Source organism: Pleurodeles waltl, chromosome 12 (assembly GCF_031143425.1).
Source record: "Pleurodeles waltl isolate 20211129_DDA chromosome 12, aPleWal1.hap1.20221129, whole genome shotgun sequence".
Classification (NCBI taxonomy): domain Eukaryota; kingdom Metazoa; phylum Chordata; class Amphibia; order Caudata; family Salamandridae; genus Pleurodeles; species Pleurodeles waltl.
Window position 1 is genome coordinate 213,034,285 of NC_090451.1, and position 223,469 is coordinate 213,257,753.

General features: G+C 45.3%; 1 protein-coding gene and 1 long non-coding RNA gene across 2 annotated transcripts; one reads left to right on the forward strand and one right to left on the reverse strand.

Moving 5' to 3' along the window:
- The first annotated feature begins 11,070 nt into the window (after positions 1 to 11,070).
- Positions 11,071 to 153,653, forward strand: DPEP1 (dipeptidase 1). The gene is made up of 10 exons (XM_069216653.1): positions 11,071 to 11,317; positions 37,403 to 37,529; positions 44,883 to 45,015; positions 48,755 to 48,905; positions 77,114 to 77,183; positions 87,951 to 88,127; positions 108,909 to 108,993; positions 109,933 to 110,008; positions 143,333 to 143,468; positions 152,152 to 153,653. Exons 1-10 carry the CDS (start codon positions 11,208 to 11,210, stop codon positions 152,338 to 152,340), a joined length of 1,254 nt encoding a protein of 417 aa, XP_069072754.1. The 5' UTR covers positions 11,071 to 11,207; the 3' UTR covers positions 152,341 to 153,653.
- Positions 87,331 to 100,706, reverse strand: LOC138267594 (uncharacterized). Its single transcript, XR_011199829.1, has 3 exons — positions 100,651 to 100,706; positions 95,794 to 95,857; positions 87,331 to 88,154 (listed from the first exon to the last, which is right to left on the reverse strand). It is a non-coding gene; the product is annotated as an uncharacterized lncRNA (long non-coding RNA).
- Positions 153,654 to 223,469: the final 69,816 nt, after the last annotated feature.

The window sequence follows — 223,469 nt, forward strand, 5'->3', positions numbered from 1 at the left end:
GGGTGGGTCTGCGAGATTTGTGTCTACGCGGTGGCAACGTGAGCCAGTCCCCATGATCCTGGGTCGGGGCAGCATTGCCCACCAGGCTCTTAGCGCTGAGCCAGGTCCAAGCATCTTCAGGAGACAGAAAGAAGTGGGTGTTGCTGCCATCTGTAACACAAAGTTTGGCAGGAAACAACAAGGCATAGGCAGCCCCCCCCGCTACACCCACCCGAGGTGCGCAGTTGAGCCTTCACTGCTGTGTATAAGGTACAGCAGTGCTTTACTTCCACAGTGTAGTCTGGATAGGCAGCGATTTCAGATTGAGATGTTGGAATTCTGCCTAACATTTTTTCACATTTAACAAGAACATCTACTTACCACCACAAGGAACTGCAATGTTAGCCACATTAGCACAATATGCCTGCATTGTAATTGGAGAAGTCGATAAGCTTTGGCTGTGGAATGAGAGATCTGAAAACCTGAATTTCAACATCAACTTTTAGGGATGTTATATTGATGATTTTCTATTAATCTGGCAAGGCTTACCATCCTCACTAAAATGCTATATTAAGGTATTTTCCAAGAACTAATGGGAAATTACTATGATATTGTCCATTTCCAAACGAGAAATCCAATACTTAGATCTAAACCTTTACATTGAAAACAGTCAACTGCACAGCAAAATACACAGAAAAACTACAGCATCCAATGTAATTCTACGTTACAAATTGCCATCCCAAAACCACCATTTCTAAAATTCCTAAAGGAGAGTTCTGACAAGCAGGAAGAAACTGCAGCAACCAGGAATCAGGAAGATTGCACGCTACAGTCCAATGAAATCATCAATAGGTTAACGAACAGAGATTATGACCAAGCGACCTTGATCCAGGCCATGCAGGAAGTTGTACAAATTAACAGAAATGAACTTCTGAAAGACATGCAAAGAATAATCAGTACCAAACCACAGATAAGGTTCATCAGGCAATATTCCAATGGTTATCACTAAATCAGAAAAATACTATGTAAACATTGGCCTCTACTAAGCAATAACCCACAAATACAAAGTGGCATATAACCATATCCACAGGTACGTTTTAGGCGAGCACCCAATCTACGTAAAAAAATATGCAGATCATGTTTTTACAAAAGAAAGAAAAAAATTAAGTACATTTCTGGACAAACCAAAATGCTTTTACACATGCAGAAATTGCTAGGGAAAAACAAAACGCTGGAAACTACTATAAATGGACACCAACCCCTTATCAATGTCTGGATGATTTGTGCGAGTACCTATGTTATAAATGCAATCACTCGTCCCTGCAACAGAACTTACATAAGGAGAAACATTCGACCACTGAAACAGGGGATTCAAGAACACAACCTAAATATATATTTTTTTTTAAACATTGCAATTTGTTTGTGGAACACCATGTAGTACATCATCAACACCAATGTGTGTTTACCATTTATGAGATTGAAAAACATAAGAAAAATCCATGTGAGGGTAACCAAGAACTGACCAACGGAAAACGAGAGAGTAAACTGATATTAAGATTGGACACTGTTGAGCAGGAGTTTAACAGGGATGCGGAATTACATAAATGGCTGTTATGAGACGCTTAAATACCACTCTCTCATTACAATACTGACACTGTATGTTCTACCCTACTTTATACAACTTGTGTCAGAGTTAAGCCAACACGAGTGGAAAATGTTTTATCTGATGTTCCCTTTTGTATAAAATTCAGTCTCACTCCTAAGGAAATACTTGTAGACAAATACTATGAATACTGTATCATTAATATCCTTTGACTGTGTATGGCCACTAGAATATTAGACCATCCGAAAATCGAGCTACCCTGAACATCAGGCAAGATGGCACTTGGTGCTGCCATCACATTGGAGGCCCGCCTCTCTAAACACAAACACAGAACTAGATGGTTATTAGTGCTTATAAAGCCATATCAAAGTCCAGCCCGTATGAAGTAGACCGAATACTGTTCTCACAGTAACTAATAGTGACACTTGTCACAAGTACTCCCTTTAATGGGATTTTACTTTCTCTCTAAAACTAAAACCCTGTCATATCCTGATTACTATGTGACTAACCTAATATGGCGTCATGTATAAGATTTGCAGTTGCGGCTCATTACTCAACAAACCAAAAACACAGACTTAAACCTGGAATTCCCCCCATTAATTATCAATAAACGTTCTGTTTTCTGGGGCATTCCTTAACGTCTCAAATGTATTTAATGTCCTTTTTTCATCTGGTCTTTACCGCATTTTATCAGGCCATTATTGCGTCTTACACCGCCATACTGTTTGCAGTCCTCTTTCCTGCGAAACAAACAAAGGACTAGGTGGCCTTTAGGACATAAAATAGTGCCCGCCTTACAGAATGACAGATTTTGGACTTTACGGAGGGACTGCAGAGACATACAGAAGGAAAGGGAATTGTACCCGAGTCGGTAAGCCCTTGCTATGGGGACACCCCACTCATTCTCCACCTCTTCACCATACTCCCTCCTCCTTCAATTTTCTTATGCTGGCCCTTTCAGTACAATTTTTGCTGATAATATTGTAGTATAATTCTTGTTTAAAATATACACCCTAGTGTTAGCTTATCTGGGAACTGTTTTGCCATGGATGTATTGCCTCTCTTCCGTATCCTTCATGTTTTTCAACTGTCTCCCATAGGGCTGCTAACTTGAGGTCTAGCACCCAAATGACCCCCCCCCCCGCTTTTTCCTCTTTCCGCTTTCAGGCTTACTATACAGCTTTACACAGGAAAACGGAGGTAAAGTAATAAGCATGCTTGCATGCTTAGGTCTACTTTAACTACTCAATAGGTAGTCCTGTGTACTTAAGGTAAACGCTTCCGTCTTACAGGTGATTCACAGGAATCCGAAATTACTCACAGCCGAGTTACATTAATCAGCTAAACGTTCATCAGTGTTAGTGTCAGTGCACTTAGAATGACTTATTTAACAGAATAAAAGTATAAAAATAAAATATAAAAATCCAAATTAGTATCTTAAATTTAGACTGTTTAAAATCATTTATTACTTAAGCATTACATTGTATCCATTACTTTCTATCACATAACACTTTCACTTGCCACCAGTGCAAAGATTATACAATAATATTTAAGAGCACGTGTGTAGTGTCTTGACATGGATTCAGTGTTTTCACCACAGTGTGGCACCATATTGATTATATTACATCACATAGACATGCTGACAGTATGGCTTGCTTTCTTTTGTTTTTCTTTATATTACAGCCTTGAGAAAGCCCCCATATATGGTGAAACAAGTGTTGGCTACATAATGTTCATTAGCATTTAAAACTCATGAAGCTTGTATCAGCATCCCTCATAAGAACGCTACTTGTACTGTAATGATCATACTTGCCTGTCGCTTGTGAAATTAAGGACTACAACAAAACGGTTTTCCAAGGCACTACATTATGAAAAATAAATGTTTTGCTTTTTGAAAATATTTAAGAGACTTTTCTCGAAGTGCTATTTAATGTATACGATCTTTGAAAAAATGTTCTTCTTTGAATGATTTAGTTTTGGATTCAATCAATCAATCAAAGACATTTGTACAGTGCACATCTGCTTCAAGCAGAAGCGTCCCAGGGCTCATGGCTTATGAAGACGCACAACAAGTGGCACCTGTCACTGAGGGCTAATCTTTGTCAAAAAGAAAGGTCTTTAGCTCTTTTTTAAAGATAGAGACCAAAAGAGCCCTACGGAGACTGAGTGGGAGAGGGTTCGAAAGTTTGCCCATCAGAACCGTGAAGGAACTGCCTCCCCATCTGACCTTAGAAAATTTAGGAACCTGTATAAGGAGGGGGATATTAGACCAGAGCAATATGTGTTGCTTATAGGGACGGAGTCTATTCCTCAGATAAGACGAACCTTCCCCTGTGGAAGTTCTAAATGCCAGAGTGAGGGCTTTGAATTTAATGTGCTTAGAAACCAGCAGCCAATGTAGCAGCTTGTAGGGTTGTAATATACGACCAGAGATGACATCTACAGATAAGTCTTGCTGCTGCATTTTGGATGATCTGAAGTGTTTAGGTTAAAAAAAGCAGGAAGGCCCAAATAAAGACTGATGGCATAGTCTAAATTGGAAGTTACTAAAGTGTGAACCACTGTTTTACATGTGGTTTCATGCACTAGGTGCAGCAGCTTCTTTAGAGTTTTAAGTTTGGCGAAGCACACAGAAGGTAACCTGCTTAATTTGAGTGGAAAAGAGAGGGGTGAGTTAAAGAACATACCTAAATGTCTAGCAGAGGAGGAGGGAACCAGAGGGGGATTTAGTTCCTCAGGCTACCAAAGGCAAGGAGGCGGGGGCAGTAGGACTGAAAAGAAGAACTTCTGTTTTATCGGAGTTCAGTTTGAGGATGTTAGGATCTATCCGTCTGGCAATTCCCTTAAGGCCCTGCTTAAGTCTGCTGACAGCAATATCCAAATACCCCAGAAAGAATAATAAGAGCTGGATGTAATCTGCGTGTAACTCTCACACACCCCAGGATTCAATTAAACCAGCCATAGGCGCTAGATATAAATTAAAAAGAGTCTGGCTCAGGGCTGAGCCTTGCGGAATTTCATATCAGAGAGGTAGGGGAGAGATGAAAAAGGGTGGTGATGCACCTATTGAAATCTGCCTTCCAAGAAGGATTTTATCCATGAGAGAGCCTTGCCTTGAATGCGGGTCCGTTTTAATCTGTCTTTAAGTTTGGAATGCGAGAGCGTATTTATTGCAGCTAGGTCCAGCACAGCCATCATAGCTGAGCATCCAAGTTCTCTTTAATGTACTCTGTGACCTCCATTAAAGCAGATTTGGTGCTAAAACCTGGCCAAAAGCCAGATTGTGAGTCATGAAGTAGTCCTTTCATCTCCACAAAAGAAGATAACTGGCGATTTACCAGTTACTCCAGGATTTTAGCAGGTGCTGGCAGAAGGGAGATAGGCCTAAAATTACACAGGATGGTGGGGTCTGCATAAGATTTCTTGAGAAGGGGCAGAAGGAAAGCTTGTTTCCAACCAGAAGGAAATAAACCTACTTTCAAAGAGGTGTTCCACATTGTATTAAGCACCAGGTTAATATGGGAAATCATCCTAAGTATTTGGGTTTGGCAAGGATCTGCAGGGGAGCCTGATATGCATTTCTCCAGTTCATTTAAAGAAACTTCCTCAGGGATCGTGAGAAAGTTGGTAAGGAGAGGATTTTGAGGATGCAGAGTGTTTGCCTTCATATCAAGTGCAGTGGGTGGGGGAAGGTTCCATACAATTTCTGAATTTTCTTGTGGAAAAAAGAGGATAAATCACTGTAAAGTTCATGTGAACGACTAAAACTGCTTCGTACGGCATCAGGTAAATGAATGACTGAGCAAATTTTGAAACTTCATGAGACGTATTAGAGGCTGCCGTTATATGTGAGGAAAAGTACGCTTGCATCTCAAGTGCCTCTCTGTATATGAATTTGCCTCAGGAAAATAAGACTTTCTTCGGTTGGGTTCCATTTTTTACAGAGGCTCTTCTCTTCCCTTAACAAAGGGGAGAACCAGAGGGCCGAAGGCTTAGACCTTTTTGCCATGTGCCCTTTCAGTGGTGCCATACAGTTGATGGCATTGATGATCCACTGGTGAAAATAGACCACATCTGTGTCAAGAATTCCTGTTAAAGGGGGGGGCGTGGATTTGAATATCTGTGAGAAGGGCTCCTTTAAGATTTTATTCCAGCCTCTAGTCAGCAATGGAGGTATGTCGGGCTTCTTTCGATGCAGCACCCTATAGAAAGATAAAGGAAGAAGAAAATGATACAACCAGATAAGGCGCTCTGCCGGAGAGACTTGCAAATTGGTGATATTAGAAAAGATCAGATCAAGAGTGTGTCCCATCTAATGTGTAGGGGACCGGAAAATTGTGAACGATTTATACCTGCCAGGGTGAGATTGAGCTGAGCGGCTTGAGAACATGTGGGATCAATAACATGTACGTTAAAATCCCTAAGGATGGTGAAATTAGAATATTGTATGGAAAGCTGGGTGATCATATCAAAACAGTTGAGAAAAACAACTATTCGGGCAATAGGGGAAGACAAGGGAAAAAGTGGGTGCCAGTTTGAAACTAAAAATAAACCCCTCCAGAAATCCTAGTTGCCTCAATGGAATTGAAGATCCTTCCAAAGAATCCCTAAAAATGACAGTATCACCGCCTCCCGATTTACTTCATTCTTGGTTAATGCATAAAATATGATATTCTGGTGGAACGGCAAGAGCTAAATCAGGTCCCGATGTTTCTTTCAGTGAGGTTTCAGTTAAAAACATAACATCCCAGGTATTGTCAGATAGTAAATAAAATACATCAAAGGAATGTTTAGGAAGCAATCTTCAGTTGATGAGCAGGCCCTTTATAAAGGCCGTTCATCAGACGGAGGTGGAGCTGTTATAGCTGGCAACTCGTTCAGAGTATAGTGGGTGTCTGGTCCTGCTAAAAATTCCCCAGTAAAACATTCAGCACCAAGCCACAAGAGTTCCAAATACAGCAATTAGAAATTCTGTTCAGCACTGAAAGGCCTTGGAGGGTGGCAGGCAGATGCAGCTCATGGAAGAAGCGAGGTGGCGCGTGGAAGGGGTGGGTGGGCTTCCGGTGGGAATACAAATTAAATTTTAAAAAATAAATAAATAAACACTTACCGTGCTTGACGTCGCCGCCGCACCGTTCCATCTGCTTCTCCTCAGCAGGCACAGGCTCCCAGCCTGCCCTACGGCCAATCCTGACGCTGCTCAGAGCTGCATTAGGATTGGCTGGGAGCGCCCAGCCAGGGCGCTCCGAGGCAGACTGGGAGACTGTATGAGCTCTCTCCAGCCTGGCAACTGTTTTGCTGGGCTGGAGAGAGCCTACTGCGCATATGTGTTTGGCCGGCCCGAGACGGCCATCCAAACACACATGCGCTCTGAAGGGGAGTGCTGTGAACTACCCCTCACTGTTCGTCACTCCTTTGGCCCTGCCCTTTTACAAGGAAACGATAATAAACGCTGTTTATTATCGTTTCCTTGTAAAGGTTTTGCAGCTGCCACTGCTGACCGGGGGGGGACGGGCGTCGCTCCTCTGCCGTAATGGAGGAGACGCCCCTGGTGGCAGGTACCGATTCAATAAGACAAAAGTGCCTCCCTACGGTAAGATACCACCTGAGGGGAACTTATGGATAAACGGGCAGCATGGCAGGTGCTGATGTGATCTTGACACGGACAGGCCCAGATAGGCCTGCCTAGGCACACCAGCGGCTTGCTCACGGCGCATCCACTGCATATGCTGCCTCAAGGAGAATGATAGTGAGAGCAAGGAGGAGGGGCACCCGTCCTCCTAAACACTACAGCACTAACTAACCAAAATGGCATCTTGCATCAGCACATAGGGCGAGGAAAAAATGGCGCTCCTCCCCTCAATAAAAATGTAAGTTCTGATAGGTGCAAAAGTATCTTCCCTTAAAATTCTGATAAAGTGCAATACGTAAAGTAAGCTGCACAGACGTTTCCCCTCACAAGCAGTACATACATTTTGAATTTCAGTTTCAATATTTGTCAACAGTTAAAATCAGCAACCCTTCTACAGCTTTAATTGCCTTTAACTTGGATTGCCATTAAACATTTCCCATTGGATCACACTAATTCAGAGATAAATACATTAATTTTTGTATAGGCATAACAGCGGAACTTTACATGAGTGGGACCGATAGGCCTCACTCTAAGTGACACACGTAAAAAGGGCTGATCACACTAATAATCCTTCCAAAGAAGATATGTTGCCTCCATTGTTGTATGTGCTATAGTGATGTCACGCTTGGTGCTGCTCTCCAGGTTACAATTCAGGTCCAGGATTTCTCTTACTTATGGGCAGGCCTAGGCCTCAAGATTAGCTTGATGCCAGGGTCAAAAATAAAAGTCAGGATAGCAAATATGCATGCAATCAGGCTCTCAAAGCAGGGGGTGGCACCCATGAAACATGCAGTGGACTTTAAAACCTTAATAGCACCCATCTGAAAGATATATACATTTATGAGCGCCACTATCACCCTACTATCTCTCATTGCAGTTGTTTGGAAACATGCCAGAATCAAATAGAATACTCACCTGGAGAATCGTGACAGGGGTCTCTTGCGCATGAAAATGAACTATATTTGCCAGAATGATAAAAAGATGAGGTTATTGTCTCTGAGGCAATGTACTGGGGACTTACAGCTGTGAAGCCTGACCGCCCCAAATATCACTGAGAGGCTACCTTGGTCCGGGAGAGTCTCTCCCATCTGATGGAATAAACTTTTGTGAAAGCCCATTAGCATTCCCGCGGGACAGATTGGCCTTGTCCGCTACGGTAAAGTCTAATCCTTGCAAGATAAATACACCACTGAAGCAACTTTGGCTTATTGCCTTTCACGGCCATCAGCAACTGCAAGGCCGTAGTTGCATCCAGATGTTGGAGGTTACGCCCAGAAGATATTAGGATAGTGCTCTTGCCACTGCTGCTGGGCCACTTATACTATTCAGTGCACTCAGCTGCTCCCTTAACTCCAGGGCCGCTGCTGAAAGAAATACAGTGCACCCTGTGGCTTGGGCTAATAAAATAGGCTTGGTTTACAACTGAAAATGCAAGCAATGCCTATTGGCTTTGTTGCTTTTCCTATATAGCTGGAAAAGTACTACTTACATGCATTTGTTGCCCTCTATTCTACCCAGCTATTGCCCCTTGTGGATGGTTTGGTTGTTCGGCTTCCTTAATTCCCTGACAGACTTCCCCCCACTTATCACTGTGACCAGTGGAGTTTTAAGTCCTATTCTACAATATTTCTTCCTTCCATACACCGAACGTCGTACCAAAGTGCCTTGAATCTGCACACAGTTGCTTTAACCCAAGTATGTCTGCTGAGAATGCTGAGAACATGTCATCAAGGGACCTAAATATGTATGTGCCTGAATGTATAGCAGACCTCTAGGCAAGCTGTGTGTAAAGCTAACTGCTACCGCAAATGTCTTTTCTGTCCCCCTATCGATACCACAAGTAGAGTCGGTTAAATTGTTCTTTGATATCTGTGATGTCTAGATTTATGCCTCTCATTGGCTTTGCCATATTTTGTAATGGGGAAGATTATCAAGTGACGCATGTCAGCAGGGAACACCATTTTTAGGTTGTAGCCTACCATACAGCACAGCTGTCTGGTTGCAAAGACATATTAGGTTCATGCTAAAAGCTTCCCTAGGAATACATTCCTCCCGATGTTCACCATTGGGTTTTTGTTTTGTAACTCACGTTTGCTTGCTTTCTATTTGCTGGCTTTGTTTGTTTTAGGCTATTCAACATATCTGTGTTCCTCCTGTGGAGCATATCCTGTTTTCCTGCATTCTGAGTGGCTTTTTGCATTCTTCCACATGTACTCACTTTCTGGGGACTCTTTCTTTTTCTTGAGGCCCTCCAGGGGAATACATGTGTTTTCAGTTGTCACCTTTGCATGCTAGTGCAGGAAACAATAAACTTGCTGTATTTTTTTTTAAAAGGTTTCCTGCCTCCTATATTTCTGCTTTGCTGATTTTACTTATCTCGGTCACTGCCAGTGAATCAAACATGCATGCCTGTGTGGAACAATGCTCTGTCAATGTCAGTGTGTATTTGGTTCAGTCTCTTTAATAATAGCATAACGTAACCAGTCGTCTTCCTAAATTTCATATCCATGACATAGGCGCTAGAAGGCGGGGGGTGGGTGGTGCTGAACCACCCCCAAAATAACCATGCTGGAATTCAGAATTGAATGAGCAATAAACAGGCCTTTACATTGTGTTCTCATGTTGTCACATTTGCTGTACACTCCAAGACAGAGGTCAAATGTTGGGCCCTGTCTTCCAAGATAGGTTGGTGTTTACTTTTAATTCTCTGACTGCAAGTAGGGAGGATTCATGTGACAATGTTGCTCGGTATTGGGGTTTGAAAGTAAAGGCTGTAAGATGTTATTTGATTCAGCACACAACAAAATTAAATGCCAGTAAATGAACTGTACACATATTTCAGAATATATCCGAATTAGGAAAGCACAACTGAAGCACATTTTTTTTGTAATTCTGAAGTGTGCTGGGAACAAGTATTTAAAATACGATCAAAAATATTGGTACAGCAGATGATGCTGACTGACCCCAAAATACACCACTTCGTTCCAATCTAGTGTACACCACTACAATCTACCCCACTGTACCCTACCCAAGCTACCCCATGCAACTCCAATCTACCCCACTCTACCATAGCACAATCTATCCCAATCCACCCCAGTTTACCCCGCTCCACTCTACCCCACTCCACTGTACCCAAATCTTTCTGCTGCAAACTAGAGTGGTACTTTTCATGAGAATCATTTTAACTTCATCTTAATTTTCACAAGCGAGGACCTCCAGATTAAAACTATTTGTAGCCCAGAAGTTGCATCCACACCCTGACAGTGCATGCAGATGGGATAACTATTCATATAGTCGTGCCAGAATATCTAATTACAGATCCTCCGCTCCCGTCACCAACCCTCCTCCCTGCAGCAGAGCTCCCAGCTTGAGGCAAGCCTTGAGCCTCTCTATTTTCCAGGTGGTTTATGTGTATTCTGGTAGTAGTTTTGGTTTTTTAGTGAGCTAAACAAGACAGAGCAAAAACCAGGATTGGATGATCTACACACCATGACCCTGGGACACTTTAAAGGTTTGTGGAAAATTAAAAACGCTAACAAAGTTGGAAACCCTTGCACGGATTTGGTTTCCAGCTCTGCGCTGTGACATTGAAGCACGCAGACCGTCAGATAATGCGCCTGGGCGCCCCGAAGATAAGTACAAAGCACTATATAAATGCTACAATACGATAAACAAATATGCTTTTTCAACTTGCATATGGCATGGGGGCGTACCTAGATATTTTTGTTTCTGCAGGTGTGGCTGCTCAGGTAGGACCAGAGGTTCAGCACCACCCGCGCCTACATCCAGGAAATCATTCTCCAGGGTATATTGTAGTTAATATTTTATCTGACCCAGTCAGCTGAGACGGCACCTCCAGGCTGTCGAGGGTGTCAGATAGTAAGACAGCCCAGGGTGACAGACCTGTGACCCCTGGCGCCAGAGAGACAGCTCTACGCCAGGGCAAGTCAGTCCCAAAGACACCGAGCAGAGGCCTGCACGTCCTGAGCGGAGATGCTGCCACGCGGGCTCCTCCTTTTCTGCGCCTTCCTCGGGTTCATCGATGCAGACAGCTTCCGAGACCAGGCGCTAAGAATTATGAATACGACCCCTGTGATCGACGGGTAGGTGAAGCACTTCTGAAACCTCGCAGCCAATTTTTTTATTTCCCATCATGTGTGTTGCTTCGATCTCGAGGACTGGAGCAAGCGCGTTTTAGTCTACTATTTTGCACTTACGCAAATCTGCACAAGAGCAAACTGGCAGAAAGGGATGGTTAAAATATTTTTAAAATATGTACATAACTTTGGTTGTGTAATGGGGTTTATATCTAAGCAAACGTGCCCAATAACTTTTGTTACATAGTGAAACATGTTTATTTTGCTCTTTTAGATGCTTAGGTATAATTAAAAGAAGATAAACGATTCGCATAAAACGTATTTGTAACTCTTTTGTCATGTAGCGCCTTGTTCAGTATTTTGGTCATTTATAGACTGTAAATAACGGGTATTACTTTTTTTTTTTTTATTGATAAGGTAGAAAAAAATAATTACAAATACCCGTCATGATTCAAGAGTTCCTTCAATTACAAGAAGTAAATCGTATATCAAGCAGAGTGCGTAAGGAGGATATACCATCCCACTGAAAGCAAACATCACAAAATCGCAAACATGATATAAAACACTGACACAGCTAAAAGGACAGGCGAAACTTAAGCACATGATAAGATGACTCAGTCCAACCAATCATGCAGTATCTCCCCAAATTTTTGAAAAGCAATTTTTTTGTGCATACATCTCTTCAAAGCGTTTCACCTGCTTAATTTTCTTCAATCACTGGTTAAAGGTAGGTACCTCGGAGGATCTCCACTTTTGCAAGAGTAAAGATTTAGCAAACAGCGTGGTAATAGAAAGGAATTGTTGCTGCCCTACTGTAATTTGGAAACATGGGGGACACATGCCAAATAAGGCTCCATAGGAGTTTGGCCAAATCCTAAACTGCAACTTATCACTAATAAAACTATTTTTTTTTTACCAAAAACGACGAAAAATGGTGCATATAAAACAGATATGTAGCCAGTCGTCCTTCACGTGGCTACATCTAAAACAAGCTGTAGAAATGGTGGGAAACATCTTTTTGCAACCAAAGGGGAGTATAATACAACAGCCATTTGGAATATAAAGCCATTCTTTTAAAATTTGCTCCGCGAACAGCTTTGTAGGCCATTTGATAATACTGGATCCATGACCGTAAATCAATCTTGCAGTCTGTGAATGCCCGCACGTTAGTCAAAAACGCGGGGACCACTGCCTCATATAGCTTCTGATATAATAATCGGTACCGTTTCCTAATCCAGTGAGACTGGTCATGAAATAAGCTTGACTGACACCGAAAACAAGGTTAGGAAGTTGTTTGTTGATCCCTAAAAAGTGGCTGATTCACAAATAGGAGAATACTAATACAAAAGAGATGAATGAATTACTGCTTGCTTGAAATACTTTATTTCAGCAGTTTACCATAAAAGCATGCATAAAAAATACATTATACAAAACAATACATTAATAAATAGAGATTTATATATTATTAACATAAAAACAGTAAAAAAAAAATTCTCATAAAAGACAGAAAGACTAATCGATCTCTAGTCTTCTAAGGTGCTCCATTTCTTATATACTCTATATTGCTTGTCAAAGTATATTACTACAGCCATCTCTGTGAAGGTTTTGTTAGCTCCACATGATCAGCTTACAAATCCTTAAAACCTTTTCGGCAATTAAAAACACCAGTTTAAAACATGTATGCCCCACCTACACTACCACCAATGCTCATGCAGAGCATGGCTTCTGTGTTAGCTATAGGACTAGCCCACTATCGATCTTCATAAAGTGGGAGTGCAACAACGAGCCTGTCAAGGGCCTTACTTTACCAGAGCCCTTAAACTTCATGTGGAATAACTCCCCCAGGCCCCTTGCATGCCCCCTCCTGAGCCAGAGCCTACACCCAGGAAAAAACGGCTGATAAGATAGACTAAAGTCTTGTCTGTGCTAGTCTTAAACAGGCGCATCGTACTCAATAATCTCCAGGGATAAGCATACTGGCCTAAGCCACCGCCGCCTTGAGGCTCGGTGCCCAGGGCAGACAATAACAATATGATTGACAGTTTCAGGCTTAGATTTACACAGAGGGCATAAGGCAGATGGCCCATTTCCACACCACGAACTACAGAAAGCGTTTAAGGGCAAACAGCCGTATCTAAATCACAGATGCAAACTTTTTGCCCTAGGTGGTGTAACATAGTCCAGGAAATCTTCAAATTTGGGCACAACTTTGAATTTCAGAAATGTTTCTGTGAGATGACCCAGGTTAGTCCTATACTGTTGGCGTTCCCTAATATACTGCTGGTAAATCCACCTTAACTACCTGTTTGTCTTCACTGCGGATTTGGTCAGGCTTTTCCAAAAGTGTCTCAAGCTTCAACTTTTAAACCATGCGAAGACAAAGCCCAGCCAAGGGACTTTCTGAGCTAGGTCTAGCCTTACCAAGTATCTTAGACATGCACTATACGTGGCCAACTCTGGGTAGATCAAACCCCTACCCAATAGAGTTCAATCACCTGATTAATATGCATATCAAATCTCAAGGGTATAAGCGGGGTTCTAGGTGCTACGGCTGCTAGTGCCCTAATAATTTTTTTTTCAGCTATCTCTATCCTATGCGAGTTAGCATACACCCATTTTTCTGCTCTACAGGTTGCTGCATTGAGGGCCTTAGCTCGATAAGCGTCAAGAGCTGGTGAGAAAGCAAGCGCTTTTGGCTCTGAAGAATCGAAGAATGGTGTTAGATCTATGTGAAGGTGTTAGGAAACCTTTTACTACTTGGGGGTCCCATTTTAATTTTGGGGGCAAGGTGATACCTAGATAATCAAATTCTGACACACATTGAAGGTTGGAATCACCCACTTTTATGCTCCTGGTTTTGACTGTAGAATTTTCAAAACCATAAACTTTGTCGTAGAGCAGTTTATCTCTATCTCCCTTTCGCTACAAAAGGAACCAAATTGTAACACCAGATTTTGCAGTCCCATTGGTGACTTGGAAATTAGCAGTGAGTCATCTGCAAACAGAAGGATGGGGATTTTCCTACCACAAATGGTGGGAGAATCATTTGTACACTGTCCGAGATATTCAGTGATGTCATTCATGTATAGAGAAAAAAGCATAGGGGCCAACACACAACTTTGTCGAACCCCCCGGCCTATCGGAATTCTAGATGTCACTTCTCCTTGCCCACCCCAGGGGACCTGGGCGTAGTTTCCACAATGTAGTCTAATCAAGATGTCCACTAAAGATTCCCATCTTCCTTAGAACTTGCCACAGTTTATCACGTGGGATTAAGTCAAAAGCAGTTTGCAGATCAACAAAGGCTACATATAACCTCTGTTGTTGGAGGAGGACCTGTTTCCAGTACAAAACTGAAAACCGAAATACCTAATCAATGGTACTTATCTTGGGCCGAAATCCTGCCTGCAAGGGCAAGAATATCTCTACGCTAGCCATCCAACCCAATAGTTTGTCAAGAACCTGAATAGCAAATATTTTTGGGAGATTATCCAGCAGGCTAATAGGGCGATAGTTTGCACGGCAGCTCGTGTTTCCTTTTTTAAACACAGGAATAATTTCGGCCCCTTTCCAGGTATCCGGCATTCTGCCCCCGCTTACTATTACATTAGAAAGAAGATTTATTTACCCTGCCCACACTCGTGGTTCAGACTTATAAAGGTCTCTGGGAATTCCATCCAAGCCTGGAGCTTTAAGAGGTTTCAGACTATCAATAGCTGCCAGAGTATCTTCCATTGAGAAAAAATTAGAGGACTATCTGACTCACCTGCCTCACCCAAAGCTATACATAGGTTCTCCGCCCCTAATGCTATATTAAGGTCTAATAACGGGCTCCCAGTGTATTGATGTGGGGTACCACCAGAGACCGCCCCCTTATCATTTACAATCACCGACTATAGAGCACCAAAGTGTTGCTCCCACTTATCTGGTGCAATGTTACAATGCCTCAAAGTACCCAATTCACTAGTTCCATCTGATATTATGGCCCAAAAGGCATGCTTATCTCTTAGCTCCAATGCTTGAAGTAGCTTTTGCCAGCTTTCATCATCTTTCTTTCCTTGTCCCTTTGAGCCTTTTTGTACATTGCTCGTGAGTACTTAATATCTGCTCGATTACACTCCCTTATGATGGTTAACAGCGCCCGCTTAGCCATCCTACAATCTCGATTAAACCTATGTGGATGTTTTGCTCCCGACCTACGGCTGCCTCAGTATTCACTAGAGAAAATCAATTTAAGTTTATCAAACAGTAGACTATGAGTTTGTAAAAAAATATTAGGGTCTACATGCAGATCTTCAAATTCATCTAAAAACTGTACGAACCCCTGATAAGTCTCAGCATTCGCTTCCTGATCAACCAGGACTATAGGCCATGTTACTCATCGTTGATTAGTAGAGATACTGGGTTCCGGCAGGTCTGAAAGTCCCCAGTTGGGAGACCTAACAAATTTCCCTCCATTAAGCCATACTGCTAGCGGGCAATGGTCACTCTCAGTGGTGCTAAGTACCTCAATATCTACCAGATCCGGCCACAATCGCACATCCAACAAGATATAATTAATCACACTCCTCTGGTGCCCCATCTAAAAGTGGGCGCTTATGCTTGATCCAAGTTTGTTCTCCCATTACAGGCACGCAGGCCGTGGGCTGCCACCGTTGCCACTATTTGCAGGGCCATGTGGGAAAGATGACCTATTGGCCTACCTACCAGCTGAGGGACACCCCATTGCTCATCCTCTTCACAGATTACCATGTTGAGGGAATGACACAGTTCAAATAAGGTATTGACGTCACCAGCCACTATTAGGCTAAACTTACTTTTATAAGTTTCCACTAGCGTTTCAAGCATGGCCAACACTGAGGACTCTCTGTTTGCTGGTAAAGTACATGAATATACATTTAATATAACCAAGGTTAATCCCCTTGGGAATCGTAAGATAATGCCCATTAGGTCGGGGGATTTGATCCTCAGTAATTAATGCCTGCAGACCATGTAATTTCTGACCAAGATCATAAGTCCCCACATTGCCTGGCCCATTTTCCTTGGTGGCAGGGCCTCAACGCTATAAGTGGTAAATCCTCTAACAAAGACCTTGTTAACAGCCCATGTTTCTTAGAACACACAGACATCATATTTCCCTATAAGGGAGTACCACGCTTTGTCAGCTACCTTTGGGTTCACACCTGCCACATTCCAGAAGATTAGTGATAGGTTTGTCCTGTATTCAGCCACCTTTTTGAGAGGATCACCCCTTTGTCCATCACCCATCGATCTACATGATGCCCCCTACAGGAGCCTTTAGGGTTGATTCGGTGACAGCTGGTCCTTGGGGTGTAAGACTTCCCCTGTCCTTCCGTATCCCCAAAGGACCTAGTCAGTCTAACTGGTCTAGTGTGGATAGTGGGTAATAATGGTTCCAAATAGGTATCTCAAAGCTAGTATGTTGTATACCCCCGGTTTGTAGTGATTGATGTTGGTCAGACAGTATATTCCCAAAACCCCTTGCTAGTGGGGGATTTAAAAAAAAAAAAAAAAAAAAAAACAGGGGTAACACTCTAATACCCCCATTCACTTGTTTTTTAGCACCAATCATATTTAACAGGGATTGAAAACTGCTAGGTGACTTGAAGTTCACAATTATACAATCCCCATGTGAAGCTTTTGGCATAGGGCCCACCCACACCACCCTTCTGGTAGTGAGAATTTCCTCACAGAGGACCTGTGGCCAGCCTGACTGTTTCTGTAACCAGTGTGCAACTTTAGTTAATAATGAGTTATGCAACTCACTTGTTGCTCTAGGTAACCGAGGAACATTCTCTAGGATGATAATGTAGGGAGTACACTCCGGAGGAATGCTAGGTCATATATCAGAGGTGTCAGTATGCAAACACACTGACCCAGCTTCCTCAGATCCATTGCCACAGTCTCCTACCCCTTCCTCGTCACCCACACGGTGTCCACTGCTTGGGCATTGGAAAAATCCCCTAGGGTTTCATTAAATACAAGTGGACCTCTTCCTCTACTTGTTGTTTGGGCGATCAACAATTCCTCTCCTTTCCCTCTCGGGCGTACTCTCTGAGTGTCAGGTATTCCACCTGGCTCATGGGTCCTGCCACAACCTCCCTCCATAGGCTTGGTAAAGGGATCTCTATTGTCGTGGCTAAACTCAAGTTGTTTAATCATAGCCTCTATCGAGTTGAGACGCTCAATTAGAGGCTGCAATTTTAAATCAAGGATGCTACATAATTTTTCTTCCATCTGTACATACATCTCCCCCTGAGTCTGCCATCATCCCTGCCCCTTCCCATTACCTGCCCCCTCTTCTTTTAGCATGGATGGAGCATTGGTCTGCCCCCTCTTTTTTGGAAGGAATAGAGCGTTGGGCTGACAACTGGATACTACCACAATTTAAGCGATTATTATTCCTTTCAGGATCTGGTTGTGTCTTCTTCTCTCTTGTTACAGCTCATCGCCTGTATTATTAGTAGGAACTAAATCCAGGGCTCCAAACTCAAGGAGATCATACTCCTGCCTCTGATCCTAATCTGGCTTGTCCACGTCCCCCTGCATCATAACTGCCACAGGGTCATCACAGGGCATCACCTCACTACTACCTCCCCTCCCAACCAGCTCTTCATCATTAGAAGCGCCTATTAATGAGGCCCCCCGTGGCGGGGAACGTAGGGAGGATACAGAAAGCCAACACTCTGCCAGCTCAATTTCCTTATCGATTATCCCCACAGCCCTTACTATAAATTTGTTCATACTTGACTTGCAGGGACCTACTTGACCTATATAGTTCGTAGGCCCTGTGGAGGCCTTGCTAGTTGTCTTATGAAAATATTTCTTAGCTCTAGGCATGCTGCAAGATTAAAGTAAGGGGCCCCAGCAAGCACCAACCAGAGGCTGAAGCACTTATCTCCTAGCAAACTTCCCACTGCTCATGAGATTGCAAATAAGGATCGAATAAGTGGGCCCAGCCCAGCCCCTTCTGTGGCCCCCAACTGCCAGAAGCGGAGATCATTCAGTGCACCTCCTGTCCCCGCAGAAGGCAGTATGCAGCTTCCCCCACCGCCTGGACTGCTGTGGGATATAGTGCGCCCCCCCATCGATTTGCCAAGTTCTTAATGATGGACGTTAAAGGGGTGCCCCAGCCCAGCCTCCCTCGGGCTCCGTCGGGCGTGGACGGGCTCGCCCTTGGCCCGAGCTTCGCCCAGGTGCATCCCACGCTGCGTTGTCCCCCTTGCGCTTTAAAGCGCTGCTAACGAGGTGATTAGGGGCAGCTGGTGCAGTGAAATGGCCACCTCCTGGGGCCTAGAGCAGTCTGGGACTCATAGTCCCTTTCCAATGTTCAGCACTTCCCGCACTGCGTTGTCCCACTAGTGCTTTATAGCGCTGCTGGCGATGTGATTGAGGCAGCTGGTGCAGTGAAATGTCCACCTCCTGGGCCAAGAGCAGTCTGGGACTCGTAGTCCATCTTCCAATGTTCAGCACGTCCCGCGCTGCGTTGTCCCCCTGGAGCTTTATAGCGCTGCTGGCGAGGTGATTGGGGCAGCTGTGCAGTTAAATGGCTGCCTCCTGGGGCCTAGAGCAGTCTGGAACTCGTAGTCCCCCTTCCAATGTTCAGTGCGTCCCGTGCTGCGTTGTCCCCCTGGCATTTTATAGCGCTGCTGGCGAGCTGATTAGGTATATAGAAAAGAAGAGGGTCTACCCTAATAAGACAAGGTGATTAGGGGCAGCTGGTGCAGTGAAATGGCCGCCTATTGGGGCCTACAGCAGTCTGGGACTCATAGTCCCCCTTCCAATGTTCAGCGCTTCCCCGATATGACTTATGTACCAATTACAGGATACAAAATTAATTTTGTTACAGTTGTGTGCACTTAATGTCTGTGCTCTGGTGACATGTCCTCTCAGTGGACTTAAAGAACGAGCCTAGAAGTCAGGGCTGTACCCGGAATGGATGGTCACGCACATCACTCTCTCTCCACTTCCACCTGAATTATTGGTAGTCAGCTATTCCGAAAATTTCACCCCCACGGTCTGCATAAAGTCACTGCCCTTTCCCATCCCCTTATGACTGCAACTGGGGCATTCTCTCAAACAAATATGGGGATGAAACTGAGGAATCTGAAATTCATCTTTTAGTTTTGCATATCTAAAAACCAGGATGTGAGGTACCTTGTAGCTAGTGTGTTTAGGAAGTTTTGGTATTTTTAAAATGGCAGGAAGCCAGATATCGGCCTTATCTTCTGGAGGTAGAAGACATTTGAATGATTACTCGTAGTAGCCGCACAAACAAGCTAGTTAAAGAACACAGATTGATAGTACTTTGTAAGGTGCAGGAGAGCTAATCCCCCATCTTCAACATTCAGCAGTAAAGTCGTCAAAATGGTGTGGGCTTTCTTCCCAACAGTAAAAAGGGATGAAGCATTGAATCAATTTAATTGAAAAACGACTGGGAAAGTTTGATCATAATGTCTGAAAAGATAAAGACAAGTAGAGGAAGAATAGCCATCTTGACTAAAGCTAAACATCCTATAATAGGCATTTGAAATATAAAGCCATCCTATCATAGTAAGAGGCAGCGAGTGCCACTGAAGTAGTAACCCACACACCTTGTTAAGGGTGGGGGTATAATTTAGTCTGAATAGATCTGAAAGATTTTGTGTAAAAAGATGCCTAGGTATCTAATGAGACAAGTACTAAAATAATGAGATCCCATTGGAGCCAGTAAAACGGTAAGAATACTGTTGAAGAGGAGGGCTTCAGATTTGGCATGATTGATTTTATAACCCCCAATACCTGTAAAAGCCTGAATTTTGGTGAGTGTGTTGAGAATTTTTTGCTCCTCAGTAGCCAGATATAAAATCATATCCTCGGCAAAGAGTTTTATCTTGGGTGCACCCTGAGTAGGAGCCCTAATCTGTGAATCTTGCCTTAATGCAGCTGCCAAAGGCTCAATAAACAGAGCAAACAGAACGGGTGACATAGGGTACCCTTGCCTTGTGCCTCTTTTAATGGTGACACACCCTTGAGAATTGATTATAATTTTAGCCTGAGCCTTCTTATATAGGTTTTCTAATGAGCATAACCATTTTCAGAAGAAAGCTAAAGTACAGTAAAGTAATAAGGAGAACAGGACATTCCATTGGACTAGATCAAAGGCCTTTTCAGCATTGAGCATGATAACAGCCGCCTTTGTAGTATTACTGAGTAATAGTCAATCTTCTGTGTTTGATGTAGTCAACCTAGTAGCAAAAAGCTACTTTGGTCTAGATGGACCAAAGTTTGTGCTAGGGGGGGCTAACCTGGTCATTATGTTTTTGTTGAAGATTTTGACACTGCTATTCAGCAGGTTAATTGTGCATTAAGAGCTTGGATTGTCAGGGGCTTATTTTCTAGGAAACTAATAATCACTGCTTCTGTAAATGAACTATGTAAATCACACCCTTCAAGAATCTCATTGAAGAGAATGACTAAAAACGTAGACACTTGGGCTTCAAATACCTAAGAGGTTTCAGCCGGTAGTCCATCGGACTCACAGGCTTTAGCATTGGAGGAAGATGTTATTGCATCCTGTACCTCAGCTAAAGAAATAGGTACTGTGGCTGTAGGTTGTAGCTCTCTAGAGAGCGCTGGTGGCTGAATGGAATACAACAATTCCTCTATATGTTCAGGAGAAGAGCTATTAGTTAGAGCATAGATAACGGGTATTACTAAGTTCCTCCTCTAACCAATTTGAAAGTGGACACACGAGTATTTGTTCCAATTTGTATGGAATGGAGACAGAAAAAAAAAAAGAATAAAAAACATACTGACCCTTTTTTTCTCAATGCAAAGCCTTATGTGCTCCAGTATACTTTGGGGGCAATCAGTGTTTGCTCCATTCCTGGTATACAAGATGCAGAATGGTGAAAATGGATCTGCTACATCTTTGCCTGGGTGCAGAACATTACAGTATATTCCCTATTTTGCACAATTCACATTATAAACGGAGTTGCTTCCACAGATCGTGAAGGAGGAAGAATATGGATTAAGTGTTCATTGAATGTTCTCATCCAGAATACTGGAGCCTGAAATTCTTCACACCGGTGCCTTCTGCTCACAATGCACGACCATGCACATCTCGCAAGCTCAAATGAGTGAAACGTAAGCTCCTTTCCCTTGCTCTTTCAGACCCTGGACCCTGAGACTTAAACAACTGTCTTCATTTATCCAAATTAATTATAATAGCTTTGTTTTCTGAAATTGAAGTCCTGGCAACTGAGAACCAGTCTGAGACAACATTCTCATTTTACAGAGCCTAAGTACAAATTGCAAGATGGTCGATTAGATATGTTAGGAGACCTGTGCACATTCAGATCAGAGTATGAAGGACAACAGACGACCAGTTTCCACCCTGTGGAAATACTTTCGGATAGATGGGTGTCACCTAAATGCTGCAAATATGCTGATCACTTGGCTTCTGAATTTAGTCACATCAGCTCAGACTTCGGATGTCAATGCTGGCTCCCAGTGGATTTAAAAAAAACTCCTGTTATTGGCCCCATCAGAATTAAGAGGCCGCTGAAAATGAGGGCCTGTGACCTTGTTTATGACCGATTTTACTGTCTGAAATACTCAGCTGCTAAAATTGCTTGATGCTTTGGCTGCAACATCAGCCAGGCCTCTGAACCCGAACCCACCAACACTTTTCTCTGGGCAGGGTGAAGTAGCATGCAATGCCATCCTGACAGAACTATTCCTTCACTGCTCCTCTACCCTGCCTACATCTTCCCTACACCCCCTGCGACACAGGAAAGCTCCAAACACATTTACTAATGTGTGCATTGAAGCCCTTGAAATAGGCAATCCCATGTGGAATTCCGCATACTAATTCTATGTCCACACCAGTTCTCTCCATTCCAAGGGATTGAACTTGTAATTGCATGGCACAATGGTAGTGTTACCACATGGCAGCAGTAATTATGTGTATAGTGTTTGCACCTTGTGTGCATCTTGTAATCGGGGCGTAGTTTATTCCCTCGGTTGTTGAATATAACACTTCTGATGCCATATACGTTCCCAAACCAGCCATCGGAGGCATAAGGAATTGCAATGAAAGACATCTAATGTGGCAGTCATCTGAATTACCTGGTCCAGTTCACAAAAAGACAAGTCGTTGGATTCTGATGATTAACGACTATTCCAAACGAATCATCTCGATCTCTTTGTTTCCCAGATTCCTTTGGTTCCAATGAAAATAATTCCCTGACTATACCTCTAAATTAAATCCTTCTTATTGCCCCTTCTTCGCCCAGAATAGGAGCAGAGAAAGGGCAAACCCGACCAACTTAAGCAACTTGGTTGGGACTCTACAAAATGGTCCATATCTACCCACTCCTACACTGCATTCCTCAGACTCAGTGACATGAATTTATGATCCAAGATAAGATGCGCCCGTGAGAGTCTGTGGACCAAGCGTTTTTAAGTACAGACTGGAAGGTGCTCTATGAGGTCCCCCATTCATTAATCTAGGGCATCCCCTTCGTGAATGGCTCTCAAAAGGGAATTCGTAGTCAAGTATTTATATGAGTCCTGGCGTGAGCTGCTGTATGGTCGACGGAAGTGATGGATCAGTACCAGAAGAAATTATGTCTTGCATGGCTAAGTCCTAACCTGAGGAAATTCAGAAAGAAAATAAGGATTACAATCAATTCAATTTTTGTGGTCACACTCCTAGAATTGTATTTTCTATTTCAATACACCATGCACACAGCTTTCAGGTCGAGGGGAGCCTACATGTAAAACATCATTTTAGCAACAGCAAGTAACTGTCTTAAACAAGTGACCCTACATTGAGGCTTTGGAGGGAGAGGACTCTTGCCATATTTACTTACACATGGCACATTCCTGCTCTCTATTTCTGCACTGGCGGACTTGTGGCTGCCAAGCGCCAATGCAGGCATCCTTGCACCCTGCTGCATTACAGGCAGGATTATATTTGTGCGGAAATGGACACCTTCCTGCACAAAAACAGTCCTCCTCTGATGCAGTTTCCACTTTCTACATGTGCTGCAGAATGCATCACACATAGAAACAGGGCTAAAACTATAAGAAATAAACATAGTTTACACCTCACCTGAGAAGGCATAGTATTTTGACACATTCCAAAGTTTACTAGTGTTAGTAAATCTGGGAATGCACCAAAAACCAAAGGTAGATGCATGTGAACACCCAGGTTTCACCCATGGAATGACTTCCCAGGACAGAGAAATGCAAGGCAGTGACTTGCGCTGCCTTGCATTACCACAGATTTAATATGCCACGCAAGGTGGCTCTGTGTGGCACAGTAAATCTGACTTAAGGGCCTGCATCACCCTACATAACGCAACAGTAATGCAAGCCCTTAGTAAATCTGGGCCACAGTGTTCATGCTTAAACAGAATACATTCCTAGAAAGACATGGAAGTTATGGTTATTGGGATGATGGACAACACGTTACTGAGAATGTTGGGACCCCACAGGATTAAAGGGAGAGGGAATGACTCAGAGAGGAGCTTCCGGCCACTTACTACTAAAATAATCCCCACAGACCCACGTGGGAAACGTATGCTCCAGTAAATCCATTTGTTCTTTGAGATTATAATTCACTATCTATATGTTCAATGTAACTGCTACCTCATACAGATGTACCTTATTTGTTCCTTTACATAGAACTGTGTGTGACACAATTAGAAAGCCCTCTTATTCTGAAGTATTGGGTAAAAGCTTGGATTCCGCATGTTTTTGAGTTTTGTCTGCATAACATTTCTTGGCATGGGCATATGGAAATGTAGTTTAGGAGAGAAGATAATGCAGACGATCTGTGTCTACTGCTGTAAAATGGACTGAAGATCTTGCCTAATATTCGCGCACTGGCACAGTCTCAGCAGGCACACATAGGTTGCATCTGAAGCAAATGTGTAATCAGCACGAGATAAGAGCTGGTAAAGAAGAATTACAGCTGTCTTAGTCAGTGCCATCAAACTGAGTTTATTCAGAGTAAGAAAGCTTACGGATCATGTGTATCAAGTTTAGAAACGTAGATAAAGGGCTATCCCAAGGAAGAGGATAAAATGTTCTCTTTGCACAGGTCTTCTTCTCAGAAAATTGGCAACGACATGCATACTACAATGTGGGGTTTCAGATATATTGTAACACTATTCACCAGATGGGCCTTTAATGCTTTTTTAGATTCTATATAGGTTTTAGATTGTGTTTATTTCTATTTTTTTTCCATAGCCTAATTATATTTTTCTGATGGTTAATAAAGACTTGACCTTGACTCTTGGTCTTGGAAGCGCACAATTGGACCAACCAAGTTAATAATGGCATCTAGGAGAGGGCTGCAGGCCCTGACTGTAAATGCTCATGGCAGATAAAAGTTGAGATGGGAGGTGATTCCGGGGTGGGGAGACCTATCAGAAAAGAGATTATGAGGGTTAAGATCACTGACTCATTATGTTTGTGTGGTAGTGTGTAGTGACTGGGGATGATTGAGGGAGTTGCAAGGTGTGACAGGAAATGATTGTGAGGTTTCAAATTCCTGTGTGATGGGGGTGCAGACTGTATGTCGTGACCTGGGATGATTGTTAGAGATGAAAGTCATGACAGAAGATAATTGTGAGGATCACAAATCATGAGTGATGATGGTTGTTGGACTGCATAACGTACCTGGAGATGATTGTGAAAGCTGCATGTCCTGACAAGAGATTATTGTGATGGTTCACATTACTGACTGGTAGATGGTTATGGGATGTCAGGTCCTGGCTGTTCATGGTTATTTGGCCTGCAAATTCTGAATAGAATTGATACCAGGGGGTGCGAGTCTTCATTGGGGATGATTGTGGAGGCTAAAAGTCCTAGTGAGACCTGGGGGTGATAATGGGGACTGCAAATTTAACAGCAATATGGGATTTGTGCATACTGAACTGAAATTCTACTTGGAGGTTGCAAGTTCCGACTAGTGCAGATTTCGCGGAATGCAAGTCATCCCAGGATGTGATCCTGAGGGCTAAATCTCAAAAGTAATACAGGAGTCTGCAAGTCATAATTGTAACTAATACATTGTGATGCAGGTCCTTATTAGATGGTGAAATGCGAAGATTCATGTCTTGACTGGAGGTGATACCTGGATGGCAAGCTTGTAGTGCCTCTTCTGGGTGTTCCATGTTGTCACTACTTGACATCATGAAACACACCAAGGTTTATGTTTTAGCTGTTCCTGCCCGAGCTGGACATTTGATTAGATTGAGCCCTGCCTGTGGATTTGGCTGCTGCTGATTATACGCTTTCTGCTTCACTGTCTTGTTATGACCATTAATGCGGTCTGCTCCTGGTTGCATTCTTCAAAGATGATTGTGAAGGATACAAGTTGTATTGATTGTGATATTGGGGGCAGGATATGCTAACTGAGAATGATTTGGAGGTACAGTTCCTGAATAGAGATGATAGATAATAGACTGAATTTCTTCATATTCAATAAGAACCTCGGGATTTTGATCAGTGTTGACGAATAAAATAAGATTACGTTTTTATGATAGAAAGTGAACCAGGGTGTCAAAGTTCTAATGGTATGTTATTAAAGGAGAGTGAGTTTTTCAAAGTTCTGATGTGAGGCGATTGCCCTTATATCCTGATGTAGAGGATGGGTGATGGATTTGTGAGTCTCCTAGAAAAAGAGGCTTCCAGTCCTGATGGCTGGTGATGGAAAAGTGCCATAAATCCTTATAGGAGCTCACAGGTGAGGGCTTCAATGACCTTAAGTTAAACAATAACCAAGGACCTTTTGACTCCTCATTGAAAGTAGGTGAGGTCTTCAAACTCCCTGTTGAAGATAACAGAAAAGCACCTTTGTCCTGATGGAAGAAAATGGTTGATTATTTAATGGGTCTCGCTATTGATGGTAGGTGAGGGCTTCAAAGTCCTAACAGCAGTTTTCACTCCTCATGGTAGATGATTGAAGAGGACTTTACATTCTGAAGAAAGATGATAGGTTAGGGCTTCTAAGTCCTAGTAATAAACAGTATTCAACAGCATTGTTAACTTCCTTATAGAAAGTAGGTGAAGATTTCAAAGTCCCTTTGGAAGACAAAGGAAAGGGGCTTAAATATTCCATAATGGATGATGAACAGTGGCTTCAGGGTCTTAATAATATACATTTGCCAAGGGCTTCAAAACATACAGTTAGGTGATAGATGAAACATTCTAAATCCCAATGGCACATGATGTTTGAAGGCCTATTGAGCCTCTTATGGGATGTGGGTGAGGGAGTCCGGTCTTGATTGAAGACGAGCTGCCACTAACCTCTAAACGATTAACATATACTCCACATTGAAACTTTCTGCCAGGGGTACAGATTTATTCTACTGATCATAATTGTCTGCAAGTTCGAAAACCTGACCTTATTCTGGCCTCCTACCACAATGACTCACTCCAAACACCACACACATTCTCTATCCAGATGCTGAGCTCATACTCCATCCACGCTCGACACACACACATCCCATGCTCTGCAATCAAACTTCAAACTTCTGCACTCCCAATCCATATGCTGTCTACACCTACACTTACACTTCACACAAACTCTACACTCACATTGCAATCAAACTCCATCAAAGGTCTACACTGCTCTCACAGTATTGGCAATTTAGATTTTGCATTTTCAATTCAGTCTGCAATCCTAACATACTTTTTCGAGCACACTTTCTGTCTGCACTATCCATCTACAGTCTGCATTGTCAATTCAGATGCTGCAATGTGTAGTTTCGATTCCCACTGCCAAGCAAGAGATGCAACGCCTTTTCAGGGTTTTCAACGCCCTTTAGGAGTTTTTAACTACTCATTCTCAGTTTCATTGCCCACTGCGAACCACAGACCAACCAGTACCTCAATTGCCTAGCCAGGGTTGTACTGCCCAATTAGGATCTGTGCTACCCATCTGTTTGCATTGCTTATCCAAAATGTACATTGTCCATTTCATATGTCTATTGATATTCCACTGGAATATATCATCTCTTTCTGGCCATTCATTTTGTCACACCACCTGCCTAGACTCTATTTCCGAGTGTTGTGTAAAACCTAATGCTGGCGCCTATGAGAGTTTGCGACTGAATCGGAATGCAGTTTTGCTGCACATCCACAATTTCCTTCCCAACGATTTCACCAGAAAAGTCAGGCAACATTTGTCCATGGAGTAATTGGTTATGACTCATTATGCCTAGTGGAATGTGGAGTGGTTGGGTAATACTGTGCCTAGTAAATATTGCACCTTGCAATGTCAGTATTTACCAGACGTGGTATCACTCAAAATACAAGGTCACTGTAATGTCCAGAACTAACTGCATCAACATGAGATTGCGAATACATGTAGGATTGTGAGTACGCATTCTGCCGTGAAGTGCATACACTGTAGTGCCAACCAGCAGTGTGCTCCCACCTTTCAGAATTGTGACAGGATCCTCACCAGAGATAAAGCTTGCTGGCCGGTGAGCCTTTGGGATTCACCTGATCTTGGAGAAGTACTTCCCATGAGAAATTTAAATCGGCATATTAAGTGCCCCAAAACAAATGAGTGCTGAAAATGCATAAAATACATGTCAAACAATGCCCACCACTGGCTGAACCAATATGTAAAGCTGAATATTTTTGACTGAGTATAATAACAAGAGTGAACTGCACATACCATAGTGCACTTGGGGGGCTTGTGTTTTACAGGATTCCAGGATTTATACATTCCATCCTGGGTTTGTATTAAAACATCCCCATCTGATAACATCCCCATCAACTAGGTGACACTAATTACCGTTTCGAAACACATGCAATCATTATGCCGCCCTGCATAATCTTATCAGCTATGTGCAAACCATAAAACTCTAAATGATTTTAAGTGCCATGGGTTGGAAAGCAGATGAGATAGAAAGCATTCTTATCACAGTGGAATCTTCTCACGTCGTCAACGTTGTTGGCAAAAGCAATGTGAACATCTACTGCAACTAGTTTTATTGTCTGAAGTTACACTAAAATTAGCTATTTGGACCAACCCTTTGTATGTATCTGTTTGAAGCTGTTCAGGCAAAGTTGCTGTTGGCCAAAGTTGATCTAGCTATAAATACCTTGAGTTCACATATCTCTATTTTAGAAATTGTCGTGAGTTGTTACAGAGAGCTGTGTAGTGCTGAATTGCCTTTGGTGTTACCATATGTTTGAGTGTCTTTAACTCCAATGCAAAGGAATGTGCTCACTCAGCAATCAGTGTCCTCCAAAGTTTATTTCTGATTACGCGTTTTGGCCAAGAAATCGCCTTGCTCATATAAAGGAAATGTGTCATCAATCACCCTTATCCCCAAAATCCACAACATAGAAAAAGGACAAGATCCATGTGAAAAACCAACAATAACAAGCATTGGCAAAGCCAATAGGTCTCGGCAGTGGGCGAGCTTTGGGCATTGTCAATACGTTTTAGCCATACATAGTGTAGAATGGCATTTCATGGAGTGGCAGTGTGTGGAGCGGCATTGCGCGGAGAGACTGTGGTGTTACGTGGCTTTGTATGGCATTGCATGGTGTAGATTGGAGTGCTGTAAGGTGGAGTGCAGTTGGGTGGAGTGGTGTTGCGTAAAGCTGAGTGGCATTGCGTAGAGGTGAGTGGTGTGGCATAGAGAGGAGTGCAGTTGTCTGGAGTGGCATTGCATAGAATGGAGTGGCACTGCATGGAGCAGAGTGGTGTTGCATGCAGTGGCATGGCATAGAGTTGCATGGCATAGAGTGGCGTGGCATAGAGTGGTGATGCGTAGAGTGGTGATGCGTAGAGTCGTGTAGAGTGGAGAGGTGGTGTGTGGAGTGATGTAGAGTGTAGTGCAGTTGCATGGAGTGGCATTGTGTAGAGTGGATTGGTGTTGCGTACAGCAGAGTGCAGTTGCATGGAGTGGCATAAAGTGGTGTTGCATAGCATGCAGTTGCAATGCGTAGAGGGTGCTCCATGACCTTAGTGGCCTTGTGTGAGTCGAGAGGCGTTGCATAGAGTGGTGCTGCCTAGAGTGGCATTAGAGTAGAGTGGCGTTGCATAGAGCAGAGTGGTGTTGTGTGGAGTGGTGTTGCATAGAGTGTAGTGGTGTTGTGTGGAGTGGCGTTGCGTAGGGCAGAGTGGCATTGCATAGATTGGAGTGATGCAGCATAAAGTGGAGTGCAGTGGCATTGAGTGCATTTGCATTGAATGCAGTTGTGTGCGCTATAAATATAGAACAAAAAGTATGCATGTGCGCAAAAGTGCTTTTACAGAAATAGGAATCAGTACAAGTCACAATATCGGCACTCTGAGATTTCATCATGGCAGGAAGGCAACAGGTCATGCTGTGCTGCACAAAATACATTTAGAAGCAGATGTGATCTGTTGTCCAAATAAGCATCCATTTCAAAGGGAAGAAGTAATGATAGATGGAGGGGGCAAGCAGCGATAAGGGAGGTAGTCCATACAAAATTATTCACCACATGACCACTCACCCTTAGCCACTAAGAAGCGCAAAATGTGTGCAGATGCGCAGTGCAGTGAAAAATAATTTGAGTGCAAATCAACAAACCTTAGCAGCATAAATTCCCGGAAGCACAAGCAACTGTGAAACAAAACACTGTAGTTTACATCAAAAAATTAATTGACTAAAATAATTGGCATGCATCACAAAGGTGTAGTTTCTCTGAAAGCTTTCTAGCGCTCTTTAGCTTTTTGCGCACTCAACGAAATCTCCCAATGAATAATTATATATTAAGAAGCATTGTCTCCCATTTTTCAAAGAAAGCGGAGGTCAGCTTGTGTTGTAGCTCTGGGTGATTAATCATTACAGCATTTACATTGTGGCCTCAGTTCTTCAGCAAACAGCCTGCCTCACACTGATCCTCCAGCAGAGATAGCTTATCAGTTACATCTCATAAACACAGCTGCCCTGGCTCCGCGCATCCTGTTTAAATTAAACAAACAAGGATTGCAAGCTGAGAAAAAGCAGAACCATGGGCACAGCAGCATAGGCAAAGTAACTTCTTGGTGTGGGAGAGAGGAAGAAGCTGCCTGCAGGGAACAGCGACAGGAGGGGGTGTGGAGAGAGGTAAACTACGAAAAAAGAGCAGAGGGGATGCAAACAACGGGATACATTATGTATTTTATTTGGAGAGAAAGAGAAGGTGCTGTTTGCTGTCAGGACAGAGAGCCGTGGTGGCTAAGAGGTTTATTTATATGCAAGGCGGCTTCTCTCTGGGCCGTTTCTAAGTTTGTGGTTTAGAAAGGCAACCGAAAAAAACATACCCAAGCCACTTAATATGTAATTAATCTATTGAACAGCATCATGTGCATATCTCCTTTGTGAAGGAACAGATAGTGCCATAAACACGGCCGGATTAGCCCGCCTCGCCAAGTCCCTCAGTTCCGGATTTCAGTATTTACAACGCGCCTCTGTCGAAATCCACGGAAGCAACATTTACAGGGGTGGGGTCGATATAACAAAACCGATGCTGCTTTGAATACACAGAAATCTTCAAATGCGCAAAGAGACTAAAATCGCTTAGAAGTAGTTAACTAAGCAACAAGGCACTTCATGAAAACCTTGACGATTTTAGACGCGTAGTAAGGCTGGAGGATATTTCCGGGCTGCTGAAAGAATGTAAATTAGTCATGCACCCAGACCGCCAGTCACACTAACATTCAAGCAATCACTTTGAAGTCAGACAAGAACAAGCATTTGAACTCAATAGCTCTCGTGTTCGCTTGAGTTTCAGGTATTAGCATTTTCTTGCCACAAACTGAAAATAAAAAGTAAAACAGTTGACATAAGCAGCCGGTTCAAAGCGCTGCTGAGAGCTCGCAGAGACAGACAAAAGGAACAAGCATTTGTAATGCAAGAACAGAAAATGTGCGAGGGAGAGTAATGAATGGAATAAACAAAGTCACACATCACTGCAGATGAAACGTAAGTAATAGACTAGAGCCTTGTTAACAGAAACAGACTGGGGCCACTGAAGCATCCAGCGCTCTGGTCAAATGCTATTAGCCTTTGAACAAAGTAATCCCTAAGCACATGCTTCATAGGCAGAAGTGGAAGGGTACAAGTACTAGGGCCATGCTCCAGGGGAGTGTACAACTGTGGAAAAGGTGGGACAAAGAGCAAGGATTGACCACTAGCAAGCAAGGATTTTTTAAGGACACTGAAACAAACCAGTGAAAAAAGCAGAGACCCCACATAGAAGTATAGAAGTATATACTAAAGTATATACAAGAGGCCTCGAATGCTCGACCTAAAAACAAAGTGCCATTTTGGAAGAGGAGTTTCTCACATTATAGTTCAATTAGAACATGGGGAAAATATCGTATTAGAGGGCTTGGTAGATAAAATCTGCACAGAATTTGTGTAAAATAATTATTATAATTGTTTTAAACAATTATTTAAACTAATGGTTGATCCACAACACCTGTATTGGAAAAATGTCTGTGTACTGTGTAATTGTTCGTGCTTGACACTGAAACCCATATAATAGAATAAATAATACGTGCATTGTGGAGTTAACCAACATTCCACTTATTGTTGCTTTCCCAGTGTGTCAAGTCCACAAAATAACAATCTTTTTCACGCTTAGTATCCAAAATAATATAGACCAACTCAATGATTTAGTAAGTTTGGTGTTTCCAGTTGCAGCATTTGCTAGAGGTGGGTCTTTTGAGGCAACGGATTTAGTACAGGTGCGGGCTTCAGATCAGGGTTCCAAGACTTTACCAAAGGAGTTAGCCGGTACTTGGCAGCTCCAGTGGAGTTTTCGATTGAGATTCGGGATTGTGGGTTCTCTAAATGCCTCGCTATTTAAAACAGCCTTATATGTGATTGTGCCTTGTTTATTTGGGTGGGGGTGAACCTGAATATGCACCGTAAAAACTCAAGAGCTTGTTACTCTTTCTGTATACAAGTGAGCAATCCTCAGCAACATTTACTGCTCGTCAGGCTACGGGGGATGGAGGTACTAGAATACTGTCTTATTATGTAAAGTGAACAAACTGCATCGCTCTAGAATAAAAAAAAAAATGTAGCCCTGTTGATGTATCAGTAGCATCCCTGTGAATATGCGCCTTTTCAGCGTTTGCTGTTGTACCAGCTTCGGTCTCTATGTATAGATTTTAAACCGCTATGTTTATATGATCTCTGCCTCTTGGTACACGCCATGTACTTTATAAATCACTGTTATGTAAATTGCCTGTGAAGCATCTTTGTTGCTGTACCAATATGAGCCTTTGTATGTGTGTTTTTTTCAGCCGCATTACACTCCTGATGTATTAGATGTATCTCTCCTTTGCTGACATAAATAAACCCTGGCTCTGGGACCCATTCACTGTGATCTCTTCTCCCTCCATTAGAGTGCGAGAGATCTGCCACTTCACTGTTTTTTCTTCACACTTTATAAAGTCTGTCCCTTGCTGTTAAGCGCTCCATTGCTCCTTTGTGGTATGTGCTAGTCTACAAACTGATTAGTTTGTTAACAGGGCCCCATCCAGCCACTCCGGCGCAGCGTTTTAGGGCGTTACCTTTGTGCCTCGGTATTGGACATCACTGATGCAGCAGCACAGCCATGAGCCCTAGTGCAAAGAAAATGGGCCCCAATCTCCTGGTTTCCTAGAAACAAAATAGTCACTAACTGGGCTCCAGTAGGCTCATTAGACCCCGGTGTTACTGCACCTGAGAGCTAGGCCCCTGTTAACCACGTGAATTTCTGGAGACAGATGTTCAGATGTTCCTTTACCTGTCGCCTGTCTCGTTCTTTGCCCGAGTCTCGCGAATAAACCCAGAAAGAGCGCATTTTACGGAGGGCTCATCCGCCCTCCCTGATTCCATGTGTGGTCTGGTCAGTGTCACAGACCCTGGGGCGGCAGCTTGAGCAGCCAGCAGCGAAAGCATTTGCTGTTATCAGATATATGTAAGATCACCTCTGCCCGAGACGCACGAGCTCAAAGATCACGAAGCTCCCACAGCTCTTGGTCATTCCCTGCCCAGAATTGCTGTTTTATGACCAGTGTCATCTGCATCGTTTTACTGTTATTGATGTCATCTCAGTGACACAAGATGCGCTGTTCGAACGTGCTGATTGCTTTCAAATTACGTTCCAGTGCACAGTGTTCTTGTGCAAACAGCCCCCTCATTTCACCGTCTATAATTAGGGATAGGCTTCGCCGTTTCTGTTTGTCTGTTTGCTGGATATAGTCGAAAACAGCCATCCTTCCCGGGGATTACTGTTAATGAATACTCTGGTCCTGGTGCAATTCACAAGGCCTGGTTGGTTGTCAGAATTGGAAGACATCATGTACAAAAGATCTAAAGTTCATGGGTCTCATGATGGTTGTGCCTAGCTTGCTAAGTGTGTAAATTAATGTTTGAGGTAGGTGTGTTGACGTTATCTTTGATTATCTGATAAGATAAAGCGCCAACTCAGGATTGGGGGTAGCCTTAAGAACGAGAAAGGTAATGTGGCCCCTAACTAAGTCATTTTCGACAATAAAACAGGCAGCCTAATCAATGAAGTATGGCATCACGAGAGGAGTAAAAATTAGAAACTCCGAAGGAACAATAAAAGTTCAAAATTCATTACGGAAGACAAAAATATAGTTACTCAATATAGGAATTTAGCATAAGGCTCAGCAAATGCAGTATAAAGTCTGACAAAATATTCTAAATCCTAAGAGACAGACCGACATGGATCTGCTCTCAAATCAAAAAGCCAATAAGACCCTCCCAGACCCTCAGGAAGGACTCCCTTTATAATAAATACATAATGAAAATCATCTAGTCAGCACACAACGCACTCCCTGTTTCATAGCTCAACCAATCACAGTACAGTAATAGGCAACACCAACTAAAATGATATTAATTAATCCCAATTTGACTGATATCAACGGATGTGACCGTACAAATCCAGATCTACACACAAGCAATGACAAAGTCATACAATGAATAGATGCCTGGGGTAGAAAGGAAGAACCTGGAACGTTAACCAGTTGTACAAAGAAGGAAAGCTTTACCTGGAGTTCTTGGAGAACAGAGTCTCAACACACAATTTCATTACTGCACGTTTTACTTTGTGCGATGGAAGGAGAAACGAAAACATGGACGCACAGAAATACGAGATGGAGTCAGACTTAGCTTGCTCATAGATTGCCAATGCCCAGGAAATACAGGTCTCTGAAATGCAGTGAAATCATTTTAATACAAAATGTTCCTGATGCCAAGTACACATTATATAGTAAACAAAAATATCTCCCACAGTTTTTGATATACCGACGTAGCTTATGTTGTGGTTTATGTCCTGTCAGAGTGAGTGTGGTGTGAGGCATGGAGGTGGACTGAAATATTTTGTAAGGTCCAGTACTAGTTTTCCTAAATCAATATCTGTTGAGGCCCACATATTGTCTTAAAAGCCTATCACTGCCCTGCACATTGCCATGTTTGCCGAATCCTAAGGCTGCTAAATCTTCATTCCACCTCAGGCGTCTTTCTTCCACCACCCTAAACTTCTTGTGTTTTTACCTCACTTTTGCATGATCTTTTGCATTGCATTGTTGTGCTGGAAGCGGACTGCCTGCCACTCTCTCAGCCCCCATGTCATTTGATTCAGGCTGCCCTACAGCTGTCTCAAGCTTGGCCAGGTATGGCAGCTGAATCAAGAGGAGTCAGACACTTCTACTGCTGTTATCATCTTGTGAGCGTTCTCTTTCCGTACAGCTGCCTACCCCATTTCACATCTGTTGGTGCTAAATTTATATACTTGGTTGAATGTCTAATCCAGAATGTAGGGCTTGAGGCTGCCAACTACACGTAGTAACTTTTAGTGGACAACTCCGTCATGTGTCGAAAAATTGTTCATGACGTTAAGACGTATACTCAATTAGTCATACGCAAATCAAATTCGCTACCTCTTCATTCCAGGTGAGAACTCATCCTTAGTTTTCCCAGGTGAGAATCATCATGGCTCACGTCCTTCAAGCAAAGAGCATTAATCATTCGGAGATTTAAGCACCAGTTCCCTCCTTCCTCAACTTTCCCTTCTTTGCAAAGTGTAGTAAGAAATACTTCTGCCCTCCGAGATCGCATACAAAAAGAATTATTAGATTATAATGAGCTTTCCTTAAAATCAGAGAAGCACATATAAAATGTAGTAAAGGTTGCATAGTATAGTTTGGATCTTTTAAACGATTGGAAAAATCTATCAGAAGGCTTGAACTTCGAGGTTGTGGGTTCTTCGACATATATTGTGCTTGCAGGAGGGCAGTGTCTGGCATACCCCTGGGAGTGACCACTGCTCTGGCATTAGAGCTTATTGGGTGGCAGCTGTTTTGGGTTTTATTTGGGGGTGGGGTGTATGGTACTACCACAGAGTTGATGGAGGCCATGAGTCCTAACACCAGTAAGGGGCATTAAACCCCAATTCTTCCACAGGTTGGTAAATTGAATACCATTGTTATTTACATCTTATACAAAATAGGGATATATGTGTGTTTAGACTACATAATACATAACTCTTCAGAGTGGTTCAGCTGAGGACATGAGTGCAGTAAGATTAGCCTCTATGGTATCATCTGCACTGAATGGAAGCTATTTGGAAATTAGGTGAATAATTCACCCAAATGGGTGCTTTGGAAAAAGAGACCTGCCGAATGTAAAAAGTATATTGTTTTCCCCCTTGCACCGGATGTCCCACACTGCAAATGGTTAATTGAAAGAAGGGGGTAGGACCACAGTTTGTTGTTCAGTCAATGCCCTCTCAAACACCCTAGCAACTTAAACATAATGTGAGGAATGACAATAGAAGAGTGATCAGATATTGCATTATCATGCAAATTTTCATATGCACATACCTTCTTTTGAATGTATCGACTGATGCATATTTCATACTGGTACTGATGGAGAATCATAGGGATTCCTAAATCAGCTCTACTGCATTTTTGTAAGACATCGGGTGTAGTGCACTTGTTGGATGACCAACATGATGAGCTATATCTCTGAAGTGTATGGATTGTGTTTGCATGGACCATTCTGCAGTCGATTAGTTTATATTTGAAAGCACCCTTGCACTGAGGGATGTACCTGTGGGAGATACTAGTTGTGTAGCATGTTAGCAGGGCATACAAAATATGGGTAACTGAATAATATACTCATTGGATGGAACAATGTGGTGGGTGTGAAATATAGGTGTGATGAATGCATATAATGCTTGATGTCTTGAACTGTAGATGCAAAATGATTTAGCAGTGCGAGTTTCCATATATTTGTAGTGATTTTTTATTTGGAATCCATGTCAGCATTCAGAGCCTGCTCCAGAGTGTAAATGAATATTTACGTAAGCCATAGAGTGCTTTAATAACTATGAATGATATTGTTACCAAAGTTGGCAAAACACAAGAAGGACAATTTCCATTGTTCCTCATCTTTCGGGCGGATGGTTGTAGCATTCTAAGGTACTTTCCTGGGTGGAGATCAGTGACCTGCAATGTAAAAGGCATAATCCAATGGCGGATGAGAACTTCCAGGCTGATGTCATCTGTACACCTTCCATAAAAATACCCCTTGTTATATCAGTGTGGATGGTACTGTAGATCCATAGTGTTTACATCTAATGGTAAATGCAATTCACTTCAGCTCTGCTGTTGGCACTCTAGTGGTTTCTTGTTGAGCCATTAGGTGGCATACACTGTTTATGTGATGTCTGGTGGTGTTTAGGGTTGGAGGTGCAGTTGAGTCTTCGGTGAAGAGGGATGTTTTGATATGAATGTAACTCTCTTGTATGCTAAAGAAAGTCAGTGTGGATTCTGGTCCATTGAGATTCTTCGTAGTCAGAAGGGGCGACTATGCACTGTGACCTCCAGGAGAAAGGTCAATTATACTGGGTACAAAGGAAATGTATTAGACTAGTTTCTCTGACATTCTATACCTGAAGTCGCCCAAAGTTTGGCCTGAAATTAAATGAGGTGGTAAAGGGGGGAGGTGCAATAAAAAGCAACTTGTGTCACACATCTAATTCTAAACATATTTGATTCCTGCTCTTTTTCAGACACAATGACCTCCCGTGGCAGCTGTTGTCGAAGTTTAACAACAAGTTGAGCGTGGTGGACCTGTACACACTCAACAGTACTCACACCAACATCCCAAAGCTAAAAGAGGGTCACGTTGGAGCGCAGGTACCATATACATCTAACGTGAAAAACAGATGAGAGATTAGATGTGTGGGGCAAAATGAAAGGGGCTCTGCACATAGAAACTGTTGTTGCTTTTAAATGAGTGCCTGCTCATCGCTGTTGAGGTAAATGATCCTTATAACTCGAATGATATTGTCCTCTCCTTAGATTCTTTTCTACTTCATAAACCTATTCTGCTTTGAGCTCCATATACGAGTCCTCTTGCTGTTCCCACTACATGTTGTCTTGAGATTTTCTGCTTAGCAGGTACCTTGTCAGGAACAACCAGACAGCACCTGCTCCCAGTCACGTCTGCGTCACCGAGTGCCAGCTTGTGGGAAGGGAGGCAGCATGAAGGGCACTCTTCAGAGCAGGCCTAGCACATCCCCCGCCGCCTCTAGTCCAGGGTTGGGATGGTGGAAAACTATTTGATGTTGCTAACGTCTGATTGGAATGTTTGGAGAGGAACAGGTTAATAAGTAGTTGCTTTACAAAGGACAGTAATACGTTTTTGTTGTGATATTTGTATGGATGGAAAAAGTTCAAGAATGTTCTGGCTTGCAAATTGGGTTTGGAGGGGGTAAGGGATGTATTGCTGGCTATTGCCGTGTCCCAGAATATAGGGCACTCACACTCATTAAGGGCTTTCCTGGTGTTGAAGTCAGTGTCATCTCCAAATCATCATGGCTTTGTAAACAAATTTGTTCCTCAAGAAAATTTAGTTAAATTTTGCCAATATACTCTTTCATACTTCTGACCCTTAATGCTACTTAATGCTGTCCGTTCATACTTTATACCTCTAGCAAGGTAAACGCCCGTGTTGCAAAAATATTATTTGTTGATTTAAGGATTTATGTCATGTACCTTATTAACAGGCAGGTAATGCACGGCTTCCAGTTGCAAGGCTTGGCGAGTCGGATCTTGATACCCTGACCAATCGGCACATTGTAGCTTCAGCTTCAATTACTAATCAACTAAAAGTGCAAAACTGTAAAATAAACTTCTAAGATACACTTATCAAAAATGATGCGCTAGGTAAAGAAGCACTTGAAAAGGGGACAAGCAGCTAGTTAAAAAAAGCCAGGCTTTTAGTTGTTTGCTGAAATGGAATAAGATCTTTGTATAGTGAAGTTGGAGTGGTAGAGAATTCCAAGATCTGGCCACAACTACCCAAAAGGATCTGGCACCCGTACAAACACATCAAAACCTAGGAACATTCAAGGGACAAGCATCAGTATATAAAGGTTTCCCAACGGGCAGATAGCAGTGCCATTTTTAGGGTCGAGCGCGCAAAGCTCTCTGTCCCTGTTGTTATGTCTCTACGGGCTTGTAACCACACCCATCAGTTTGGTTTGTTCGTGGACTTGCCTTTCAAAATTTGCTTGATTTGATTAGTGAAAGGCATGCATACGTCATGCCTTTTCCTGTGTTTAGCCCTCCTTGAGCGCACCGGGCAACTACTGAAAACATACGAGGCTCCATGTTTCCTGTATGGTTTCTAGACTACTTTTTCTCATTATTTCGTAGGCAGTGCGATCTTGCTGGGCAGTAGTCGTGCACTTTGCATTACATCGATCCTGTTACATAGATAATTGCACTTTTGCGAATTACATGGATAATTGCACTTTTGCCGGTAACATGGATAAATGCACTTTTGCTGATACGTTTCACTGCAAGCAAACTTCTGTTTCCTTTTGTGTGTTTGCTTCGCAGCCATCGGCTCGCTTATGTAAAACTGGTTATCTTTTAATTTTATGTGGCAAGAAAAGTCCGGTTAGGAGTTTACAATGCTAATAGCTCCAACTCGAGCAAACGCGAGGCCCATTGCATTGTAAATGCTTTCTGCAAGTAGACAAGACCAGAACGATGCAAAGCTCTGAAAACAGTACACATGGCTGTAAAAAAAAGATTTTTCTTTGCATCCGGCAGCCAATGTAGGGCTCACAGAGATAATGTTGTTAAGGCCCGACTTGGTCACTGTAAAGCAGGACGAGCAGCTTTCTTTATTATTATGCTGAATATGATTCAGAACATAAATGAGATAGCCAAGGGATAATGGTTACAATAGTTGCAGTGGCTTGGACCACCGGAGGTCTAGTATGCAAGAGACAACTAGACTAATTTGGGCTAGAGGCCGGTAAAGGGTCTCGCTTGCCATCCTTTGCCGCCCTCCAAAGGGGAGGACTTGTAGTTTCGGACTTCGAATTCTACCTCTTGGTGGCACAACTTCAGTGGATAACAACAGGGCTGGGTGGGGCTGGGCTCCCAGAGCTAGGCCTGACAGAGACCGAACCAAACCAGGGAACATTGATTGCAAAGTTTTTCCACCTGGCACTACGGATTCTGCAGCCGGGTCTTCTTCTGGCAACAGCCATGCATTGCTGGCATCGGTTGCCTTAAGCGCACAGGCTGAGCGGTGATGAATGCCCTTAGCTTCTGCTTGTGGGGTTACCACATGGGAACCCAATCACGTATTTCAGAGCAGGGCAAATGAGCCCTTCGACAGAGGTGGGGGATAGTGAGAGTGAATGATTGTTATCAGTTGGGCGGCCTCATTCCACTAATGGATCTGATGGAACAGACTTCCTGCTGGGAGGCCAGGTTCTTATATATGAGGTGCTCCTGCGAACATTCCATGGCCTCTGGGGGCGAGGAGACTCATAACTGGTGACCCGCCTAGTTCTACAGCTGCTACTGACGATTGGAATAGAGAAACATCTGATTATGTGGTTCTACCGAGTGCTAAACATGATTTCTGGGAAACCTCAGGAAGCCTTTAGGGGATGATGGACTGCCGAATTGGGCAGCGAAATTCCAGCCATCCTCCCAGAAAGTGTCCCGCTACACCCACCTCAAATATATTCAGTACAGCTACACTCACAGAACATCTTTGATGCTGCATAGGCATAGCGCAATATATTGTGGTGACCCCAGGTCATGCTCCACATGTCCAATACTAGATGCAGATTTTAGACACATGACATGGGGATGTGCCTACCTACAGGAATTCTGGAGGGCAGTCCTCTCAAAACTTACCGCAACCCTAAACCGCACCTTGGAGTAAACAATAGAGGTCTGTTTTTTGATGTCCTCCACAGACCCAAGCCTAAAAAAGGGGGAAACAGTTTTGTAGACCTAGCGCTAATATTGGCAAAGAGGAGAATAGCCATGGCCTGGAAATCGGCTGACAGTCTAGAGTTGAGACACAGACCAGGGACATAACATTGTGGGCTCGTGCGGACGAGGGGGCACTACAAAGGGAAGAGGCCTTGGGTATCTGCAGACATCCCATAGCGGACCTGTGGTCGGAGGCACTGGATGGATGGAAGAGCCCAGACATCGAGACTCAGACAGAGGTTTCTCTGGTGGAGGACGGAGACATGGGACATGAGAAGCCAACGTGCGAGGACCTGCCTCGAGAGCCGGTTGAGATTGGACTTGGAGAAGGGGCGGACAGGGTGGGATTAGGGGTCTTTCGCCCCCCTCCTTAACAGTTTTTTCTGTAGCCCCCTACTACTGAGATTCTCCTCCGATGTGAGGTTTGGACAGAACAGCTACAACCCATCTCAGTGTCACAGTCTGGGCAGTTACCTCTTCCAAGATATAGTTAGAAGGTTATTGTTTGGTTATGGGCATTCCTGCAGAGTTCCATGCACTGTGCACATACACTGAGATCTGACCATTGACTCTTTGACACTGAATCTCCGGGAAGGCTCGAGTGTGGGTAATGAGAAGATGAAGGGGTATACCCCACCCACATCCCATATATCCTTGGGCCACTGTGGTTGTTCAGAGCAGGCTGAGACAGACCAGCTTATATGCAACTCCTGTGCAGAAACCCAGGTAGTGTTGGTAGATTGGTGAAACAGCACACTGATGGAAGAAGGATCAGGGAGTTGGTGTACAGTGATGTGGAAAGTTATAACGCTATTTTAAACCAAATGTCAGTAAAAATTTATTTTACAAATGTTTATGCAAGAGAAGATAAGATATAGTTTTGCGTAATAGCTTCTTCAAAAAGAAGCAGATCAAAAGGTAGCTTAGTTCCCAGAGTGGTGAAAGAAAGACCATTCTTGACCTGAAAGCCAAGACTGCAGATTATGGACAGTGGAATGGGAGCCCAGCCCAACTGGGAGGCCAAAAGCCCATGTGCAGGGAGGAATGTGAATGACATCCAGAAATGACTATGGGTCCGGTTTAGGCTTTGGCATACAGAGTACTGCACCACTAATGTGACAGAGCACCCTGTCTGTCAAGCCTTCTGCCCACCCAATATATTATGAGTTGGGCAGACCATCATTTTCCAATGGCGGTGTCCCTGCTCACTCTGCTATTTAAAAGCTTACTCCGATGGCCTGGCAGAGCAAGTGACCTTTGGAGTTAAGACATCAGGCTGTGCTTAGAACAAATGATCTGTTTTATTTCTATCCATTGCCACTACAAACACCCTGGTAGTCTCGAACAGAAAAATGGTCCCCTCACCCTGGGGGGGAGGGGTCAGGATCATTCTAGTTTTGTTTTTGTTGCATGGAGTGCCTTCAGAGGAACTGCGGGACCAGTGGTGATCTCTAAATATGGTGAATATAATTTCCTCCGCCACCCTGATGTGTGGCAGGTTGCCCATCAAACTATGAATCAGGACCCATCTACCAATCTGGAGTGTAGGCACTAAACCCTACCCCTCAACTATTGTTCAGCTGCCACCAAACATTAGTCATTTCACACCCTGGACATGGGGATAGAAGTTGTAGGAAGCTGGCCAGGTGTGTGGTGAGCACCTATGGTGTTATCACCTTATATCAGGTCCAGGGATCCCCTGTTAGTGAAGTGTAGGCAGTGTCTAGGAAGCCAGGGCTCTCTAGAGGTAGCTGTGGATGAGCAGCCAAGACTTATCTGGGAGACATGCAAAGCTTATGCAATACCACTATAGTCACACAGCACTATTACACATGAAAGTACCACACAGTGTTACAAAAATAAAGGTACTCTATTATGGTAACACAACTACTAGAATACTGTTAGGCAGTCCCCCCAACTGGAGGTATACACACAACAGCAATCAGTAAGAAGCATAAAAATAACAAGCATTGGCAAAAGTATTAGCAAATAGTGTATGCTCTAGGGGAACGCCAAACCATATACTAAATAAGTAGAATGCGAGATACAGTACCCTACCCAAGGATGTAGAATCGTTAGAGGGAAACTGGAGGAACTAGGAACCCCAAGCGGTGAGTACCCGAGTGACCCCCAGCGACCAGGAGAGCAGAGGTTAGTACCTGGTTTGTCCAAAAACCAAGAGGAGGACTTAGGAAAAGGATTGTGTAAGACCCAGACCAGACTGGAAGAACCCAAAGGTGGATTCTGGCAGAAGAGGATCTGCAAAGGAAGGGGTCCAAGTCCAGTTCGTGATGGAAAGTCCAGTTTTGGCAGGAGCCACTACCTACCCTTCTGTGAATGCAGGAACAGGTTGACGGGGGACAAACAAGACCAGCTGTGCAGCACAGGAAAAGAAGAGGAGTCCGGATTGAACCTCAGCAGTTGGGAGAGTCACCAGAAGATCTCAGAGGATGCACAGCTGGGGAAATGTTGCAGTTTCTTGAAGGAGCCGGAGAAACAATGTTGCAAAGTGGAGTTGTCACTGAAGTTGCAGATTGTTCGTTCCTATAGAGTCCAGTTGCGGTTCCAGTGGCCAGAAAATGAAGTAAACGATGCAGAGGAGTCCTGCACACCGAATTTTGGGACCCACCCAAGAGGGAGACCCTAAGTAGCCCCGGAAGGGGGATTGGTCACCTAGCAAGGTGACCACATATCAGGAGGGGGCTGTGACGTCACCTGCCTGACGGGCCACTCAGATGCTCCCAGGGGCCTCTGCCCATCTTGGATTCAAGATGGCAGAATGAAGTGGTCACCTGGAGGAGCTCTGGGCACCACCCCTGCGGTTGTGATGAACAGGGGAGTTGTCACTCCCGTTTCCTTTGTCCAGTTGTGTGCCAGAGCAGGGACAGGGGGGTCCCTGGACTGTTGCAAACCGGTTTATGTAAGGAGGGCACCAAATGTGCCCTTTAAAGCATACCGGTGGCTTGGGGAAGCTACCTCTCCCATGCCCATGTAACACCTATTTCCAAGGGGAGGGTGTTGACTCCCCTCTCCCACAGGAAATCCTTTGTCCTGCCTTCCCCTGCTTGAGCTGGTCAAGCAGCAGAGGGCAGAAACCTGTCTGGGGGGTGGCAGCAGTGCAGGCTGCCCAGAAAACCCCAGAAGAGCGAAGGAGCAACACTGGGGGTCCTCTAAGGAGCCCCCAAAATGCATGGAATCATACAACCAATACTGGCAACAGGGTATGATTCCGACATGTTTGATACCAAGCATGCCCACATTTGGAGTTACCATTATGTAGCTAGACACAGGTAGTGAGTGACCTGTGTCATGTACACGGGTAACATGACTTCCCTGCACTTACGAAGTCCAGTGCAATGGAATTGGAGTTTGTAGAGGCACCTTTGCCCATGCAGGAGTGCCCTCACACACAGGTATCTGCACCCTGTCCTCTGGGTTAGGAGGTCCTACCATAGGGGTGGCTTACAGTGACCTGGTGCAGTGACCTGTGGTAAAAGGCTGCATGCATCTTTCCATGCTGGCTGCAATGGCAGGCCTGCAGACACATTTTGCATGGGTGGCATAATACATGCTGCAGGGTATGGGGAACCACTGGTGTCCTAGTGCCCTGGGTACCAAAATACCATATACTAGGGACTTATATGGCGGCACCAGTATGCCAGCTGTGGGGTGTGCAAAGTCCTAAACAACCGAATTTAGAGGGAGAGAGCACAATCACTGGGGTCCTGGTAAGCAGAATCCCAGTGAAAACAGTCAAGCATACTGGTAGCAGGCAAATCGTGTAGGGTAACCATGCCAAAAAGAGGGTACTTTCCTACAGTAGTTGCCCACATTGAAAGGAGGTTCACTTTGGGTGAACCCATCTCTTGTAAAGTCGATTACTCTGCTGATGAGCAACGTGTTCTAAATTAGGTAGAGAACAGACTAAGCTAATGGGAACATGAGGCTTTTGTGCAGGTAAAAATACCTATTTGGTCAGAATTGTTGAGATGTGGACCAGAGCAGCACAGGGCTGCCTTTACAGGGACTTTCGACCTTGAATGTTCCATTTTTAATTCTAAATGAAATTCACCGCTGTTGATATTTTATTATTCCACTGCTTTGATTGGATTATTTGTATTGTGCTCTATTCCTTTTTGTGCTTCTTCCGTGTTATTGAAGCATATTGTGATACAGTCTTCTGTCATTAAGTGAGGTTTGCACTTTTCACCCATCTTGTGTCTCTCTTCTCTGTTTTAGTTTTGGGCTGCCTACGTCCCCTGTGACACCCAGGGGAAAGATGCCGTGAAGCGCACCCTAGAACAGATTGACATCATTCACCGGATGTGTGAAAAATACCCTCTTGACTTTCAGTTCGCTCAGAGCAGCACAGGTGAGTTTTGAGGGACTCTGCATCAAAGCTACCAGGTGGCATAAGTTGATCTCCCTCTAAAGCGAAGAAACTACATGGCTGGAACCTGGTTTCGAAGGGGTGGGGATACATTAACAATTTCTAGCAAGTTGCCCATAATGTGGGTTTGACAGGGGATGGAAGAAAATCAAGGGAACAAGTGGGCTGATGCAGAGACTTTCCCTGTATGCTAGGGGAAAAGGATGCATCAAAGACGGCAACCCACCAAGAGCAACCTTCCAAATACTGTGCATCAACCAACCTTCCATATACTGTGCATCAACCAACCTTCCATATACTGTGCATCAACCAACCTTCCATATACTGTGCATCAACCAACTTTCCATATATTGTGCATCAACCAACCTTTCACACACTGTGCATCAACCAACCTTCCACACACTGTGCATCAACCAACCTTCCACACACTGCATCAACCAACCTTCCATACACTGTGCATCAACCAACCTTCCATACACTGTGCATCGCCGACGACATCATCGCCCCGCACCTCCAGACCGTCATCAACTCTTCTTTTTCTTCTGCTACCTTCCCCGAATGCTGGAAGCACGCTGAAGTCAACGCCCTACTAAAGAAACCTACGGCTGACCCAAGCGACCTGAAAAACTTCCGCCCCATCTCTCTTCTACCTTTCCCAGCCAAGGTAATAGAAAAGACCGTCAACAAACAGCTGACCACCTTCCTGGAAGACAACAACCTGCTCGACCCTTCACAAACCGGATTCCGAACCAACCACAGCACGGAAACCGCCCTCATCTCAGTCACAGACGACATCAGAACCCTGATGGACAACGGTGAAACAGTCGCCCTCATTCTCCTCGACCTCTCGGCTGCCTTTGACACCGTCTGTCACCGCACCCTAATCACCCGCCTACGCTCCACCGGGATCCAAGGCCAGGCCCTGGACTGGATCGCCTCCTTCCTCGCTAACCGCTCCCAAAGAGTTTACCTCCCTCCGTTTCGCTCAGAACCCACCAAGATCATCTGCGGCGTACCTCAAGGCTCATCGCTCAGCCCGACACTCTTCAATGTCTACATGAGCCCCCTCGCCGACATCGTACGCAAGCACGACATCATCATCACCTCCTACGCCGACGACACCCAACTTGTACTCTCCCTCACCAAGGACCCCGCCAGCGCCAAGACCAACCTACAAGAGGGTATGAAGGACGTCGCAGATTGGATGAGGCTCAGCCGCCTAAAGCTGAACTCTGAAAAAACGGAAGTCCTCATCCTCGGCAACACCCCGTCCGCCTGGGACGACTCCTGGTGGCCCACGGCCCTCGGCACCGCACCGACCCCCGCAGACCACGCCCGCAACCTCGGCTTCATCTTGGACCCTCTTCTCACCATGACCAAGCAAGTCAACGCCGTGTCCTCCGCCTGCTTCCTCACTCTCCGCATGCTCCGCAAGATCTTCCGCTGGATCCCCGCCGACACCAGAAAAACCGTGACCCACGCCCTTGTCACGAGTCGCCTGGACTACGGCAACACCCTCTACGCCGGGACCACCGCCAAACTCCAAAACCGCCTGCAACGCATCCAAAACGCCTCGGCCCGCCTCATCCTCGACGTACCCCGCAACAGCCACATCTCCGCACACCTGAGACACCTGCATTGGCTCCCAGTCAGCAAAAGGATCACCTTCCGTCTTCTCACCCACGCACACAAAGCCCTCCACAACAAGGGACCGGAATACCTCAACAGACGCCTCAGCTTCTATGTCCCCACCCGCCCCCTCCGCTCCGCTGGCCTCGCACTTGCTGCCATCCCTCGCACCCGCCGCTCCACGGCGGGTGGGAGATCTTTCTCCTTCCTGGCGGCCAAGACCTGGAACTCCCTCCCCACCAGCCTCAGGACCACCCAGGACCACTCCGCTTTCCGGAGACTCCTAAAGACTTGGCTGTTCGAGCAGCGATAACCCCCCTTTCCCCCCTAGCGCCTTGAGACCCGCACGGGTGAGTAGCGCGCTTTATAAATGTTAATGATTTGATTTGATTTGAATCCTCATCCGCTCACTAAGAGCCTATGGTGAGTTCCCTAGTTCAGTATTGGCACAGTTACAAGAGGATGTCTAGTTAGGAGGACCTGGTGGCTCTGTTTGTTGTATTTCTACCAGAAAATTATGAGCAAAGATTTTCGAGAAGACATTTCTTTATTAAAATCACTTTTGAACATGGAATGAAAATTCTGACAATGTCAAAAGATTATATAGTGATAAGTTTTTGTCTTGCACAAGCAATGGCTTCTCTTGGACCTACAACCAGAGCAAGGGCTGTTGGAGACACTAGGCCTCTGCCTGTCAGAGTTGTGAAAATCCCTTTTTAAAAGAGACCGGACCCCAAGTGAGGAAAACCTAAGAGCTGTTAATGAAATGAAGTATATGTCAGCACTTTCTAATTCCCATTGGGGAGAGTGTATCCTGCATGGGCTTGGTTTGCTCATGAGTTCGCATGTATTATATGCATAAAAAGATCATAGAATTTTAAATATCAGCAGTTTTAAAGTTTACATAAAAGACACACGTAAGCCACAGAAGGACTCGAGTGCAGATGTTTCAAATTTTGTTAAAAAAATCATACTATAGTATACTTTCCTTCACGCTCTCGCCCTGAACAGAGCATTAGGCCTGCCTATGCTGTGTCCTTTCTATAGTCCTAGAGGAATATGAATCCAGGCTACTGGCTACCCAGTTCAGATCCAGGCAATTACTCTTATTTAGTCCTTCCTTAGCAGTGTATTTGCTAAGTGTGTGGGAGCCTTTGGTACTGGGAGGAAAGTGACAGGGCGAGGACATCATCTTAACTGTTAGATTCATCCTTGGTCTGCCCAGAATTCAGAACATGTGAGTTGGGTGTTAGGAGGTCAAAGCTCTGTACATGCAGTATGTGGTTTCCAGAGCAGAAGAATCACAAGACGTGCTGCCACTGGGCACCTTTGCAGACCAGTGCTTTCTAGAGGGATGCACAAGTGTCCCCTGTGACTAAGGTGATGACACATGAAGCCTACTAACAATCAGTGGGCCTGGCCGGTGGGGGTAATCAGATATTTGTGGACCGACCCAATAAACATACCAGTGGGCTGTCATTCAATCGATTTACATTACACAGCATCAGTAGGCAAAGCTTTCGTGGACGAGCACGCCAGGCCGTGCTCTGTAATAGAAGCACTCTCCTTTCTGAGGGCAAGACGTGACACAATGTAACTTTCTGGCCGAAGCCCCTCCTTATAATACTAATACACTGGCTTTCCTATAATAGTATTGAAGAGCACCAACAAGTCAAAACTAATTCTATGTGTGCCAAGGGATGAAGACGGGGTAAGTGAGAAACAAGATAACAACCACATCTGTGCGATGGAATGAGAGCCTAGACTAGTGGTTACCACATCAAGACAATCTATTTTCACCTTCATGACTAAACGCAATGTTTAATCTGATTTGAATAAAAAAATAACAGTGTTGCTATACAGTTCTGCCCAGTAAATTTGTGAAAACAAATCAATGTGTTGCAAACAAAAACAATTTGCAAATTAAAGGAAACAGAGTAATGCCACAAATAAATCAATTTGTGAAATACATTTAACTGGGCACATTTTAGCCACTAGACCACAGTGCAGGAGGGTGAAAACCTAAGATGATTATAGTATGAAATATTCAAGCCTCTGACCACTGATAAAACGTACAATATTTTATTTGCAGAAATAAGAGATGCTTTCAGAAACAAGAAGGTTGCCAGCCTGATCGGTGTAGAAGGAGGACACTCCATGGACAGCAGCTTGGGCGCTCTGCGGACCCTATATCAACTGGGGACCCGATACATGACCCTCACCCACAGTTGTAACACTCCATGGTAAGAATCTGCACCACTACCACATCTCAACAAAAAGTGGCAAAAGCAACTGCAATTACTACACCCACAGCAATGCAAATGATGAAAAGAGCCTGCAGGACCACCACACGCTCATCTTCAATACTCCTTGTTAAGATTAGCTCCCATTACCAAGCCTAGAGCTGTAAGACAACATGCTCAGCTGCACACTTCAAGGTAAGAGGTGCTACCATATCCACACACACAGGGCAGTAACTCACTGTGGTAAGAGGCCTCACACCTACCAGATGCTACAATGCAACACTCTGTGGAAAGAGGAGCTATAATTGCTACACACAAAGCAGTAACACATTGTGGTAAGATTCCCACCACTGCCAGATGCTAAGCTCAACACTCCTTGGTTAGAGGAGCTACAATTGATACACACATAGCAGTAACACACTGTGGTAAGAGCCTCAGCACTACCACACCTAAACATGTTACACATAGTGGTCAGAGTGTCAGCCCTTACCTCATGGAAGCAGTAATTGACCACGGTAGCATCTGGTGCTACCACGCATACATATGTAACTCATGAACACCAGAACCTCTACTGCTACAACACCTAGAGAAGTAGCAGCTTGTGGTTAGAACAACCATCTCTATAACACACCATTCTAAGAGACTCTACAGTTTCCACACACTCTGCCTCAACACTCTATAGTTGGTACAGCTAATATTACTGCACTCAGAGCAGTAACTGTCTGTAGTAAGAGCCTCCACCACTGCTACATGCTGAACTGCAACACTCCAGGGTAAGGTCAGTTTGTGCTAAAAGATGGGCTCCATGCGATGGGTTTGCCACCAATTGCTCAAGGTCAAAGGCACAACAGTTCAAGCTCCTTCACAACAGGCCTTAAAGACACTCAGCACTACACAGGCAGGACAAAGCCTCAGGGTACAAGGAACCATAACACCCCAATGTCCCTGGAGAAAGGTGGAGTAGTGTCTTCCCCAGCCCTTGTAGACATTTGTACGTTATGACATCACTTCAAGCTGAAAAGATAAGTCTTGACAAGTTATCTCCTCTCCACCCTGAGATGGCTTCTGAGATCCATGTCGGCAAGGAACTCTTCCTATCAATATGAGTTCGCCATCGGCAGGATCAAAGGTCGGGTATCTTATGGAGCCACTCCATCTTTCTCTATGCTGACACTTACTTGGATGATGCGAGTCCAATAAGTGGGAACCTTATGGTAGGTTTCCCTTCCTAAAGTCACTGGTATGCTGATCACCGATTACAAGCGAGAAGTGCCCCATACATAATGATAAAGGGATGAGAACAAAAATTCAGACCAAGAACCAAAGTTGACTCCTAGTTGGCTAGATATTACTACACCTCATGGTGATTAAGCAGATTCTGCTTTACAAAACACTGTAGCCTATGCTTGCTCTTCAAACATGTCTGACTGTGACCCACATTTGTAAAATAACGTTAGGTCGACCTGGGATAGATGTATATTTGGAAGGCCTCAAGTCACTTTTGGCTCAGCTGTAACCTGGGCTGCAGCCTGAGAGTCCCACTATTGTGACCACCTCACTACTGGTCATTACGGACACCCTATCCAGTGCTGAAAATTTCACCTACAAATCTTTAATTTCAGATGTGTTTGTCTGTTGGACTCGGCCCTTTCTGCACATTCAGCCCCACAAATTTTGCCTTCCTCCTACCCTTTTTGCTGAATTTGTTTTTGTTGGCTTTAGGACTTTGGTCACATTATCACTGCTAAAGTGCACGTGCTCTCTGCTTAAAACATGATGACACTGTCTTATCTACAAGTGCCATGTTTAATTTACTTATACGTCCCAAGTAAAGTGCACTAACTGTGCCTAGGTCCTATAAATTAAATGCTGCTAGTGGGCCTGCAGCACTGATTGTACCAGCCACTTAAATAGCCTTTTAACATGTCTCAGGCTGGCCATTGCAGAGGTTTTGTGTGCAGTTTTAAACTGCCATGTCGACATGGCAAGTTAAACATCTTTCCAGGTCTAAACCTTTTTTAATATAAGTCACCCCTAAGGCAGGCACTGGACAGCACATGGGCAGGGTGCAGTGTATTTAAGAAGTAGGGCATGTACTTTTAAGTTTTATATGTCCTAGTAGTGAAAAACTCTCAAACTAATTTTTCAGTACTGCAAGGCATATCTTTCCCATAGGATAACACTGGGATTACCTTATAAGTGTAATTTCAAATTGGGAAGAGATGGGAACCCCTAGTTTGGGGTCTCTGGAATCACAAATTAAAACCACAACTTATGGTGAAGTTGGATTTTAAAATGTAATTCTGAAAATGCCACCTTCCGAAAGTTGGCATGTTCTTATTTTAGCCATTTTGTGCCTTCTGCCTGTCTCCAATACATGTCTGGAGTGGGGCGGCAGCCAAGTTTGTGCATTCCCTCTAGACAGCCACACGCAAGTGGAGTTTAGGTGTAACTGCTGGGCTATCCTAAGCAGGATGGGAGGGAGGGGCTGACATTCCTGAATAGACAGTGTCTTGCCCCACACAAAGGGCTGCATGCCCCCCTGTAGTGAGTCTGGAGCCAGGGCAGCATGGGCAGGGACTCTGTGCACCACAAAGGCCTCTCTTTGAAGTCTCTCACACTTCAAAGGCACAACTGGGTATAAGTACAGGACCTCTGATACCACCACTTTAGTACACCTCTGGACCTGTGGATACTCTGCTAGGAAGAAGGACTGCTATGCTGCTACTCTGCCGGACTGCTGCTCTCGAAGAACTGCTTTCTTGTTGTGCTGACCTGTTGCCCTCTTGCCTTGGGAAGGAGAACTGGACCTTCACCCCTCTCCATCTTGATCCCAGGACCCGAGAGTGACTCCAAGGACTAGTTTGCTGGTCTCCTGATCTGAGCCTCAGGGACATAACAGGTTCCCCACAGGTCCTGTACCTGCCTTCAGCAAGCTCCTGACCCTCAAGAGGTGCCTCTCGGATCCTGGGCCCTTAGAAGTAGTTTTTTGGGGGCTCCAGAAATCAAGCTTTTGGGCTCTTGGCAACTGCGAATGGGCACGTTCACTCCGGAACCGCACTACTCATCCAAAGAATCAGCACAAGCCACCACAAGTTCGTCTCTTCGCACATTATGCATTGACACTTGTAACTGTGAGGCTCCAGTCCGCCCTTCCGCAGCACCCAGCCGACTCTTCACGCCCATGGTCCAACACCAGGAATACATTCCTTGGTTCCTGCGAACTTCTTTTCCACGAACTGGACTCTTAGCCCAATTCTTGAGAAAGTAAAACTTCAGTGGGACTTGTCTGGGAATGTATCTGACCCACTCTCCATTGCGGTCAGCCTGAACTTTTGGATTTAACCCAGTCTAGGGTGACCAGATAGCCCTGTTGGCGTTTTAAGGTCTAAGCACTACAACTAAGTGTATTCTTTAAAAATTCATATCTCAACTTCTACTTATTGAATTTTTGTCATTTTGCTCATTAAATTAAGCTCTATTTTTATAACCAGGTGTGGGATCTTTTTGTGTGATGTTTTCACTAGTTACTGTTTGAAGTGTTGCACAATACTTAACACATTGCTTCTTAAGTCAAGCCTGCCTGCTCTGTGCCAAGCTTCCAAGGGTTGAGCACAGGTCAATTTAGGGTATTTTGGTGACTTGCCCTGACTAGAATTGCGGATCCTGCTTGGACAGGGTGCGTATCTCTGACAACCAGAAACCCAATTTCTCACATGGTTTAATTAGCTCACTGGAAGCAAAAAAACATACAAAACACAGAATGCATTAGGCAGTCATGCAAAAGTCCAGGACTGGAAACAGTGTCCCTATTGACTTGAAGAGAAGTGGTCGCGCCCACCAAGACTAATACCCATTATACTATTTGTGAGCATAGAGAGACAACTGAACGCAAATGTTGGAGGAAGTGACATTATGCACACTTTGACCCTTGATTGCATCACAAAGATGATCACATTTCCCCACTCTTTACCACTCATCAGTCTCCTATTTCCTGATAAGTTTCTAAAGAAAGAGCATGTAGTAGAAACTACATGATCCCTGAGACCAGGAGAAACAAAGGCCGCACCAAAGGAGCTGAATTACAAGCAGGAGCTGTAATTGACATCCATGAGTTATGAGCAGTAAGGCCAGAGCATAACCATTACTGAACATTGTTCTATGGCTTACAGGAGCCAATGAGTGGAGGCAAGATTTACAAATAGCATACGTTAAGACAGAATCTGTGTTGGGTGCCAAAGAGTGGATGCACACACCACGCTAGGTGATGATGCCATAGTGTAGTATCAGGGAGGAAAGTATGTTTGTGTAATTAGTAAAAGCTAGGTGATGCTACTAAGATACAGATCTCAGGAGGTCCTCCTTGTGCAATGTTATTAATAAATAAATTAAGGATGAAATACATAATTCCCAAAGGCCTTGCAGTGACACCAGTGTACCACATCACTACCCTTAACTGTAAAAATGATAAATACTGCTCAGTACTGGCATAGGTACATATTATAATTAGAGAGGATGTAATAAATTTCATACATGAAATCCTACTACATTATGTGTACAAAGTGACAAACATATGTTATTAAAAATACAAAACTTTATTCACAGTTCCAAATACAGCAATATTTAGTGTCTTCTAGTTGTCAACTATAATAAAACGGTAAACCCCAGTCATAATTAATTCACAAAAATCATATTATAAGGCTACTATCTCTCTTGTACTATCCAAACTGGATTATGCCAATGGCTTCTACCATGGATCATCTCTATCTATTATGAAAAAACTACAACGTATTCAGAACTCAGCTGCCAGGCTACTATTACATGTAAAGCCACAAGCCCACATCTTCTGTGCCTTGAGAGCACTACACTGGTTACCCGTTGCCAGAAGATTCACTTTCAAGCTGCTTTGTATCACCCACAAAGCTATACATGGAACAGTACCGCTTGTCATCAGAAACAAAGTAACCAAATACATTCAACAAAGAAACCTCCTCTCAAGACGGGCACCCCACCTTAGAACAGCACCATAGAAGAAAAAGACAATAGGTGATACATCCTTCTCCGTTCAAGCAGCCAAACTATGGAATTGATTACCCCTAAATATAAGATCCATGGATGACTATCATGCCTTCAGAAGACTACTCTAGAGTTGGCTCTTTCCTTCATAACAACCATATTCAAACAGCAATGGACTGCATACGCCTGTGTTGATAAATATTTATAATCTGATTATGTGTATATTCTAGATATGTATAGTTCTTTAAGAAATGTGTATCGTTACTATTTAATAATAATAATAAATTATACACATACTCTTTAAGCCAGTTTAACAAATATATATCTACTCATGGTTAAAAATACATATATGTGTGTGTGTATGTGTATGTGTGTGTGTATATACATGTGTATATTATTCTATGCTTAACATGTTCATAGGTCATTGCATAGCTCCTAGATAAATTGTTAAATTAGATACTTAAGAATCCCTGCTTTCGTTTTTATAGCACAATGATCAAATGTTTTATTATCAAAAGCATTTTGCTATTCAAAAATTTTGGAAAAATAAATTAATGTTAGAAAAGTACATTTATTAACTTCAAATATTAAAATCTTGAAAGTCTGTGTTTATACAATACTACTTTTCTTCTCATATTATTATATCCATTATTATATTCCTTGCACATATATTCTCTTATGTATTTACATAGCTATTTATTTCTCTACTCCTACTGTACTAGAGAAAAATAAATAAAAATAAATACAATTAAATCTATAAATAAAATTCAAATTATATATAATTACATTTTAAAATAATAATAATTATTATAAGTACAAAAATAAATGAAAATTATATATATATAAAAAAAATACTAAATAAATAAAAATAATATAACTTTACTCTCTTGTAAGCTTTACTCTGTCTCCCCGTCACCCTATGTCTCTATCAGTCTATCCTCCATCTCCACTCTGCTCATCCCAAACCCATTCTACTACTTTCTTCTCCAGAATAACCCTGCCTAAGCTCTTCCCTCCTTTACCGCATCTAGCTCACCCCAAACCTCAGTTTACTACGATGATCTCCCAAACAACCCTACTAATTTCTCCCTCATTTATCTCACCTTTGACTCATCCAAAACCCCTCCTGCTACTATAATCTACCTAACCCTTTCCACAGACTCTTCCCTCCTACATCTCTCCTTAACTCATCCCAAGCCTCATCCTATTACTATAAAATCCCAATTAACACTTCTGGATTCTTCCCTTCTCTTTCCCTACATTACTCTAGTCAATCCAACTAATAAACTCACATATGCTCTGCTCAAATTAACTCATAATAATACCAATACTGTACTCATATTTCCCTATACTAATCCACCACTAATTCCCCTTGGGTTCCGGAGTAGCGTGCTACTCGATGAAAAGTGCTTCAACGCCTCGTCAGGGGTAGTAAGCGGTATATAAATACAATTACCATTACTACCCCTGCTCTTGTATGTATAGAGTTCCTAAGCTGTACAGTGACCATTAAATGCTATCTTGGAGATATTAGCTGTTGATGGTACAGCCAGAAACATTTTCTTGCTGGGACTTTTGGTTACAATGTGACAGCCAAAACGTGTTTCACACATATCGTCCTCTGATTCCTCAGTGCTTTTTAACAGTTCGAGTAGGCAAAGATAAAACATACACAGCCAAACTAAGAAAAGTAGAATAAGTAGGTGCTGTACCATATAATAATAAAAGTAATGCAAATAAATATTAGGTAGGTTTCAAATAACTATAAATCCCTCAAATCCTATAAAGTTCTTTTCACAATGTTGTTACACCCTTATTGTAGAAGGACCCGTACATCCAAGCCTAGACTGTATCCCCTTACCTTTACTCACCTAGGCAGATGACACTGGGATCTTCACAGAAAGTCTGGTTTGAAAAGGGCACACAGTGTCCTAGCATGAAACACCAGTATAAACAGATCACCTCTGAACTGCCAAAAGCAGAGTCAGCAGCATCAGATTAATAGAATTAGGTCGCAGAGCATCAGATTAATGGAGTCAATGGCCTCCCCTGTTTGGCAATAGCCTCTTATATCAATTACTGTGTTACCTGTGTTATCCTGAGAACGTGAAAGTGAGACCAGTCTCATTAACTAGAGGTTTATTAAAGTTTAACAGCTGTCACGAGGTTGCCATCTGCAGCTACGGATTGGTACTCGCCTTCAACCCCAGCAGTTTCACCAATGGGATGCAGCCCTTTGAAATTGCTGTTGAGTGCTTGTCGGGAAGTGTTCATTAAGGCACTTTCTCTCTTAGAAATCTCACTTATGTAAGATTAGCAGATGACTCCATGTCACCAGGGATGCTACGCTTCACTCCTGGGGTTTTGTTCAACAACATAATGAATTCTGGGAGTTGTAGTCCTAGTTCACTTCTGTTACTCCATGATTAATAAAAGAAATGCCCACTACTGGTGCATAACGTCCTAGGTGACATGGAGTCATCTGGTAACCTTACGCCGAGTGTCGCCTACTTATAAGGTGATTTAAAACCCACTGATACTATCTAAATACTGTACCCAATCACTAATGTACCTGAAGAAATACAAAATACGAGTGGCAGCTCCTCTGTATGGGTGGAGGAGCGTTGCTTTCCCGCCAGCAGCGGCAGCTGCAAAACTTTAAAAGAAAACGATAATAAACAATGTTTATTATTGTTTTCTTTAAAAGGGGTGGGGTGCTCAGCACTCCCCCTCAGAGCGCGTGTGTGTTTGGCCGGCCGTCTCAGGAGCCTGTGCCTGCAGCAGCGACAAGGGACAGAGGAGCGCGGCACAGAACTGCAACGAAGAGGTAATTTTTTTTTTTTCTTCTTTTTAAAAAAAACATTTCATTTAATTTTTTCCACTGCTACCTCCTACCACCAGAGTGCTTCCGCCCCGCGAGCCGCTACTGCAAAATACATAAATGCTGGGTGAGTGCAGAGCTGTGCAAGGGAGCCTGAGCAGGTACTGGCAGTGAACTTGCTGACAGGTCCAGTATATAATAAGGTAGATATACAAGGGAAAAACTAGTAACAGTGAACATGTAACATGCATGGAGAGACTAAGCCCAATAGTCATTGGATTAACCACTAACCTTGTGTTCCAGAGTAGCGTGCTACTCACTACAAAGCTCAGCGGCTCATCAGAGGTAGTAATTGCTGCACAAATGCAATTGTAGTACCATATAGTAGGGCAGAGAGAGAACCTAAGGCAGGGCCACCGGAATTAGGCAATTATGTGGCACAGCTTTTTTTTGCATAGTTATGGATTTGCCACACTTGTCACACAGTCCATCATCTGCTGTATAATTTGCAGATTTTAACAAAATAAATGTCTTTAGTTCAAACGGATCAAAAGTTACTAAAACTGTGGCGACCTGTTCTCACACAGTGGAAGGCCATTCACACAGTAAACGGTTCATCTTTCATTTGTTCATTTCTGTATTTGGTTGTTAAACTGGTTCTAATGAGGTGCCCAGAGAGTATTACTAACTAAAAATTCAAAAACAATGAAGCAATACTATTAAAAAATGTGCTGCATCTTGATGCATAATTTGGCTTTTCTTGCCGCATAATAGTCAACCCTGCCGCATAATTTGTTGCTTCCCTGCTGCAAAATTCCAATGGCCCTGACCTAAATAAACGCTAAACATAGAGGCTAAACAGAACCAAAGTTCACGCTCTAGAAAGTGAACAGAATGAATAGGCAGGGTCACTCAAAGGAACCTGCCAAGAATTCCTCATTCAGAGCGCTTACAAATCACAGCAAACATATCTGGAATCTAAATAAAGCGATGATCAACAAAGAAAAGCAGTGAGTGGAGGCAGCAGGGACTGCTAAAGCTTAATTGAGGGATTGGACTGTGCAGGGTTAAAACAGTTAGGCAACGCTCTCGAGTGTAGGTAGCACGATACTTGGGTCCATCAAAACCACCACGCTAAACTGGATGTTGGCGCTAGGATCTGTCAAAAGAAATGGATATCTTCAATCGCGCTGTGAAACTGTGAAATGTTATTGCTCTTACTATGCAATAAAAAAATCTAATTAAAAAACGAAATAGTTAGGCAGGCAGCTGGGCTGGTGCATAGGGGAATGAAAGTCAAAGATGTGACATCAGACCACCATTAGGTCACCCGGACAGGCTGCTCAGGTAACTCTGCCATTAAGCAGTTCACCCGAGCACACGCTGTGTTAGAGTGGGCAGGCACACTGGTCCTGAAAGCAAAGGGTACAGGGAAACGTTGGGACAAACAACAGAAAACGCCATCGAATTATTAAACTCTGCAGAAGATTAGCAGTGACTTTTATTCAGGAATGTCGATCACAGCGTAAACTCCGTACATTGCTTTAAAACCCTGACTCACACTTCAAAATCCCCTATGATTTGAGGAAATTGAGAATGCCTGTGCTCTCGGAGCGCATTTCTCCAGCCTGGGTAAGACTGAGGTACTCATTATGGGATTCATTACAACCTCGGCGGTCTTTTATCAAGACCGCCGAGGGACCGCCGTGCGGAAGACCGCCAGTAGTGGCGGTTTGCCGCTCGGCCTATTATGACCGTTGGCTGCCCTCCGTAGTTTTTCCGACGGAGAGCCGCCAACAGCCATACTTGCGGGCGGCGCGGAAGTGGAGGTTGCTCCACCTCCACCGCCACGCCAACAGATCACCGCCCAGCTAATCACGTCCTGTGATTCTGCGCGGCGGTGTTCTGTTGGCGGTGTGGTGTCGGCGGAGCTGCTCCCATGGCTCCCGTCCCCTCCCGGCGGATCGACGGAACAGGTAAGTCGATCGTCCGTTAGGGGAGAGGGGTGGGGGGTGTTGTGTGGGTGCATGGGGGTGTGCGTCTGTGTATGTAGGGGGTGTGTGAGTGCGTGTATGCTTGCGGGGGTGTTGCATGTTTTGGGAATGAGTGCGTGTATGTCTGTGGGTATGTCTGTATGGATGTGTGCGTGTAAGTTTGAATGTGGGTATACGTGTCTGACTGTGTGTGTGGATGTTGGCATGTATGTCGGTGTGTGCGCGTGTATGTGTGTTGGTGGTGCCTGCGTGCGTGTCGGGTGTGTATGTGTAAGGTAATGTCGGGGGTCGGGGTGGGGAGGGGAGCCCTGCCACCTTGGGGGGTGGCAGGGGTGGTGGGGGCTGTAGGGGAGGGAGTCGGGGTGGGGGTGGGGTGTTGGGGAGACCCCTATCAGTGCCAGGGAAGGAATTCCCTGGCACGGATAGTGCTTACCGCCATGGATTTCATGGCGGTTCCTACCGCTGGAAATCCACGGCGGTAAGCCGGGTCAAAATACCAGCGGCGGTATTGTGACGGCCGCCGGTCTGGAGACCCAGGTCTCCAGCCCAGCGGGCGGAACGGAGAACCGGCGGATGACACCGCCATGGTCATGATTCCACAAAGTAAGACCGCCAGCCTGTTGGCGGTCTTACCGCCGGTTTAACACCGACCGCCAGGGTTGTAATGACCCCCTATGACTTCGGCAGTCTTTTTGAAAGACCACCGAAGCCGTGGATGAGAAAAGACCGCCATATTACGATGTTGTGCCGATTTTCACCCAATTTTGGGCAGAAATCCGGCACCGTCAGCCTGGCAGATGTCATAATAGAGGTGGTTCCACCACCGGCACCACCACGCCAACAGGACACCGCCTGCCATATTACGATCTGTAATATGGTGCAGCAGTTTTCTGCACGTGGTGCGGTGCCGCGGGTGGAAAGCGCCGGGACCCATCCCCTCCCGGACGGCCACCTCACCAAAGCAGGTAAGTTGATCGTCCGAAAGAGGTGGTGTTTGGGTGGGGGTTGTTGTGTGAATGTGTGTGGTGTCTGGGTGTGTATATGAATGCGGGGCGGTTCAAGGGGGTTTCTGTGTGTGCGTTTGTGAGTGCGTGTTTGCCGAGGGGCGGAGGGGGTGTTGTGTGTGTGCGTGTATGTTTGTGTGAATGTGGAGGGGGGAATGGGGTGTCAGTTTGAGTGCGTGCATGTGAGTGGTGTATGTGTCTGAGTGTGTGCGTGTGAATGTATGTGTCGGTTTGAGTGCGTGTGTGTGCGTGAATGGATGTATTTGTGAGCATGTGTGTGAGTGAATGGGTGTGTTCATGTGCGTGTGTGCTAGTGAATAGGTGTGTTTGTGTTCATGTGTGCGAGTGAATGGGTGTATTCGTGTACGCAAGTGAATGGGTGTATCTGAGTACGTGTTTGGGTGCAAGTATGTGAGAGTGTAAGCAAATGCGTGGGTGAGTGGGGTTGCGTGAACGTAGGTGTGTGGTCGTGTGGGGGGTGTCTGCCAGCGACAGGAATGGAGATCCCTGTCGCTGGGTGCATGACTGCCAGCATTTTCGTGGCCGCGTGACCACCAGGTAAATGCTGGCAGTCTGCAGAGTCGTAATATCGATGGCAGTATCACGGCTATCGCCGGGCCGGAGGTGCTCACCTCTGGCCCGGTGGTTCAACCGCCCTGGCGCTATGGTCAGCATTTCGGCGGTTTGGCTTCAGCCAAACCGCCAAAGTCGTAATATGGTCGTCTCTGCCACTGGCCCAGCAGTGGTAAGACCGCCACCGCAAGTCTGGCGGTCCAAGGACCGTCAGACTCGTAATGAGGGCCTGAGTGTTACCGAAACTGGCTGTGGAAGTTTGCGGTTGTTAGAGCACTGCAAGATAGGAACTGTAGTTCTGCTTACAAGATCAGAAGAGTGAATACTGCAGGTCCCATTCCCGTGTGTTTTGGAGTTGTTTATTCGGATATTGTGGTTACAGTGTCTGAAATGTCAAAAAAGTGGCTTCTGGCTCCATGTCTTTCAGAAATCTGAGCAGAGCTTCGAAATAGATGGTATCACAGCATCAGGTACAGACCGTGGCCCAGGTATAAGGTGCATTGCAGGGCAGACGGATATGTGGACTAATGCACCCACTGCAGTAATCTGTGTTTGAATTCATATCCTTAGGTTCAAATCATGATGTGCCCAGTCAGCCATTCATCCTCCTCGGATGGATATAAGGATTACCATGGAATTCGCTAACAATAAAAAATCTGAATTCTGCATCAAGCTGTCTGTGGGTTATGTCATTACATAGGTACTTTGTCTTGTCAATTCGAATAACAAAACCGACAAAGGTTTCTCGTGAGCAGTTCCCTTAACTGTTGTAGACAACAAAATCTGATGCCTCCTACTACTCCGAGGACTTTTTAATTTTTTTTTAACAGTTTTTATATAATGCGAAGTCGACCTGAAAGCATTGGAGTAATTTACAACCATGTTATTTTTTTCAGCATGGGGAGATTTGGGGCCAGATGTACGAAGCATTTTTCAAGTCGCAAACGGCGAATTGGGTCGTTTGCAACTTGAAAAATGCTATTTGGGATGTACAGACCCATTTTTGCGATTCGGTAATCTATTTACCGAATTGCAAAAAGGGTTTGCGAGTTGCAATTAGGAAGGTGTGTTCCCTTCCTAATTGCGAGTCGCAGTCCCATGTATGATTGTTTTGTGATCGCGCATGCAGTCGCAAAACAATCACAGTTAGAACCAGTTTCAAACTGGTGCTAACCCATTCCCAAACTGGAAGGGGTCCCTATGGGACCCCGTCACCTTTGTGAATGACAGCGGAAATATTTTTTCAGAGCAGGTAGTGGTCCCACGGACCACTGCCTGTTCTGAAAAAATGAAAAGAAAACTTTAAATTTTTTGTATTTGAAATGCATCTCGTTTTCCTTTAAGGAAAACGGGCTGCATTTTATTTTTAAAAACTGCTTTATTTAAAAGCAGTCACAGACAAGGTGGTTTGCTGTCTCCAGCAGGACACCATCCCTGTGAGGGCAGCCATTCCCAATGGGGCCGCACATTGCTACCTACTTCATGAATATTCCTGAGGTAGATCATTTGCGACCCCATTGGGAATCGCAAACAGTGTCATTGACAATGTTGTAAATCAGGTTTTGCGACTCGCAAATTGCGAGTCGCTCTGAATTGCAATTTGCGAGTCGCAAAACCTGAATTTCGTACACATGGCCCTAAGTTCCTCATTGATGGGAAAGTGCTGCAGTGTTGCGCAGCAAGTCACCTTGCTGCCCTACACAGCGTCACTGCAAAATGGCAGGAAGGTTCCGTACTTATGGCATATGGTGCATTCCTGTGCTTTCCCCATGCACTGGCACACAATGGGCTGCCTAGCGCCAACGCAGGCACCCTTGCACCATAATGCAAGGGTGCCTCCTTTGTATGCAGGATTGTTTGTGTGGGGGAAAAGGGCAGCTTCCTGCACAAAACAATCTTTAGAGCCATATTCCTTTTTCTATGTGTGCTGCAGAATGCAGTACACATAGAAAGAGGAAGTAAGGAGGATAAATAAAGATATTTTTCCTCGTTACACCTCTCCTGGAGAGGCTTATATTTTTGGTGCTTTCCAAGGTTTGATAAATCTGAAAATCTGTCAAAAACCATGGGAGTTGCGTGGGAATGCCCATGGAATGGCTCCCTGGTGCAGAGTAAGGCAATGTAGTGATTTGCACTGCCTTGCTCCATATTTTTGAAGTTATTCAAAGCCATACAAAGTGGCTTTGCGTGGCTTCAAAAATATGACTTAGTGGTTTGTGCCACGCATGCACCATGCTGCACGGTGCAAACTGCTGATAAAATTGTCCAGAATCCCAGGATGTTGAGCATACACTGAGACTCGTACCTGGTTCGTTAGTACTAACGTCAGCAGCCCTGGCAGTAACGCTACATCCTTTCCCACATATTGGTGCCAATGTACTGGAACTTGGAGTGTCATAACGAACGCTTGGCCCTAGTGCTGGGCCCCTGAACACTTCGCCACACGGGAGTGGGTGCTGGTCCGCTCGCCCTTCCAGGTCTTCTGCTGAATGCTGGCTTGGACCCCCTGGTCCAGAAAATCACACACCCCCAACAATACTAAGAGCACAGTCTCCCACAGAACCCTCCTGGGAGCGAGTGGCAACACCAGGGTGATTCCATGGATCACCCCCCCAAGTGGGGGGCTTGCCCAGCCAGGTTCTGAAGGACACATCTCCTCTCAAGCCCTGTCATTGCAGACTTTTCACTGTTTACCGCATCACTTGTGTGTACTGCTCGGCCATTGGATGTGCCGTGGGTGACATTGCTGGACCTCCCACTGTAGTGAGGGGACCAGATATTGCTGCCCCCTGGCTGTGGGGAGCTGGAGGGTGGTTCCAGGACCTCCCCCTTCATGTTGGTTCAGACTCCTAAGATCTGGGATTGCTCGTGCTGCCCCATGGTCGCCAAGCCTGGGGTAAGCAGGTCCCCATCAAACATCAAGACATGATCTACTGTCTGGGCCAAGACAGCACACATCTCAAATGTTGGTTCACCAAACACCTCTTGGTGCCTGTATCACCTTCACTACAGATGACCCTGCAGAGACTGTCATTGTAGCAAAGAGACCCCGATATTACTGCCTCCTTGGAGCTGGGGGGGGGAACAGGGATATCAAGGACTGCTTGTCACAGTCTCTACACTCAGAGTAAGCAGGTCCCAACTAAGCAGCAAGTTTACTGGGCACTTTTTATCTACTGCCTGCATGCCTGCTATTTGTGCACTTTCTGGTTCCAGTACCACCTCTGGTCCTCTTTGATATCATTCGACCTGTGAATGGAATTGGACAACATGGGGGGTACACGCCGTATGAGAACTGACAGACTTTCCCTAGAGAGCACTCTTCACACTCAACTTGAAACTGCCTCATTAAAAGAAAAAAACAAACTCAACCAAATACTACTTGCCGCCACCTCCACTAGAACATCCTTAGAATCCAAAATCAATGCTATTGAGCTGAATGTCAACCTCCTTGGGGACGGCCACAGGAAACTCTCAGATAGAGTTGCCCAAGGAGAAAAGTCACTACAAGCAGTGCCACGCCAAGTAAAGATGCCCTTTAACAGCAACTGGACCTAGAAAACCAAGTCCCCTACTTGGAGGACAGGATGGAGGAAGCTGAGATCTGCTAATGGTGCAACAATTTCCGTGTGGTGAAGATGACGGAGAGGGTGGAGAACACATGAAATCCTGGTTCCAGTGCTTCTTCACTTCAGAAGATTTATCAGTCCCAACCACTCGACCTCCCTTATGGCCCATGGAGGTCTGCATCCTGCACTTTCGGGATTGTGACGCTATTCTGTATGCCGCCAGTCAGAAAAATCACTTAACATATGAAAATGATCACATCATGTTATTCCAAGACTACACTCTGGCAATGGGCATCCTTCCTGAGGGTAAAGAAATAAATGTGGGAACTAAGTTTACAATACTCCTTACTTTTTTTAGCCCACTTGAAGATTTTCCTCAACAGCAAAACTCTCTTCCTCACTCATCTGCAATTGGCCTGGGAGTGGACAGAGGCTCACAGCACCACACCGCAATCTAAAAATGACCCCAACTAGTCAACTAAAGAGATGATTGGGAGTCGGCGGTGCCAGGGGAGGCCCCCAGGAGTTTGAGTGCGCCCCAGCCCCACCTTTCCAGCATGGGCACAGTCTGTCTGTCAAACTGCTCTACAGATGGGGACGTCATTCAGAGACCAAACCTCCTCCCATGCTGGGGACCCCCTCCAGCACCTCGGACTCAGTGGATGTCTTGCAGACCCTGTCACTCCTAGACTTTGGGAAGACTCGCCCTGCTTGTAACACTGCAAACTGCAGACCAGAGGCGGCTCCTCCATGGGGGCCGAGGAGCGTTGCCCCCCGCCAGCAGCGACAGCTGCAAAACTTTTACCAAACAACGATAATAAACTGTGTTTATTATCGCTGTGTGGTAAAAGGGGTGGGGCATTGGGGGTGACAAGCAGTGAGGGGGAGTGCAGAGCACTCCCCCTCAAAGCGCACGAGTGTTTGGCCGGCTCGAAATGCGCTGTAGGCTCTCTCCAGACCAGCAACCGTGTTGCTGGGCTGGAGAGAGCCTGCACAGGCTCCCTGTCTGCCTGGGAGCACCCTGGCTGAGCGCTCCCAACCAATCCTGATTGGCCGCTGGGCAGGCTGGGAGCCTGTGCCAGCAGCGCCGGAGAAGGAGAAGCAAGAGCAGAGTAGCGCGCGGCGTTTAGGTAAGTGTTTTTTTTTTTTTTTTATTTATTTTAATTCTCCCCACCCCATCCCCTGCGCGCTGCCCCGCCCCTTCACCTTGCCGTGAGCCGCTCCAGCTGCAGACAAACTTATTTAGGATGTTATTGATCTACAATCCCCTGAGGAATTTAATTTTTTTTCTTGTTTATTTACGTGTTCTTCTTGTCTCAATTCACAAGCACTAATCCTAATAACTCCTCTAGCTGATGGATGCTGGCACCTCCGGGACACGCCTCACCCCCCGGACACTTCTCAGATTATATCACAATCCTACATTGCCTTTAACAACACAGGCCCAGCTCATATTCTGAATTGAGGGACTTTCTGACTACACCCCTTGTGAGCTGCCCTTACCCTCAAGAGCACACTCTCATCATTACTTAGCAATTGGAGCTTGAAGACTGTCCGTAGTATTCTTTACCTGTTGAAGCTTGCGTTAAGTTCTTTGTTGTTTTTGTACCATTGATGTGCTGGGTGAGAGAACCTGACCTTAGAAGTCCACTTCCTCCACACTCTCTTTCTCTCTCTCCTTCCCTACCTCCTTCCCTGTTGTTTGCCCACAATAGGAGGTCCCCGATAAGTCTCCAGGGTACATGCCAATACATATTGCGCGTACTGCGTCACATAAACCATGACCTATTGACCCACACATACTTTTGTTATGTGGAGCATCCATGGCATGCATAGCCCGTCAAGCATCACAAAATCCACTTCTTACTACAGCGACACGGGGTTCATATTGTTTATCTTCAGGAATCCCATATTTATGTGAGGAGAGCCTCCGCTTCCAAATATGCTGGAGGGCACAAATCGTCTGCACAAACTGCTCTACATATGCCTGGAGAGTCACAATCTGGATCAGAGTCGGTGTACACTTTGTGGCGCAGGACTCGATTGCAGATTCAGAGGACAGATTTCTGCTCCTCAGGGAGACTTGACAGACTTCAACTGGTCCAGGGAAATGGGTATGCACTACACACAACAACCTGCTTTCCTGGCCCAGTTATCTTCTCGGTAAGGGCTCTGTTAACACTTCCAGTGGCTTATACAGGGCGATTTTAACTGTATACTTGACACTACACTGGACCGATCCCAACGCCCCCCTCCCCTCCCCCCCACTTACAAGACCATAGTTGCAAATGCAGTTGCGTTGTCCCAGTGGTTCTGACATTGGTTTCTCTCAGATGTCTGGTGTTTCCGCAACCCGCTAGCGAGATTATACTTATTCTGTTTGCCTGCACATTACCTCTGTGTGTGCGTATATAGGATGGTCTGCACATTTGACATTTCCCCTAAGGTCACTGCCACTGCCACTGAATATCTTGGCAGAACCATCTCTGACCACAGCCCAATGTTGTTGACCTTGACCTTGAGATGGGAAAATTACACACACCCCTTATACCATATGGTGAATCCCTTCTTCCCTACTCAACTATGGCATCCTATGTGATGAGCTAGTAGCGCGACTGGGCCACTTTTTTGACACTAACGAGGGCTCGACCTCTTCATGAGCAACTGAGTGGGAGGTGATGAAGGTAGTTACCCAAGGCCCTTGTATTCATACAGTGGTAGGTACCCACTGTTCCCTAGAACTAGACCTATCCAATATAGGAAAGGACTATGTTGCAGCCCAAAGACTCTTGATGACGGACCCATCCATCCAAGAGACCTTCAGTGCCCTCCAGAAAGAGGAAGCTTGTTAACTCGAAAAACTCCGATGCCTGGCTCGGTCTGCTTGCACAGCCTGAAGCTGACAAATTGGGTCAGTTAATAGTTTGGAATTCTTACATCAGTATCCATATCCCCCCCAATCACAACTCTTCGTGACCGTTTGGGTACTCTGGTCTCCTCACAGCAGGAACTCTGTCATACTTTTTTCCATTTCTACAAATGCCTCTATAAGCCAACTCGGATCACTACCTACAGGCAGTCCATGTCTTCCTGAGGGCCGTGCCTCTTCCTAGAATCAAACCTGCCACTCACACTAAACTAGACAACCCCATAACTCCCCACAAAATTAAAGCTATAAAAGGGTTGACCTCTGGTAAGACGGCAGGACTAGATGGCCTCTCTGTAGAATTCTACAAGGCCTACTCCAGCACATTGTCTTTCAAATTAATACACCTTTATCAGAAAGCCCTCAGAGATGGGGCCTTGTCCTAAACACTTAGAGAGGCATCCCTAGTCCCCATCCTGAAACCTCAGAAAGATCCACTGATCCCTGCTTCCTACAAGCCCATAACTATACTGCTTAAGGTTGACTATAAAATTGTTAGTAATGTTGTAGCAACCCGAATACACAGACTCCTGCCGTCTTTACTCCACTCTACCCAAAGCAGATTTGTCGCTAGCCAAAACACCTCCAGCAATATTTGATGACTCTATAGACTGATGGCCCTTCAACTCTACCCCAATGCAGGAACCCTACTTCTAGATCTTGAAGTATACTCTTACCTGGACTTCTGTTCTAAGTTTTCTGACTATGGATTTGGCAGCAAATTTCTAAGTTTAATAAAACTCCCATATCCAAACCCCGTCACCAGGGTTAAACTGGGGGACCTACATATTGGAACCCTTTGCAGTTGGCAGAGGTACCAGACAGGGCTGCCCGCTGTCACCGCTCTTTTTCTACTGCGCATGGAGCCCTTGGTGATTCACCTATGCAGGGCAGGACAGAGGTGGGGAATTGACTCACAGACAGCACTTATACTGTCTCATTATGTGTAGACAACATTTTGCATTATCTGAAAGACACCTGTACAGGCCTTGATGAGAGATCCCTCATACTTGACAGTTCTGGCGCAGCTTCTGGGTGTCCGATTAATAGAAAAAAATCCTGTATTTTTCCACTTGTTGGGACACCCCACTGTGTTCAGTTCTCCTGGGTGGCGTACCACTGCAAGGGGAAGGTAAACAGTTTGTTACCTGGGTATCCATATCTACCATGACGATATGGACCTACTGGAGGAGAAGCTGAGACAGTGTATCTCCTCCCTCGGAGACCAGATCACATTCTGGAGGTCCATCACCCTAACGATGATGGGACCCGTTACCATCGCTAAGCTTGTGATACTTTGCAGACTCCTTAAATATTTTGTTACTCTCCACATCTTCCTCACCTGAGGAACTGTACACACTCGTAGGAGGAACTGGTATGGGCCAACAGCTGTCGCTGAGTGGCTCTCACCAAACTCTAACTCCCAGTTGACCAGGGGAACTTGGGAACCCCCAATTTTGAGGCTTACTACCTGGCCAACTGCAGTGGTGGGCCAGATGGATTTCGGGGGGAGGCACTGTAGGAAAGTACCATCTTGCCTGGCATGTTACACTAAAACAACATATATACAGTGAAAATGGGGGTATGTGTCACTGGGACCCTGCCAGCCAGGGCCCCAGTGCTCATAAGTGTGCCCTGTATGTGTTCCCTGTGTGATGACTAACTGTCTCACTGAGGCTCTGCTAACCAGAACCTCAGTGGTTATGCTCTCTCTGCTTTCCAAATTGTCACTAACAGGCTAGTGACCAATTTCACCAATTCACATTGGCATACTGGAACACCCTTATAATTCCCTAGTATATGGTACTGAGGTACCCAGGGTATTGGGGTTCCAGGAGATCCCTATGGGCTGCAGCATTTATTTTGCCACCCATAGGGAGCTCTGACAATTCTTACACAGGCCTGCCTCTGCAGCCTGAGTGAAATAACGTCCACGTTATTTCACAGCCATTTACCACTGCACTTAAGTAACTTATAAGTCACCTATATGTCTAACCTTCACCTGGTGAAGGTTGGGTGCTAAGTTACTTAGTGTGTGGGCACCATGGCACTAGCCAAGGTGCCCCCACATTGTTCAGGGCAAATTCCCCGGACTTTGTGAGTGCGGGGACACCATTACACGTGTGCACTATACATAGGTCACTACCTATGTATAGCGTCACAATGGTAACTCCGAACATGGCCATGTAACATGTCTAAGATTATGGAATTGTCACCCCAATGCCATTCTGGCACTGGGGAGACAATTCCATGATCCCCGAGTCTCTAGCACAGACCCGGGTACTGCCAAACTACCTTTCCCTGGGTTTTACTGCAGCTGCTGCCAACCCCTCAGACAGGTTTCTGCCCTCCTGGGCTCCAGCCAGGCCTGGCTCAGGAAGGCAGAACAAAGGACTTCCTCAGAGAGAGGGTGTTACACCCTCTCCCTTTGGAAAAAGGTGTCAGGGCTGGGGAGAAGTAGCCTCCCCCAGCCCCTGGAAATGCTTTGATGGGCACAGATGGTGCCCATCTCTGCATAAGCCAGTCTACACCGGTTCAGGGATCCCCCAGCCCTGCTCTGGCGCGAAACTGGACAAAGGAAAGGGGAGTGACCACTCCCCTGACCTGCATCTCCCAGGGTAGGTGCCCAGAGCTCCTCCAGCGTGCCCAGACCTCTGCCATCTTGGATTCAGAGGTGAGCTGGCACACTGGACTGCTCTGAGTGGCCAGGGCCAGCAGGTGACATCAGAGACTCTTTCTGATAGGCTCTTACCTGTGTTACTAGCCTATCCTCCTTCCTAGGTAGCCAAACCTCCTTTTCTGGCTATTTAGGGTCTCTGCTTTGGGGAATTCTTCAGATACCGAACGCAAGAGCTCACCAGAGTTCCTCTGCATCTCTCTCTTCACCTTCTGCCAAAGGATCGACCGCTGACTGCTCAGGATGCCTGCAAAACCGCAACAAAGTAGCAAAGACGACTACTGCAACCTTGTATCGCTGATCCTGCCGCTTTCTCGCTTGTTTCCTGGTGGTGCATGCTCTGGGGGTAGCCTGCCTCCTTTCTGCACCAGGAGCTCTGAAGAAATATCCCGTGGGACGACGGAATCCTCCCCCTGCAACCGCAGGCAACAAAAGACTGCATCACCGGTCCTCTGGGTACCCTCTCAGCATGACGAGCGTGGTCCCTGGAACTCAGCAACTCTGTCCAAGTGACTCCCACAGTCCAGTGACTCTTCAGTCCAAGTTTGGTGGAGGTAAGTCCTTGCCTCCCCACGCTAGACTGCATTGCTGGGTACCGCGTGATTTGCAGCTGCTCCGGCTCCTGTGCACTCTTCCAGGATTTCCTTCGTGCACAGCCAAGCCTGGGTCCCCGACACTCTAACCTGCAGTGCACAACCTTCTGAGTTGTCCTCCGGCGTCGCGGGACTCCCTTTTCCGACTTCACGTGGACTCCGGTTCACTCCTCTTCTAAGTGCCTGTTCCGGTACTTCTGCGGGTGCTGCCTGCTTCTGTGAGGGCTCCCTGACTTGCTGGGCGCCCCCTCTGTCTCCTCATCCAAGTGGCGACATCCTGGTCCCTCCTGGGCCACAGCAGCATCCAAAAACCCTAACCGCAACCCTTGCAGCTAGCAAAGCTTGTTTGCGGCCTTTCTGCGTGGGAACACCTCTGCAAGCTTCTTCACGACGTGGGACATCCATCTTCCAAAGGGGAAGTTTCTAGCCCTCTTCGTTCTTGCAGAATCCACAGCTTCTACCATCTGATGGCAGCTTCTTTGCACCCTTAGCTGGCATTTCCTTGGCATCTGCCCACTCTCGACATTGTCGCGACTCTTGGACTTGGTCCCCTTGTTCCACAGATACTCAGGTCCGGAAATCCACTTTGGTTGCTTTGTGGTGTTGGTCTTCCTTGCAGAAACCCCCATCACGACTTCTGTGCTCTCTGGGGGTTATAGGTGCACTTTACACCTATTTTTCAGGGTCTTGGGGTGGGCTATTTTTCTAACCCTCACTGTTTTCTTACAGTCCCAGCGACCCTCTACAAGCTCACATAGGTTTGGGGTCCATTTGTGGTTCGCATTCCACTTTTGGAGTATATGGTTTGTGTTGCCCCTATACCTATGTGCTCTTATTGCAATCTACTGTAACTTTACATTGCTTGCATTACTTCCTTTTGCTATTACTGCATATTTTTGGTATTGTGTACATATATCTTGTGTATATTTGGCATCCTCATACTGAGGGTACTCTCTGAGATACTTTTGGCATATTGTCATAAAAATAAAGTACCTTTATTTTCAGTATATCTATGTATTGTGTTTTCTTATGATACTGTGCATATGACACCAGTGGTATAGTAGGAGCCTTGCATGTCTCCTAGTTCAGCCTAAGCTGCTCTGCTATAGCTACCTTCTATCAGCCTAAGCTGCTAGAAACACCTCTTCTACCCTAATAAGGGATAGCTGGACCTGGCACAAGGTGTAAGTACCCCTTGGTACCCACTACAAGCCAGGCCAGCCTCCTACATTGGTTGTGCAGCGGTGGGATAAGTACTTGTAACTACTTACCACTTTGTCATATTGTACTTTTCATAAGAGAAAAATATACAAAACAAGTTCAGTGTATGTACACCTAACCAAAAAGTTTTGCTTTTCTTCTCTTACACTATCTGCTAAGTGCTGAAAAGTACTTCTAAACTTCTAAAAGTTTACAAAAGTTTTTAAAGTTTTTTTTCCTGTTCTTTAAAAAGTCCTAAAACTTTTTCTCTCTTTTATCTGTCCCTAAACCTTTTTCTATCATGTCTGATGTAGGAACTCCTCTTAATTTGGTCAGTACAGCTTATGACCACATTAACTTTAAGGGACTAAAGAGTCTCTGCATTGATAGAGGTTTAGTGGTAGGAAAGAACCCTTCTAGAGAATTATTGTCTAACATGCTCATTGAGAATGATAAGGCCTTAGCTGGCAGTTCAATTGAGAAGTTAGGAGATAGCTCACACTCTGACTCTGGGGAGCCCCCAGTAAAAGTGTTAGAGGGTGCCCTTCCTAATCTGCCCCTTAGCAGAACACCTAGCAATGCTGGTAGCACTAGAAGCTCCCATCACAGTAGGGATGTTTTTGTTCCTACAGGCCAGGTTGCTAGGGTGCCAACTGTTAGGGACAGGTGTCCCTCTGTTCATTCTCATCATTCTTCTGTGTCAAAACATTCCCAACCCACCCACCCTGACGACAGGATGTTAGAAAGGGAACTCAATAAATTGAGAGGGGAAGAGTCCAGACTGAAGCTTAAACAGCAACTGCTGGGTCTAGACAGGGAATCCCTAGACTTAGAAAAAGAGAGACAGAGGTTGGGGGTTGGACCCCATGGTGGCAGCAGCAGTATTCCAGATAGCAATCCTGTGAGAGAACATGATTCTAGGAATCTGCATACGATAGTTCCCCCTTACAAGGAGGGGGGTGACATTAACAAGTGGTTTGCTGCACTTGAGAGGGCCTGTATGGTACAGGGGGTCCCTCAAAGGCAGTGGGCTGCTATCCTATGGCTATCTTTCAGTGGAAAAGGTAGGGATAGTCTCCTTACTGTAAAGGAAAGTGATGCCAATAATTTTACAGTTTTGAAGAATGCACTCTTGGATGGATTTGGCTTAACCACTGAACAATACAGGATTAAGTTCAGAGAAACCAGAAAAGAGTCCTCACAAGACTGGGTAGACTTTGTTGACTATTCAGTGAAGGCCTTGGAGGGGTGGTTACATGGCAGTAAAGTTTCTGACTATGAAAGTCTGTACAATCTAATCTTGAGAGAGCATATTCTGAATAACTGTGTGTCTGATTTGTTACACCAATATCTTTTGGACTCAGATCTGACCTCTCCCCAAGAATTGGGAAAGAAGGCAGACAAATGGGTCAGAACAAGAGTGAACAGAAAAGTTCATACAGGGGGTATACAGTACCTGTTTGGCACTCACTTCATTGTTCAGACAGACCACAAACCTCTACTTTGGCTAAAACAAATGAAAGGTGAAAACCCTAAATTGTTGAGGTGGTCCATATCTCTACAGGGAATGGACTATACAGTGGAACATAGACCTGGGATTACCCACTCCAATGCAGATGGACTCTCCAGATATTCCCACTTAGACAATGAAGACTCATCAGGTCATGGCTAGTCTTATTGTCCTTCGTTTGGGGGGGGGTGCCCCCACATTGTTCAGGGCAAATTCCCCGGACTTTGTGAGTGTGGGGACACCATTTCACGCGTGCACTATACATAGGTCACTACCTATGTATAGCGTCACAATGGTAACTCCGAACATGGCCATGTAACATGTCTAAGATCATGGAATTGTCACCCCAATGCCATTCTGGCATTGGGGAGACAATTCCATGATCCCCCGAGTCTCTAGCACAGACCTGGGTACTGCCAAACCACCTTTCCCTGGGTTTTACTGCAGCTGCTGCCAACCCCTCAGACAGGTTTCTGCCCTCCTGGGCTCCAGCCAGGCCTGGCTCAGGAAGGCAGAACAAAGGACTTCCTCAGAGAGAGGGTGTTACACCCTCTCCCTTTGGAAAAAGGTGTCAGGGCTGGGGAGGAGTAGCCTGGAAATGCTTTGATGGGCACAGATGGTGCCCATCTCTGCATAAGCCAGTCTACTCCTTTTCTGGCTACTTAGGGTCTCTGCTTTGGGGAATTCTTCAGATACCGAATGCAAGAGCTCACCAGAGTTCCTCTGCATCTCTCTCTTCACCTTCTGCCAAAGGATCGACTGCCGACTGCTCAGGACACCTGCAAAACCGCAACAAAGTAGCAAAAACGACTACTGCAACCTTGTATCGCTGATCCTGCCGCTTTCTCGCCTGTTTCCTGGTGGTACATGCTCTGGGGGTAGCCTGCCTCCTTTCTGCACCAGGAGCTCTGAAGAAATCTCTCGTGGGACAACGGAATCCTCCCCCTGCAACCGCAGGCAACAAAAGACTGCATCGCCGGTCCTCTGGGTCCCCTCTCAGCACGACGAGCGTAGTCCCTGGAACTCAGCAACTCTGTCCAAGTGACTCCCACAGTCCAGTGACTCTTCAGTCCAAGTTTGGTGGAGGTAAGTCCTTGCCTCCCCACGCTAGACTGCATTGCTGGGTACCGCGTGATTTGCAGCTGCTCCGGCTCCTGTGCACTCTTCCAGGATTTCCTTCGTGCACAGCCAAGCCTGGGTCTCCGACACTCTAACCTGCAGTGCACAACCTTCTGAGTTGTCCTCCGGCGTCGTGGGACTCCCTTTTCCAACTTCGTGTGGACTCCTGTTCACTCCTCTTCTAAGTGCCTGTTCCGGTACTTCTGCGGGTGCTGCCTGCTTCTGTGAGGGCTCCCTGACTTGCTGGGCGCCCCCTCTGTCTCCTCATCCACGTGGCGACATCCTGGTCCCTCCTGGGCCACAGCAGCATCCAAAAACCCTAACCGCGACCCTTGCAGCTAGCAAGGCTTGTTTGTGGCCTTTCTGCGTGGGAACACCTCTGCAAGCATTTTCACGACGTGGGACATCTATCCTCCAAAGGGGAAGTTTCTAGCCCTCTTCATTCTTGCAGACTCCACAGCTTCTACCATCCGGTGGCAGCTTCTTTGCACCCTCAGCTGGCATTTCCTGGGCATCTGCCAACACTCGACATTGTCGCGACTCTTGGACTTGGTCCCCTTGTTCCACAGGTACTCAGGTCCGGAAATCCACTTTGGTTGCTTTGCTGGTGTTGGTCTTCCTTGCAGAAACCCCCTATCACGACTTCTGTGCTCTCTGGGGGTTATAGGTGCACTTTACACCTATTTTTCAGGGTCTTGGGGTGGGCTATTTTTCTAACCCTCACTGTTTTCTTACAGTCCCAGCGACCCTCTACAAACTCACATAGCTTTGGGGTCCATTCGTGGTTCGCATTCCACTTTTGGAGTATATGGTTTGTGTTGCCCCTATACCTATGTGCTCCTATTGCAATTCACTGTAACTTTACATTGCTTGCATTACTTCCTTTTGCTATTACTGCATATTTTTGGTATTGTGTACATATATCTTGTGTATATTTGGCATCCTCATACTGAGGGTACTCACTGAGATACTTTTGGCATATTGTCATAAAAATAAAGTACCTTTATTTTTAGTATATCTGTGTATTGTGTTTTCTTATGATATTGTGCATATGACACCAGTGGTATAGTAGGAGCTTTGCATGTCTCCTAGTTCAGCCTAAGCTGCTCTGCTATAGCTACCTTCTATCAGCCTAAGCTGCTAGATACACCTCTTCTACACTAATAAGGGATAACTGGACCTGGCACAGAGTGTAAGTACCCCTTGGTACCCACTACAAGCCAGGCCAGCCTCCTACAGGCACTTGAAGAGACTGGCGGAGATCATGATCCACTTTGTCACAGATGTACTACGGTTGGTCATCTCCAATCCTGGACCCATTCATACCTCCTCGAAGATTAATAAAAGCCTATCTTTGATACCTTTCCTTAGGTCGTGTCACCCTTGACGGCCGCAGCTCGCACACTGCGAGGGGGCATGCCTTCACACTTTCACAAAGTGGCTCCCTTCTTTCCTTTCAACCCCTATAAGCCCAATTTACTCTACATAATTGACCATTTCTAACTTAGGGTCTTACGTTGTACACAGTAGATGGAACATAACAGAAACTTAACCCCCGATTCACCAGCCAACTCAAACATTCTATACTATTGGTACTATCAAACATACCATCACCTGGCTTTCCAAGTCACAAACACATTCACTTTCTCCAGCATATCAGTGTCTGCAAGACGCACGGGAGACAGAATTTGGGAGAGTTTACAAAACCAAGAATGGGCCAGAGGATTGGCACATCCCAATAAGGTCTTTCGCAATGCAAGATTAAAACTAATTACCGAAACACCAAATGGCAACTTCCGGTTCCTTTAGACCTCAGCTTACTTCTAGGCAGAGCACCAGACACAATCAGTTGGAAGACCCACATGCCCCCGCAATAACCACCTGGAGATCAACACTCTCACGGTGGGCCCAAGCGAAAAGCAAAGCCTTGCAAAGAGAGTAAAGGCTTGAGCCCACCCAACAGCAGACTCCTGGGATTGTTTGTGGGCTGCTTTGAAGGAGAGACCCAGGGAAGAAACCCTTCCTCTGTAAGCGCACACAGGCTCACTTCACACTGGTGCTTGGTCTCCTGCATCTGAGTCTCCCTCCCCCGACAGCCTTCACTTGTTCACCTGCTCCAATCTTTCCCAGTCTACGGATACCCTTTGGCACAACACTTTCCCCACTCCTTCGTGCACATACCACTCCACCAGCTACCACAGGCCCTTCCACCCCACCCTATTTTGCACTAGGAGGACAAACCCAACTCCCCGGCTTGAATCAGTCTGTTCTTTACATTTCCTTTCACCAGATCCTGTTCGTGGTTCTTTTCCTTTAATGCTATAAAGTAAGGCAAGAACGTGATTCTCCTGTTTTCACTTCATCTTTAAGCCATTACCCACAGCAGGAGTACATCACAAGCCCACTCCTCACACCCCTCGAGGGAATGGCGAGTATCCCAAGTTCAGCATCCAACGCTACTCCTAGACTCGCGTCTCCACCCTTTTCTGTTTCTCCTCTAGTTGCCAATTTATACAAAACCTTAGTCAATATTATTTTAAAAGTCCGATTATGGCTACTGAGTATCATCAATACATTTTTGTGTGCATGTACCATAGTTTATTGTAACGATAACAGATTGTGGAGCAATGTATGGTGAACTGTTGACAACATCAATAAAATCGATTTAAAAAATGTCCACGGGTTATAGTGTGTTTATGTTACATGTAGCTATTTTGTCTTGTCTATTCAAATGACAAATGAAAACTGGCAAAGGTTTCTCCTGGGCAGATCCCTTGACTGCTGTAGACAACAAACTCTGGCGCCTCCTGCTGATCAGAGTATGGGAGCCCAGCATAATTGTATTTGGAGTATCACGCGGATTTAAAAAAATGATTTGATTCTAATTGATGCCTAGGGAACACGGGGGGGCGTATTTACTATCAGATGCACTCTCTCGCTATCTGCGCCGCATCTCGCTCTTACAGGGTTCACCAGCACAGACCAGGCCAGTGTGCCAGATTGTGAAAGCACACGTGCTGCTCTCAGTGCGCACGCAAACCCGCTACAGCAGTGGACTGAGCAGTACACCGTTCATACAGATGATCAGCAGTTTTAAATGGGATTATTGAGACTGCAATGGATTAACTAGGTAGGGAAAAACAAGCGCTGCATCTGAATTAAAAAAAATTGGGGTCCTAAACTTTGGTTTGCCTCTTGTCTTTTAGGGTAGATAACTGGCTCGTTGATGATAAAACTGAACCCGCAAAAAGTGACGGACTATCGGAATTTGGGAAGGTAAGCTGCCGGAGAGATCACACAAATTTAATTTACCTCAAATAACCAAAACTGGGACTGTTTACATTTAAAAAATATGCAATGTGGGGAAGCACACCTGCATGTCTCTGAAGTATAACTGATGTTCGAAGTTTCCCACCAGACGCTAACCCCAAGTAGCCTCGCACGTGTGGTGTGGCCTAAAGTGGTGGCAAGGGCCTTGGTTCTGGTCCAAAGTGGTGGCGCGGGCCATAGTTGTGGTCCAAATGGTGGCACAGGCCTTGCCTTGGTTGTGGCCTAAAGTGAGGGCACAGGCCTTGGTTGTGGCCTACAGTGATGGCACAGGTTTTGGCTTAAAGTGGTGGCACTGGCCTTGGTTGTGGTCCAAAATGGCGTCTGGTGCTGTATCAACTGGTAAAGTAGACAACTGTGCCGAGCCTCCATGACTGAGTTCTGCGTGCAACTTATTGGACTAATAGCAGTATTTCATCTTTCTAAAGTCGATAAATTGAAGACTAAGAAGATGGATAAAATACCACTGATCATTTAGGTGCCAAGCGAAAGTTTTGCTGCTGTTTTGTGCTACATTAATGATCAATAATTTATTAGTATCCTTATTCCATTTGTTTGTTGCTCTTTTATTTAAAGAAGAATGCAAATAAACTCGTGGGAAATAATACAATGGATATTTCTAGGTTTGGACATCCGCGTTCAATAATGTACTCTGTTTGTATGTATTAAGTGGATAAAACAAAGTCATGAAGTATCAAAACAGTTAAAAGTTGTCATAATGTGGATTCATGATAAGTTATTTATTATAGCACTATCCAACACCTAGTGTCGCCTAGTAGCGCTTCAATTGACAGGCGGTGTTATTTCCCAACTGAACTGTAGGCACAGTATCAGGTATGGGGCGATGAGAAAGCAATTCTTCCATCCCCAATGCTGACGTGTAGCATTCATGATGAACATTAGCCCACTGAGTTTCAACACAAGTAAACGTCTGTGGGTTTTCCAAGCTCCTCTACTACTGCGTCCCACCTCCAGAAAAAGGCCAGAATCTACTCCTGAAAAGAGCATGATGAGCAAATCCTTTCTGAGGGTGTGAGGTAAAGGAACACCTTGACATTCCTGGTGATGTTTGGAACGGAAGGGATCCTGAGAGCAGTTCAGAGTAACCCGGAAGAACATTGCAAGAAACAAGAAGATCTGTGTGTGGTACCCTTTTCACTTCGTTGGAGGCATTGCTCCAATTTCTGTGTTGTACAACTGTGCGTGGTGAAAAGTACAATAATTTGTATCTGTTTTTCTCTTCGCAGAAGATATTTTTCCACTTTGAAAAACAAGGAACACAATATTTGTTTTTATCACAAAACGTTCTAAACTGCATAAATACATTTTTAAAAGGCAATAAAGTACACTCCCAAATATGCATTGCGGCGTTGCCACTAAAAGAAATTATGCAGATAGAACATCAAAGGCAGCGATTCCTAAAAATTATATTTCAGGGTTTAAATGTTTTTAAACGGTGAGTAAATAGGTAGCAGTAGGTCAATATAAACGTCCTAATCAAAAGTCAAACATTTAAATGTGGCTAAAATTTGACTGGTACCAATTTAAGGCTGAAGTTCAGTATACCCGAGTTCAAATCATTTCCCCTTTGCAAAAGCTTAGCCATTGAAGCGAAAAACAATTTCCAAACAGGATTTGCAGACATCTGGCAACTCTGCAGGTCGCTGGTTTGCATTATCACGAAGCCGCCTTCGTGTGTCTGACTCCCTCATCCGGGGCAGGTGGAATGGCTCTAAAACTAATCAGCAAGAGGCTGATTCACAAAGGAGATTCGTAAATCTACACCTGTAGGTCTAACCCGCTCACATGAGTACTGTTTCATGACTTTCTAGGATACACGAATGTATTGCAGGTTATGCATAGAAATCTACGTCGGCCTCAGCATTTCAGGTGTAATACAGGAACTTTTTTGTTGTTTCTTTTTTTAGGTTGAGCGTAGCAGCGTGCAAGCGCTGCTCTTGGACATGTTGTAATCTATTCTGTGGGCTCTAGCCACGCCTATCTCACGTCCATCACTTTCATTCGTTCCTGGGAATGCCTTTCAAAAATCCCTTGATGTTGTTGGTAAATGCTTTAGATTTGTCCCGCCTTCAGGCTGCTTTGTTACCGCCTTACAGGCTGACCCTGTTACATGGATTATTGCATGATCGGCTATAAGCGTTATTGTGTGCGTACTCCTTTTTTCATTTGTCTCTCCCCTTCACGCTCCAAGGCAGCCATGGTAGTCTGAGGTGGGAACTCAATCTGAGGTATTGGAGCGCTTTGCATAAACACCAGTTACCTCACATTGTAACCGAATCAAAGAAAGGTTTCAGTAAATAACTCTGTATTGGTTCTCATTTTGGTTTAAACGGACCATTGCTATTATTTTTTGCTATTTTTGTTGGCATCAGGAGATCAAGTGACTTGCCCAGATTCGCAGGCTGTTGAGCCGATGCAGAGACTCAAACCTCGAGCCACAGCTCTAAAGTTGGCAGCACCATCCCTTATACTCTGTTTGGATTGCACATCGCCCTGTATAGCTTTAGCAGATTTCAGGTTTGGACTGTTTTCACTTATGTTTTACATGGTTCCTCCTGGTCGGCCATCACAACGTGTTATCAGATGGCTCCACAGCTCAGTTACTCTTTCCGTGCTGTCCCCCTCACCTCTCCCACAACACTGCTTTTTGCGTCGGTATTCATGATGACAATATTTAGCACAGTTAATTTCAGGTTCTTGTTAATCGGCTTTAATTGGTAGATGCGCCTGTAAGCTGCCATGAGCCTAGTCGAATCACACGCTTTGTGTACTGCCGATTAGCCACCTTCTTCATTGCGCTTGGAAGCAGTTTGATATTTGCTATGTTGTGCACACTTTTTAAAAGAAATAATATATAACTTTGTACGCTGGTCACTTAAATATCACACTATTTCTTCATGAGAAAATATGAAAACCTTGAGGAGAAGGTGGGTGTGGTACACAAAGCACAGAATGCCTTCTTACCAGCCAGATACCTGTTAACCAACCGTTGGAAGGTAGCAGGGGCATTTTTCAATCTAAATGGCATCACCCGAAAATGGAAGTGGCCATCTGGGGTCTTAGCTCCCTCAGTCAAGGTGACCTGCCAGAATTCAGATGTAAAATCAAAGGTATTGAGGAATTTGACAGAGCCAAGCCTGTCAATGAGCTCATCAGCTCGAGGGATGGGGTGTGCGTCAGTCCTGGTGACTGAGTTGAGTCATCTATAGTCTACATAGAACCGGAGTTCTGTTGTGGTGCCCGGTGGGGTGGCCTTTGGTACCAATACCACTGAGCTGGACCAAGGACTTTTAGAGGGCTCAATCATTCCTAAGGCTAACATCTTAGAGACTTCCTCCTTAAAACTGGCTCTAACCCTGTCTGACAACCTGTAGATTTTGTTCTTTACAAGAGGACTATCTCCACTGTCATCGTGGACACACAGATGTGCGAGTCCAGGAGTGAGTGAGAACAGTGAGACAAACTGTCCCTGCACCTGGTAACAATCAACTTGCTGCTTTGGGGTCAGAGTAGCGAAGAGGATGACACCCTCCACTGACCCATTGTGTTCCTGGGCAGAGAGGAGGATGGGGAGAGGTTCACTCTCCTTTTCCACTCCCTCATCTGTCACACGGAGCATGCTCACTTCAGACCTCTCGAAGTGAGGCTTTAGTCTGTTCCCATGGAGCACCCTTAGAGGTTTACTACGGGTCCAGAGGTCCAGCAGTCCTGGAGAGCCTGTGGCTTTACTGGTTCCATGACCCATACTTTCTAGCTAAGCGAAAACTTTACCAGTATGGCCTTCGACATACCGGAGTTTCATTAATTCTTAGCTGGCCTCAAGATTAATTTTTGCCTTTTTCCAGAAGCGGTGTATCTGGTTGAGGAGGGCCAGCATGTAGCTGATCACGTCCTGGGTGGACTTCTTGAGAGCTTTCTCCTACCCCTCCTTAACAAGGCTCAGAAATCCCCTAACAGGATGGCCATAGAGGAGTTTGAAAGGACTGAACCCTACTCCTTTCTGTGGTACCGCCCTGTAGGCTAAGAAAAGGCATGGCAAGAGGATGTCCCATTTACGCCTCACAGGTTTAGGTAGATCCATAATCATGCTTTTCAAGTTCTTTTGAACCTTTCCACAAGACCATTAGTTTTGGGGGGGGGGGTAGGGTGTGGTGAACATGTAGATTACACCACACTCATTCCACATTAGCTTCATGTATGCTGACATGAAGTTTGTGCCTCTGTCAGACACTACCTCCTTTGAGAACCCCACACAAGTAAAGATCCCCATCAGAGCTCTATCCACCATGGTGCAGTCACTGACCTCAGGGTAATCACCTCTGGGTAGTGGGTAACATTGGTCCACCAAGGTCAGGACAAACCTGTTGTCCAGGGCTGCCTTGGGGTACAAGAGTCCAATGACGTCTATGCCCACCCTCTCAAAGGGAGTGCAAACAACTCTTAGAGGGGTCAGGGGAGCTTTGTGCTTTTTCCTTGTCTTCCTACTGGTCTGGCAGGAACAACAGGACCTACGGTATCCAGCTGAGGCTGTCCTCATTCTGAGCCAATAAAAGTGGGAGACAAGCCTGGCGAAGCACTTGTCTTGCCCTAAATGTCCTGCCAGGAGTATGTCATGAGACAAAACCAGTAGGAAGGTCCTGTAACACTGTAGGATCAGCAGCACATGCACTGCCTCAGGACCAGGAACCTTAGGCTCACTATAAAGGAGATCATTCTCCCAGTAGATTAGGTGATCCCCAGAGGCTTCACCAGCGACATGGGCTGAGGCCTGTCACCTAAAGCCCTCTAGAGTAGGAAACTCTCTCTCTGTGCTTGGCAGATTTCCTCCCTGGTGGGCCGCTCCTCAAACTGCCAGCTGACAACCTCAGGTAGGTCACCTAGGGCTTCAATGTCTTCCCCTGTTATCTCTGGGGCCTCCACTTCAGGGACCCCGTCAGCCACCAGAGCGAAAACTTCAGAAACCGGTTTCCCGCACCCTTTGATCCTCTCCTTGGCATCTGTCTGAGCCTTTGTTCCAGGCTCCAGACACCCTTGACTCCATTCCCAGGCATCCATGGATTGTTTGGTTATACAGACTAACTCAGGCAATCCGAGCTCTACCTCCTTCCAGGCAGTGTGCTCCAGGACATTGCCTATCAGACAATCCACAGGCATAGCAGTGCTCACAGCAACTTTCAGAGAACTTGAGACCCCTCCCCGCACTCAAAGGGAACCAGAGCCACCAGTTGATGGCTTTTGCAATTGTCAGTGACTACGATTTGGTGGAATGTGTTCAGTAGGACCTGCTTTGCAAACACCAGCTGACACTTGACAGTTGGCATGCTGACTCCTGTGTCTTGCAGAGTCTTCGCCCTTTGCCCATTAATGGTGACTCACTGCCTATACTTCGAAGTATTGGAAGGCATGTGGGCTTTTGGCACCATTTTCTATTCCCCAGGGAAACTAGGATCATCTCTGTCTATCCACAATACTAACTGGGACTACCTCCTCCCCAAGCGCTACACTCGCCAACTCTGGTGTCTGCCCACCAGTGGGAGGCTGTGCCCTCTTGGGACATTTGGAGACACCCTTGGAGTGCCCATACTAGTAGCACTCTGTACTTTGGGGTACAAACCTCCCTGTCTTAAGGTCAAAGAAGCACTTCTTTTTACGATCAGACTTGGACTGGTTACCACTACTCCCTTGGGAATTCTTTTGGGGGGCTTTTAAGAACTTACTTTTATGCTTTTCGGTTTTTCTGCTCTCTCTTTCTTCTGTTGGGAACTCTGACCACCTTTGTGGGTGTCACCCCCTCCCCCGTCCCCAGATACCTTTTGGAAACTGTGGTGCTAGCCCAGAGTTCTTCTTCCTCAGTAAGTGCACTGGGGGTCAGTCAGCTTACTGTCAGCTAGGTGCTGGTGCAACTCTTTAAAACAGATACGGAGCATCTGCTCTCTCATGATTAAATTGTACAACCCAACATAATCATTAACTTTGCTGTCTCTTACCCAGCCATTCAGCGCCTTACTGGAGTAATCAATTAAATCTACACTGGATTGGTTGGAGAGCTTTTGGCTGTCCCTGAATCTTTGATGATACTTTTCAGGGATCACCCAAAATTTGACGAGTAAGAGTTCTCATGGGAGTGTACTTGGTTTGGTTGCCAACCTCTAATGTCATATGTGTGTCCCTTCCCAGTGTAGAATTGTATTTCCACAGACCTGCCCCCCCTCCCAACTACTGCTCCTCGGGTTCCTTCAGTGCAACTTCATAAGCACTAAACCACTCATCAATGTCATCCCCCACCACATAACTGGGCACTAAATCCTTGGCTATATGAACCTTCTTATCGCCATCGGGGTCTGCATGTATGCCGCCACCATCACTGCTGGAATAAGACTGTATGTTCTTGATGTCCAGTTATTTTAAACTATGTTCATGAGGCAGAAGAAGTTTCTTCTCTGCTAAGGCTCTTTAAGCCTTTTTTCTTCTCCTTAGCTTTCATTTTTTAATTTTGCTAACTGCAGCTTTGATTTCTCTCTTCTTCCCCCTCTCAGCCAGTTTCTCAGGGGATAAGCCATGAGAGGAGACACTGCTTCCTGCTCTCACGGGAGCTCAAATTCAGGGATGTTTCCCTCAAGCAATGCAGGTGGTTCCTCAGAAGAGTCATTCCCAGAGCCTCCCAATCCATCACTCTCCTTGGAGCGGGATTCTGGCCAGGCCCTCAGTGCCTTTTGGATTTCCACCTTATTGGTGGCACCCTTGGTAGAGTCCCCTGTCTCTTTGCAAATGTCTTTAAGCTGGGATATTATGTAGTTATCCAAGTTGGCCAGCTCAAATTCATGGCTCCAGTTGTGGAAGCCGCAGGCAGAGACATGATGTGGAAGAAAAATAAAAACAATGCAACACGGGGTAAAAATGGTAAGAATCCAAATTGGTCTTGATGTAAATGGGTAGTCTACTCTAGTCACTGTATGGTATTGCACAAACACAAGTCCTATCCCACTGCTGCCACCAATGTTAGAAAAAGGGTCTCTAAGTTGGCAGAGGTATACAACCAGTCCTTGCTAGGACCACAATCCTTGTCAGGGGAAGTCACAACACACCCTAAATTATCCTGTGCTCACCCTGTGATAGCTTGGCACAGAGCAGTCAGGTTTAACTTAAGGGGCAATGTGTAAAGTATTTGTGCAACACTCAAGCAGGAACACAGTGAAGACACCACGTAGATACTCCACACTAGGTAGAAAAATAATGTATATTTTTATGGACTAAACAAGACCAAATGTCAAAAATCCAATGAGTAGAAGTTGAGATATGAATTTTCAAAGAATAAGTGAAACTGTAGTTCTCAGAAGCAGAAAGCGTCAACCAGGACTATCTAGTTGCACTCGACTGGGCTAAAGTCAGAAGTACAGGCCAACTGCGATGGAGCGCAGGTCGGCTACAAGGTCTACACAGGGCCCGCTGAGCAAAAGTACCTTGGTACTTGACATGGATTGGTTGTGATCGGCGCAACGATGTTGCTGTGTCAGTTCTGGGTCAACACTGAAGGAAGCAGTGAAGCATTGCGTCGGCCCGGAGGATGAAAGCAATGCGTCGATTCTGGGCCACTTAGAGGGGACGATGCGTTTATGCCATAGGCAATGTGGTGCGCCAGATTCTTCCAGCAGTGGTGCTCTGTCATCTTTAGCAATGCAGTGTCCTTGATCCTTGCAGCAGCAGCAATACGGTAGTGAAGTGTTGATGGTGATGCGTCAGTTCAAATAAGCGCAACAAGGTCGATGTGTAGTTCTTTGCAGAAGCGGCCCAAAAACAAAACGCTTCCAAGGTGCCCAGGACTGGGTTAGCACCTCTTGGTAGGGCAGGACTCACAGTTGGCAGAGTCCACAGGCTGTAGCACGAGTGTTGGAAGTCTTGTGTCCCTGAGAGTTCAGAAAACCTGAGGTAAGCCAGCAAGCCCTTGGAATCATGCTGGGTTTAAGAGATGCATGTCCAGTTTTTCTCACCCAGGCAGGGGAACCGCAGGCAGCAGGGCAGCTCAGTAAAGCAAAAGTCCAGCAAAGCAGGGATCCAGAGTAGCAGTCCTTTAAGCAGCACAGCAGTCCTGCTTCCTGGCAGAGTCTTCACAGGTCCAGAAGTGTACTGAAGTTCTGAGCCATAGGTCCAGTACTTATAACCATTTGTGCATTTGAAGTGGGGGAAACTTCAAAGAGTGGTCCTTAAAATGCAAAGAAGCCCTTTCTTCTCAGCCCTTTGTGTGGGGACAGCCGCTGCCTATTCAAGATTAAGTATCAGCCCTGCCCTCCCTTGCTGCCAAGGAAGAGCCATCAGAATGCAGATGAATGTTCAGACACACCTAACCTTCCTGTGTTTGTGATTGCCTAGAGGAAATACATAAAGTGTAGCTGTCAGCCACCCCAGATGTGTATTGGAGACAGGCTGCTGGCACATAGAGCTATAAGAGCAGAGAAATGTCCACTTTCTAAAAGTGGCATTTCTAAAATAGTCATGTTAAATCCGACTTTACCAGTAAAGAGCATTTATCCTTACCATTTCCATGATATAACTACTCCTTCTCAATCAGAAATTACAGCTTAAAAGTATAATAAGTATTCTCAATGTTAACCTATGAGAGGGGTTGGCCTCACAGTATTGAAAAACGTATTTGAGAATATTTCTTTACTAGGACATGCAAAACTTAAAAGTACATGTTCTGCCTTTTACTTACACAGCACCCTGCCCTATGGGCTACATAGTGCCTACCTTAGGGTGACGTTTGTGTAATAAAAGGGGAGTTCAAAGGGCAAAGGTTTTTAAATGCCAAATTAAGATGGCAGTAAAACTGCACACACAAGCTCTGCAATGGCAGGCCTGAGCCATTGTTAGGGGCTACTGGAGTGGGTGGCACAATGAGTGCTGCAGGCCCAATAGTAGCATTTAATCTACAGGCCCCAGGAACAAGTAGTGCACTTCACTAGGGACTTATAAGTAAATTAAATATGGATGGGGAGGAAGAGCTGGGCACAGACCCGCTTACACATGATTAGACTGTGCCCTACCTCCACACAAAGGGCTGGATACACCCTGTCGTTAGTCTTGTGCCAGGATAGGAAAGGCAGGATAGCAGACACCAATTCTTCAGTAAACATTTGGACCTTTCGATTCTCTGCCAGGAAGAAGGACTGCTATGCTACTGAAAGGACTGCCACTAGGCTAGACTGCTGAAGGAACTGCTACCATGCTGTGCTAACCTACTGCCCTCTTGCCTGGGGAACAAGAGATGGACTTACAATCTCTTCGTGAACCCTGAACACCAGAGTGACTCTACGGGCTAGGCTTTTGGCCTCCTGTTCTGATTCTCAGGGACATAAAAGGCTCCCCGACATCCTGCACCAGCCCCTGAACCCAGCTGAACTGAGTTCCTGCTACCAAGTGGTGCTTCTCAGGTGCTGGACCCTTGGTGTGGCTCAGTGAGGTAAAATCAAGCTTTTGGGCTTTTGGCAAACAGGCCTGTTCACACAGAGGTCTTGCTGCTCACACCACAATCCAGCACAAAGCTCCATTAGCTCAACTCTTCACACTGCAGCATTGACCGCCACAGGAACTGCCAATGCGAAGCTCCAGCAACGCCCATGCTCAACACCTGGCCTGCTCTTCATGCTACACGGACAGCCTCCTATGATGCTTCTCCTGCTTTATTTTTAAAACTTGGTGTGGGATCCTTTTTGTGTGGTATTTTTAATGTTATTACTGTTTGAAGTGTTTCACAAATACTTCATACATTGCCCTTAAGTTAAGCCTGACTACACTGTGCCAGGCGACCAGAGGGTTGAGCACAGGTTAATTTAGGGTTTGCTATGCCTCACCTTGTCATGGATTGTGGTTGCTGCTTGACCAGGGATCACACCCAGTCAACCAACAACCCAATTTCTCACAGCCCACTTCCCACAATTTGAGTTGGATATCCTCATACACAATATTACACGAGTAGAAGCAACGCTACTGGAATTAAAGGGCATAGGACCTTATTATGTGGCTGGGTTGACTACTTTGTGGCACCAAAAGGAATATTATGCAATGTAATGCGGCACAGTTTGCGGTTCAATGACTTCATTTGTTTACTCATATTAGCACTGTCTGGGTACTTGTTTAACACCTAAACACATCACTAGCAGCTGAAAGTTCGGGAGTCCATGTTTGTGAAGGGACTACCTCTATGCAGCAACGTGTGGCTGCCTTTTAGAAACTTTAATTCTGTTTGAGCTAGAAACAAATCTACAGGTTATACAACAGATGATGGATGAGTGTCAAACCCATAACTATGCGGAAAACACAGCAGCCGCATCCCAGTGGGCCTAAATGAAAGGATTTACAACTGCAGCTACCTTTCACTTATAGCTCAAACCATTTCCAGATGTAAATCAGACTTATATTTGCGAATGCAGCATCATGATTGCTCATGTATTAAAGTCCCATACTTTGGTAGCTAGGATCGTAGGGTAGCGTCGAAGTTCGTCATAACTTTTTCTTCATTTCGGAGTGTTCGTTTCAAATCCTGTTGGTCATTACAATTGCGAATTAAGTTCCCGTATATAACCACCTTTGTCATTCGCGCCCTAAGAAGTAACATTGATTGAGCCTGTAGTTTGCAAAAAAGGGTATGTTTTGGCTTTTTCAGTGCCTAACGTGGTGAATGTTGATCCTTTCCTGTAGCAAGTGGTGCTCGAGATGAACCGCTTGGGAATGATGGTTGACCTGGCTCACGTTTCTGTGAAAACTATGAAGGATGCCTTGGAGGTCTCGCGCGCACCGGTGATCTTCAGCCACTCGTCCGCCTACGCCATCTGCAGCAGCTCGCGCAACGTGCCTGACGACGTGCTCCAGACTGTGGTAAGTGGGGTGTTCTGGATTTATAGGCTTAACAAAAAGGAATACGAATACAAAACATCAGCAATGTACATCAAACGGTCCATAATAATGACCGCATTGCACAATCACATAATGCAAATAAGAAGCTATTAAAAACCCCATTATCAGCAGCTTCTTCGTCACCTAGCTGATGACTAGCATTCACCCTCACCCCCCTCCCCCCCCCCCCCCCCCCAAAATCCATAAATACATTGTCTCGGACCAGTCCCGCTAATCGTCAACCACATTATCATCCGACCTAAACATTTTCATCCCTACCCCCTCTGTAGTTCCACATCCCAGGACTCCCTCTGATAGGAACATATTCTGGTGGGTGCAGACGGATTCAGCGAATATCGATTCGGGGTTTCACCAAGACCGACCACTGCGTGTTCTTGGTAGTTCAAATCAAATCAAATCAAATCAAATCATTAACATTTATAAAGCGCGCTACTCACCCGTGCGGGTCTCAAGGCACTAGGGGGGAAAGGGGGGGTTATCGCTGCTCGAACAGCCAAGTCTTTAGGAGTCTCCGGAAAGCGGAGTGGTCCTGGGTGGTCCTGAGGCTGGTGGGGAGGGAGTTCCAGGTCTTGGCCGCCAGGAAGGAGAAAGATCTCCCACCCGCCGTGGAGCGGCGGGTGCGAGGGACGGCAGCAAGTGCGAGGCCAGCGGAGCGGAGGGGGCGGGTGGGGACGTAGAAGCTGAGGCGTCTGTTGAGGTATTCCGGTCCCTTGTTGTGGAGGGCTTTGTGTGCGTGGGTGAGAAGACGGAAGGTGATCCTTTTGCTGACTGGGAGCCAATGCAGGTGTCTCAGGTGTGCGGAGATGTGGCTGTTGCGGGGTACGTCGAGGATGAGGCGGGCCGAGGCGTTTTGGATGCGTTGCAGGCGGTTTTGGAGTTTGGCTGTGGTCCCGGCGTAGAGGGTGTTGCCGTAGTCCAGGCGGCTCGTGACGAGGGCGTGGGTCACGGTTTTTCTGGTGTCGGCGGGGATCCAGCGGAAGATCTTACGGAGCATGCGGAGAGTGAGGAAGCAGGCGGAGGACACGGCGTTGACTTGCTTGGTCATGGTGAGAAGAGGGTCCAAGATGAAGCCGAGGTTGCGGGCGTGGTCTGCGGGGGTCGGTGCGGTGCCGAGGGCCACCAGGAGTCGTCCCAGGCGGACGGGGTGTTGCCGAGGATGAGGACTTCCGTTTTTTCAGAGTTCAGCTTTAGGCGGCTGAGCCTCATCCAATCTGCGACGTCCTTCATACCCTCTTGTAGGTTGGTCTTGGCGCTGGCGGGGTCCTTGGTGAGGGAGAGTACAAGTTGGGTGTCGTCGGCGTAGGAGGTGATGATGATGTCGTGCTTGCGTACGATGTCGGCGAGGGGGCTCATGTAGACATTGAAGAGTGTCGGGCTGAGCGATGAGCCTTGAGGTACGCCGCAGATGATCTTGGTGGGTTCTGAGCGAAACAGAGGGAGGTAAACTCTTTGGGAGCGGTTAGCGAGGAAGGAGGCGATCCAGTCCAGGGCCTTGCCTTGGATCCCGGTGGAGCGTAGGCGGGTGATTAGGGTGCGGTGACAGACGGTGTCAAAGGCAGCCCGAGAGGTCGAGGAGAATGAGGGCGACTGTTTCACCGTTGTCCATCAGGGTTCTGATGTCGTCTGTGACTGAGATGAGGGCGGTTTCCGTGCTGTGGTTGGTTCGGAATCCGGTTTGTGAAGGGTCGAGCAGGTTGTTGTCTTCCAGGAAGGTGGTCAGCTGTTTGTTGACGGTCTTTTCTATTACCTTGGCTGGGAAAGGTAGAAGAGAGATGGGGCGGAAGTTTTTCAGGTCGCTTGGGTCAGCCGTAGGTTTCTTTAGTAGGGCGTTGACTTCAGCGTGCTTCCAGCATTCGGGGAAGGTAGCAGAAGAAAAAGAAGAGTTGATGACGGTCTGGAGGTGCGGGGCGATGATGTCGTCGGCTTTGTTAAAGATGAAGTGCGGGCAGGGGTCCGAAGGGGCGCCGGAGTGGATAGAGTTCATGATGGATTTGGTTTCTTCCGTGTTGATGTGGGTCCAGTTGTTGAGGGTGATGTCCGGGGAAGCGGGTTCAGTGGTGTATGGTTGGGTCTGGTGTCCGAAGCTGTTGTGGAGGTCGCTGATCTTGCGATGGAAGAAAGTGGCGAGGGATTCGCACAAATCCTGTGAGGGCGTGACGGCGTTGGCGCTGGGGTTGGAGAACTCTTTGACGATGCTGAAGAGTTCTCTGCTGTTGTGGCTGTTTTTGTCTAGTCTGTCGGTGAAAAAGTTCCTTTTGGCAGTGCGGATCAGGTGGTGGTGTTCGCGTGTAGCGTTCTTGAGGGCGGTCATGTTGTCAGCGGTGTGGTCCTTGCGCCAGGCCTTCTCAAGGGCACGACAAGTTTTCTTTGATTCTTTGAGGGTGTCAGAGAACCAGAGAGGTTTTTTGGTGTTGGTCTGTCGATGCGTGCGTTTGAGGGGAGCAAGGTTGTCAGCGCAGTTGGAGATCCAGTTTGTGAGGTTGAGAGCTGGGTCGTTGGGGTCGGTGGTGAGGGTGGGTTGGTTGGCGGCGAGAGCGGAGAAGAGTTGCTCTTCAGGGATCTTGTTCCACTGTCGATGAGGGATGGGTTGAGTGCGGAGGTGGGAGGTCTCGCGTCGGAATGTGAAGTGGACGCAGCTGTGGTCGGTCCAGTGTAGGGCAGAGGTGTGGCTGAAGAAGACGTGTTTGCTGGCGGAGAAGATAGGGTCGAGCGTGTGTCCGGCGATGTGGGTGGCGGTGTTCACCAGTTGTTTGAGGCCGAGGTTGGCGAGGTTGTCGAGCAGGGTGGTGGTGTTGGGGTCGTTGTTTTGTTCCAGATGGAAGTTGAGGTCGCCTAGGAGGATGTAGTCCGGTGAGGCGAGGGCGTGCGGGGAGATGAAGTCGGCGATGGCGTCGCTGAAAGAGGCGCGAGGTCCGGGAGGACGGTAGACGAGGGATCCTCTGAGGGTGGTCCTTGGGTCGGTGCGAATCTGAAAATGCAGGTGTTCAGCGGCGAGGGGGGGGTCTTCGGTGGAGGTGGTGACGCTGATGGAGTCTTTGAAGATGATGGCGACACCTCCTCCTACTTGGTTGGTGCGGTCTTTTCTGGAGATCTTGTAGCCTTCGGGGATGGCGGGTAGCGATGTCTGGAGCAGAGGAGGCGTTCATCCATGTCTCCGTGATGAAGGCGACGTCCGGGGCTGTGGAGTCCAGGAGGTCCCAAAGTTCAACGGCGTGCTTGTGGACGGAACGAGCGTTGATCAGGATGCACTTGAGGTGGTTGATGGCGCGTGGGCTTGTGGTCGTGGTAGTTGCGTGGTGGAAGATGCGTTTGCAGGAGTTGCAGGCGAAGGGTCCATGGGTGCGTTTGGGGTGAGCTAGGAAGCAGGTTTTGGAGCGCCCTGGGTTGAGGGCGTGGAGGGTGGTGGGGTCGTAGCGGATCAGCGGGGCTTGGGGGAGCTGGGGATCAGGGGTCGTGGCGCTGGGCGCGGGCCAGGCGCGGACGGGCGCAGACGGGCTTGCCTCTGGCGCGCCTCCGGCGCGCCCGCTGCGCAGTCGCGCAGCGGCCGCCATAAGAGGTAGGAGGGGGGGGAGGGGTCAGCTGGGGGCGAATGGGAGCTGGGGGGCGGGGGCGTGCAGGAGGTCGCGGCGGGAAAGCGCGAGGGAGGGGGGGGACAGGTAGAGTGAGAGGAGCTGGGGGAGGGGGTTTAGGGTGGAGGAGGGTGAGTGTTAGGAGGTTTGGAGATTAGGGAGAGAGATAGGAGTAGGGTTGTGAAGATAGGGGAGGGGGGTTGTAGAGGTGGGTGAGGGAGAGAGGTAGAGTGAGAGGATAGGGAGATAGGTAGTAGAGGGGGGGAGAGATAGAGAAATAGATAGAGAAAATAGATAGAGAAGTCGATAGATAGGGAAATAGATAGATAGACAGATAGGTAGGTAGGAGGAGGTGGAGAGTGGGGGAGTTAGATAGTGAGATAGGGAGCTAGAGAGATAGGAAGATAGGAGGAGTGAGGGAGGTAGATAGCGAACGGGTTAGCTAGGGGTGAGAGAGGGGGAGGCGAGTGAGGGAGGGGGATGAGGAAGGAGCAGGAGGGCAGGCTCGGGGGAAGAAGACAGAGGAGGTAGAAGAGCCGAAGACAGGAGAACAGAAGACAGAAGAACAGAAGAACAGAAGAACAGAAGACTGGAAGAGCAGAAGACTGGAAGAGCAGAAGACTGGAAGAGCAGAAGACTGGAAGAGCAGAAGACTGGAAGAGCAGAAGACAGAAGAACAGAAGAACAGAAGAACGGAAGAACAGAGAAGAACACAGAAGAACTGAGAAGAAGAACACAGAAGCACCGAGAAGAACAGAGAAGAAGAACACAGAAGACCGGAAGAACACAGAAGAACAGAAGGGAAGAACAGAAGAACAGAAGAGAAGAACAGAAGAACACAGAAGAAGATTGCAGAGGGGGGGCGAGGAGGAAGAGACAGAGAGGAGGAAAAGAAGCAGGAGCAGGAGAGAAGGTGAGTGGCGCGGGGCAGGGCGAGGGGCTGGGAGGAGGGGGGTACTTACAGTTAGGTGGGTCTCAGGAACACAGGAACTCGGGAACTTGGAGGAGCTGCAGCGGCAGGGGGAGCGACCTACCCTTGGGTCAAGGGTCGCTACCACTGTCGCGCAGCGGCCGCCATAAGAGGTAGGAGGGGGGGGGAGGGGTCAGCTGGGGGCGAATGGGAGCTGGGGGGCGGGGGCGTGCAGGAGGTCGCGGCGGGAAAGCGCGAGGGAGGGGGGGGGACAGGTAGAGTGAGAGGAGCTGGGGGAGGGGGTTTAGGGTGGAGGAGGGTGAGTGTTAGGAGGTTTGGAGATTAGGGAGAGAGATAGGAGTAGGGTTGTGAAGATAGGGGAGGGGGGGTTGTAGAGGTGGGTGAGGGAGAGAGGTAGAGTGAGAGGATAGGGAGATAGGTAGTAGAGGGGGTGGCGGGAGGGGGGAGAGATAGAGAAATAGATAGAGAAAATAGATAGAGAAGTCGATAGATAGGGAAATAGATAGATAGACAGATAGGTAGGTAGGAGGAGGTGGAGAGTGGGGGAGTTAGATAGTGAGATAGGGAGCTAGAGAGATAGGAAGATAGGAGGAGTGAGGGAGGTAGATAGCGAACGGGTTAGCTAGGGGTGAGAGAGGGGGAGGCGAGTGAGGGAGGGGGATGAGGAAGGAGCAGGAGGGCAGGCTCGGGGGAAGAAGACGGAGGAGGTAGAAGAGCCGAAGACAGGAGAACAGAAGACAGATGAACAGAAGACAGAAGAACAGAAGACAGAAGAACAGAAGAACAGAAGACCGGAAGAGCAGAAGACCGGAAGAGCAGAAGACCAGAAGACCAGAAGAACAGAAGAACAGAAGACAGAAGCACAGAAGATCGGAAGAGCAGAAGAACAGAGAAGAACAGAGAAGAACAGAGAAGAACACAGAAGAACACAGAAGAACCGAGAAGAAGAACACAGAAGCACCGAGAAGAACAGAGAAGAAGAACACAGAAGACCGGAAGAACACAGAAGAACAGAAGAGAAGAACAGAAGAACACAGAAGAAGATTGCAGAGGGGGGCGAGGAGGAAGAGACCGAGAGGAGGAAAAGAAGCAGGAGCAGGAGAGAAGGTGAGTGGCGCGGGGCAGGGCGAGGGGCTGGGAGGAGGGGGGTACTTACAGTTAGGTGGGTCTCAGGAACACAGGAACTCGGGAACTTGGAGGAGCTGCAGCGGCAGGGGGAGCGACCTACCCTTGGCTTGAGATTAGACGCATCAGGATTTCCTGATCAAGATGCACAGAATTACCTAGCTAGCTGGTGTGAGACTAGGACCCTAGTACAGGACTGGGGAAGAAGAGGGACTTGGACCACAGTGGTGTTAACAAAAGGTATTTTTAGACCTGACGAGGAAACAGACCTATAGCAGCTGTTGGATAGTGTTAGGAAGAGGTATCAGGATGAATGCTGTGAAAAGAGAGATACCGTTGGTTCCCAGTAACCATAAACAAAACATTACATGGACCAAGATACTCCAGACAGAACTGAAATGTGTTGCATTCTGTATGGTGGCAACAAGGATTACCAGACAAGTAGCTGTGAGATCAGAGGTTATTAAACAAGCACTTGCATTAAGTCTGGCTGTAATTGACTTATCAATAGCTCAAGTCGTTACTAAATGTCCATTTTGAATCAGCAGCACAAGGGGGCAATACTACAGACTGGTACTAAGTGTCCCCATTGACTTTTAAAACCACTTCTTAAATAGAATAAAAGAGAAAAATAATATTTTAATATTGCAAACTGTTCACTGCTTGCATTCTTGTGCATTTTATGTTGTATGTATACACAATCAGTGCAGTGAAAGTGCTACGTAATATTTTTTGATTTATGAAACTATTCATAAACAAAAATAAACTTGTTAAAAAGTGTGGGACCTTATTTGGTGGGGCCAGAGAGCAGGCAGGGGCTTCTGGGCCCCAACCGTAATTGCTGCACTTGTTTGCCATTGTGGTGCGGTGCTGTGGTGCATCCAACCATGGCCCTGCAAACGGGGCCAAGCACACCCTTTCCACTGCTAACTCCCATAGTAGCAAGGGTAAACAAAGGATTCCCAAGTAGGTAGTGTGAGTGACAAGTGCTCAGAATTTAATAGTCAACTAAAGGAGACAATAAGGTTTTGTCCTCCCCAGTTCCTATTTTGTAGTTGAAAGAAAGAAATTTAATCTCACAGCAAAACAAAATATTACACAGGTCGATTGGGTCTCAGTTACAGGGTTTGTAATCTTATTTAAAACCCTCAGTACTCTCTCTTTCAGTACTCTCTCTGCGCTATTGGGGTTTCCTACTGTAGAGACCACGAGGTATAACATTGGTATACTCATTAATTAGGCAAGGTGCAGTTCACTCAAATGCACCCCAGCTGCAGTTTACTCAAATGCTCCACTCTGTTTAGAAGTGCAAATAAATCAATCCAAATAGCTTTCACCTATTCATGCCAGCTGAACAATTCCAGTTTGTCACCTGTACCACGACTCAAAGCATCAAATATGAAGGTTTACACATGGGCTGCTTACTCACTGTGGTGGAGTCAAGGATCATTCACAGTGACCTCACAGCAATGAAACATCTCTGCAGGCCCCAATTCATGTTATTCAGGGTAATCTAGTGTATGCTTAGATAGGTTTGCAACTGTTGCTGACATGGGACTGATATCTATCAATTATAATCTAAATACCCAATATGACATTGTTTATCGGTTGCTGCCACGGTTTCATGGCCTAGGAAGGTTCAAAATAATGAAGGTGCAGCTTCACATTAATGAAGACATCTGACCTGTGGCACAGTGGCACCACATAATAACATTTCATCTACAAGTACCGGTCAAGAAGGAACTAGATGCCTTGCTGAAACACTACATTACAGAGTGCTCTACTGGTCGCCCATAGTGATAGAGCCTAGAAAAAGGACAGTGGAGGTGCAATGCGCAGCTACATGGATATGTGCCAAGCCAACAAAGCATTCAAGAGAGAAAGACACCCTGGTCTGCACATTGGGGATATGACCATGCAATTAAATGGAGCCAAAGTCTTCTCCCATCTTGACCTGAATAAGGCATACCATCAACTCGAACACGAAGAAAACAGGAAGTACCTTATCACTTATTTGAATCATGTTGCTGTGTTCAGATACAATAGGTTGAGCTTTGGAGAGTCATCTGCAGCAGAAATATTCAAGATGTTATATGTAGAATAATTCAGCCTGTTACACATGCCTTCAATTACAGTGATGATATACTGATGTTTGGTGCAACACAGAAGGAGCATGACAAGACTCTCAAACAAGCGTGTCAGTTCATTATAGATGCAGGTCTCACTTTAAATGCTGAAAAACGTGAGTTTCACAAAACAAAATTTCAAGTTTTTTGGGCATGTATTTTTGTGATGGAGGGATGACTCCTGATAAAGTGCGAGCAGTATAAGCACCCAGTCCTCCACAAGAGGTCACCATGGTGTGGTCCTACTAGGGAATGGCTAGCTATTGTTCTAGGTACATTTGTGACTTTGCAACAGTGACTGCCCCACTGAAGACCTGACGAAACGTACAGTTCCAATGGTCTGATGAATATGACCACAGCTTAAAGAGTATAAAACATGCGATTGAAAATGCAACTGAGATGGCTTACTTTGATCCTAAACTGCACACTGAGATCACTGTTGATCCAAGCCCGTGGGGCTGAGAATGATCCTTGCTCAGCATAATGGACATCCAGATGCTCGTAGTCACATTGTGGCGTAAACCAGTTGACGCTTGTCTGACACAGAACGTGTCTATTGCCAGCCAGAAAGAGAAAGTCTTGCCTGTGAACATTTTCATGTGTTTTGCATCAAAAGCATTTCACAATCGGCACAGACCACCAGGTGTTGCGCATCTTTTTTCAGCAATCCAAAAGCTAAGATGCCACCTCGCATTAACGATGGGGTTGCATTTACAAGAGTACGGCTATACAACTGCGGACAAGCCAGGCAAGAATCAAAACCCTGAAGAATATTTCTCATGAGTACCCGTACAGCAGCACAGCTGAATACTGAAAACTGCTGAGGAATACATCAACTTCATTGTGAAGTCTAGCACGCTTGTGGATCTGTTCATCAAACAGATTGTCACTGCTACAAATGCTGATAAGGACATGCTTGCCCTGAAAAACATTATTTCAGCACAATCATGGAGACAGAGGGCCTGATTCTAACTTTGGAGGACGGTGTTAAACCGTCCCAAAAGTGGCGGATATACCACCTACCGTATTACGAGTTCCATAGGATATAATGGACTCGTAATAAGGTAGGTGGTATATCCGCCACTTTTGGGACGGTTTAACACCGTCCTCCAAAGTTAGAATCAGGCCCAGAGTGTTCAATCTCTAAGTGACGATGTTGAATTTCAAAAATACCAAAATGTCCAAGATAACTGTCTGTCACTAAAGAGGGCACTGTGCTAAGAGGATCCCGAATTGTCATACCTTCGAGTCTGAGACAGCAAATCACTGAAACTACTCTTAAAGCACACTGTGGCATTATAGCCACCAAAAGGGCTCTGAGAGATCAAGTGTGGTTCCCTCAACTGGGTGAAAAGATCGAGAGGGCGTTAAACTACGAGCTCAGTGTATGGCGTGTTCTTGTGCATGCTGCTGGGCTGCAGAGGATGCAACAGACACAAATCGTAAAGGTGAAGGAGGCTAGAGTTTCTTTGTTGTGAAACCAGCAGTGGCCCCTGAAAATTGGAGCACCCCACAATCCCACAATCTGAAGACCAGCTCTACACAATATCTGCAAAGCTTTATCCCCAATACTGTTTTTTGAATTTCACAGGAAAATATATTACTTAATAGTCCTAAAAACTAGCAAACGTTTGCAAGTTCTCCTGCCATATTGCCTTGTGGAAAAGCGTGATTTATAAAGATTCCCCTAATACTGAGGGAGTCTCATTTTTTTCTTATTAGTATCCACTGAAAATAACGTATGACGCAGGAAATTAAAAAAATGCTCACTTTTCGGAATACTCACACTTTTGACATTTTGCGCTGTGTGGAAAATGGAAGCTTTTTATGACTGGTTTTCACTATCCTCAGTGCAGCCACTATTCTTAGAACTCACATTGTTTGCAACTAACAAAGGAAGCCTATACTTGGACATACAATCAACAGAAATGAAGAAAGACCACAATAGCATGCACAAGTGGTGCCATAAAAGAAGGACCATAATGAAACACAGAAAAAAACAAGACCAAATGAAAAACAAACCATCGGATTTGCCGTAAGGAATGAAGTAAGACCCTAAGTAAGTGACACAGTTCGTCAAGATAAGTCTGCAAACGCTAGAGAATATATGTCAGGAGCTATTATTAAAGAAAATGATTGTTTTGTTGTAATTGTAATTGTAATTGTAATCGTATTTATATAGCGCTTACTACCCCTGACGAGGCGTCGAAGCGCTTTTCGATGAGTAGCACGCTACTCCGGAACCCAACAAGAATTAGTGATGGATTAGTATCGTTAAATAATGAGTACAGTTTTAGTATTATTATGAGTTAATTTGAGCCGCGGATATGAGAGTTTGTTAGTTAGACTGGAGTAATGGAGTGGTGGAGGAGGAAAAAAAATCCAGAGGTGTTAATTGGGAGTATATCCTTCATTTACTCAACCCAAAGGCTTGAAAAGTAAAGGGGGGTGGAGGGGGGAGAGTATGTGGAGGGTTAGGGAGAGCATAGTAGCAGGGCGAGATGAATGCAGGAGAATTTAGTAGGGTTGTGTGGGAGGTCACAGAGGTAGAGTGAGGTTTGGTGAGTTAGATGTGGAGGGAAGAGCTTAGGCAGAGATATTTAGGAGATGAAAATGGTTGAAGAGATTTGGGATGAGTCAGAGTGAGAATGGAGGATAGTTTGATAGAGACATGACATAAGAGTGATGAGTAGATAAGTGTGATAAGATGAGAGCAGGAATTCAATGATCCACGAACATGCCAAGCACAGAAACAACATATACACATATATATATATATATATATATATATGTAAGGAAATGCCTCCTTGGCATGGTTACCCCCTGAGTCAGGGCATTCCTTGGCTTGACTGGGTACTATAGGAGGTTTGTGAAGGGATATGGATCCATTGTGACAGCCCTCACAGAACTCACCTCCAAGAAAATGCCCAAGAAGGTAAACTGGACTGTAGAATGCCAACAGGCCTTTGACACCCTGAAACAAGCAATGTGCACAGCACCAGTTCTAAAAGCTCCAGGTTACTCCAAGCAATTCATTGTGCAAACAGATGCCTCTGAACATGGGATAGGGGCAGTTTTGTCCCAAACAAATGACGATGGCCTTGACCAGCCTGTTGCTTTCATTAGCAGGAGGTTACTCCCCAGGGAGCAGCGTTGGAGTGCCATTGAGAGGGAGGCCTTTTCTGTGGTTTGGTCCCTGAAGAAGCTGAGACCATACCTCTTTGGTACTCACTTTGTAGTTCAAACTGACCACAGACCTCTCAGATGGCTGATGCAAATGAAAGGTGAAAATCCAAAACTGTTGAGGTGGTCCATCTTCCTACAGGGAATGGACTTTATAGTGGAACACAGACCTGGGACTGCCCATGCCAATGCAGATGGCCTTTCCAGGTTCTTCCACTTAGAAAATGAAGACTCTCTTGGGAAAGGTTAGTCTCATCCTCTTTCGTTTGGGGGGGGGGGGTTGTGTAAGGAAATGCCTCCTTGGCACGGCCACCCCCCGACTTCTCGCCCCCGCTGATGCCATGCCCCGAACCGAAAGTGTGCTGAGGCTATATTTTCACAACAAAAAATGTTTTCTTTAAAAGTAACATATGACTAACAGCACATTTACATTTATATTTTTAGATCATACTTCTAGTAAGCATTTCCTCAAAATGCTGAATGTATGGCTTTTAGGGAGCAAGCCTTCCTACAACGGCTTATGCGCTCACCAATTAAAAGCTGACACTTGAATTCAAAGCACCTCATGCATTGCAATGTAACACTTTTTGGGGAGCAGAATTAAGTACCAGATAGCCAATGGCGTGCGGCGAGAGACTTCAGCTTCTCTGGGCTAATCCAAGCCTTGATTGGCAAAGTCTCAAAGCAATGGCAAAGCCTACCCAAACAAGCCAGTGCCTGAAGAGCGCTGACCCAAAGTCCAGTCTCTGTGCATTGGAAACAAGCGGTATTGCAGACAGATCTGTTGTCAAGCAAACCATGAAAGGTAAGCCTTCCTGACTGCTTCGTTGGCCATTTAAGGTGCTGCAGTCACACTTTGGTTTATAGAAGTAAATGCAGATTGCACAGGCGCACATTCTTAGCAGTAGAAATTCCTTCAATGGCGTGGTCTTCGCCTAAATTCAAATGAGGGAGCACTGCCCGTGTACCTGTGCCATATTAGTGACATGCAACAAGTCCTTTGGAGGATGCACAAATGGGGCCATCCAAAGAGTCACTTTGCCCCCTGGGTGCGCCATTAGGCAGGGAGCATAGAGCGTCCCAGGGGACCTAAACGGACGACACTTACATTGGAGTGTCCCAAAATACATTTTGTAATTGGGGCGGGGGTGCCCGCGGTCCACCTTCCGAAGGCTCCTAGGTGGTGCACCTGCAGAACAACTGAGTGCACAACCACGGCCACGTAGCCTTGGTGTTTCGTGCATACCCTGACCCCGCTCTCGAGGGTATTTGAAACCTTCTGCAGGGACACACAAAACAGCAGCTTGACTAAGCGCTCCTTGCTCGCCTGATGATCTGCACTCCGTGGTGCTCAAGAGATATCGCAAACTACTGCTGAGTACAACCGGGGCCCTGGCTTGCACCAGACACACCCAAGACGGTGTGTGTCAATGAAGGAAAAACAGGACAGGGGCAGTGTACCAGACTGATAGCCCGGCGCCAGGTGTGTGTGGGGGCTGTGTTTGTGTTGGCAACTGTCTGCGACGTGACTGGGAGAACCCGCTCCTTACCTTTTTTTGGCTGCAGTGCCGCATTCTACTTTCCCTCATTGACGGCTGTCCTAAGGCACGACGTTTTGGAGTAGGAAAGGAAATGACGCAGCCATTGCGTTTCCCGCCGCGACTCACGGAGCACAGCACAGCTGTAGCACAAAGTCGCCGGGCTACCTCAATTAGTGCCAATAAACAGTCCTCTATCCCCGGGATCCAGCCGTCAATAAAACCCAACATTTTCTAAAGAAAAACAGGAAGATTCATGGATGCTAGGTCGGGAAGAGCACTTTGGTTACATCAGTTATTAACATTTGTAATTATAGTCCGCCTCCATATAAGTATCCCGAAGACGTGGTCTAAAACGAGAGACAAGTACTTTGCCGCACGTGAAATGCGAGTTTTCAATTTTTTTTAATGTCTCAAAATTCCACGGATAAAAACCAGTCAATGTGTTTCATTCCAAAGAACGTTTTTAAGGCACCGTCAGTTCTGCACTTTGTATTAACTTTTCTCATGACCTGAACTTTGTGTATCAGTGGACTGTTTACAATGATTTCCGTATTTCACAAGGATTAGAGGAATCAGTGTAACCGCAGTAATTGTATCATATGGTATCAAAAGTTTTATAAATTCCATTAATCCGAGTATACTCCAAACGAGTCCCCTTGCGTAGTAATTTAGTAACTTTATATCTTTAGGAACTTTGATTATTTAAAATGCATCAATGTTAGCCCACCAAGATAAGTGGAGAGGGGACCATCTAGTCACATGATCCGTAATGTATTTAAGTATGTTATCACAGTTTAAGAACATGTATCAGTGACCTATAAAATAATTGAATTACTTAAGACACAGACAACGCAAGTGTTATTAAGAGGAAAATAAATCAGGATGTGGCTTTTTTTCAGCAAGTAACCTGAATCTTTAAAGCGGCGGTTGTTAACCTTTTGACTTCTGTGGACCACATCACATAATCTTTACTGGAACCTGAGGACCCCCAGTGAATCATTATTGGAATCCGGGAACCCCCACTGAGTCATTATTGTAAAGCGAAGACAAATGCTAAGCGTTTTCGATGTTTTGAACCGAAAAACAATAAACAAACATATAGAAACAAATATTTAAAGAAATAAACACATTAAATATTTTATTTCATTCACAAACATTTAAAATGTTAAATACTGTGCAGATGGGCTTTTGTAAATTCAAGTGAGGTCACTCATCATCCATACTATATTCTATTTGAGGTATATGCACTGCTCCCACAAATCAATCTGAGGATACTAACAATTTTTAGCCTCCAATCATAAATTCCTCCACATTTACAGACCGTTTTACAGTTTTTGTCATTTTGCTTCTTTATTTATATAAACTTTATTATGGTAAAATTATTTAATTTTCTAAGCAGTTTCGGACGCCCCCTGAGAATGATTCACGGACCCACAGAGAACCCGGACCACAGGTTAAGAACACTGTTTAGAGTTTCAGATCCTATATACTTTATATAGGGAACTGATGTTAAAGGAACGGATACAATAAAAAATATCATCTGCAAATTGCTGTATCTTCATTTCAGTATCATTACTTTTAATATCTTGGACATTATCAGGAATGTGGCATACATAAAGTAAAGGACTGCTACATTCTAAGATGGTGTTAAGTGGTACGATGGACGCCTAGGCAATTCTCAGCATTCTGAAGAAATAAAAAGATCCTTTTTTTGTTCCCAGTCCTCATATGTGACAAAAGGGTGGGAGGTGTGATCCAGGAACCTCATAACTCCATGAGACCACTAAGGGTTCAACCTCCGTGGTTTAGCCTCCTTCAAGCAAATGAAAGAGAGGTTTTGCGGTAACCATCGCTATACTCCTCTACCGTTGAAGTTTGTCTTAGGGCCTAACTATGAGTTTGGCAGTCTCACCACAGGACTGCCAATCTCACAGCGTATTACAGTGTTCCCGCCGGGCTGACCAGCAGGAACATTGTAATAAATGTTCCCACTGGGCTGACCGATGGGAGCAGTGTTAGGATATTGGTCTCGGCTCCTTTAAGGGAACCAAGGTCAATACTCAAACACTCCAGCACCCTTGGAATGTGCACTGTCTGCAAAGCAGACAGTGCACATTCCGAGGGTGCTGTGCAGGGGGGCCCTACACTGCCCATGCCACTGCATGGGTAGTGCAGTGGTCCCCCTGTGGCCCCCAGCACTGGCTTTCTGCCATTCTTTTCGTGGCAGGAAAGAGGGGATGTAATCAGCCAGGTGGTGCTAAGTTCAGCACTGCCCTGGCTGGTTACAAGCCCGACAACTGTCATGCCATCGGGAGCCATGTTCCCAGCAGGGACAGCGGTCCCCTGGTGGGTCTGCCCGCCAGGGTTTTAATTGGCCGGTCGGACCACCAAAGTTGCGGCAGTCCGACCGTCAACGTGAGTGTGGCGGTCCTCGGACCTCCACAATCGTAACGAGGCCCTTAATCCTTGGGCTGCCATGGTATAAAATAAGCCAATACTTGATTATATGCTGCTTCCCCACTCCTCTGAGAAGACTAGTTATCCTAAGCAAGAAAAAAGAGGTTTACACATTTCCCTTCTCTTAGCTGAGCCACTTAAACAATCCAAGCTGCCAATTCGTTTCACAGAGACCAACCAATCGGAGCAGGAGGGTAATGCATTGGAGATCCATTTTACACATATTTCTCTGCATGCTATAAATATTAATATAAATATTAATATAAAAAACAGCTGAACTTGTGCCCTTCTCAATTTTGCAGAGGCCCTCCACCTTCTGAAATCCCCAAAACAACCAGAGGGAGTCTTGCATCTATTTCTAGCCCTAGAATTTCTGTGAGCGCCTTACCCACTTCTTGCCAGAAGAGCTGGATACCTGGACACTGCCACAAACGATGTACACTGTCTGCATTTTCCAGGGCACATTTTGGACAGCATATTTTCTTCTGTGCACCCAACTTCGCAAGCTTCTTAGGTGACCAATACACCCTGTACATGGCAAATAAATTATTTATTCCTAGACGTGCAGATCTGACTATGATCCGTAATGTAGCCATAGATACTTGTCACAGCTGTAGAAATTCTGACATCAGCAGGTCCACCTTCCATATCTCCTCTGGCAGAGTGGAAGGGCCATCTTCACCTTGGGCCAAAGCCCAGTAGCATTTGGACACTTCCTTTGTGTATATTCGACAAACCTGTTATTCTTCCTCCCATTCTGTTCTACTCCCTAAAACAAGTTGACCTCGAGATGCACTTGCAAGTTGATAGTATTTGAATCTAGAGAGTTTGTTATTTGTACCTTCTGATACAGAATCCCCTGAGATCAGAGATCCTTCTTCAAATAACTGACCCCATCTTAATATGCCTGCAGACTGCAATGAATTGGCTATGGCATCTTATAAGCTTTTTCGTGAAGTTGAGGAGGGGTGTAGTCAGTCTGAGGTGGGGCAGAAGGGCAATCCAGGCTGTGGTGGCGAGGTAGGAGAATGAGCATCCCCCTGCTCTTGTTTTTCTGATGCGGGGTACTTCGGCGAGTGAGAGCTGGGCTGGGCGTAGGGTCCTGTGGGGTATGTGGAAATTGACTCGCCTGTTCAGGTAGGCTGGTCCGGTGTAGTGGAGGGCTTTTTGTGGGTGGATGAGGATCTTGAAGGTGATTCTTTTCTCTATGGGGAGCCAGTGTAGTGTGCGCAAGTGTTTGGAGATGTGACAATGTTGGGGTAGGTTGAGGACCAGTCTGGCAGAAGTGTTCTGGATGTTCTGTAGTTTGTGGGTGAGTTTCTTGTTGATTCCGGCGTAGAGCGTGTTGCCGTAGTCCAGTCTGCTGGTAACAAGGGCGTGTGTGATGGTCTTTTGGAGTTTGAGAGGGATCCATTTGAATGTCTTGCATAGGAGGCAGAGGGTGCGGAAGCAGCTGGATGCAATTGAGTTGATTTGGCAGTCCATGGTGAGTTTGGAGTCCAGGATGATTTCTGAGTTTGCGGGCTAGGTTCGTAGGGATGGGGGGCCTTCCGGGGTGGAGGGCCACCAGGAGTCATTCCACGCGTCGAGTTGAGGGCCCATGATGAGTACTTCAGTTTTGTCTGCGTTGACTTCTAGGCAGCTGCTTTTCATCCAGTTGGCGACTGCTCCCATGCCATCGCGGAAGTTGTCTGGCTGTGTTGGGTTCGTTGGATAGGGAGAGGATGAGTTGGGTGTCGTCAGCGTAAGAGACAAAGTTGAGTCCGTAGTTTCTGACCATGGCAGCTAGTGGGGCCTTGTAGATGTTAAACAGCATGGGGCTGAGGGAGGGTCCCTGGGGAACTCTACAGGTGATAGGTGTGGGATCCGAGAGGAAAGGGGGAAAACTTACCCATTGAGTTCTGCTGGAGAGGAAAGATCAGATCCTGTTGAGGGCCTTGTCTCTGATGCCATCCTCGTGAAGTCTGCCTATCAGGGTGTGGTGGGAGACCGTGTTGAAGGCCACCGAGAGGTCGAGTAGGACGAGGGCCGCAGTCTCTCCCTTGCCCAGCAGGGAGCGGATGTCGTCCGGTGCTGTGGTTTTTTTCTGAAGCCAGATTGGGAGGCGTCGAGGATGTTGTGGTTTTTGGTGAAGGTGGCGAGTTGGCTGTTGATGGGTTTTTTGATAACTTTCACTGGAAAAGGGAGAAGGGAGATGGGCTTGTAGTTCTTGAGGTCAGGTGGGGTCCGCCAAGGGTTTCTTGAGGAGAGGGTTGATCTCTGCATGTTTCAAGTTGTCTGGGAAGGAGGCGTCTGCTGGGGAGCGGTTGATGGTGAGGCAGATCTTGGGGGCGATGGTTTCAGCGGCTCTGTTGAAGACATGTTAGGGGCATGGGTCTGTGGTGACCCAGAGTGTATGGTCCTTATTGTCAGTGGTGAGGGGGGTCCAGATGGTTTTTTGGTGTCAGGTTCCGGTGGAAGGAGTGCTGCACATCGGCTGTCCTCGCTGATTATGAGAGACAGAGGAGTTCTAGTCATTGTACTTACATCAGTCACACTCACTAAATCATGAGTCAGCTCATAGAGCTGCCTGTTTTTCATAAAGCCCTTTTGATTTTCATGCACAATGTATCCTAATACCTTGTATAATCTGTTAGTTAATATACGGGTGTATATCTCGTAATCATTGTTAAGCAAGGATATTGGTCTGTACAATTCACATTTCTTTGGGCTTTTATAAGGTTTTAATATCAATGTAATTATTGCTTCATTCCATGATGTTGGAAGGGGTAGATGTTTTATATAGATGGTGTTCATTAGGCAGGATAAGGGCAGGGGTAAGTTCTTCCCTTAAGATCTTGTATAGCTCATTTGGGATGCCATCAGGGCCTTGCGCTTCCCCTCACTTAACAGTCTTAATACTCTATCCACTTCAAGTGTAATAATTTCTTGGTTGAGCAAAAGTAGTTTGTCCTGACTAATCTTAGGCAGGCTATCCTGTTTCGACCAATCCTCAATCTCTACATTAGTTGCCTTCAAGTCCTCCGTGTACAAATCCTGAAAGAAATCCATGAAGGCCTTCTCAATATCATGGTCCTCCAAGCAACATTGTTTATTAATATCACTCTCTATTTCCTTGACCACATTCCAAACATTATCTTGCCTTATTTTCCAGGCCAGAAGTTTTCTGCACCCTTCACCATACTTATAACTTACTGGCCTTCCACCGACTCTGCACCCTTCCCTCCAAGTATTTTGCTAAATGTCACTTGTCCTCCTTTAGTTTGCCCTGAAGCAGCTCTGACTCTACAGAGAGATGAACACAGTCTGCCAACTCTCCCTGGATTACCTCTATTCTCAGTTCATAATTTCTAAACTTGTTCTTACCTTCTCTCTTTTTGTGTGCAGAGTAATTTATCAGTCTGCCTCGAATAAACGTTTTAAGTGCATCCCACACAATATGTCCTTATTCAAATCAAAAAACTCTACTGTGTCCTTCTTCAATGCGCTTATGATTTCTTCCTCCCATAATATGCTTAGGTCCAGGGTCCATCTAGTAGGCGAAATTTTAATTGGGCAGTGGCTTCCAATGATTTCAATTATTGAATATGTCTGCCCAGCTCTCATTGCCCGTTTTGGGTTATTTTTGCAATATATGACCTTATTGTCAAGGACAATCATTGTTCCTGAAACTCTTTACCTTCAGGCCTTCCTTGAGAATTAATTATTTTATAACATAAGTACGGCAAGGTATTGAAGTTTCCCTAGGATACACTTTTTTAGGGTTCCTTTTAAATGGGTCTCGTGGTACCCTTTGTATGTCCTGTTCAAGGTCTAAAGAAATGGTTGCTCTTTAATCAAATCAATGATAAACCCTTTCAGATTTTCACCTTCTGCTCCCTACAAGACACTTAGAAACCTTAGGTCAGTGTTGTCCAACCTTTTTATCGCAGCGGACCGGTAAATGTTTGATAATTTTTCCGTGGCCCGCTTGTCCCATTGTGTGACAAGCGGGCCACGGAAAAATTATCAAACATTTACCGCCCGCCACAGTGGGGCGGCCCGGTGCCGATTGATCCACGGACCGGCACCGGTCCGCGGCCCGGGGAACACTGCCTTAGGTTATATCTCATTGAGTTATTTTCTAGTCATTCTAATTTCTCTCTGAGCTCTTTTTCTCCTGTTTTTAGCATTTGGATCTCTTTATAATTAGTCTTGACTTCCTCCTGTAGTACTCCAAGGGAAGCTTCCATAGTGGATAGTCTCTCTGTGATGTCTACCATTTTGGTCTCAAGATTCCCATAGGCCTCCTGTATCTTTGCTTGGTTACTCTCTGGGACTGCAAACTTATCTTTAATCTCTTTTGACAGGGTAAGTGATAGATAACTCATCTAGTGACTCTGTTAATTGATGTTGCCATGCCATCTTCGCTAGCTAATTGTGTTTCCTCCATGGGATTCCCCCCGGAAGATCCTGAGATTCCTGAGTGTATATCTGTTTTACTTGAATATCCAGTGGGTTCTGATTCAGAAGCAGATTGCCGTTCTCGCCTCTTAATGACCGTGTTTGCTGCAGCACTAGTAGGCTTCTGTATATTCTGCTTTTTCAAGGCTGTGCAATACCCAGCCCTGGTGCCTTTCTTGGGGGGTCATACGGTTTGCCCCAGCCATTCCCTTACCCGGTTCCACCAAGCAACTTGGGCTTGACTTGTATCTGCCAATGCCGCCGTATGCCACAGCAGAGCCCCGGAAGCAACTACGGGCCACTGTGCGCTGGCTCCGATGAAGCTGCGGCACTGCCAGCAACCACAGAGAGCCTAAAGACACTCCCGAAAGCTTTACTGGGTGGTCGTGCCTGTGGAGAGGTAAGGTGAAGGTGGGTAGGGAGGCCATGCAAATTACCATGCGCTGAGGTTGAGAAGAAGCATGGAACTAATTCTGTATATTCAAATTTCTGCGCTGGAGATACAGGAGCTCCTGGCTGGTGTGCTAGCTGGCCACCATGGCCCCCCAACTGGTACCGAGACAGCAAGATCCTTTTCGTCTTGCTGGGAGGCTGCCTGGAAAATCTAAGTTAGAAGGATGCTCTCTAACCAATTCTGTCTTTTGCACACAATCCAGTTTACCTACTGGAGGTAAACAAAGACTACAAGCACCAGAGTGCAGTCATTTATAAACAGATCAGGTACATGGTGTCCTCATGACACTGAACGATATAGCATCAAAGATAGGCCTTTCATTCTTGTTGTGGCAATTCACAGTGTAGTATGCCCACAGAGCTGACATGTAGGGCCTGATTACAACTTTGGCGGAGGGGGTTAATCCGTCTCAAATGTGACGGATATCCCGCCCACCGTATTACGAGTTCCATAGGATATAATGGACTCGTAATGCGGCGGGCGGGATATCCGTCACATTTGGGACGGATTAACCCCCTCCGCCAAAGTTGTAATCAGGCCCATAGTGTTACAGCTGCCACCCCAACCCCATCCACGATACATCTGGATGTTCCACAAGGGCATAGCAGAAAGGTCTTGGTGAAATGGTCCATGTTGAAAACTCATTATAAAAGGTCTGACGTTGAAGTACAAGTCTAGAGTGGACAACGGTGTCTGAGCACAAAGAATTCCATCATATTCACTCAGTAGGGAATGATAAAGTAGGGATGGTAGGTTGTTGTTACCTATGTCCAGACCATGTTTCTTGTTACAGAAGTGGTGAAGATTTGGTCCAAGGTGGTGTTGAACTTTGACAAACGGTTGGAAAAGATGATTTTTGTCGCTTTCATTTCAGTTGAATAACTCATTGCATATGTGTTCCTTACTCCAACAGAAAGCCAAGAAGGGCCTCGTAATGGTGAACTTCTACAACAACTATGTCACTTGTAGCAACAGTGCTAATCTATCGCATGTGGCAGGTGGGTATTTGCATTTTCTACTGGTACTGTGTATGTGTGTGTCTGCTTTCTGCGATTGGGTGAACGAGAGGCACATATATGCAAAAGCACACACAAAAATACACCTGCATATGCAAAGACACACTCACCTTTGCGTGCAAGCACTTAGTGTGGATTGTAAGCACTGGTGCTGGGGAAAAATCCTTACAGCTAACTTCCTGTTTATAAGCACTATGTATTCACAAGACCTCTAAGAGAACAAACACTCCACCTGAAGACATAAAATAAATGGGGTTGGACCAAAGCCCCTAGTGACTACATTCACCTAAAAGCACTCCAGTTTACATGCATACTTCTATTAAGCACTTCCAAGGAGATGTCCTCGCAACCCTTCTCGGTATTGTAAACACCTCCTTCAGTCACAGATACTTGCAAAATGTAACAAAACATTCCCGTACTGAAAACCCCATCCTGGACCCAGATGAGCTACGTAAATACCACCCCATCACCCACACACTCTTCATTTGTAAAATCATCAATAAATTAGTTTCCATTTAATTAGAAGATCGGATTAGCAAGAATACCAACGCTTTCTGATGAAGAAAGTGAAACACTTCCTACTGGAAATTGTCTTCAGAACAATGGCCCAAGCCTTAGTCACATCGCACCTAGTAGAAAGCACCACCCCACCCTGTGGTCTGTATTGTATGATAGAGATATCCCACATATTATCTATCAACAGTAATATCTAGCACTCCAATCCCACAGATTAGCTAATGTCAGTAATGTTTGACACTCCTCTCCCAAATTTTAGGTATGGTTGGTAACGTATGACATTTTAGGTATTACTGTTAACGTCTGATGCTGTTATCGCAAATATAATTTATCACCAGTGCTGTCTGACATGGATGTCCCATATATCACAAATCCCTAGTAACACCAGTTACCGTCATCCTGCAGATCACTTTGACTACATCAAAAAGATTGCTGGCTATGAAGCTGTTGGGTTTGGTGGTGACTATGATGGCGTTTCAAGGTAAGGATGTGTCCTTGAGTTAAAAGGGCTGTTTTGAAAGAAACTGATTTTGAAAGAACCTTAGTCTTTGATGAATGCTGGCAAGCTTACAGGTCATTTTATCAAAAAAGACACTAGGCCTTTGTCTTTGTGTGTGCTGTGTTTTTATGCTCCTACATTTACATAAATCAAAGGTCATGATTAGTACTTGTAAGCCTCCAAAAACTCAAGTACGGATTAAATAAATAATTGGACAACTTCCTTCTTCAACAGTAATAACCACCTGAAAAACGGAAATTTGTAGAAGGCTCAGGCACGTTGAGCAACCAGCACAATTCGAGGGACTGGGGCTGCACGAACCCACAACAACATGGGGCTACGGCCCCATGAGGCACCACAAGGCTCTTTCCCTAAACTGGCACTAATGGCGGCAGAGGCGCTGGCGACTTAGAAAAATCAACTCCTTTAGAGATAATCCGGAGTGGCCCTCTTCCCCCACCACCTAGCGAGCATTACAGGCCAATTGCCTGGGGCCTGCAGGCCTAGAGCGCTGGTGGCGTTGGGCCCTCGACTGGGAGTGTTGGGGGTTGGTGGTGGCCCCAACCCCTGGAACTTTGAGGAGAGGCTGCCACCCGAGTGCAGAGGACTCATGGGGGCCTACCTAGACAGTGGCCCCTGCTTGCTGTATGCCCGATGTCCTAGACTGAGACCCGAGGCTCTGGAACTGCCCAGAAGCACGTGGCGAAAACAGACGTCACTGACCTGACCTCTTCAGTGGGACATATTAGGGGAGGGTGCGGGCTGCCTCATCGTGCTTACACCCGTGGCCCCCCTGCACCTCAAATACTCAGGTGAGCCCCCCTTCCCTTCTTCCTTGCAGCAGCATCATCCTTAGGGGTACGGGGGTACCTGCGCCACCGCCCTTGCTTGCAGAACATCCTGGGGCTCTTTAGCCTACAAAGCACTCATGGCCCCCTGTTTTGACTGATGGTATGGTTGTTGCACCTAGTGTAGCATAGCTCCACCCCTTGACTCCCAATTTATGAGGGGTGTGCGAGGAGAGACCAGTCCCTGTGACTTCCTGACGCCACATCCATCCCTCCAGCACTGTAAAGGTCACGACGTTCACTTGAAGAACCCCTCTAGGGGTGGCGCCCATACTCGTAGGACATGTGGGCAGAGCTAACTGAAGCAGGGCCCTGCATAGTGTGCAGAGTGAGTGTCACCCACTGGAAGTAACATGAAACTGCGCCATGGGCAAATTAAAAGCTAAAGCACCGGGTTCACACCGGAGCTGCAAGCTTTCGGTGCTAGACTTGTCTGAAATGGAGATGCCCCCCGATCCATCCACTCAGGCCCTGCAAATTACCCGTAATCAAATATTGGGTGCCAAAGAGGACTCGAAGACCACCCTCTAAAGGGACATAGGAATGGTATTGGTTGAACTAGGCCTGTTCTGCGCTGACCACCAAAAATTGTCAGGCAGAGTCAAAGACACTGAAACTTCCTTGGCAGACTTACGGCCTTCACACCAAGCACTGAAAACTCAACTTGCCCACCTGAAAGACCAAGTGCACTGGTTGGAACATAGGGAGGAGGATGCTGAAGAATGAAGCTGGTGCAACAATGTGTGCATAGTCGCCTCCCAAAGGCGAATAAGGGGTTGGACATGGTGGCGTACCTGGAACCTTGGACGTGCTCATTTCTGGCCCAACTCAGCTCACACTGTTCCTCACCCTGGAGAGGGCACACCGGTTCCTTCTCGGCCCCTGGTATCTACACCTCGGCCTGTGGTCACCAAATTCCTGCACTGTAAGGACAAGGACTTCTTGTTGCAGCATGCGAGGGAGGTGGGCTCGTTTTGAGTGGGGAATGGCTAGGTCTCAATATTCCTGGCCTTTACTGCCGCTGTCCAGGCCAGGCGAGCCTCCTTCCTGGAAGTGAAGTGGGCACTCTGAGAGAAGGGGATCTAGTACTCCTTCATTTTCCAGGCCAAGCTGAAGATCATACTAGAAGGCAACACCCACTTTTGTCAATACCCAGATGAGGCCTGGTCTAGGTGGAAGACTTGCTGGGCTGTGGCTACCCAGTCACAGCGCAGCACAGGGGACACGTGTCCACGGGCTCGGAAGTGGCATCAGTCATGAGGGGCTCCCCAGTGAGGTGAACTGATGAAGCCCACACAGAGGCAGTCAGATATGGACAAAGCTGCAGCCGTACAGTCAGTGGCACTCACCGAGGCATGGGCCTCTGATTCTAATGACAGCAGTCCCTCAGGGCGCCACATGGGCACCTCTGCCTTGGACTCGCTGCACCTTGAGGAAGACAAGCTTCCGAATGTGACCCCCCAGATTGCCAAGGAACTTGTTTAGACTGTCTCCATCTGCCAGATATGCCCAGTCCTCAGTGAGGGCATCGAGTACTATGCCAGTGCAGGAACAGCAGCCAGAGATGGCAAAACTAAGCAGTTCTTGCTGTCTCCTCATATCGCCATTCTAGCGATACTGGAATCATGGAGCAGTGTGCTTCTAGCATTTTTAAACGCTGTATTTTGGATGGCCATCTGTTGTTGGACTGCTCTGGGGTTGAGGAGTTGGCATTGTTGCTGTTCTTTGTTGTTCACTAATGTCTCAGGAGTGTTGTGAGAGGGAGGGGTTGCCAGGTTGGGGAGGCAAGCTGGTGGGCTGTCATGCTTTCGATCACAGCTCTGCACCCACTATGACTTCCACACTTATAATCTACAAGATGATGACATGGAACGTCCATGGGTTGGAATCGGTAGCCAAGCACCACAAAGTCCTGATGTATTTTAGGAGGCTGGGAGTCCATATTGCCGTGCTCCAAGACATACACCTTATGAGAACGGAGGCAGAGTGCCTTCTGCCTGGATGGTGGGGTCAACTTCATGCCACAACTTACTCAGCCTTTGCAAGGGTGGCATTGATCTGGGTGAGAGCAGGAGTCCCCTTTGAGGCCTTGACGATTGAGACAGACAGAGAGGGCCAATATATCCTGGTGGAGCGATGGCTCTGCAGCTGGTATTAAGTAGCATATTTTCCCCCAAATCAGGATCAGGCCATCTTTCTCCATGTCCTCTCATCCAGACTGAGCTGCTTAGCAGGGGGGGGTCACTCGTATTTGAAGGAGACTTCAACTGGTGCTTGACACTACACTAGGGGCCAAATGTACGAACACATTTTCCCATAGACACAGAATGGGTAAAACCCTTTGCTACATCTGGCCCTAGATCTCTCCACTCCCCCATTACCTGGAGCAGTGACCCACAGGGCAGCTGCCACTCTAAATAGCTGGCTAATGCATTGGGACATGGAGGACCCCAGCGCACACAACACATTGCAGACAGGGACAGGATGTCACGTCCAAGACTTCTTTGGACCAAGGTACTTTGCCACAAGTCCTGGGACAGCGTTGAGTCAAGTCGAGGATTGGAGTGGGAGGCCTTTAAGGTGCTGATTAGGGGACATTGTTTGGGCCAGTCAGTGCCTATCTTTTGGGACTTGGACTGGAAACTCATGAGGCTGATCTACATGAACGGGATAACGAACAGGGTGCCGACCCCAATGCTCTCCATGGCTACTGAAGGCCTGGGAACTATATAATGTGGCCCTGGAATGTCTCCGGTGCCACAAGTATAAGGCCTACATGAGTCGAACCCACAAGGAGGAGGGAATATCGGGGAGACTCTTGGCCTAGCTTATCTTCCATGAGAGCAGGGGGGGCCCCCATTACTTGCCTGCTGACCCTGGGGGGAGAACCCTCTTCTCCATGAGAGTCATTTTCTCCCTGAGAGACATCAAGGGGGCATTTCGGGACTATTATGACTCCCTCAATTGAGCAATAGAGGCTGGCCTTCCAGTGACATATGGCCCATTTTTGGACAGCCTAACCTGCAAGAGTCTCCCCGCAGTGGAGAGGGAGGCACTGGTTGCCCTGATCATAGCCCAGAAAATCTGCGGTGCCATTAAGGCCATGGCAATGGGTAAAACTCTGGGCCCCAATGGGCTCCCCTGGAAGTTTTACACAGTGTTTGCAGCTGAACTGGTGCAGAGACTGGAAGAAGTCTATGTGGAGGCTTACGAGGCAGGATTACTTCCGGCCATGACCAAGGAAGCCTTGGTGGTCCCCCTGCCCAAGTCCAGTTCCAGAGAGGTGACAGGCACTGATTTCCAGCTTCTATCCATGCTTAATACTGCCTTTAAAACACTTTGTAAAGTTCTTGTTTAGGAAGCATGCTCTGTATATACAATACCAAAATGAGGTATGGTGCGTACAGAGTCCAGGGGTTCTCCACAGGCCTATCAGAGGCAAAAGTAGATAATACAAATGCTCTCTTTTGGGGTAGTGTGGTCGAGCAGTTAGGCTTATCAGAGGGTAGTGCAAAGCATTTGTTGTGCAAACACAGTCAAGAAATGAGGCATACATTCAATGACTAACTCCAGGACAATTATTTTATATAGCAAAAATATATTTAGTTTTTTTATTACAGTAACTATGTTGCAGGTAAGTACAGTTGCAAGTAGGTATCAGGCATATGTATCAGTGGTACTTTGTTTGGTTTTCTGGTGACATGTGGCCCATTTTTGGACTGCCTAACCTGCAAGAGTCTCCCCGCAGCAGAGAGGGAGGCACTGGTTGCCCCGTTCATAGACCAGTAAATCTGCAGTGCCATTAAGGCCATGGCAATGGGTAAAACTCCGGGCACCAATGGTCTCCCCTATAGGTTTTACACAGTGTTTGCAGATGAACTGGTGCAGAAACTGGAAGTCTATGTAGAAGCTTACGAGGCAGGATTACCTCCGGCCACGACCAAGGAAGCCTTGGTGGTCCCCCCACCCAAGTCCAGTTCCTGAGAGGTGACAGGCACTGATTTCCAGCTTCTATTCATGCTTAATACTGCTTTTAAAACACTTTGTAAAGTGCTTGTGTAGGAAACAGACTCTGCATATACTATACCAAAATGAAGTATGGTGTGTAAAGAGTCAAGGGGTTCTCCAGAGGCTTAACAGAGGCTAAAGTAGATAATACTAATGCTCTCTTTTGGGGTAGTGTGGTCGAGCAGTTAGGCTTATCAGAGGGTAGTGCAAAGCATTTGTTGTACAAACACAGTCAAGAAATGAGGCATACTCCAGGGCAATTATTTTATATAGCAAAAATATATTTTGTTTCTTTATTACAAGAACTTTGTTGCAGGTAAGTACAGTTGCAAGTAGGTATCAGGCATATGTATCAATTGTACTTTGTTTGGTTTTAGCAGATAAAGCAGTTTACAAGTAAGCAGCAGTTTCCTATTGACAGTGCAGTTTTACATAGGAGTCCATAGAGTCCTCGGGGGGGTGTTAGCACAGAAAACAGGTAAGTACATGACTTACGATTCCATCCTTTGGGATTTAGGATGTCCACTGGTCAAATTTTAGGCTGACACCAAAAAAGTGCACCACTAGCAACACAGGAATCTGGTGAGCGAGGTTCAGGGGAGCCCCTAAATAATAGATTTAGGGACGTTACAGGGGTCGGGCCTTAGCCAATGGTACTGTCCCTGAGGGCGACTACACCCTTCCGGTGTCCACTCTCTTTGAGTATGGGGACACAGTCCTAACCCTGGCGGTCCTTACCTCTGAAACAAGATTCTGCAAGGATGGGGTCATTTCAGCTCTGGATACCTTAGGGTGGTCCTGGCTGCAGTGATCGCTCCTTGTTTTTCCTAATTTTGCAGCCAGATCTTCCGTCAAAAGTGGGGCCTGGTCCAGTGGGTGGGCAATTCCACTAGCTGGAATGCCCTGGGGCACTTTAACATTAAGCCTGAGCCTTTGAGGCTTACCGCCATGTGTTACAGTTCCTGCAAGGGGGAGGTGTTAAGCACCTCCACCCAGAGTAGGCTTTGTTTCTGACCCCAAAGAGCACAAAGGCTCTCACCCCATGAGGTCAGAAACTTGTCTGTTTGTGGCAGGCTGACACAGACTGGTCAGTCCTACACAAAAGAGTTGGGTAAAATACAGAGGGCTTCTCGAAGATGCCCTATGTGTGCACTTTACAATAAATCCAGCACTGGCATCAGTGTGGATGTATTGTGCTGGGAAGTTTAATACCAGTCTTCCCAGACTTCAGTGAAGCCATCATGGAGCTGTGGCATTCGTAATGACAGACTCCAAGCCCATGTACTCAGTAGGGCCACACTGCACTTACAATGTCTAAGAATGGACTTATACACTGTAGGAGCATTTTGCTCATGCAGCTATGCCCTCACCTGGAGTATAGTGCACCCTGCCTTAGGGCTGTACAGCATGCTAGAGGGTTGACTTACCTATGCCACAGGCAGTGGTTTGTGGGCATGGCACCCTGAGAGGGATGCCATGTTGACTTTACCTTTGTCTCCCCACCTGCACACACAGGCTGCATTGGCAGTGTGCATGTGTTTGGTGTGGGGTCACTTAGGGTGGCACAGTACATGCTGCAGCCCTCCGGGACCCTCCCTGGTCACAGAGCCCTTGGTATCACTGGTACCTTTTACAAGGGACTTAGCTGTGTGCCCTCGGTGTGCCAATTGTGGAAACAATGTTACAGTTTAGAAAAAGAATATAGGTGCTGGGACCTTGTTAGCAAGATCCCAGCACATACTCAGTCAAGTTAGCATCAGATATCAGACAAAAAGTGTGTGGGGGGGAGGTACTGCAACCAAGAGGGCAGTGTTCTACAGCTTGCCTCTCTGTTATTGCCCATATGCAAGGCGTGATCCACATGACCAAAATGGGTTCATGCCAACCAGCTACACATCCTTTAACCTCTGTCAGCCCTTCTCTGTCCTATATACCCATTACCCATTTACTAACCCCTTGCAATGATTATGTTGGTAGGTCTAGAGAAGGCCTGTGACATTGTGCGGTGGGACTTTCTGGAAGCCACCATGCAGCGAAAGGATATGATGGGTGCACCTGATCTACGCTCGCCCTGTGGCAAGGGTCAAGATGGGGCAAACAATCTCTTAATCTTATAAGGTTTTCTAAGGTACGAGGCAGGGATGCCCCCTGTCGCCCCTGCTGTTGGAACTTTGGCAATACTATTGTTTTACTACATTCGTTGTTCATGCATATCTGCCTGTGTATTCTGTCCTATCGTACTTACCAAAATGCCAATAAAAAGTGTTAAAAAATACAGGTGGGTTTATTAACGACACCATGGAATATCCATGGATAACACATTTGGTGCAAGTCTAGCATGACTACGTGCACCATTTCAAAATGGAATCAATGGGGGCCAAAACTATATGACGCAACATACAACTTTAACATCATTGTTTTGACGTCTTTTCTGCAGTCCAGCAGGGCCAAAATAAAGTCAATGAGTCTGCAAATTAGTTAAATTCACAAAATCATTAACTTAAATGTATCCACCTTATGAACAACTTTGAAATCTCGTTCGTTGATCTGGTTACACAGACTAGAGAGCGTGTTTTACTTACCCACATTTTAAATAAACCAACTAACAAAACCAACCTGTTGCACTCAGAGAGTGCACACCTTCGTTCACTTAGGGGAAACATGCCAGTAAATCTGTATCTAAACATTAAGAGCAACTGTACAAATTAACACGATTTTGAGACAGAGGTCAAGACGCTTTTAAATAAACTGTCAGACATTATCCAAAAGGATAATTGAAAAAGTAAGAAAGAACTTGGATAAACAACAGAGGTTTCATTCTTGAGGACAGGACTAGGGAAGAGCCCAACCAATCGATCTGTGTAACCACATATTGTAATGCATCAAATGAAGTGAAGAAAGTAGTTAATAGGCACTGGGAAATACCAAATTTGAACGACTTATCCTTTGTGGTACCAATTTTCTCCTTCTGATGGATACAACTACCTGTGGATTCCTCTCCATATGAATTCGTCCTTGCGTCAGCATCCGACGGAAAGTCTTCTTCCTAGCTGTCCACGTCGACGAGGTACGTCATAATGGCACGGCTCCACATGACTCCGTCTGACGTCAACGTGCCCATAAGAGGTCCTTGTCGGCATACTGACATCAGTTTTCCTTTTTTCCGTGCCTTCGACGGCAACGGTTTTTCTCCCTGGCTCGTTGTTAACTGTAGCGCTTTTTGGTGGTTACAATGTCGCCTCCAAAAAAGTCCGGTTTCAAGCCGTGTAGAGAATGCGGGGGTCGGATGTCAGTGACCAACCCCCATTCGGATTGTATTTGGTGTCTTAGTTCAGAGCATGATGTGGAAGGATGCTCTTCGTGCCAGAGCATGAATCCAAAAGCTCTGAACGAGCGTGAGGCGAAGCTTTTCCTAGCAAAAGCAAAGAAGAAGGGCCATAAAAGGGATTCCTCCCATGCTTCACCTAAGAGGCATAAGAAGCGGCGTCATCATGACTCTCGGCGCCGTCATGACTCTCGGCGCCAGTCGGAGCGGAGCCGGTCGAGGTCTTCTTGACGCCAGAAGATATGGGAGATGAGCCCTACTGTGACGCCTCAGCCCGGGAGTCCTGAGTTGTCACCGACGCCATCTGTCTTTGAGGGTTCATCGTAGCCCTCAATTTTCGCCGGCGTCGAGGGAGCCTGATGTACAGCAGACCTCTGCTCAACAATACCCAGCTTTCCCGGCTCCAGGGACGGATCCGGCTGCATTTTTTAATGCAATGTATGCCGTGTTTCAATCCATGGCCCCTGCTGGTGCACCAGTGGGTCCCACGGGGCCATTGGTGTTTGATTTGGGCTCTCCGGTGCGTACAAGGCGGCTCCATTCATGCCCTTTTGCCCTACGGAGACTGTCAGTTCAGCGCCGAGGGTATCCCCTAGCGGGACTTCCCCTCTTGTGACAGTGGATCCTCCATCATATCAGCCGACTCCATCACCGCGCCATCCGACGTCGATGATGTCTCCTTCCAGACCGGCTCCATCAACTTCCTGCCAACCGACTCAGCGAAGGTCTTCGTTGGAGTCCGTGTCGGCGCGGGTGAGACTAGGAGTCACCCATCTCTTCCTGAGCCTTTTCGAGGTTCGAAGTCGTCGGCGTCGATGGACTCTTTATCGACGCCGGCCCTAGAGACACATCTTCGATCTCGTAGGAAGGCATTAAGACTTTTGGAGGAGGAGAAATATAGACAGCTGGAGGAAGGAGAGATTGAGCCTTCGGATAAGTTCCAGGGTCTAGCCACTGCAAGTGGTCTTGATACTTCCCTGGAGTGGGACATTGCGTCTCTGGGGGAGTTTACAGAAAAGGCCGCTTCCTTCCATACAGTGGTGAGGAAGGCAGCAGAGTTCCTGGACTTGCCTTTGTCTGTGGCGGAGGTGAAAACTAACCTGCTCACAGAGGTACTGCATCCCTCTTCGTCCAGTGCTGACCCTTTGCTGCCTTTCAATGAGGCTTTAACTGAGCCTTTATTAGACTTATGGAAGAAGCCAGTAACAACTCCTGCAGTGAACAGGGCAGTGGCAAGGAGACATAGGGGCGCACCAGGAGATCCGTTTTTTCTATCACGACATCCAACTCCGGAAAGCTTGGTAGTCCAGGCGTCATGTTCCTGCGAAGTCTGCTCCTGGAACATTCCCTGGAGTCCCAACTGATAGGGAGTCCAAGAGGATGGAGCAGTCTTCGAAGAAGATCTTTTCATCATGCAGTATGGCGCTTAAGGCTAATAATTCTACCTGTGTGCTAGGCAGATACGTCCACACCCTTATGGACTCCGCTAAGGAGATGGCAAAGGATCTGCCACAGGAGATGCAGAGGTCGTTTGGATCCCTTTTTATGGATGCGCAGGCGGCTGCTCAACAAATTATACAATCTGGCCTGGACACTTCGGATTCGATAGCCAGGGCCATGGGAACATCTGTCGCTACTAGGAGGCATGCCTGGTTAAGGTCCTCTGGTTTTTCTTCTGATGTTCAATCCACCTTAATGGATCTACCATTTGATGGGGAAAAGCTGTTTGGGGACAAGGCGGACTCTGCCCTTGAACGGTTTAAGGACTGTCGGGCGACAGCTAAGTCCTTAGGCTTACAGACCTCTGCTACAACTTCTTATAGACCATTTCGCAGGTTTTGGGGGTTCACTCATGGCTCTGCCTTTCGGAGGTTGCAGTCCTTCGCCCAGCAGCCTGCCAATCCGCCCTATCGTGCCTTTAGATGGCGGGGTAGGGGTAGAGCTAGAGGGCCAGCCCAGCAGCTGTCATCTTCATCCTCCTCCTCTGGTGGACAACAGCAGAAGCAGCCCTAGTTTTCCCCACTTTATCATCCATACTTCTCCTTTAGGGGAAGATTGAGTCTTTTTCTGCAGAAATGGAAGTCGATTACAACAGACTCGTGGGTGCTAAGAATTGTGGAAAAAAGTTATGCTCTCCCCTTTCAGGAGTTCCCTCCTCCCTTTCCCCCCGTCCCTCCTTTTGTTCAGAAGACCATCTTCTGTTGTTGCAACAGGAGGTTGTAACCATGTTGGCAAAGGGCGCTATAGAGTTGGTGCCGTTGCAGGAAAGGGGTCAGGGGTGTTATTCAAGATATTTCCTGATTCCCAAAGTGGATGGTCGTTTAAGGCCGATCCTAGACTTGAGGATTTTGAAATTGTTCCTCAAGCAGGAAAAATTCAAAATGCTGACCCTAGCGCAGGTGCTATTGGCGTTGAACAAAGGAGACTGGATGGTGTCTGTCGACTTGCAGGATGCGTACTTTCATGTTCCGATAATCAAGTCGCACAGGAAGTATCTCCGGTTTGTGGTCAGAACGCAACACTACCAGTTTGCGGTCCTTCCGTTTGGACTTCCTTCAGCACCTCGGGTTTTTCCGATGGTGATGGCGGTTGTTGCAGCACATCTCAGAAGGAGGGAAGTAGCGGTTTTTCCCTACCTGGACGATTGGTTGATCAAAGCCAAGTCTCCAGAGCTTGTGTTGTCTCATCTGCGAATGACAACCCAATTGTTGTTCGATCTGGGTTTTTCTGTAAATGTGCCCAAATCTCACCTGGAGCCCTCTCAACGCCTCCTGTTCATAGGGGCAGTACTGGACACAACAATGTTTCGGGCCTACCCCCCGCCTCAGCGGGTTCGGGACATTCAGGCGCTGATTCCATTGTTTCAAGTTGGAGCGGCAGTTCCAGTCCTCAAGGTCTTACGCCTGCTAGGTCTGTTTGCTTCTTGCATTCTGTTGGTCACTCACGCTCGCTGGCATATGAAGACTCTTGAGTGGTGCATCCGCAGGCAGTGGTTTCAGCACAAAGGAGATCTCAAGGACTCAATAAAGATCTCCAAGGACGCTGTAGCGGATCTTCATTGGTGGACAGTGGACGGCAACCTTTCCCAAGGAAAACCTTTTTCACTGCCGCCTCCGGTGGCCACAGTGATATCGGATGCTTCCACTCTAGGGTGGGGAGCTCATCTGGGAAACCTGGAGATCAAGGGTCATTGGTCTCCAGCGGAACAGATGTTGCATATCAATCTGTTGGAATTGCGGGCTGTACGTTTGGCGCTCAAGGCCTTCCTCCCTTCCCTTCGCGGTCGGTCAGTTCAGATCTTAACAGACAACACTACCGCAATGTGGTATATAAACAAGCAGGGAGGATTAGGGTTATACCTTCTCTGCAGAGAAGCCCTGCGACTCTGGTCCTGGGCTCAAGACCATCAGATTTGCTTAATAGCGAATCATTTGGCTGGAGTTCTGAATGTACGTGCGGCCGGTCTCAGTCGTCACTTCTCGATAGATCACGAGTGGCGTCTCCATCCAGATCTGGTCCTCCACAGCTTCAGGATGTGGGGTACTCCTCAGGTGGATTTATTCGCCACTCGAGAGAATGCGCATTGCCCATTGTTCTGCAGCCTCCAGTATCCGTTGCAAGGAGCATTGGGGGATGCGTTTCAGATGTCCTGGAGCGGCCAGTTGCTTTACGCGTTTCCCCCCATACCCTTGATTCCTCGGGTTTTGAGGAAGATTCGTCAAGACCGGGCCCAAGTCATCTTGGTGGCACCGGACTGGCCGAGAAGGGTATGGTATACAACCTGCTTCAACTCTTTCAATGCCCTCCGCTCCGTCTCCCGCTCAGGGCAGACCTCCTCTCACAGTCGCAGGGGCAGGTTCTACACCCCTACCTCCAGAGCCTGCACCTTCATGCCTGGAGATTGAACGGGGCAACCTGAGTTTGTTTTCTCTCCCACCGGATGTAGTGGATAATATTCTATCGTCCAGGCGACACTCCACTAAATCCATTTATGCCGGCAGGTGGGCAAAATTTGTGGTTTGGTGTGGGGAGAATCAAAAAGATCCCTTGAAGGCCCACCTTTCTGATATTCTATTGTTTGCTCTTAGTTTAGCAAAGAAAGGCTGTACAGTAGCTACGGTTAAAGGTTATTTTGCGGCTCTGTCGGCTTTTCTTTGCCTTCCGGACCAACCTTCTTTGTTTAAATCTCCAATTGTAAATAGGTTTATTAAAGGTTTAGTGAATAAGTTTCCTCCCACGCCCTTTCACATGCCTCAGTGGGACTTGAATCTGGTATTAACGTTTTTGATGGGTTCGCCTTTCAAGCCCATGCATTCATGTCCGTTGAGATACTTGGTCTTAAAGACTGTTTTCTTAATTGCGATCACATCTGCTAGGAGGGTTGGGGAGTTTCAAGCCCTTTCTGTTAAACCTCCTTTTACCATGTTTTTCCCTGATAAAGTGGTGCTGAAAACCAGGGTGGCTTTTCTGCCAAAGGTTGTCACTCCCTTTCATATAGGGCAGTCTATCACCCTTCCCTCGTTCTACCCTCCTCCCCACCCTTCTAAAGATGAAGAGAGGCTCCATAGGCTGGACCCTAAGAGGGCGCTGAGTTTCTACCTGGAGAGGACTAAAGACTTTCGCTTGGATGATCAGCTGTTCGTAGGGTATGTTGGACAGCGAAAGGTCAGAGCGGTCCAGAAACGAACACTCTCCAGGTGGGTCATCTTGTGTATAAAAATGTGTTACTCTCTGGCGAAGAAAGTCCCTCCTGATGGTATCAGGGCCCATTCTACTAGGGCTAAGTCTGCTTCCTCGGCCCTAGCGAGAGGAGTTCCATTAGTAGATATATGCAAAGTGGCAACTTGGGCGTCCCTCCATACCTTCGTAAAACATTATTGTTTGGACTCTGAAGTGAGGAGGGATGATCATTTTGCTTGTTCAGTATTGCAAGATTTCTTGGTGTAATCAGGCGGGCACCCACCACTGAGTGCGGTACAGCTTTGGGACTCTATTCATAAGGTGAGGAATTCACAGGTAGTTGTATCCATCAGAAGAACAAGTTACTTACCTTCGGTAACGCTTTTTCTGGTGGATACACTAGCTACCTGTGGATTCCTCACAGTCCCTCCCGCCTGCCTGAATTCACAGTTATCTTGCAGTGGTTGATTTTTTGTTTCTCTGGAGATATATATTTATTTGTGTGTGTGTATATATATATATATATATATATATGTATTTTTATGTATCTATGTAAATATATGAGTTCTATGGAAGATGTTATTGTGTGTGTGTGTATATATATCTTTCTTTACGGTTTTTGATGGGTCGGTTCTCACCTGTTTGCCTCAAAGGCATGTAAAAAATGAGGTGAAACTGACGGCAGTACGCCGACGAGGACCTCTTATTGGCACGTTGACGTCAGACGGAGTCACGTGGAGCCATGCCATTATGACGTCCTCGTCGATGTGGACAGCTAGGAAGAAGACTTTCAGTCGGATGCTGAAGCAAGGACGAATTCATAAGGTGAGGAATCCACAGGTAGCTAGTGTATCCACCAGAAAAAGCGTTACCGAAGGTAAGTAACTTGTTCTTCAAGTGTAACACAAGTCTAAAGGGTATATATAAGTATGTGCAAAACCCTTTGGGACCTACGTTTGTTGCAGGGACATTTTCTCTTTTCACAATGTTCCATATGCAAATTTACAAAAACACCAAAAGGCTGGATCTAGATCACACCAACTCTTGAAAATGTATGAATCTTACAAATTGCAATTTCTCCAATGTAATCAACATGATCACATGTGTTTGTGGTCTAAAATCGGTCGGGATGACATCAACACAAGTTCGCATTTACATCTGTAGTAATATTAGATGTTGCCACTAAACGACGGAAATAAGCCTTTTTTTTTTTTTACAACAGGCATTTCACAAGATGACAGTAGGTTTTTATAGATAAGGTTTCATAGCATACCAACCAATCGGGAAATCGTCTGGAAAGAGAACAGCATGGCTATATCTTTTAAAAAACAATATTATAGGACTAAATTATGAAATTCTCTGGAACCAACTCAATATTAGGCCCTGTGTGGCTTCCTATATATGCACACATGAGCTCCCCACTGCGGTATACAAATTATATTAACATCTCAAATTTAGTATCCACACATGTTCTGACAATCAAGTCATTATCTACCAAGATCGACAGATTGACATCAAGTACTTGCTAAATACTATATTGTTTTCACATACAAAATGAATGGTGCAATTGATTTAAACCAACTAAATAATGTTTCTTACCTTGTTATCTCACTATTCATTTTAAGCCACCTTCATTGAAAAAAACTTTTTCAGAACAATGTTGGAAGGCTTTTGAAATAAATAAGGTATTCCATGGGACTTAAAAATAAGAATGAGCCAGTGATTCTTGAATATCGATATACAATAGAAAGCAGAGCATGAATGTGAACTGCACTTCCTAAAGCGTGTTGATGCTTCAACAGCAGCGCGCCGCTGCGTATGCGTGCCACTGTGTATGCGTGCACCTGCGCACACCTTACCCCATCAGACACCGGCTCTACTTGAAGTAGCCATTTCAGCACATTTAACAGGCAGTTTGGAGATGGAAAGGTAAATGTAGGATTAAAGTGACTGGACACCCTTGATGATGTCAGTTCTTGCTTTTCCCAATAAATATGGACAGTCAAGGATATATTTCAGCATTTATCATCATTGGCAAGGAAATCGTAGACAAATATAATTATCTGTTATGTGGTATTTCCTAGTGTTGTGAGAGACCAAAGGAGTATGTCAACTACTCGCTCCTGAATGATGCAGAAAATTTAGATATAGGGTGAGAGATATGTATATGACAAATGACAATCACTACGTTCTCACTTCAGTTTGCAGTGTTGTGTGCCCTGTCCTCAATTTATGCATGCAGTGTGTGCCCTTGTATGATTTTACTGGATACGCTATTTTACCTTTCCTTATTTATAATGGGCAAAACTAAGGATGCAATAAATGTGTGGAGTGATGTTTAAGTTATGGGAGTGTTTATGTTGTTTACAGGCACGGTACCAGGTGCTTTGTTTGATCCACGCTAAGTAAGCCTGCATGCTTAAAAAAATTCCCAAACACCTGCCGGACTGGTAGGGATACAACAGTAAAACCAAATGATAGGGGTATTCTTCACGTCCTGATGAAGGCTATGGCCCCAGGGAAGGGGCAGAAACATGTTGACAAGAAGAATGCCGGAAGAATGATATCTGTGAGCGTCCACATATTTTCCTTTTTAACAGTACCAAGGGTACCCACAATAGAGGAATGATGTAGTAGCACCCCCACCCCCAGGCATTTTAATTTTTCCATCTACCCTGAAAAGAAATATCAAAGTAATCCCTCTCCCGAGATCGAGCCCATCATGGTTTCTAGGGACCAGGATGAGACCGGATGATGCAACATGCCACTAATAGAGTGGGTGAGGGTCTTACTATATAGCCATAGCCACTTGAATTATGCGGCAGTGGGGGGCCAAATTATGTGGCAAGGTTGACTAAATTATGCAGCAAGAAAAGGCAAATTTTGCAGCATAATGAGCCACATATTGTGATAGCAATTATTCATTATTTTGTAATTTGTACACATGGTAGCACTATCTGGGCAAATATTCCACCTCATTAGTACCAATTTAACAACCAAATAAAGCAATAAGCAACTGAAAGATGACCAATCAACCTCTGTGAAGGGCCTTCCACTGCGTTGGAACATGTTGCAATGTTTTTAGTAACATTTCATCTGTTTGAGTTATAAACAATATTTTTGTGTTAAAATCTGCAGATTATACAGCAGACGATGGATTACATGGCAAATACTGCAAATCCATAACTATGCAGGAAAACGTAGTGGCCGCAGAACCACATAATTCTAGTGGCTTTATACATAACAGAAATGTATATTAGGTTGTCAGCACTCAATTCAGGTTTGGACAGCGTTAAAATGTAGTATCATAATGAAATAAAATATCACATTATCATAGGAGTGTGCAAAAGTTTTATTAAGAGTGCAGTCTTGTATAGTTTCCATTTATTGGGCCTGATGTAGTTTGTAGAGTTTCCTTGCTTTCTTTTCATCAACGACCAAGCCAAAGCCCAATCAAAGGCGTTGAGAAACTTCCATTTTTCACACCAAATCCCAACTCGCATAGAAAGTCGTGATCTTTGATTGTCATTCATAGCTCCTGAATAAAACATGTAAAGGCCACAAAAAACGTGTCTTCGTTCATACAAATTGGGCCTAGCAAAGCACCAAGGGGCAGAATTAAGAGCTCCTAGCACCTCCTTGCACCAAATTAGTGCCATTTTTTGATGTGGCCCAACGAGGCCAAAATCGCTGCTCCAAATTTAAAAGTGGTGCAATGCATGCATTGCGCCACTTTGTAACCCTTTATGTTACATTATGCCTGCACTTGACATAATGTATGCAACAGGGGCATTCCCCCATTAGGGGGCACGAAAAAATGGCGCAAAGAATTCTAAGAGATTTCTTTGCATCATTTCTTTGGCACTTTTAACGCCTGCTCAGAGCAGGCATTAAAAGGATGCACACCATTGTTTACAATTGGCCTCAATGGGCTTTGCAGGGTTAGCGTCAACATTTATAGCTCTCTTACCTACCACCATGGTGCACCATATTGTGAGAAAAATGGCACTGCACACTTTTCTTAAATCAGGCCCAAAGTGTGAAAAAGAAGTGAGAGAACAGGAGGCGAAGATAAGACATTAAAAGGACAAAAAATAAGATAGTAATTACTGTGAAAGGGAATGTTTGGAATGGCGTGTAAAGGAAACTGAGCGTCTGTCTATTGAGTTTCTTCTATAAACTAGGCAGTCCTGCATTTTAAAAGTGCATTCTGCGTGACACCCTCTGCCCAAGCTCTGCTGACATTTCAGAGGTCCATGACAATTGAGTTGGACATGTTGAGAGGTGACTAGCTCTGTCCCAGTCCTACCAGCCTTTTTGATGTACTGGTTTGTAGTGTTTGTCATGCGATGACTTATGGTTGGCCAACATTTCAGGAGCACAGGCAAATCAAATCTGACATGTAATCAACTTTGCTTTGCCTTAGATGTGTTTCGTTGGCACCACCCGCCTCCTGAAATTACTAGAGACCAGTCAGCTTCTTACCAGAACATGAGATATGTATGTTGAGGGCTGCTGTACTGTCTAAAGTCCGAACCTGTAACATCTTCACAACCCTAGGGATAGCTCTCCCTGGTGAGATCTGACCCTGCAGGATATGAATAACCAGAGGACCAGCTCTGCTTTTTTGAGATACAGCCTTGTAAGATCTCTATAACCTCAGATACCTCTGCTGTGTGAGGACTGAACCTATGTATAACGTGAAGGACATCTCTGCTGTCTAAAGAGTATTTCAGTTGGTTATTAATGTATCAGCGCTAATTAAACATGACCATCTACCTGCCTTTCTCTGGGAGAGAAATGTGGCTCTGCCAGGGGCTGGCATCCTCATCATGTCTGAAAAGCAGAAGAATCTGAGCGTGTCTAGGAGTTTTCTGATGGGTTCCAACTCTAGGTGGAATGTGTGAGGTCAGTGTGCCTCACTACCTTACAGAAAAGAAAAAAAAGGACCGACATTGGAGGTGTTGATGGCAAGTGGCAGAACTCTGTGGAGAAACAGAATTTGGCACAGTGCACAATGCGAGCCTTGGTTCGATATCCGCTGTATTTGTGGTGCTGACACCACACCGGCAAACACCAATACCGCAGGTGCTGTGTTTACCACACGAGGGCCCACTAGTCCGAGTGAGGCATAATACACTCTCCCCTTCCCAATCTGGTAGACTAACAAAGCCGTCTTGCCTCCTGTTGCAGTGGCCCTCAGCAGATTCGCAGTGTCATGAGCACTGTGGCATTGTGGAGGAAGGACTGCAGAGGCGCACACGTGCATGGGAGTCTAGGTGATGACATAGGGGCATGTAGAAGTAAGCACCTAGGAGGCATTTACTCCGGAGGTTCTCCCTTGCTGCTCGAGTGGCATCCTATCTGGTCGGTCAGCAGGAATTATATTCTCCTTGTGCGTTGGGCGGTCACAGGTGTCTCATGGCGCACTTTATGCCAATCACCCCTGCAGCAGCTTGGGTATATTCAGGTATAATGGAATTATGCAATTCTGCGGCCACATCTTTTTCCCACAAAATTAAGGATTTGCTACATTTGCCACTTAATCCATCATCTGCTACGTAGTTGGCAGATTATTTAAAAATGTTTCTGGGTCAAACCGATCAAAAGTAACTAAATATGCAGTGACACGCTGCCACGAAGTCAATTTGCAAAGTTAGACTGACAATGTTAAATTGGTTATTGCGATGTTTGGGTGTTACACTATCATCAATGAGGCGAAACCTTTGCCCAGACAGTATTAACGTGTCAAAATGACAAAATAATTAAGTAATACTATCACAACATGCATCCATGCTCTATCATCATGCATCAAGAATTAAAACAAAGTATACACTTTTGGTGTTAAAAAGGAGAGAAAGAAGTAGCCATCTAGTGAGTGAACTGCAAAATGTGAAACCAGAAAGCCGGAGACCAGTCCTGGCTTCCCCCTTTCACCAAACTGTGTGATCATAGGAATTTATTTTACAAGGCCTTCTTTTTCTTCATAATCACATATCAAGAGCACCTCTAAAAAGCCAACATCCGGGTTCGCTGCATAAAAATAATCTAATGTACTAAGGTGAAACGCTTCTGCATGTTAAAGAAATATCTATTGTAATTTGAATTTTGAAGACACTATAGTATTTTCACATGATGTTTGTTGCATGATTTAAAAATCAACTTTTTTCAGAGCTCTGCTTGTCCACTGGCTTTTAGAGCACAACCAGACCTTTGGTGTTGGCTCTACCTGATAATTTGTTAGCTCCCCCACCTCTAACTCAAACTGCTGGTACATTTTCACCTAGACCTCATGGAATAAGACCCAAACCACACGCAGAGGGGTATAGAACCCATGTAGAGGTATTGTACTGCAGCATCTACATATAGTTAGTACCCCTATGTGGAGTGCTAAATTGTTTGCTTACATCAGTAGCATGTTACACAGTGTAGGGTATGTGGTTGGAAAGATGTTGTTTTGATCCTATGTGGGAAGTGTTTGTGTCATGCGTGATGACCACCAAGGTGCGGTTATCGTGTTGTGGGACGCAGCGCATAGCAGTGTGTTGGATGATGAAGTGGGAGAGACACACACGCAGGTTTATGGTTTTCAGTATACTGGTAGCTTTGAACAGCTCTGCAGATCCATTTATAGTATTTCATATGATGTAGCCTGCTTAGCTGGTTACTGCACTTAGTTGTCTGAGATTTTGGGCCTGATTCTAACTTTGGAGGACGGTGTTAAACCGTCCCAAAAGTGGCGGATATACCACCTACTGTATTACGAGTTCCATAGGATATAATGGACTCGTAATACGGTAGGTGGTATATCCGCCACTTTTGGGACGGTTTAACACCGTCCTCCAAAGTTAGAATCAGGCCCTTTGTGTATAGTTGTGTTCCTGAGCTGGTGTGGTTAGAGGGAGATAGAAGTGGAGAGATCTGTTGGGATGAGCATTGTTATTACCCATATCTGAGCATCTTTGGGATGTCAAGAAACTCTTGGGGATGAGGCTGTTTTCTGGGCCTCTGTTGCCAGGCTGCCATTGGTGCTTTTATCAAGGACATAACCATGTTTTCATCTGTCTAAGGAAGTGTTTATGCTTCTGGGTGCTTCTAATGCTGGATGATAAAGAGTTTCAGAGTGTAAGAAATTGGGCTGCTCGTTGAAGGAGGTGAATTCCTACTCAAGCAACAACCACAATCACTGTCAGGGTGAATCACAAAAATCACAAACTTCAACTGTGCTTAACCCTCTAGCAGCTTGGTACAAAAGCAGTCAGGCCTAACTTAAAGGCAATGTGTTTATGCAACAGTAGTAAAGTAAAAGCACAACACAAGGAAATTCCCACATCAATTTAGAAAAAGAGAATACATTTTAATACATTATTTGCCACCAAACTGATAAAAATGAAATATGTAGAACCGGAGTTATGGATTTGTAAAGTTTTTAAAGTGAAAAATAGCATCTAAAATATTGAGGCGTCAACCGCAAACATCTAATAGAACAAGACCGGGGCAAAGTCGAAAGTTATGGCTGACTGCTATAAAGCGCGGTTCAGATACAAAAAGTGGATTGGGCCCGGTCTCTGCTTACCTTTTAAAATTAGAAGATTTTTTTTTTTTTTAAATGTCTGAGAAGGTAATGTTCAGCAGGGCAAGGCAGCCAGTGGTGTCTGAGGAGGTGTCATTGTCTGGGAGCGGTGGTGAAGATTTCTAAGGTCGGACTTAGGACCAGATTTATGCTGGCCTTGCACCATTCCAATGCCACATTAGATTCATTTTTTTACGCTAATGTGGCGTTGGAAGGGGAAAAACGCCACGCCATATTTACAAAGTGGCACGATGCTTGCATTGTGCCACTTTGTAATCCCTTGCGCCACATTGTGCGTGCGCCAGGCATAATGTATGCAAAGGGGGCATTCCGGCGCTAGGAAGGGGCCATAAAAATGGCACATTTCTTAATGCCTGCTAAGTGCAGATGTTAAAAAGAGGCTCCCATTGATTACAATGGGCCTCTGGGTGCTTTACAGGATTAGCAGCATCATTTTTTATACTAATCCTGCAAAGCGGTGGACTAGCATAAAAAATTATTACACTTGTCCCCCTAACTACCGCCATCGTGCGCCGTATTTTAAATAAAGGGCCACCATGGTGGCGTAAGGGGGCGCGCTAAGGGTCGCAAGAAAAGTGGCGCTGCACTATGTGCAGCGCCACTTTTCATAAATCTGCCCTTTAGTCTCTTTTTTGGAAGTCAAAGATCTCCAGAGGGATAAAGCTGCAGGCTGTACCTGATGAGGGCCCCACGAGCTGGATACCCCTTTTGCAAGGAGCTGTTCAACAGGATTTGCTGCTGCAGAGAAGAACATAGCGGGAGCTACAACGGAGTCAGGCCAACCAGTGATGCACCTTGGGTGGATCAGCAAGCAGGTAGGTCCTGGTCTCCTCTCAGTTTTCAGAACACTTTTTAGCAGAAAATGTTTTTAATTCCCAAATTTGGGATTTGGACAATCTGGTCACCTTCAGCACCACTTCCATGTGTCCAGAACTGAAAGGACACCACTTGGAGGGTCATGGCTCATGCAGGCTGGGTCCAGGTGTGGGTTCAATATGGTTGGGACCTTTTCTGTCCCCGAGGCTCTGACTAGAGGCTAGCCAACTAGCTCTTGGAGTCACTCTGGAAGTCCTGGGTTCAAGCTGAAAAGCAGGTCTCAAGCAGCAGGGCAGTCCTATGAGAGTCCTTCCACAGGTCCAGAAATTAACTGTAGAGTGGGTCTGAAGGCAGCCAGCATGCGCTGTTGCTTGGTGACCTATTGTATAAAAAAATAACTCTAAAAAGGGGTGTTAGAAATTGGGTCTCTAGTTGGCAGTGGTTTTCACCCTGTCCAAGTAGGGACCCTCACTCTAGTTAGGGTAAAGGAGTCACCCAGCTAAGATAACCCCTGCTCACCCCCATGGTAGCTTGGCTCAAGCAATCAGGCTTATCAGTATGTGCTAAGTATTTGTAACACAGTGAAAACACCACAAAAGTACTCCACGCCAGTTTAGAAAATAGCCAATATTTATCTGAGTAAAACAAGACCACAATGACAACAATCCAACATACACAAGCAAAAATAGGAATTTTCAAAGATTAAATCTCAGTAAAGTGCTTAGAAACACAATAGCTTCAACTGGGGCTATCATGACATCTTGACGGAGTTGTTCCCTAACAGTCTGACGCCACTCGCAAGGGAGTGAAGGCCAGTCACGGAGTCTCATGGACACCAGGCACAGTACCTTGAAAGACGAGGAAACAAAGATGTTGCACAGAGTCGGGGAGGGGAGGTGTCGCAGGGGGCAGGTGCGGCGTCAGTTCCATACTGCTACCAGGGAGGGGAGGTATTGGATCCATACTGCTAGACAGAGGAGGTGAAACGTTGGTTTTGTTATGGTTGCAGGGGCGGTGATGTGGCATTGGTGTCGAGGCATCAGTTCCTTATGACCCAGTGGGGTCGATAAATCAAGCAGGTCAAGATACGAGGCATCGACTTTTCAGTGTCACAGTCACACCACAGGGCCACAGGTGCTGTGGCGGAGTCGGAGTAGGGTGTCACTGGCATCGGTGACATGACACTCGGGACTCATGCTGTGACAGGGCTTCGGAGGTGCTGTGGCAGTGTCGGGCTTGCGACGTCAGTCGTAGTCGTGCCTCTGATCGGGGACCATGGCTCCAGTGCAGGCAGCAGCATGGAGTCGGACAGTGGTACCAGTTCCGAAGTCGCTCTAAAGACGTTGTGCTTGGTTTCTTCTTGGTTGCACCAGAACTCACTCTCAAGGCCCAGGAACTGGATTTGGCACCAGTTGGCAAGCCAGGACTCTCACCAAGCGAGCCCAGGTGCTGGCAGATGAAGTCTTTGATATCCCTGAGACTTCTTAACCAGAGGCAAGCTCAGTCCAAGCCCTTGGAGAACCTTTGGAAGCAAGATGTAGAAAGCAAAGCCCAGTCCTTTCACTCCCAGGACAGAAGCAGCAGGCCAGCACAGCAAAGCAACAGGCAGAGTGGGAGTCCCTCCTACAGCATCCAGCCCTTCTTTCTGGCAGAATGCACTCAGTCTAGAAGGATTCAAACTTTGTGAGATCAGAGGTCCAGTACTTACACCCATTTCTGTCTTTGAAGTAGGTAAACTTCAAAGAGACGTCTTTGTAGTGCACAAGACCCTACCTTTCCTGCCCTGACCTCAGACACACTCCAGGGGGTTGGAGACTGCTTTGTGCCAAGACAGGCACAGCCCTATTCAGGTGCAAGTGTCAGCTCCTCCCACTGCTCTAGCTCAGGAAGACTCATCAGGATATGCAGGGCACACCTCAGCTCCCTTTGTGTGACTTTCTAGAGTGAATACACAAACAGCCCAACTATCAGTCTGACCCAGACGTATATTCAGCAGATAAGCAGAGGCACAGAATGGTTAATCAAGAAAAGGCCCACTTTCTAAAAGTGGCATTTTCAAACTTACAATTCAAAAACCAACTTCATCAAACAATGTATTTTGACATTATGAGTTCAGAGACCCCAAACTCCTTATCTCTATCTGCTCCCAATGGGAAATGATCTTTAAAAGGTATTTCAAGCCAATCCTAATGTTACCCTATGGGAGAGAAAGGTCTTGCAATAGTAAAAAATGAAGTTACCAGTATTTCACTATCAGTACATGTAAAACACACCAGCGTATGTCCTACCTTTTAAAAACACTGCACCCTGCCCATGGGGCTGCCTTGGGCTTACTTTAGGGGTGACTTACATGTAGTAAAAGGAAAGGTTTGGGTCTGAGACATGATTACAGGGCTAGTCATGTGGGTGGCACAATCATTCTGCAGCCCCAGTAGTAGCAATTGATGTACAGGCCCTGGGCACACATGGTGCTCTATACTAGGGAATTACTAGTAAATCAAATATACTGATCATGGATAAACCAATCATCAATGCCGTTTAGATTGAGCACTTTCACTTCACCACTGGTCAGGAGTGGTAAAGTGCCCAGAGTCCTAAAGCTAGCAAAAACGAAATTCAGCACAGGATCAAAAACAGGAGGTCAGAAGCCAAAAAGATAGGGGAAACCATGCCAAGAGCTGAGAGGTCTAACAAGGGGGTTTTAGCTCGGCCATTACTTGCCATTCATTAGCAGCATTATCACACTTCATTGCTGCCTTCTAAGTTAAACAACAACAAGGTGCTGGATGGAATGCTTGAATTAATCTCAGCCACTGGCAATCGCTTGGGGGCACATCCCAATCTATCGCTTTTCACCCACCATGCTACCTCAGTTTCGACAAAGCCATAAGCAAATAAGTCTTGACCTTGCTCGACTAGGAACATGCCAGCCCAAACTGCCAAGCCGGGTCATCCCTGAACCTGAATACAAGCAGCCTAGGACTGGCTGAGATTAATTCAAGCTTGATATACCTGGCTGAAGAGCTCTAACTAGGGCAAAACTGGTCCTAGGTTGCCTGTGTTCCCATGAGGAGCAGGGCCAAGACTGATTTGCATATGGCTGTGTCCAAATTGAGATGGCCGGCAAAAAATGATGGATTGGGATGCGGCCCAAGAGATTGCAGATGGCTGAGTTTAATTCCTATAGGATTTCCCCATCCATCACCTTGTTGTTTTTGCATTTGCTGCCCTAAGTGCGCTGGGTATGCCCAGTCATGGGCTCCAAGCTCCCTGTGCCACTGGAATGAAGCTATACCTTGCTGAACTAGGGTGAAACCAGTCCTAGATTCCTTGTGTTCCGGGAGGACTTGACCTGGCAGTTTGGGCTGAACTATTTCCATGAGGAGCAGGATCAAGGCTGATTTGCACATGGCTGGGTCCAAACTGAGGTGGCATGGTGTGCAAAAAAATATTGATTTTTATGCAGCCAGAGTGAATGCCCGTAGCAAGATTAATTCAAGCATTTCATCCATTACTTTGTTGTTTTTCATTTGCCACCCTAAGTGTGCTGAGTATGCCTTATCGTGGATCTGGGGCTCACCGTGCCACTGGAACCAAGCAGAACAGTCCTACCTAGGGCAAAACCAGTCCTAGGTTGCTTGTGTTCCACGCCAGGGAGGACCTGGCTTGGCAGTTCACGCTGGGCTGCTCTCATGAGGATCAGGGTCAAAACTGATTTGCATATGATTGATTCCACACTGAGGTGGCATGGTGAGCAAAAAAACAATGGATTGGGTTGTGGCCCAATTGCCAGGAACTGAGATTTTTTCAAGAATTCCATCCATCACTTTGTTGTTTTTGCATTTGCCTTCTAATTTGGCAATGTCACTTACTTTTCTTCCTATGGCGCATGGACCAAGTACAGATTGATTTAGCTTAATTAGTGTGCATGCACTGCTCTTGCTCTGATTGAGGTACTAGTTTTGGCATTTTTATATGGTGAAAACTCAACCCGATCCGAAGGTATTGGAGTGTTTACATTAACACTAGTTACATTTGAAATGCTTCCAGCCGCACTCTAAAATAAGCAGCAATCACATGAGCCTTTATATAAAGCCAAACATGAAAACAGTGAGCAGCAGCAGACCCTCCTATTCATGCCACTGTGTACAGATACCATAGTACAATAATTGGCTGCTACCACTGGTTTTCAGTAATGAGTACAGCGCTAGCACACGTCTCTCAAATAAATTACATCAAAAGTGGGAACACATGAGAAACATGATTAACTTGAATCAGGAAAGGCATGAATAAATCATGTCAATGTCCATGAATGAGTTAGGTACTATTTCTTCATTCCCCTCCCACCCATCTGTACTTTAGTTTGCCACCTATTAATAGACACACTAGTGTACAAACATGTTCAATTAAATCAATTTTTAGGTCGAAGTGCTGTCTGCTTTGCTAATAACATCTTGGGGATATTCGGAAAGCTTGCATGAGAATGTATTCTGCCACTTGCTTACCATTAGCTTTGTGGTTTGTAACTCACATTTGTTTGCTTTCTGTTCACTGGCTCTATTTGTTTTAGGCGGTCCAACTTGAGTTTGACCCTTCGCTTGGCTAAATAATATTTATTGTATTCTAGCATCAATTTCTGTAAACAAGCCTTTAAATATTGTTCTTATCTTGTCACATTTGTTGTGTATTCAGAGACAGAGGTCAAATATCAGGCTCTGTCTTCCAAGAAGCTCGGTGTTTACTTTTTTTTCTCTGACTTCAAAATGAGACGATCTATGTCATTTTTTTCTAGCACACAACAACATTTAAGTGTCTGTATATGAACTGTGCAGATATTTCAGAATATATCAGAATTAGGAAAGCACAAATGAAGCAATTTTTGGGGTAATTCTGAAATGTGGTGGAAACAAACATTTAAATACGATCTAAACACATCTATACTTTAGGTGATTACATTTCCACACATTATCATTTGTGTGTTGTAGACTTTTATCAATACAACTGTATGCCTGTGCAAATGTAATGGTCATTTCAATTAGATGAATTGTCTGTAATGGCAGGGAGCTACCACACTGTGCATATTCCACTCCATGCCACTCCACTTCACTCTGCACCACTCCACACTATACCACTCAACACCATTCTGTATCACTGCACTCTAGTCTGCACCACTCCACTCTACACCACTTCACTTTACACCTCTCTACACCTCACTACTCCATGTCATTGCACCATATCCCACAGTACTCTACTTTTCACCACTGAATTCTTTGCCTTCACACTACACCACTCCACTTTGCACCACCGCACTATTTGCCAATGCATTATACTCTGTACCTCTCCACTCTGTGCTAGTGTATTCTATGCCAATCTACTACTCTAATCTACTCAGCACTGTACTCTACACCACTGTACTCTACTATGCACCACTACACTCTACTCAAACAATCTACTGTATGCCACTGCATCTAGCACCACTGCACTCTACACCACTTTTCTTAAAACCAATGCACTCTACGCCAACATGCTCTGCACCACTGCATTCTACGCAACTGCACTCTACTCTACAACACTTTATACCACTGCACTGTATGCCACTGTGCTCTACGCCGCGGCACTGTATGCTACTTCATTCTACTCTGCACCATTGTAATCCATGCCAATGCTCTCCACAACACTGTACACCACTATACTCCATGCCAATGTACTCTAGTCCACTCTGCTATACACTACTGCACTCTACAATAGTCTACTCTATAACATTGCACTTTCTGAGACTGAACTGTGCATCACTGCATTCTATGCTGCACCACTCTACACCACTGTATTCTAAATCACAGCACTCTACACCAATGCACTAAACACAACTTTACTCAAAACTAGTGAACTCAATGCCAATATACTCTACAGCATTCTACACCACTGCACGATAAGCTACTGTACTCTACTCTGCACAACTGTACTCAACATCACTGCTCTCTGCACCACTCTATGACAATCTACTCAGTAAGTCTGCACTCTCCGCCACTGAACTCAACACCTCACTACAGTGCACCACTGCCCTCTAAACCACTGCTATGCCACTCTACACTATTGCGTGCTGTCCCTACATTCTACGTGAATTCTCTGCCACTAAACCTAATGCTTCTCATCTCTGCACCACTGCACTCTACGCCACTGGAAGCTACACCACTTTATGCCACACTATTCTACTTTGCATCACTTTACTCTGCACCACTGCACTCCACTCTGCACCACTCAACTCTACTTCAATCTACACTAATGAACTCTATGTCACTACACTCTGCATCCCTCCACGCCACTTTAATCTATTTTGTACCACCACACGCTACTGAAATCAGAACCACTCTACTCTATGCCACACCACTCTACCCGTCTGCACTGTACCCTGCACAACTCTATTGTACCCTGAACCACTCCATGCCACTTCACTCAACTCTGAAACAATTTATTCTACGTAACTGCACTCTTCTCAGCAACACTCTACAAAACTATACTCTACATCACTGCTCTCTACGCCAATGCACTCTACACCTCTTTACTCAAAATTAATGCACTCTATGGCAATCTACTCTGCACCATTGTACTTTATGCCACTTCACTCTGACACTACACTCTACAATGCTCCACTCTGTGACACTCTACCCCACAAATCTCTATTCCATGCAATGCCACTCAACTCTACAACACTTTACTCCACCCAATGCTACCCCTCTATAACACTTCTTGCCACTTTACTCCACTCTGTTCTACGACACGCTACTCCACTCTTTGCCACTTCAATCTGCTCTACAACACTCTACTGCAGTCTGCCATGCCATTTTCTTACATCACTTCATTCTGTGATTCTGCATCACTCTACTCCACTCTACTCCACTCTATGCAACACCCTCTATGCCACTCCATTCTGCTCTCCACCACTCCACGACACTCTGCCATTCCACTCGACAACATTCCACACCACTTTGACAAGCCACACCACTAAACTCTACTCTACACCACTTCACACCATTCCACACCACTCTAATCCACTTCACGACACACCAGTCTCCTATACCCCACTAACTATTCGTCCTGCTGAGCAGCAGCCACGCTGCTGTGCAAAATGACTAATACATATTGGCAAACCCAATAGCTTTTGCATGTGTGAGACCGATTGGCTTTGCCAATGCATGTTTTTTTGCAACCCTTGCTGACTTTCCATTTTGTGTTTCTCTTATGTGTTGTTCCTGTGCAGATACAGTTGAGGACATTTGTCTGCAAAGAAACGCATGATTCTGTGCGCTATAAAGATGTTTTAAACAAACAAGTCAAAATTTAGTGCCAATGGTATAGCCCCTGAAGGAGGGGACAGTATAGACGTTTCACTTCCAGTCACTGGTCCCACACTGGTTTAATTAATCTCATTTAACTGTGCTTTCCGGCCTCTATAACCTCTCTGCAGGAGGGCAGTCCAGTCTTGAAGCTGCTCATTGGCGGATGAATTGCTCTCTGTTTGTGACTTTTCTACTTTATTTTCTGAAGCATGGTGAAAGCTAGTAGCTTGAATGCATTGGACCCTGTGGATTTTCTCCATTCTAATACAATTAAATCCTCCAGCTGGCAGTGATTTAATTTTCACAGCATTTGCATTTACGGCCATTTGGCGGATATTCAGTAAATATAAATGGGCAAATTATGGAAGACCACTCAGAATTTTAAAAGCTGCGACAGAAATAGACAAAATAGATCCAAATATGGGGTACAGTATTTAAAGTGCCATGTGTAGAGAGTAAAAGTTGTGCCTTGTGAAGTATGAATAGCTTATTTAGCAGTATACAAGTGCCAGAATGCCAAGCTAACCTCAAGGTTCAATCCTCTCCCCTACCCTCTTTAACCTCTACCTAGATTCACTATGTCATCCACAGAAACTCTGGGATTCTTTTCCACATCTCCGCCATTGACAATCAAATACACATGAAAATCTCATCCTGGAAGATGTTACCCTGCTTTCAAAAACATTCTTAAAGATTCGTAACTGGATGTCCAACCACCATTTAAAACTTAGCCCAAATTAAAAAAAATTAAATGATTTTGATCTAATCTCTGAAAGCAAAAACTCCAGTACAAGAATGGATGGCTAGCCTTCCCGTCTGGATGGCTGCCCCAGCATACTGAGAGACAGCCGCCTACCGACCCAGATGGATACAGTCACCCCTAGACAACTCAGACCTACTCTATCACCTAGAGAGTTACGTGGAAACGTGGCTCAATCTAACCACACTCTAGACCTCTACTTCCTCCCAACTACACCATTTTGCATTGCAACCAGGAAGGTAGACGTGGTGGAGGTCTTACACTTATTCACAGGACCCTCCCACAAACTAATTTTCAGTCTTCCGAATACATGTCAGTGGAACTGTCCACATCCATTACATTCAACCTCAGATTGAGTGTGATTTACCATCCACCAGGTCAAAACAACATATCATTGAGGAATGCATGGATTTCTTCACCTCACAACTTATCAGCTCAGACAACAATATCTTGCTTGGCGACTTGAACATCCACAGGGGAGGTGTGGGCAACAATTTTGAGGACACTTTTACCTCCTTTCTCAATGCCAATAATCTCCAACAACACTGCCTTAAACTTGCACACCACAAAGGCACCCTTGTGGACTTGATAATCTCTAATTCCCCCAACCTAAAAACGTATGACCCCATTCCAGTCCACTGGTCTGACCACATGCATATTCCGTTCTCCCTATGCAGGTCTTATACCAAAACATACAGCAACCCAAGAAAGAGAAAATATGGTTCAGGGACACATCCATCCTTGACACAGAAGCCATGGCCATCACGACCCTTCCCACCCTGAGTTTGATTACACCTCATCTTGATTTTAAGAAGGCCGCCGACAAGTACAACTATTGCATGGAATCCTTTATAGACAAATGTGAACCCCAGAAGTGCATATTATCCAGGCCAAAACCCTCTAGGCCCTGGTAAGAACCTTATGAAGGAAGAAAGCTTATCAGAAAATATGAGAAAGAATGGAGACAAAAGGGACACTTTCAAAAAGGAAATCAAACTCCTCCTATTTCAGACATCTTGTTTAAGCACCCTCTACCAGCCATAAATACTCTCACTACCGCAATCTGAACTACCTTCCTTATATGACCCCACCATCTAAATCAATGCTTTAATTGTATAAGTCATCTGACCAACTGCTGTAGCTGTCTCTTATGGTAACTCGTGCACACATCTACCTATGTAAAAGTTCGAGTTTAATTACTATACCTGTAACCCCAGTGTACCCATGTATCCTGCTTGTTGTAAAGCGCTCTGATGCCTTCAGTCTACGTCTGTGCTATATAAAATTGCAAAATAAATATAAAATAAATACGGACATGCTCCTTTCAGATAGCATGTGACACTTGAGATGTTTTGAATGCGTGACTGCAGCCCCGGTTTATTTCATTTACTGGACGCAGCTTTGGATTTTCTCATGATCAGCTAAACTAATGCAATTTACCCTTTGTGCAAAGTTCCCCCTTCCTCTTCACCCATAGAGAACACAGAAAAAATCATTCTTCAGCTGCTCAAAGTCTAAGCAGTTGTTTGGAATGGTAGGCACCAACAAGTGTTCCACAATGTGCAATAGGCTTATGTAACGCAAAAGCAAAAACAATACCAGTCAGGGGAAAAAACTGATCTTCAAAAAGGTGACAAAAAAAATAGATTGCTTCTTGAATACTTTTTGGACTTCACAGTAACTACTACTATTCTGCTACTACCACCACTGCTGTTGCTGCCACGACTCCCCACCTCCAACCCACTCCCTGTTTGGTTTTCTTAAAGCAATTTAGTGCTACATCAAAAAAGTATTAGCGCTATATGAAAAAAAGTGTATTTTGTGCAATTTTTTATTTACTAATCCATCTTGGATTGGAAATAAAAAAAAAAATGCTCACCTCATTTTGTAGGTGCGCACATCTGTGTAGGTGAGCACCTACAAAATGCTGCGTCATACACATCCTAGGAGTTTTCTTTTACAATATTTTCAGCCATGCTTCTGTACAGCATGGCTAAAAATAATTGCTGAAGCTAATAGGTCTTATAGCCAAAGCCTATTTGCTTTGCCAAAGCTGGTTATAACTGGTACCCCCACTGAGGTGAAGCGAAAGAAAGTTCTGGAGTTCTTCCACCCCGCCCGCCCCATAGTGTCTGCTATTTCCTATCTCCCTGTCCTGGTCCCAGCCTGTATGCAGTCACAATAGGCTTGTGTGAAGTTCTTCAAGTGTGAGCTGAGGCAGTGTCTTTTGAAGTGCAAGCAGGGCTGTGTACAGCTTTGCTCCCATCCTGCCAAGTCCCAATCCCTCTATTGTGTGGCTGTCTAATACACTTATTCATGTGACCCAGGAAGAGGCTGCTGGCACCAAATATTTAGGGCAAGAAAATGCCAACTTTCTAAAAGTAGCATTTTTGGAATTTTTACTTGAAATCTGACTTTACCTTTAAACAGTATTTTGAATTATAATTCTTTAGAAACCAAACATGGTATTTTGACCTGCTCCCAAACATACATTAACACATATTAAATGTAATAAAGTAACACAGTGTTATCTGATGGGAGAGATTGGCCTCACAGAAGTTAAAAACAAATTTGTGAGTTTTCAATACCAAGACATGTAATACCTAAAAGTATGTGTCCAGCCTACCATATGGGTGACCTAACTGTAATAAAAAAGGAAGTATTAGGCTTGGCAAGGGAATTATCTTGCGAAGTCGAATTGGCAGTTCAAACTGCACAGAATGCAGAACAAATCAAACATTCACCCCTAGTCACATCTGGGTTTAATCCATCAGGTTTTCTTTGCTTGCCATTCCATTTCAGCTCAGACCCAGCCATATGCAAATCAGTCTTGACCCTGTTCCCCATGGGAACAGTCCAGCCCGAAATGCCAGGCCAGGTCTTCCATGGACCAGAAACAAGCATCCTGGGACGGGTTTCGGGGTATCACCCTTCATCAGCAAGGCTAGCTTGAGTCTGGTGGCATAGCAAGCATGGGACCCACGTCTGGGCATACCCTTCCCACTTTGGGTGACAAACGCAAAAACAATAGAAGATGGACGGAATGCAGAACAAATCAAACATTCCCCCCCCCAATCACAGATCTGGGTTTAATCCATCAGTTGTTTTGCTTGCCATGCCATTCCAGCTCAGACCCAGCCATATGCAAATCAGTCATGATCCTGTTCCCCATGGGAACAGTCCATCCCGAACTGCCAGGCCAGGTCTTCCCTGGACCAGAAACAAGCATCCTGGGACCGGTTTCAAGGTATCACCCTTCATCAGCCAGGCTAGCTTGAGTCTGGTGGCATAGCAAGCACGGGACCTACATCTGGGCATACCCTTCCCACTTGGGGCGACAAACACAAAAACAACAGAAGATGGACGGAATGCAGAACAAATCAAACATTCACCCCCAGTCACAGTCCTGCCAACCAATAGCACTTAATTTACCAAACCTGGGTATATGATATTCCACTTTACTAGGAACATATAAGTACATTTAATATGTCAATCAAGTATAAACCAATTTTACCATGTTTTAGGGAGTGAGCACAGGCATTTTATCACTGGTTAGCATTGGTAATGTGCACATAATCCTAAGGCCAACAAAAAGAAATTCAGCACAACAAGAGGTAAGAAGGCAAAAGGTTAGGGGGAAGACCATCCTAATGCTGACAGATTTTACACAGAGCTTGGTGGCTTGTACTGAGAAAGCAGTGCCTCCTATGGCTTTTTACTTAAGACCAGACACCCATGTCTTGTGCAACATTCCAATGGACCAAAAAACACATTTCCAAATAACCTTGAACGACTAAAGCCAGCTTTCCCTTAAGAAGACAGTCAAATTGTGATTCTGGCATTGATGATATATTCTAAGAACATCTGCCAAAAAGGGGTGTTTTGTGAGCCAGTCCAGACTTGAACTGATTTTAAACAAGTATGTGTTTCTCTTTCAGGGTTCCAACTGGATTGGGAGATGTCTCCAAATACCCGGATTTGGTGGCAGAGTTGTTGAGGAGAGGCTGGACTGAACTGGAATTGAAAGCTGCCCTGGCTGAAAACCTATTGAGAGTTTTTGAAGGGGTGGAGGAGGTGAGTGATACAAATGCTTCACTTCTGTGTGTCCACAAGCTGTACAGCCACACCCACTTGAGAGCATAAGTGTTAGGTGCATACTTTGAATGGACGTTCACCAGTACCTAAGGAAAGGGCTAGGTGCAAGTAACCTGAAATGTACTCGGAGTCTTAGACAATGGGCAGATTAATGGTGTACTAGACCAGCTATGCAGTAGACATCCCAATGTTTTTTTATATTTAAGAATTGTTTAGTTTCTTTCTAGTGAACATTTTTGTGCCATCTTGATACCTTAGAGTTAGACGAACCACTAGTTAGCCTAATGAGATGAACTATCACTGCCTGCTCATTGTCCTATACAAATGTTAAGCAAACTGTAGTGAGTTCGAATTTTGTTTTTACAAAACAGTACAAAATAAAATAAAATAAAAAAACAACACAGCTGTAAGATCCCTCATGTAAGAAAATTACACTTCCAGGTGATGCATTACCTTTTAGAGTACTTGCACAGAAGTTAGAAAATACACTTTCGAAGCTCTTTCTTTATCTCGAGTAAGCGAACTGTAGATGCTGCCCTTAATTAGTGATGTATGACATTTCCACAGTTGGCTCTTGCCACTTTTGCCACCACCTGAAGTGTTTTTAATTGCACTTTCTTTATTGACGAAGTTTAAAAAAAAAAAAATGCATAAGAAAAATCAGCACGGAATTTGTTTTTCAGAAGAGCAACGTGCGAAATCCTACCTTTGGCCCGAGGATTCTTCAGCAAAATCAGAAAAATACGTATGAAATTTAGTTTTCGAGAGAAGTTTTATGAAGTGGATAAACTCTGCAGCTCTGTTCAGCTCTTAAGTGTATTACCGCCTCAGAACATTACTAGCATACTGATAACTTCGACATTCTTAAATCACAAGGTGACGTTCGAAATAGCCTGACAAGAGTGCAATGGCAGACTAGCCATCCCTTCAGAGTGGATTGGCTAACGGAACACCCACGTAATTGGTAGATATATTCATGGCGGAGATATAGGGGGGAGGCCACAGGGAAAAATATTCCCACTCTCAGAAAGAAAATAAAAGAAACAATTAGCAAGTGTTTTGCCCTGCCCATTTTTTCATGCAAAAATATTCTTCTGATTATTTTCAAATGAGAAATCTTTTGAAAATTTCAAAAAGCCAGGCACTTTCACAAAAAACTTGGTGAAAACTGTGCACAGCTTGTGAAAATTAATAGGTGCACATTTTCCACCAGATTAGAGTCAGAATATCCAGAAATGAGGCATCATGTGCAGTTTGTGCATAATTTCTGGGTGTGTGCAAAATTATATTTTGGGCCAAATTGTGGTAAACTCCTGCAATTTGCGCTCAGATTATAGTCCTGTTTTGAGTGTGAAAGGAGTTCGCACCAAAGCAAGGTTATCTGGTCCATTCTGATCAGGGCCTTACACTCCTGCTGCTTCTTTGCCACTACTCAGTGATCACTCCACTTTATATATACAGTTTATTTCTTTGCAATTCTTCTCCAAACGATGTCCCTGGCTAGATGTGCTTCCGTAAATTTACAGCCCTTTCATTGAAGAAGAATGTACTTTTATGGCTTTTGACTTTCTCTTCAATATTTCCTGTTTCATTGCCTCTTCTAAGAAGGCTCCCTCACTTGGAGAGAGTCAAGAATACACTCCCACGTTTCAGAAGTGTTGGGTAGGGAGGCTTATCGAGACTGAGCAATATTTCAGAAGCAAGGCAATTGGCTACTGAGAAGCATAAACCAAAAACGTATTTGTCTTTGGACCCTCTGATAAGGTGTAATTATCATAAGACTCATTGGTACCCATTTTATCAATCTGAGGATGAAGGTAAATGTAGCTGTCTTTGCCAGGGTCAAATTTGTGGCGTGGTGGCTTCGGACAAGTTGGGCTACCAATTCAAGCCTTTTAAGTAAGCATAGCAGTTACATGAAAAAGATGGGTTGGTCAACCACTGTACATTATCACACAGCTTTGTAACTTTGTAACTTTGCAACATTTTGAGAGTCACAAAATCTCACTGACACCTGTCCTCAAATATGTGAGGATTAGCCTCAGAATAATAACTGACCCCAGTTCTACAGTGTGTAGAAGTAAATAAGACTGATGCAGGCTGATTTTTGGGGTTTATGTTTGGCATTATTCGATTGTACTATAAGGAAACCTACTGAACCCCGCATCGGCACCTGGCTTCATCACAGCCACCCCTCAGCTACAAGATCGCCAGCCAAGACAGACTTCATAAGCCCAGAGGCGGAATCGCCATCATTTACAAGAACACTATTAGCTGTATCACCTCCACAGATGTCATCCACCAACATAGAGCACCTGTCGCTCAAGCTCCAAATCACAGCCAACTTCAAGCGGCACTCTCATCAACAGACCAACGGGACCATGCACCAACTTCACCGAAACCTTCACAGACATTGTTGTACCAGTCTCCCTTGACACTAGCAATTACATCCTACTCAGAGACCTGAACTTCCACACGGAAGACCACGCCGACCCCAACTCAAAAGCACTGATTGAAGACCTTGAAAGCCTGGATCACACCTAATGAATAAAATGACCTTCCCACATCACTGAACACTTCCTGAATCCTATTTTTACCATCTTTGACAACATCCAAATCGATGAGCGCAGACCTGTCTCCTGGACCAACCACACCCTCAACAAGTTCAGCATCCATAGTCCAACTTACAGGCACCAATGCCAGACCAGCCCATCAAAACTGTAAATGCATCACTGACAAGGACTGGAATACTACTCTCAACACTCAGTGACCCAAACACAGCAACAGCTTCCACAAAACCATCAAGAATTTCAACAATTGGATCACCTCCTGTGCCTACTCTCCGACCCTATTCAAACATGACAATACAACAAGATCTAGACTTCAGGCCAGTTGGTACACAAAAGAACTCAGACTCACGAGAACCTAATGCAAACAACTCAAGCACAAATGGAGAATGAGCTAGGACAGTGCTGACTGGAGAGCATTCACATTCGCCTTGGGACACCACCACTAAATGATCTGGACCACTCTGGTGGCCTGCATCAATGCCAATACCAACAGAAGCATAGACACCTCACTATTGTGAAGGATTTCACTTCACCAGAGGCTGTCTCCAACTCTATCACCCCATTGCAGGACCTCTGCAAAAATCTTTCTCAATTCTTCAGCAACTAAATCACTGCCATTTACATCAACTTCAACCCACAACCGGACTCAACAGACCTCAACAAACACCTCATAACCTTATCCAGACAAACCATGCTAACCACATGGGCCGTCATCACTCCAGAAGTAACCACTGCCACCATGAAGTCCATCCACTTAGGGGCCCTATCGGACCCTGGCCCCCACCACATCTACTCGAGAGGACTACAACCCATCAGCATCATGCACACACTCAGGCTAAATACTCCACTTCTTCCTCAACCTTCCCAGATGTTTGGAAACATGGAGCTGTCCTCTTATTGCTGAAGAAACCCTCTGCAGATCCTTCAATGCTTGTCAACTACTGACTGATCTCCCTGCTACTATTGTCAGCCAAGGTCTTAGATAAAATCATCAACATAGGCTTCACCTAATACGTCAATGACCACCAGCTCCTCAGCACCACTCAGACTGGTTTCAGAGCCAACTACTTCATGGAAACTGCCCTCATCGCTGCCAAGGATGACATATACATAACTCTGGATGGAGGAGACATGGTGGCTCTCATCCTCCTGGACCTCTCCGCAGCAGTTGACGCTGTCTCCAACTCCATCCTCATCCAATGCCTACAAGACATCGGAATCCAAGGATATGCACTCCGATGGATCTGCTTCTTCTTGACTGGAAGGACACAATCAGGCTGGCGCCGTAAGCTCAGATTTCCACAACCCTGTCTGCGGAGTTATGCAAGTATCCTCCCTGAGCCAGAACCTCTTCAACTCATACATGATAACTCTAGCCAGCATCTTCTGCTCGCAGAGCATCAATGTCCTCTCCAACAACAAACTCATTCTCCCCCTCACAGACAAGATTCCAGGTACCCAGATCAAGTTTAATGACTGAAATCGCCCACTGGATGAAGACAAACTGTCTGAATCTGAACACTGACAAGACCGAAATCGTGATCTTCATGAAGAGCACTTTACCATGGGACTCCTCATGGGAGCCAACATAGCTACGACAGACCCCCCTCCAAGGACCTCGGGCTCATCATTGACTGCAAAGTCAACATGACCTCCCAAGCCAATGGTGTCACCACCTCATGCTGCCATACCCTCAAGATGCTGAAAAATATTTTCAAATGGCTCCCAATCAGCAGCCAGAAAACCATCATGCACGGCCTCGTCACAAGCAAGCTGGACTACAGGAACATCTTGTATGCCGAGATCAACAAAAAACACCCCAGAAGTCTGCAGACCATTCAGAACTCGGAGGGCAGAATCATTCTCAATCTCCCATGCCATACATACATCACACCACATCTAAAGAAGATCTACTGGCTCTCCACATACAAACAGGCACATTCCAAACTTCTAACCCACACTTTCAGGACACTGCATACCACTGGCCAATCATACTTTAACAATCGCATCTAATGTCACAAATCTTCTAGACAACTCTGCTCATTTGTATTCCTACTTGTACACATCCCAGATCCAGCAGTCAAACCTTCTACATCACTTCTAAAGCATTGAAAACTCTGCAGCTACACATAAAAGCCCCCTCCTCACCTCTTGAATTCCGCAAGAAACTGAAGACCTAGATTTTCAAATACTGCCACTAGGCCCTAGATTTAGCTAGACTCTTCCTTGCTCAGCATCAGGATACTCTCCTGGGTGATAGTGCCCTCTTCAAATCTGTGTAACATACCAGAGCTGATACGGGGTTTGAGATTAAACTTGTTGCTGTTATGGCATGATTCGTCCACCTTGCTGTGTGCAAAAATCCAGTGAGCATGTTTTCTTTTCCTACCTGGAAATGCTAAAGGATGTCCTGACGGATATTGTATACTGTCTGCTGAAATCAGTTTTTTTTTTATAAACAGTTTTATTGATTTTATTGCTGCTTCAACATAATACCAACAACAGGTCACATCTACACCACTGATACATACCAATGTACAAATGTATAATTCCTGGCTGGGCTTCAACAGAACACACCCTTAATACGTTATGTTGTCCAAGGACACATTTGGCTGTTATTGCCGTGTTTAGAAGATTTCTCATTATCCGACATCACAAAACCCTTTCCATTTCCCCCACATTTTGCTGTATTTAGCTGGGCATCCTTGCGTCTTGTATACTAGCTTTTCTTGCTGAGCACACCGGTCCACTCCTCGCCTCCACCGAGCAAGTGTTGGCACTGCCTCTGAGTTCCAGCTGGCAGCTATGTCACTCTTGGCCAGCAGGTATGCTATTCCCAGGAAGATACGGTCTGCCCTGCCGTTCCCCACTCCCTCGGACACCCAAAAGGATTGGCAACAGGGCCATCTCTACCTCCACTGCCAGTACTCTGCAGAGCTCAGCGGTCACCGCTCGCCAATAGGTTGCTATGCGCAGAAAAGCCCACACCATGTGGTAAAAGTCTGCATTGGGTCTTGAGTAACGGGGGTAGTCAGCATGAGGTCGGAGACCCGTTCTTTGCATTCTGTCGGGGGTGAGGTATGCAGAGTGTAAGTAGTATGCTTGTACCAGTCGGAGACAGGTAGTTATGGTCAGGCTCCTTGGGGCCATCAAGGCGTCCCGCCAGTCCTGCTCCTCCATCTGTCCCAGCCAGCCCTCCCATTGCTCTCTGAGACTTGTGAGCAGCTTTGCTGTGTTAATGATCAAAGTACGGTATATCTGGGACACCACGCCCTTGCCCAAGTCACCCAGTAGGATTTTCGCCTCTGCCAGACTAAACTCAGCCTGGATGTGGGCACCTAGTGCATGTCAGAGCTGCAAGTATTTGTGAAACTGGGTCTTGGAGAGGGAGTACTGCTGTTGGAGTTCCTGGAAGACAGCATATGGGAACCCACCCAGATGTCCCCCAGGAGCGAGATACCTATGCTATCCCATTTATGGAATCCCTCCAGGGCAGAGACGTCACAGAGCCACATTCCCTGCCAAAGTGGGGTTTGCTGGGTGAGACTTGCCCACCACCTTGTTTCCCGTTGCGCTACCCTCTACCCTGTAAGTACCATTCTCGTCACTTCAGAAATCGCTCGTAGGAGGTGGGCACCATATAGTAACTCAAGTAGCTTGGGGAAGCCCACTGTCAGGAGTTCAAGCTGGTATGCTGGGTGTGACCACCCGCCTCCCAGCCAATCATTAAGTACCAGCAGTTGTGTAGCTAGAAAAAGGAGTACATCGTCGGTGTACAAGGCCCTCACATCGGGTGGGCCAAGCCCATCCACTCATTAGCAGGTCTTCCCTTATGATTTTCGCCAGGAGTTCGATCGCTAAGGTGAAAAGAAGCAGGGATAACGGGCATCCCCGGCGGGTCCCCCAGCAGATGGGAAGGGGTCCGAGACTACCCCGTTCACTTGTGCGCGGGCTGTCGGGTTGGAATAAAGGAGCTGCACCAGCCTCCGATATCTAGGGCCAGTCCCCACTTTTATAAGCACCTGGGAGAGATATGACCAGTCAACCGTAATAAATGCTTTTTCAAAGTCTATGAGGAGCAGCGTCAGGTGTGGGGACAAGGAACGACAGTGGGCCAATGCTGTATGAAGCCGCCAAAGGCAGTGCCGGGTGCTTCTGGTTGGCAAGAATCCACATTGATCTGGGTAGATTAGGAAGGGTAGCACCTTCTTAAACCTGGTAGCCAGTATTGTGGAGCGAATTTTAATTTCGGTACTGAGGAGCGAAATGGGGCGGTAGGCAAAGCAGGGTATTGATGGTGGCTGGGACTTCGGAATCACTGCAATAGTGGCCTGATCGTGGCAGGAGGAGAAGTTTCCTGTCCATTCGGCTTCCGCATACAGATTCAGCAAGCATGGGGCTAAAAGATCACCGCACTTACTATAGAGCTCTGCCCAAAACCCATCCGGGCCTGAGGTCTTACCCCGGGCCAGTGTAGAGATACCCCGTCTAATTTCCTCCAGCACTATGGGTTCATCTAAGTCTTTGTTCCAGCGGTCGAGATTCTGGGGAGGGACACATCACACAACAGTGGTGCCTCCCGTTCCGGATGGGGTCGCGGACGCTCTGTAACAAGCCATGCGTAGTAAGCGGCAAAGCCCTGGGTGATAGACTGGGGCGTCTTGCAAGAGCTGCCCGAGTCGTCCATGATTTCGGGGACAATTCTGAAATCTGTTTTATTGTCTAATATCATTTTTAAAGCTTATAGACTTTGTCAAAAAGTTGGATGGGACTGCCTCCTGTAACAAATCATTGGGCCACAGGATTTTTCCTTGTCCCTTTAACAACTCTTTTAACAGAGTCATGGATTGGAACTGCTGAAGAGGCTGTCACACACTGGTAACCAAGAACTGGGTTTGACAAATATTCTGAAACAGATAGGAGTTGAAATGGTTGTATGTCAGCATATCAGATACAGATATATAGTTTTTCTAAAATATTGTGTCTGAAATATGGTTTATAAAAAGATATTGGTCCCTTGGGTATAGATGTTCTATTATTAACTCCAATTGAACGATATTTTTGTAGACAATACACAATATTTGTCAGACGATAATCTGATAATGATATTATGGTACAACACATTTCAAATTGAATATGTTGAAACTTTTGCTGGTCAGAATGGAGAGTGATGGGGGGGTCGTCCATTACATGGGTAGACAACTGATGGAAACAGGCCAATTTGAAATGGAGCCGGAAAACTGGGGTGTAAAAAATAACTAGATAGGTAGCTTAATAGATTATAAAACGACTTGTTAAATATGGAAAAAGTTTTAGAGTGTAGGTTTTATCCAGGGATTATGCTAACTCCGAAGGCTCACTGGTATACCAATGGAAGCAGAACAAATAACATCTATATTGCAATAGTCAGCACAATATTGAGTTTTAAATATCATGACAATTAAGCAGGAGATCCTTCGGGTGGGGGGTCTGGCAAGACAGCAGAGAAATATAAATTTAAATGTAGCCGATTGGTCTGGTAGAGAAGGTGCCAAAGGATATAAAAACACCATGGGCCAGATGTATCAAAAAAACGAATTGCATTTCTTAAATAGCAAATTTTAAGAAATCGCTATTTAAGAAATGCAAAATGGTATGTATGAATTTTGCGATTCGGTAATAGCGAATTCTTAAAATTCGCAAATGCTATTACCGAATCGCAAATAGAGAATGCGACCTCCTACTAATAATGGACACCTGACATGGCCAATCGTTTCCTTTTTTTTCCAATTGGGTGTCACTCCCCCACCTCAACAGGCACTACCCAGTCTTCCAAAAGTACCATCTGACTAACTCGTCATCATCTTGCCAAGCGAGCACTCTTTATCCCACAATGCTTCTGTTCTGAAGTCTCCTTCCAACACATCTAAGATGTTGTTTTGGAAGACCACTGTCCATATAACCTTTTGTTCTTACATGATCCCATCAATCAAGAAGACCGCTGTCCTTCCAAACTATTGTTTTTTATGATGATATCCAGGCCTGTACATCTAACCCTTTGTTTTCCCTTTATGACAACACAATTAGTTGAGCCCTGTGTGCTTCCTTTATAGGTGAAACAAAGCATGTCTTCTATCCCACCTTATGATGAGCCAATTGACTTCAAAGAACTGGCAGGACCTTGCAGAACCAGCCATGGCTACAAAGTTGAACCAGTCGAGGAGAATGGAGGACCAGATGGCAAGCACATCCTACCTGTCGCCCTTGCCCTGCCGCTTCTGTACTCAGTTCTTCTTCTTTAATGTCTAGGCCAGCACCAACCATACTGTGACCATCACATTCCCAGAAGGTACAAGTAGAGGCACAGCAGTGTTTTAAGTATCTAAAGAAGCAATTTCAAACTGACCATGGTCCCTTCTGATCCACCACCATCACCAAATCCATCATAGAACCTGGGGGAGCTCCACTTCCCTTTGGCCGGAATATTTTCTTTAAAAGTGTTGTAATGTCGGAAAAGTGCAATCTGAACCCTAGCTTCTCTGCTTGACAAACTCTGTGATTCTTGGTCAGTCAAGTCTGCCTGCCTTTCCCCCAGTTCCTTTATTTTTCTACACTGGGAGAACCAACAAAGACGTGGGCATCAGAGTTAAGAAAAAAGACTGAGGCTTAATGTGTACATTGCTTTGTTGCACAGCAGAGGGTTAGCAGGTTTCAATTGATGTGGGCTCTGTTGGAAACGCCCAAAAACAGCGCAGTCATCAAATCACTTCCCTTTCTTGAATCTCTATTCCTGTGTACCCCTGACCTCTAATTATCCTAACCAACTTGCAAACATACATACAAAAGCTCATCAACAAAATGAGACACTAAGGACTCACCTGACTTTTGGCTTTTTGCGATCCACAGCACAAAAATGCTTCACACTCATCATACCAGCTTGAAAGGGCATGGATCAAATACCTTGCCAAGTTATAAAGAGATAGTGCCCTGCTCAAGATTGCCAGTGACTTTGTGGCTAGACTTTGAACCCAGATACCAAAATTATAAACTATGATTTACTTAGTTAAAATATGCAAGAAAATTGATGGATGGAATGCTAGAATTACTCTGTCAGTAGTAATTGCTCTGGCCGCATCCCAGTCAATTGTTATTTTGCACGTCATGCCACCTTAGTTGGGACCTAATCATATGCAAAACATTCTTGACCCTATTCCAATGGGAACAGTCCAGCCCGAAATGCCAGGCCAGATCCTCCCGGAACAGGCCAAAGTTCTCTCATCACTGTGGCTAAGACACTTTAAATACATTTTGTTTCAAATTCACTAAAACACATACGGATCTATTGCTGGTTCATGGTAGGTGAAGCTACTAGATTTGCCAGGTCCTTCACCTGGTAACACCTAAATTATGGTATCATTGAAGAGTGAGTGATCCATTGAAGAAATAGATTTTTATCTTAGAGTGATGAAAAATCTCTATAAGAATTTAAATAAATTATGAATATGTTGGAGATAAGAGGTTTGTGAAAATATTGTGTGACTTCTTTTGGTGCAATAAATACCGAACACCCATCAATGCCGTCTTATATTGATAAAGAGAGTGGTAATTCAAATTAAAAAAAATAAAAAAAAGACAGACTGACCGGGCTAAGCGAAATAAAATTGTCACCTCAAAGTACAAGATAATCATTTGCATCTGCTACTTATATGCCCACTGTTTGTTAAAGAGGCAAAACTGCATTTGTGGTCTCTTCTCTTTAAATACCTTTTTTAAAAGGTGACAATCGCTATTCCATGTTTATGTGACTTTAAAAAAAATGTTGTATCACTTTATCTGGGAATGGTTTTAAGGAGTTTTTTACAATGATTGTACATCTGATAATTTTTACAAGCTTTAAATTTGTTCTATAAGGTCCCGTTTTCCAATGAACTGAAAATGAAGAAAATAATAATAGGAAACCTGCGCCTATCAAAATGCACTGAAAAACACAAGCCAGTGACCTACACAAATTGAATAGCCTGATTGCTGAGGATGAGGTGTAAATACGTTTAAACCAATTTAACTATTTCCACAGGCCAACATTAGCTTCATGTTTTGGGCTGTTTTGTCATTCTCCAGCAAATTGCATATGCAAAATTAATTTAAGCTCCATTTTCATTTTTGCTCTCTGGCTACAAACAGCTGCAGCCGTCTGTCGGGAGACAACATTGTGTACCATACTGCACAGAGCCAATCCTTTCTCAAGATTAGATTACTTTTGTGTCAATCTCAGTTTTTACTTCTTTTGTTACTTCTATTGTTGCTTTTCTCCCTTCTGTGTTTAACCTGCCCATAGGAGCTTCTTGGTTTTTAGGTTGTGCCTAGGCAGCGCATGCTCTGTCTCTTTGAGACATGCTGTGTCTCCTCTGCGGTCTTTCAGCAACCCCATCACTTGTCATTTGTTGGTTTGTGTGTCTTTCTAAATTCTTTACTTTTCATTGATAAATCATGGCCATTTGTCCTTCCTTTTGGTGTGTCATTCCCTCCCATGGCTACTGGCTCTGTTACATGTCTTATTTCACTTCTTGCCATTTGAGTTTGTTATGGCGCACTATTTTTTCGATTTCCTCGGCCCATGTGTTTGGAATGTTGTGTTTGTTGGCTTTCCAAGGCAAATGTGCGCAGCTGATGTTTTCAACCACACACTTTTTTTTATTTCAGAAACACACTGGTTACTTTGATTGCCGCGCTCCACAGACAGCATTTGTTTTTCAAATGCACACGGCATACACATTTTTTTTAATTTGAGAAACACACTAGATACTTTCATTGCTGCGGTCCGCTGACAGCATTATTTTCTTTCAAACATACACAGAATTCACGTTTTTTTTATTAACAATAAATACACGCCATTGCCCAAACCTGTCTACGACCCGCTATCATTGCCCAAAGCCCACACATAGCATCCAGTGCAGCCCGAGCCATAGAAGCAGCAGCGTCAGTGGCATTTTTTTTGTAGATTTGGGGAGAGCCGACGCAGAGATTCAAGCTCAGTCCCAAAGTTGGCAGCAATGTATGTTACGCTACGTCCTCTCAGACTGCCAACTTGTTCTTTGTTTACAGGCTATGGGCGATAAAGACTGCATCGTGGTTGGGAATGAACAAGACATTTCTCCTCAGTTGTTCATTGGTTGTGGCATTAGGTGCCTAGGCAGACTTCATGCCTAGTGTCCTCTGTCCTTGATTTCTGCCTAGACCCTTTCACGCAGATGATCTTCTTAGTGCAGTGCTTTTTAACTCTGGGTCTTGTTGGTGTTTGGCTCTGTCTATCACTTCTATTATACCTCTTACATTAGATCATGTGAATGCGCTAGTTTAAACCTACTGTGGTTTCGGCATTCAGGCAATGACACTCCCTTTGGTGGTTCGGAGGGTTTGTGAAGGCTTCACATTTACTCCTAGGGTGATTACTTTCACTCGCACCACAAGTGCACATTTTTTTGCAGTTTCTGAAATATATTGCAGCACCAGTATCACCTTAACTGGAGGTTTTTTCAGTCACTGCTTCTTCGGGCACGGCTATTTAATTCATATGGGTGCTGCCTCTCGCGGCAAGTTGTGTAATGTTGCAATCTGTACATTGACATCCAAGGTAATTAATCCTATACGAGAGCATGCCTCTTTCAACTTTGGAACTGTAATTTTCCAGCAGTTTAACTTGGCATCTTTGTTTATTCCATACCTTCCACCTTAATTAGGCACAGCTGTTTTGACCACTGTGGGTGCCATGGCTGTTGGCTCGGTCTAACTTTGGTTTCATTTTTCTTCTTCAGGTCCTGTCCATTAATGTTAATATGCCACAAATATGTAATGGCATAGTGATGGTTCTTCTCTCCATTAATAGTGTTGGAACCACTGATTGGCAATACGAGCATAAGTGCTCCATTCTTACAATCACCCTAACTGATCCATGCTGGATGCTGTCGTTTCTGTAAATCTCATTGGCTACGCCTGAGCACGTGATATTGATAACCAGATATACCTTAAACAACACATGCAAAAAGGCACCACATATAAGGCATTCGGACTACAGCAATACAGTAACTTCCCCTCTTTGTTCAGCCACGCTTCCAGGCACACACACCAAAAGCGCAAACCAACCGATTATAAAGCATTGTGGCAATGAGTATGGGTGATGAGAACAAAAGGCAGCGCCTCTAGGCGCTGCACCGCACAAGCTTAGTGGGGGATCTCACAGTTGTTTAATCAATAGCCAGGCTATGAAAAATATATGACCCAATGACTAGTCAACTGTGAAATAAATAAATACTGCTTCTTATCCACATTGCCAAGTTTTGCCATGCGATCTTGGGCGCATCAAATAATGCACGTATACCAAAGTTGCTTTGTCTGCTAAAAAATGCCAACATTTATAAACTGCTATAAAGTGCTATATGTGGAGATGGACATTTCCACTCACTCAGCTGCAAGCTCAGGCAACACTTGTGCTTTTCAACACTCCTGGTTATTCCAGTGTATGTCACAGATATATGTCACAGGAACCTGTCCAGTTTACATTTTTGCAGCACATGGCTGAACCTCCAGTGATCACACCTCCACTATCTGTCCACAATACAACACACAAACATCTCACTCTCATATCACTCGCCAATTACTTCACTTCAGTAATACATCTCTAATTCACAGCACTACAAAGCCAAGAAAATGAGCAAACATGCTATATAGACAAGTTTATTTATTTAAAAAAAAAACCATTGGGACCCCCGTACATAGAAAGGACAACCAACTCTGCCCGTTATTCAAATGAATCTGTCCCACCTCGAGGCTGCAAAAGGCATGGAATGTAAGTGCTCCTCAAAGCGCTGTTGACGCTGCTCCTGTGCGCTATAGATGATTTGGCAATGCTTGGAAGTCCAACAGGCGAGTAATTGGTGATAAAGGGGTACGCATGCGCCTTCCATGCAGCATGAGGTTGACAGGACACTAAAGCAAATCTGCACACTGTTAAAACCGGGTCCGATGCCTTGTGGCAATTAATCAAGGTATCAATCAATTTCTGGCAAAACAGTAACTATTACTAATGTGCTTACATATTCATTTAAGTGATGGCTTTTATTTCGACAGCAAATTAATTGTGTGTCCTGCCATTAATTTACTACAAACGTTGACGCCTTTAATGGCTATTGTAATGTAAAGGATAATTTGCTGCATGGCTAAACAATTAGGAGGTCCCGCTCCGAATTCAGCACTGCACGCCGAGCAATGTTTAAACAACACTAGTTTGTTGTCTTTCAGTTCCACCTGGCGGTCACTAAAAAAAACTTTAGCAGACATCTGGAAGATACAACATCGTGCTTCGCAGTCTACTACAAACAAGCATTGACAATGCTAATCAGTCTTGCTTGTATGCAAAAGGAAAGTAAGCGAGACCGACTGGCATTGACAATGCTTGTTTTGTGCTGACAGATCTAAAAAGTGTGATTTGTTTTAGGAATTGTATAAAACGATTTATTCCAGGTTCTGCATTCCAACCCAAACAATACGTACCTCTTCAGGATTTGCATTTGAAATCTCCCATGCCGGTATATCTGTATGTTGGTGCACGAGTCACAACCAAGGTTGTGAATCATGCACCTTCACAAAGTCAGACATCCTGCAACCTCACAGCCGCTGCACTTGGGTATTTCAATGGATCTTCATTGGTAAGGTAGGAATGAACTGCAAACAGAAGACGTAACCTGTGACCAGCATTCCTCACGGTCCTTGGCCACTTACACTAAAAAAATACATATTTCTTCAGCTGCAGTCATTTGTCCAGATTAAGTTCAGCTTTTGTGTTAACAGTGAAATACAGGTACACTCAGGCTTAATATATATATTTTTAATCACATACAGATATCAAGTAACCGTAAGAACACAAGGCTTTTGCCAAGTGCAGTGCCCCATTTTCCACATCAGTATTCGATTCTAGTGATCAGTCCCACTCTTTCCCTATAACAATCGATGTTATCTGTGTCAGCAAACCTAACCTTCTGTTAAAGTGCCTAGAATGACTGCAGAGTGATGCTGAGCACTGCATAGTATGCTTGATTCTACATATCTCTTTCTTCTGCGGTAAGTCCATTAGACTGGTTTCCCCATATTTGAAGTCCAAGATGTGCCTTAACTTTGAGAGTACACTTGCACAGGAGCAGGTATTTCTCATGTGATAGATGCTATAGTTTTGCTGGATCCTGTGTGGGCACACTGCCATAGATGTTAATTTTGCACAGAAACACAGTACAGAGAGCTTAACTTATGCAAAATGGGAATTCGTTTTTTTTATAGCGCAGTTGGTTACAGAACCAATATTAGAGCAGAACGTCTATTGCAATGGTTTTCCACTGCAGTGCTCACTGGGACTGTCTGGAGAATTGCAAAGGAGGGTTTTGTATGAGAAAATAGTTGAGTTTGGGCTTTAGGGGTATGAAGGTGCTCCAGATACTTGCTGACTGTGGTGAAACTTGGGTGGACGCCTGGAAGAGCAAGTTACTTGCCTTTGGTAATGCTCTTTCGGGTGGATATTCTACCTAACCACAGATTCCTCATCTTTAGAATATTTGAGATGCCAGACTGAAACTGGAAAGTTTTTATAGCAATGCTCCAGCACACCGCTAAGTTGCACCATGAGGCTCCACATAGGCTTCACTCCACCCCAGAAGAGATGGAGCACAGCCGCACATAAGAGCCACTCCTGCACCATAAAATACTTTGTAGTACTGGTGTGCTGATCTCTAATTTGGGCACTTTGTAGATGTTAAAAAGAGACCATCCCACACGACACGAGATGGGAGGGCAGTAAAGAATTTGTGGTTAGGTAGAGTATCCACAAGAAACAGCATTACAGAAGATAAGTAATTGGTTGGTTCTTCAGGGGGTTACTTCTAAATGGAGAAGAGTGGGCTCATACCAGGAAAACTTGCAAGACTGAATGGAGAAAATGCCCTTCCCATGGACCTGGTTGTCCATGGCAGCAGTGCTGTCTGAACATGTGCACTAATCTATAGATGTCAAGGACAGGCACTCCATGTGCCAACGCTGTGGTGGTACCCTTAAGCCCTGGTAGAACAGGCTCTCAATCTCCTGGAGGCTGCTTTATGGCCAATGTGTAGATTTTAATGCAGAGGACTATCCATCTCAACACTCGTTTTCTGCACAGCCTTTCCTTTCTTCACCCAAGAGAACGCCACAAAAAGCTGGTCATACACCAAATGGTCCTGGTATGATTGATGTAAAAACTTAAAGCTCTTTTGGAATCCAACTGATAGAACCTCTCCTCTTTTGATGGGTGTGGTGGTACAAAGGATACTGGGAGAGTGATGGATTGCCCGTTATGGAAAGGAGACACACCTTTTGGCATGAAGCCACTTTAGTTCGCAGCATTAGTTTGTCCAGAGAAAAGGTGAAGTAGAGTGGTTGCACCAACGCGGCCTCGGGTTCACTCATGCAACAAGCTGAAGTGAACGCAATGAGGAAGACAGTCTTTAAGGTTTGAAGACGCAACTAGCAGCTGTGCAGCGGCATGAAGCATGACACATGAGAAATGGCAAGACCAACTTAAGGTCCCACTGTGGCATCACAGATGGTTTGGTGGGTGGCGGGGAAGGGTGAGGAGGGGAGACATATGTCACACTTTTAATAAATTGTACCATAACAGGTGATTTAAACAAGGTCCAACAAAAGCAAAAAGGCCGAAATGCAGTCAACTAATCTTTAATGGTGCCCACTGTAAGGCCCTGCTGTGCTAAAGATAATAAACCTAAAAACATTTTGGTCTGTAAACGGTCTATTTTGCGTACTCCACACCAAGCCACAAATCTGTCCTTGTGCCCAGCGTACATGGACTACATAGTCAGTGATGACGCAGAAATGAAGGTTTTACATTTATTAGCGCATAAACGTAGTGCTGCAATAATCAAGTGTGACTTTAACCGAACTAATAAAGATTGTACGGGGACAAATGTGCCCTTAGAGTAGTTCGCCAACATTTATAAGCGTGCTTTATATAACGTGATGTATTGGAATTGTACTAATCTGACATAACCGTAAACATGTGCCATGATTTGCTTGTTTGAAATGTTTTAACTTAGCATAACTTTAGTGTGGGCTTCGGCCTAGTTGCCTTGTCTCACGGTTTAGATGCTCGTGTTTTTCCAATGTGCTAATAAACGTGTATTCTTGCTTGAAGCTGTACTTTTCCAGTGAGATCGGTTCACATGCTTATCTTTAAGGTTTCGTGCCAGCCTGGCATCTTCTTCTTTGCTCCAAGGTCAACCTGCAGGTGCAGACAATGGAAGCTCTGAAAGTGAGTTAATTGGTAAAATATGTTGCAACTTACGTTCCCGACTCCAAGGATAATGTATGCTTAGGTAGGAGCTTGTGAACTGTTGTTTTGATTGGACAATTTGAAGCCAACCTATGAACCCTCCAATGGAAGACCCTACTGGATTTGAACTGTTGTTTATTTAAATCCTGGTGCACAAGAAGAAAGCAGCCATTTTCAGCCATTGCAGCCATTACCCGGACATTACCAGCCATTGAGGCCATTTGCCATTAGACATTACCCGTCATTTTGCAGGACATTGCAGCCATTATGGCCCATTTTGCTGACTTTGTCATTTTGCCATCTTCTACGATGCCAAGTGATGTTCGATGAGACTTTGATGCTTTCTCTAATCGAGAGAAAGAGACTTTAAGTAATTCTCGCCCTAGAGACTTTAACTTTGAATTGCCCCGTCCACCTTGCCCCCTTGCCCCCGTCCCATGCTGATCGAAACCGGTACCTGTGAGACGAAGACTTCCTTGAATGCTGATCGAATTTGGTAAATATGAAAGGAAATTGTACAATTGCATTGTGTTTCTTTTAGGTAACCAACTGCTGATTTTGATGAGAGCTCTAGTTAGGAGTTTTCCAAATTAATGTTGCTAAATTGTTTTCGCATGAAGTCCCACATGCAGATGCTAATTTGAGGTTAGATGAGGATTCATTTGTTGCACGATGCAATTTGAGACCTTGTTATGCTGACTAATGTATGCAATTAGCTCATTACAGATTATAGTTTTAGTGGTTTGTGTTGCTCTTATCGAATGCATTGTTATTCAAATGCTGCATAGATTGCATCTGTTTCGCCGTTATGGACAGCTATTAATGTTCATTTACATATATCATTTGGTGTTGAGACACATTTATATCGTGCTAGCTTTGTTAATATAGGGAAATAAATTCATTAACTTTGAATAAACTGGTGTGGTTATTCATGGCCGAAAGGTCATGGTTCGCCGAAATGTTTTCTGGATTAATTGTGAAGTGTTATGTTGATCAGGGCATTGCTTATGTTCGTTATTGATTATTGATTTGATTAAATTGATTACTCTCGGGTGAAGAGAGCCCCACTTGGTCAAAAGATTCATCGACCCAAGAGCGTCCAGATACAGGTAATTTATTAGGTACGGAACGCTCTATCATCAGACACCTGGCAGCAAGGATGACATCCACAAGCTCAGGCGGTAGTCAACTGCAGCTCCTCAATCGCCACACACTGAAGTGCAGATTGTGCATTTTTAGTTTCACAACCCTACCCTGCTACTGTGACAAAATATCCTCTAGCAGTGGTAATCTGATCGGGGGCCTGATGCTCATGCCCAGAAATTTCAGGTACCATGCGCTCCTAGCCTAATCAGTACCCACAATGATGACTTGGGCCCAGTCGCTCCTGATCTTCTTCAGGACACCGGGCAGGAGAGATAGAGGTGGGAAGACGTAGAGGAGTCCCTTCCTCCACTCCAACCTGAATGCACAGCCTAGAAACAGCTTTCATAGGAACTTCAGTGCTCAAATGATTTGAAACTACTGGTTTGGCGGTGACAAAAAGATGTAGCCAGATTCCCTCCTTACCTTCCACCACCCCCGTGTCAGAAGGTGCCCTGTGCCCCCTCAGGATGCGGACCCCAGTCATGATCTGCCGGCTGAGCTTGTCTTCCTTAGTGTTCAAGGATCCCGCCAGGTGGTTCACAACAAGAGATATACCCTAATGCTCCATGTGTAGAGGCTCTTTGGCACCAGATCCAGGACCCCACTCGGCCCTGCTTGTTGCAGTACCACCTGGAGGTGGTGGTGTCTGTGAGAAGCTGTACCAGCCTTCCTTTGACAGCTGGCAAGAGGGCCATCACCATAAATAGTCCTCAGCACTCACAGATTGAAATTGAACCAGGAGCCTATCTGATCTCTACCGCCCAGAAGACGTTCCCAACCCAGCAATCATGCATCTATCACTACCGTCAACTATGGGTGGAAAAGGAGAGGGGTCTGCAACTGGTACAGCTGTGGATGAGCAGTCACCACTGGAGATCATGTACATTCACCTCTGATACCTGGATGGCATCGGACAGGTTGCCTTGGTGCTGGGTCTACTGGGAATACAGATTCCACTTGCAGAGCCTGAATATGCCACCTTGAGTATTGAACAAACAGGACGCTGACAGGCCAAGAACCCTCAGAGCTGCTCTCACAGATATCAGGACTGAGATTGAAATATCAGAATCATACTTAGAATGTTCTGGACCCATATTCCGGAGGTAGCCCCTGACTGAATGTGGTGAGTCTGCTTTCAGCAGCCAGTCTTCGAGATAGGGGAAAACTGGTATCCCCAACCTCCAAAGATAGGTGGCAACCATTGCCATCACTTTTGTGAACTTCCAAGGGGCAATAATGAGGCCAAAGAGGAGCACAGCAAACTAAAAATGCTCTTTGCCAACCTTGAAGCGTAGGTAACATATGTGGAACTGCAGGACAGGGTATATGGAAATACACATCCTGCAGCTCCAATGCAATCTTCAAGTCGCCCGTATCAAGGGCAGAGAGAACCTGGGCCAGCATGACCATTTTGAATTTGTCCTTCCATAGATCTTCGTCTTCTCAATGCCTTCCTAAGATGGGCCAAAGCCCTACATCCTTCTTCCGCGCAAGGAAATAGCAAGAGTAACAACCTGTCTCTATTTCTGAAGCTGGAACCTTCTTGATGAGTCCTTCAGAAAGTAAATCTTGCACCTATTGCATGGGAATGGCAGGTGCCCCTCTGAGAGCCATTTTGGTGTGGGAGGAAGGTCAGGCAGGACAGAAAGAAATAGTAAAGCATAACCCTGCTGAACAATCTGGAGGACCCATCTGTCGGATGTGATAGATTACCACCCTGGAAGAAAGTACTAGTTTCTCCCTCCCGCAGGGTAGGTGTATGCCATTAATGGCAAGCTAAAGTGTCTTGAAGGCTGTTACAGTCGGGGAGGGGGACTGGAAGGACTGATGCCCATCGTGAGCTGTGTGTTGCCTGCCAGATTCACATCCCCAGCTATGAAAGGACTGAAGACTGGAGTGCATAGATTGACTTTGTCTGTATGTCAGCCCCCTGGAGTAGCCTCGGAATTTTTTGAACTAAAACTGTTTTGCGGGGGTTGAAAGACTCGGACAACATGCTATAGCTCTTCATTTTTTTCAACCATCCTAAGACAGAATCAGCTTTTTTACCAAACAGATGTGAGCCATCCAAAGGCACACCCATAAGAAAGGCCTGTATATCTCTTGAGAAACCTGTGGATTGCATCCACACATGGTGACGGAGCACTACACTGGTTCCAACTGCTCACCGCAGACAATCAGTAGTATCAAGGCCATCACAAATCATGTATTTGGCCACATCTTCAATGGTCTGAGTCAAGGCGTCAAAAACCAACTAAAAGAGGGGTTTGGAAAAAGGGAGATTTGGATAGAAAAATCCTGGTCCTGTGTATAGAGCTCCCAATACATGTACAAAAACAAGGTATACACAGTTCCACAACGTAAGTATAATCAGGAAAACCACATTGGGTCCTGATCTAAGGAAAAGATCGTAAAAAAGAGAGAAGAAAGAAGAAAGAAAGCCAGGTTCCTGGAAAATTAATTATTTTGGAACAAGAGCCCTCACTCACCAAAGGTGACATGCTTCATCCTCGGGCTTTGCTCCACGTCAGGCCGGTGCTGCAATGCCTGACGGGCCCCTCAAGGGGGGCTCTTTGCCGGAGATATTTTGAGATATATGCCCGGTTTAGAAAGAATAGGGTATAGGATTGGAAAAATTCTATTTCAAAATAACTAGAGGTTAGGCAAATTTTATTAAATAATCCAACCACTGTCATGATCAAAACCAAAGAGCGGGGAGAGAAAAGAACAAGGTCTACGCTCCCCAAAAAATTATTCACTTCCTCACTCAATTTGAGGTTAGGAATTGTACGCACAGGATCCCCTGTACGATTCACCAGAAGGTCAACATGTTTCTCGCTATTGATGTCCTATGGATCTAACGCGATTCTTCAGGACCTAAACTACCTAATCCTATGTGTAAATATAACCTATAATAAGGAATATTAGTACAATGCAGGGACCTGAAATGAGAAGAATAACAAACAAAAAGAACAACACATTATTCACATGCACAATATCAACAGCAATGTGCTCTGTGCAAATCCACACATAGGTGAAGTATGCCCACTGTGGATCAACGTGTAAATCAATGTGAAAATAATGATGAAATAAATGCTTACCCTCCTCATACTAGTGGATGGGCCGCATCAGGTAAAGCACCAAGTAACGGAGGTCCTACTGAGCTAAATGAGTGAGTTCAATTATCAGATTGTATTTAGGGAGAAAGACAAAAACAGTAATACCGGGAAGTTGAGGGATATAGCGTTTGCCAAACATTCAAGTGTCCCATAATCAAATGTAGCAGGATGCTACACATATTCTGACTGACCAGGTTTTTAAAGTTCACTTAGCTGCGAAAACATCAAATAAACGTAAAATACGTGTTGTGCTGATTGCAGATGTTAACAGCATATATAAGGAATGTCATAGACACATATATGTATAAGTATATATAACGTGCTCAAAAACGCTGTAGCCAAGTATGCAGCGGCGGTGTCTACACACGAGTGTTCGTGGTGGGAAATGCGTGTAAACAACAAAGGACCAAATCAAAGGGTATATAACTGCCTTTTCCCAAAGTAACGTGAAATGATCCTAAGGATTCCCATCTAAACACCCAACAATATTACCATCCACTTACTTGGGACCTGTCCGAAGTTTGCGGCATCACCTGCCCCGTCTCGGTGTTCCTGGAATAGGAAAGAGCACCCGGTAGGCTGGGCTATATATCTTCAAGCCTCAGCATAGAAAGAGGACAGAAATGGCGGCCATCTTGTGTTAGGTCCAGCAGTGGGATAGAAATTAAAGAGGGACTCCATCATGTAAGCCCCAAAAAAAAGGAAGAAAGGGGTCGGCCATCTTAGTGTTACAGAAAACCAATTTAAAAGACACAGAACTAAGGCTCAAATATATGTGTCGGAAAAAGAATGGGATTAAGAGGCAAATTGCTCAGACTTAAATAAGCATAAAATCTATGGAAAGAGATGGATTAGCCACAACCAGTAGTGAGTGTACTTAAACCTGGTCAAGAGATTCCTTAATCATGATCGATGCACAAAGTCTGTCCATGGTATGTCATCATTAAGTCCTATAATATGTGTCTTAAGTCGATAGACCCAACGTTGCTCTTTTTCAAAAAGGCGGTTTGTGGATTCTCTTTGGTCTCTGATGGTCTCAAGTATAACCCACCTGAGATCATTAGGGGTGTGATGTAAATCAATGTAATGTTTCGTCAATTTTGTGGAGGACCTCTGACATCTAATAGTACTGCGATGTTCATTTATCCGAATCTTGATCATCCTAGTGGTCATCCCTATGTATCGTAGTTTACACGGGCAAGTGATCATGTAGATACAATTCTTAGTACGGCAATTGGTATGTATCCTTAACTGCCAGGTATAGGGTTCTCCCAAATCTAATTCTTGGGTGGTAGTGGTAAGTGAGCAAACATTACACCCACCACAAGGATGATGTCCCCTGACCCCCAGCCAACGTGTCTTTATCAATTCTCTAGGTTTTGGCACAACAGGTCTGGTATGGACTAGTAAATCTCTAATGTTTTGAGTTCTTTTGAAAGCAAAAAGAGGACGTTCTAGGGATTCTCCCGAACTGTTCAGGATACTCCAGTGTCTCAAAATGACCTTCTTGACACGGTTACTCAGAGGAGTAAAGGTAGTGACACATGTCAGTCTGGTTTGTGGTTCTCGGACATTGGTGGCTAGCAATGTATCCCTTGGGATATTCTTAGTTCTCTTCTTAGCCTGTTTTATAACAGAGTTGGGATAGTTCCGCTCTTTAAGTTTTTGACTCAAAATATCTGCCTGTGTATGAAAATCAGCCAAATCAGAACAGTTACGTCTTGTCCTTAAGAATTGGCCGAATGGAAGATTGTTCCTTAAGGATTTAGGGTGGTGACTGTCGTAGAGCAGGAGACTATTCCTGTCAGTGGGTTTGTGAAAGATGGATTAATGTAGTACTCCATCTGTAAGTATGATCTGTAGATCTAAAAAGGAAACTTCTTTGTCAGAATATTCAGCACTGAAGCGAAGATGCACATCAAGAGTATTAATCCACTGGATGAAGGCTTTAACTTGATCCACATCTCCTTTCCAAACCACTAGTATGTCGTCAATATAACGACGCCACAGTCTGATGTTGGAAAAGAAGGGTTGAGTAGGAACCAGTATGTTGTTTTGTTCGAAGGTGTACATATACAGACAAACCAGACTCGGTGCAAAAGTGCTGCCCATAGATGTACCTTGTACCTGGTGATATAAGTTATCTTCAAATTGGAAGAAATTTTCTTTAAGGGCCAGGCTCGCACATTGCATTATAAAACTGATGGGGGTATTGCGAGTCCAGGGAGTGGACATCAATGTGTCTTGTACTGCTGTAAGTGTAGCTTCCTGGGGTATGTTAGTATATAGGGCTTCAACGTCAAGACAAATTAACATATCCGTTAAGCCTGTAGTGTTAATGTGATCTAAAAGGACGAGAGTATCCTTAGTGTCTTTTAGGAAAGTGGAAGTTTGTTGTACAATAGGTTTAAAGAAGAAATCGCAAAATTTAGGCGGTCTTAAGTTCTTCCAACACCATGGGCAAGATCTTGCTTGTCTTGTCCCAGAGGATGTGAGCATACTGGCCCAATCGTAGGTGCTTAAAGGCTAAATCAAATGATGGAAGATTGGTTGGGGCAGGAGGGAACACATGAGGGCAGAAGGTGCCAAACTATACTTCTATATAATAATATCACAAGGAGCTATTTGGGCACATTCTTGATTTTTGTGCTGAATTTGGTTAAATCAGTCCACAGTTTAGGATAATACAAAAATGACAATCATATGCACACCCAAATAGGTTTTACCAGAAAAACGTTTGATTCATTGGACTGAACTGAGACACATTTGTTCTGAAGGACCAGACTCTGATGGATCAATAGTGTGCAGATTTGATGTGGGTACATCAAACAGCGCAACAGTTAAAACACATTTCCTATGTATCGTTTAGCGTAGCTATAACTGCATATAAGTTGTATGCTCATGGTACAAATCCGGTTTTGTATGTATATTTTTTAGATCTCTGTAAGTAAGGTTAAGTTGCAAATTTTGTGGAAAATGTACTTTTTGATTGTTTATTACAAAAAGAATGTTATTGCCGAATCTGTCGTCCAACATCTCTACTTCAGAAAAAGAGAGGTCCCATTCAAATCCATACATGGATTTTTTCCTGCATAGAGGTCAAAAAAGCAAAGCGAAAAAAGGTTAAACTCATCAGGCATTTCACCCTGTGCTTCCTAGATTGCATTTTGCTGACTTATCAGCTGTAACATATTGCTGGTCATGATCAGGAAGATAAATGGCTGAAGAAAAGGTTTGATTGGAAATCATCTGAGAAATTGTAAGGGAACTACTCCTCCACGTTTAATTTGTTCTAGAATATCAAAGTTCCAGTAAAGCATTTGAGAAGGATGAAAGAAAGTGTAGCATTAAAAAATGAAAAATACGAATAAAGAGGGGCAAAAGATCCCCCCACTTTCACTGTAAAATGTTACCAATGATCGCAGTCACTAGAAGAGTATAAAAAACGGCATTTCCAAAGCCAACAGGTTTGGCTTTTGGTTAGAGGGAGTGCTGGTCATTTTAATAATTCCTCAGAGAAAATCATGTCTCTGACGAGTCACATAACCTTAGAGAACGTATGAGATTGAAAATGGGAAGACAAGACATATTTTCTACTTTGGAATCAATGCTTGAAAACTTTAACAATGAATTAAAAGGGTGTGGTAATGGAATGGATCAAATAAACCTCAGAGGAAACTTCTCATGTGGTATACTAGCAATTATAGTGACAAAATCAAAATAATAATGTGCGTTCACAGAACAAAATCCTCTCTTGCGATTTTTGGTTCAATAAAGAACTCCAGAATAAACAACTACAGAAAGAAGCAGAACTAATGACCTGACACCTGTTAAATCTTGATTTAAAGAAAATAAAAAATTTAAAAATGCAGAACACACATAAACAATCGGTTTGGCATGCTAAAAACCAAACAAGGGATAACCTCTAGGCACGTTATTTTTAACATGCGAGAAAGGTAACCCCAGACTTTTTTTCTTATTAACAGGTTGGCTTCTGGCCACATATCAGCACAAAACCATAATCTCATAGAAGACCAATGGAAAACATTTCACAGAATGAAAGACAGACTGGACACTCAACAAGCTTATTGTCTCGCTTACAAGAAAAGGTTGAAAAGATAGAGATCCGGACTTAAGTGGATAGCCTGTCACCCTTTAAAAAAACAATTATGATTTCTGGACCAATTTCCTCACTCGGCTTTTTAATCAATGTCTACATACCCAAAATATCCAAGAATTCTTGTACAGATCTGTTTTCCAGTTCATTCATAAAAAGGGACACACCTCAATTCCAGCCAATTATCGCTTAACTGACGCGCTTGACACTGAAGATAAATATTTTGCAGCCTGATTCTGCAAAATCGTGAGTTGTGGGCTGCCCAAGCAAAATCAAATCCCACTCTTACAAACTGATTTCTCGACCACCATCTCCGCATTGCCGACCTCCGGAAGCATCCAGCTACAAGCACCCCTCCTTAACTGCTGCTCTTCGACATGACTTGGAGTAAACCCAGGAGCGGCTCGTGGCATGTTTAGGGGGCGAAAAGGGGATGGGGGCAGGGGCATAGGAGACACTAAATTTCTTGGGGGGACAGGGACACCCTTGAGGACTTTCCAGCAGCCCTATACAAATCGCACATTGTGTGAGAACACCCGGTAAACAAATACAAGTGCATAGTTTTGAAGTGAAATATTGAGAAAGGCATGCATGTAGTCACAGTTTTGCAAGTATGCTTTATTGTTCTTTACATTCACAAAGTAATTGGACCAAATGCAAAAATAAACATATTTATGAATCTTGCTTCTTTATGCATTAAGCAAACAAAGGTGGGACGGTATCTATAATAAAATTAAGAACTTGAATTTGAAAAGCCAAATAATTTCTTGCACCGTTCACTGCTGAGGACAAATTGTTTCACTATTGTCTGTAGGTCAATTGAGTCCATCATCTCTTCATGTATATTGCATATGGCAACATGATTAAGTCTTTTCTGGGACATAGATGATCTTAACCAAGTTTTCAGTCGGCGGACACCACTGAAACATCTCTCAGCCTCACAAGAAGATACTGGAATAATTAAAAGAATCTACAGTAGCTTCTCAACCTGTGAAAAGAAAGCTCTCTCTCTTGGAAACATTTTTCGGAGTATGTCTGCCAGTTCTGGGACTGAAGAGTACTTGAACATATTAGATAATATAGTTATTTCAGCTTTGAGCAGCAAGGGGTCAGTTTCTTTGTACTGATCAATAGAGTCCATGCCACTGCCTGTTGAAAGCACCTACTCAAGTTTTCCATATGTTTGGATGCCTTCCTGGTCAAAATGCTGAGTGAGATGAACAGAAACTGTATCCAAAAGTTCAAAGTACTGAGGGTGATCGTAGCCCCCACGGTTGCAGGATAAAAACTTTCTGCTGCTCCATCATCTATTTTTTAGGCATTCGTCACAGTTGTGGCACTTCAATGGCATTATGATGGTACTTAGCAGTCATGTGTTTAGTGGAATCGAGCAGATTGTTGAATGACTCATAACTACGAAGATTCAGTATAGCACATTTTGCTACATTCACAGCAGCCAGTAGCCCAGATATAGTTTGCTGGCGGCCTTGCACGGAAATATTCAAACATTCCAGAAGCTGCAGTTCTTGGAGAGCAATCTGAAGACCTAGGACAGTTGTTGCTCTCTGAATGTGTGCAAGCAAACCACGAGCATGAGCAGACACATCACCACTGGGCTTGGATGTTGATAATTGTTCTAAGGTTTCCAGAATAGGTTCATAATAATCTATTACTTTTTGTATAGCTTTTACACGGACCGTCTAGCGTGTTGGACACAGTGGCTTTATTTTTAACACATTTGTAGGGCCTTCAATGCTGGATGAGGTCTGAAAATATTGTACGACATGTCAAAGATTGCCCAAACAGATTTCCAAGTTCTTGGACATAAAGCAGTGCATCTTCCATTATGGAACATTTATGTGCTGCAGCCTGCATAACCAGATTTGTACAATGCGCTCCACAATGAACATAAAGAGCAAGATATTGTTCTTTGCATATTAATGCTTGTGCACCATGGTATTTCCCTGCCATATTTGCTGCACCATCATATGTTTGTGCTGTCAACTTCGACAGAGAAAGACCGTAACGGCATAAAACATCTTTAACAATTGTAGCAATTGAGGTACCAGTAGTATTATCAGCCTGATACAGTCCAATAAAATGCTCATGAGGGTACAGATCTTGGTCAGTGTAACGAATACAAAAGCTTTCTTGTTCCTGACCAGATATATCCTGTGTGCCATCAACAATTACTGCGTATGCATTGTCACCAATATTCTTACGCATGGGATAATAACTGGAGGACTTCATTTTGGATGTCTGGGTGAGATATTCTGCTCAATTTGCTGTAATCCACTGTTTCAAAGAAGGTACATCCTCTGCTCGTGCACTAAGAAACTGACGGAAATTCCCATCGCTGTCATCATGACCTCAAAGTGCAAGGCCTTGCTTTGCCAGAAAAGCAATGGTATGAATGATTTTGTTTAGACAAAGCCAGGCTTCTTTTTGTTGTTGTTGGATTTACTGTGATAACTGTTGATTGATTGGTTGGCACCCTCTATAGCGTGCTAACTGGCTCAGTGCATAAGAATGAGCTTAACTGCTCTGGTGCTTTTTGAACCTTTCTATGGCCTTCTTCCAGTTGGTATAGCCAATGCTGCAGAATGCTTTCGTCTGCGTTCTTGGAAAGCTCTGTTAATTTCAGCGACTTAGCTTTTGCACAGTGAAAGCACAGTACTCCTGCCAATCTGTTGCTGTAATGTAGCCAGGGGAAATCCTGGAACCACCTTTCTTGAAAATGCAGAATAAGTTTTTTCTTAATCTGTGACTGTGTTTCAGTGATTTGAACAGGCATGGTGCTCTCATGCGGTTGGTTTGGTGCCACTGTACTTCCAAGTATTTCCTCATTATCCTGAAGACTGGTTGCTGTTGCAGAAGAACTGTTGCCATATTCATCTGAGGAAGTGACAACTTCACAAAATGTTCCTGGGACTTGGGCGTAATCACTTGATATTTCTAAATCGGCCACCCTAACTCCATAACGGCATATCATTGCAATGAATTGTATTAGTTTCTGAGTTGTCTGAATACATGGTCACTTCACTTGGCCATTTCTTTACAAGAATTTCTGGATGTCCATTCTAGGAAAAAAAAAAAAAAGATACGTTTGTAGCACTTGCAATTTGGGAACACACAGATTAATTAACTGCAATTTAAAAGTTGCAAACAGACTTTTGTGTGTATTCGCACATGTAATTAACACAGTATTAGGAGCAAAACCTGCCTACAGTATAAGGATCCTCTCCCAGTGTTGCACAACAGTGAGGCAAAGTATTGCTAGAATGTGCAAAGGCTTCCTAGAAGGTCTATCCAGCTCCTTTAAAACACCGTTAGGTTTCCACAGCAATTCTGCTCGGCAATTTAACTGACTAGAATGTTTCAGCAATACATATAACGCTCCAGCATATGCTTAACAGTGGCAGAGGAACTTACCTGAAAAAGTTCTTATTTTTGTACTTGTGGCAAAAAGGAATCTATTGGGGAACATCATATGACATTGTAAGGCGTTTGATTTTGGTCACAGTAATACAAGTATAGTGCTACAGAATTGTTCCACACACAGAATAGAAAGAGAAAATGCAAAAATGATGAGATGCTGAAAAAGGAAACACATTATCATAATTTGGCTAAAAAAGTATCCAAACAGATTGGGCAAAAATCATTCATTTTTTACACTAAACAACTCAATAGTGCACTTACTTATTGGAAGCGGTAGTAGTAGCAGTGGCCCTTTTTGGATTATCTCGATCCACTCACTGACTGTAGCTTGTTGGCCTGGCTGAATGCTGGGTTCTGGTGGCAGGTGGTGCTGTGTTGTTTCCTTCTGCTCAGGGACTCTGAAGACTTTCCACCAGGTAATAGTTCAAGTGAGCCAGAGCTGAGTCTGTGGACTTGGAGCTGGAAGAGGCGCTGGTTACTCAAGGGAGGCACAAAGACAGACATGCTTAGATATTAAATTGTGGCACACTTCAGAAAAGAAGGCCAACCACTAGCGCATGCGCAGGGGGCACCAAGCTAGCATTTGCACTTGGGGGAGGGAGCCTGAGGGGTGGAGGGGGCACCCGGCGTAAGTATTCTGGTGGGCAGACGGGCCCCCTGCACAAAGTTTGCACCCAAAAGGTTTGCGGGGGAGCTCTCCTCTCTCATATGGAGGGACCTACCCCAGGGCCACATAGCCAGAGGGGTGGATCCAAGCCTGGAACTCACCATCGGGGCCAGTCATTATCTCATCCAAAGTCACTGAGGTGACTGCGGATGAGATCGTGAAAGTATGCTTTGAGTCGTATTTTTATGTATTTTATATTATCATGTATTTTAAGATGCGGTGAGATCATGATTGGTGAGGCAATTCAGCTTACCTTTCTTACCTGAGCAGGACACCAAGGTCACAGAACCATCCAATGTGTGCTGGCAGGGAATCGAAGGCAACATCCACGGTCACAGGAGTTGCAAACGATCGCTGGCATCTGGTCCGTAGGGCCAACCAATAGCGCGTGCACAGTCAGCACAAGGCTAGCATTTGCCCTTGGGGGTGGGAGTGTGAAGGGAGGAGGGGCACCCGGGGTAAGTATCCTAGTGGGCAGGCGGGCCCCCTGCACAAAGTTTGCACCCAAAAGGGTTGTGGGGGGAGCTCTCCCATATGCACTTTGTGATCTGCATGTAGAAGTTCTTTGCAGCAGGCATATTAACCCTGTGTGCTTGTACTATTTTATGATGACTCAAAACTTCCACTGAACAAAGCTTCAATCTCTCTCCAGGAAGACCATTAATCACCGGATTGAGATTTTTATTTTTGCCTGAAAACTGTTGGACACAAGGAACACCCAGCAGGTGCTTTTAAAGCCACTTTCAAGCATGGATGTCACCTCATGGGACAATAATTAGTACTGGGGCAGTCGAGACCCCGGTGACAGAACCGGGGCCCTAACAAACATTGTTGCACAGTGTTCCACCAGCCCGCTAAAGCCTGCCCTGCTCATATCTTACAGTGAATCAATAATACTGTATTTAAAAAGGGAGATGCTCGGCAACACAGCACTGTATCTAAAAACAAAGGGAGATACTTTATTTAATTCCCCAAACCGCCTTACTTTATTAAAATCTTGCTGCTGTCTTCAGGGTAAAGGGCAGGAGGAATGGATTTCAGGCAGCGTTCAACAGAGGGCCTCTCTCCCTTTGTTTTCAGAAGTGCAGACTACAGACAGCTGTGGGCGGCAAGGCACGAAAGAATTCCTTGTGTGCTGCAGCACAACAAAAGGGCAGAGGGTGAGTGGCCTTTGTGACGTCACCCTCATGTTCGACCATCACATTGGTCGCAGGTAGCCAGAGGCAGGTCACAGGTCAAGTGCAGGGCCAGTATAGGTAAGAGAAGAGGAAATCATTTTGTCCTGTTCCCCTCTACCCTTGTCCCCTGTGCCCCCCCACTCCAAAGTCTGGGAGGGATATATCCCCCGCGTCACCCACACTTCCTACGCCCATGGTGGGGGGAAGAGTATTGGGAAGAGAAAAAATATATATATAATGTAATAAAATAAAATCCACATACCTCGCCGCCGCGCCGCTCCTCTTGCCTTCACTGCAGCCCCAGGCACAGGCTCCCACCACTGCCTGTTCGGATTGGTCAGAGCGCCAAGCCAGGGCACTGCGCCGCACCGTTCCTCTCCTCTTCTGTCTCACTCCTGCACAGGCGCTCTGTGCAGGCTCTCTCCAACCCAGCAACTGAGTTGCTGGGCTGGAGAGACCCTTCTATGCATGTGTGTTTGGCCGGCCCGAGACGGCCGGTCAAACATAAATGTGCTGTGAGGGAGATTGCTGAGCACTCCCCCTCTTTGCTCGTCACCCCGGTGGCCCTGCCCCTTTTCACCAAAAACTATAATAAACACAGTTTATAATAGTTTTTGGGGAAAAGTTTTGCAGCTGCTGGCAGGGAAGCAACGCTCCTCCGCCCTCATGGAGGAGCCACCCCTGGATCGCACATCTCTCTGAAGTTGAAGATTGATGCTGTTGCCACAGACCTCAACCTACTACGCGATGACAAACTGGGAGTAGCAACTATTCATCCACAAACATCAGACTTGCAATCCCACCTTAACACTCTACAGGAGAAAGTCCGTATCCTGGAACTTCATGCTGAGCATGCTGAAGGAAGGTCTAGGTGTAATAATATCAGAGTGGTGGGCCTCTCTGGAGGAAGTTATTCAAAAATGCCGTAAGCCACTGCAGATGGCGGTGCACTTTTGCGATCACACTACAGTACAGACAGCTCCAAATCTTCAGGTGCTGAGGACTCTCTTACATCTGACATTGTCCCTCCGAGCATTGATGAGACATCCAACGATATCCTTTAACAAGTTGTGTGCATACCGATGTATATTCCTATCCCTTGAACTCACCCTCCTGCTTGACTGTCATTTACAATATGTGGCATTTGATTTAATGTGGGGAATGGGGGTTTGCTATTATTGTCCTTTGCACATTTCTTGTGGGCTTTGTGTTTTGCTCCTGCCGCTTTTAGGTCCATTTGCTCCCGTGGTGTGGGGGCCTGGATGGTCGCCCAGACCGTTCTCTATTTTTTCACTTCATATTGAACACAGCTGCTGTTCCATCTCTTGCTTCTCTGCTCACCCCGTAGACCGGCTCCTTCTTAGTGGTTTTTTTTCACCTTATATGTTTGGGCAGGTACCGGTTGTACACCTGTTCTCAATGGTATTATCTGTTTACTGTTACTATGTTGCAATTTTATTTTCTTTGTCTTTTGGCCTGCACTCACGCCACATCGTAAATTTGATCGGACTCACAGACCAATACTAGAGACACCTGGAGATCCTACACTTCCAAACACTACACCATGGCTTCCACTAATGTGAGCACTTAGAAAATAAGAGGTATCCACACCCCTTCTTGTAGATACGTGGTACACTCTTACCCACGTTGTAGACAGGCACACATTGCATATTTACAAGAATCCCAAATTGTGGTCCAGGAGGCATCCAGACTACAGAAGAAATGGAGGGTATAAGTGTTTTCCATTAATTACTCTACCTGTGCTCAAGGGGTTCAGATCTGGGTTTGGGTGGGGGATCCCTTTGCTGCCACACACACGATCATTGATTATGTATTCATTGAGGGCTGCCTGATGGCAGATCATTACTCTTTGGAGCAATATATGCCCCAAATGTGGAACAAGCCCCATTCGTTCATGCCCTGTCACTGCTTTTCCCCTTATGGAGCGACGTGCCCTGGTTACTGGGTGGGGGACTTTAACAGCATCCTTGACGTGGGACAAGACCACTCCTTCCCAACCTTACCCTGCACTATGTCCACTTCTAATGCCCATACCCTCAATACGTGGTTACAGCACTAGAATTTACTAGATGTCTGGCGCCATCTCAATCCTAATACTCGGGTGTATTCTTACTATTCTCATGCACACAGGCTTCATGTCTGCCTTGACTGATTTGCACTCAAAATATTGTCTCACATATTACACGTATAGTATATCTCAGCCGTACACACTCTGACCACAATCCGCTCCATTTGCAGTTATGCTGGGAATCAGTGCTTAATTTGTAAATAAAAAGGTGCCGGTGCCCAAATGCCTCATCTTACCACGCAGCTGCTGCATTTAAATGTGCGAACACGGAATACTGAGGCAGCATAATCCTGAAGCCATCTCGGGCCTCTTCAATCCATTTACACCCACTCCCTGCCCCTCCAGCTCACTCTGTAGCTTTCTACTTTCTCCCTTTGTGACGCTTTTCCATTTTTCCCTTCATCCGTTTTTCCCATATGTGTCTTTTGCTTGCAGCAAGTGCTTGAGGCAAAAGAATAAGCCCCGGCCCTCAAAAATAAGTGCTGGTGCTCAGCACCGGAAACAACAAGCACAAATTAAGCACTGCTGGGACTAGAAGCCTCCACATTGGAAGATCCTCCATTTCGTGTGTCCATCACTGATAATATTGCGGAGTACTTTGACATTAACACTGGTTCAGCCTCATCTCCCTTGCTAGAATGGATTGCATTCAAAGTCTCTTTTTGAGGACACTGTATGGGTAACACACTAAGGCCCATATTTATACTTTTTTAGAGCCGCATTTGCGTCATCTTTTGACACAAAATCGGAACAAACTTACAAAATATAATTGTATTTTGTAAGTTTGCGCCGCTTTAGCAGAAAAAAATTACGGAAATGTGGCGCTAAAAAAGTATAAATCTGGGCCTTAATATGTAGCGCCATCTCACTAATGATATTTCTTGTTTGATGGTCACCTGCTGAACCTTGAGGACTTAGCTAGGTCTTCTAACACTGCCCAGGAACAACTACATCATCCTCGGTATGAACACCTTGCTTATTGGAAAGGTTACACTGCCTTAATTATGCTGAATACACTAAAGAAACCCATGCTGATGCAGACCGTCCAGGTACGCTGCTGGCATGGATGATCCATCAGGAAGTGAACAGATGTTATATCCTGTCTATTCGTTCAGCTGAGGGGCACTTACTCCACACGCAAAGGGATATATGTTCCACTTTTACTCGCTGTTACACCCAGTTGAATATGTCTGCAACTGCGGGGCCCTCGGGAGCTATAAACATCTTCTTGGCTGACGTGATCCGGCCACGTATCCCACCAGAAGACTGGAGGAACTCAACTGGGATTTCACAGAATTTGAGGTGCTTGAAGCAATTTGTGTGTTTGCCACCAGCAGGGCCCCAGGGCCTGATGGACTACCGTCCGAAATTATAAGGTATATGCATCATTACTGGCGACCTATCTGTAAACGTTGTATGACACTGCATTCACTACATAGGCCTTACTGCCCTCACTGTGCGATACCCTACTTATTTCACTGCCGAAACAGGGAAGCAATGTGCTTGAATTGGAATCATATAGACTTCTTGCACTACAAAATACATGCAAAGATTCTGGCAGATTGTCTGGCCCCCCTGGTTCTATAGCTGGTCCACTCCGACCAAAATGGTTTTGTACCTGCCAGAAACACTTCCTTGAATCTCCGCCATTTTTCTTCGGTATTTGCACATGCTCCACAGAATTATCCCCATTCGGGATGTCTGGTCCTGGACTTGCACAAAGCCTTTGTTTCTCTCAAGTGGCCTCTTTTATTTGAAGTACTTGCACGTTATGAGCTGGGAACTCTCTTCCTCTGACTGATTAAACTAACGTATTCTCATCCCAGGTCCAAGGTTAAAATTGGTAGTGTACTTGGCACCTGATTTACCCAGCAGCCATCCACATTTAGGTGTCTGGGGATATGTATTTACCAAACACCTGCAGCCTTCCTGGACAGTCATTTGAATCATGCTGCCCTTGTGTTGCATGCCTAGATGTTGTTTTGGCAAACTTTGCCATTGACAGGGTTGGAAATTGGTGGCCTTGCCAAGGATCCTATATTATTTTGCTAATCTACCTCTTTTCTTACACCGGCCATTGTTTCGTTCTTTGGAGCATCTGATAGGTGATCTTATGTGGCACAACACGAGTTGCAGCATAGCGTTATCCAAACTTTATCTCCCAACAGACAGTGGCGGGCTCAATGTTCCCAGCCTCAATCATTATTATTTGGCCTCTCAACTCCAATGGGCGTCACAATGGTTTGTGAGCGGTAATCTAGCGGACATGGCAATGGTTCTCTCTCCTTGGGACTTGGAGCAGTTACTCGTTTTCTTCCATCCCCACACTAAGGCTTCGCTGCTGAGTACTCCTCTTCTCTAGGCTGATTACCAATACTTTCGTAGGGCCCTGTTCCATACCTGATCAACCTGACCATATGCTCCAGCATTGCCACTACTTGGTATACTGCACGGATATGTGGTCACCTCCCTTCAGTAATTAATACCATGGCAAGTGGCAGGCTTACACACTGTAGGCGACTTACATCGTGACAGCACACGCCTCACCATAGAGGACTTATTAAATTACTTTGAGCTCCAACCGGGACACTTCCTATTACAAGCTTCTTTTGTTGATGTGCTGAGATGGCAAGTCCTCCACAGCATACATACGGCCGTTCCTCTTAATACTTTGCGTACCAGGGCCATGCTTGTACTGACAGCAAATGGCAAACTATTCTAGCCTTCCATTCCTTATATCCCGCAATGACTGATTCAGATTAATACAACTCTACATGTTCCGTCACGCCTACTTAACTCCCAGCAAAACTAATCAGTATTTCCGTTGTACTGATGCGGTTTGTCCCAGTTGCCTATCCCATGGCATAGAAATATTACACAAGCTCCGGTCTTCTCCCTCATTAACTGCTTATTGGAGAGACGTCATTCAGGGTTTTGGAATTTAATAAAATATCTACTTGTCCATGGGACAGGTTGCTTATTAAATCTACTTGTCCTGTAAATAAATCTACTTGTCCCTTTGGTGCCATGTAGTGCTGCGACAAATTATGGCAGCAATCTTATTATGTAAGAGCTCTGATTATAGCCTCTCTGATTATGCTGGGGCTAATACTATAGAAGGACTTGAATACTAGCAATTTCAAAGCCCTTCTACAGCAATTTCTTTATTTTGCCACCTTTCTGAAGATCTACATACTGTGGATGGAGAAAGCAGAAAGCAATAGTTCCAGGGCTGGAATGCCTTTGAGTCTGTGCAAACCTACTAACCTGCATGTTTTAAGGATCTCACCAGCACTTTTCTATTTTTTTCCCATACTGAGAAAGGTTGAAAATTTACTCCTGACAAGGGCAAACATAGAAGTTCTTTTAAGGTTGGGAAAAAAGTGGTTGGAGGAAAAGTGCACTTGTAAACGCTCAATAGATTTTCATGTAAGCAAATAAATTTACACATGCATATTTGCTTGTGCTAAAATACAGTTCAAAAATATTTTCTAGGAGTACGATTTCCTTGTCTACTTTTTTAAATTCTTGACAATTCATGAAAGCCACTAATGCAAAGACATATACCATAGGTGCACTTTTGTGACTTTCCTTACGAATTGAGCCCCTCATTAGGTCTGGCATTAACCAAGGCATTTTATTTTTATTAAAATTTTATTTCTCTCTGTATATTTATTGGCTGGCTTTACTGTGAGTGATAGGAATCTGCTTTTCCACAAGGAGCATATTGGTACACAAAGTGGTTTTGTTCAGTGCCAGGAACTACTGTGGCAATGTGTGCTTTTTGCCAATGTTTGTTACAATAGCGAGGACCTGGCAGGTCCCACAGCAATAAAGTGTTTCAAAAGCCATGACAAAACAAGACACACATTGGCAAAACCAAAAGACTGACAACCAGTGTCGGATCGGTTGGCTTTGCCATTGCTTGCCCCATAATCTTGTTCAAAATGGTTACGATTTGTGATTATGAATATTTCTTTAAATACTAGCATGCATCAACACATTTTACTAAATGATGATGCAAAGAAATAGTACCAAACATTTCACAGTAATTTAGATTTTTTTTTTTCCTACTTGCATTTTTTCTGAACATTTTATTTTGAAAGCAAAGAATCATCAATCTTGCTTACAAGCTTCGGCAAACATTTGCATCTAATCAGAGAGCATTCTGGGAGCGTTTTATATAACCTAATATTGTTTCAAACGTGTGTATGTTTTTTTTTTTACTGCAACCACTGTCGGTAGTGCAGTGTGACCTTACAACCTTTATTTAGAGTGCTCACACTAATAATAAACGTTTTGCATTAATGAACCATATATACAAGTTTGTATAGCATTAACATACGGCCACAAATATTACCTCAATTGCAGACTGTTCCCTTCCCTGTAAACTGGCAGCCTAAGCGTTTGTGCTGCAGGGGGTTCGGCCTATTTGTCCCAAGGACAAAATAAACACATCCTGAAATACACACAGGTGGTTTTGCATGTTGGGGCTGTACCATTGTGCCAAGAAACAAAGAGTTGCAGCGTAGTGATCACCTGTAAATGGAAGGCAGGAAACCCCCCAACTGCCTCGGTGTGGTTTCTCTCCATGCTAGCATGGGCCCAGGCATAGAAGAGGTGAAAGGTCTCCGTAAATACCCCATATCTGAGATGTGGGATGCATTTCTAAGGAAGCTCCTCCCCTCTTGAAGACTCCTAAGGTGTACACCCTCCGCTTTCACTGTTTGTACATGCTGACACCTCAGTGTCACTTGACACTGTTCTGTGCACCCACGTGGTATCCTCCAGATTCACAATTTCTTTTGATACTTTTCTTAGTCAACTGGTAGAGCGCAGGCCTCCTCTAGTTCAGTATTTTTAATTGTTTTGTTGGTGCTATATAACAGTTCACAACCATATTCTTTGGCATCTCCGCTGTGCAACGGTCTACACTTCCTGCACCTCAAGTTGCTATCTTCACTTCTGCTGTTGATAAGGTTCACCTGTGGTTAACAACAGGGCTCACAGCCTTTCTTAACCATAATGTAACAGCTTGATGTACCGTTTATGCATATTTCTGAGATCCGCGTATCCTAGTCTCATCTTCCTATTGTGCATGTATTGTACTGTAATGGAAATATTAGAAAATCCCAATAAAAACTATTCACAAAAAGAACAAAAACGTGGGTTAAAGTCTACATTAGTAAAAATGGTGTAGCAACTAGAAAATACATACTAAAAGTAGTCCTGAACAAGAATGTGTGCTGGCTTCTATGTAGTTTAACCTTTACGTAGGCAACTTGAATGATTCCCTAGATAAAGTGATAGCACGCCCTCCAAAGCAACAGCTTCTCCCATTGCTTGCACTACAGGATCTGGATCATACAGTCCTTACGAGCAAAACATCTACAAGGCTCCAAAGACTTCCTAATACGTTGGGTGCATCCTGCAAAAAATACGTTGGCAGTAAACCTAAGCAAGACAAGGGAAATGATGGTTGAACGGAAAATAAAAAAACAAGCTTCCTGGCTCATAACCAAAGAAAAAACCTTCAACGACCTATAGATACCTGGCCGTTACATTCGACCCTCGTGGTACACTTAGCGAGCATAGGATAGCCATAAAAACAAAGGCTAACTATTTGGGAGCCACACTTTTAAATTACTACAGACTACTACCGGTGGAACACATTTTCCCTCTTTGAACACCAACTCGTTTTCAATTTCTAGATCATCTCTTACTTTAAAGAAGGGCATCACTTCTTCCAAAATACATTCTTTCCTTGGCCAACCAACCCTCAAATACTGTCTCACATCTTGTAAAGTCAAATCTTCCTGATCTTTATCAAACCAATCTTTCTCTTCAATGGCTTTAAATTCTTCAGAAACAAATTCAGACACCACAGACACGTCAGAGTCACCATATTCGCACTCCTGCCGAACATTTGAATCACCCTGTGGAAGACGTGACAGACAATCAGCCACAGAATTTCTTTTTCCAGGAACATACTCCACCTGAAAGGAATACTCTTGTAACTTCGAGACCAATCTTGCAATACGGGCTGTCGCATTCCACCCTCCACCTGGAGAAAGGATCCCCAACCAAAGTTTGTGATCAGTCTAGAGAATAAACCTCAAACCCCAAATATAGTTCAGAAAATGCTCAATTGCCCAGACACAAGCTAGCAATTCCTTTTCAATTACTGCATACCTTCTCTCTCTATCAGTTAAAGTACGTGGAGCAAAAGCAACATTCCACATATCTTTGCCACTTTTCTGGGATAAGACACCACCTACACCATACATGCTAGCATCCACCGTTATTACACACTGAGCCTGGACGTTAAATAGTTTGAGCGTAGGTGCACTAGCAATCTCCTTCTTGATGGTCTCAAATGCATCCTCCTGCCTTCCAGACCACACATACTCCACATCTTTTCTCGTCAATTCCCTCAAATGTTCCATTTTTGTAGCAAAGTTTTCAATAAATTTAATGTAATACTCGCACAGTCCTGCAAAAGACAACCATTTTTCACGACAGTCTAGAGCTGGTACATCAATAATGGCCTTGACTAGTAATTGTTTAGGAACAACTCCCTCACCCAAGGCGGAATGTCCCAGATAATTAACGGATTTAGCAAAGAAGTGGCATTTCTTAAATTTCAGAGTCAATCCACTCATACTGAATATTTCGCACACTTTAACTAGATGATTTTTGTGTTCCTCCTCATCTTTAGAATAAACCAATACATCATCTTGAAAACATTTCACACACTTGTCCATGTCCTTGAATAAGTTAAACATGGCCCTTTGAAACACTGATGCCGCAGAGGCCAACCCAAAAGGCATACGTTTGAATTGGAACAAACCCTGTGGAGTAATGAAAGCAGTCAAGTGTCTGGAGTCCTCCGTGAGCTCCATTTGGTGGTATGCCGACCTTAAATCTAGTGTGGAAAAAATCTTCGCTCCATCCAGGAGACTAACAACTTCATTTATGTTGGGTAATGGGTGACAATTGACTAAAATATTAGCATTCAACGCTCTCAAATCCACACATAATCTCAAAGAATTATCCAACTTCCTGGCTAAAACAATAGGTGAAACCCATTCAGATGGCTCAATTTCCTCGATAATCCCTTCCTTCACCATTTCCATCAACATATCTTTCAATTCCTCACGCACCCCTATGGGAACTTTCCTTAACTTCTGCACTACTGGTCTAGCATTACTTTTCAATCTAAACTTGTGGGTATAATCTTTCATCTTACCTAGAGTATCAGAAAACACACTCAGGAATCTAGAGACAATCCACTTGGCTTTATCACTTTCCTCAACCAAAATTACGGGTTCCCGAGCTCTAGGATTTAAGATTATTCCCAACTCAGCCTGGTCTCTCAACCCCAAAACATTAACTCCTCTCTCAGCCACATACAATTTAATTTGTGCAGAACGATCCTTAAAACAAATTCCAGTTTTAACACACACAATGATGTTAATAGCAGTACCCTCGAATCCTTCCGCCACAATATCCGAGCACGCTAAATTGGACATATTCCACACATGACTACATTTCTGAGCAAAGTAATCACATGTGATGATAGTCCAAGGGGATCCAGAATCTGCCATAAGCTCCAGCTCCTGGCCCTCAATAAAAACTATGCATTTTGATTGTTTTACCACATTCCCTTCTTTGTTCACAGAGTCATTCTTGACAGACAACACAACACCTCTTTCTCTTTCCTCACAGACATATGCCACTTTGTTTTTACAGTCACTATCAGCCTTCCTAACTTCTTTACACACTCGCGCAAAGTGCCCCACTTTTCTACATTTTTTACATTCTTTACCAATTGCCGGGCACTGTGGACAATTGGCCAGATGATTGGAACTGCCACAACGATAACATAACAGTCTATTACTTTTAACATTTTTGTCATCTTTTTTGTTCCATGCAGTCTTTCTGGTAGTAGTATCACTGCTAAATCCCCCACTACTAATAGCTCCAACTACTTCCATGTCCATCAACTTATTCTTCTCAGTCTCCTGCACTGACTTCATCCATTTTTCTGATTGTTCCAATGCCTTGGCGGTATTGATCACCTCCTGTAACTTCGGATCACCCATGACCCACAATTTTTCGTGGATTCTCCTGCTCTTAACGTGAACAATAATCTGATCTCTAATCATTTCATCTGTAATAGGCCCAAAATTGCAGTGCATGGATAAGCCACATAACCCTGTCAAAAACTCGTTGAATGTCTCATCCAGTTGTTGGCTTCTGGTATAAAACTTGAACCTGTTTAAAGCTATGCTTGTAGTCGGTTTGAATCTGTTCTCTAGTTTATTCAAGGCATCCTGCAATACATCAATTTCATCATCCTGAAGAACTCCTTGCGGGAGGGTCCTATAAATGAGTTGCCCTTCAGAGCCCAAACAGTGTAACAAACTATTTTTCTTTCTTCCTGAGACATGCCATCTTCCTCAATGGCTTTCAAGTAAGTCAAAAATTCCTCTTTCCATCTGGACCACGGTATGGGTGGGTCCCCTTTAACTTGCAGAGATTTCGTTGGTGGCTCAAACTGCATCCTGCTTAGGAAATGGTCCTAGTTCTTCTTCTCCTCCCACTAACACCTTCCTCTTAAGTTAGTCACTTAGGTAGAAGTAAAGGAAGGAGCAGGGAGTAAAACATTTTTTTAAAACTTCTTTCCTGTGAAATAGGAAATGAAATAGCACTTCTGAACAAGTAATACGAAGAGCAAAGTCTCCTAAGCTCAACCAATATTGTTATATAATATTGGTAAATATTGGTAGAGTATACTTTGTTTCACCATAAATGTTGTATTTCACGTGTACCAGTATACTCTGTTTGATTTCACTTTGATTTCACACTTAAATGGAGCACGATGCAAGAAAAAGCGTCTCTAAATATCCGATCCCGAACAGTAGGACGCGCGCTTGTTAAATCCTAAGTGCGAGAGAACGAGCGTCTTTCAATATACGCTTGTGAGCAGCAGGAAATGCGCTAATCATATGTGCGAGGATGCGGTGAGCGTGTTTTGAATCACGCTCGCGAACAACAGCAGAGAGCTGTTGCGGCTGTGCGGCAATCGTACGCAACGCACAAAGCCTCAGGGTGTAAAATAAAAACAAAAACAAAATACTTGCTCGAGATGCTCAGTACGAAGACGCTCAAATTATTGAATATCGCTTCCAGATATCTATCCTCCTCCTGGATTCTGCCAGGAAGGAAACCGCAACCTGAACAGTCTCCACACCAGAAGGTCGAGGAAATCCACGAAGTGTCTTCCAAATACGCATGGATTCGTACGATGCTCGTCGCCAATTTTGTAGTATAATCCAGTTCAAAGACAAAGATTTCATAAAAGATTTATTCCGGTCCGTAAGACACCCAGCTTCGCGTCCACAGTTAAGCTAAACCGCTCCATGAATGCCAACCCTCTACATTCTTTTTCCCCATACACATTCCATTCCAGTCCCCCCAAGGTTCCTTAAAGGAAACCATGCATCTTAAATATAACAGTCACCAACGCTCAGGTTTCGTGAAACAAGTACGAAGGGTATTTATGATAGAAGTCAGGCTCTGACCCGGGAGAAGGGAAACAATATTATCATATCAAACACAAGAGGAAACCTTTATGCCAACTGTTAGACCCGGCATCCTTGGTGTGGTTTCCCATGTCTTTTTGCCTCAGTTTACTGTATTTTTGACTGTGTGCTGGATTTAGTTTTTGCTGGTTTTGGTACTCTGGGCACTACCACTGCTGATCAGTGCTAAAGTGCAAGTGTTCTCTGTAAATTGTGTTTATGATTGGTTATCCATGATTGGCATATTTGATTTACTATTAGTATAGTGCACTATGTGTGCCCAGGGCCTGCATATCAAATGCTACCAGTGGGCATACAGCACTGATTGTGCCACCCACGAGTAGACTTGTAAACATGTCTTAGACCTACCATTGCAGTACCTGTGTGTGCAGTTTTAAACTGCCATGTCGATCTGGTAGTGCACCCACTTGCTAGGCCCAAACCTTCCCTTTTACTATTTATAAGTCACCCCTAAGATAGGCTCAAGGCAGCCCTATGGGCAGGGTGTAGTGTATTTAAGTGGTAGGGCATATTTTTATATGTCCTGATAGTGAAATACTGCCCAGTTTGGTTTTCACTATGGCAAGGCCTAGCTCTCCTACAGGTTAACATGAGGATTATCTTGAAATATCTTTTAAGTGTAATTACCCATTGGGAGCAGATAGAGTTATGGAGTTTGGGGTTTCTGAACTCACAATTTAAAACTACATATTTTGGTGAAGTTGGTATTTAGACTAAGTTTGAAAATGCCATTTTTTAGAAAGTGGGTATTTTCTTGCTTAACCATTCTGTGCCTCTGCCTGTCTGTAGAATACACGTCTGAGTCAGGGTGACAGTTGGGCTGTTTGTGAATTCACTCTAGACTGTCACACAAAGGGAGATGAGGTGTGCCCTGCATATTCTGATGGGTCTTCCTGGGATAGAGTGGTGGGAGTTGAACAGCTGTGAGGATGAGTACTGCCCCTTTGGGGTGTGTGCTTTGCTGAGTTGGCCTGCAGTTGCTGCTTCTGCTTTGGAGAGGACAAAGACTGGACACTGCTGTGTATCATTCTTGTGAAGTTTCTCCAAGGGCGTGCACTGAGCTTGCTTCCTGTTATGAAGTCTCAGAGACATCAAATACTTTACTTGCCAGCTCCTGGGTTCTCTTGCTGAGGACCCTGACTTGCTAAGAGGTGCCCACTTCAGTCCCTGGGCCCTTGGGAGTGAAATCTGTCAGAAAACAAAATGAAACAGGCACCTCGACTCTGGATGACTCCAAAATCTCTGCAGCTGCTAGACTCCGCGCCTCTGCCTGCACCCAAAGCTGTGGTACCCGCTGAAGTTCAATGACTGTGACCGACAGCGGAGGCCCTACGCCCTGCAGCACCTAAGAAGTCCTGCAACCTCGTGAGTCCCAAGTGCAGTTTCACTGACGTCCGTGACACCCGACTCCGCCGTAGCGCCTGTGGCCCCATAGTGTGACTGCGACTCTGCAATGTCGCTCCATCGCATCTTGACCCGCTGGACTTATCGACCCTGCCAGAGCGGAAGGGACCGACGCCACCTCACCTTCGCTGCCCCATAAGGAACCAACGCTTTACCTCTCCTGTATAGCAGTAAGGAATCGATGCCTTACTGACTCCTGGGACGCATCACCTACCCAACTCCATGCCACATCTTTGACTCTACCTTATTTCTAAGGTAGTGTACTTGGGGTCTGTGCAACTCCATGACCAGTGCCGCATTCTCTCGCGAGTGGAGTCGGACAGTTGGGAACGATTCCGTCACAACGCCGTGATAGCCCCAGTAGGTGCTATTGTTTCTCAGCGCTTTTATTGAGATTTAACTTTAAAAAATTCATATTTTTGCTTGTGTATGTTGGATGTGTTTCATTTTGGTCTTGTTTTAGTTAGATAAATATTGGGTATTTTTCTAAACTGGTATGGTGTCCATTTGTAGTGTGTTCACTGTGTGTGGGTACAAATACTTAACGCATTGCCAGACTGCTCGTTCCAAGCTACCAAGGGAGTTAGCAGGGGTTATCTTAGGAGTGTTACTCCCTTATCCTCACTACAGTGAGGGCCCCTAATTAGACAGGGTGTAAACTGACTGCCAACTGGAGACCCCATTTCTAACACCAACGGGTACCTGGGCTATCATAAGTACAAAAAACAGGGATTCACAATGGGCTCATTTAGTGGAAACATAAATCAAACAGTGGGAAGCAAATCTAATATTAAAAAAATAATTAATGCAGGGCATAAGCAGAATAACTATCCTCTATATGTGCAAAACACATTTATGTATAGAGGGAGATTTGCATGTGAATAAATGAAGGATACCAACACCATAGAACTGGAGTTACAAGCAACTAGTTTCTTCTCCAGCATTGAATCTTTCATATATACACATGCTTGAATTTGAACAGCAAGCAGTACATAACATTAGATTAAAGCAGGAAACATGCTCACCTTTACTGAAAGGTTGCAGAGGACAGTCTGTCCCACTGCTGAGTAAGCTGCTTTGCTCACAGCTAGATAGTAGTGTTTGGTGAAAGTGTGCCTCGTCTTCCATGTGGCTGCATGGCAGATGTCTTGAAAAGGCATTCCAGCGCAGAGTACATCAGTCAATGACATGCTTCTAGTGGTGTGCTCCCTCACTGTGCCCTAGGAAGAGGGTGATTCAGGCTGACAGCCAATGAGCAATTATCAATTTGTACAGGGATCAGCCTTTCCATGAACGTCCAAAGGACACAAACAGTTTGGTCGATGGGCCAAAGTCCTTAGTCTTGTCCATGATGTATCTGCAGACATTCAGTGAGTGCAAAGATTTCTCTGCTGCTGTCAGATTAAGGTAAAATGAGCAAAAGATTACAAGATCATTCAAATGAAAGTCTATCGGAACCTTAGGCATGAATTTTGGGCTTGTCTATAAGATTACTTTGTCAATGATAAATTGTTTAAAGGGCTCCTTATAGTAAATGACTTGAGCTCCCCTACTCTCCTCGCTGCTGTGAGGGCAGGCAGTACTGCTGTCTTCCATGAAATACACAAGGTGTGCCTTGTGGTTCGTTTTTACAGGACGCATCATGAGTTTCTTCAGTATCCCGTTTGCACACCTGGAAAAGTCCTAAAAGCCCTTTCTTGAACAACTTTATGGTCCTTTGTGAAAACAAAGATAAGGCAGTATACTCCTTTCTTCTGAATTTTCAAATTGCTATTAGATAGACCCTCACAGAAGAGTATTTCAGATCACATTTGGTTAGTTCCAGCAATTATGGATGCACCTGATGGGGCTGCATGGAGATTGAGTTAAAACCTGTGTCTTTGCACCATATGAAGAAACACTTCCATTTTGGTATTGTAGGTTTTTGTAGTTGCTGTTGTGAATGCCTGCGCCAGAATGTTTCTGCATCCTCCTGGAATGTTCAAATGACAAAATTCTGGTTGGTCAGGTTCCAGGTTGTCAGCTTATTGAGTCGAGATTGTGATGTAGGATCTCTCTGGTGTTTCTGCAGAGAAGCCTGAAATGTGTCTTTAACTGGTGTGCTGGATGTGTGGACATCTTCAGGAGGTAGCTGTACCATCACTCGTGGGGCCGGATAAGGCAACGCCGATCAGGGAACACTGATTCGCCTTCACATTCCTTCAGGACCATGGGAGGCAAGTCATAAGCAAAGACATTCAACCAGGTCATCCAAATGGCATTGCCATTTGACCATGGTTGCCAGAACCTGCTGGCAGAGTACTGGCATTTCTTGTTCTGAAGACTGGCAGACAGATCTAGTGTGGGACAACCCCAAACATGGAAGATTTAATCCAGTTGGTCTTGGTGGAGCTCACACGCTGTGCAGCAGTTCAAGGGGGGCTGACTTAGTGCATCTACCGAACTGTTTTGGCATCCTTGGAGATCTTCCACTGCAATAGACCACCTTGTTGGAGATGGTCCAGTACCAAAGCAACTGTGCTTTCTCTGACAAAAAACGGGATCTTGTTCCCCTTGCTTCATAATGTAGTACATCAAGGTTATGTTTTCTGTCTTGATGAGGACTTTTTGTCATGATAGCCTGAGGAGGAACAACTTTAGGCCTAGCCTTTTGGCCATAGCTCTAGGATGTTGATGTTCAGTGTCTCTTCTTTGTGTAAACAGAATTCTGTGACTCTCAGCTTCTGCGGGTGGGCTGCCCAGGCCTCCACTGATGCTCCATAGTCAGCACTATTCTGTCTGTCAAAGATTGGAATGGGAGGCCAGTTTTGAGGTTTGATGGGAACCACCACAGCAGCACCTGCTTGAGTCTTGTCACACTGCGTAAGGTTCTTAACGGTGTTTAGCTCTTTATACGTCACTTTCAATTGTTTCATCTGATTATACCCCTTTTAATTCAATTTATACTATTTTGGGGAGTGTTTTTGTGTTACTCTTTTTATGTAATTTTGGTCTGCCTCAGCTCTTTTTCTGCCCCTCCCCTCAGGCTTGTGTTCAGTGGTGCATTTTGGTGGTGCATTCTGAGCCAGCACTCGTGGAGCCGGTGGCAGCCATCTTATTTCCTCCTCTGGGCACATTTTCTACCTGCCATCTTTGATAGTTAGCGGTCTAGTTGCCGTTTCTCTCTGCTCTAGACCCCATATAAGGGGCGTGAAGCTGCAGATGTGCAGTGGACTTTCTTAACGGTGTCTGCAGGTGATTAGCTCTTTATACTTCACTTTTAATTCGACATATACTATTTTAGGGAGCGTTTTGGGGTTACTCTTTATGTAATTTTGGTCTGCCTCAGCTCTTTTCCTGCCCCACTCCTCCCCCGTGTTCAGTGGTCTTTGGTGGTGCATTCTGAGCCAGCACTCGTGGAGCCAGTGACGGCCATCTTATTTCCTCCTCTGGGCACATTTTCTAGCCACCATCTTTGAAAGTTAGCGGTCTAATTGCGGTTTCCCTTTGCTCTCGTCCCCATATAAGGGGCGCGATGCTGCGGACACACAGTGGGCGTGCCACTGATGCGCTGAAGGCACGCCTAAGGCAAGCCCGTCTGCGCCCGACCGTGCCCAGGGGCCAGAAAACTTGTTCCCACCATGAGGAGAACAGCTATCTACTCCTCTGAATTTCTTCAATCTCTCAGGCTGGTCCCCTTGGAAGGATGGTATTATTGTCTAGACCCCATTAATGTTAGGTGGCCTTGCGCTACCTGCCACTGGTCCCCCCCCCCACTCTGAATCAGTGATAGGGCCATCATCTCAGGACTGCCAAAGTAGTGCTCTTCTTTTGCCCAATTGTCATTCTTTGACAGCTCATAAACTTGACATACACTTACTTTTGAGCGGGCTCACACCTAGTACCATGTTCCTTACAGAGACCTGGCTATACGAGGGGTCATCCCCTGATGTGGCTTTGGCACTACCTCAAGGTTACTTGATAACTAGGTTAGGTAGAGAGTCCTCAAGAGGTGGTTGAATCATTATCGTCTACAGGGAGTCAGTAAAACTCACCCCTTGGCCCCTCCTGCTACCTGGTTGTGAAAGTATGTATTTTTCTATTTCACTAAGCTCCCACTTCACCTTCTCAGGAGTCCTGGTTTATCGCCCGCCCGGTTCTCCAGAAACATTTCTACATTCATTTCCTGATCAGGTCACAGAACTAATATGTAAAAAACCCAACTTCATTGTTCTTGGCGACTTAAAACTTTTCTTACCGATATGGCAGCGTTACAGTTGGTCCAATTAGTTGGGGGTCCCACTCATGCCAAAGGCCACACCGTTGACCTAGTTTTTAGCAATTTAGTTGGTCTAACCACCATGTCTTCCCTCCGTTTGGCTTGGTCTGACCACTTTTTAATCATGCTTAATCTAGTAACGCCTACCAGGGGTAGATCCTCTTGGATTATAACTCAACCCTACCGGCATTGGCACAAGCTTAAAGCTTGGATCAACACCCTCGAAAGACTGAAACCTTCCTCTGTGGAGAATAAGGCGTGCCTTCTAGAGTCATTCAATGAGTGGATTACCAAAACCCTAGACAATCTGCTTCCCCACTCGACAAACTGGGCTTTGTCGTGAAAAAGGCGTTCCTTGGTTTACCTCTCATCTTCACCATCTTAAAAGGGTGTGTAAACATCTGGAAAGAAGATGGAGAAAATCCTATGATATTTAATTAAAACAGGATTATAGGAAAGCTATCAGGGTCTTTCATTCCAAAATTAAATCAGCCTAATCTACATATTATGCCACTAGAATTGAGCTGTCACCTAACACCACTAAAGAGATTTTTCATCTACTTACAGAAATTGTACAATCGCACACTCACAGTGAGCCCATGGATGCTTCTCAAGAACATAGCAATAATCTGGCATTGTTCTTTCAGCAAAATATCTCAGATATCTACTCTGCCTTTCCAGCAAGGGCCCATCAGTCTCCTGAATCCTTAGGTCAGCATACTCTATGTTCCACTGTTTTTTTTCACAATTTTCCCCCTCACTATGGACTTGGTCTCTAAATTACTTTCCACTCTTAAGTCAGGCTCTCCGCTTGGCCCAGCTCCCCCTCACGTACTGGCCTTAGGTGCTACTGTCATAGTACCCAGTTCTTACTGACCTTTTGAACACTTCACACTCTAGTAGCACGGTACCATCTCAATGGAAGCATGCTATAGTTAAACCTCTGCTGAAAAAAAACAAATCTCCACGCAGCTTTGCCTAATAACTATAGGCCTTTTTCTCTGCTGCCAGCCCTTTCGAAAATAATTGAAAAGCATGTCAATGCTCAACTGTCAATCTTCCTTGAAGATAAGGACATCCTTCATCCTACTCAGATGGGTTTCAGACCACTCCACAGCACAGAATCGGCTTTGATTGCAGTCACAGAAGAAGCCAAGAAGCGTTTTAATCAGGGGATTGTGACTGCTATTATCCTTCTAGACCTTAGCACTGCCTTCGACACAGTCGATCACAGCATATTACTTCAGAGAATGAGGGAGATTGGAATCGCTGGCCATGCACTGAGATGGTCTCCTCTTTCCTGGAGGGGAGATCATTCCAGGTTCTTGACCGGTCGTTCTTCTCCAGTTGTGTCAAGAGCAGCTGCAGAGTACCTCAGGGCTCGTCTCTTAGCCCCACATTATTTAACATTTATATGTCCCCTTCGGCAGAGATAGTCAAGCCGTATGGTCTGTCATTAGTGTCTTATGCTGATGACACCCAGGTGGTATTTTCATTATCGACCAACTCCGGCACTAATGGTGCGTCACTTAGTTTCTGTCTGCAGGCAGTGTCAGGGTGGATGTCTGAATGTAAGCTTAAGCTTAATGACGACAAGACTGAAGTAATGATTTTAGGACACAGCCCTCCTCAAGGGCTTAACTCCGCTATCTTAGATTCCCTGGAGGATCTGCCCCCCCCCCCCCGGAACATATTAAGAGTCTGGCTTGACCCTCGACTTACTCAGGACAATCATGTCAATAACATCTCCTCCACTTGTTTTGGTCTATTTAAGCCCTTAATGAAGGCCATCAAAATTCTGCCTTTCAGTGCAAAGAGACTTATTATTCAGGCTCTTATTATTTCTCAGCTGGACTATGGCAATGCATTGTATCTTGGTTCCCCAAAATATGTGGAAAAAAAGCTGCAGGTGGTGCAGAATGCATCTGCCTGTCTTCTTCTAGACATACCGTTACATGAATCAGCCAAATATGCTATCTCCTCTCTCCGTTGGCTTCTGGTGGAACAGCGCATGAAGTTTAAAACCTTGTGCTGTGTCCATAGGTCACTATTCAATAGAGGTCCTCCTCTTCTAAGGACTCTGGCCTCTTTCCACAAGCCCGTTAGACAGCTCAGGTCTTCGTCAGCAGCCCTAGCCTCCATCTTCAGAGTAAACAAAATCGAAATGGAGTGGGAGGTCCTTGGCTTACCTTGAAGCCAAAATGTGGAATTCTCTCCCTCTTAGTCTTCATCTCACCAGTCATGAACTTGCTTTTCGGCAAGCACTAAAAACCTGGCTATTCAGAGCATAACCGTCAGACTTTGTTTTTTTATGTCTGTGATCAGCGCTGGGAGGCATCCAGTAGCCATGCGCTCTACAAGAACTTATAACCTGGACTGTGCAGTCCCATGAGCTGTTTATCTATTCCCATTGATGGCCACGTTCTTGCTGAATTGATCTCATTCTGTGCATGGAAAAGGACTTCAGGCTCAGGAGGGATTTGTACAGTCTGAGTGCAAGGTCTGACTGAGACATAAAATAGACCAGGGCACCAAAATAAAAGTGCCCCCCATTAGCGAATCAGAAAGCTAAAAAAAAACGGCCTATATATGCATATAGGGGCAGATTTCAATTTGTGTAGACACGCTTTATAGGTGTTTTAACGGGAATGGGAGGCTGCATGCACATAATAACAAGGACATCAATAGTAACATTTTATAGACTTCTGTTGGCAGATTCCTTACTTTTGATTTCTCCCCAGGCGTCAGACTGGATCAGGAAAATGTGCAGGAGCAGTACATCTGCACGCCGTTGGGTGGTGCTGATCAGCTACATGTCCATCAGCATGGTATGTGCCAGATATGATGCTGTGGTTCTTATATAGGCGCCACCCTAGCATGCTGACATCAGTTCTTTTCTTTCCGCACCAGCATGCACCGAGAGCTACCCCCTCAGTCACTTTTTGGCTGGCTTTTTCAACTTTTTGTTGAGAATTTTTTTTTAGAATTCTACTCCTGGTGCGTCTATGGTGTCCTCCAGAAAGACCGGCTTCAAGCTCTGTGAATTCTGTCAGAGGGTGATGTCCATGATGGATCCGCGCCTTGAGTGTCTTCAGCGCCTGGAGCATGACCACAAACCACTCGTTCTCTGAGTGTCGGGCCATGTATCCGAAGGCTTTGATGGAGTGGTCCCTGAAGCTGATGGCGGCCTGTTGCTCAATTCCATCCAAGTTTGAGATTTCCATCCAGAGGAAGGTCCCGGGATCAGTCGCCGAGTCCTCCATCATCTTTCTGCCACTCCAAGCCCTCGGGCGATCTGGTAAGTTGAGGCGTAAGAAGAACCTGAAGCGTTCTTCGACTTCTCCTCTGTTGGCTGATGAGATGAGAGAGCGTCAAAGATCTAAGCCTCGTTCTGCGGAACTTGTGCCTGGGCCAACTTCGTGCCTCCTCGAGTTACCGGGAGCCGGAGTGACCCCCTTCCCAACTCAGAGAGATTTATGAGGCCATGCGCCTCATTTTTGGGCAGTCTTACACAGTTGAAGTGCCTTTAGGCACAATGGAGCTGGAAGGGGCCCCTTCGTGATCAGCGCTGGCGGTTTCAGAGCAGAGGGACACCCAAAGATCCAGTTCTGGATGCGGACTGCCGTCGGTAGTACCACCCAGATCTTCCATGATGCTGGTCCCAACGCAACAATCCCGGCATCATCCGCGCCCAAGGGCAGCGCCATCCACATTGTGATCCCCTACTCCAACACAGAGCCAGATGGGCGTCATACAACGTTGACTCCGATGAGGCACGAGCCTTGCCTCCTAGATGAGGTCCTGAGCCCTTTTACTATGGGTTAGGCCTCAGGGATGAATGTGAAAGGTCCCTGGACCTTTTAGAATACCAGCCACCTAAAGCTATGGACTGCTGTGAAGACTTGGGTGAGGACAGCGGACTGGATACTTCTCCAGATATTGGCAAGCTTTTCTCCCCCTACCATGGCTACGGGGGAGGGAGTGTCCTGTGGTATGATGATGAGAAGAGCTGATGGTGGCCTGGAACTTCAACTGCCTTCAGTGGCCATCAAGACTAATCTCTTGAGAGAGGTGCTACAGCTGGGTGCTTCCACCTCAGAGCCCCAGGTTCTGTTTAATGAGGACCTTTTGGTCATCCTACTGGGTAACTGGTCCAAACCCAGCACATGAGCTCCTGTGAGCAGGACGATCTTGCATTAGGCGACCCAAGTTTCTTGAGCAACACCCCACCCCAGAGTGCTTGGTGGATCTCCCAGGGAGAGTTCCCTTCCATGCCCCTGGATTGGAAATCCAAAAGGTCGGACTCACTTGGGAAGATGTTTTCTTCCGCTAGCCTTGCATTGTGGTCTGTGAACACCGTATGCCCTTCGGCCTGTTATTCCCACACACTGTGGGACATGGTTGCGCAAGTGCTGCAATAGGTCCTGGAGAAGGCCAGGGCTGTACTCTCTTGCCCTGTTGCCGATGGGAAAGACACAGCAAAGTTCATAATCCATTGTGGACTGAACACGACTGGCTCTGGGCAGAGTGGTGTCATCGGCAGTAGCTCTGTTGTGCCATGTCTGGCTGAGGCCGTCTGGCTTTTCAGGGGATGTCCAAGCTTCCTTGATGGACAAGCTCTTTGTTGACACTGGTCTCTTCGCAGACAAGGCAGACTCAGCGCTTGAGCACTTCAAGTATTCTCGGGCTACAGCCAGGTCCTTGGGCCTTGCAACAGCCCCCCAACCCCCCAGTCTGCCTTTTGCCCCTTTTGTGACTAAGGAAGGGGCCTCTAACCGCATCCATTTGTGGCCAGCCACTAGCATGCTGCCGATCCTCTGCGTGGCCAAGAGTGTGGGATCCACCAACCTCGTGAATGAGGTGGCAAGCGGTCAGAACAGTCCGCCGCCCCTAAAACCCCCACCTCTTCTGCAGCAGCCTCTAAACCTTCCTAGTCTGACTCTCCCCCACCATGGGCCAGTTGGCAGCAGGATTCGCCATCACCTGCTCCGCTGGCAATCCATCACTTTAGACAATCGGGTTTTGCATATAGTCTAAAGGAGCTACTCCCTCTCCTTCAAGACCACCCCTCCATCCATGCCACCATCCTGCAATTGGATGACAGAGGATCACTTGTCTCTTCTCCATGAGGAATTTATGTCTCTCTTGGCCAGGGGAGCCATAGAGAGAGTTTCCGTGCCATAAGTAGGTCATAGTTGCTATTCTCGCTACTTTCTGGGCCCCAAATGGACAAGGGCCTCTGCCTTATCCTGGATCTTCGGTCCCTCATTCTCTTCCTTAAGAAGGAGAAGTTCAAAATGCTCACTTTGGCACAGGTCCTATCTGCCCTCGACCCAGGAGATTGGATGGTAGTGTTGGACTTGCAGGACGCTTATTTTCATATCCCTGTTCTGCCTGCCCACACAAGCTACTTGTGATTCACTGTAGGTCACACGCACTTTCAGTTCAAGGGCTCCCCTTTGGCCTTACCAGCGCCCCTGGGGTTTCTCACCAAGGTGATAGTGGTGGTTGCAGCTCATCTGCGGAGATCATGGGTTTCAATCTTCCCCCTATATCTCAACGATTGTCTGTTGAAGGTAGGCCTGCCCCAGGCTTTCGTCTCCCACCTTCAGACTATGGCAGACCTCCTGCATTCACTGAGGTTCACTATAAATGTGCCAAAGTCACTCCTGACTCCCCCTCAGATGCTTCCTTTAATTGGAGCTGTACTGGACACAGTGGAGTTTCGGGCCTATCCTCCCGAGTTGTGAGTCCATGATATTCAGGCAATGATACCAATCTTTCACCCTCTATCCTGGATTTAATTGAGAATGACTCCGAGACTGCTGGCCCTAACGGCCTCCTGCTTCCTGATGGTTACACATGCCAGATGGCATATGCTTACTCTACAGTGGGACTTGAAGTTCCATTGAGCGCAGCATCAGGAGAATATCTCTGACAAGGTCCATATCTCGAAGGGAGCTGCGAAAGATCCGCAGTGGTGGTTAATGAACTGCGATTGGGTGAGAGGCAGATCCCTTTTCCTTTCCCAACCAGATCGGACAGTAGAGACAGATGCATCACTCCTGGGATGGGTGAGCCATCTGGGAGAGGTGAAGATCAGAGGCATCTGGTCTCTGGCAGAATCCAGACTCCTGTTGGAGCTCCATGGGATCTGGCTAGCATTGAAAGCATTTGTGCAGGTGGTGCAGGTGTTCACAGACACCACCACCGACATGTGATACTACAACAAGCAGGGCGGGGTCCTGGGCCCATTGTCAAGAGACTCTGTGCCTCAGGATGCGGCTAGAACTGTAGGGCATGTCCATGGTGGTTCAACATCTGGCGGAATCTCTGAACGCAAGAGCAGATAAACTCAGCTGAAAATGCCTAGCGAATCACAAATGGCATCTCCATCTGAAGATGGCACAAAATCTCTTTCACAGGTGGGGAGAGCCTTGGTTAGATCTGCTTTTCTCCACAGAGAGTGTGCAATATCAGCAGTTTTGCACGTTGGAGTTTCCAATGGGCCAGTCACTCTGAGATGCTTTTCGTCTTGAGTGGAATTCAGGCCTCCTTTCCACCCATACCACGTTTGCCCAGAGTTCTCAAGTAGATCAAGAAAGACCAGGCCCAATAACGCTTGTGGCTCCGGACTGGGCACAGCGAGTCTGGTATCCCGAGCTACTGAGCATGTCCATCGATCCTTTGATCAGATTCTTCTCTGGCCCAGCAGGGGTCTGCTATGGGCACATTTAAAGGTTATTTGTCTGCTATTTTTGCTTTTTGAGGTTGCCTGATCAACCTTCTTTATTCAAGTACCTTATTGAACATAGGTGCCTCAAAGATCTTACACCTCTTTTTCCTTCATCCCTATTCATTATGCCCCAATGGGATCTGAATTTGGTTTTGACGTTTCTGATGTGTGCTCCTTTCAAGCCTCTCCACAACTGTCCTCTCAGGCTTCTCACTTTGAAAATAGACATCATTCTGGCTATTACATCTGCTCACAGGGTGAGTGAGCAGCAGGCATTGTCATCTAAGCTGCCCTACCTTTCCATCTATCCAAGTGGTCTCCAAACCTTTGAATGCAGTGCCCCCCCAGTTGAAAATTAAAAATCATTGGGCCCCCCTCAGAATTTTTCACAATTCTTTTATAAAGATGCCAATGTTTAAATATGTCTAGACATATTTAAACATTGCAATTAAGTACTGTTATCATTTGAAAAATGCAATAACATGCTTCTCCTTAAAACAAAGTCCTGTTATCTGTATAATGTTTCTTTTGGCCAGAGTCTGCCCCCCCCCCCCCAGGATCACATGAGGCCCCCTGTTTGAAGACTTCTGATCTATACTGACAAAGTGGACCTTCTTGCTAGGGCATCCTTTCTGCAAAAAGTGGTTATGCCCTTTCATGTAGGCCAACCCTTCACCTTGCCTACTTTTTGCACACAGTTGCCATTGCAGATTGCGTGTCCTGTTGCAAGCAAGGCAAGACTATGATATGGCAAATCCACTGTGTACCATGCACTACTCACTATATATATATATATATATATATAAGTCACCCATACAACAGGCCTTAGAGCCATAAGGCAGGGTGCAATATATTTGATGTGAGGGCATATCGGCATTAGCAGGTATGCCCCTGTGATGTCGTTTGTTTTAAAAAAAAAAAAAAACATTTTTAATTAACATTTCGCTGTTGTACATATACATTATAATTCGTGATTGCAGCTGGTTCTCCCTTCTCTATTTCAGGGTGTTACATGATCTAAGAGATTATCACATAATTCGTTATACCATTACATCACATCCTAATACTCTTAGTCCAGTTCTTTGGGGTCTCGTGTATATACCTGAGAGCCATATGAGAGCCATACTATCAGTCTTATTTTCATAATTTTAAAACAGTCTTTAACTAAGATTAAACAAACTAATAATGCAATGGTACTTGTATGGACAGGTGGTTGCATTTTCCGGGGTTAGCCTCTCTTCCTTTTCTCTTCAGAGCCAGGTTAATTCCTTTCATGCTATTCGTCCCTATTAATCAGATAACAGTATCTCCTTCATGCCTTGCCCAACTCCATCTATCACAATTTTTTATTCTTAAGCGTTATATCCGATGCCTGCAGCTGTTTCCCTCCCATTGTCCTTTAGGGTCTAGGTCCCTGATTCGCCCCTTCTCGCTATAGGTATTGTGTCACTGCTTCCTTCTATTTCTGTCCCCCAATTTGTTTCTGTCAGTCCTTCTGTAGTCGTGTCTGCTCCCTTCACTATCCCTTCCCATTTCGTCAGTATCTCCTCCCAGACTGGGGCTATGGGTGTTTGGCGAAGTCCACGTTCTTCCTCTCTTTTCAGTATCTGTAATTCAGCTCTAGACCACTTCTCTACTTCCCGCCTCCACTCCATCAACGAGGGGGATCTGGGGGACTTCCATCCCATCGCGATCAGTCTCCGGTAAAGAGCCAGGTCTAAAAAACGACCCCTCACCTTCCCACGTGGAAGTCCCGTTCTGATACCCAGGAGGCACACAGTAGGTGATAGGGTCAATTATTTTTCGAGCAGTCTAGTTAGGTCTGCTAACACACTGCCCCAGCCTTGTTGTATTTCGGGCAATTCCACACCATGTGGTCAAAATCTGCATTTACGTTACTGCACCTGGGACACGTCCTGGGCTTCAGCACCCCGTCTCTGAATAGGTCACCCACCGTCTCCACTCCCGCTCTTTTCCAAATCCCAAGTCTTGTACCTATCAAGCCTTCCTCCCCCGAATCAATTAATAGCACGGTCAGCGGCAAAGCTGGGGAGTAAGGGGATCCCACCCCCACTCGTCTGGTGCATCTCCTCCAGTTTGATATGGCTACTTTCATCATCCTACTGTCCACCTGTTTGGGCACCCTCTTGTTAATCATCTGCGCTATGACCCGATCCGTACCCTTATCGCCAGTGGTAACCCATCTGTCCAGACATCCCTTCCCAGCAAGCCAGCTGGCGACCCATTGCAGTTGACATGATAGGTAATAAGTCTCGAAGTCTGGGACCCCCCAGGCCTCCCGCCAGCGTTGGTCTGCAGAGGGTCGAGAGTGCTGTACGTCTACGGCCATCATCCCAGATAAGTTCCCTAAGTAGTGTGTTCAGTTCACGGAACCATGTCGAAGGGATCAATAACGGTAGATTAGCAAAATAATAAAGGAGGTGGGGCAGCATGATCATTTTGGATAACGAAATTCTGGCCATTATGGATAATTTTAGTGATCGCCAGAACCCGACCGAAGCCCTCAAGGAACTGAGTGCCCTCCCAATGTTTCCGTCCCGCAAATCCCCAATCTCATGGTATATTTGTATGCCCAAATATTTAAAGGTACGTGGAGACCAAACCACGTCCCCTGGGCAGGAGGAGGGCCACTCAAGGTTCTGTGTTAGGGGGAAGACGAATGTCTTACTCCTGTTGAGGCGTAATCCTGACAGTGCACCGAATCGGTCCAGTGTCATCAGGGCCCAGGGTATATCCGACTCCCCGTCTCGGACTTATATGAGAATGTCGTCTGCATACAGTGATATAATATGTTCTGATTGACCCCATTATATTCCCCTGCCCACACCCCTGCTTCGCATCTCAGCCGCCAGCGGCTCTGTGGTCAGGGCGAACAATAATGGTGACAGCGGGCAACCCTGTCGCGTCCCCCGATAAATAGGATAAGTATCCGATATCACTCTGCCCGTCCTCACCCTTGCCAATGGCGCCATATACAGTAAAACTACCCATTTTATCCAACTCTCTCCCATACCCATCCGCCGCATCACTGTTCTTAGATAGTCCCATCTAATTGAGTCGAAAGCTTTCTCAAAGTCTACTGCAAGCAGCACTCCAGCCGTGGGTCTCTCCTCTTCGGGCATGTGCAAGATAGCGAATAGGCGCCTCAAGTTCAGAGAGGTGCTGCGGTTCGGAACAAAGCCATTCTGATCTGTATGTACTAACCCAGTGATGTGACGTAATAATCTGTTGGCCAAGGTTTTACTAAGGATTTTAAAATCGTTATCCAACATCGATAATGGACGAAAGCCAGTTACCGAGGCTTCCCTCAACTTTGACTTGGGCAGGGGGATTATCAATGCTTCTCTCAGTGAGTCTGGCAGTACTCCACGTTGCAATGCTTCCATATACATTTCCACTAATTGGGGGGTCAGTAGTGCGGAGTATTTTTTGTAAAAGTCCATTGGAAGCCCATCCGTACCCGGGGTCTTACCGGGGGCTAACTGCTTTATAGCTTCTTGTACCTCATCTACCGTCAGTGGGCCACCTAAACTATCTTGTTCCTCGGGTGGCAGTGTGGTCAGAGGAAGTTGACTTCAGAAATCATCCAGGTCATCTGCCTTAAGTTCCCCCGGGGCCCTATAGAGGTAAGAGTAATATTCCTTGAAGTCGTAGTTTATGGGTCCCGGCCTACATAGAGGTTCTCCCCCCCCAGTCATGTACACTCATAATGGGCGCACTGTCCCCTTCTGCCCTCACCAACCATGCCAGCATTCTACCCGAGCGGCCCTCCTCCGCTTGGAGTGAGGCTAGATACCTCCAGAGGCTGTGACAACGAAGCTGCTCTTCCACTTGGGCATAGAACTTCCGTGCTTGGACATACTTTTCCTGTTCCACGCCCCCGTTCCCCCTACTGCACTCCCCTTCATGCATTATCGTCTCCAAATTGTTCAGTTCCCATTCTAGGGTGCGCCTCACTCCTGCTGTTTGACTTAGACAGAAACCTCTGGTTGCCACTTTGAGGGCCTCCCATTCCAGGGATCTTGAGGAGGCAGATCCCTTGTTAATTTTAATGTGGTCAGAGAGGTATAGGCGAAGGGATTCACTGGATGCTTGGTCTTCTAGCGAGGCAGAGGTCAGTCTCCATGTTGCCCTCCAAGTAACCAGTAGGGGGTTATGATCTGTCAATGTGTGAGCAAGGTATTCTGAGCGGGTCATTCCCTGTGCCAAATCTGCTGTACATACTACTCTATCTATTCTGGTATGTACTTTGTGTAGTGCCTAGTAGAATGAGTAGTCTCTGTCGGTGGGGTGCTGTCCCGCCATACATCTATTAGGCCCCACGCATTCATCCACTCCCTTAGTTTTCTCGCTACCCTATGTGTCGCTGCCCCTGTAATCAGTGGGGAGGAGCGGTCCAGATTCACATCTAATACTCCGTTAAAGTCTCCTCCTATTAGCATTCCCACGAGCTGTTGGTGCGTAAGGCGGCTCGATAGTTGTGTTATAAAGGGGACTTGATCCTGATTGGGGGCGTAAACACTGCCCAAAACAATTGGGGATCCATTAAGCCTCCCCTCCACAATCACAAACCTTCCCTCCTGGTCTATGTCTTTGGATATTAATTCAAAGGGCACCCGCTCGTACCCAGATCAAAGCGCCTCTCGCGTATGCTGAGTAGCCGGTAGCAAACACTTGCCCTCTCCACCTGCGTCTTAATTTCTCTACCTCTCCTGTGGTTAAGTGGGTTTCCTGTAGCATCGCCACTTGTACACCCCTTCTTTTAAAAAAGCACAGTATTCTATGTCGTTTGGAATATAAGACGGGGACCCCATACCACTTATATTCCATGTTAGTATATTATGTTCCGCCATGGAATTGTCTTTTTAGCGTTACAGTTTGCCAGTCCCCGCCCCGCGTACAGATTCCCCTCAATTCCGAATGCATACCTAAGATCCTCTCTCCAACCTGCCCAGCGTACCATCAAAATTTGTAACTGTGAACCCCAACTCCCTCTCCCCAGGGTGCCTCGCAAACAGTAGGTTACCCAGAAAACTGTGCATCAATGCAACATATTCAACAAAGTATCTAAGATTCTCGCCAGTCTTACTGGTTGGGCAAGAATTCAGGTGGGGAGGCCACGTCCGGAGGGGCCTTATATATATTCAATTTACCTCACCCCGGGACCAAAGTACCTCCTCTGCTATCCGAGCTCGTCTGATGTCTGGGGATGTCACCTTCGGAGCCCTCACTGAAGATTCCGAGCATCCTATGGAGGACACGGCCGTGTCGTCCGACTCCACCCCAGAGCCTCCCAGGGGGGACGCCTCTCTGCTCATGGATGCAACCGCTTCCAGGGCCGCCTGCCTTCCGAGCTCTTTCTGTGTCTGTGTTGGCATCCCCCCTTCTCCATCTCCCCAGTTCTCTGCGCTTTCCGTTCTCTCCTGTGTTGACTATTGCTCTCTGGGATGATTGGCCCCCTTGGGCCTCAAGCCATTCCCATGCTTCCTCGGGGTTCTGAAAGAACAAAGATTTACTCACATGCATCACTCTCAGGCGAGTTGGAAAGAGGAGTGAGTACTGGATCCCCTCCGCCCTGAGGGCCTTCTTGACTGCCATACACGAATTTCGCTTGACCTAGACCTCAAACGTGAAATCCGGGAACAACGTCACCTCTCCGTTCGCTACTCTGAAGGCACCCGCTTCTCTGGCTCTCTGGAGTAGGGTATCTCGGTCTCTGTAGTGCAGTACTCTGGCAATTACCGCTCTGGGTGGTCTGCCCGGGGCGAGGGGTCTTGAAGGTACTTGGTGCACTCGCTCAAGCGTGAAGAACAGAGTCAGGCCATGTGGTGCCACCACTGTGCGCAACCAGCCTTCCAGAAATGCCACCATGTTCGTGCCTTATGTTTCCTCCGGCAGACCCACCACCCGCACATTATTCCTTCGGTTTCTCCCTTCCGCATCTTCCGCTCTCTGTTCCAGTCGCTTCACTCTGTCGTTGAGGCTCTCTACTGTGGCTGTTAGTTCTCTTTGTTTGGGAGTAATGTCTGCCAGTGTTATCTCTGCCTCTTTGACTCTGTCTGAGAGTTTCTGATGGTCTGCTCTCAAGAGTCCCACCTCTACCGCCACTTGATTAATATTGTGCTGCAATGTAGCTTTAGTGTCCTCAATTGCCCCAAGGATTTTGTCTAGGGTATCCTGGACTTTAGTTTGCAATAAGTTCTGAGGGTCCCCCTCTTGGAGGTCAGTAGACATCGGACGCTCCATAGCTTTGGTCTTGTGTCAATTTTTGGACGACATCACGTGTGCGGTAGTTTACCTTTACAGTAATAGAAGAATGGACAGATTTGTTACAATCCGTTTGTCTGCGTGGGCCTAGGAGTCTGTCTCAAGTCGGTCTCTTCAGCCCATGGGATCAGAGCAACCCATCCACCCAGCACTAACTCTGCTTCTTCGGAGTGTTCCCCCTCACCTGGTTCTCTCCTGGGGGCTCCGCAGGCTTCCCCATTGCCTCTTTCAGCTCCAAGTCTTGGTCTTTGCTGCCATCAGCATCTGGTGTTCCCTTAGTCAGCCGCAGTATATCTCTCGGAGCGATGGCTGCAGTTCTGGGTCTTCCCTGCTTCCTCCCTCACGTTGTTCACAGTGCATTCCCTCCACTCGTCACAGCAGGCTGAGTCCCTCTCCATTGATACACTCTCGTGGCCCTAACGGGGAAGGGGCTCCCAAGTAGTGTCTGCAGCGCGTGGGCAATGTGCTGTCGCTATGCGTGTTCAGGGTGCCTTACTTGTCTTGCTGAGGCACTGTCCCAACTCTCGGTCGAAAGCACTGTCATCTGTGGAAGGGCCAGGCTCTTGCCTCCACAATCGTCTGCCCGTACTCCTTGCCGCTGCTCTGTTATTTCCTTGTGCCAAGCAGGGGGCTTCTCAAATGAAAGAATGCAGTCACTGCGAGGTCGCCCCGATGGACCGGGGCGCCTCTACAACTCTGCTGGGGCGTTGCCTCGCTTCTCGGCGTCTCTCCTTGTTGGGGTGGGCCGAATCCACCCACCCATGGTGGACGGTCCGCACCCTCCATTGTTCCACCAGCGCGCGAGGGTGCTTAGTCTCGTCCCCCGCTCTGCGTCTGTGATCGGGCCGGGGCAGGATCGCCCCTCTTCATCCTCCGCGGGCGAGCGCCGAGCCGTCCACAGGCCCGCGTCGTCACGTCGCTTCCAGCTTCGGCGCCGGCCCAGGCCCCGTGAGGTCGGCCCAGCGGTGTCCCCAAGACTCCGGGGTCAGACCCCCCTCGTGTCGCTGCTTTTACTCCCAGCTTCAGCGCCGGCCGCAGGTCCCGTGAGCTCGGCCCAGCGGTGCCACCAAGACTCCGGGGTCGGACCCCCTTGCGTCGTCACTTTTACTCCCGGCTTCAGCACCAGCCGCGGGTCTCGTGAGGTCGGCCCATCTGCACCTCCGAGGCTCCGGGGTCGGACCCCCTAGCGTTCCTCCTGGTCACAGCCCCTCAGGCACCGACTCTCGGTGCCGATGGTCTCAGAGGGTGAGTTATTCCGTAGGATTAATTGCAGGCCCCTCCGGAGCCGAGCGCTCAAGCGTGCGCCATCTTGGCTTCCTGGCCACGCCCCATGTCTAGTTTGTTTACTGGATATTGCAAGTGAGCCAGGAAGCCATCTTAAGATATGAACTGGACACTCGTCATTACGAGTTCCCCAGCTACATAATGGCTTCACTGAAACCTGTGATGTTTGGTATCAAACACCTCGTCTTGATAAATCTAGGCTGATGCCAACCTTGAATTTATTATGACGTGCACCCAGAAGGCACCTTAGAGGTGCCCCCTTAAACCTACTAGTCCCTTAGTGTGCTGGCTGAGTGGTATTGACCATCCTGCCACCACAGACATGTTTCTAACTCCCAGGAGGTGAGAGCTCGTGCTCTCAGATGCCAAAAAGAATTGCTGCTTCGGAGGAAGGTGCAATCACCCACTCCAGTAGGATGGCTACTGAATCTGCAGACCAAGGCCAGGGACTTCAAAGACACTGCCACCTCTGGTATGTGACCCCCGGCTTCCCCGAGCCTGGGAGCTGCCACCCACTGCCTGAGGCCCACTTGGCACCAGGACAGGTGGGAAAATTAGTAATGTGCAGGTGTGTTCCATCTTTGGGCTAGCCACACCTGTGTGGTGCGGCTACCCGAAGTGGACACTCAAGGAAGGGTTCCACCATCTTGATTTTGTTTAAGTAGCCCATTGGCTACTACTCTACACTCACCTAAATGCCCCTACATTGAGTGTTTAGGTGGCCCCCCTGCCAGCAGCAGACCAGATTTGTTGGACTAAAGAGTAGCAGGACACAGAAGAGCCACGAAAAGTAAGAACTGAGGAGCAGAAACTGACTTGGCCCTAACCCTGCAAGCCTGCCAGCTGTCCTTGACAATTGCGCCATAGTCAACTCGTCCTGCGGCTGCTCTGCCTCTAAAAGCCTGGGAGGACTGGCAGCAATTCAAGGAGTCACATGTATCTCCTGTGGAGTAGCAGAGCTACTCCCTTGCAGGCATCCAAGAAGAACCCTGAAAGCCCCGGACTGTGAAAAAATGACCCCAAAAAGCACCACAGCACCTAAGCCCCCAGCCCGAGTCAAAGTAGGGCAGCAGTGCCAACAAGGTCCTGAGACCCTCCACAGCTGAACTCCACCTTGGGTTTGGCTGGATTGGTTCCCCTCCAGTCACCGCCTGCAGCCTCTTTTGAGCACAAACCAAGAGCCAGGAGGAGTCTTCATGATGTGGCCCCACTGGGCAAAGCACCACTGCACTCGTGCCCCCCAGTCCAAGTTGCCATTGACCGACGATATATCTGCGTGCCCAAGAACCTCAAGACTTGAGTCCCCCTTTGGTTTAGCCTGGACTGGTCAACCAGTACCCAATTGCAGCCTCTTTTCCACAGGACCATTTCCCATTAAAATGAATGGGACACCCAACGCTGTAACGCACCTCTGCACCTGGATGCCCCAGTGCCTCCCAAAGTGACCTGTTGGTGCTTTCTTGGAGCTGCTCCCAAACTTACCTCAACTCCAGAAGATTGGTCTTGTGAGGCGCTGCTACGTACCCGTATGCAGTATATGTGCCTTTTTCCATAGGATAACATTACCGCATTAGTCAATACAAGTGTTTTTATAATGACTTAAAAATTGATGGCTCAAAAAGTATTTACCCGGTTATGATAATCTAAGTGTCTAAATTTATATAAAAATCTGTGTTATCTTTATAAGTTGGTGTCGAATTTCTTTATAGAGTGTGTGTTTCGCTTACTGGCTCTGTGTGTGCAATAAATGCTTAACACTATCCTCTGATAAGCATAAACTGCTCGCCCATACTACCACAAAAAGAGCATTATGGATTATTATTTTAACCCCTGTCATCCAATAAGGGTCTCCTGTTCTATCTGTATAGTGTACCCTTACGTTGGTACACTACATAGATAGCCAGCTTCCTACAATGGAGATATGACAATATACATCCTGAAGATCCAGGGAGGCAAGGTATTCTCCATTGTGCAGTCTTCTTTATCAAAAATAATTTTTGGTAAAATATCCGATTTCCTTGGGATTTTTGGGATGGTCCACATTGCTCTTTTCAGGAGAAGGATAATCCCCTGTTACAGCTCAAACAAATGCAGATGGTTCTCTTTCCTGGGTAGATGATGTGGTAGTGTTGTTTGAGTGAGTGTCCCAAAGATACTACCTAGAACACCCAGTGGTCCGATGTTACGGACCTTCATACAGTGGCAAAAAGGGAAATTCTCCTTCCAGCCTGTTGGGTTTAGGATGGTGGGAGGGGAAACCCCAAAGAGATATGGTCTTTTTTTGTCTGTCCTTGGTGCACGGTTGGAAGGCAGATCTGCCATAGCATTACTGTTGGTCCTTTCAGATGTATAACTTTAGTCATATACTGTTGGTCCTTTCAGATGTATAACTTTAGTCATATCCAGATCATCTGTGGGGAAAAGGTCTTCCTTGACCCCCTCTCAAACTGTGTGAATCCTCCTCTGTACGACTGTGGTCATGTGGAGTCAAGAGAAGAACAAGTCTCTAACCTCCGGTATTGCTCTTTTTGATGGATACTCTATGTAGTTGTAGATTTAACACCTTAGAATATCCCTCAGGTGCAAGACTGGATCCCGAGAATTGTACAGCAGTGCTTTGATGCACCAACAGGTTGCGTCATGTGGCTAGACACGGATTTGCTACTGCCCCAAAAGTGACAAAATGGAGCTGCATAAAGGCACTGCCCCTATGTGCTGGCAACAGTATTCTGTCTTTTACATTTCCACACCTTCAGAAGCGGAGCATGAATGATTGTTGGATCTTTTTAGATGTTAAAAAGAGGCTGCTCCACAGAACAGTGAGGCAGGAGGACAATAAGGAATCTGCAGTTATAAAGAGTAGCAACCAGGAAAAGCGTTACTGAAGGTAAGTAACTTGTTCTCATGATGGATACTTCAAACTCTAGATTCCTCTCCTTAGAACAGATAGCAAAGCAGCCCTCCTACCAAGGTGGAGGGTTTGTGGAGTGAACTCAAGCCAAAAAGTCTTGCAGAAATGAGCGGGTGATATGTCCTTCCTGCCAGACCTTGCTGTTAAGGCAGAAGTGTTTCATGAATATATGCATTGAAAGCCAGGATGTGCCTGACAGTTATCAAGGGCAGGCACCCCTTGAGCTACGATAGTGGTAGTGCCTAGGCCCTGATGGTATGGGCCCTCAGATCTTCCAGGTGCTGCCGCTTGGCCACTTCATAGTACATTTTAATATAGAGGACTATCGTCCTCTAGAACATGCCAGGCACCAATTCAGGTTATGAACTGATCCCAGCATAGAAGTATTTTGTGGTGAATATTCTAGTGATGACGATGACACCTACCACCTCAGGCACCAGATCAAAAGCAGTTAATTGTCACCACTGCATGGATGTGTAAGTTGCATGGATTTGGGTGGAGGACTCTGCACTGCTGCTGAGACTGGAAGCCCTCCTGAACTGGTAGCCTCATGTGAGGATAGATGCTTATGCTCAGGAGCTCTGGATTTACCCTCTCCTGGCCAAATCCAGAGCCACCAGGATGACTCAGTTCTGGCTATTCTTGATCTTCTTCAGTACACAAGGCAGGAACAATAGTGGCAGGAAAACGTGCAGGAATTCCTTGTTCCATTAGGGCTAGAATGCATCGCCTAACAAGTGTTCTTGCAGAGACTCTAAAGTGGAAATGTATTGAAAGTGGTGAACAGATCTAGCCAGGACCCTCCCCCAACCCACTGGTGGAAGATGCCCTGCACCACCCTTGGGATGTAGATGCCCCTTGTGAACTGCCAGGCGACTGCTCCTCAGTTTGTCTGCTTGGCCCTTCAGGGGCCCTGCCAGGTGATTGGTGCCCAGAAAGATGTCCTGGCGCTCCAGCCACCTCTACAGACAAAAAGCCTCCTGGCACAGGACTCCACTCCGTCCTACTTGTTGCAGTGCCACATGGCAGGTATGTTGTCTGTGAGTACCTGCACCAGCCTCTCCTTGATGGATGGTAGGAAGGCATTAATGGACGGAATTGGGCCATAGCTCTAGTAGGCTGATGGGAAGCCAGCCCTCCACCTCAGAACAGAGTTCTCTGACCTCTACCTCCCCCAGGAATCCCACCCATCTGAGTAGTGCTGCTCCCCTGACCACTGTTAGTTCTGGTGGGGACATGGTGGGAGGAAGAGAGGTCAGGCATGACTGCAGATCTTGAGTCATCTTCTCCAGCACCTGTATGGTGTTGGAAAATCTGATGCTGGGCCAACTGAGATTTCAGGTTCAACTGCTAGGTTTGCATGTTCCACCTGGCATAGTTGACAAGGGGAATGCACAAGGCTAGGAGGCAAAAAGCCTCAGAACCAACATCACCTGTATTCAGGATCAAGCCTGAAACATCAGGATACTAGCCTAAATGTCCAAAACTCACTGCTGGAAACGCCTCGAAACCCACTGTTTCAAGGAAGCCTCTATGATGGAATCAGGTGGGGCCTGTTTATTTGTAAACCTCAATGATATCAGGAGTTCCATTGCTGTCTGGAGGTTGTCCACGACTGACTGCAGTGAACCTACTTGCAGCAGTTGGTCATCAAGGTATGGGAACACATGAACTTCTGACCGCCAAAGATGGTTAGCAACCACCTCCATCTCTTTTGTGAATACCAGAGGGGCTCTGGTGAGGCTGAAGGGGAGCATGGTAAACTGAAAATGGTCCTGGCTCACCTTAAACTGTAGGTAACACCTGTGAGACTGCAGGACGGTACATGAAAATATGCATTCTCCAAGTCAATGGACAGAGCAGATCAGATCTGGGCCAATGTGAGCATGTTGAATTTGCCCTTCCGCAGGAAGGCATTCAGGAGTCCAATGGTCAAATGCCCAAAATAGGCCTTATGCCTGTCCTTTTTTAAGGGCACTACGTTGCACTATACAAATCAACCTATCACCATTGTGATGGTATCCAGGCACCGGAGCAAGAACATTGAGCTGCTAGATGAACAGCCAGGTCTTTATTTTTTTTGTCGATATTAAGTAGTGAAGTGATGCATTGAGGAAGTTCATTCTAGGTTCTGGCAGTGATGTAGGAGGAGCGCCCTTCTAACTTGCTTCTGCAGATGTGAAGGACATGTGCAGGGGTGAGAAAGGCTGATTTTAGCTGTCTGGATGGATGGTAGAGTTGAAGTCAGTCACTGAGGTGCGTTGGTTGAGTGTTGTGGAGGACTTTGTAGGTGTGGATGAGCAGTTTGAATTGGCATCATTTCTGAATGGGAAGCCAATATAGTTCTGTTAGTCTGGGGTGATGTGAGCGCTCCTGGGGACATCTAGGATGAGTCTGGCAGTGGTGTTTTGGATGGTCTGCAGCCTTCGCCTGAGCTGGTTGGAGAAGCCAATGTAGTCCGTCTTGCCGCTGTCGAGTCTGCTTCTATAAGGGCCTGGGTGACAATGGGTCTCGTGTACGTGGGGAGCCATTTGAAGATCTTATAGAGCATTCTGAGAATGAGGCAGCAGAATGCAGTCACAGCGTTAAACTGTTTATTCACAGTGAGTTTGTCATCTAGAATGGAACTGAGGTTTCTGTCGTGGTCGGTGGGGGTGGCGATGGGTCCTAATTGAGCTGGCCACCAGGAGGAGTCCCACGGTGGTGGGGTTCTTATTTCAGAAGATCAAGATTTCCGTTCGGTTAGTGTTGAGTTTTAGGCAGCACAACCTCATCCAATTGGTCATGCAAGGGGTGAAGTTAGACCTGGTCGTAGTGTTCTTGCCAGAAAAGGAGAGGATGAGCTGTGTGTGATCAGTTTGGGAGACAATGTCGATGTCATGGGTTCTTATGATGTGGGCAAGAGGTGCAATGTACATGTTGAAGAGTTGGGCTGAGAGAGGCACCTTGGGGAACTCCGCAAACTAGCTTCTTGGGTTCAGAGATGTATGGGGGAGAAGTCTGATTGAGTTCTGTCGGAGAGGAAGGAGGCCATCCATCTTGGGGTGAGCCCTTGAATTCCTGAGTCACAGAGTCTAGCAATGATGGTGCCATGGGAGACGGATTTGAAGGCCATTGAGAGGTCAAGGAGGATGAGAGCAGTGGTTTCACCTCCATCCATGATGGACTGGATGACATCTGTCGCTGCCAGGAGGGCAGTTTCCATGTGCAGACTCCTGACAAGTGATGTCTAGGAGGTAGTGCTGTTGTAAGAGGGAGGGGAGTTGCCTGTGGATCTTTTTCTCCAAGATGGGTAGGAGTGACATGGGTCTGTAGTTGCTGAGTTCATTTGGGTCTGCCAAGGGTTTCTTCAGCAGGAGAGTTGTGACTTCTGCGGGTTTCCAGCTATCTAGGTAGGTTCCGCTAAGGATGCAGGTGTTGATCAGTGTTCTTCCCATGCTGTAGATGTAGTGATGGCAGGGGGCTATTGGGTCCCCTGAATGGATGGTTTTCGTAATTCCGGCAATGTTTTCTGTTGTGAGGGTGTCATGTGGACCTTTTGGACCCAAGTTGGTTCCCCCTATTTTTAGCTTCATTTTATATTTCATACTGTATTCGTTTTAGCTGCACTGCTTTTAGCAATGACATTTTATGCACATTTCTCACATGAAATTCTTCTCAAAATATGTGGTACAAGTTGCTTGCTTAATTAGCCTTTGTACAACATGTGATCAGTGCTTTCACAGTATGGTTTGTAAAATAAACAGTGCACTAACCCAGAAGGAGCAGATGGCATTCCAGTCACAAACGTCATGGGACAAACGCTGTGTTTGACATGCAGCTCTGCTGACGCTAATCTACATGCTTTCCGAGAGGATTGCCATCCACACTACATTCTGAAGCCTGACACTGTCTTCAGGTATGGGGCTGGGACTAATCCCTTAGATAGGGTCAGGCAAAAGGGTACACCCGCTATGCTCTCAGCATAGTCTTAGGTTTAGACAGGAACCTCTAGAATGCATAGAATCTCTATAACCTAATTTATCATCGTTGGATTGTTTATTTTCTTTAACATGTTTATAATGCTGAGTCCTTTGCTTTGTTTCATCTGCCTAATTATTACAGCTCATTCGCTGTATGCAAGAATGCAATTGTTTCAAATAATGTATTGAAAACTTATCTTGCATCTCTTTTGTGTTTCGCCTGCCCATGCATGAGTAATTAAATGTTTCTACGACTTCCCCCAGGAGTCAGAATGTAATGTTTATGTTGCTGTAATCACCTTCCACCCTGGTTGGTTCAGGTTACATGTGAGCTAGCCAGGAATTGGGCCAACAGCTCCTGATGGAGTTAGTACCCCCACGTTTTGAAGCTCTGTTGTCCTAATATGCAGTCCTATTACTTTAGTAGGAACCCTATAACATGGTTCCACAGCTACTTAGGTCAGGTACTTATTTAACGGGTCTCCTGAGTATTTTTCTCTTTCGTGCCGAATGTGCCTTTGTGCACCTTAATACAGAGACGTCTGTGGAGTTAGGGAAAATATCCTCCTCAGCAATATAGGAGGCATCTATATTTGTCTGGAGATTGTTTAAGCTTGAACCTCTAAAAGAACACCCCACCTTGGTATTTCCTTCCCCGAGTTTCGTTTATCACAATGGCAAATTCTTGTCAATTGTAGACATGCTGTCACCCAATATTTACTCCAAAATGGGCTACCTAATAGGGGTAGAGATGGTATGTTCATGGTTGAGGCACACGATGCATACAAAACGTAAGTATTTTACTTGTGGGTCACTTTTCCTGCAGTCGATGCCAATACAAATACATTTCATGTATACACAGAAATACCTTTAACATATCAGGAACACGAAAACTGGTTCCAAGGCACGCTACCATGGGTTGTTGAACAAATCAGATTTAGTTCCCCTCAGTCATGATGGGGCAACATGGCCAGTTCTAGCAGCCTACACACAATATCCAAACATACAAACTTTAGCAGCAGGTGATCTACACCCATTATATAATAATATAGTTAGATTATATAGACATTTAACACAATTTGCTATACACATCTTAAACACTGCCCCAGTGAGGGCTGCTCAAGCTGTCCAACCACAAATGTCTACGCCTGGTATTAACCCAGTAACTATCAATGCTATTAAAGGTAAGGTACCAAGCAGACAGGAGTAAATTCCTATCTGGATTCTCGCAAAACAAATCAGCTGGAAGCAGTGTTTCCCCACATGGGACCCCAAGACAAACAGAATTCTTGCAATGCCCTTGCCACTTGGGATGGTACAATCTATTGATGACTGTGCCACATGGGGTACAGTCTTTACTGCAGTCTATACCATAGCCCATGGTATACCATCTCTTGCTGTTTTACCAGATTAGTTGAAACAGATACAAAATGAATATGGGGCTGCTCCTGCACTAGACTTGGGGATGAAGTTAATTGGCAATTTTGCCACAGTATCCTCAATCATTTTAGGAAACACAAAAAGGGAAGCAGCAGCACTGGTGGTTTGCCAACATCTCATGCAAGTTCCATTAATAGATCAGGAGCATGAATTACCAAATATTATTTCTGAAACCTATACATCCATAGGTCGAGATAAACAAAGGACCAGACCAAATAAGCCACAGCTTAAAATGATAATACCAAGCACCAACAAGAGTCTTCTAAAAAGTAAAAAGGAAAAAAAAAAAAAAAGCTGGAGCAAACAAATCTCAAATAAAGATAAAATAAAATCACGGGGAGAATCGCCGCAATCAGAGAGCTCTGAAAAACGTTATAATTTTCGGAACTATGATAATTTGCAACATCCTGGTATCTGTATACTGACAAGACAAAACCAAAGAAGGACTCACAACTCTGGTCTGAAATCATCATACAAATGGAAAAGAAACTTCCTCAACAAAACACCCAATTGAAAATAACAGTTGTAGAAATTTCGGAACAAATGGAAGAGAAACTCCTCAACAAAAACCTCAATTCAAAAAGAAGGTTGTAGGAACTTCGGCAAAATATGGCACACATATTGAGAACATAACTATGGAACAGGACGTGGGCAGTGACTCTGCTAGGCAGCGTGGCAGAGCCCACAATAGTTTGCCGTAATCTTCAAGAATTTCTGGATGCAAGAGCAACTAACAACTGCATAGATGTTGAAACATCAGATAGACAAGTCGCCCCTTCAGACAGAGTTGATAAATTAAACATACAGATTGAGGTGCAGAATGCACACAACTGAAGTAGATTTTCTGGGAAACATTAACATGTAGTTATGACATTCTCTTGGCTGAAAAAGATTGGCCACCGGAGATTGTTAGAACCCTCCTACCAGGGAAAGATGTGATCTTACCGTCTTTCTCAGTACTCCTACCTTACCAAGTAAAGCAAGCATACACTGCAGATTGAGCTATTGCACAAGCCCTGCACTAAATCACAACCATGTGAGCTGGGATAAGGAATCGCCTTATCATGTAATACCTACAAGGTCCAGCTCAGAAGCGCAACTACAAAACCCCAATAAAACATGAAGCAAAAGTTCCAGTGAAGGAAATTCTTTAATAATTCAAGTACCAGGGAGTAATTGAACCCTGTGTATCTCCCATGAATAACCCTCTATTCCCAGAAGCCAAGCCGGATCACTCCAATAGAATAGTCTTATATTACAAACATTTAAATAGTCACAGATGCACATTTGCAACACAAAACTCACAGTACAGCATTAATGAACAATATTGACCATAAAAAATACAAAACAACCCTAAATATTTTCCAACAAGTTTTTCTGCCAAAACATAGCACCAGAAAGCAGGGATTGAACTGCTTTTTCCACACTCTGCTCCCAGTACCATACATACATTACAGACAACGACTTAACCACTCATTTAGCCAGAGTAGAACGCATTGTTTTGAGATTTGCAGAACACATTCATTTTAAAAAAAACAAAAATTGCCTTTCTTTGTGTCCTGTTCCCTGGATACAAGCTTTCAAATGAAGAGTAGAGCCTGACACCACACTTCCTTGAGGAGTGTGCTCAATTACAACCACCAAATACCATCAAAAACTCCAATCCCTGCACAATTCTTTAATTTTGGCAGAACATACAGTCCAGTCTATACATAGTGCATAAAAATGACTGTACGATTTAATTTTCCCCGAATTTTCCAGCAAATATTGGACACCCAGCACACACAAATATTCAGATCACTAAAGACTGACATGCTTGAAGCATGACACTTACGCACACGTGTAAACAAAACAAAGCTGGTCATCCAGATAATACCGGGTGCCACTGGCTTTACCTATGTCACATTCAATGAAGGTGACACAGTGCCGATTGCATATAAATCGCATTTATATTCAAATGTTGAAATATGTTTTGCATCCACTGAAAAATACTGACTGCAGTTCAGATGGCCGTCATTAAGGAAAGACCACTGGCTCAGGCAACATGCATCATTGTCGTCAATCCTGTCCCAGCCTTTGAGGCTGTCACAAAGGCTAGAGTCCCAAATGCAAAAGCCTTACATCTTAAATGGATACAATGGGCCACTTCGTTGACTGCCACTGATGTAGATTATGTGTTTGACAATTACAAATGCAGGAATTTCATCAGTATGAACTGGAATACCCCATGCCCACTAACATTTTGCCTCTTGATTAGTATAAATACATTATATATTTACTGACGTTCCAGCTCAGCCTGCCATAGGCACCAAACCCCAATACTCCACAGTGTGCACAGCTGTTTATTGAGTAACAAGGAATGGAGAGTACCACACTAAACAGACTTTCACACAGTCCCTAGGGGTTTGCTCTGCACAACTGGCTGAACTCAAAGTTTTGACTCTGGCATTGGAACATAAAGATCCTGAATTCCCCACACTTAAATTGTGCAATTCATACTACTGCATTCAGTCCTTTAATGAAAAATTACATTACTGGCGCCTAAATAGATTCATACTCTAAATAAAGGAAATACTATTAAGCATAACATGCTTTCAGGAAAGGTGAGGGAACTTAAAGACAGGTTGCCACAGGCTCATGTAATACATGCACTGAGTCAAGATCTTGGAATACACGTTGTAGGGAATTCATTGGCTGATGGAGCAGCGAAACCTGCTGTTATTACTGCTACTATAGCTGCGAATACTCGTTCCCACATGATGGTGGATGAAGAAATGTTGGCTGCTGTAAATACTTCAGCTTACGGCACCCTTTTACCAAAAGCATATCCTCCAAAATAGTCCTACTCCTGAAGTGCCCAAAACATTCCTTATGTAACCATTCCAAAGGTAGTTGATCCACATCCAAGACCACAGGTTAGAATTAATAAAAGCAGCACATGAGGGGGTTGTATTACCTTAGCTGTAGCATTTGCCAACAAATCAAAGGCTCTGATGTTAATTGCCCTCCAGACACTCCTTCTAGTTTCAAACAAACCTCTGCAGTGCTTTTATTTAGACCATTGTGGCCCACTGAATTTGGATAGTGCATTCACATACATTCTACTTGCTGTAGATTTTTGCTCCAGATTTCTCTAGGTGTGGCCAGAGAGATCGGCTGACGCTTGCTCTGTTATTAAAGATTTGCAAGTCTTCATCAGTACATATGAATAGCTGCTTTCCACTCGGAGTAGGGTCCTGCTTTAGTCACCAAAGCATACAGGAACACCATGGGAATCCTGGGTGTAGCTGTGCATTATTCTTCTCCATATCATTTGATAGTGGAGAGGAAGAACTGAAACTTAAAGCAATCCTTAACAGCTAGAGTATTAGGTTCAGGTCGCAGCTGGATCCACCAACCTTATGGAGTACAGAGAGCATTAAATAATCTGCTTAGAAGATCTTTGCATGGTCGTACCCCATATGAAGTCCTGTCTGTCCCAAATTTTGATAGTCATCGCACAGTGGCGGCAGAAACACCTTTTGACATAAATGAATGTCTCACTGTTTTACAGGAACACCAAGACTTCGGAGATGGGCATTCCACTACGCATGCTGCCACTGAGGGAATAAGGGATACACTAGCACCTACAGACTGGATTCCAAAAGTTGGGGATCTAGTTGGAGAAAAGATTGCAATGAAGAAATAAGTTGGCCCATCATACCGTGCACTGGTGCCAGTCCTAGGAATTCAAGGTACCAGACCTGTGATTTTGCCACAGCTTGCTGGTTGTCAAGACAAACGTTTTGACTCCATTGAGCAAGTAAAATTGTATCATGTGGCCGATTCTGCACAGTAGGCCGCAAAGACTCCTGGGTAGTTCAATATTCCCTTACACTACCAAACAGGGAATACCTCTTCAAACGTTAAACAATAACAACATTGTTTCTCCTAGGCTGGAGAGGGTGAAGAATAAACTTCTGTTGATTCCAGTCACCACTACAATCACAAGAAACACACCATACGCAAGTGTGCAGTTCTCCACTACTTCTCAAAGCAACAGAGTTGTTTATGATAAACCACCTTTAGAGATGTCTACCAGTTCTCTTTCACCTGCTGAGGCTCCTGTTTCCACAGACTGCTTCTAGGTATTTTATCGACACTGATGACTTCTCTTCATGGCATACGTAAGATTTTTTTATTGGCCTAAAAAATAAAATAAAAAAAAAGTGTTATTCTGATCCGTCCACGGTCCTATTTGTGGATTATACATGCCTTGTTTGCTCTCTTCCTGTGGATTGGATTTCTGACTGTTTTCTTCTTGCTTGATAATGGTCATTATGTTCCTGAACTCTCTGCTGTTGAACAGGTAGATGAGGTATTGAAGCCTCATTTGTCTTCCCACAAAGTCTGAAGAGACCTGTCCCTTGTGAACATTTCAGTAGTTCCTGTTCCATATAATATTTTTGTTCCTACAGAGACTATTCAAATTCCATATGTTTTTAAAGTTGCAATGGACGATGTGATCACACCAAGTGTTGTTTCTGATTATTGGGATGTTGATACAGTTTCTTCAATGCTTTCTGAGCTTGATTATTATAGTGTGTTTGAAAGTGAGGTTATGTACATGAATTCAGTCAATTATGGTGAAATGCTTTTTTACCATCACTATGCACACCATTACTTACATAGAACCAGCACTCAAAATACAATTTTCAATTGCACACAATGGGATCATTGTCTGATTCCACCAGGAAGTTCCCAAACTTATTTAGACAAATTCACATATTTTTCTGTCTGAGCATACTTCAGATCCTGTATCTTATTTTAAATTACCAACACCAAAAGCAAGGAAAACATGCTGACCACTACTAAACGAATTTACTCAAATTCATTTGTTTCCTTACTAGCCATTAAAGGCTATGAATATTAGAAACAACTGATTTAAAATCAGTCTGGGGAACAAAAGATTGGCAAGTGCAGGGCATGGATGCTTTATTTAAAGCGTGTATAATTCTATTACAGATGATTTTTCTGGATGACAGATCAGCAGACAACTTGTCTAGGCGTAGCAAAAAATAAAAGAACTGATTGTGCCCAGTATCCCTTCAGTTGCACAATTTGAAAACTTGCAAATGTTGGTAAATTACACCTAAGATCAGCCCAATTGTATGCTTCAGAATGGTACATTTAATTCAACACTTTCAGGTCCCAACGGGTGGTTATAGTAACCAGTGGACACAAATGGCTGTCATGCACATTTTATATGCTCCTCGCAGTGTTTGTAAACAAGCAGACTTAACCCTTGTTATATCCAGACCCAGCCCACAGAGGTAGTCACAACTTACAACGTAAGTTATATCATCAATGGTTACAACATTCCACTTTCTCAGTTGTAAGGGGAACACCTCTATCTCCTCTCTGATGACATGGATTTACAGGATTTCTTGTTAGTTGAGTTGTAGATCACCAAGCTCCAAAAGATTCTTGTACGCCACTTACAATTAAATTTGGAAGCTTTCTCAAATGAAAGCTGCTGCTCGTTTAAAGCAAATCGATCAAGCTAATTTGGGGAATGCACTGTCTGTTGCTGATGACAGGATGAATATACTGTCCACTCATATTTACACAGTAAACATTGTGTCTTCTGCAATTGACATCATGCAAAATTATGTCTTTTTCTTTTTTTTACAACAGAGACAGAGTCAGCTTAGATCTATATTACAGTTGAGTTGGACATTGCAGGTTCTTAAATCAAACCCCGTGCCATGAAAGCATGTGAACTCAAAAGACTTGTTTTTGGCTTCTAATTTAAAACACAAACTACAGATAATGGCAAAGAAGGACTCAACATACACAATGCTTAACATAGAAAAGTTGTCTTTCACAGTGGCTGAAACACCACCAGCAGTATGGCTAATACATGGAGTTATCCCTCAACCAACTTCCACTTTTCAGTGTACATCATGTTTGAAACATTTTAGGGTAGGCAGATTTGAAGCTTTAGGGGAGAGGTTTATAGATGAGGTGTGGGAATTACCTTTCATTTACAAAAGTATGATCGGGAAAAAACGGAGTCTTTCTTAGTGGAAGTGATTGTGAAACTTCTGTAAGCCACTCAATGTAAACAGGTGACATTGAACGGAGCATGTAATGCGTCCGTGTAAAATCTGGTACGTTACTTGAAGGCAGTTCCTGCCTCCTTGATTCACCCAGTGTTTCACTTACTTTCAAACAGAAGTTACTTGATGCTGAATGATCAAGGCTGTTGTGGTATGAGAGAAGGCTTCCTCTATGTGGTTTCTGTTTCTCAAATAGTGACCTGCTGTGGGAATTTTATTCCCCCCCCCCATGCATAAGATGAGGATAGTGAGACTGTGGCCTTCTAATCCTACCTCTAATGTTAACTTCGACAAGCTACGCAGACTAAAAGCACTATTGTTTCAGAAACACGTGGCGCTTATATCTGCCCATGAACCTTTTGCATTGCAAGGTCATTCTCTGAGATGCATTCATTTTTAAAAAACCACTTAACAAGACACTTTGGTGAACTTGTGCGTTGTATTTTTAATGCTTCCAACACCACGGGTATTGTGCACTTTAAGGCGATTGGGTCTGGTTTTGTCAGCACCTTCCAGACTGTGTTTGTAGTGGTTCCATTCTTTATACACTCCTTGTTTTCATGTGCATTTGGAGGCATACCACTTGTGCTATTCTCAATTGTTAGTATCGTGTTGTGTCGTAAACACACAATACAGTTCTTTGGCATACCTTTGTTGGATGAACTAAATGACAACTTGTCTTTGTCTTTCTGGCCAGTATGCTTCTATTGTGTGCAGCCTGTGTTCCACTGTCTTTGGTGCCCTTTTGCGTGCACATTGGATGTGTCTTGTAAAGCAATTGGTACTATCTACGTACGTGAATCTGCTAATGATCCCACTGAGGGCTCATTTACAGAGTTGTCTTATGAGACTACGACTGCTTCAGGAAGCCTTTTATAAGCCATCATTCATATAAATGGTTGCTGCGGCTCCAGGATTCCCTCCTTCTGGCTCACCTACTGCTGGTATTGCACAGGATGCTACTTCCTCGGTTGAGGCTCTTGTTCCTTTGACTTAATCACTGAGGGTCTAGTAGTTCTGTTGTCTGCAGATTACTCCTGGATTCCATTGCCACGGATGATATGGATGACATCATGGCCGCCTTCAATAACTTTAGAAATTCTGAACTTGTTTTCAAGGAATTTGTTTTGTTTTTATTGGCTCAATTTTTATGGCTTGTTTGTTCTGCTTATTGATCTGAACATGTTAATGCTTTTAGTACTTTGTATAGTTTTTTTTAGAATCTGTCTTTTTCACTGGCAAGGGGAGTGTGTTGTGGGGACCTTTTGGACGCAAGTTGGTTCCTCCTGTTTTAGCTTCATTTTATATTTCATATGTTATTCATTTTAGTTGCACTGCTTGTAGCAATGGCATTTTACACGCATTTCTCACATAATATTCTTCTAGGCGTAAGTGGTACGAGTTGCATGTTTAGTTAGCCTTTCCACACCACGTAATCAGTACTTTCTGTTCAAAGCTAGGTACACTGTACACAATATCTGACAGCTTCTAATATCTAGATACAGCAGTGCTTCCAAAATGTATAGTTTATTATCTAAACAGTGCACTGCCCCGGAAGGGGCCGAGGGCTTTACAGCCGCAAATATCCTGGGATTAATGCTGTGTTGGACATGCAGCACTGCTGGCTCTAATCTACCAGCTTCCCAAGAGGATCGTCCTCTATATCACAAGCAGACTTCTGACACTGTCTTTAAGTATGGGGGTTTGGGCTAATCCCTTAGACTGGGCCAGGTAGAAGGGTACACCCGCCATGCTCTCAGCTTAGTCTTCGGTTTATGCAGGACCCTCCTCCCCTCTATATCCCAATCTACCCCGCTCCAATATAGCCCCCTCCAATCTACACGCCCTAATCTACTTCACTCCAATCTACCACACTTCACCCTACCCCAATCTACCCCGCTCCATTCTGGTCTACCACTCAAATCTAGCACCCCCTCTCCATCCCCCCCCAGCCTAATGTAACCAATACCATCCCACTCCAATCTACCCTACCCCACTCCACCCCAAACTACCCTACTCCAGTCTACCCTATCCAATCTGCCCCACTCCAATCTACCTCACCCTAAACCAATCTACCCCACACCACTCTGTCTTCACTCCACTTCAATCTACCCCCTCCACTTCAGTCTAACCCCTTCAATCTAACCCCTCCATTCCACTTCAATCTAACCACTCCAATCTACCCAGTCGAATCGAATCCAATCTAACCCCTCCACTCTACCCCACTTCACTCTACTCCACTCCAATCTACTCCTCTCCACTCCACTCCAATCTACCCCAGGCCACTCCACCCCGATCTACCCCACTCAACCTCAATACTCCCCTCTCTATCCCATTCTACCCGCTCCAATCTACCCCACTCTTATCCACCCCAATCTACTTCAGTCCAATCAACCCCAATCTACCCCACTCCACAACTCTACCCCAGTCTATCCCACTCTATCCCAATTCACTCGACCCCACTCTATCCAAATTCTATCTACCCCACTCCAATCTACCACGCTAATCTACCTGACTCCCCAACTCCAATCTACCCCCAATCCACCCACTCCATTCTATACTACTCTACCCCACACCAACCTACTCCACTTTAGCCCGATCAACCCATTCCACTCTCACCAATCAACCTCACTCCAGTCTACCCCATCCCACTCCACACCACACCACTAATGTTTAGCCATGCTGAGCAGCGGCCACACTGGTGTACAACATGGCTAAAACAGATTGTCAAAGCCAGTAGCTCTCTCATAGGCAAGAGCTATTGGCTTTGCCAATGCTTGCTATAACTTGGTAGTGGTGGCAAACCATGGAACCCAGCAAAGAGCAAACCCCAATATTAGCCCAGTGAAAACTACCTCTGCATAAGCTAGCGTAGCTAAATGTGGTTCATGCTGTCTGAAAAAGGGAATTTCTATATCGATAATCATGTGACCATATCTGCAACTGATATCTGTGATATATTTGCTTTTTTGTGCCATGTTGACTAGATCATAAGGCTATTACAGAGAAATAATGGACTTGTGTTGCTTCAGCAAAATGGCCAATCCGTGTTAAGTCTGAAAAGACACACATTTAAAGAGAAGGTTACACAAAAATCACTGGGAGAGAAGCTGTGGTTATAGCTGTCAACCCATGATGCGCAGTACCATATTTCATTTTAAGGTCCAGAGACTAATGCAGTTTAACACTCTGTTTCTTGTTTCTATGGTCACACCACAGTCTGTGTGTTGTAACCGACAAGGAAGGAGTATTTGTATCCATACTTCTGACGTGTCTGGTAAAAAGCATAAAGTGCATTGGGGAAGCGTGATCTTCTGTGT

Coding starts and splice junctions, on each gene's coding strand:
- DPEP1 (XM_069216653.1), top strand. CDS start 11,208: ATGCTGCCACGCGGGCTCCTCCTTTTCTGCGCCTTCCTCGGGTTCATC. Junction 108,994..109,932: donor TAATCTATCGCATGTGGCAG/GTGGGTATTTGC, acceptor GTCATCCTGCAG/ATCACTTTGACTACATCAAA. Junction 143,469..152,151: donor TTTTTGAAGGGGTGGAGGAG/GTGAGTGATACA, acceptor CTTCCTTTATAG/GTGAAACAAAGCATGTCTTC.